At 38.6% G+C, this 288,358-nt stretch overlaps 10 protein-coding genes across 20 annotated transcripts; 3 read left to right on the top strand and 7 right to left on the bottom strand.

The window, feature by feature from the left end:
* Positions 1-298: 298 nt before the first annotated feature.
* EDF1 (endothelial differentiation related factor 1) lies at positions 299-7,053 on the top strand. Its single transcript, XM_031951982.1, has 5 exons — positions 299-638; positions 3,351-3,402; positions 3,878-4,038; positions 5,292-5,385; positions 6,482-7,053. The coding sequence occupies exons 1-5, from the start codon at positions 561-563 to the stop codon at positions 6,541-6,543; spliced, it is 447 nt and encodes a 148-aa protein (XP_031807842.1). The 5' UTR covers positions 299-560; the 3' UTR covers positions 6,544-7,053.
* Positions 7,054-9,652: 2,599 nt separating this feature from the next.
* MAMDC4 (MAM domain containing 4) lies at positions 9,653-23,315 on the bottom strand. The gene is made up of 29 exons (XM_031949277.1): positions 23,153-23,315; positions 22,598-22,771; positions 22,355-22,480; positions 21,574-21,707; positions 21,365-21,449; positions 20,911-21,090; positions 20,727-20,864; positions 20,430-20,572; positions 20,075-20,245; positions 18,635-18,719; positions 18,253-18,453; positions 17,916-18,041; positions 17,532-17,663; positions 17,169-17,293; positions 15,491-15,602; positions 15,115-15,231; positions 14,827-14,961; positions 14,569-14,705; positions 14,012-14,231; positions 13,730-13,867; positions 13,274-13,392; positions 13,012-13,102; positions 12,599-12,745; positions 12,029-12,169; positions 11,693-11,820; positions 11,291-11,584; positions 11,016-11,079; positions 10,576-10,748; positions 9,653-9,721 (listed from the first exon to the last, which is right to left on the bottom strand). The coding sequence occupies exons 1-29, from the start codon at positions 23,313-23,315 to the stop codon at positions 9,653-9,655; spliced, it is 4,068 nt and encodes a 1,355-aa protein (XP_031805137.1).
* A 3,398-nt stretch (positions 23,316-26,713) lies between these two features.
* PHPT1 (phosphohistidine phosphatase 1) lies at positions 26,714-31,311 on the bottom strand. The gene is made up of 4 exons (XM_031949278.1): positions 31,274-31,311; positions 31,011-31,132; positions 28,991-29,115; positions 26,714-27,016 (listed from the first exon to the last, which is right to left on the bottom strand). The coding sequence occupies exons 1-4, from the start codon at positions 31,309-31,311 to the stop codon at positions 26,924-26,926; spliced, it is 378 nt and encodes a 125-aa protein (XP_031805138.1). The 3' UTR covers positions 26,714-26,923.
* A 1,889-nt stretch (positions 31,312-33,200) lies between these two features.
* AJM1 (apical junction component 1 homolog) lies at positions 33,201-50,434 on the bottom strand. The gene is made up of 3 exons (XM_031951983.1): positions 49,863-50,434; positions 41,042-41,127; positions 33,201-40,926 (listed from the first exon to the last, which is right to left on the bottom strand). The coding sequence occupies exon 3, from the start codon at positions 40,865-40,867 to the stop codon at positions 37,865-37,867; it is 3,003 nt and encodes a 1,000-aa protein (XP_031807843.1). The 5' UTR covers positions 40,868-40,926; positions 41,042-41,127; positions 49,863-50,434; the 3' UTR covers positions 33,201-37,864.
* Positions 50,435-54,341: 3,907 nt separating this feature from the next.
* Positions 54,342-138,936, bottom strand: RABL6 (RAB, member RAS oncogene family like 6). 6 transcript variants are annotated; one of them, XM_031951986.1, is made up of 16 exons: positions 138,325-138,936; positions 130,239-130,373; positions 117,193-117,240; positions 116,000-116,029; positions 109,237-109,289; positions 107,050-107,141; positions 97,891-98,031; positions 93,596-93,701; positions 76,303-76,406; positions 69,389-69,765; positions 68,733-68,880; positions 66,868-67,083; positions 65,437-65,596; positions 61,057-61,228; positions 59,010-59,068; positions 54,342-56,171 (listed from the first exon to the last, which is right to left on the bottom strand). In XM_031951986.1, the coding sequence occupies exons 1-16, from the start codon at positions 138,452-138,454 to the stop codon at positions 55,977-55,979; spliced, it is 2,166 nt and encodes a 721-aa protein (XP_031807846.1). In that variant the 5' UTR covers positions 138,455-138,936; the 3' UTR covers positions 54,342-55,976. The 6 variants fall into 6 exon arrangements, with proteins under 6 accessions (XP_031807846.1, XP_031807844.1, XP_031807845.1 ...); XM_031951984.1 differs by having other exon boundaries at positions 65,260-65,596; positions 138,325-138,935; XM_031951985.1 differs by lacking the exon at positions 116,000-116,029 and having other exon boundaries at positions 65,260-65,596; positions 138,325-138,935.
* A 2,863-nt stretch (positions 138,937-141,799) lies between these two features.
* Positions 141,800-159,720, bottom strand: CCDC183 (coiled-coil domain containing 183). Of its 3 annotated transcripts, none has more exons than XM_003757503.4 (14): positions 158,985-159,719; positions 157,989-158,110; positions 154,381-154,458; positions 153,710-153,877; positions 152,990-153,094; positions 150,406-150,528; positions 149,891-150,013; positions 149,639-149,693; positions 147,766-147,866; positions 145,832-145,992; positions 144,868-145,042; positions 143,057-143,173; positions 142,850-142,946; positions 141,800-142,043 (listed from the first exon to the last, which is right to left on the bottom strand). In XM_003757503.4, the coding sequence occupies exons 1-14, from the start codon at positions 159,052-159,054 to the stop codon at positions 141,922-141,924; spliced, it is 1,617 nt and encodes a 538-aa protein (XP_003757551.1). In that variant the 5' UTR covers positions 159,055-159,719; the 3' UTR covers positions 141,800-141,921. The 3 variants fall into 3 exon arrangements, with proteins under 3 accessions (XP_003757551.1, XP_031807851.1, XP_012409503.1); XM_031951991.1 differs by lacking the exon at positions 158,985-159,719 and adding an exon at positions 157,522-157,627; XM_012554049.3 differs by lacking the exon at positions 154,381-154,458 and having other exon boundaries at positions 158,985-159,720.
* Positions 159,721-160,333: 613 nt separating this feature from the next.
* On the bottom strand, positions 160,334-161,876 carry TMEM141 (transmembrane protein 141). 4 transcript variants are annotated; one of them, XM_031951993.1, is made up of 5 exons: positions 161,772-161,876; positions 161,545-161,611; positions 161,311-161,394; positions 160,918-161,025; positions 160,334-160,500 (listed from the first exon to the last, which is right to left on the bottom strand). In XM_031951993.1, the coding sequence occupies exons 1-5, from the start codon at positions 161,823-161,825 to the stop codon at positions 160,433-160,435; spliced, it is 381 nt and encodes a 126-aa protein (XP_031807853.1). In that variant the 5' UTR covers positions 161,826-161,876; the 3' UTR covers positions 160,334-160,432. The 4 variants fall into 4 exon arrangements, with proteins under 4 accessions (XP_031807853.1, XP_031807852.1, XP_031807855.1 ...); XM_031951992.1 differs by having other exon boundaries at positions 161,311-161,397; XM_031951995.1 differs by lacking the exon at positions 161,545-161,611 and having other exon boundaries at positions 160,918-161,090.
* Positions 161,877-173,628: 11,752 nt separating this feature from the next.
* Positions 173,629-191,070, bottom strand: LOC100914775 (ficolin-1-like). The gene is made up of 9 exons (XM_012554050.3): positions 190,927-191,070; positions 189,389-189,502; positions 188,934-188,987; positions 184,144-184,179; positions 182,999-183,034; positions 181,004-181,131; positions 178,357-178,486; positions 177,226-177,360; positions 173,629-175,081 (listed from the first exon to the last, which is right to left on the bottom strand). Exons 1-9 carry the CDS (start codon positions 191,006-191,008, stop codon positions 174,834-174,836), a joined length of 963 nt encoding a protein of 320 aa, XP_012409504.1. The 5' UTR covers positions 191,009-191,070; the 3' UTR covers positions 173,629-174,833.
* A 14,337-nt stretch (positions 191,071-205,407) lies between these two features.
* On the top strand, positions 205,408-225,648 carry LOC100914515 (ficolin-2). Its single transcript, XM_012554036.2, has 9 exons — positions 205,408-208,328; positions 213,647-213,760; positions 216,737-216,790; positions 217,600-217,635; positions 219,665-219,697; positions 219,951-220,078; positions 220,767-220,896; positions 221,750-221,884; positions 224,889-225,648. Exons 1-9 carry the CDS (start codon positions 208,139-208,141, stop codon positions 225,134-225,136), a joined length of 1,068 nt encoding a protein of 355 aa, XP_012409490.1. The 5' UTR covers positions 205,408-208,138; the 3' UTR covers positions 225,137-225,648.
* A 12,345-nt stretch (positions 225,649-237,993) lies between these two features.
* LOC100914253 (lipocalin-15) lies at positions 237,994-250,751 on the top strand. The gene is made up of 6 exons (XM_031951997.1): positions 237,994-241,234; positions 242,182-242,252; positions 245,778-245,888; positions 246,408-246,509; positions 247,865-247,890; positions 249,979-250,751. Exons 1-6 carry the CDS (start codon positions 241,122-241,124, stop codon positions 249,988-249,990), a joined length of 435 nt encoding a protein of 144 aa, XP_031807857.1. The 5' UTR covers positions 237,994-241,121; the 3' UTR covers positions 249,991-250,751.
* The last annotated feature ends 37,607 nt before the right edge of the window (positions 250,752-288,358 follow it).

Genomic DNA, 288,358 nt, shown 5'->3' on the forward strand with positions numbered 1-288,358 from the left:
TGTAGCGAGTCCGCGGAGAATATAAAGGATAGGTAAAAGAAAATACCACAGGGAATTGAAACTGAAGAGAACACGCCAGAACGCTTGTCCAAAACTACAAACCCCGGCAAGCCTCTTGTTTAGTTTCGCCCCATCTTTGGTGGGAAAGCGGCGTTAGCAAATCAAAAAGCATTCTGGTTTTTGTAGTCTCTCCTCCAGACACTGAGTTTCTCTAAACCTGTCACGCGCCGAACTGCATGCTGGAACGGGTAGTTTCGGCCAGCGCGACCGCCCCCAGCCCCACCCCCACCCCAGGCGTTTCCTCAGACTAGACCGGAGCGAGAGTGTCCCTAACTTCCTGGAGAAAACAACGGCCTCCTTCTCTCGTTCTCGGCCAATCGGGGCCGAAAGGTGCGGCTCGCGGTCCGAGAGGGCGGGGTGTGGTTTCTTTGACCGCGCAGGCGTAGGGCGACCGGTGAGCTAGAAGAGTAGCGAGCGATCGAGGCAGGCGGAGCGTTGCGTTGCGTTGCTCCCCGAGTCCGGCTTCCCCGAGAGCGGAGACTCCCCTTCACACCCCCGCCATGGCCGAGAGCGACTGGGATACGGTGACGGTTCTGCGCAAGAAGGGCCCCACGGCGGCCCAGGCCAAGTCCAAGCAGGTACGGCCCGCCGGCCGCCACCGCCGCGTCCTCACTCGAGCCTGGGGCTTGCCAGGCCGCGCCGCCTTCCCGGCCGCCGGCCGCAGCGGGCTCCGCGAACGGCCCGAGCTCGCGGAGCCCGCCGCCATCGTCGGGCTGCAGCCGCTGCTGAGTCACCGGGCCCGATAATCGTCCGGGTTGGACAGCGCTCCCTGGGCCGCGGCCGCGCCACGCGGGGGCCGGGACGGAGAAGAGAACGATGCCGGGCCAGCCCGGGCCCAGCCTGGAGCTTGGGAAGCCGAAGGCCTGCAAAGGCAGGACGAGGGGAGGCCGAGGGCCGCCAGCCCGGGCTCCCTGAGCCCCGGACCCCGGGGCCGAGGGGGACAGGAGAGGATGGCAGCACACGGCGTGGGGCCCTGGAAGGAGAGACCTCGGGAGTTTCCGGGGCTCATGCCGCTTAACCTCCTCGGGCCTCAGCGTCCACAACTGTAAAATGAAGGGATGGCCCGGGATGGCCCCTTCCAACGCCAAAACTATGAGCCCAAGTTCGAGTCCCTTCTGAAAACTTGTGCCAGTTGCCTCCTGGCCGCAGGGCCCTCTGCTGGGCCTTGTAGAGATAGATAACATCTGCCTAGTAGGGGATAGGAACAACTCCAAGTGCACCAGGGGGCTCTTTGTTGCATAAAGGGTAGTGTGTTTTCTGTTCTTCATATATGAAATTGCCTTCAAGTGTCTGGGATTTCATCCGTGGGGATGGGGGGTGGGGGCTGGGAGTGACTTCTTTAAACCTTGGCTGCTGAGTTAACCCTGTGATCGTCGGCTTGGGATCCTTACTCCTCAGTTTTCCCCTCTATAAAATGGAGATGATACTTGCTATCCCTCTGAGAACTGTTGCGAAGAAAGTATCTGCTAAAAGATATTTTTTTGCTTTGCTACATAACTTAATGAGTCATTGTGGCCGGTCCTTTATTAACGAACCTCTCTCTGATCTTAGCGAGGCCGATCATTGGATAGCAGGTAGAGAGATAGCTAATGTCTCAGTTGAGTAGTATCTGACAGCACTTGCAGGGTTGGAAAGCTCTTGGCAATTTAGGGTTACCCCCGTATTGAAATTAGGAATATGAAGAAGGGCCTCATTGATACCTATTTTATCTTTTTTTTTAAAGGTGGTTTGGGATGGGTGTGTGGAAAAGCAAACACTGTCCCATAAGTGCCCCCAGCTAATACTGGCTACTGAAGAAAATTCAGTGTTAAAAATTAGAGAAGCTACTATTAGTTATTTACTCAACCATGTAATCTTTAATGTTTCATACAATTTTCCCTTCTCTTTGAGATCCTTTGACTTGGGTTGAAAAATTAGAAAAGCTCACCTACCAATTAAGGAAGATTTTCATCAGTTCTTACCATCTGAATCACTATTTTAACTCCTTAATGTTTAAAATCCTCTTTAATTTAGAAAGTTCAACATCTTTCTGTTGCTGGACTGTGAACTAGTATAAAGGAACTTAACTGATTAAGTTTTTCTTGCTATATAAATATAGGAGGGGAAGATAAGTAGTCTTGCATAACTCCTACTCAATTATCAGCTTGTATTTCCATATTCTGTCTCTTCTCTGCCTTTTGCACAGATTGTCCCCCATGCCCAATGCTCTTATTTCCTTAACTCTATTTCTTATAATCCCTTCAGCTTCCCTTTAACTCAGCTGTCATCCCAAATCAAGCCCTTTGCTGATCCCTCTCCCTCCCTCTCCCAAATTTCTTTGTACCATCTCTGGATATTTTTTAATCCCTTAATATAAATAAGCTGCTTGGAAGCAGGGACTTTTTCTTCTTGTTTTTTTTTTTTTTTTTTTTTTTTTTTGTTGTTGTTGTTGTTGTTGTTGTTGTTGTTAGTAGAAAGCTTACTGAATTGGGAGGCTGGCCTATTGAAGATTGTAGAAAGGAGGATTTAAATTTTTGCTCATGTTGTGTCCTAGAAATGAAAAATCTTCCAAGAAAACAGTTCTTTTTTGTGACTAACTGTGGATGTCTGATATTGCTGACCTATGTTGATTTGAATTTTGTTCTTGTGACTGCCAAATTGATTTTATTACCAAGAAAAAAATAACTATCCAGGAGCATATAAAACCGCAAATAGTCATCAAAGGAGCTAACCAGAATACAGATACTAAGTCTTTTCATGTTAATGTTAGATATGTAAACAGTTTTGAGTTTTACCAGAAATATATTGTCAAAATGTTCAGAGGTCTCAAGAAGGACTTAAGATTAAAATCTACCAATTATTTCTTGAGAAAGAATTTGCCTTGTTCTTTTGAATATTAGTGGATTTTTTTTTTTTTTTTACAGCGAGAACAAGTCAAATACATCCAGCAAAACTACAATTAGAGCAGTATCTAAAGCTTGTCCCATTTTCTAAGAACATTTCATTGTCCTTTGATTTAAGGTCACAGAGAAATCTATTGCTGTATTTTCCCCAGATCCCCTTTTACTCCTCTTACTTTGTAAAAAAGTAATTTCTCTTTTATCTGGTAGCAGTTTATTGTGAACTGCCAAAGTTCATGGAGGATTTTCCTTTCAGCAGATTTGGCTATTTAACCAAGTATTGTTATGTGTCAGTTTTCTAAAAAGCAGTCATCATTAGAAAAGGAGAAATTACCTGGTAGAAGTTAAAATATGAGTGTCAGATGTTTCAAGACTTAATTCTAAACCAAATATATCTTCTGATTTTTATAGGCCATCTTAGCAGCTCAGAGAAGAGGAGATGATGTGGAGACTTCCAAGAAATGTAGGTGCTTTTAAGTTCCCAAAGGAAGCTGTATATTAGGGATTGTGTGTGTGTGTGTGTTTATATGTGTGTGTATGTATGCATGTTCGAATGCATAAGTTTGCTGCCTTTTGGGAAATTCAAGTAAGTTAATATTACTTTAAAAAAAAAAAGAGCTATCTAATTTTTAGACAAAGTAAGGACTTGGCAGCTTAATTTCTGATATGCTCGGACAAATGTATTTTCTGGAGATAAAGGAAATAATAATGTGGTCAACTTAGAATGACTTGCAAAGGTAGCTTTGCTTAGATCATGGTTAAGAGCGTCCCTCACTTTTCCCCTATCTGGTGTCCTAAGAATCTTTTGACAATCCAATTTCACAGTTGTAAAAAATCACTATTAACATCTAGAAGCTGTGGAATCTGATTTACCATTTTGAAAAGGTTTTCCTTAAAGTCTTGTTTCAGTTCTCTTTACCTCTCTTGTTTGTGCATAGGGGCTGCTGGCCAAAACAAACAGCACTCCATCACAAAGAATACAGCCAAGCTGGACCGAGAGACTGAGGAACTTCACCATGACAGGGTCACTCTGGAAGTGGGCAAAGTGATCCAACAGGGCCGACAGAGCAAGGGATTGACACAGAAGGATCTGGCCACAGTAAGTACTTAGCTTCATTTAGGAGATTATCGTTTTTAGAACAGTAGCTGTGTTGGTAGTTAAGTATTTGAGCATGCTGAATATATAGTAGAGAAATCAGTGTGTTCTTGTTTGTTGAATTAAGACTTTCTGAGATCAAGTTGGAACATCTAATCCAATTAGAACTTCCTTTTGCTGTTTCATGACTTTATCTCATATAGCATATTACATGGGTCTTCCTGCTTTTAGATCCTCTCTATACTTCTATATAGTGGCTAAAATAATCTTCCCAGGTTATGCATCTTAGCATATCACTCCCCAGCTTAAAAAACTTCTAAGTACATTGTCTCTATGACCAAACTCTTCACACCTTTAAGGTGTGAAGCATTTAAGGCCTTCCACAACCTGATTAGAACAGGTTTACCAGCTTAGTTATTTTACTGCCCTTCATGAGTTTTTTAACCAAAGAAGACTCATGGCTATTCCTCCCTATTCAAACATGCTGTCTCCTTCCTTTGTGCATTTGCCCCGGCTGTCCTTTGTGCCTAGGACACACTACTTCCATTTCTGTGCCTCACAGTCCTCATCTTCTGGAAAGATTAAGTTCATATGTCACATTCTTCAAGTATTCCCTGATTCTTTTACCTCTTTCTCATTAGTGTTTTCCCCTTCAGATGACTTTTTATTGTTCCATGATTATATTCTATCCCCAGGACAGTTTCAGTGCTTGGAAGGTAGAATTGGCTTTAAATCTGCCTTACATATTATAGTTCGTTGAATTGAATTGAATAGTTCGGTGCCAAGAATCTCATGATCACGTTGGCGTTACTACATGTACTGCCTCAGCTAGAATTCTTCAGTTTTCAATGTCTTGGGCCCTTTGGTCTTATGGACTTAAATCTGGCATCAGAGGTATTGTAGTACAGTAGAAAGAACACTGTCTCTGGCTGGAGCTAGAAGACATGGGTTACAATTCCACCTCTGATGTTTATCTATGTGATACTGGGCAAGTGACTTAATCTCCCTGGGCCCCCATTTTCTTGTTTTTAAAATGAAGACTTTAAACTAGATAGCCCGATAGTCTTTGAGATCCCTTTCAGGTAATAAATTATGTGATCCAAAATTTACAGTAGCTCCCTGAATATGTCATGCCATCTGTCCAGCTCTTAATACCCTTTGAAGAACATGAAGGAATATGTAGGATGTGTTGACTTGTTTCTTTCTGAGAATTTCTTGTACTGAACTGATGTGTTTAAAGCACATCTTCTCTTTAGAAAATCAATGAAAAGCCCCAAGTTATCGCTGACTATGAGTGTGGACGGGCCATTCCTAATAACCAGGTCTTGGGCAAGATCGAAAGAGCCATTGGTAAGTATATCTTTATTTGGCTTGGGCCATTATAGTATGACACTTAAATTTTCCTCGAGACAGCCTTAATCTAGCCCCAAGGGGTGGAGGAGGGGTGGAAGGGAAAAGATGATTGGGTTTTTTCTGTGTTAAGAAGTGGTGATATTATCACAGTGTTACTAAGAGCTTCATTTAGAAATGATTTGGAAATGAACATAATTGACTTTTACCCTGGCTGAGGGTAAAGTTTGAGAAACTTTAGGGAATGAGAAAATTTGCCTCAAGATAAATCATATGAGAGAATAGTACCTTTTGCTTTTTTCCCTTAGGGATTTCTCTTTTAAACTTTTTTCTGATATCATCCTCTTCTTCCCCTCAAATCAGTGGCTTCTCATTAGGGACTAAACGAATAAAAACCTCATTCTAAGACGCATTGTTCTCCATCCTCTGGGCCATAAGCTATATGCAGAAGCCTTGGGATCAGAGGTTCCTTGTTAGTTAAACCAGGATCAGTTTCTTCACAACTGAGCTCTGATGTTGGTGGCCCAAATGTTAGTATTTTCATTTCATAGCCAAAGAAAAGCTCATTGCTGCTCAGGAGAGAAAGGTCTTCATCCTGCTTTCCTGTCACTTCCCTTTTGAGTAGTGGTGGAAAAAAAGATTATTTTTAGTTCTTCTTCAAAACACCTTATCTGAACTCTGATGAAGTAGATTGTTATTGTTCAAATTCTCCTTCTTAAGAACAGATATGACCATGGACCTTTCAAACTGGCCATGGAATAATAATCAGCGTAGTTCTCCATAAGGAGTATCTTGACTACTTTAGACTGACCAAATGCAGCAGGTAAGATGAAAAGTGCAATCTCCTTTTGTTTTCCAATATTTTGAAGGGAATATGAATATTTACAGCATATAACACATATTAGTCTATCTAGACAGGAAGCAAGTAGAGTCAAGTGAGAATAATTGTGGAAACACCATGACTGATAAATGGACTAAGGCCAGTGGTTGTTTTGGAGGTCTGACTTCTGAAAACGATTTTACCATTTGTTTATCAAGAGCTATCAAAGCAGAGGGGAGGGTGACGTCTTCATTAGGTTGACTTTTCTCATTCTAGGCCTCAAGCTTCGTGGGAAGGACATTGGAAAGCCGCTTGAGACAGGACCAAAGGGGAAATGAACACAAAGCCTCGAAATCAGTTCGTTCAGACTGATCTCGTCTGGCGGGTTCTCCTTCACCACCAGAACCAATGTGTCTCTGCACATTGCCAAGCTGAACACAGGGGTATCAGACTTGTTTGGGGGAAGAACCTTCCAAATCTATACCTGCTGTAACAAAAACAAAAAAACAAACCTTGCAAATTAAATGATTCTCCTGACTTTTTTTTCCCCCCTTCCTTTTCTGAAGATTGAGGAGCCAGAACTAATAATCCTCTTAATTTTGTCAGAAAATGTTTATCTCTCTAGAAGCAGTTATACTTTTTTGAGGCATTGGGGCATATGTTGAAATGGGATCAATTTAAATTAATGTGTTTTAAGGGGAGGGTTAGTGTGGAGAGGGTTATATCTGTTTGGCATTTGGGGAACTTGCTCCCTGTTTTACAGAGTGCAAATGTGTCACCAACTTAAGTGACCTCGGTTCTCCCTAGCCTGCATTTTCAAGAGAAACTAATAAAAGTTTGTTACCCTTCTTGTTTGTGGCAAAGAGTTACTTTTTAGTTTGCTGAAGCCCAGCCCTTCTTAGAATCTGCTACCAGTGTGAAAATAGATTTAGACCTTTCTTAATAAAACACTCAATTCATTAAGTATGTTTTCAGTAAGATCTGGCCTGTTTTTAGATTGAGAGGAAGCATCTCTCTGCAACAGACCTCTCAATTTGACCTATCTTAATTAGCAGTGCAGTTGGGGTGCTTCATGTTTGGCTTCTGGCACTATAGAAAATGTAATGGCCTAAATTTTATTTTTTTATGTTTATTTTTGCAAATAGTGTCTTTTTTCTAATAACATGTAAAAATAGTTTTGAACATTTTATAAAATTTTGCGTATCAGATTTTTTTTCTCTCTCTTTTCTAGCCTCCCCTCCTCAAGACAGCTAGTAGTCTGATAAAGGTTATACATGTACAATCATGTATATACATTTCCACAGTTATATTGTAGAAGAAGAAACAACAAAAAAGAAAAGCCACAAATTCCCTGCCCTTCCCCCTAAAAAGGTGAAAATTGTATGCTTTGCTCTGCATTCAGCACCTTTAGTTCTTTCTCTGGATGTGGATAACATTTTCGATCATAAATCTTTTAGGATTGTATTGGCATTAATGAGAAAAGCTAAGTTTATCATATTACACAGTGTTGCTGTTACTGTATACAATGCTCTGGTTCTCAGTTGAGTCAGCATCAGTTCATGTAAGTCTTTCCAGGTTTTTCTGAAATCCACCTGCTCATTTCTTATGGCACAGTATTATTCCATTACATTCATACAGCACAACTTGTTCAGGATGGCCTATATTTTAGGATGATGGATCCATACACCTATCAAGAACATAGCTTATTTTCATCTTGAAAACTGCTCAGATAAATATTCTCTGGCAGAAGATAACACAACTTACTATTTGAGAACAACTGTTCTCTCCCTCAAAGTGAATTAACATTACATTGTATGTTTTAAGTGAAGTGGGAATAAAATGTTTTTCAACTAAGCCATTGTAAGCAATAGTCACTACTTTTGGATGGCTCTATTCACAAGTCTCAAATCCTGAAGCAGAGATGCTTATATATTTGAAAAGAAGTTTGAGACTTCAAACTAGCCAGGTGGATTTTAGTTTTTCCTGGACATCTAGTGCAAAGTAATGAGTAGTTTATATAAAGTATGAAAACTTTGTGATATTGTAGTCATTGGACTCCTCTCCAAACAAAGCTTAAGATATTTAGTATTAAGGACAAAACATTGAGGATAAATGTGAAAAACGAAAGAGACCTCGAACGCCATTCATTATAATTTGCCATTGCTTAGAAAAAGGTTGGCATTGCCATTTAGTGTTGTTCAAAACCCAAAGTGCCTGGGGTATCCTGAAGCATTGGTAAACTTAGCTGGACTGGCATTCATTGGCAAAGAGAATCCCATAGGATATTTTAATTCCTACCTATATCCATGGATTCTTTCTTTTTCCTCCCTTTTAACTGAACAGAAATCCCAAAAAGATGTTTTGGGGATTTTTCTTTCTATTGGTTATGTGTAGATGATGCCTTTCAGGATTTTCATGTATCTTCAGTGAACAGGAAGCAAGCTGACAAAGGCTTCTGCTGGAAGGACTCCTCAAGATCTTTGAAGACAGAATATTTTTTTCACTTATTTTCCCTAATCCCTGAATTTTGCCTTTCTAAATTGAGTCTGTATCCTAGACTGAACTTTTTTCTTCCTTCTTCACTATTTTTTGCAAATAGTGTCCCACTTTGAAATGAAAAATAAATAGGAGTATGACTAAGGAGAGATGGGGGAAAAGAATGGACTTTTATAGACCTATTACTAATCTTTGCATCATGTTTATTTTTTTCCTTTGAATAAAAATACCCTTAGTGTTTACCAGCCTGCCACTTCCCTTTAGTCTCATACTCTTGTTTTCTTGTGTTTTTGTAATATCATTGTGCCTTTCCCTAATCTTGCCTATTTGTTGGATCTCTCTTAGCAAATTTGCTTAATTCAGCTTTCTATCATACAAAATAAGCAGATATAACTTCAGAATCATTTCATAGTCGGTTCTGGTGGTAATGGTACCACCAGGACAAACATCTAGTGTTTGTTTCATAATGCTTAAGCCTAAGTAGAAATACTGTTTGGTATAGGTTTTTACAATATGATGGAGGTGGTTTTAGTTTGTCGATTAGGAAATATTAGCACAAAGCATCTTTCAGGGACAATCTTTGACAAACATTCTGTGACAATCTCACGTATTAAAGATGAATTTCTGCAGAATTGAACAAGTCAACATTACAAAGTGTATTTATTCAAAAAACAAGAAGGTCCATCTTCCCACTCAGTCAAATCTCAGTTCAAAACCAAAATAGAGACTACCTTATATAGAAAATAGTGGTCAATGGGAATGAATTTCCAGAAGTTTTAACTTTTGCATCAAATATTTCTCATGCAGCTCCGGTGCTTGGTGACTTTGTTACCCTAAACATCTCTGGCTTTCCTCTATGTCGAGAGAGAGACCATGTCCCAACAGGGGCTATCTTAGTTTTCTCCTATACCTGGAGTTGAAGTTACAGCACAAATATCAAGTGATCTTCTTTCAAATGTCTTGAACTGCATCTGGGGTGGTAGTCTGATCACCTGTTATTGGGGGCAGGGTGACATGATCCTGAAATGGAAAGGGTGGAGTTATTTTAAAGAGCTATATGATTGGTACTTGGATTATAGTTCAGTGGCTTAATGGATAGAAAGCTGAGCTTGGAATCAAGAAGACTCATCTTTGTGAGTTCAAATTTAGCTGCAGACACTGCTGCATGATTCTGGGCAAGTCGTTTAACCCTGTTTTCTTCAGTTTCCCCATCTGGAAATTAATCTGGAAAAAGAAATGGCCAACCACTGTGGTATCTTTGCCAAGAAAACCCCAAATAAAAGTCATGAGTGACAACATGTTCAGCACAAGAGTTCTGTGTAAGAACACACAAGGAAGTTTAGTATACATTCTTGAACAAACTTCCCTCTTCAGATGTGGAAATCATTTTGTTAGCAGCTAAATAGCAGATCTAACTTTTCTCTTGATAATCATCCAACTTGGCAGACACATTCATACAACAAAAAATAGGCAATGTGTGTCATATTTGCCCAATTTGCTGGTCCCTTTCAGCCAAATATCTCCCATGGATTAGGACCATAGATCTAGAGCTGAAAAATGGAGACCTCTGATCCAACCCCTTCATTGTACAGATGGAAATGTAGGCTTAGCCCAAGCCCAAGGATTTGAATCCAGCTTAGTGATACCAGTCCGGATGCTTTCTGTGGGGTCACTCTGGGGTTAGACAAGCATTTGGCATCCTTCCTATACCTTGTACACCTCCTGCTTTATAGGTCTGGGGGACCAGAGCTCAAAGAAAAAAGGTTTGCTCTAAGTTAAAGGGAAGATTGTCAGGAGGGAGAGGGAAGCCCGAATTTTTGGTCCCCAGCTCCTCCCCCCACCATCACAAATAAATTCTCTTGTGGGAGACTTACCGAGTTGAAAACGACATTATCAAAGCCAGATGCGGCGGTGGTCTCCTCCTGCTTCTTGAATGGGTGATCTCCTTTCTTCATCCGGCGCCACATGCCAAAGGCCAGCAGCCCCAGGAGAAGAGCAGCCAAGAGCGTGACCGTCACCACAGGGATGGTGGCAGATTTGGAGTCCTCTGTGAGCGGAGAAGAGGAGGATGCAGAGGGCTCCCCTGATCACGAGGGGCTGAGCCCTTCTCTGTCCGGCCAGGCCCTCCTGGCCACAGGAGCACCTCTGGATGGCAGACACTTTGGACTTTGAACAATATTGAGCAAGTTGTCCATTGTTGGAGACAAGCCCCAAGATAAGCACCCCTCCTGAGGATCCCCTCGAGCGCCTTCGCTGTTTCTCTGGAGCTTTCCCTTGGAACAAGGTCTCTGAGGGCCACTCCATGCCACCACACCTCTGCCCAACCCTCCCCACACGTGCAAATACATAGTAGCCCTTTTAAAGATGGCTAGTGTACCCTAAGGAAGAGAAGGGGTAGAGGACAGAGCCCCGATGAGGAGGCCCCGTCCTGCTGCAGGGGCAGCTTTCTGAGAAGCTGCTGACAGTTACCAAGCTGACTGCTCCAGACTCAAGCTAAGGAGCCAGCCCTGGGACCCTGGGTGCGTGCCTGCCCTAGTGTAGGCCCGGACTTTCTCCTGCAGAGGGAGAAGATCCCTGTCAGGGGGTAACGTGTCTGAGCACTTCATCTCCCCCGGGCCTCTGTGACAGGAGAACAGAAAGGGAGAGGGAGCTGCGCGGAGCAGGGTGCTGTCTCCTTATAGACCCAAATAGGCCTGCTGCAGTCACAGCACCAGGCCATATACCACCAGGCATTTGGGCTTGGGGCACCAGCCCGGATCCCCACAGCAGCTCACCTCTAGTGGGCACAGGTGGCTCACAGCTCCGCCCTGCCTGGTACACGATGTCATCCAGCGCAATGGGGCCCAGGACAGGCTGGCCCCCCAGGGTGGCCTCAAATATAATCTACCAAGGGTAGAAGAGTCAAGAGTCAAGTGGGCAGTGTGGATCTGAGCTGTTGTCCATTTCTGCCTTCTCACACTGCCTCCCCCTCCCTTCAGTCTCTATCCTTACCTGAAATTCCACCGGGCTCGTCACCTGGACATGTCCTTCGAGCCACTGTTGGCGCAGATATGCCTCCGTGCCCCACAAAATCAGCAGGCCCTGAGAGCTAAGTAGGAGGACTTTCAGCTCACCCTTGTCTGCCGAGACACCAGGGGGTGAGGTTAGAACTGCCTGTCTAGGCCCCCTGTCCTACCTTTAATCAAGGCTACCTGACCAGGAGGGGCTGAGGGAGCCTCTCACAGTTGAGGCCTTCCTTGTTCCACAGGAAATTAGCCCTCCCCTTCTCTTCCTCCTCTATCTGAACCCCCTCCTTTCTCATCCATCTTGCATGCGGATTCCACTCACAGAAATGCTCCGGAAAGCCCATGTAGTACCAGAACCGAAGACAGGAACCGCCCGTGGGAGTGGGAGGCAGAGGCTCACTTTGAAGCCAGGCTGCCCGACCCCCAGGGCCCAGAACACTGGTGTCGAAGAAGGCAAAGTGACCTGGGAACCAGAGAGACAGAGCTGGGCACCTGAGCCGCTCGCTTTTGGCACCAGGGGTCCTGCAGGGTGCAGGGTACCCCCCACCAGATCGGGTGATTTGGTAATTCCTCAACTCCCTTGCCCAGCATCCCTCCCTAAGAGAGCCTGAAGTCCATTCAAAGCCCATAGCCCTTCTGTCAGTTTCTGCATCTATTCCCCTGGGGACTCAGGCAGTGTTAGGGGCAGAAGGGGAGGATAGGGGCCTGAGAGTTAGATGTGTCCAGCGTGGGGAGGGAGATGATAGGTTGGGGCACAGACTCCCGCACCGTCCATCCCCGCTTTCTCTGCAGCTAGACCCAAGGTGGGGGTTAGGAGAACTCCATCCAGCACTCCTGGCCACCAAGAAGGCCAGACAGCCCCAATGCGCACATCTTCACTCTAACCACTCACCAGTTTCAGTGCCCAGCGTGTGGTCCACGGAAGGCTGGGGGTACCTGGAGGGGATGGCCCCACTACTCCAGTCCCAGCTGTAGCCACCCAGGCCTGGCCAGGCCGTGTGACTCCAGCTGCACATGTCCGATTCAAAGTCACAGGATCCTGCAAGCAGCCCCCCCCATCCCTGTTAGCTGGTCCCCGCGGCCCCGAGCCAGAGGGAGCGCCTCAGAGGGCCTCAGTCCGGCAGCCTACAAAACCTCGTCCTGGGCCCTCTCCAGAGAAGGACTTGGGGAAGAGCCCGTGCTGTGCTGATGAGACACAAGCATGGTACTCCTTGTTTCTAGTAGGGATTTCTTGGCCTGGGGGTTGTCATGCTCCCCCTCCACTTCAGGACTTTCCTGAGGCCACAGGGCATCCTGGATTTCTACCTGGCTGAGGACATAGGCCGTCCTTCAGATACAGATCATCCACAGCCATGTACGTGTGCTCCACCCCAGCTCCAACTGCTTCAAATACCACCTGGGGAGGGGGAGAGAGAGGGTTGGGCAGCGCCATGGTATCAGTCTGGCTGACACTCAAGATCAAAGGGTCCAGGAAAAGCCCAAGCCCAGCCCCCCTCCTCGCTGGACACTCCATGGTGGAAAGGGGGATGGTTATGAGACTTCCTACAGCTCTGCGCCACTCACTCACCTTCCACGCTTTTTCAGGCTGGACATCCACACTGCCCAAGCGCCAGGCGAAACCACCAGGGGCATTCACGCTGAATACCTGGCGTCTCTTCCCCTCATCCACATGGACCCGGAACGTGCCTGGGAATACCCCAGTGGGAAGCTGAGGAAGGGGGCAAGGCAGGGCCAACTACCTACACCTGTCCTGTGGGTCTGGAATCTCTGCTCCAAGCTCCGGGGCTCCCAGAGAGAACTGGCTGTGACATGGGCTCAGGCAGCAATTGGCTTTATTTTTTCTGGCCCTGCAGGTGAGTCCCCAACAACCAGTAAAAAGTTGCGTTCACTTGTGGGGTGGGTGTTTTCTTCCCGGGGGCGGGGAGGGGGGGAGACGGGACTGGAGAGGGAGATGTTCCTGAGCTACACCAGAGGCCGTCTGCCTGATTTCCATCCTCTCTTAAGTTGCCAGCTCCTTCCTCACCTGGATTCTGGAGGCTCAGATGATACCAGAAAGTTAAGCATCCAGGCTGGGCCAGGGGTGAGTATTCTTCAGAGGTCAGTAAGGCTGTCTGGCCCTGGGGCAGGGCACTTGGACTTGTGTCCACTATCATGTAGTGTCCTGGTAGAGAACCACACCAGCAATTCCCATGGGGATCCCAGTGCCTGCCCCATACCTCTTTTCTGATCCAAGGCACCCTTTTTCCCATTGTCCCTCCCTACCCTTGCCCCCCACCATTGTGGTTTTACTCCTATCCTCGATCACCTTCACGGGTCTCTGTGGTGTGGTCTGCACGTGGGCCCTTTATGGTGCTGCCCGTGGCATTGCCCCGTCGTTGCCAGGCTCCCTGCCCACTAGATAAGAATCCACAGTCTGAGTTTTCAAAGGAACAGCGTCGAGGAGCCCAGCAGGGACCCGGCCGCACAGTAATGTCATCTACTGCAATGTTGCCATGGTACCCATTCCTGTGAGCCTCAAATGCCAGCTGGGGAAGAGAAAATCATGGCTGCGGTTTTCCAGCCCAGGGCATCACTAATGGATGGTTTCAGCTGGAAGCCCTCGTCTCAATGATGGCCCCAAGTCTGGAGCCCAAGCTCCTCTTGTCCCTGGAGCTCAGGGTGACAAACTCAGCTTTGTGCTCTCTTCCTCAAGTCTCCTGTTAGAATTTAAGGTCCTTGAAGACAAGGGCTGCTTTTGTCCTATTTGTGCAAACAGCAGCACGGTGCCCGGCACACTGGTCTGTGGCCTGGCTGGGACTGAGCTAACTGTGGGGCTGGGGGTGGCAAGCCTTCCCCAAGGTTAGAAGGCTGCAGGAGTCTCACCTGGTACTTTTCGGAGGAGTCTGAAGGGTGGGAGAGGGTGGCCCAGGCCTGGTGCCACCGGTTGCCATGAGTGCCTGTGCGTGCCCACAAGTGCGTATCAGCCTCTCCAGTTCGTCTTAGAGTCAGGCTCAGCGTTCCTGGGGAGGCGGTGACGACCTCATTAGCCCAGCCTTCCCACCGGGGTCCCCAGGCGTCCACTTCACTTCTGTGCGAGCCCACCCCTTCCTGTGCATCCCTTCTCTTCACGGGGCTGCTCACCAATTTGGGGCCCATAGAGGTGGTACCAGAAGGAGAGACATTCGTTGTGAGCCGGGGAAACCTGGGGAGCCGTGAGGAGGCGGGCCCCCATTCCTCGGGCGGGAGGGGACGTCGGGTCCAAATACATGAAGTGGCCTGGAGAGAGAGAGGGAGAGGGGGATGGCAGGTCCTCCCTCCTCCCCGCTAGTCTCCCTCCTCTCCGTACCTCCCCTGCTTGCTGAGGCCATGGCTCCCTTCCAGCAGGCAGCACAAAGGAGAGGGTGCCCAGGGTACGGGTCCAGCCCTCACCTTGGCTGGTGGTGTGGTCATAGCCCGGGCCCTGCACCGAGGTCCTTCGCCACAGGGCATCGGTTTTGTGCTCAGGATACCAGCCGCAGGAGTCCCGTTCAAAGTTGCATGAGAGTTCTATCCAGAGGGGAGACAAGGAAGCGGCTGTGAAGTGGCAGATCCCACGCCCCAATCTCTCCCACCTAGAGTTACCCCCCAACTAATCTGTTTCCCATCTGAGCAAAACTAGAGCACCCCTTCCCTTTTGCGCATCCCTGTCTCCCCTCTGGGAACTGCCCTTTAGGGTTGGGGTTCCCGGTTGAGGTTTCCAAAGGAAGATTTTAGGAGAATATGGGTGTGAGGGGGAAGACGCATAGGTTGTTAGTGGTATGGATACCTGTGTCTTTCTCTGTGGTCACAGTGGGGTTGCAGTTCACAAAGGTAATTTCATCTACTGCGATCCCTTTGGTCCCTGGGGCACTGAAAACCACCAGCCCCAGGAGCTCCAGCTGAGGAAGATTCCGGGTGTGTGTGGGAGGTCAGGGAAGAAATAAGGAGAAAAAAAGAAATGATGCGACTGTCTCTGGGCCAGAGTCTGTGTCTCCGACTTCAATCAGTCTGCCTTACCTCTGGGAGGTCTCTACAAGTGACTGAGGGGAGGCTGCAGCAGCCTCTTTCCTCCAAGGTTTTTTTTGTTTGATTTTTAAACTGTCTTATTGTTACAATCAATCAACAAACATATTTCAATAGAAGCTGGTAGGGTGCATAGTGGGAAAGAAGACTGAACACCTAGATTCTAATTCTGTTTCAGATACATACTAGCTGTGTAGCAGTGGGCAAGTCATTTTACCTCTTTTAAATCTCAGTTTCCTTATCTGTAAAATGAGAATGATGAGGAGAAAGGAAAAGGCATTTATTAAATGCCTACTGTGTGTCAGGAACTATGCTAAAGAACTTTATCAATATCATATAATTTGATCCATACAACACTAGGTGGTAGATACTATTATTATTCCTGTCTTACAAATGTGGAAACTAAGGCAGATAGAGGTTGTGACTTGCCTAATGTCATACATTTAGTGAGTGCCTGGATCTAGATTTGAATCCAGGGCTTCCTGACTGTAGATTCAATACTCTACTTACTGTACTGTCTAGTCAACTTCATAATATAACAGTGTATTAGCTGTAGTAATAATAATAACAGTACCTACTTTATAGGGTTGGTATGAAGATTAAATAGGATGGTATATATGCAGTGTTTAGCAAACATGAAAGTCCTTTATAAATATTTGCTATTTTAATTAATATAGTATTCAAAGAGCAAGATTATATAAGAAACTTGCACAGTTTGCTCTTAAGAAATAATGTTTTAAATTAATCATTCTAATTGTGTTCTCTTTACATGTCTCTTGATTTTTTCTGTGCATCTCCAAAATGTCCCATTGATACTCTCTTTTCTTTTGCATATCTATTGCTGTCTACTAAGCTACCACTCAGTCTTCCATTTTAACAAATACATGCAATTAAACAACATAAATTAACACAAGAGTCTTTTTGATCATGTCATTTCATCTCAAAGTTGGAGGGCTCTCAGAGGGTACTTCTTCTAGTTGTCTTTGTCTCATCTCTGCTTGATGCCTTTCAGTACTAAGCACTTTGTTCCCTCCCAGAGCAGCTGGTTCCACTTTTAGACAGGTCTCTTTGTTAGCAAATTTTCCCTCGTGTTGAGTGGAAATCTACCACTATACACTTATCTTCCCTGGCTCTTCCTTTTGGGGGCAGGAACCAATCTAGCACCTTTTCCATGACAGCCTTACAGATGCTTAGCAGCATGGTGCTGGGGAAATAGTTATGCATTTGAAGCTGTGTCCAAATCCTGGTTCTCTTGTTTATCATTTTTGTGATGCTATTCAAGTTTCTCAAGCTCTCAGACTCACTTTCCTCATCGACAGAATGAGGAGTTGGATGAGATCACCTCTGTAATCCCTGAAGTTTTCCCTCCTCCAAGCTAAACATTTCCAGTCCCCTCAGTCCTTGTCACCCAATGCTTCTTATCTAGGACCATGTCTGGGTACCTGGAAAGGCCTCATCCTTTCTCCAAGTGGCACTGTCACCCATGTCCATGTAGCATTGCTATTTCTCTGAATGCTCCAGGCCAACTTATGGGTGCCATCCTCTATCACACCGAGTGACAGGATCCCTGAGGACAGAGGAAAGCCCACACTACTTCTGGTACCCTACTGCAAGGAATATGCAGGAAGTAAAAGAGCTAGGGGTACGTTCTGTGATAGGAGACAGGGAGAAGGAGGGATTGGTGACAACTTTAGGGGTAGAAACTCAGGTATGGGGAAGTTCAGAGAAGAGCCATATTCTGAGCTCGTTTGGCAGAGGGTAAGGTTAGAAGTGAATTGGAGATGGGAAGAAGGATGGAAAAGTACCTTGTGGGTTTCCCTGGAGGTAATAGGCCATCTTGAGAGTACAGCCTGGGCCAGATGGACCTAGAACAGGGGTCCGCACCCTGGCTACCCCCATCAGCTGCCCCCAGGCCCTCTGCACTGACAGAAAATATCCTGAGGAAAGAAACAATTAGCTTTTAATGTAGGGATCCATCAGATCAGAAATACCTCCTCCCAGCTCATGACTCTATCCCACCACCCTGAGTCCTCTGGATTAGGAGAGGGCTAGAAGAGGCAGGGAGAGCTCTCAGCATGGGGGTTCACTGAAACTCCGCAAGGGGGAGGAATGTAAGACGTCAGCAGGTAGTGAAGAACAGAGCAGTATAAGGAATGATTTCCCATTAGGGATCGGGGAGAGAACCTCACCAGCTTCATTCCCCAGAGCATCGGTCTTGGGGTCAGAGCTGTCCTGAGCACGGATCCTCTGCCACTGGAGAGAACCCACGCTGGCATCCCTCCAGCCCCCAGGGCCTGACTCAAAATTTGTTCCACCTGAAACCAAGCAACATGCTCAGACACCGATCCCAACTACATTCAGAGAACTCCTCTGCCCTCCCCGCCCTTTTCCACCCAATCAGACCCTCGTGACCACCCTTCTCTCCCCCAGTTAGGTCAGCCCAAAGCAGAAACCCCATGAAAAGGAGAGTCTGGGCCTGCGGAGAGGGACCAGCAGTCCTGTCCTGGCTCGGAACATGGTCTTTACCACAGTTCTCTTCATCCACACCCCCTGCACACTGGGGCACAAAGTCACACAGCTGCTCCGGAGAGAGGCACAGTTCCCCACAGGAGAACTGACCAGGTTCACAGAAGATGTCAGCAGGAGTCCTTGGGCCAGTTTTGGTGCCTTGGTGGTGCTGGGGCATGTCAGGGGCAGAGGTGGCTGGGGGACGTATGTCTTCAACCTCTGAGGATGAAATGAGTTATCTGTGGGGGTCCCACTAAAGCAGAAAGGGCACAGTGACAGCCCTTGGTCCCCAGCAGTTCCTGGAGTTGGCTGCTCTGGGGAGGGAAGAGAAGCAGCAGGAGGGTGCTGAGAGCAGAGGCAGAATGCTCACAGAAGGGATGAGGGTGGGAGCGTCACTCACTGGACACTTGTTTGCAATGTTGGTTTAGGATCAGATCATCAAGGCCCACGACCCCTCCAGGCCCGGTTTCTCCCTTCAGGAGGATCTGTCAGGAGGCAACAGAGAGCTCACTTCATAATTCCAGGGGACATCCCTCCCACATAGTGCTGATTCTTTTCTTCTTAACAAAGACTAATTCTTTTTTTTTTTTTTAACCCTAAATCAATCGATCAGTAAGCATTATTAAGTTATTTTCTATAAGTCAGGAAATATGTGAGGTGTTGGCAATATAAAGACAAAAATAAAAGTCCTGCATTCATGTAACTAACTTTCCATCGAGGGAAACAAAATATAAGTCCAAATATGTGCAAGGAAAATACAAAGTTGATATTGGGTCCAAGGATACTAAGTGACAACTATAAGCTCCAAGGATCGAGAAGGACCTCATGTAGCAGGTGGTACTTGAGCTGAAGTCTGAAGAAAATCAGAGACCAGAAGAAGTGGAGGTGAGAATAAAGATTGTATTCCAGGCTTGGGGACTAGACTGTGCAAATGGAACTAGATGCGAGAAAGGAAGCCAAGTATGGGAAGAAACTAGTAGATCGGCTTGACAGAACCATGGAATGCTTGATGTAAAGCGCAGTAAGTTTGGGCAAGTGAGCTGCAGCCAGATTGTAAGGGGTTTAAACTGCCAACCAAAGGAGACTGCATTCTAGCCTAAAGATAATAGGATGTGCTCAGACCTTGTGAAAAATGGATTGGCACAAGGAGAAACAAGTCTGGGAGACCAATTAGGAGACTAATATAATAACTCAATAAAGAGGTAATGGGGGCCTGGGCTAGGGGTGTAGTCATGAGAATGGAAAGAAGAGGAAGGATACAGGAGATGTGGTGGAGGTGCTATTGACAAAACTAGCTGACTCATTAGATATAGCAGTGGGTATGGTGAGGGAGAGCAAAGAATTGAGGATTACTTGGGTGAGGATTGGAACTTGGGTGATGAGAATGATGGAGATAGACTTGATAAAAATAGGGAGATTAGAGAGAGAGGTGAATATTGGATATGTTGAGCTTGACATGCCTATGGGATATCCAGTTGAAAATGTCCAGTGGACACCTTGATGGGGTGAGGAGCTCAGGACAAAGATTCTATTCTGACAGCCTAAAGATAGATCTACAAGTAGGAATCTACTGAGATCAGCACCTGTTTGTACGTCCAGTCTTTAGGGGAGTATATGGCCATGCTCCCTAAACTGCGTGTTCCAAACTAAACTGCAGACATCTCCCCCTCCCTGCCACAGACACTGAGAGACAGTAATTGTGTGTTGGTGCTTCAGAAATCTGTCCTTAACAAGGGCTTTAAAAAAGGGTGATTGGATTGAATTCATTGTTGAATCAGACATTTGATGCTACTTTCAAGACCAGAATTCTTCACAGCATCAAGGCCAAGATCCCACTTACCCAGAAGGGATTCTTGCTGTAGAGGGTGACTTTGTCCCGGACCCAGGCAGCCCCCAGGTCCCCTTGGCGAGTCCGTATGAGATTCATCTGGTGTGACTCAGGGTCCTGGCTCTGCAGGAACAGCTGTAGGCTTCCAGCCTCAGAACCATGCAGGTAGTAATAGAAGGTAAACTGGGGGGTGGTGAAGATGGAAATCAGTCTGGAGAAAGGGTCCTTGCTCTATCCTGCCTGGCCCTGACAATGGGTCCAGAGGGACTCAGAGTCTCTAACACTGGAACCAGAAAAAAGCCATCACCATCCCCTTTCCCCGGTCATGGCCCTCATGTGGAAGTTGTCTTGGCCCTGAATGACTTACCACACAGCTGTTGGTAGTTGAAGGATGGAACCCTGGGCTCACCAAGACAGCAGGAGTTCCCTGATCAGCCTTGGTGAGTAGGAAAGATCCTGGAGCAGAGGTGTGAAAAAGTGGAGAGGGAGTTAGAAGGCAGATGAGGTTTCAGGAGGCAATGGAAGCAAGAGGAGCCCTGGGAGGACTAGAAATGGTGGAGGCTGTGCTGGAGGTTAGGGCTCTTTTCTGAAGGCAGCTCCTGCAGTGTGGGCTCAAGCTTCCAACTCCACAGACTGCTTCCAAACCCATTGGGCCCAGCCTTACCTGAGGCACTGTTCTTGCTGTGGTCTCGGACTGGCTCGGCTGAGGCTACAGAGGCTTCGGAACCTCGGGTTATCACCCACCCTGTAGTGTTTTCCCACTCTCCCAGACCATTCTCAAAGTCTGTTATTTTATGGTTAACTGCAGATGGAAAGGAAAGGCTCAGGGCACATCCCCCTCTCCTCACCCACTGTCCTCCCCTCGCCATCCCCTGCCGTGCCCTTCCCACTGTCACCCTTGCTGCAGGAGACTTGGTTTTCATCGGAGGCGTCCCCACAGTTATCCTCTCCGTCGCACAGCTGAGTTAATGCCACACAGGCATAGTTGTTGCAGTGCTGTTGGGAACTGGTACAGCTGCTCTGAGGGGCTGAGCAGAGGAAGAGAGTGGTCCCAGACCCAGGGGCAAGGAGAGAGACATCAGGAAAACTGTGTAGAGAAGTGGAGCTTGCCCAGGAGTCCCTATGAACTTGAAGGGTGCTTTAAGTCACATTGTGGGGAAGCAGGGGGGCCTGAGATCCCACCCCTTGGGGTGTACCCCTTTCTTGAGGGGAGGATGCTGGTCTAGAGATGGGGGAGATACTGATGACCAGAACCCTGGGCTAAGGCCTGAGGGAGCAGGGGGAAGGAACAGGGGATTTTACAGGGGAGACCGCAGTTCCAGAATTCCATGTCATCCAGGGCCATAGCTCCCCTGTGTGTGGCATTTCGTGTGGCAGAGATGGTGATCTAGGGAGACAGGGCAGAAGGGAATGTCAGAGCCTGCTCTGGCCAAGCCTGTGTGGGATTCCCCTACAAGGTCACCCCCAGACTCTCCTTGTATTACAGCCCTTGTCTCGGGGCCACCACTTACCCAGAAATCTCCCTGAATGCGGCCCGTGGTCACCACCAGCTCTTGCCAGCCACTTCCTCCCACACGCCCTAAGCTTTGCCACAACATGAGCGTCTCTGAGTTGTGCGTTAGCTCTATTTGAAGATTCACCACATCTACAAAGAAAAGGGCCTTAGGGATTCCTCTCAGGTTTTTTTTTGGGGAGGCCCTGAGGCTCTTCTAGACTCTTCAAAGAGCATACACACACACACACACACACACACACACACACACACACACACACACACTCCTTACCCCATGCTCCTTCCTCTAATGCTTTTTTCTTTTATTTTTTTAAATGAACAAAAATCTATTTTCTCTCTTTCCTATCTCCCCTTTGTAAGCAAATATGTATGGCCAAGCAAGGCACATATTACTGTATCCAGTGCCGTTCCATTTCTCTTAGACTGTAAGCTTCCTATGGCCATGAATTGGGTTTTATTTATTCATCTTTGTCTAACACACCCACTAAATGTGTTTATTGGAGGAAAAAAATAGTTTTTCCCTGAAGATTCCCAGATAATTCACTCAAGTTTTCCTAATTCTCCTCTTGGGAGAACTCTTCCCCCCAAAGTCCTTTCTACCTGGAACTTCCAACCACCCTTCAAACTCTTCCCAAGGACTTCCACAATTTAGGGTTGGAGTATAGTGTTGTATGACAGAGTAACCAAGGAATGGAAGTCTCAGGGGACTCTGGAGAGGGAGCTCATCTGGTATTGGGGAGAGAGGATGAAGGAGGTTGGTTGTAGCTGGTGGCCTCTACCTTGGATATTTCCATGGTACCGGAGCCTTATTTCACAGGTAGGGGCTGCCTCATGGAGGACAGGGGAGCGCAAGATGGCTGTGGCTGGTTCCTTTCCTTGGTGGGTACCGACAACCATAAACCAGCCTGAGAAAAGAGGACCCGACTCAGGAGAGAGGGTGAGAGCCTTAGGTGAAGGGATGGTCTTCAAGAGGATAGCTGAGAATCACTGGGATGGAGCAGAAACCCTCCTCCTCAGATTACCCAAGTCGGTGCCAAATGTGTGGTCTGAGCGGAGTTCTGGACTCCCGAAGGTCGACCCTGCTTGGTCCCGGAGCCAGCGGTAGCCAGAAGTACTGATGTCCTGCCAGCCACAGGTGTCTTCCTCAAAGTCGCAGGCGAAAGGAGAATGCAGGGAAGAGTACTCTTGGTGGTAACCTTGAGGAGCCCAGGGAGTTAGGTCAAATCAGACCCTCTAGCCTTAGGATGGGGAGTGAGTGGCAGGGACTGGTATTACTTTTCCCTCCAACGTCAGGCTCAGAGGTGTCCAATAAGATGCTTTGAGAGTAATATTCCCTTAGTTTCCAATTAGGACCACGATGATAGTGGGGTGGGAAGCTACAGCTATGGAACTTTTTTTGTGTTCTGTCCTCTCCTTGGTGAAAGACCAGTGAGATCCTTCATACCATGTCTTCTGGAGGCAGAGGCCAGGGGAGAATTTGGAGAAGGGGTAGGGGAGGAAGAACAACTGAGTTTGACCTGCCAGGGTCCCTCAGGTTAAAGCTTCTTCCATAAAAGGGGACATCAGTAATATCTTACCACACTGACTTTCATCAGAGCAGTCCCAGAAGTCACACACAAAATTGCAGGTGGTCTTCCTAGGGCTCGAGGAGTGACTTGCTAGTACAGATTGAACAAATGTATTAGCTAGTGAAGAGAAGGCTAGGAGTTGGTTCTGGGTTCCCCTCCACCTTTCTCCCATTACTATCCTTTCCCTTTTGAAACTGGGATAGGGGCAGGAGGTATATATGCCCTAAAATGAGAATGTCTCTTGAGGGAAGTTTGCACGATGCCAGGTTTGAGGTCTGTTAACTGTGAAGGTTCTCCTAGGACAAGTATCAGACCCAGGAAAGATAAGGAAAGGGACCTAGAAAGGGTAGGTTTTTCCAGCCTATTAAAATGGTTCAGTATACTAATAGCTTATATTCAGGTCTGGTGGGTGAGCGGGGAGAGATGGGGAAGGAGGGGAATTGAGACATGGACATTTTTGGAACCCAGGAGAGGTTCTGCAGGAATTCTAGCTCTCCAAGATCTCAGCATTAGAGATACCTCCTATAAGGAGGGGTTCAAGCACAGGTTTCTGGGAATCCAAACCAGGTAGGGTAAGAAGCTAAATAAGTATCTAAATATTACAGTGGTAAGATGAGGGAATTTTGAATTGAAAATTAAGTGAAACACAATGAATTACTATGTCCCATGCCTGATAGGGTCTGCTTAAGAAAGCAGATAAAAGGGAAGGCATCTCCCTCAGCCAGGGGACTTTCAGAAGGTCCCATCCTCAGGAGGGAATCCTGAGACTGAGCATTTTAGAGATTGACAGTTATGGATGACTCTAGGATCATCTCTTTCTGGCTGGGCAGAGATCCTTTTAATTTACCCAAGATTTGTATTTTCTTTCTGGGAGCTAGGTAGCTCAGGAAGAGCTGGCATTCTTCAAAGACTTGGTTCCAGCTCCTCTTCCCACTCTTCCCATTCAAGGCACATCTACCAGCTCCCAAAGACCCAGGCAAGCTAGGTAAGTGCCTTCATCACTCTTCTTGGAAGAATCTAGATCCCCCCACCTCTTTTCCCCTAGCCCTATTCTTTAGCAGAACTGTCTCCCCTAATAACTCACCTGAAAATGGGGCCAGGAAGAAGAGCAGGAGCAGGTACATATTCTCTGGGACAGAGGAAATTTCAGAGGGGAGGGGGGGTAGCAAAGGAGAAAAAGAGGGGTGCTGTGTGAAGAGGAATGAGGGCAGAGGAGAGAACAGATAGAAGTCAAGAGGGAGGACAGACTGCAATGACCAGGGAGCAGGTAGAGCTTGGAAACCCCAAGTGGGGGGACTTTGCCCCAGTTATCAGCTTACTCTTGCTACACAGTGCTGATCCCAGAGAAGCAGCATTTCCTAGGATTTCCTACTCCCCTCCTCAGCCCTCAAGCCAATGCTGACAATCTGGCTATAAAATGCATTCCTGGGAGGGGAGGGATGTGCCCCTTGGGCCCCATGGGATGTGGGGGAGGCAGGCCACTTAAGCCTGAGCTTGCACTGATCCCTGGACCCCAATGGCAGGTTCCAGAAATACCTTAGCCTATTTCCCTGTCATCCACCCCATGAGGGTTAATTAGAAGGATGTACTGGTTATACAGGTGAATGACTTAGAAAAGAGCAGCCAGGGCTTCCATGATGGACAAAAGAGAAGCACTGAAGTTAGGAAGGAATGGTCAGCTCCATCCTCAGCTGTGTTATCAGTGGTCCTCTGCCTGGCATGCGAGAAAGACACAAGTTTGGCTCTGCCCTTAGGGCCAGTGGTTGTAAGACCATGAACAACCAGCCAACCAGGGCAAGATGCTGGAGGTTAGACCCTCAAAGACAGCTGAAAGGCAACCTTTTTCATCAGAGAGCTAGGAGAGAATTGGTAATTGGGAAGTGGCACAGATGGGAATTTGTGGGATCATTGGCTTCTTATGCCCGAGGACATCCAATAGGTTTAGGTGGGAAGGAATGAGCAGCAGTGTCCCAAGTGGGCAGAAGAGCTTTAGTAGCTCAAAGCTGGAGTGGGCTAGGGAGCAGGGATATAACTGGCAGAGCCGGCGTGCTAATGGATTGGCAGTGATGAGGGCCAGAGCACAAGGGACATCGACGGAGCTACTGCAGACTACACTGCGGCTGGGTTGTCTTGGTATGGCAGAATGGGCTCTGTCAAACCGTTCCCTCCATTCCCTTGTTCTGGCCAAATCTACAGTCCCGCCTCTGGTCCCTGAAAGAACATATCTTCTCATTCAGGATAAATAGGGCCACTGGAGTTTCTTAGCATTTGTGAAGTAGTAGAGGTAGCAGGAGCCGAGGGAGAACAGCTTGAAAGTGGGAAACCTGTTTCCAGTCTAGGTTTTCTGTGATCTGGGACCTTCTCTTTAAATCTCTTCTGTATAATGAGGGAGAGCTGTGCTAGATGATCTGTAAGGTCTCTTTCTATGCTGGTCTATGATGATTCTATTATTCTAAAAGAGTCTCAAGGAGCCTACACCTCTGCTCTGATACCTGGGACTTTTCTAACTCATTGAAAAGGTGGATTTATCCGGCCCATAAAAATGATGAGACAGTAGCATCCCTGTCTTTTCATAGCCTTACCAAGCTTGACGATTTCTGGTTTTTTGTATCAGAATTACTAAAAGCTGTTGAATAGAGGTCCAGGTCCAGATAAATGCAACATTCAGGTCACGGCGACTGAGTTGGGTGGAGCCTGAGCAAGCAAAGTGAAGGTAGAACTTGTGTCTCAATTACGCAAGATGCTGCTGGGCCCCCTTCCCAAGATGTCCTTGAGGATAGTAGCCTCAAGCAGAGGCAATCAGGTCATAAACTGGGGCAGAGAAGCGCTTGGGAACAGGCACAGGGGATTGGGGGAAGCACTGCTCCCCCTCCTCTCCTTATCAGGCCCTTAAGGGCTGAACTGGTGCTTTCCTGCCCTTCAGACCCAGGATGAGTAGCTTTTACCACACTGGCCTCTAGCTAGCTCCTTCAAAGGGCAAGAGGGACGGCCACCCATGGAAAAGGGAACATCAGACTCTCTGGTACTTGGTCTAGCAAGAAGGAAGAGGACCAGGCCATTGATACTAGAGACCTTCTTCATTGTACCCCTCAAAAATGGGCAGAGAACCCTTTTTCCTGTCACCAGAGACTGATTCGATCAGGGATGAGGAAATAACCCAATCAAACCCATTTTATGGTATAGCAAGGAGTCAGATTGTGAGGATGGGGGAGGGGCTTTTCTGAGGTAGGGAGAAGACCCGGCATATGGGACTAACTTCTACTGACTAAGCCCAGATAAGGATTCCAACCCTCACTCTTCTGGTCTTATGTAGTCATAACATCATAAAGGAGCCTCCCAGAGATACTCTCATCCAAATGAGGTCTTTCCTGATTTTCTTCCCCACCCTGCTCAAGTTATGAGCCCTCTCTCTCTCGTCATTCTTTTTTATCTATTCTTTTGTATTTATGCTGAGTATCTTCCCACAACAGAATGACCCTTCTGACTGTGTGATCTCAGCCCCAGAACCCTGCTTGGCACCCAGGTGCTTCCTGCCTGCGGGGCCCAAACACATACACACAGACCCGGAGCCAGCATGGGGGCTGCCACTTTTAATTCCAGTTGGGAATTCTGTGCCTGAAGGCCCCGTGGGTCCCAGCTAGGCACCACAGCACTGGAAGGCACAAGAGAGGCAAACACCAGGTATCAATCACATGCCCCCTTCAGACAACACAACAAAAAGGGGGGCTCAAGAGTTCAAGAGCAGCTCTGACAGCCGAGAAGGCAGCAAGCCGGGCCCCATCAGTAACCATCATCAGCCCAGGTGACTTCATAGGTAGGGTAGTGAGCTTTGATCTTTTCTGTGGAGAGTGAATGTTGAGCACGTCCAAAACCCTACAGAAAGAAGACAGTAACATCAGATTCTTGGATCCTCGGGGCTCCCAGCTCCTCGGTCCCAGAGCCCTTAGCCTCATTTCCCATGGTGTCCCATTAACTCCCATGTCTACCTTGGAGTAGATCCTGATATAGTCAAGGACAAGTCTCTAACTCTGCACCTAGCTCTGGGGCATGGAACTAGTTTCTCAGCCAGGTTTGGAGACTCAGCCTCTGGACCTTTTCATACACTTTCCTTCTTCTTTTCCATTCCCATCCCACACATACTGCCTTTCTCAGCAGGGAAACAGGATACAGACTTAGAGAAAGAAGAGACCTAAGAGATTATAACCCTCAGTCTAATTTCTTTTGTTTTTCACTTAAAGTTTATTTTTTTAATTCTCTAGTTTAATATCTTCCAAAAGGGGAATATCCATGTACAAAGCAGAAAATAAAAAAAGGATTGAATATGAAGCTCTAAATGTCTATCACTTGCTTTTCAGAAAAAAAGTATTTAATCAATTCCACATATTACTTTCAAAACTGTCCTGATTATCTGTGCTTCTTTCTCTAAATTCCTTATAATTGAAGCCCAGAAGAGCTAAGTGACTTGTTCAACATCACACAGAAAGTAAATAGTTAGGATATGAAGCTCAGGCCCTATCACTCAAAATTCAACATGCTTTATGCTGTCTCACAAAATCAGTTCTAAGACTCTGAATGATAAGAGCCAAGTCAGAAACATGATCTTGTTGCTTTAAGGTTAAGGGTATTCTGGGTGCCAGTAGGGAGGGGATCTTGTTGCTGGAGAGACAGACGAAAAAGGGAAAGGCTGGAGGAAATCTGAGGAAACAAGCACCCTGTTTAAAACAATTATTATTGTTTTATGCTATTATATGTAATATATTCTATGTAATAATATATACATGTAAAATATGTCAATATATGTAATATGTGTGTAATATAGGTATTATGCAATATAATATATGCAAAATATGTAACATATGTAAAGAGTTTTGCAGAGCTTAAAGTATTATATAAATAGTAAATGTTATTAATTCCTAACCCTAAAGAAACAAAAAGGAAACAAAAGAAGGGAAGTGGACAAATTATCTCCAGTCTCTCAGACATGTGACTCAATTAAGGGAAGACCAAATCCTTGACTAGACAGTGGATCCCCTAGGGTAGATTGGCCCTTAGCTGTGAGTTGAAGCCTTGTCCTGTTCTTCCAATTCCAGGGGAATAGATGCAGAGGAGCACAAATCAGGTGAGTGTTCTCAGGTGAGGTCTGAGGACAATGTCTTTCCTTTCCATATCATATTTAGTGCTTTTTCATAGGTGGATCTTATTTTATAAACTAGATGGCCTTTTGAAAGGTGGTTTAAAGTCATGTGCCCTTTGAGTTATAGCTCCAGGAATGAGGATGGTTTTTCCTGAGCCATCCACATTCCCCAACCAATGACCAATGACACATTTATTAAGAGCAATAAAAATTTCCTCTTTAGACAGACCTCAGATTTTTTTTTTATTGGACCTGTAATTTTATCAGGATAGGGAAATCCTGCTGAAAACTTGTACTAGTACAGATCACCACCTTGAGAGTACCTGTGGGCACCAAGCTTAATAAATGTTTATTGACTGACTGAGAGGTTAAGTGACTTGATCTTCCTGATTCAAAGGCAAAGGATTCATTCTATATCACGCTACCTCCCAGATCTCATACAGAAATACATTTTAACACTATTTAATGCATTAATCATGTAATATATAACTATCTGTGTTTATATCCTTCTACTGAACTCGAAGTCCAATGAGGAGAAGCAAAATATATGTCCTCCAGCAATTCCCAGTGCTCTGCATATACTATGCACTTAATTAAATGTTTATAGGATGAGTGAATTTATCTGTAAGGTAGCAAACTAGCGTCAGGGATATAGGCTCTGGCAAAAGAAGGGAAATGAGATTTTTCTCTATGTAAAAATAATTCCAGCTCACCATGGAGTAGCCATATACATGAATCTTCTTGTCTTGGCTCTGGTGGGAGATTCGTCCACCACCTAGACACTCACAGTCAAAGCCTTTCTTCTGGATTTCCTCTGATACTTTATCATAGATATCAGCTGGAAGAAAAGAGAATAGCATGATATCACAAAGACACACTGGGTCTTGATGTTACCACAGATTCACTTAGCCCTGCCTTGACCCCATGGGGGTCAATTTCTTTATGATTTCTTTAATATTTTATTTTTTCCAATTACATGTAAAAACAATGTTAAATCCTCATTTTTACTTGAATTACAAATTATTTCCCACCCTCAATTCCCTTATTCTTTTTTGAGAAGGTGAGTAATGTGATAAGGGTTATACATGTACAAATATATACAAAATATATCAGTCATGTTGTGAAAGAGTACACGGACAAAACAAAACAAGAAAAATAAAAGTAAAAAACAAAACAAAACAGTATGTTTGGATCTGTATTCAAATCCCATCAGTTCTTTCTTTGAAGGTGAAAAGCATTTTTCATGTTAGGTCCTTCATAATTATCTCTTTGTTTTGCTGAGAACAATCAAGTGATTCACAATCAATCATCATATTATATTGCTATTTCTGTGTACAATGTTTTCCTAGTTCTGCTCACTTTACTTTACATCAGTTCATGTAAGTTTTCCCAAGTTTTTCTGAAAGCATCCTAATCATCATTTCTTTTAATGCAACAGTATTCCATCACAATCATACACCACCATTTGTTCGGCCATTCCCCAAATGATGGGCATCCACTCAATTTCCAAATTTTTTGTCACCACAAGAAGAAATGCTATAAAAAAATATATATATATATATATTAGATTGATAAAGGAGGTTTATTATTGCGTTTAGAAGTAGGAGATAGGTGAAGGTAGAGACAAGGAGGGCACTGGACAGAGGGTCCTCACGTGGCTACCATGTTTGGAATCTGCCTATAAATATTTTTGAACAGTACTTCATCCTCACAGCACCCCCCCACCTCTTTTTAAATCTCTTTGGGACATATACCTAATAGTGGTGTCGCTGGCTCAAAGAGTTTGCACAATTTTATTAACCCTTAAACATAGTTCTAAATGTGTTCTCCAAAATGCTCCGGTCAACTCTCAGTTCTACCAAAAATGTGTTGGTGTCCCAATTTTCCCACATCCCTTTAACATTCATCATTTTCCTTTTCTGCTATATTAGTCAATCAATTAAAGTGAACAGCACTTTACAGCTTATAAAGTGATGCATAATTTATATGTAACTGTATAAAACGCTATACGACTCATAGATAGCTCAATCTTGGATCAGGATGTGAGTTAAATCCAACCTTAGACATTCACTAGCTGTTGATCCTGGGTAAGAAATTTAACCCATCTGCAAAATGAAAATAAAAATAACTCACTGGGTTAGTTTGAGAAACAAAAGAGGTGATATATATCAAACCTAAAAAATCTGAGAAAAGCCACGGGACCGTGAGCTACCAGGCAATCTATTATAGATTTAGGGTTAGAAGAGAACTTAAGAGATCCTCTAACGCAATGTCCTCATCTTATGAATGAGGAAACTGGTTAAATAGCTTGTCTGAAGCTAGCATCTGAACACAGTTCTATCTGCATCTCGTCTCTTTCCAGGATTCTGCACTGCTCTCATGTAAGCCCCAAGACAGGGATAATTACAGCCATTAGAGGGTCACCTGGGGAAATGAATTCGCCCAAGTCCCGTCTCCTAAGAGGCAGCGCTGGGATGAAAGCCTCGGCCTTTTTTCACTCCGCCGCAGCGCTCATCCTCTCCCACTCCCAAGGGGAGGATGCTGTCGCCCTTGCACTCCAGGTAATGGAGAGGGAAGAGGCAGGGGCGCTGTCCGTGTTACTGCTGAGGAAAATAAGGGCCAGAGGGGTAGAGAATGACCAAGGTCAAGATGGTTAAGTGTCAGAGCACGGATTTGAACTCAGGCACTCAAACTTCAAATCCAATGCTCTTTCCACCGTACCACAGCGGTTACCGAGACTAAAACAACTGCGCGGCCTTCTGTGGCCACGGGGAGCTTCTAGGGCCTGGGAAGAAGGCAGAGGAGCTGACGCATCCGGCCCTGGAGGAAACCAAAGGGGACCCAGGCAATTTGGCCTGGGCGGTTCCCGGTGACAGTCGGCCCATTTTCAACCGGCCACCCGGGCCCCCCCCAACCACCCCTCCCTCCAAGCACCAGGGGGGCCACCTTCCCAGGCCCCAGCACGCCCGCCCCCCTTCCAGGGGTTCCCCTTTTACCGGCGCCCATTGACCGCACACCTTGTGGGCAGCCGCATGGGTTGGGTCCCGCAAACGAGGATGCACATTTAAGAAATACTTTGCCTTTCCGGATCTACGATGGCCTGCCATTTTTGCAACCCTAACCGTCCCAAATAAACCCTCTTTCCCCAAAGCTGGGGCCGAGCTCGGGGGGGAGCTATCCGGAGTCCTTTTCCTCCTTACAACCAATGAATAGCGAGAAAGCAAAGGGGCCAACGCCTTGTGGTCAACGGCCAGTTGGTTTTGGGGGGTTAAAGGTAAAAGGGGAGAAAAAGGGATTTAAAGGGGGAAAAAAGGAAAAAAGGAAAAAAAAGGGGGGGAAAAAAAAAGAAAAAGGGGAAAAAAGAAAAAAAGAAAAAGGGGAAAAGGAGGGAGAAAGGGAAAGAAAAAAGGGGGAAAAAAAAGGGGGGGAAAAAAAAAAGGGGGGGGAAAAAAAAAAAGAGGGAAAAAAAAAAAAAAAAAAAAAAAAAAAAAAAAAAAAAAAAAAAAAAAAAAAAAAAATTTTTTGAAAAAAAGGGGGAAAAGGGGGGAAAGAAAAAAAGGGGAAAAGGGGGGGGGGCAAAAAAAGAAGGGGAAAGGGGAAAGGAGAAAAAAAAAAAAAAAAAGGGGAAGGGGAAAAAAAGAAAAAAAAAAAGGGAAAAAAAAGGGGGAGAAAGAAGGAAAAAGGGAGAGAGAGAGAGAAAAGAAAGAGAGAGAGAGAAAAGAGAGAGAGAGAGAGAGAGAAGAGAAGAGAGAGAGAGAAGAGAGAGAGAGAGAGAAAGAGAGAGAGAGAGAGAGAGAGAGAGAGAGAGAGAGAGAGAAGGAGAGGGAGAAGAGAGAGAGAGAGAGAGAGAAAGAAAAAAAAAAAAAAAAAAAAAAAAAAAAAAAAAAAAAAAAAAAAAAAAAAAAAAAAAAAAAAAAAGAAAAAGAGAAAGAGAGGAAAGAGAGAGGAAAAGAGGAAGAGAGGAAAGAGAGAGAGAAGAAAGGGGAGGGAAAAGGGGGGAAAAGGGAGAGGGGAAGAAGAAAAAAAGAGGAGGGAGAGGGAAAAAGATGAAAATTGACAATACGATGCATTTATTTTATGCAGTATTGGTTTTTATAGTGGACATAGTTTCTGCCTGAACTCATTTTGCAGATTTCTCTCCGAATTTAAAGGCCTGGTTGAAAGGGAATGTTATTCATGCTTTAGCCCCTGGGACATTTGCTTGTTGACTTTAAAGTCTGACCAGAGTAAACCTGATGCCGCCCCCAAAAAATATGACTTGTGCAATTAGGGAGAGGTTGATTTCCTCCCAGGGGACATAAATTGGATACTGATTCCCCCAACAAAGAATAAAGAAGAGGTGGTCCCAAACGTTAATGGTACTTTTAAGGAAAAGAGCATCATTAGCCATTCCTGAGTGCCAATCCACTTTTCCTATTATGTCCAGTTGCAAAGTTCCAAAACTCCCAAGACCCCTTCCATTCCTCTTCATCAAGAAAGAAGCTTACCCTTTCTTCTGGCCTCACTGAGGTGGCCAGTTTGATCTACTTTGTTAATGGTTTTATGAATCACTGTTATTAAACTAATTTTATTCAGAGTATATACCTCTGTTTACTTTTATTACATTAACTTGCCACAAAAGACTGTAGAAAAAGGCAAGGTTGAGGCCAGATGTGTAAATGCTAGATTGAGAGGTTTTGGCTTTATTTAAGAAAAAGGGAATCATTGAAAAATTTTAGATAGGTATGAGATAAATCTATATGGATAAGTGAAATCATTAGTCAATAGGAATTGGAGGAAAAAAAAGACCTTAAAGACCATCTAACGGCTCATTTTAAGGAAACTGAGGCATAGAACAGATTTGCCAAAGGTAATCACAATCAGAGTCAGTTTTTGAACCCAGATTCTTTGACCCGAACTTCATTACTCTTTCCATGATATATATGTGGGTGGATGTGATGAATGGGTTTAATGGAACAAACAGTATGTGGCTACAAAGACGAAATAAGATATTATTTTTGTATTCTAAAGAAGAAGTGTAATAAATGGCGACTGGGTAGATGGGTGGGTAATAGGTGTGTCTCATGGTGACTTAAGGCAGAGAGTTTGATAGAAAACATTGTGAGTTTCAGGGGACCTGAAGATTCTACCACCACTACTCCCTTACTTTCTTTGAGTCTGTTTCCTTTAGAGATTTTACTAAGATATCCTCCACCTACGTATGATATTCTTTCCCTTTCCTTTTCCCTTTCCCTCAGTCCATCAAGCCTCCCCGCCCATACCTCTTTCGAGAGTAATGGATAGGACTGCTGTCCAGGGTACTCTTTCCCCTCCAGTTCCCTCTTCTCCAGCCCTAGCAAAAAGACGCTGCAGGCAAGTTACATTCAAGTTCTACTTTATGATTATCTGAAGGAACTCCAACCACCTCTGAAATAATCGTTCCCTCTTCCAGGGAACCATTCTCCCCTCTCAGGCTACCCAGAACCCCGTTCCAGGGTGTGAACAGAGCGCAGCATTCCACGCATGATTAGAAATATTCATGCACGGAGCATAACCTGGGCTTGAAGTAGTGATCCCATGCGGAGGGTTGGCTCTAGCCAAACAGAGGGGGTGGCGAAGCGGGGGCCAGTGAGCCCATTTCCCGGCTCCTTGGTGCAACTTAAATTTATGGGGAAAGGTGGCGGGGAGGGTATGGAGCGGCGAGCCGCCGTGCAAACACGCGATGGTGCAAAAGAAATCGGGATTGGGAAGAATATACACGCATAAATCTCTTCGGTACCCTTCCTTCCTCACCAGACGTGGGAATAAAGGTCATTTTTTCTCTCCTCTCCTAGCTGGATAGAGCGGTAGGAGAAGGTGGGGGCGTGGAAGAGGGTCCCGACCAGGGCCTAAAGGGAAGAGACTGAGTGGGAAGGACAATTTGCAGATTAGAGATAAGTGATCTGAGTTAGGTCCCCAGAATACACCTCACTTCATTATCCTTCCCAGTTAAATACAGGATTCCAAGTCACTCCTAGTCTTGGAGATCCGGGTGTCTAATTTAGCTTTCTCCCCACTCTGTTCCTAGAGGCAGCTCCATGATGGAGAGATCTAAAGGCCCAAAGAAATCTTTCCCTCTGAAGAACAGGGAGAAGTTAATGCAGATTTGAGGATGGGACAAGAAATGTTCCCTTCTCCCCACAGAGATATAGAGATATATGTGGGGGACACACAAGAAGAGTGCAGCTAGCCTGAGATCATGTTTTGGAGCAGGCAAAATGCCCTGAAAGGAGACTCTGTCACAGTTCTTCTCATTCCACATTGTTCCTTATGTGCCTAAAAGAAGGAGATTATCACATGGGTGGGAAAAACTTGGGAATTCTAGGGGCCAGAATGAAGAGATGATCAATCTAAATGCATCTTTTGGGACAGAGGAATTAATCTGGTCTATGGGCACATATCATTCAAGGGAAAACAAAATCTAAATGAAGGCATATGGACCTTGGCACAGAAAAAGTCTTTGTATATGCCTACCATATATAACTTTTCAGTATAACTTTAAATGGTCTCTGTCCCCATCTTCCCTCACCTCATTGCTTGCTATAAACTTTCCATTCTATTCTAACAAAGCAGCTTGCTGTTTCAGCTCTCAATACTAAAATGTCACCTCTGATTTCCATCTCTCACTCTCTGGTCTGTTCTATCTCTGTATTTGTTCTTGGCGTTTCCTGATTTGCAATGCTTTCCTATTCTTTTTCATCAGTCTATGACCCCTTTCTTTGGCCTTAATCAACTCAAATCCCACTTTCTCCACAAAGCATTGATTAATCTCACCCTACATCTATCTTGTGATATTTTCTTAGCACTTAAGTATATCCTTGGCATTTATTTACAGATTTTTCTATTTTCTTGTCTCATGCACATTCATAACAGGAAATGTCCCCCCCTCCCCCACTTTATCCACCTTATTACAACACAGTGAGTGTTCCAATACAGAGAGTGACTAGTGTGTACTGCCTGATCAATGTCTCTACAAGGAGTACAAGTCCTCTCTTCACCCCCACTACTTTCAGCCTCTCCTCATTAAGCCTCGCTTCTTTCCCCCCCCCCCCCTCATAACCTTGCTCCAATTCCTGCACCTATTGCTCTATCTCTATTTCTTTTGAGAATCTCTTTTCCTCCTCCCAAATGCTCTTAAACTGGAGTCTCTGTTTTGCTGAAGTTAGGTCTTCTCATTTCTGCTTATGGAAATGCTTTGTTTCAAGGCTCAGCTCATGTTTCTCCTACTCCCTTTGGTAAATAAAGCCTTTCTTGCTTTGCCTACTTTTAATCTTAATTGTGATCATGCTATCCCTGTCTCCCCTCCCCCTACTTCCATCACAGAATATAAGATCCTTGAGGTCAGGCACTGTTTTTGTTTTTTTGTTGTATCTACAGCACCTTGAATAAAGTATGTGCTTAATAAATATCTGTTGGTCAAATGTGTCTGCACATATATTTTTCTTTGCACGTGTACATTCTTCGATAAAGTCATCCTCCATTGCCTCATCATGACATTGAGATGACCTATATTAAAAAGGTTATGCTAGGAGAATACAAGTCTTGGCTGGTCCTAACATATTGTACATTTTAGGCCTGGCATTGGCCTATATGCATCTGTCATCTGAGAACCAGTCTAGCTAAATTTGGAAGGCCTCATCACCAGGAAGTTGAACATCAGGTTAATTTTTTTCAATTATAACATCTTTTGAAGACTACTAAGGTATAAAGTTGTGATTTATATTAAATGTGATCTGTCACATTGATGAAATTATAGGTTCTAATATATGTATATATAAATGTATTCTAATAAATATATTCATATTATGTGCTCATCCTAACTCCATAATTAGAAGAGGAGCTTCCTAAGATAGTAGGAACTATGCTATCTTCTTCCCTTAATACACAAGACAGGGCTCTGCCCAAAGATTATGTTTGGTACACAGTAGGGAAAAAGTTGAGGGACTGCCTCATGTCTCATTACAGCTCAAGGAAAGTCCTGCTTGCTTTATTCCAGCCATTTAGGTAGTAGCATTTCCTGTGTCTAACTTGCCATCAATGACCATGTCTTCCCTTCATTATCCTCTCTTGGGATTAGGGAATGGAACTGGTATTAAGGGACAGGAATATGGCTTATCATTTGGATGATAATGTTGGAGATCTATACAACTCTCTTCCTTTCTAAACTCTTTTCAAAGATCATGAATTAAAGAAGGTGACAGTGTATCCAACCATACACATCTAATATGTGAACACCTGCTCATTCTCCTGGGGCATCGGCTCTTACTTACAGATGTGTACACAAATATAAAAACAGGCACATTTATCTTTCCCCGGACTTGGCAACATTTTTCTCCAAAGAGAGAAAAGTGCCAGGTTAAGCCCTGCTTTATCTTCCCCTCAATACACACACACCACAACCACACACACACACACACACACATACACACTCAAAATCTAGGAAATCAGGATCTCTGTAAAATGAACTGGGAAAGATGTGAGGGAGGGGAGCTACAGTAACAGAACTTGAGCATCCATATCCTCTACTGACATGGAAGTTTCCCATTCCTTCTATTATTGCCTAGCACCATCCTTTCCCTCACCCGGACCCCTAGTTCTGTTCTTTTATGATCAAAAGCCTGGTTTTGGAGTCCAGCTGAAGTGGGCTAATCTTTCTAAGGGAATGGGGTAGAGAGCAGAGAAGAGAAAAGGCAAGGACTTAGTATATGTCTTCTCAATTTGGAGGATTTTCCCCAAATCCCACTTGGGAATGACCTGAGTAGGATAAGGGTATTTAAAGTGACTAAACTGTAGCTTTGGTCAATAAAGAAGTTCAGGATGGGGGATGATGGGTGAGCATGAAGAAGCACCAGTGTATGGGAATTGGGGGAAGAGAGGTACTAAGGAACCAATTCCTCACCCTGGGCCTGTGATCCTTCACACCGCAGGGAAGGGACTCGGGTTCTCTTTTTGTTAGGAGTGGTGCTGACAGCAGAGATTGGGGAAGGCAATGGATAAGAGTGTAGTTTCACCGCATGGCTCCAAACTAAGGCCCTTCTACATTCCCACATACCCACTTCCATCAGTCTACCCAGAAACCAGAAGATGGAGAGAAAGAGGGTCAACTGATGAGAAAACTAAGAAGAGAAGCGGGCAGAAAGGAGGCAAAACCAAGAGAAGAATGGTTGGTCTGGGCAGGGAACTAACTGGACTCGAGTTTGGGGGTAGGACCACACCCAGTGGACGAAGTTGGGGCGGGGCCACATCCAGGAGGAGAGGAATTGGGGGCGGGGAGAGTCGGCCGGAGGCGGGGCTAAAGCCATGGGGGGCGAATTGAAGGCAGCGTCAAAACCAGGGATTGGTCGGGCTGTGGGGCTGAGTCTAGGCTGGAGAGGCCGTTGGATGTGAGTCCCAATCTAGAAAGGCAGTTGGGCGTCCGAGGCGGTTGGAGACACACGTCCGAAACTTACGGCTCCTGGGAGGGAGGGAGGGGTGTGTATGTGTGTGTGTGTGTCCGTCTGTGTGTGGTGTGAAAGAGAGAAAAACAGAGAGAGACAAGAGACAGAGAGAAGATAGAGGAAGGGGCCGTGTCACATGATGTCATCGAGCAAGTTGGCACTGGCCACCCAGTCGAGGGCTCGGGGCTCGGAAGCGGCCATGATCATGCACATGAATGGGCGGCCAGTGCGGCGGTCCGTAGGGTAGATGGTGGTGGGAGTGAATCGCCGGTTGGCCTCCACGTACTCGCAGAGCTGCTCGTAGATGCGCGGGTACTCGTGGCGCAGGAAGACGCCTCGAAGCCGCAGCTCGCGCTGGATGTGGATGAAGGCCACCTCTCGCGCGCGCCGGCCCGCCTCGCCTTCCTGGCCCAGACCCGCGGTGCCCGGCGGCGGCGTCAGGATCAGGGTTTCCATTTCGGGCTCGCGCCGAGGCGCGCGCCGGCGTCGCTCGGGACTCCCGGGCGTGGCCAGGGCCACCTTGGCAAACTTGCGCACAGTGGGCACTGGGCTCTTGGGCGACGGCCGTGCTGGCACGTCGGGTCCCACAGCCACGGTCACGTTGAGCAAGAAGCACTCGGCCGGCTCGTACTGGCGCCCAGCCGCTTGCAGCTCTTGTCCGTAGCCGCCCAGCGGATCCGCGTAGCCGCCCAGTTCGCGCAGGGACAAATAGGTGGGCGACATCAGTAGGCTCTCTAGGCCAAACTGCAAGAAGTTCTCTGCCGAACCCGGGCTAGGAAAGCCCAGGAAGAGGACCCCGCGGCCTCGCGACAGGAAGCCCACGCGCGCTATGCGTGAGAAGGCGCGGTGCACGGGCGGGCTCTCGCGGCAAAACTGCAGCACGTGGCGGCACACGCTGCCCACTCGGCCGTAGACGCAGCTGGCCTTGTGCACGTCCCAGTCCTCCCGGCGGCAGTGGCGCGAGCAGTAGTAGGTGTAACAGCTGTGGCACGACTTGAAGTAGAGGCAGGCGTTGAACATCGTTTCGGTGCGGCGGCATTTCGCGTTGGAGCACGTCATAAGGTCGTCCTCGTCGGCACTGAGCTCCGGGGAGCCGCCGGCCGTTTCGTCCGGCCGAGGGACGTCGGGGCTGGTAGGCGACCCGGGCTCTGGCTCGGCCTCGGGTTCGGGCCCCAGATCCGGCTCGGGAGGCCCCCGGGTCTGTCCTTCGCTCAGGAGCTGGCGCAGCTGGCGGCCCAGACTGTCACTGTCCGCGGGCGTGGGGCCTGTAGGGGGCTTGGAGTCAATGACGAGGTCCGTAATAAGTTCGTCCAACTGCTCCAGGCTCCGCTGCCGAGCTGAGGCGGGGCCGTCACGAGCCGGGGGGCGAGGGACCGGTGGAGGAGGGCGGCCTCCGAGATGTTCCCAGCCCCCGACCCTACGCTCTGCGGCGCGCAGATCGTTGTCGGTGATGGTGATCTCTGGGGTGACGTACCAGGCGCGGCTCGGTCCTTCTCCTGTCCGGCCCTTTTCCTGCAGGGACGTCTCCGATAGCGACAAAGCCGCGTAACGCTTGGGAGAGCTGGACAAATTGACCACAACTGGAGGCCGTCGGCCGTCGGGAGAGAGACCCCGGGACTCCCTTGGCTCCCGGCCCAGCAGGTTTTCGTAGCTGCGGCCCCGGAACAGAGGGTCCTCCCGGCGTGGGCCAGGCGCCAGGATGTTGTCCCACGAGCGAGAATAGTGGCGGCTGTCTGTGGCCAGCCGAGGTGGGCTGGTGCCGGTGCCTCCGTGCCAAGAGGATAGCAGTGCCCCGGGGCCGGGCGGCGGTAGTGGGGCAACTTGTAGGGTGCGATAGGGGAGGGGTTGCCAGTCTCCCCAGGACTGGCTTCCCCCACGGGGGTACGGGTAAGTCCTGGACATGGCATTTCGTTCGCGGTACTTGGTATAGTCTTCAGTGTAGAAAAGGCGCGAGGAAAAAGCTCGAGAATCCTCTATGTAACGGGGATCATCTCCAAAGCGGGGACCGTAGCAGCGCGGGGCTTCCCCGTAGTAGGAACGAGTGGGCGGCTCCTGAATAGGGTAGGTTCGGGCTTCCTCCATGTAGTATCCCCGTGGGGGACTGGGCCCCTGGGGTTCCTCGGAGTAGTACTGCTGGAAGCCGTGCCCGGGATAGGGGCGGGGGCCGTAGCCGTCGAAGGTTTGGGCGGGGAGAGTTGGGTAGCCGCTGGGCTCCTCCGTGTAGAAGAATTTAGTAGGGCCAGGCGGAGCAGCGAAAGGAGGGCAGCCCCGTTCTGGATAGTCTCGGGAAGGCGGCCCAGGGAAGGGACCATCACAGAACAACGCCCGTGGTTCCCCGCTGTAGGAATCACTGGGCGTGGGCGTGCGCGACAGCACCACATGGCGAGGCCCAGGCACCGTGAGCCCCCGGGGAGGCAAAGGGACTCGTGCCCAGGCCTGGCTCTCCGCTGGAGGGACAGAGCGGGATCCACGGGCGGCGTGTTGCAGCACTGCCTCATCGGGCTTGATATCTACGCGGCAGCGTACGTGGGGGGCCGGGGCTGGAGCCCGTGCGGCTTCCTCTTGTGGCGGGACGCAGCGGCTGGCAGGGCAGAGGGGTGAAATGCGGTTTGCACTACTGCGCTGCGGCTGTAACTTGATGGGGTGAAGTTCGTTGGCTAGCGCACGCATGGCAGGGTAGGTGGGCTCTCGCCTCGGAGAGGGCGGCTCCCGGGGCGGAGCTCTCAGCACTTCACGGCCCCTTCGAGCGACTGGGGGTGAGGCGGGCGCGGCCGCTGGCACCAGGTTGGTCTTGGTCCTGGGAGCACTTTTGGAGCGGGCCCGGCGCTTGGGCTCCCCATCCTTTCCGCGGTGGCGGGGCCGAGCAGGTTCCGGGCCAGGTGGCCCGCACCGCTGCGCCATGGGAGGCTGCTCTTGCGGGTGCCGTTCGGGACCTCGGGGTTCCATGACCGGCCCGTCCAGCGCCTCTAGGAAATCAAAGCTGCGGCAGTGGCGCTTGTTGAAAGGCGCGGGAGCCGCGGGCCGGGACATTGGGCTTTCACATGGCGGGCCACTGGCTGCGGGGCCCGGGGCGGCCACCTTGATGTCCTGGTATACAGTAGACACCAGGAGATCCGGTGGGTCCGTTCGGGTCATCTTAAAAGAGGCGCCCACGCCACCGGCTCCGTCTCAGACGGCCTCGGGAGAGTCTAGCCCTGTGAAGGTGGGGGAAGAGAGACAAAGTTAGAGGCGGCGTCCTGATTCTCCTACGCTCAGGATCTGTGAAAGATTGGAATTGGGAATATTACAGCTTCCATAACCCATAGTTACCTGGGACAGTAGTACTGTAGCGGCTCTGGCTGTCTGATGCTGGTGGACTGTTTGAAGGGAGCTCCATTCCTGCTGGTTAGCAGCACCTAGAAAAAGGACTCAAGAATCAGCTGGAGGCTCGAGCCTCTACTTCACCTCCTCCCTTCCCATCTGGGGCGGTTTAGTTTGGCAGCAACTATCTTCCTGTGGTCGAAATAGCCTGAAATCTGAGAGCAAATTTCTAACCTAGGGATTTGTCCACTTCTTGGCTACTGACCATTATTTCTCCATCTGGGTTATGGGACAAATCCCTGTCACAGGATCTGGCAGGGCTCCTGACTCCCGGAGCTAAAGACCAGTTTGTATCACTGGAAGGTGTAGGGGAAAGTTAAGTGGATTTGACCTCAGGAAACCTAGGTTTGACTAGGTTATTACAATATCTTGACCAAGTCACCTCTCTGGGCTAATTACCCCATCTGTAATGGGGATAATTCTTGTCCTACCTGTCTCATAGTTGTGAAGAAAACTTCCTAGAGCTAAGCTATTCAGCAGGGACTTCCCACTCAAGAATTTGCAAGTGGTGTTTCTGTGGTTATTGGACTTCGTGTATGGGATGGGGAGTATTCATTAACGGTCCTGTATGGCTAAAGCCTTGAATTATTTTTGGCTATTTGTAAATTAATAAGTTTACTATATGAAATTATAAGTCTGACTCTTAAGAAATCACAGAGGAACCAATTCTCTTGTTCTTGCATCATGAACACTTGCTAAAACATAATTTTAGAGCTGGAAGGAACCTCTGATGTCTTCTAGATTAACAATCTCCTCTCCAACATCCTTAGGAACCTTTGCTTGAAGATCTCCCTTAATAGGGAAACCCCTACACCTCAATTCTACTTTTTTACAACTCTGTTAATATACCTACCCCCTGTATAGGTTGAGATCTTCTCTGCAACTTACACCCACTGCTACCAGCACTGCTTTATGTGGCTAAAGAATATAAATCATATTTCAGAGAGCATGCATAGTGAATGCATGAGGACATGGGACTGAGACATCATGGTACAGTGGAAAAGAGAAATGGTTCTAGGGTCTGAGAACATCGGTTCAAATTCTTCCTCTGAGGCTTCCTCTTTTGTTTGACTTCGGCCAAGAAAGTCAAGTTAGCTTCCTTAAGTCTCTTTTCTCGACTGTAAAGTGACGGCTGTGAGCCCCATGGCCTAAGATGCTTTCCAGCTGTAGAGCTGTGACTTTATGATGGAAGGGAATGTGGATGCAGGACAGGCTTCCAGACCCCTTTGGACCTTTTTCCTGTCTCATTTAGGTTGTAAAACAGGGAGAGTGTGGTGTGGTCACATATATTCCACCCTTTCAGTTTCTACATTGACACATGACTAAGCAATCAGGAAGACCAAGGTTCAAATCCTACTGACATATTGGGGGATGTAACACTGGACAAATTACTTAACACATGGTGTTGTAGAAGGAGTGCTGTAATTGGAATTATAGAATGCAAATTAGGATCCCAGCTCTGCTTATTATCTGTGCAACTTTGAGCTCTACTAACCTTGTGCTCAGTTTCCTCATTTATAAAAATGATGGGGCTGGTTTAGATGACCTCTAAGATCCCTTCTTAGATCTCTATATATTATCCTATTGTGTGCATAAGACCACATATGTAATTTCAAATAAGGATATACAGAGATATGCAACATGAAAATACAGCTCACTTATTACCCTCTCCTCAACCTTCCCCTCTCCTCTGAAGTCTGAAATATATCAAGACATGGTATCCAGGAGCAACTCATGCTTCCTGCTCCAAAACATAAATGAGCTCAAAATGGACCATATCACAGTGAGGGTTGGGGAAATGCACAGTTCCTAAATTTGAATGTTTCCTACCTTAAATAGCACAGATGGCCCCAAATAATCTTAGCAGCTAGATAGAACTTTAAAGGTTGTTACTATACCTTTATCATCTGTTTTATCATGGTCTGTTACAGTGAACTGAACATAATGGTAGGTGCCTAACTACATATTAGTATAATTAAAACCAATGTTAATTTGGCTAGAAAAATTACTTTTTCCATGATCACCACCCATTTTTTAAAAAATCCAAATTTTCCTTAATTCAAATAATTGAGATAGTATAGGTGGTCCTATACAGGTAGAAAAATGCCAGGGAAATATTCACATTCTATTTTACTTCTGACATACTTGCAATAATCCTAATTCACACTTTCCACTTGAGCTAGACAAAAGTGGTCTCTGGGGCCCAAAGAATATTTAGGGATCAAAACTAGATCAGTTTCTTAGTACCCTACGTAATAGGCTACCACCCTGGGAGAAATTGTAATGTCATTGAAAGTAATTGAGTACTGAGCTTACAAGTCAAAAGGAAGCACATAAAACAAAAGAAAATTCTAAGCATTAACTATGTGCCAGGCACTGTACTAAATGCTGGCAATGCAAAGGCAACAGAAAGAGCACGAAGTGACATTTATTAACCTTGTGACTATGGATCAGTCACTTAGTGTCTCTAATCCTCAGTCTGCAAAACCTGCAAATTAATATTTGTCTTACCCACGTCACAAAACTTATGAGGGAAGTATTTTGTATGAAATTGAACATTCAGTCCCTGTTATAACATGTATGATAGCTGACTGAAGGCCAGTTTTAGGCCAAAGACCTAGGATCAAATCCCTCTTGACATACTGTGTGACCCTGGCAAAGTCACTCTACCACCATTAACTCAACTGCTTCACAGTTTGTAAAACTGCCTCCAAGTTTCCTAATTTGTTTTGGTAGTAGAAACTTTCTTCACTGATTTTGTCCTAGTGGACATGAGGACAGGATCTTCTACTACATTTCAAGTGCTGCAAAAATGCCTATTAGTAGAGCTATATTTTTTTATACTCAGTCTCCTAGAGATGGAATAATGGCATATCTTTCAGCAGATTAAACTTGCTGGGAACATAAGGGGCTAGTTGAGCATGCTGTAACACTTGACAGTGATGACATGCATTAGCAAGGACACAGATATTGGGAAAAGGGGTGAGAATCATATGATGAGAGAGATAAGAGAGTAGTCACATGCTGTATTAATTGCCACAAGACATTAAAAGGGTCAGATAAAGTTGTAGGTACAGAGATCATCCTATGGTGAATTAATGGATATGGATAAGAAATGCATAGAATCAGAAGGTATCTGGAGCAGGTGTAATCTGCACTGAAGAAGGTAGCATGCACATTGATATGATCACAGACTGATGAGATTATAGATCCATTTTAGGATGAATTTGAATTTCTTTGTGTTGGCAATTAAACTGTCATCACTAACTCAGAGAAGCAGATAGTCCCGGACTATCTGGCACCCACATGAGAAAGCATTCGAGCACAGAGCTGTTTGAGGCAACTAAAAGTTCTGGGCTTGGAGTCAGGAAGACTAGAATTCAGATCCTATTTGTGTAACCTTGGGCAAGCTACTCAACACTTCTCTGCCTCAGTTTATGCATCTGCAAAGTGGGAATAATAGTTGTGAAGCTAAAATGAGGTAATAGCTAATGTATATAACATTTACTATGTGCCAGGCATTGTGGTAAGCATTTTACATATATCATATTAGGTCCTCACAGCAATCCTGGAGATAGGTGCTATTATTTCCATTTTACTGTTGAGAAAACTGAGGCAGACAAAGGTTAAGTGATTTATGCAGGGTCAGGCAACTAGTAGGAGAGGTCAAATTTGAACTCGGGCTTCCTGACTCCAGGCTCAGGACATACTCTACTGTACCACCTAGGTGTCACCTAAATTGGTAAAGTAGCTTTGCAAATCTTTAAAAGTTTTTTTTTTTTTTCTTTTTGTGAAGCAATTGGGATCGAGTGACTTGCTCGATCACACAGCTAGTGAATATTAACTGTCTGAGGCTGGATTTGAATTCAGGTCCTCCCAATTTCAGGATCAGTTCTCTTAACTACTGTGCTGTCTAGCTATTAAAGTTGTATATAAAAGCTATCTAAAAACCATCTGTAGCCTGTATATACACAGTACTCTGCCTCCTAATTTATCAACCTTATCTTCTTGATTTGCACTTTCTCTTTACTACAGCCCATATTAAAGGGATGACAATATCCTTGATCTCCTTACTTGGAGCTGTTCCACCTTCATGATCCAGATCTTATATTGTCTGGCCATAAGTATGTTTCTTTTTCCTCCTATGGTATTGATCCCATAGTTAACTAGTTCAGTTACATGTCTTTCTACTCTCTAGTGCCTTGCTCCTTGTCCTATATTTTGTCAGTCCTGGTTTGTCCCATCTACTTTTCTTCATTCTGCTGAAATGCTGCTGAGTGCTTTGTTTGGCTGAATGCTATGTGCTGTTTCTGGAAGCTACACAGCCTTACTGTTGGGCCTACTACAAATTCATTCTCAATCCAGATCCTTTTTGCTACATGGCAATTTTATTATTCTTCCATAATTAACCATATTTTCCACAGTGGCTGTTCCAAACGTCTCTTAAAGCCTCCTACACCACCTTCCCTTCCCTTTCTGCCAGCAAAATCTCTTTTAAAATATATTAAAGAGAATCCACTCATCATTCCTCCCCACTTTACCCATCTTTTATACCTCAGAACTTCTCATCACGACCCTAAGGGAGAGTGCCAAACGGTGGCGTATATTAAGTTCACCTCAACTACTACTTCCAGTCAGACCCTCAATGGAGAGGGTCCAGAACCCTGAGCCCAAGAGTTACATCATCAATCCTGCCTTGGAGTCTGGCCTTTAAAGTCATGATGGATGGGGATTAGCCTCTGTGGAGAAAAGACTCACTACTGCAAATTATTAGTACATCACAACTAACCACTGACTAAGTGCCATTGATGAGCTGGCTCAAGAGCTCTGGAAAAAGTACCTTTCAGACCATTGACCTGCTTCCAGTCTAGCCTCCAAAGCCATCATCATCCAAAGGGGCAAGAAGGAATTGGCCACTGCCCCCCAAACTTCCTCATCTACCTTTTCCCCTTAGAACTTGAACTTTAGAACTTGTAATAGTGTAAAACTCTGTGTTCAAGAGTCTTGGGAACAGTAGTCTCCCTCCCTCCCATCCCAATTTCTCCTTCCAGGCCAATGCCTGAAGCCATAAGCTAAAGTAAGAGTCAACTTCTAGAGTTTAAGGTGCCAAAGAGCCCACCTACTCAGCAGCCACAACCACTGAAGACCAGGAAGAGAAAGTTCTTGCCACCAAAGTCTTTGGCCTTGTAACATGGTTCGGTGTCAGAAATGGATATATTTTGTCAGTGAATATATTAAAGAAGACATACCATTTGTGTGGAAGCTGTACCAAGGACCATGAGGCATTTTCATCTGAGCTGCTGCTGAAACTTTTATAAAACTTATCTTTCTCCCTCTTAGAAAGTGAGTTCTTTGAGGGCAGGAGCAGTTTTCTATATTTGAATTCCCATCAGATAGCCCCGTCCTTTGTTCATAGTAAGCACTTATTTATTAAATGTGTTTTCATTCATTCACCATTTACTCTTCCTTTGCTTTAGTCTCTACTCCTGATGTTGGCCCTTGTCTTCAAGGTTAGCTAACCTTGAAGTTAGCTTTATCTAATACCCATTTGTCCCCTCAGGGAATATGTCTATTAGAACACCCCTCTGTTTTTAATATTCAGTCTTTTCTTATTGAAGCTGTTTACAAACTGGCTCAAGTTTTCCTCATCATGAAAAAGTCTTCCCTCACCACCCTCTTTTCCTCAAACTATTGGCCGGTGTTTTTACTCCCTTTCATACCAAACTTTTAGAAAGTTTTTCCCCTCACTTCCTTATTCTTTTGTATTGTGACTTCTGACTCCACAACTTGAATGAAACCTTTTCTCTCCAAATTAGCCAATGACTTCTTTTAGTTGCTAAATCCAATGGCTTTTTCTGATTTATTGTTCCTGACCTCTCCTGCAACTTTGAACTTGTGTCACCTTTCCTTATCCTGGAAGGGATTTTAGAGGCCATCTGGTCTAACTCTGTTTTATAGACAAGGGGATAGAGCCCAGAGAGGTTGTGAATGGCCCACATAATATAGAAAGGAAGTGTCAGAGGCAGGATTATGTGAATGACTTCCAAATCTTTACAGCCAAACTAAATCTCTCTCCTTAATTTTAGTCCCAAATCAGCTATCTCTTCCATCTCCATCAGGATGTTTTATAAGCTTCCTGAACTCAACCTGTCCTTAAATGAGATTGGTTTCCCATTTCTTTTCCCACATACCTATCATCCATAAAATTTCTTTGTATCTTGTGATTGAGGTTCATAACCTTAGTTGTTTTAAGGCTCCATCTCTCTCTCTTGCAAATGAGCAGGTTCTATGCCCCTGGAAGAGGAGAAAAGGGCCTCGGGAGGCTTCTTAAATGCCTTTATGCTGCAGGTTCCAATATCCATCCCTACCTCTTTCCCATCATCACAGCCAGGGCCTACTGGGGAGCTCTTTCCTCCAATTTCTTCACCACTATTCCTTTAACCATTGCCAAATATTGTTGATTTTGCCTTCACATTTCTTGAATCTATTACTTACTTTCTTCTCATGTGACCACTACCTCAGTTACCTGGATTATTTTCAACTTCCTAATCAGTCTCTCTGTTTTCATTCTCTTCCCCTTTTCCATTTTTCATACAGATACAAAAACTATCTAAGTACAGACCTGACCATGCAATTTTGGCTCAAGAATCCACAATCCTGTTGCTTCAAAGAGAGAAGATAAATTCCTCATCTTAAAGTTTAGAACTCTTCAGAATACAGATCCAACCTAAATTTATTTTACATTGCCTCCCTTCACACATACTACTTTACCAAAAAAAACCCGATCTATTTGCCACTCCCTGAACTTCATGCCATTTGTCTATTTTCATACATTTGCATACTTTCCCCCTTCTTCCTCATGCCTGGAATACATTCCTTCCCTCTTTCCTTACCCTCTGAGAACCTTAACTTCTTTTAAGATGCAATTCAGGTGCCAGCTTTTAAGTGAAAAATTTCCTGATCTATTTTAGTGTTTTTGCCCTCCTGAAATTATCTGCATTCCTTCCAATATAGTGTAAACCACCTGAAAGAAAAGATTTTAACAAGATTCTTAGTTGCTGATCTTCTGAAGTTCCTTGAGACCAAAATGTTCATTTTTTTTGTCATTGCACCTCAGAATCAAGCAGATTTCTTACCTTAAGAGGTGCTTCATGAATGTTTGATCTGCATCGGTGGAAGCATTTTCTATGACAAGTTACCCAGATCCAAATAATCATGTTTAGACCAAGAAGGAAACATCTCCAGTGCCTAGTGCAGCATTTTGCATAGAGTAGATCCATAATAAATGCACTTCACCATTTGAGTGCCCTGAAGGAAATTCCAGGAGAATTCACCCCTTTCCAGATCAGTTGTGGGGATATTCTGATGAGGCACTTGTTTCTGAAGACCCCAGCACAGAGAGCCCTTTCTTATCTGATTCTGGCATATGAAGGGCTGGTCCCTCTGTGGATGAGCTCCATGGAAACTAGGGGTACATACAATATGCACACATGCTGCTGGGAGTGAAGGGTAGACAGAAAAGATATTCAACAGCTAGACTGTCTTCTCATTTCCTTTAGGAAAGGCCCTCCTCTTGTAATGGCAGAGCCCCCACCCTTCAGGTACATATAGCGCTCCTTCCAGCTCTTCCTCCCCCACTCTGCCACATCCTCCAGTCCCCTCTGCAGTCTCCAGGGCTCCTGCCTACTTGGAGATAACCATCTCTGTTTACAGTGCCCAGAGAAGCCCAACCTTGAGAAGGGATAGGGACAGAGTTTGTTCCTGTTCCCATTAACTGAAGCTCAGACCGGGCACTCTGAGGAGCTAAAGAGCCTATCACTCCTTTCCCTAAAGTTCTTACAGCTAGCCTTTGCCCATAGCTCAGTCACAGGGCAATAGGCCAGCTGAGGGTTCCATGGTGCTGGCCACACCTGCAAGAAGTTGTGGGAGGCGGTGACATGACATGACAGCCTTCATGCAGCCCCCAAGGAGGTCAGAGGAAGAGAAAAGGGCCATTTTGGGAGGGTGGTGGGGAACAGCTGTGTGAGCCAAAGACTGGGTCTACTAAAGATTTCAGGGGACTACATTTATTCAAGCAGGAGATTTAGGCTGTTTCAGCCCACTGTCCAAGATCTCCCCTATAAATAGGCAGATCCTGTACCTCTGAGGAAGAGAAAAGGGCTTAGGGAGGCTTCCTCTTGCCCAGATCCCCCACCTCTCCAAGGTCTCACCTCCCTACCCCATCTCTACCCTTCCCCCATTCCTTTCCCATCATTATACTCAGGACCAGGGAAGAGCTAGGCCTTGAGGTGGTGTTAGGACGGCCTAGAACTCCCTTTTGAACTGGGGTCGGGGCATCTTATAGGTGCAGAGACCAGTTGCCATTCCCCTTCCCCTCCTCTGGCTTTGGGGGTCAGGAGCCCCTTCCTTGGGAACGATATTGGGGGAAGGAATGATCTAGGGGGAGGAGGGGACTTTTCGGGGGGCATCCCCGTTCTTCTGCAGGAACTGGTCTGGGAGGGGGCTGCGTAGCTGCCCTCTTCCCTCCCTCCCGCTCCCCCAAGAAGGCTGTGCAGGTCCGGCAGCTCAGATTCTCCCCGCATTCCAGCCCTGCAGCTCCCCCGGCTGGTCGTCCCCAGACTCCCTAGGAGCTGTCCTGGGGAGTCCCCTATCACCATCATCCCTAACATCCTTCTGGTCACGGGAGGACATTTGGGGACAGAGGGAGGCGGGCGCTGGGTTGCGGTCCCCCGCGCACGTTCCTACCCCACTTCTCTTCTTCGGCACTTACCTTGGCGCCCCCCGCCCGGGCGCCCTCTGGCTGCTATGACGGCCCAGGGGGGCAGCGCGGCCCCGCACGACCGGCCCGGCCCCGGCCCCGGCCCCGGCCCCGCTGCGGTCGCCCGGCTCCAGCAGACGCTTCGAGGCAACCGCGCCGGCCGGGCCCCAGCTCAATGCTGCCCCCGACGGCCGCTCCTGGGGCCGTGCTTAAAGGGGCAGCGCATCCGGGGACCGCCCAAAGCTAGGTTAGGTTAGGTGGGCCGTCTCCGACCCTCTGCACAGTCACTTCTAGGATCTACAGTTGGGGAGCAACAGTTCAGGTGATCTCAGCCATCCTCTTGCTGGAAACCCAGCCAGGTGAAGCTCTCCTTATACTCCAAAGCCACTTAAGTCTGTTGTCAAATCAGCGATGCTTCTTCCTGGCCACCTTGTCAGATCTTATGGCCAGTCTCTCCGTTCCACGCTGCCACCCCCTGCTGAGAAAGACCTTGGCCAAATACCATCTCTTCCCCACAGGTAAAAAGAGGGGGCTTGACTAGTGTTCACTTTTTTTTTTTCATCATAGATCCCTTTAAATAAGTCTGGTGAAGTCTATGGACCCCTTTTCAGAATGCTTTTAAAATTAAAAAAAAAAAAAAAAAAAAACAACAAAACGCGTGGGACACACACACGGGATTACAAGGGAAGCCAGAAATAAGCGAATATAAAGATGCCATTCTCCACACTCTCTCTCTCAAGTTCATGGATTCCCTGGAATCTGTCCACATCCCATGGACCACAGTTTAAGAAGCCCTGGAGTAGGTGGTCTCTGAAGTCCTTTCTAACACTGACATTTTGTGATTCCATGATTCACTATGATCTGTATCTTATGTTTAAATCACTTCTGTCTCCTCCAGTCTAATGTGCCTCTACTAGGGATATGGATCATAGTCATCGTTGTAAGGGACCTCGGAGGCCATTTTACTCATGAGAAAGTGGACCAAGGGGGTGATGACTTGTCCAAGGTCACATAGGCATGGGATGGGATTTGAACCCAGGTCCTTGGACTCCACAAGTGGTATTCTTTCCACCAAGCTCAAGAAGTTGTACTTCAGGTAAATCTTGAAAAATGTGTGAAGATTTTTTTTTCTTGGAGGTGGGAGGAAAGGGGAGCTTAGCCCCATTGAATAAGGAGTAAAGCTAAAAAGTATGCCCTGAATATGAGTACCAGTTGTTTTTCTGACATAGGGTCCTAAGTGGAGGGTCCAAGATGACAGCAGATGGGATAGTGGTTTGGAGGTGGGGCAATTCATTAGGAACTCCTTATATTTCCCTCACTACCAGTGAAGATAGAACTGTCTTGGCATTGACCTTGACCCTTTGCCTTTTTTGCTTCCTCACAAATTCCCCTACATTTCCTGTCCAGTTCTCTGCCTGTCAGTTCTCCCCATGGTTGTTCCATCTGATCCAGGCTAGAAGATGCTAAGAACTCACCCATATAAATACCAGAGCAGATGGAGCTACATTTTACGAAGTGGCACTAAGGGCTGGGATCACAGCCATGGCCTGCAGTCTTCCATCCCTCCAGCTGGTCCTGCTCTTTGTGCCCAGCAGCACCTCCTAAATGCCCTTTCCCACAGGGTAGTTGGAAATCTGGTCCATGAGGAGGTGCCCTATGATAAACAGGTATGTATGCTGCTTTTTAAAGTTTGCAAAACACCGCATATACATGCCACTTGACTTTCACAACAGCCCTGAGGTAGGTACTACAGAAACAATTGTTCCCATTTCAAAGGTGAATAAACTGGCTCAGAGAGTGTTTAGACTCTGTTAGACAATGCTAGAGGTCAGGACTCTACATTTCCCTTTACAGTATCATTCCATACCCTCCTATCCCCCCTTCCTGGGAGGGGGTATGTGTTCCTCCTGCTTCTGCACAACCACATCATTTCTACCTGGGGCCCCACTTCCTCAGTCATCAAGGCCTTTAATATTTTATTCACCCCCATGAAAAGCTTACAATCGAAATCACGTCTTTATAGAATGGAAAGAACAGGTATTCCAGTCTCTTCATTTACTAGTTGGATGAATTTGGGTTTGTTTCATCTCCCTCAGTTTCCTTGTCTATAAGTATTTCCAATAACACCAGACATTTCCAGAACTCATTAGAATTTGCTAAGCATTATTGCCCTTTGACTTTTTCTTTTGTGAGGCAAGTGGGGTTAAGTGACTTGTCCAAGGTCACACAGCTAATAAATGAGACAGTATTTGAATTCAGATGCTCGACCATCAGTGCTCTAACCACTGGATCATCTAGCTGTGCACTCCTCTCCACGACACCCCCTCCTCCCCTTTTTGACTTGCAGCAAATCTGTGAAGTGGTGTAGCCATGTATCTCCACGGAGTCTGAAAGGTTAAATGACTTGCCCAGAACCATCCAAGTGTCTAAAACCAGATTCAAAATCTAGGATTTCCAGAATCCAGGTTGTGTGGCCATTTCTCTTGCTACCTAACAGTGGGGTGAAGTGGAAAGAATGTTGGTGGGGGACTTAAAAGGAATCATTGAAGACTAAACTTCAGGATCCTCATCTGTAAAATAAGGCTGGACTTTTGAGATCTTTGAGAATCCTAGAATCCACCATTTGTTCCAATATTTATTTCCCCTTGGGTTTCACATGGCATTTTCTTTAGTGTCTCTTTTGTATACTTACCATATAAATGGTGTTTGCTCCTACTGACCGTTAAGGGATGGTATCTTATGTGGCATATAACATTTCCAGCCTTTAGCACAGTATTATGCACACAGGAAGCACTTAAGGTTAATTTAATGATTAAATAATATGTAAAGTTATATAAATGGTCACCTCACTTATATGAAACAAGACCAATTTTCTGCAAATTATACACACATTTTCAGCCACCACTCATTGTTTTAGGAACTCCTTAATAAGGAATACTTCTGCATCATTGTAAGCTTGTTTTATGGAAGGAAACACCCCCCTCCCCCCAAACTTAAAGGATTTAAATTATATTCTCTGAGCAGGGACAGGCTGCAATATTTACTCAGCCCTGGATGCTAGAAACATTCATGGGAAGCAAGGGAAGATGGCAGGACAGAATACTTATAAGGGGCATCCAAGACATCTTTGGAGATTGTTGATAATGAGGGGCCAGTCAATCCCTTTTCCTTGTGCCCACTGAAAATTTATAGTTGCCCCTCGAGGTAGAGGTGGATCCTCATTATAATGGTTAGTACCCAAAATAGATTAGGGGAAGGGGAAAGAAAATGTTGCTTAGCAACTATTAAGTCTTAAGCTCGAGGGTCTAGCGGTTCCCCTGCTTATTCAGTTCCACCCTTTTCTCCTTTAGATGAGATTCAGAGCACATGGCTGATCCCCCTCCCTTACATTCACAAGAGGTGGGGCTAAGGCTCCTACATTGGTGACTGTTTCCATGGCAACACTGTGGGGGTGGTGGTGGATGTCAGGGAACCATCAAGCTTTTGGAAGATCAGTAAAGCTGGGCAAATGGGGACAGGACACTTCTTGACCTAGTCCCACTCTGCCATCAATTAAGAAAAAGGCTCTCTACTAAGGAATTATGGTACAGGGAATGGTGAGCACATAAGATATGGCATTGGTAATTTCCCTCTCAGCTTCCAGCAAAGACCCATTTTGAGCCCTTGCGTAGGCTGCAATGGCAGGGGTTGGGGAGTGATGGAGCAATAAGGCCAAGGGCCTTGATAAAACTGGAGAAATTCTGGAACGAATCCTAGGGATTATCCCAAGGTGACCTTGGCCAAATCGCATATTTCTCCGGGCCAGTTTCCTCTTCTAAATTGATGCTCTTCGGGTCCCAAGCACTAAATCTATAATCCTTTTTATCTTACGGCTTTGGCCAAAAGTTTGAATTGTGTCACCAAAAGTTGTGGAAAAGGAGTCTTGTATCTCCACAACTCAATGACAAAATATTTGTTTTCAATTGAACACTTCACAGTATTTTACAGTTTAAGAATTATGTGCAGTGTTTCCATCCACTAAATTCTGGGGAGTCCATGCTTCTCAGTGCCTAACACAGTGAGATTTATGATTAAGTACCAACATGGATTATATTGAAATCTGGAGAATCAACTGGAACACAGTCCCATCTCTGAGCTTTAGAGTGGGAGTACTCCATTTTCTGAAACAATTTCCAGGAATCGAGGTCATCTGTATCCATATTAAACAGGACCATTTCCTACAAAGGGACTGCTATCCTTTTGCTCCCTTTATGTCCAATTCTGGGCCCTAGCTAGTTGCCTGGAGCATTCATATTGATTCTAGTTCAGACTAGTGTCATTCTTCCTTGGGGGTTCATTTATTTAGAGGTGTTCTGCCTTGGCATAAATGTTGTTTTGGACATTCTTTTGCTTCTTTAGTTCTCCCCAATGCCACCTTTTTATTTAATCATGGCTTACCTCCTCCATGATCACCCCAAATGATAGGTGGGATGTGAAAGAAAAACACAGACAGCAGTAAAAGAGCGCTTTATGGTCAGAGTGGAGCATCCAATAGAACATGATGGGAACAAACTTTAAAAAAAAACACAAGTTTTCATACCCCTGCTTCCTTGTGGTATTTCCTCTCTGAGCCCAAATGATAATTCCCTCCTCATGGCCACAACTGAGACCGGGAGTGGCCAGATTTGGAAAAAGAAACCGCCTTCCAAGAAGTATTGCCATTACAAACCCCACTCCCTAGTCCACCACACACAAATCCGCCACTCTGAAGATAATGGAGTCTGGAAGAAAGTGAGCAGGACTGGAAAGTAGCTGTGATTCATAATTTCCTCTGGCCAAGGAGAACATATCCTCCTGGTCGTTGGAATAGAAAGGGTGAAAATTCTTTTGCAAAGTTTTGTGAGAATGGGGCACTGGGAGAAATAATGAACCTTGGACTGAGGTTCTAGAGCATCGTGGAAGGGTGGGGACTATTGACCCTTATCACCAATGCTTTGGAATGGGCTGGTTCCTGAACATTATTAAGGTATCTAGGGATGTCATGGTTTTTCCCTTTTGCTCTAGGATGAAGGAACATGGAGTGAGCTAAGAGACCACCAAGGGTAGAAGATAGAGACAGGGGCCTGAAATAATGTAATGTTAAAACACAATAACAACCAGGAGACAAGAACTAGATCTGAAATGCTTCTGGAAGTTTGAGAAAATAAAAGTGGTTCCCTGTTTCCACAGCTCCTCTACTCTAAAACCCCTCACCCTCCTCCTATGTAAACAGGCTGGGATTCCTGCAAGTGCCTCAAAAGGCTTTTTGTCATGTCCCTGAGAAGTACTGTAGGGTTACTGGGGCAATAGGGCAAAGGAGTCTGGGCCACGAACCCGGCCAAGGTAATGAAGGTTTACTAATACAAAAGACACTTGCATTCCACGACCATTCCCCTTTCCTACCTGGATCCTTATCTCTTCTGTGCCCCTAACTCAAACTGTAAAGCCGATATCAGCTCCTAAAGCCATGGATTTCTGGAGCTATGGGGGATGGGGAAAAAGGTAAAAGCTGGAACACTTAGTAAACTTGTGCTGGACCTCTCCTGCCCTAGAAAGGCAGGCAGCGCAACAAAATTTCCCTTAGCTGTCTTATTAGCTTTTCTCATACCGACTACTATGGGGCATAGTAAAGGCCAAAGTATCTTTAAGAAAAAAAAAAGTTATGAAAAATAGAGCTGAAATCTCAATTCCTCCCCAAGGTTAAGAGAACAAATTGGTTAGGCTGATACTGCTATTTCATTAGCAGTTAAAAATTGGAGTGTCTTGGAAATAGCAACGAATGGGAGAGGTGGGAAGGCATGATGGGGAGCTGTGCCCCTCTTTTTTCCCTTATGCACTAGGCTTATTTGAGAAAAGGGTGGGTTAGAACCAGGCTTTGTTCTTCCAGCCCCTCACCCAAGCCTTGTATCTGACAGTTCCCACCCAACTGGTTACTGGTCCTTAACACTGGAATGTCTATTAGGACATACACTGAACTCCCCATCCCCCTATCTTCATGGTCTCTGAGGGGCATCTGGCAGACCCAGCCCAGGTCCTACCTGGCAGCCCCTCATCCTGCCAAGGCTCAGAAGCAGAGATGAATGATAGGTCTATGGGTTCCCATGCACCCTAGAGCTCCTCATAGTCTCCACCCCCATGCTGTTTGGGGGCTATGGCCCCACCCCCAAGGAAGGCTTCGAGTTCATCAATCTCCTCAGTCTTCTCCTTGCTCCTCTTTTTCTTTCTCTTCTTCTCATCCTTTCCTTCTTCCTTGTCCTTTGCTTTTTTGTGCTTGCTTTTTTTTTTTGCAGTCTTTTCCTCCTCCTGGAAGGTAAGACAGATGACATATTAAGAATTCTGATAGTGAGCTGACCCCAGGGATGGGATGGAAAAGCAGTCTGACAGCAGCCTTCCTATAAGCCCAGAGAAAATCAAATTGGAACCTCCCCACCTTCCTGTGCACATCTGCCACATAAGACAAACTATTATTCTGGCGACGCAAGAGCCAAGAAGCCTGTAAGAGGCACTATTTTCAAGATACTGACCTAAGCACTGGAGAATACAAATCAAAAATATGAATCCTGTCTTTCCAAGTACCTCTCACATTCTAATGGGGAAGACAAAATAACTGTGTACATATAAGATACATTATAAATTGAAGTTAGAATACTCCTTGCTTCTTCTGTCCCTGTAGCAACCTCTCCAGCAAAGGGAAACCCAATTTAACTAGGTGATAGTTCCTTTCTCAATTAGGAATTCATTGGTTTCAGGCTTACTGAAACCAACAGTTTTGGTTCTAGCTCACCCAACTCTGCCCTCATAATCATATACACTCTGATAGTTCAAGTACCCTAATGTTTCAGTCCTTTGGACTACTCGATTCTTAGAACCTTTATTCCAGGATCTCAGCTACAAATTTATAGGTGATGCAAGATTATGACTATAAGTGTGTTCAATGTTCATGAATTACAAACTTTTCTTTTACATAATCAGAGCCTTTTATTATTCCATCTTTCCACTGAAATTATAATCCTAACTTGTTTTTCCTCTTTCACTGTTATACCCCAATTGCCTTGACTCTTACTTCTTTGCATTTGCACAAGGTTCACTCTTCTGCCTTCTCTATTTTAATTCCTTGGGGCATCAACTCCAGTCTAGTCTGGCCCACTTATCTTGCCTTGCCAAACCCCAATTTTGGATAACTCCTAACATGCTGATTCAAAAACTGTTAAAGAATGGAACTAGAGATAATTATGAAACCATGAGGACTAGATTCATCTCAAATTTGTTAAATATCAACTGGGCCCCCCTAACCACTTAACAATGGCTATTCTAAAACTATCCCTCCTCAATCCTCCTCTCCACAACTCTTTCAGCTAAGAACCTTTTCTCATACTATGTTGAAAAATAAGTCCATTTGCTGAAAGCTGCCTTTTCTTTCTTATTCAGATTTAGTGACATTTCTAAAGAGGTGATCCTCTTCCTTGCTTAAGCAAATACTTCCACATACATTCCATCCCATCTTCTCTGGTAGATAACTGGGAAGCAGCAGAGATTGAGTGGTTACAAATTCACTCATGTCTCCCCTATCCTTAAAAAGGTCCTCACTTGGGACAGCTGGGTAGTGCAGTGGATAGAGCACCAGCCCTGAAGTCAGGAGGTGCTGAATTCAAATCTGGGCTCAGACACTTAACACTTCCTAGCTATATGACCTTGAGCAAGTCACAATCCCAAGTCCTCACTTGATCCACCTATCTAGTTGACTTGTATTTCATCTTCCTTTTATGGCTAAAGTTGATTTCCAATCTTATCATTTAAAATTTCTCCAGCCCAATTGCCAGTTGCTCTCTCAAATGTCAAATCTGACAGTCTTTTCTCATCTTTTTATGATTTTCTTGCAGCTTCTGGTACTGTTGACTTTATTGACTTCCCTCTTCTGGATAGGTTTTTGTGACATTATTCTCTCCTAGTTCTGCCCTTTTGCTTAGTTTTCTCTATTAGACCCATCCATTAAAGTGTTTTCCTGAGGTACTGTCCCAAATCCTTTTCTCTCGGTGATCTCATCAGCTCCAAGTTCAATGATTACCTCTATGAAGGCGATTTCCAGATCTATATATGTACCCCTGAATTCTGTCCTAATCTTCATTTCAAATGGGATGTACCACCAGCATCTCAAACTCAATGAAAAAAAGTCTGGCAAAATGTGGTGAAAGAAGCCAGAGAAACCAAGAAAGCAGAGGTGAGGAGGGAAGCATTACAAGTATAGGGGAGAGCTAGTGACAAGGCCTGCAGTGAGCAGGTTAGAGTTACAAGGTCATAGAGGATAGGGTAGAGAGCAGGAATGATCCTGATGTTTAGGGCTTTTGGTGTAAACAGAGGATTTTATATTGGATCTTTGACATAAGAGGAACCATTTCAGTTTTGAATGTGTACGTATGGATTATGGGTATGACAGTCACAGCTGAGTTTTTAGGAACACCATTTTGGCATTTCAAAGGATGGATAGAAGTGGAGAGAGATCTGAAGTAGAGCAATCAATGAGAGGCTATTGAAAGAATCCAGGTGTGAGAGATGGAGGCCAAAACTAGATTGGCTGTGTGAGAGCGGAGAGGAGAAATAGTCTAAGGAAAACAGGATATAAATCGACAAAAGACAATACATCGGGAACAGAGGATCAAAGCTGTTTTGCTTTTAAAACAGCAGCTGAGGACATAAGACTTGGGGTGATCTAGCTCTTGGGGAAGGGAATAGATGGAGGAAGAGAAAAGGCAATTTTGTGGGTGCTCCATGGGGGGAGGTGCTTGCCCATCGCTGCTAGGGTTAGGCTCTTCCCCACAGGACAGCATTATTCTGAAATCAATTTTTAGAAACAGCAAAGCTTAAGTCTTGCTGGGAACCTGTAAGTTTGAAAGGGCAAGATCTCACCTTTGCATTTTCAGGTGCAACACTTCCTTCAAATCAGGACAAGAAGGCCAAGCAAGACCTTAATCATTTAATTGATGTTAAGGAAAGAAACATGCTTTGTTCCTAGTATAATACCAAGATCACTGGAGGCCTCATTTCTCAAAGGCCCAAAAGGTTTGAGCAAATGCATCTCCCCAGTTCCAGTCACTGGAATATTATTTCCTCCCAACCCTCGTTGGTACACAATAGCGGGGGTACCTCTTTGCTTTTCTTCTTTTTTTTCTTCTTCTCCTTAGATGTGAGTTTGCCTTCCTTATCTGCAAGAAAAATAAATATTTGTCATGCTAAAACTTTTATTACAGGCAGATTCCATCTTCTTCTAACAATGGCTCTGGAGACAAGTTGACACCAGGAAGTTTTCTCAGATTAGTAGCTCTGGAATCAGAAGATCTTAAGTTTCTCAATGGGTAAAATGAAGGAAATTCAATTTTTAAGATGCTTGTCCTGTGTTAATAAGTACTTAAAAAAAAAAGAGAGAACATGATCCTTGTTTCGGAGAAATGTCTTTTTTTGGTCCAGTTTCACCCTTCAGGGATCATCAGCTTAGAACTTTTATCTCCAACAAAGTATTATCTAATGGAGATCTCAAATACAGTTTACACTCCCTGAGATGTTAGCATTCAATTTATGAATGCTATATACTCAATCGCCTGCAGCTAGTTCTTCCCTTCCTCCTCCAAGGAAATGTACAATAATTGTAGATTACTACAGTCTCCACTCTTTGTGGCAGAGACAGGGAAAATCCATGTTCTCATATTGTGCAGGTGAAGAAACTGTGTGGAGAGGAGAAATGAGTCAACCCTTTATGTAGCTAAAATATTATAATCCAGTTACATCATGGGTTAAATAGCATTAGGAAACCTTAATAGTTTCTAAATGTCTTGCTTTCCCAATCAGGGTGGTATAGCAGAAAGTGTGTTGGATCTGGAGTCAGAAGACATGGATTTGAATTCTACCTCTGCCAAAAACTATGTGATCATGATCCACTTATCTCACCCCTTGAACCTGAACTGGAGTACATAATGAACTGGAATAGATAACCCCTAAGATTTCTTTTTGCAGCTCTAACAGTTTCTACTTGGAAACTTTTGAGACTGTCTCCTCAAGTATCCAGCCTCATAATCCCTTATTTTAGGTTAAGTCTGTAGCAAGAAAAGGCTCCATAACTTTCTCAGAAAGTAAGCACTGGAACTGAGGTCTGTCTCAAGCCACCTCATTCTATTCTGGACATGGTGCCAAAGGATGACAATATGAAGGACCTATTAGGGATGAAGTACGTTTAATAGGTAAGAAATTTCCACTATGTCAACACTGATCTTGTCACTGTATTCTCTATGTAACACTCTTTGTTTTGAACTTTTGACAAGTTGATTCTATAATAGCTGATCCTGATCTGGTGGACTGAACCCGATGCTTTAAAATCAACACACTAAATAATAAATAGAAGGCTTAATAAAAGAAATAACCCACAGTTGATAAGTATCACACTTAAGGCTTAATAAATATCCAATAATATGACTTTTAAATACTTGATGTTTGTTAATTTTGAAACATTAAAAAAACATGCTATCCTAGAATGACTTGAATATTCAACTTCATTGGTCTGTTAAGCCCAATGCTTCTTAAGTTATATGTTGTAATGTAAAGTTATTTCCTTTTCTTTAAGAATGGGGCCAGTGCAAATGCAAAAGCAGCAATATAGAGATTAATGGCTAACTAACATAAACCCTAAACGACAGAAATAAGACAAACCAGGAAGAAGAATTTCTAGTTCTGCTATTTAGAAAGTCATCTGGACAGTTGGCTTTTTAAGAAATCAAGCTTGTCAAGATATTTATTTCTGTCATCGGCTGAGGTGCTCCCAAATGTAGAATTAAGCTCTCAATATGTTACAGAGGATCATGTTCTCAGATTTGGCAACTGGCAAGTAATAGTGTTTTATACTAGTCTCTTAGATCCCGAACTTTCTAATTTTTCAGTTTTTTCCAAAGAAACCTATAACAACAAATGAATGTAATAAAATCTCCATTGCCTTAGAAAAGCAACAAAGTCACACAACATTCAAAATACTAAATGCTTCAATGGTGAATAGTTTCTGAATCAAGTCAAGAAAATGGCACCCTAGCATCATCATAGCCATAACTCAGATCTTGACAAAATATGAGGTTCTCTGATCCACAATTCAATGTTGCCTAGTGGCATAGCCTGGCTTTGGTGGGAATTGACTTAATAATATGCCAAGTACCTTCATCACTGCTTTCTTTAGGCCCAGGCTCTTCTAGACCCAAACCAAAGAGATCTGAATCATTTTTCATTTTAAAGGAGTGAACTGTAGGCTTAATGGGCTGAGGGAGCTTTGCAGGTGGCGTATCTTCATCTGTAACATCTGAGAGGTCTTCTCTCACTGGAAACTCCTCCTGATGAGAGAGAGAGAGAGAGAGAGAGAGTGTGTGAGTGTGTATGTGAACCTTATAAGAATCAGACAGACATAATGCAATCATAGTTTAAGTGCACAGTGGATAGAGCACCAATCCTGGAGTTAGGAGGACCTGAGTTCAAGTCTGACCTCAGATATGTGACACCACTTATTACTTGTGTGATCCTGGGTTAAGTCATTTCTTATTTCTGATTACCTCCCTCCCTCCTTTCCCTTCATGGTTTTCTCTAATAAAAATTGTTAGAGCAAAGTCACAGCTTTCTCCAACAAGCACTTTCTCCAAGCTATATTGACAAGTGCTAACATTTATAAAGTGATTTAAGAATTGCAAAGAACTTTACATTATCTCATTTGATCCTTATAATAATCCTATCAGCAAAGTATTAGATATTCCTATCCCTATTTTACAGACAAAGACACTGAACTTGGAGAGGTTGAGACATACCCATGGTCACAAAGATAGTGACAGAATTCAGATCCAGAATTCTTGACTTCAGGTTCAATATTCTTTTTATTACATTACTCTGCTTCTATAAGGCTGTCTCTGTAATCACAGGAAATGGAAGATAGAACTTATGTTGGAAATTCAATTTGGTGCCAGAAGATTTTGATTCAAACTTTGGTTCTGTTACCTACGTCATGATCATGGGCAAGTTACTTAACCCCCTTTGACATTTTCTCATCTATAAAATCAAGGGTTGGAATAGAGGATCTATATATCTGTGATTCCAGTTCCAACAATTTTTATTGCCCTGAGCATACAGGGTAGGATAGTATTTCCATGGCTATGCTAAGAGTAACAAGGTTCTCAGCTGTTTCCTGAAATGAGAGTCAAATAGAGAAGAAATTATTCTTCCTGGTTTGTCTTATTTCTGTCACTTAGGGTTTATGTTAGCCATTAATCTCTATATTGCTGCTTTTGCATTTGCACTGGCCCCATTCTTAAAGAAAAGGAAATAACGTTACATTACAACATATAATTTAAGAAGCATTGGGCTTAACAGACCAATGAAGTTGAATATTCAAGTCATTCTAGGATAGCATGTTTTTTTAATGTTTCAAAATTAACAAACATCAAGTATTTAAAAAGTCATATTATTGGATATTTATTAAGCCTTAATCCAGACAGCACACCTGAACTTGAATCCACTGTAGGGGAGATTGTCAGTATGCAGATAAACCACTTCCTTTTAAGGCTGTTTCCTCATCTGTATGTACTACCTACACTATACAACAGAGTCTGTTGTATAAAAATTCTCTGTAAATTCTAAATCATTTTATGGGAATAATCTTTTTAGGTCTGAACTTCAATGCTTCTAAATTTGATTTTAAGTCCTGAATTTTCTCCCTCCCAGTTCCACAATCCATTGAGGACTCAAGAAAAACAAAACTCAGTGCAAAAACGTATAGACACAAAACAATTGCTCACATTAGTCAAGGCAAAAAAGAAAGAAAATGTGCTTTAATCTGTTAATTCCACCAGCTTTCTAACTGATAAAGAGAATTATTTCATCATGAGTATTTGGAATTGCAGTTGATCATATTTTCTATAGTGCCTCTCTAACATTTGTCATTTTTCCATTTTAGTCAACTTAAGCCAATGTGATTGGTGTGAAATGGTACCTCAAAGCTGTTTTAATGAACATTTCACTAATTAGTGATTTAGATAAAGCATTTTATTTTATTTTATTAAATTTATTTATTATAGTTTTTTATTGACAAGATATATACATGGGTAATTTTTCAGCACTGACCCTTGCAAAACTTTTCCCACCCCCTCCCCTAGATGGCAGGTAGACCAATCTGCGTTAAATATGTTAAAGGATATGTTAATACTATGCTATTATACTATATATATATATATATACTATACTATATACACACACACACACACACACACACACACACACACACACACATCCATAGTTGTTTTGTAAAGCATTTTTTCAATATGGCTATTGATAGCATGGATTTCTTCTTTTGAAAACAGCTTATTCATATCCTTTGACCATTTATCAGTTGGGGAATAGTTCTCATTTATTTGACTCTTTGTTGGACTCAGTTCCCTACATAGTCTAGAGATCTTTATCAGAAACACTTGCTTCTCTAATTTTAGTTGTGTTGGTTGTATTTGGGCTGTATTTTCTCCTATCCATAGACATGCCATGTCATTTCCATGCTTATGGTTTCTTTTATTACCTAGTTGGAGCTTACCCTGGTTTCTGGTGTGAGATCTTAGTGTTTCTAAACACTCTTATTTAAATTTGTGAAATAAGGATAAGCTCCATGTGGAACTTCTGAGTGATTTTATCTATGTCCAAATATTTGTTCACACAGCCCTCTGCAATCACTTAGTAAGCTACATGACACTTTAATGAAACAATAGCGGATCAAAGGTTTTATGAGGGACCTGTCCAAGGGCATCTGGTTAAATTAATTTGGGAGTTCCAGTTTAGTTCTTCCATGAGTTTTCTGGGTATGCTAATAAGACACTACTAGTTTCAATGCTTTCTCATCAATTATCCCTGTAAAATCCCTAGAACTGCAGAGCAACTATAAAAGGGCTTACAACAAATTTTCCTTCTTTTGGATAATGGGATAGTTGTCTTTAAGAAACATGATCTTTGGGTATAGAGTTTTAGAGTCAGATCTTACACAATTAGGACCTTGGTGTGACTCAAATCAATGTTTGGATTCTTATGGCTTATAGGAAGATGAATAAGGGTAAAAGAGAGAGAATGAACTGCTCAATGTCTCTGTAGTTTCCTGATCATATATTTAGCTTTCCCACAGTTATAAAGTATGTAAGGAAAGGAAGCTGAAGATCTTTGGTGCTTGTCACATTATCAACCTAGATTTCCTTCTCTGTAACAGAATAGCCTAGAGCCAGGCACATCCCAGCAGAATTCTTTTCCCTTTTTGAGCTGTAGAAAGGAGATATGACTGAAAGCTTCTCCTTGATTTCTGTCTGTAGGGCCCATTGCTGCAGAGGAGTGCTCCTATTGCTTTATAACCCAGTCCTTCCTCCTGTTCATACAGATGCCTGGGAATCCCACTGGAGAGTTGGGAGCGGCAGTCCCTTGAGTGTGATCCAAGATAGTACATGGCCAAGGTCAGAACCTGTCTCAGGCTGTGATACTCCCTCTGGGGCTTAGGGACATAGTGACTCACTCCCACACCTCATTCTTCTAGATTACTTCTGGAGCAAGGTCAGGGAGAGGGGAAATAGAAGATAAAACAAATGGAGTAGGATGAGAACATTTAATTTACATTTCCTATTGGGCTTCTTTTTATCCATAAGCTGCCTTAAGGCAGAGACAACTCAGAAGACTTTTCTCAATAGGACAAATGCCCCAAACTTTCTTTAACAAGGATGATGTCCTGAAAACCTGGAATTGAAATAAAAAGTTTGTTCTAGTTGACACAGTCTGCTCAATACTGAATACTTTGAACTACTCCAAGGAAAGAGGATAAGATATTGAAAGTACATATCTCTGAAGATTAAATGGGAATTAGGTTTTTAAAATATACAGACTATAATTTGAGATAGTGATATAAACTGCACTGATGCAGCCTTCTAGCTTCACATGATAACTATCAAACTGTATTTCATACACATCTGTCCCTTAAAAAGAGCATTTTTGACCTTGTAAAGCTATTAATTACATGATCCTAAATTTTACAGTGCTTCAAAACTTTCTCATCCAAAAAGTTTTCTCATCTGTTATTTACATTTTTCCTTAAACTCAAAGCCTTCCCAGATGAGCTTTAGTAAGCAGGAATACTTCATTCCTATTCACTAATGGAAAAACATAAGGGGTTTCTTGAAATTATACAGTTTAATTAGGGGGCACCACAGGATCTGAGACCCTGCAATTCTACCTCCCAGGCTAGCTTCATAGATCATCCTGAGACAGGCTAGCTTCATAGATCATCCTGAGATAGAGAAGTCCTACCTCCTGACTTGTGCAACACAAGCAAAGACAGTAAGAAAAAGGCTGTTTTCATTACCGCTTTCTTCTGAGTGTCAGACTCTTCACTCTCAAAATCAGGATCATCCATGACAAAGGACAGCATCTGAGCAGCAATGGGTCCCTCTGGATCACTCTCTGAGGACTCTCGTTTCTCATCTTTCACCTCTCTGAATTTAGAAGTGGAATCTTTATTCTGAGAAACCGTTTTGGGTACCTGGGATGGAGCTTCATTGCCAAGCAGGGTTTCAGAAGTAGGGTTAGTACCACTACACTTCTCAGATCCTGAACGAGTGGGTAAACTAACTTGAAGTTTGGAGTCGATGGCTTTGGTAGAAACTGTTTCACTCTGTGGCTTCAAGGTATTTCTGGAAGACCTTGAAAAGGGAATGAAGAAAGAATGAGAAATCTTTAAAATATTATCATGGATTCTTTTTTAAAATAACTTTTTTTTTTTTTTAAATAGTAACTTTTTATTGACAGAACCCATGTCAGGGTAATTTTTTTTTTACAACATTATCCCTTGCACTCACTTCTGTTCCGATTTTTCCCTCCCACCCTCCACCCCCTCCCCTAGATGGCAAGCAGTCCTATATATGTTGAATATGTCGTAGTATATCCTAAATACAACGTATGTGTGCAGATCCAAACAGTTTTCTTGTTGCACAGGAAGAATTGGATTCAGAAGGTAAAAATAACCCGGGAGGAAAAACAAAAATGCAAACAGTTTACATTCATTTCCCAGTGTTTTTTCTTTGGGTGTAGCTGCTTCCGTCTATCATTGATCAATTGAAATAAAATAACTTTTTATTGACAGTACATATGCATGGGTATCATGGATTCTTAAATGTAAGTCCTGTAATTGGCAAAGAGTTCTCTGATGCTATGACTGATATATGGTGGGACTTTAGCCGGCTATAAATGTATTGTGCCCTGCCAGAAAAAACAATGTGTATGTATTGTGCCCTGCTATATAAACTATAGCATGTGTTAGAGCAGGGTTGATTTTAGGAGTATAGACAGATCCTTGGATACAGCATAGTACCAAGAGTACACCTCCTGGCATTCAAACAAAAGCCCATTCTTTCTCCAGCCTCACACAGCATACTTTGTTCTGTACCTAATGTACCTATCATCCCAGTATTATACTTCTCTGCATATCCAATGACAGCCCAATATACTGAATAGAGTGCTGCTGTCCTTGGACTAAAGAAGACCTGGGTTCAAGTCCTATCCCTGACACTTATTAGCTGTGTGATCCTGGGCAAATCATCTAACTTCTTAGAGGTTTTAAACAGCTTCACCTTAAATACCTTAGGACTTACTGAATGACTTGTAAGAATCCCATGGAAATTCTCTATGCTGATAAAATCCCTGGTGACTGATGAGAACCCTTTCAACCTTAGATATATAATTCTCTTAACTGTTACTGTAAATATATCCCCTCTCCCTACTAGTCTTGAAGCTTCACATAAGATGGGCCACCAGCTGCATCTAAACTTTATTCTCATACCCGCTATCTATAATGGTCCACACAGAAGTGTTTATCATAATGCTTTTTAAAATTAAATTGCTCCTCTTCATCTCTTCTGGTACCTTTCTCTGATACTTAGGGAAAAGACAATCTCTTTTCTCCTGCTATACTCACCATTTTGTCTCAGGTTCCAAATTCTTTTGGGTGCTAAGATTGGTGACTTGAGGGCAAGCTGACACCTCATCAGCTTCATCCTCACTAGAAAGCGCGATGTTTCTACTTGGGATGGGGTCTGCTGGCAAGGAAGATTTGCAGGATGGCTTGTCTTCAAGGTCCAGGTCATCCTGGAAACCAGCTACCATGGGGTTTCCCCCAGTGGCGTCCCCATCGCTATGTAGAGGACACATATATTACAAAAGAAGCTCTAATAAACAGAGTAGAGATCAACTATCAATTAGTAATTTCTTCTTCCTATCTATTCTGATCCATAATCCACACAGTACCTTTTTACCAGGGGAGAGAGAAAATAAATGAGATTTTCGGTAGTCAGTATTTACTACCACTTCTGGTGCTCATGGGAGCAGAAAAAAGATATAAAGTCATTTTTGCTATAATGTGTTTTCAAAAAAATGAGAATCTGTTCCAATTTGATTAACATATTAGGAAACTTTTTGGGCCTAACTCAAATTTTGAGCTTCCTTCTGAGTAATTTCTTCTTAAAGAAACTTCTAGAGAGCAAAAAATGGAGTCACTTCACAATAATTTACAAGTTGACACCTTTCAGACATTACTTCCACAAACTCACTCCAGATCGCTATCAAAATAAAGCACTACATTTACTGTGCATCTTTTGGTATGTTAGGAGATATGGGCAGAGAAAGGCTGGTTTCACCTCTCACCCCTCCACTGTCTGTCATGGCCTCTAGCCCTAAAGCCTGGAGTCTCCTTCTGCCCTCTGAGGTTACTGATACAGCCACTCCTTATGTATTTCTTAATATTTATGCTACCATTTATTAGTAGGTTCCTATCTTTTCTTATGCGTCACTGATGAAATAGTCTTATAAGAACCATCTGTTTCAACCTCAGTATTTCTATGAAATGGGCAGTCAACGTTCCTTCCCCCTCTTCTCACCCAACTCCTCCTTCAGAACCATGCACTGGTTCAGAAAAATACCTGTTAATTACCTCAAATGAAATGAGATTACATGTGTTCATATAGTTTAAAAATCTAACCTTTCTTCAGATTAGCATTATGGCTTTGGAGACATTTATTGATTTAAAAAGGGAGAGCGTAATCATTTGATTTAAGGACTGCCTAATGTTTTTCCTCAAAGATTTTTTCCTCCTCTCTAAGAATGAAGTACAGTTCTTTTCCAATTCTGAATAGCTATGCAGTGTATTAATTGTTTAAGAAGAACTCTTACATTCTATGATAAATGGGAAACAGATGGTGCCTGGGAGCTAGGCCACCAATTTGAGAATAACCTATCTTGGTCTCTCTCACTTTGAAATCCTTGTGTTGCATGTTTTTAAAATCTGTCCAAGTTGAGTGAGTTTCAATTACAATATGTTAGAACTCAAGGTGCCTGTCAGGCACTAAGCATTGGTGCCAAAACTGTTAAGAGATACTTAACCAAGGAATTCCCAACTAATCGCACTAACTTTAACTCTTCAGTACTCCAACATCTAACAGCATATCTTTTCCCAGCACTACTCTGCCTAAATTTAATGCTCTTACTAGTTTTATATGAATTTGGCTCAAGTCCCTTCTTAAATTCTAAAATCAAATCACAAAAGCCACTTTGTAGACAGTAGATTTAAGACAGACAGAATATGCTACAAGAACACTTAGGAGCTAACAGAAAGCTTTTTTACTCCCAAAGGAGTAAAAAACAAAAATATTCATGAAAGAAATGAGGGCAAAGAATGGCAGCTATAATTGTAAGAATCTGGAATAAATCCTAAATAACTATAGCCATTAAACTTTTATATCTAGAGTACACTGAAATTAAAAGACTAATTAATCTAACATGTCTTACCTGTCACTTTCATGCTCAACTTTTGTTCTGATTTTCTTCTCATCCTTCAGATTTGTATCTTCCAGGAAGCTCCTATCCAGGCTGTCTTCAGGAATAAAATCTTCAACACTCTGGACTTTTGCTGGTGCCTCTACAGAGTGGACGGGCTCTGCATGAAGTACAGATACCCATAATTAATTACCCTTCCTCATTTAGGAGACCAGGAGCTAAAAGGGAATATATCTATGGATTTAATCACTCCCAAGGAGAGAGCAAGGCCAGCCAAGTGTTGACAAAGGCTGTCCAAGGGCTCATTCAGACTAGGTAGTCCAACCATTTTTTAATGCATACTACTTTTAAATCTAGCCAGCATTCTAAGTAGGGCAACCTCAACACAAACAAATTAACAGAATAGCAAAAGCTTGACATGGGCTATTCAAAAGAAGAAGGGACTCTAAGATAACCATTAGAAACTCTAGGAAATGAAAGGACCTCAGTTTCTGAAATCACGATTTCTCAGCTTCTAAGGGTCACAAAATATCTGTTCCTAAATAACTTAAGCTAAGTTAAGGAAGACCTTGCTATATAATCAACTGTCCCAAGGCTGATGTTCTATTGTGCCTCGTAAAAATACATGTCTGGAAGTATGCCCCAGTTTTAAGAAACTCAATGTTTACCAGGAGGTGAAGGGATAGCCTCAGAAGCTGGTGAGGTTCCAAACAGCCTTGAAATGATGCTTCGACGCTGGGCCTGAGGTTGGGGTGGGGCTGGGGTTGGTGGGGCTGGGGAGGTGGCAACAATAGGTGGAGAAGTTGCCTGGGTTTGTGCCTCTGATGGGGGTACAGGTGACACGGAAGATGGAAGAGAGGAGCAGGTAGTAGAATTAGCAAGAAGCTGTTGAGGAGCTGGCTGAGGTGTGCTGGGGCTGGAGCTCCCTGTCGAAGTTGTGCTGGGAGGCACGATGGGTGATTGGGAACCAGAAGATGGACTCTGTCCATTGGCTGTTAATGGAGATGCATGTCCTCGATTTCTTGCTTCCATCATCTCCAGAAAACTGAAATATAATAAATTAAGAAAATGAGAAAGTGGCAACAATAATAGTTAAATCTGAAGAGTACTTTAATGTTCACAAAGCACTTAATGTACATTCTCTCATTTGGTCCTTATAAACTAGTAAGGTAACTAACTACTATCATATTGTGGATGAAACTCAGAAAGGTTAAATTCAGACTCTTTGAGGTAAGATTTCAGAAAGGCCTATTCATCTCTAATTCCCTGATTATTGTCCCATGAGTAATATAGCACTTTATTCTTGTTGAATATTTAGATCCCAAAACGCAAGGATGATGTGTTTAGGCTCCCTGACCTCTATAAGCTTCACAAAAGGCAGCACATAGCCATAGTCACATGTGAACAAATTCATCAATATGGTCTAGGTCTAACCATCAATATGGCTAAATCCTAGACCTTATCCTTGCTGAGTCTTATCTGTAAAATGAGTGGGCTTGGAGTCGATGGTGTTTAGGATCTCTTCTAGTTTTGAACTATGATGCTGAACAAACTTAGACAAGAGTTAAAACTAGCCTTATACATGTGTATACTTTATATAAGGCAGCCATTACATGGGGAGGAAAGTAAGTCTTTTAATACTTCAGTTAAAATCCAGCATACATTATTAAATGCTTATTATGTGCACACAATCTCCTCCTCCTCCTCCTTATAGATGAGGAAACTGAAGCAAAAAGGTGAAGTGACTTCTAGATAGCTAATATCTGAGGCTGGATTTGAACTCAGGAAGATGAGACTGACTGATTCCAAGCCCAACACTCCATTGCACCACCCAGTGGCTTTCAATGGAAACAGAAATTTAGAAGAGCTGGTTAGGGATAAGGGAAAATGACAAGCAGTTTTGAATATGCTGTTTGAGAAGCTGATAGAACATTTAGGTAGACATTAATCTAGTAGGCAGCTGACAACACGACTGTGTTCAAGAGAAGGATTAGAGCTACATTTGTAGATTAGAGAATCATCAGCATAGAGATAATTGGTTGCTGTCCTTTCTTCTATCAAATTTTGATAGTTTTGAACTATCGATTTGATAGACAGATTTGAAAGTTCTTCAGAGAGACCTTGAGAATGTCCAAATACTGCTGCTTCTGACCTGCATATGAGTGCCTGTCTTGTTTGAGAATTCTGTAAAATAGTCTTTCAGGCAAAAGTACATTAGAGTTCTGCTCTCTGCAGTAGTTTTAATGCTTGGCACTTTAGTAGATGGAGGAAAAAAAATCTTACTATTTGGTAGAAGATACAAACAATGAATGAACTCATGAAAACTAATGGATATTCTCAGGAAGTAACACAGGGAAAAAAATGTAGAGTGAACAAGGTCTTGGAAGGCATTCCTATACTTGTGGATGGCAAGTGCTGATTAGGATAACCTATCTAATCTTATGGAATCAGGTAGGAGTTTTTACATGCAAACCAAGAGAGAATAGAATATTCAAAAGGAGAGAGTATTCAAAAGAGTGTAAAAAGCTGCAGAAAAAGTAGGTTAAAGACAAATAAGAAGCTATCAGACTCAGTAGTTAAGAGAGAATCTCACAGACTTAAGTAGTTTCAGTAGAATGGTAATCTTAGAAGGCATTATATAAGGTATGAAAGATAAAGAGTAATTTTTCCTCCACAAAGGTACTGATTAGTAAATGGGAAGAGGAGGCAGCATGTAGAGATGATGGATGTGTGCATTCTGATAGTTTAAGGAGTACAGGAATAAGAGTGAAGATGGATATTACAGGTAATCTAGGATTTGACAAAAATGGGAATATGGCAAAGGGGCAAGAGACTCAGCAGGTAATAGCTGAACTGGTCAAGACGGAGGTTAGAACAGGGATGACAACCTGAAAGAACAGCAACAAGTGGACTGGTTACAAGTTGATGAGAATGAAGAGTAGTTTAAGATTTAGCTGTGCAGGAGGTTAATAGCAGTGTTCAGACTTCTAAAGGTAACACTAGTGAGATCTAAGGTATGAGTTTCTTTAAGGGTGAAGATATGGGTCAAGGAAGTTGAAAGCCTTGATTAGGAGATTGAGAAATATTTTGAAAAATAATCCCCAATTATGTTTTAATCAGGTTTGACACTTCTAAAATATTTATTAAGTAGGCAAATTATGTCAGTTGTCTTTTCAATGTTAGCTTTGACATCAGATAAGGAGATTATTTTGAAAGCTGCTAAGCACTTTTGATAATTCTGTAATGGTACTCCTATTGGCATTAATTATGGAAGGCAGCTATGCATCTCCAAAAAAGAAGCTGCTGATCCCTCAGAACAATGTGCACAAATAGCCAATCAACTTTTCTGGCAAAAAAAAAAAAAAAAAAAAAGGCATATTTATTAAGCATTTCCGAAAAATGATAGCAAATTGGAAATAATGAGAAATCAATAGCGACATTCTCAATATTTAGAAGTTCTGGGGAAAAAAAAGTTTAAATTAAAATAATACAATGAACAATTTTCATTCATCCCATGGATTAATTCTTATTAAGATAACTCCTACTTTATAATATTCATCTTATAGGGAACAGGTTCAAAATAAATTCAATGAAAAAAGCTAGATTGGATGTAAGAAATGAACATTTAATTGCTCAGTTTGGAAAGGTTTGTAAATGGAAGGAGAAATACACAGAATAAGGGCAAGTGTGTTTAGCAGATTTATCATATAATCTTAATGTTTAAGTGAGAGGTTATTTTTTGATTTTTAAAAAATGCTTATTTACTATCCATTCTATTAGATCCCTTTTGTCCATAGCATGCATTACAGTAAAAATTCTGTACCAGGCATTATAAAGGTGTGCCAAAGGAAAGAGAGGAGAGTGGTTTTGTCCTTAAATCTATGTCTTTGTAATCTTAGCAGAAAGAAGGAGGTTGGGGGGAGGGGTGCATATAAGCTCAGGGTAGGAATACTCAGTTTTTTATTGGGACTACACCAGCATTTAGGTCAAGGATTAGAGAATCAGCTGCTTTACGAATTCTGGGGAATGGATGTATAAATGACTGTTCTTTAAAGTTGCTTTCCTATAAGTAATATTAGAACAAGCAAGACCTCTTGTTGGTGAGGAACGCCTAAGGATGGACTGGGCATTAAAAGACTTTTTTTTAAGAACTCTTTAGTCATTCATGCACAAGTAGCTACTCCCCAACTAGATTGTCAGGTTGAAGAAGGTATAGCAAGCAGAATCCATAAAAACAACAACAACAAAACATGACAATTACTATTACAGTTACATTTTTGAGGTAATGGGAAAAATTAGAGGGTAGGAAAAGAGAAAGAAAAGAGGCATGATCTAGAAGTTATGGTATAGTCCTGGTGAGAGCCTCTGTACTCCCTCCCTGGCTATGAGATTCTATACAGTTTCCACTATCTATTAATAGGTGTTTTTTGGGAAACTTAACATGACTAATCAGTCATGTAAAATTTTAAGTGCTTTTCAGAGAGATGCTTCTCTATAATTTGTTATTTTCACTATAGGAGTAAAAATAGCACAATTGTACAAACTTTATGTGGTTTGTCAATATGGTTCACAGACTGTAGTACTGGCCAAAGTTCATCATAAAACTATCTGATGTTCAATTAAAAGAGATTTAAAACAAGTACTGAATGTCAAGGAGCACAGTAAAGCCAGGATAAGATATAGAGAGGACAACCATTTTCACTCTATACTTTTTCTTCCTTTTGGAGAACAGCTAGTTAAGCCCTTTTTATTTTCATATCTAAATCGGACACTTTAGAGCAATCTTTTCTGTAGTTACCAAAGCTCAAGTTCCAGCTCTCACACAAGCCATTTAATCTCTTACAATTTTCAGACACCATCAGCCAAATCTGGTACCAGAAAGGTTGAATTTAAAGGTTTCCTCAAAAGGCAGCCAATTCTGTTACATAGTAACTGGAGAAAAGTATGAGCAATCTAGGCATGAACATCCCCAACCAACAATTTTCTAAATAAAGTAAACTTGCTCCATTTTAGCACACATGGACAGGGATATTTATCAGTCACCACTAAGCAATCTTAAGGTCTTTTTGTTACCAATCTTTTGAAATCTACCTAAATTTCCAGAACCATAAATATCAGTTGTCAAATATCCCTAGTAATTCAGATTCCATTTAGTTGGAAAAATTTGTGGTGGTAATTAAATACTAAGTGCTTTCTTCCATCACTCTATGGCTGTTCAAAGGACCTATTTTTTAATTTTGTAATGACATTGTATTTCATTTTTAGAGCTGCATCCCCCTCCTCTCACTCAACAAAATTCCTGTTACCAACATATACAGTCAGGAAAACAAATTCTCACACTGATCATGTTTGAAAAAAAAAATCTCCATCTGTATTGAGTCTATCACTTCTCTATCAGGGGATTGGCACCAAGCTTCATCCTGAGTCCTCTGGAATTGTGATTAGTCAACATGTTGATCAGAGTTCCAAATTCTTTCAAACTTTGTCAAAGAGGCTATTCTGTTAAATGACTCACATCTGTATTATGCTTTACATTTTTACATCTCTTATCTTCAAGAAAAAGGGACAGAAATAAATGCACAGTAGAGAACAAAAGAAAACTTAGAAGGAAACAGAGAAATAGGGTAGACTTGGAAAAAAAAAGTACAGTATTTATTACATAGATAAAAAAACAGTATGAAATGGAATTACTGAATCCTCTATGTTGTGCTACAAACATGGAAATGTTCTTTTTTGGGGTCTTTTTGTATTTAAGTTCAAAATGAATAATTAAGAGAAAAAAAAAAGGAGTAGACAAGCATAAACATCTTCACGAAAATCAATTTAGCCAAAATAAAACACATCCATAAATGTTTAACTGATAACTGCATTTAAAATTTACACAAACATCTCAAAAAATAACCATAAATTAATACATTTGGGAAGTTTCACAAAATCTTTAGCTTGGAAATGTTTCTCTAGCAAGTATTAATGATAGCAGAATGTATATTCCTTAAAGGAAAGAACTATATTTCTTTTCTTTTTTTTTCTGTATCCCTTGGAGGCTAACACAGTGCCTTCAACATAACAGGCGATTAACAAATATTTATTGTTATTAACTACTGAACAACTGAAAACTTTACTGGACTATCCAGTTAAGACACTTAGGTTTTATCTATAGCTGATTTCCTCCTTTTCCAGGATAACAGTTGATAAACATAATTGTTGCCTGAATAAAATGATTCAAAATAAGTAAAACTATGCCACAATCCACTAGTGACCAAACAGGATCAAGTGTGTGGCAATCTGAACAGTAACTCTTGCTTTAGTCATTGTCTTTTTCAAAATAATTACTCAGAGACTGTGGTTATTGTTATATTGCAAGTTGTTATTGGAGCATATATTTAGAGCTGGAAAAGCCTTTGAAGATCATTTAGTTTAAGAGTTCTCAAAGAAAATGCTCAAGTGACTCATCTATGATCACACAGCAAATGTCAGAGATGAGATTTGAATCCAGGATCCATTAATGTCATCAAATTCAACATTTTCATAGCTGTACCACACTGACTGGTGTAAAATAACATTATTGTTATTACTAAATACATACAGATCAAGTGCTCTTGATTTTTAGCAGTGTAATTTTTCTCTAGTAAACTCAAATACTAAAAGAAAATCTAACATTAAGAATCCTTGTGATTTCTTAACATTTGACCTTCAAGCAGTTTGTCTCTATCTTTTTATAAGAAACCAGGTATAACTGTGAGAGATTGGGAACCTTGGATTAGGCACATTAAAAGAACTAGACATTCTTTTTCCAAGATAGGGTATGTTATATTTAAAGTTTAATTTGTTTCCTCTTAAGGACACAGGAAACTAGACAAAGAGTTTATTTTACACTAAATATTTTATTGTACATCAATAATTAAACACACACCCATACACCCAACACCCCTACATTGAGGGCAATGAGGTGGCGTAGCAGATAAAAAGTCCTGGGCTTCAAGTAAGGAAGATTCATCTTCCCGAGTTCAAATTTATTTTCAGACACTTACTAGCTATGTGACAGGGCACTTAATCCTATTTACTTTGGCTTCTCATCTGTAAAATATACTAGAGAAGGCAATGGCAAACCATTTGAGTATCTTTGTCAAGAAAAACCCAAATGGGGTCATAAAGAGTTGAACTCATTTAAACAACTGAACAACAAATATAAAGCACTCAAAAGAAAGGTCATTTTTCAACTGATCCAAGATTATTCTAATCAGAGAAGTCTCAGTTTAGACAACAGAGTACTCTGTGTGTAGGTATTTTGTTTCTATTAGAAACCAGGAAGTATTTAACTGAAAACCAGTCATTATATCAACCGGTATCAAAAATTTCTTACTCAAAGGCAGCACCACACATTAAGGGAAAAAAAAAAAAAGATATAGATCTATATTATTTTTTCTTAGAGGGCTGATAAATAGCCTGAAAACACATACTGAAATGATACTTTTCTGTATTGTAACCTGGAAGAGCAGGAAGGGTAGGAACAGAGAGATGTAGGTGACATAAAGCTCCTAAGATCCTATTAAACTCCAGAAATGAAGTGTGACTGACATACATTTCGTAGTTTTGGTCTTCAGTCTCTTGCTGCACTGACAGCTCTTCCAATGTGGCATCGATGTCTAGCTGATTAGTCTCTAGCTGACGGAGCAATGTCTCTCTCTGAAGAAAGAGAAATAAAGATAGGTTTGAGTAGGAAAGGTTACTGAAATGGAACTCCATGTCTTCTTCATCACCCCAAGTACCATCACTTTGCCTAGGTTTAATGAATTAAATAGAAGATGAGTAGAGATGGTAATGCAAGAACACAATGAAAATCCAGAAAAGGATAAAAGAGTATTTAATTCATTGCCATCACAAGGGGATGCTTCTTCACCTTTGAAATAAGAAACGTGTCAAAGGCTGCCTTCTGCTTGACACAAAGGAACACTGTTTTTAATCTAGGTCACAGAGCACAAATATAACTTATTTGGAGGTTAATCTCATTAATCCCCTTTTAAAACACCATGACATTTGCCCCATCTTCCCCTCATGGGGAATAAGGAAATATAACATGATCATGATGCTCTCATTCAGCAAAGCAGAGCAGTATTTGGAAACACTGAGTTTAAGTAAATGGAATGTGGAATACATTTAATCTGATTATAAGTTTCTAGCCCTTCAATTTCAGTGATTGGATTTTCTAGGCAGCTTCAGAGCTAACAAGAATCTGTCCATCAACAAATCCATCTAGCACAAATACGAAGATATAAGAGGAAGTACATGTTTTAAATCAGAAATATGTAGTTTGTTCCTTGTATTTCTTAAGAGAAGACCTAGAGATGTGTTTTAGTTCCTGTTCAAATAAAAGAGCAGTATACAAAACAATCTGTAAAGGAGGAATCAATGTCATTTTCTATTTGAAATGATCCAAAGGACAAGGAAAATCAAAGTCCTATTTAATCTGCTCAGAAGAACATTTTGGTATTATTCAATTAATAACGACATATTAAGCACCTTTATGTCCCAGGCACTGTGCTAAGCATTGGGGGATTTATAAAACAAGCAAGACAGGGACTGTCAAGAAGCTTTTGATTTAATGAGACAACATGCAAACAAATATGCAAAGCAAGTTATATATTGGATAGGAAATAATTTTAATAGAGGGAAGGCATTAGAATTAAGAAGGATGTGGTAAGGAGATGGAGTGTTGTGCTCAAGGAACAGCAAGAAAGCCAGTGTCCCTAGAACACAGAGTATGTATAGAAAAATGAAGAGTAAGAAGACTGGAAAGGTAGGAAAAGGATAGTCTGTGAAAGATTTTTTTCCTGAGACGTTTGGGTTTAAGTGACTTGCCCAGGATCACACAGCTAGAAAGTATTAAGTGTCTGAGACCAGAATTGAACTTAGATCCTCTTGACTTCAGGGCTGGTGCTCTATCTACTGCACCATCTAGCTGCTCCCAAAAGATCTGTTCATGGACATATTTTCCTGCAAGATAACCACTGACTACATTGGTTGTTAAATGAAAAATTGTTTTTTTGCTTGAGAAAATTAAAAGAGTGCGAGTAGCCATTATATTTGTCCTAGAATGTTATGGAGGATGAAGATTTACTTTTGTTGTTGTTCAGTTGTATACAACTCTTTGTGATCCAGTTTGAGGATCTCTTGGCAAAGGTACTGGAGTGGGGTGGATTTGTTGTCATCTTCTCCAGCACTAGCTAACCTGAGGCAAACAGGACCAAGTAATCTGCACAGCTCACAGCAAGTCAGTATACAAGGCAAGATTTGAACTCAAGAGGATAAGGCTTCCTGAGTCAAGTCAAGCACTCTCTTGCTCTGCCCAGCTACTCAAAGAATCACCAGGTGGTATTACAAGAGACACTTCAATGAAGGAAGGAAGGAGGCAGAAGATTCTTAGGGTCAAGAGGCTGACAGTAAAATATGAAACAGAGAAGGAATCAGAACTTTATCTGCAGAGGGTGAATCTATAGTTGCTGTTGGTGGGTTTTTTGTTTATTTGTTTTTTTTTTTTTCAAAGAATTAATAGCTTTCCATAAGGGAAATCCACAGATTCTTAGTAGATTTGAAGAAATCTCTTTATAGAATCAAAAAATATTAGAATTGGCGGAGAAGTCATTTCAGATCAACCTATTACTAGTAATTGGAAGAAGGCACAGGCTGTAGTGGCTAGTGACTACTTGCTGGTTACAGTAGTGGCTGGTTATATGTTATTTGCTTAAAACAGGAACCTGGAAACCTGTAAAAATGTTAAGATTACAACAATGCTTTAGACAACATATCTAGAATTAAGCAAGGCATTTAACAAACTTTCCCATTATAATATTGTGGACAAAATAAAGAAATGCAGGTTTGATGACAATATAAGGGATTTTTAGCTAGTCCAATGTCAATATGGAAAGTATCTTTAGATGTTTATGGCGGGGTTTGTTCTTTGGCCCTAACAAATTCAACAGTATTATCAATAATTTTAAAACACTGATGGCAATCTTATAAAATTTGAGAACAGAAAATTGAGAGAGATGAAAAATATTTTGGAAGACAAAAATTAGGATTCAAAAAGTGTTTAATAATTTCAAATGAGGATTTTTCAAGATACTTGTCAAGATGAACTATAAAGAAATAGAAAGCCTTGCACCTAGGTTAAAGAAAATAAGCTTCTGGGCAGCTAGGTGGCGCAGTGGATAGAGCACCAGCCTTGAAGTCAGGAGGATCTAAGTTCAAATCTAACCTCAGACACTTAATATTTCCTAGCTGTGTGACCAATTGCCTCAGCAAAAAAAAAAAAAAAAAAAAAAAAAAAAAAGCTTCACAAGTACGGGGTAGGAAAATATGACTTGTTGACAATTAACATGAAAAGATTTTTAGTTAACAGTAAGTTCACTGAGCCAGGATGATTATCTTATCAAAAAACTTACCAGAATCTTAGGCTGCATTATTATTAGTACAGTTGTCTACGAGTTAACAGTTCCATTGCTTGATATTAGTCACTCCATCTCTATAATCCTATGCTCAATTCTCTTTCATTTAAGAGGCAATGACAAAATGAAATGTGCTTAGAAAGAGATGACTAAGAGGATGATGGTAACTTTGAAATTATATCATATGAGAAGAGATGTCATAATGTCATATGTCAGATGAGAAGAGATAACAATAGTTATTTTTAATTTATGTAATTCCAGAAGGCAAAACCATGAAGAGTCAATACAGAGGGAATAACTTCTTAGTAATTAGTACTGCCTAAAATGCAATAGGTTTTCCTGTGAGAGTAAATTTCCCACTACTAGAATATTCAAGCATAGGCTATATATATGGCCATGTCATGCTAAAGAGAATTCCTGTATGGTCTAAGAGGTTGGATTAGGTAACCTAAATTCCATTCCAGTTTCATTCTATGATCCATTGGAAACAAACCTACCTTTCTTACTCAAATTGCTTGGCCACATGTTTCAACTTTCTTATTAGCCTAGCTAAAAAGATTCAGGCACCTTCTTTTTACTTAGTATTTTTGTTGTTACTGTTGTCAATTAATAATTTATAAATGAAGATTGAAATTTTCTGATGAGACCATATGTGTTATGTAATGACAGTCAATCACAAGATCACAGATTTAGGGCTTAAGTCAGACCACTTCATTTTGCTGATGAGGAAAACAAATTACATGACCTGTTCAGGTTCACAGAGCTAATTAAGGATCCAAGTCAGTATCTGAACTCAGGTCTTCTGGACACTACACTGTCTTTGAAGAGCATACTCATCAAATTTAGATAGCAAAGAAAATACAAAGAATCTAATGCTTTAAACATTATAAAGCTGTGAGAGTTCAGAGGTTTAAGTAGAACTAAAGCAGATCAAGTGTTTGCACTTAGTTTGGTACCAATATGATGAGTCTCTGGGAATGGAGAATCACCAGAAACAAGATAAGGCTTATAAGCCAATCTTTATTGGAACTGGGCCCCAATGTAGTTGCTGAATTTTTAGCCCAGACCAAATAGGTCCAGGCTCAAAAAAACTCAAACCAAAACAACAACTACTAAAACAACAACAAAAGCAGCTCTATCCAAATGATGTCTTTTTGCTAGATATCAGATAAGAAAATACATATTCTCTAATTGCACAGTAAGAACAGTAAAGGTATTAATAGCTAAGTTCTCTCTAATGATATCTCTCACTCATTCCCATCCTGGTTACACTATTTAATTTTTAAAAACTCTAAGTTTATTTTCCTTTCCACTTCAAGGTACAACTAATCCTATTCATTGCAAGCAAATTTAGTATATGTTATTTTGTAATGATGGTGTAAATATATAAAAAGTAAGAATTTAATTTCTGAAGATATCTGCCTTTAAGTACTCAAACAGCTACAGATTATAAAGTAACAATGCAGCCTCAAATTTAGATGGTGCAAAAAGAATTGATGCTACTAAAAAAGAACCCAATTTTATGAATGGGGTTAGAATTTATAGAAAATATCCTTAGAAGTAATAACGTATGTAGTGACAAATAGGGGGCTGTGGGTATAGAATACTACATATGCTGCCAAACTTATTTTGAATGTTGATTAGATTTGCTGAACTGCTTTTTTCTATCTCTGTTCCAAGTGAAAGTTTACTGGGTAGGGAAGTACAGAATCAGAACTGAAAAGAAGCTGTGAATAAAGACTCAAAGCTCTCTGTATCCAATTTCCTCACAGATAGGCATGATTATTCATGAATTACATTGTAAGTTGGTGATTTTCTATTATCACATAGGTAAAGATCACATAAGAAAATTTACTTAATGCATCATGAAATTATTACCAAGCAATCCTATGATCTGTGATCTAATCTGCAATTAGAAAAGGCAATTTTCCCCCTTTCCAATTTTCATTCTATAGCCATCTAGTTTAATTTGTTCTCTACTCAAAAATCTACGTAATCTCAACTGGGTTCTCACCAACAAGTAATATTTTTACTCCTTTATAAGTGATTCTTACTCTCCAAGTCACATTCCTCACAGTTCTAATGTTTTCCATACTACTTCCTACTCTAAACCTCTCAGTAGAGGCCTTTACATCATACTTTACTAAGAAGCCACCGCTGTGTTTCCTTTTTCCTATATCTCAAATCCTTTGAAATCATTTTTAAATCCTTTATTATAGTCTCTGAATAAGTGGTTCTTTTTCACATCAAAGCCAACCTCTCTACATGTTGGCTTGATTCTACCATTTCTGATCTGTTCAAGCAGATTTCCTTTTGCATCCCATGACCAAAAGCTAGGGAAAATCTTACTTTTCTTTTCCTCTTATTTACTTCTTAGTCTTTTATACTCTGGCTTTCTACCTTGTCAACCCACAGAGCATTCTTTCCAATGCTGCCAATAATCTCCTCAAGTCTGATGTATCACTGAGTATTCCTGGCTACTCTCTGGGTTTTTGTGATATTACTTTCACTTAATTCTCTTCCTACCTGCTGACCAATCCTCAGTTTTCTTTGAAGAATCATCATTTATATTCCACCCTTTAAGTGAATGACCTGAAGGTTTTGCCCTGAGCTTGATTTTTTTCCCTAAACATTATCTTCAGTTGATCTCCCATAGCTTTGTTCTCTCTAATGGTTGAAAAATTTCAGCCTTTTTTCCTTTTCTTTTTGCTGAGGCAATTGGGGTTAAGCGACTTGCCCAGGGTCACACAGCTAGGAAGTGTTAAGTTTCTGAGGCCAGATTTGAACTCAGGTCTTCCTGACTTTAGGGCTGGGGTTCTACCCACTGTGCCACCTAGCAGCCCCTCAGCCTTGTTTCTTGAAACTACAACTCTGTCTTTGCCCAACTTCCCTTTAACCTTGCATCAACCTCCTATTTCACCACTTTGCCCTACCCACAACTTATCAATTTGTTTATGAATATCCTCTAAGTTAGATACTACAGAGAATAGGCACAAAGAAGGAAAAACAGCAGCTGAATTTCCCAGAATTTACCAAAGACAGAATTTAGTGGTATAAAACCCATGGCTTCAAATGTCTATATACAAATACTTATAAATTAAGAAACAAGGAGGAGAAATTAGAGGTCCTAATCTAAAATGGCAAAATGTAATTCAGTTACCACTGAGATAAACTTTATTATTGGATTATGACTAGATGGGTGTTTTAATAAAAAAACAAAGGTAAAAAGGAATGGTTGTATTACTGTGTATTGAAGATAATCATCTGATGAAATCCAAAAACAAAAGTTTGTGGGTGGGGGCAACAACGGACAATTGATGAAAAGTATTTTTGTGAAGGGAGTATATTACAAACCACCTGAACAGAAAAAGGGAATTGATAAGTTTGTTAAACAAAAGCATGGGGAACTTCAACTATATAGACATCATCTGCTGGAGCATTTCCTATTCTAAAGACAGAAAGAACAGTTTTCCTGATCTGCTTTAGTGTTGCTATCATAACTCAAAAGGCTGAGGAAGCAATAAGGAGCAATTCTATTCAGGATCTGATTTCTACTAACAGGGAGAAACTTGCTGCTGGGGTGGAAATGATGGTAATCTTGAGAGGGATATGATCAATTCCATTCTAGAATTTGTAACAGAGGAGGAGAAGAAATCTGGACAGTCTGACATGCACAAAAGATTTTTGGGAAAACAGATTTCAAAGGGTTTAGAAAAAAGCTAAGTGGGATTTCATGCACTAAAATGCTTTGAGGGAAGTCAACCCAAGGAGGATAGGAAATGCTCAAAAATATAATTCTTAAGACACAAATGGAAACAATTCCAATAAGGAAGAAAAATAGGATTTGTTTGAAAAGACTCATGTGGTGGCACATTCATCAACCATTTCATGTTTAAAAAGCAAATGTGTAGAAACTGGAAGTTTGACGTTCCAGAAAAATTAGTGTCAGGAATGTTAATGCTTAAAATGTGACTAAGACTGTTAAGGAAATCTAAATACAATAAAAAAATTTCTTTTTTGCAGTTTGTTTTTAATTATATCTTAAGAGAAAACCACAATAAAAGAAGGTGAAGAGTTTTGCTTGGGATGGAGGGGATAATAATCACTGACAAAATGCAGAGTGCTTTTATTTTGGTTTTATTTTCTCTTGAGAATGATCTTTATGCCAGAAATGATAGAAAAAAATGATTAAAAAAGAATTGATGTCTTCAGTAAATAAAAGTCTGAACTGTTACCTTGACTTTTTTTGAAAATTGAGACATTTGCCATTTCTCCCCTTTTTTGGATATCTTCCCTGATCACTGATAGTGGCTCAGCAATTAGATCTGCCTGTTCTTCCAAGGTTGGGGTAAGATTTAATTCACTTAAGCAGAGTGTAAACTCATCAAGAGCAGTGAGGCATTTTCTTACAGTTTCCTTACTTATCTCCTTCCTGGAATTCTTGAAGCAGAGATTGGGCTGTGATTTGTTGAGCATGGGGTAGCAGGGATTCTTTTTTGTGTATACCCTGGACTAGATGGTCACTGAGATCCTTTACAACTTTGAAATTAGTCTCTTTTCCTAGATTCTTGCTATTTCTTGCCTTCTATCTGTGGCTGTTTCTTAAGATCCATACTAGACTATTTTCTTCTTTCTTCTTACTCTAAGATCGCATCAGTTTCCAAGAGTTCATTTATTTTCACAGTTAGTCCTAAATTTCTATCGTGAGCTGCCTGCTGAACATTTACATTGATAGATAATTCATCTCTTTATCCTCTCATAAACTCAAATCTTAGTAAATGATGTATTCTTTTTGAAGACTATAAAGATTCTTGAAGGAGACTTTCCCTCCCTACTTTTGCACCCTCAATTACTTGTTGAATAAATGTTTGTTGGATTTTAGATAGCCATATCCCTAATGAGGAAAAATATGAAATAAGAAACAAAATATTTCAGAGAGATTACAAAAGCCAGCAGACCCAAGATGATGGAGAAAAGGCAGTAAGTTATCTAAGCCATCTCAAATTCTCCTTGAAACAACTTTAGATCACACCTCAAAACAAATTCTGGAGTAACAGCATCCACAAAACGATGGGGTGAAACAATTTCCCAGTCCAAAATAACCTGGAAGTACTGCAGAAAAGATCTGTCTTTTATAGGTAAAAGGGGAACACAGCCCAGCATTGGCGATATCCAGGCAAGTCAGTGGGAGGCTCCTAATCTGAACACAGGTCAGCAACCAAGGCCCCATATACATACCTGATTTAGAAGGCCAACAGGGCAACAAATCAGCTGTGAAGCACTCCAGGCCCAGAATAATGGCCAGGCCAGCCAGGCCTGGAAGTTGGGGTGCAGCACTTGGCACAGGAGATGAGCCCCCAGACCTGGAGGTCCCCATGTAGCAAGGCAGTGATCAGTCCTCTGGACTCAGCCACAAAAAGCTGGGAACAGCTTCCTGTAGCCTAAGAGCAGAGCTCAGTTTTAAAATTCATGAAACAAGCTGGAAAGTGAGCAAAAAAACCAAAAACAAAAATCCCGATCACAGAAAACTACTATGGATACAGGAAAGATCAAAAAACAAACTCAGAAGAGGACAATAATGTCAAAATGCCTACATGCAAAGCCACAAAGAGAATATGATTTGGTCTCAAACCCATAAAGTCCTCCTGGAAGAACTCAAAAAGGATTTTACTTCTTAAAAAGTAGGATTGGCCAAATGGGAAAAGGAGGTACAGAAGCTCATTGAAGAAAATCATTCCATAAAAATTAGAAATGGAAAAAAACCCTAAAAGTGGGCAAGTGGAAGCTAATGAATCTCTGAGACATCAAGATCATTTTACATTTTCTTCCAGTTTTTCATTTTTTTTATGAAAAACTAGCAGAAAATGTAAAATACCTTACTGGAAAAACATTTGAGGAGAGGATTCTGGTAAGATTGTGGAGTAGGTCAGAAAATTCCAAGTTCTCCAGATTTCCTCCAAAAACAAAACAGGCCTAAGGATGAATTAAATAACAGTAAAAAGGAGCTGAGGCCAGAGGCACTATCCCCCACATCCTACAAGAAGAAGCAATTATGACAACCTGCTTTAAAGAAAGAAAGAAATGAGCAAGCAAAGGGGAAAGAACCCAATTACAGATACCTACTATAGGAATAGAAAAAAAAATCAGGATTTGTTTCCAGAGGTGATTTTGTTTAAAAAAAAAAAAAAAAAAAAAGTAAAGAGGAAAAAATAAACAAGAATTGGGAAGAACTGTGGTCTCCCTCGGACGACTGGAAAAGACAGGAGGAAAGATCAGGATAGAGGTTCAGATTGAGTGAATTGCAAATACCTCCAGGCTGTGCTCACAATAGGGCTTGGGGGCAGCTGAGTTGGGAGGTAGCCTTAGGAATTTTCCTCACCTCCATAGGCAGTATAGGGGTCAGATATTTGAGCAGGGGAAGAACTGAAGGATCCTCTGTTGCTGAGAGATACCAGGCCTAACTATGCCAAGATGCAGTCTTGGACTATGGCTGAAGGGGAGGTAAAAACCAGCATCTGGTAAGTGCAGAAGAAGTGGGATAGAGATGCTGCTGGAAGCAAACATTCACAAAAAATTTGAATTCTTGGTTTCAGTTCCAGATCAGAGGGAAGAAATGAAGATAGTCACTGGAAGGTCCCTAGGGAGCAAATGTGAGGCTGGGCCTTGGACAAAACTAAAAAAATAACAGTAAGAAGGATCTAAGGCCAGAGGCACTATCCCCAACATGCTAGAACTACAGGTGATTATAACAACGTGTTTTTAAAAAAAAAAATAGAAATGAACAAGCAAAGGGGAAAGAAATCAATTACAGACACCTAATATAGGAACAGAGAAGACAGGTTTGTTTACAGAGGAGGTTTGCTTCAAAAAAGCTTCTCCTACTCCAAAAAATTAAATAAAATGGCCACCTGCCCCAAAAGAATCCTGCAAAGAGCTCAAAAAATCAATTAAGTGGGGTTAGCTAGGTGGCACAGTGGACAGAGCATTAGCCCTGAAGTCAAGGCTAAGTTCAAATCTGGCCTCAGACATTTAACACTTCCTAGCTGTGTGATCTTGGGCAAGCCACTTAACTCCAATCCCTTCAGCAGAAAACAAAAACAACAAAAATAAGAAAATTATGAAAAGAAAGTCAACCAACTAGAAAATGACATCCAGAAACTTAAGAAAACAACTCCTTGAAAACCAGAATTGGGCAAATGATGTTCTAAGAGATCAAAAAATAATAATTTAAAAGGATGAAAAAAAAATTAGAATGTGAGACATCTCAAGAAAAACAATTGATTTGGAAAACATATCAAGAAGAGAAACATAATCTAATTTATATTTTAATATATTTAACATCTACTGGTCATCTTGCCATCTAGGGGAGGGGGTGGGGGGGTAAGAGGTAAAAAATTGGAACAAGAGGTTTGGCAATTGTTAATGCTGTAAAGTTACCCATGCATATATCCTGTAAATAAAAGGCTATTAAATAAAAAATAAAAAAAAATGAATTATAAAAAAAAAAAAAGAAGAGAAACATAATAACAGGACGACTTGAAAACAACAATTAAAAAAAGAATTTTGATGCTATAATACAAGAAATAATCAAAGAACCTTGCCCTGAAGTTTTGGAACAAGAAAGGAAAGCAGAAACAGAAAAGGGAAAAAAAAATCAATCAATCACCAACTGAAAAAGATCCCAAGATGAAAAGCTACAGAAATATCACAGCCAAATTCTGAAACCTCCAACTTGAGGAGAAAATATTATGGACAACAAGAAAAATACAATTCAAATATTGATGAGCCACAATTAGAATTACACAAGACCTCACAGCTGCTATGCACGTCTTTGGAACACTATATATCAGAAGAGCAAAAAGAACTGAGATTGTGGCCAAAAACAATTTACCCAGCAATGTTAATAACCCCAAACAACAATAAGACATTTAGTGAATTGACAGGCTTTCAGAATTTTGTAGCAGTAAAACCAGACATTTAATAGAAAATTTGACATATAAAACCCAGGAGAAATATAAGGTAAATATAAAAGACCATTCACAAAGGACTCAATAAAGACAAACTTTACTTTTTATATATGAAAATATAAACTGTATGTCTAAGATTGTTATTAGTAATTGGATAATTCAAAAGAAATTCTGAGGAAGAACTGAATAATGATGTGGTGATCCTAAAAAGCAAAATTGTATAGGAAAAGGTAAAAAGAGTAATTACCTTATAAATGAGGAATGAGAGGAAGAACTCATACAGAGGAATGAAATGGGAGTGGAAAGCTGATAGTGCTGGAACCCTATTCTCATCAGTATTGTGTTAAAGAGAGAACAACATAAATATGTAGAAGAGTATAAAAATTTTCACAATTTATAGTTAAGAAATAAGAAGGAGAAGGAACAGGATGACAGGGATATACAAGGTTATGTACCTTAACTTTTGGGAGGTAGGAGAAGAAGAAAAGGGAAGGATTTTTTTTAGAGGAGTGGGTAGAACAAGGAGATAAAAGGAGAGAGGATAAGGGAAAGAGTCTTTAAAAAGGCAAGAAAAGGGAAGTGCAAGACAGATAGGGCAAAAAGAGGCTGAGAAGGACCATAGCGAGGAAAAATAATATGGAGGGAAATATACAAATAGTAATTATAACTTTGAATGTGATCGAGATGAATTCACATATAAAACAAAAATAGATAGCAAAATGGATTAAAAATCAGAACCTGATAATATACTGCCTACAAGAAACACATTTAAAAATGAGAGAGAGAGAGGTTAAAATAAGAAGCAGAAGAATATATTATGCCTCAATCAGTGTAAAAAAAAAAAAAGCAAGGATAGCAATCATAGGTGATAAAATAGATTTAATTAAAAGCTAAAATAGATTTAATTAAAAGAGACAAACAGGAAAAAACTATATTATGATAAAAGGTACCATAGGATCAGGATTACTTAAAACCTTTTTCATTCACAACTCTTTTTTGCCTGAGAAATTTTTAAGTGGTCCCAGATATGTAAGAATATAAAATAGGAATATACAATCAAACATTTACTGAAAATAAATCATAAATAAATTTATTTTTAAACAATTCATTGTATGTATAATTTTACCATTAAAAACAAAAGGAAATCTGTATACTAATAAAATGGATATGCTTGTTTTTTTCTACATGAAAAATTAAATCTTGATGGAATATTTGATACTTTTCCTGTTGCCAAGTTTTTCACAACCCCCACATTCAATTATGTGACCCTATATGGGGTTGTAACTCAGTTTTGGAAATTTTGCCCTAGATAATGAAGTAGTATCAATATTAAACTTAGGTGCATCAAATACCATAATATATATATATACATACACACATAAAGTTAAATGTAGAAATAATATTATAATAATTAGGAACCTTAATCTACCCCTCTCAGAACTAGATGAATCTAATAAAAAAATAGATAAAAAAAAAGGTAAGGAAGTATATAGAATTTTAGATATTCTGGAAAGCTGGAGAGAATTGAATGGAAATAGAGAGGAATATATGGTGCTTTTATAAAGACTGATCATAAATAAGACAAAAATTTTACAGCTTAAAGCTGAAATATTAAATATTTCCTTTACAAGCCATGCCATAAAAATTGTATTTAATAAGGGACTAAAGAAACATAGGGAAAAAAATTGGAAACTAAACAACTTAATATTAAAGAATGTAGGGGTTAAAGAAAAAAATAATAGAAACAATCAGTAAATTCATTAAAGAAAATGACAATGAATAAACATATCAAAACCTATGGGATACAGCAAAAGCAATAATTAGAAGAAAATTTATATCTCTTAAGTGCTTATATCAATAAGAGAGAAAGAAGACCAATGAGCTAGGTATTCAATTAAAAACAACAAATTAAAAATCTCAACCAAACACTAAAACAGAAATCCTAAAAATTAAGGTCAAAATTAATAAAATGCAAAGAAAACCATTGGATTAATAAATAAAACTAGGTATTATGAAAAATAAATCTATAACATAGATAACCCATTGGTAATTATGATTAAAAAAGAGAAAACTAAATCACTAGTATCAAAAATAAAAAGGGTAAATATATTCATAAAAAAAGATGAAATCAAACCAATTATAAGGAATTATTTTGCATAATTATATGCCAATAAATTCAACAACTTAAGTGGAAGAATATTTATAAAAACACAAACTGCCTAGATTAGCAAAAGAGGAAATAGAATATTTAAATAGACCTACTTAAAAAAAAGAAATTGGAAGAGTTTATAAGTGAGTTTCCAAAGAAAAAAAGCACCAGGACCAAAAATATTTACAAGTAAATTTTATCAAACATTAAAGACCGGCCAATTCCAATATTAAACAAATTACTTGGAATAATAGGCAAAGAAAGGGTCCTACAAAACTTTCTTAATGAAACAAATATAATACTTATACCTAAATCAGAAAAAAGTAAAAACAGAGAAAGAAAATTATAGATCACTTTCATGAATATGGATGCAAAAATTCTAAATAAAACACTAGGTAAATGATTACAACAATACTGATGTTACAAAGAAAGTATACTGTGACCAAGTGGAATTCATGCTAGGAATGCAGGGATGGTTTAACATAAGCAAAACTATTAATATAATTGATTATATCAATAACAAAAATCATGATATGACTAGATGCAGAAAAAACATTTGACACAGTACAACTCATATCTATTAAAAACATTTGAAAATAAAGATATCAATGGACTTTTCCTTAAATTGATAAGAAGCATTTACCTAAAACCCAATAGGATGCATTATCTTTAATGAAGACAAGATAGAAACCTTGCCAGTAAGATCAGGCATAAAACAAGGATGCCCACTGTCATCAATTTATTATTGAATAAATAATAAATTCCAATTGTATTGGAAATCCTAGTAATAGCAATAAGAGAAGAAAAAGAAATAAAAGGAATCAGAATAGTGAATGAGGTAATAAAACTTTTTGCAGATCATATATTATACTTGAAAAAGATTCAGCCAAAAAGTTAATTGAAATAACTAACAATTTCAACTAAGTAGCAGAATATAAAATACACCCACATAAATTATCAGCATTCCCATATTACCAATAGGATCCTCCTGAGACTATCCCTAACAAAACAAGCCCAGGACTTATGTGAACAAAACTATAAAAACTTTTGTACACAAATAAAATCTGATTTAAATAAATGGAGAAATATTAATTATTCATGGGTAGGCAGGGCAAACAAAAAAAAAGAGACAATTTTATGAAAACATATATTCAAATGCCACCTTAATGAAATTACAAAAAAATTGTTCCACAGAGCTAGAAAAAAATAACAAAAGATTCAATATAAACAGAACTAATGAAAAAAAAAATTAAAGAGATTTAGCAGTACCAGGTTTAAAATTAGATCACAAGGCAGTAATTATCTTTTTTTTAAAGGTTTGTTGTTTTTTTTTTTTTTTTTGGTTGAGGCAATTGGGATTAAATGACTTGCCTAGGGTCACCAAGCTAGGGAGTGTTAATGTCTGAATTTGGAGTTGAACTCAGGTCCTCCTGACTTCATAGCTGGTGGTCTTTTCACATAAGGGAGTAATTATCAAAACTATCTGGTACTGGTTAAGAAACAGAAAGCTAGATTTGTGTAATGGAGTATATATACAATCTACAGCAGCAAACAAATATAGTTATCAAGCATCTGACAAGCTTAAATACTTAAATCTTTGGGATAAAAATTCTTGGTGATAAATGGTGAAAGGATATGAATAGACAATTATCAGATAAAGAAATTTCTAGTCCTATGAAAAAATGCTCTAAATCATTACTGATTAGAAAAATGCAAATTAACACAATTCTGAAGCATTACTTCACACCTCTCAGATGGCTAAAATGACAGGAAAAGATATTGATAAATGTTGGAAGGGATGAAGGAAAACTGGGACACTAATGCATTGTTGGTGGAGTTGTAAAATGATCCAACAATTCTGGAGAGCAATTTGGTTCTATGCCCAAAGGGAACTTTGCATACTCCTTTGATTCAGCAGTGTCACTATTGGTTCTGTATTCCAAAGAGATCATAAAAAAGAGTTAAAAAGAATCCACATGTGCAAAAATATTTGTAGCAGCCCTTTTTGTAGTGGTAAAGAACTAGAAATTGAGTGGATGCCCATTAACTGCAGAATGGCTGAATAAATTATTGTATAAGAATATAAAGGAATATTGTTCTATAAGAAATGATGAGCAGAACCAAGAAAACATTGTATATAGAACAAACAAGATTATGTGATGGACTTGGCTCTTCTCAACAACGTGGTGATTCAAAACAATTCCAATAGACTTGGGATAAAAAATGCCATCCGCATCCAGAGAGAGAGAACTATGAAGACTGAATATGGATCAAAGCAAAGTGTTTAATTTTTGACTGATTTTTTTCTCTCATTGTTTCCCCCCCTCTTTTGATCATTTTTTTTCTGGTACAACATGACAAAAATGGAAATATGTTTTTTAAAATTGCATGTATTTAACTTATGTCAGGTTATTTGGTGTCTTAGGAAGGACGTAGGTAGGGAGAAAAAACTTAGCTACATGCACTCATTTGGAAAATAAAATACTATTGAAAAAAAAATCATTATTTGAGAAAAATTGTTGGAACAGCTTGAAAGCAGTTTGGCAGAAATTGGATATCTCACACCAATTACCAAGATATGGTCAAAATAAATATATGACCCTAGATATGAAGGGAGATATTACTAAAAAATCTTAAGAACAAGAACATATTACCTATCAGATTTATAGAAAAGTGAACAATTTATAAACAAATAAGATAGAGCATTCTGACATGTAAAATGGGTAATTTTGATTACATTAAATTAAAAAGGTTTTGTACAAATCAAAGAAATGTAGCCAGGAAGCTAGGAAGTACAGTGGATAGAGCACCAGCCCTGAAGTCAGGAGGATCTGAGTTCAAATCTGACCTCAAATACTTAATGCTTATTAGCTGTGCGACCCTGGGCAAGTCACTTAACCCAATTGTCTCAGGAAAAAAAAAAAAAACAGTAGGAAAATAGAAAATTGGAAATTAAAAAAAAAATACATACTCAGATAAAGGTCTCATATTTCAAATATGTAAAGAACTTTATCACATCATATCTTTAAGAAGGTGAGACATTCCCCAATAGATAAAATGTCAAAGGATATGAAAAGGCAATTTTCTGAAGAAATCAAAACAGTCATAAAAATGCTTTAAATCATTAGATCATTAATTAATTAGAGAAATGCAAATTAAAACCACCTGGAGATACCATTATATGAGATTGGATAAAATGACCAAAAGGGAAAGTGACAAGTATTGGAGTGGATGTAAAAAAATTGGGACCTTAATTCATTGTTGGTGGATCCATGAGCTGATTCATCCATTTTGGAGAGAGATTTGAAATTATGCCCAAAGTTATTAAACTGCCTTTGACCCATAATACCATTATTATTTCTCAAGATGCTTAGGGGAAACTGAAAAGAAACCACGTGTTCTAAAATATTTATTGTACCTATTTGTAGTGGCAAAGAAATGGAAACTGGGTCAACTGGGGAATAGTTTAAACAAACTGTGGTATAAGTGCAAGGTGGAATATTATCCTAATATAAAAAATGATGAGCTCAATGATTTTAGAAAAACAGGGAGACCTCCATGAGATAATGAAGAGTGAAGTGAACAGAATCAAGAGAACATTCTACATATTAACAGCAATATTGTTTTAAGAACAATTTTGAATAAGTCACTCTATTATAAATACCCTTATTAACCTTAAATTTCCTATGAAGGAAGATACATTCACCTTCAGAGAAACAGATGATAGGAGAAAATAAGCATACGAGTTATATGTATACATGTGTATGAGTGTATATAACTACAGATGTGTGTATGTTTATAGCTATCTATGTGTATGTTTGTATATACATATCCACTCCTAATTTTAGCCTTCTTTAGGGTAGGAGGAGGGTGAGGGGGAAAAAAATAAGGGTAAAAAGTACACATCAGAAAGACCAACACAGAAGTAAAAAACAAAAACAAAAACCCAGGCAATTATGAAAAACAGTGTGTAGTAGTTATATAGGTTTTCTTGAAATGGAAGTTTGTTCTATATTGAATCCTTTCTTATAATGTGCTGTGTACGTGGCATTTTTTTTTTCTTTTCTCATTTTGTGTTTAAGTCTGCAAGAAAAAAAGAAAAACAACTTGGAAAATAGATTCAGGAGAGATATAAGAATTACTGGACTATCTGAAAGCCATAATAATAATAATTAAAAAAAAAAAAGAGCCTGGACAGAATCTTTCAAGAAACTATCAAGGAAAAGTTCCCTGCTATCATTCACAAAAGCCATTTTCTTGTGTTTTGTCCCTTGACTGCCCAAGGTACTTCTACTTTCCACAAAAAGAACTTACCTGCAGTTGTAAGAATGGAATATTGAAGAATTTATGCAGATACTTTAGACCAAAGCTATTCTTCATGGAAGATTCAGCGTATCGAAAGTAAGAAGAACCTGGAGGTCTGTTTAAAAAAAATAAAAAACAAAAAAAGATAATGCAAAAAAAGTTACAAAAGTAAATCAAAGAGCGCTAGATAGCAAAAAGGCAGTGTCTGAATATGGAATGTCTTATTCTGGGCAAATCTAGATGCCCTTGGCTTGGAGGTGATATTCAGTCCTAAAGGGAAGTTCCGGGTTGAACTTTATATATATATATATATATGTGTGTGTGTGTGTGTGTGTGTGTGTGTGTGTGTGTGTGTGTGTGTATGTATGTATATATGTATGTGTATATATGTATGTAAATTCAGGGTTGAATTTATATTCTTAAACAAAAGACTCAAAACTTTTCTTAGGAAGCTAGAAAAAGGTTTGACACAACTGTTGTTGGATGCTGCCCCCAGGGATTAATGGATGACTGAACAAAAAAAATCTCATAACTAACATTCTTCCCAATTAAAATGTTTAGGTAAATGGAGGTGGGTTTATTGGTGTTAGGCTATTAAGCAATACAAAACAACTGTTTCACGTAAGGATCACATATACATGGTCTAGGTATACAGACTAAGCCGAATTATAGATTGATGTGGACCATAGCACTAGCTGGAAGATTTAGGAATTCAAAAGAAGTAACATGGGGCAGCTAGATGGGGGAGTAAATAGAACACCAGAGTTCAAATCCAGTCTCAGACACTTAATATTATTAGCTGTGTGATGCTGGGCAAGTCACTTAACCCCAATTCCCTCACCAAAAAAGAAAAAAAAGTAACTTGCAGACTATGTATGACCATACTGCATGACTTTTAATTTCATGTGACAAATTTTCAAGAATATTTAATTTCATCAGAATAGGTATTCCATTATTAATGCCAATAGAAATCAACCTACAACTTAATATATGGATCTTCATTAGTTATTCTAGTCAAAAAAAAAAAAAAATTGTCTTCTGGTGCCAAGTCTGTGGTGAACCTCTACTAACTTGCTTGGATTAATCCTGGACAAAAGGCATAAATAATTCACTGCTGGAGGCATGTAAAGTCTTTCTATCTTGGAAGGACCTGCCAGCATGTGCACTATGTTGGCGTAGCATTCAAGAATTCAAAGTCATATTTATAATATAATAAGCTGGTAGAATAAGTAATATGCTGTGCTAGAATTATTTCAATGGAGACAAACATATGAGGCAAATGAAATCACATCCACACATGGGGGGAATGGAATTTGAGAACACAAATAAGGAAAAATATGCAAAGATTAAGATTTTATATCAATATTTATATCCTAGTCAGACAGCTGATAGATCTGTGGATTTTGATCCACAGGATCTTAGAAGCAAAAGAAATGCCAGAGGCCATCAACACAACCAACACCTGAACAAGAATCACAAGAATCAGATATACCTAATCATTAGTTATCTCTTTTTCTTGAAGACCTCCAATGGGGCAATCCATTCCAATTTTAGATGGATGTGTTAGGAAGTTTTCCCTTATAATCAAGCCTCAATTTGGTCCTATGCAATTTCTGTCTACTGCTCCTAGCTCTGCCCCAAGGAGTCAAACTGAGCAAATTTAATTGCTCTTCCACAAGACAACCATAAAGAGGTATCATGTCCCCCCAAAATTATCTCTTCGTTCACAAATCCTCAAATGTCATGAATGAAGCCTTTCCTCATCTTGTGTACCTTTTCTGAATACTACTCTCCAGCTTATCAAACAAAGTCTTTTCTAAAATGTAGTGCTCAAAACTGAACTTGATACTCCTCCTAATGTAGTCTGAAGAACAGTGCATAACATCTTTGGTCTTGAACTCTATGCCCTTATTGGATCCTAAACATTGCGTTGTTTTTTTGGCTGATCACCTTTTCCTCCCAGAAATTATTATTACACTGTTTTTTCTTGGTACTCCTACTACCTGTCTGACTGTTCCTTTTCAATTTCCTTTGCTGGATTATTCATGTTATGCTCACTAACAGGCTCTGCCATGGGTCTTCATCTCTTTTTTCTCACTTGGTGATCTCATCAGCTCCCATGAGTTGGACGATCATATCTTTGCAAATGACTCTCTAATCTACACATCAAACCTTTTCCGGAGCTTTAGTTTGGAATCAGAAACTACCTTTTGGGTATCTTGAACTCAACAATTCTAATTTTAGAATCATATGATCTAATTAGAATGATCTAATGCATGATTTTTTCCCCTCCAAATCCTTCCCTCTTCCCAGCTTATTAATAACTAAGCCTAACATAGGCAAGGAGGATGGCAATTTTGGTGTCTTCCCTAATGACTCACCTTTACCTCACATATCCAAACTGTTGCCAAATTTTTGACTGCTTTTACCTCTGTCATTTCTACCTTCATATTTCTTGTTGTACACAATCCTCTTCTTTCACAAAGGCATCAGTTCAGGCCCTCATCACCTCTTACTTAGGCTACTGTAATCTTCTCATTTGTCTCCCTACACATTTCAATCCATCCTACCCTTGACTGCTAAAATGATCCAAGTGCAGGTTCGACCATATCACCCTGTTACTCTAGAATCATATATAAAGTTAAGTCATTTAAAGTTTTTCACCACCTGACTCTTTCCTATACTTAAGTTTTCTTCTATTTTCCTCTCTCTGCATACTTCTAAAATGAAGTTACACTAACTTATTAGCTATTTATTTCACTTGACACCCCCCATCTCCTGTCACTATTGCCTTTGCATTTAAGTCTCCTATGCATGTAATGCCCTTCATCACTTAAAATCTCTTAGAAACCGGGTTTCTAAGATTCAGATCCCATTCAATCTTCTACAGAAGACCTTTTCTAGTGTTTTCAGATACTACACTCTTTTCCCTCTTAAGGTTACCTTCAATTTTTTTTTTTAAAATGTCTTTTGTAAAAATCTATTTATATATAGTTGTCTGTCTCATTAGAATGTTATACTCCTTGAAGTCAAAGATTGTTTCTATCTTTGTACTTCCAGTGCTTAGCACAGTGCTTGGTACATATAAGAGCTTAATAAATGCTTACTAACTGCTATATCACACTGTTAATATTATATTGAGTTTGCTTTTTGCTAAAAAAAACCCTAGAGATCTTTCTCTGAAAAATTGCTACATAACCATACATCAGTCTTATATTTCTAAAGTTGAATTTTTGAAGCCAAGTATAAAATTTTACATTTGTTCCTATTAAACTTTTTGAACCCATATATCACCCAATGCATTAGCTATCTTTCCTAGTTTTATGTCACCTGCAAATTGATAATCATACCAGCTACGATTTTATATTAACAGCACAGGAATAAGAGGCACTTAATCTGAGATTTCATTCCAAAATGACACTGAACTCTTCATTAATGACTAGTTTTTAAATACTGCCATTCAACAAACTCTGAAGCCACCTATTTTATTGTCACATCTCTTTCCACAATAACAGCGTTAGAGGTTATCACTAAATATTTCACTAAAATCTAAATTAATTATAAAGTAATTTTCTTATCTACCAGTCTAATAAATCTAGGGGTGTATAGAGGGAGAAAGGAATAAGATTAAGCTACCATGGCTTGTCTTCATGAAACCATGATGGCTTTCTATGATCCCTTAATCTAATAAGGAATATGGTCTTTAGTGTGTGAGAAGAGTTGTGACATGAATGTTAAAGAGGGCCCACTGCTGAAATCACAGGACATTTCCATTTATGTGCTAAAAATTCTACATGTACATCATCGGCTGCATCACCAAGTGCCTGCTAGGTGTTGGGGATAAAAAGACAAAAACAGGAGCTCTCAGAGGGCAGGGACTATGTCTTACACTTGTTCATCTGTCCTTTCCTCCCTCCACTCCTGATATAGCACAATGTCCTGTAAAGAACAGGGCATTAAGTGATTATGTAGGCATCTTGACCATAGGGACACTTTTGTCTTTGTCTCTGTATCCCTGGCAACTTGCACAAAGGAGGTGCTTAACAAATGTTTATTTGAATAGATTGTTACCATTTATTTGGATGAAGTCGTTCTCATACAATACTAATGTGTACTCTGGAACACAGAATTATCTTGTTAAAATTAAAAAAAAACAACAAACATTTGTTACATGCTTCCTATGTGCAGGGCAAAGTACTAATTCTGGGGACACAGAGATGAGAACTGGGGCAGTAAACTGATCGCCCAGGTGAAGCAAAGACGAAAGTGAATATAGAAAACAAGCACTGCCTGGCAACACCTACCTGTTGAGGTTATCAATAAACTCCCGCACATCATCTGGCAGGATGACTCGGTGTTCCCCCATGTCTCTGTAGTTCCCCAGCACACACACGGGGACATGGGTCGGCACTTTGGGAAGTTCCCGAAGTATGTAGTTGAAGGTCCTTGATCATACAGGACAGGTAAAGTTATTCCAGTTTTAGCACATTGCAGTAGTCATTTCTTTAGACCCTTCTAAAAATGCTTTGTCCCAAAAGTCAAGTAGAGATTTTCCCGATTAAACTATGAAGTCCAAATCCTTATTCTTCTTGTATTCTAATTAATGGCTAGCTGGCATTTATGTAGCAAGGTAAGATAAGATTTGTGAAGTGCTTTACAAATTTCTCTTCTTAACAACCCTAAGAGGTGGGATAGGTGCTACTTGTTATTCCATTTTACAAAGAAAGTAAATGAGGCAAACAGAGGTTAAGTGACTTGTTCAGGCCTTCCTGACTTTAGGTCTAGCACCCTGTATCACCTAGCTTATTATTTTAAATGGGTAATACTAATTTCAGAAATTTAAGCACACAAGCTACTTTTAAAAAATGCACCAAGAGCTTCAATATTTTGAATTGACTGGGGAGGATCTGTATATACATATATAAAAATGATAGCACAAATCTTAATTACACTTAAAAAAACTCCCCAAGTTTTGCTGCTTTTAAAGTACATACTACGCAATTAAGTTAGTGCTGACAAAATGTCCAAATATTTATTCATTAAAACATTGAATCATTACTATGTATCATTTTGCTAAGGATACAAGATAATGAAATACATCTGTTGTAGCATACAAAAGATCATGCTAATATCTTTTTAAAAGTTTGTTCTCCAGTGTTGCTTGGTATTTTGTTAATATAAATTTTTGTAAGATTTTCCTTTACATATATTTTAAAGTAAATTTCAGCCTGTTGGTCAAATAATCAAATTCTGAATACAATTCAACAAAGGAAACATTGCAATAACTATTATTCAAAACATCTTCTGTTTAACATTTAGGCCCTTTGTAACTAATAGAGGATAATCTATTTAGGTTATGACTTTATTATAAAGAATCTAAGTATTAAATCATATTACTAAGATAAATAATAGCATATTAGAAAACACCTTGAAAGTCTGCCAACAATTTAAAAAGTCAGCAACACCAATTTACTCCAACGAAATAATCAGGTACTGTTGAATATTGATCTACCCTAAAACGAAAGGAGTCTCTCATATATGCTTACCTCCTATGTTCTATATAGTTGAAAGAAATGTCAGTGGTAAATCAGTGACTTCTACTGTTATCTAATAGAAAGAAGACCTGATGGACTATTTCTACTGACAAACTAATGCCCACAGAATACTAGAACAACAGGCAAGAGTTATTGGAGTATGAAGCTGAAGCGAACAGTCTATCACAAACCATACAATCCAAAGGTGTCCTAAGAAATATACCAAATAGATAGCCTTATTTCATAAATGGAAAAGTTGCACTGTCTTACACGTTGATACATTAAGTTTGGGAGCTCTTTGTATATTCAGCAGCTATTGGCTGTTTTTCCACAAGGGATGCCCCTTTCTCACATGTTTATATCTTATTAACCTATTTGTCTTAAATAAATTTCTATAGAAGTTGCATATGTTAATTACCAACCGAATAAAAATGTTTTCCTTTAATCCACTTAAAATGTATTACACTTCAAGAATTCTATGATTTCTTGCTCTTGTATTAACTTATTCTCTGATGGAACTGTGATCTTATTGATTTAGATCACAGTTGTGATCCCTCAAGACATTTAGATCACAACACATGCTCAACTCATCCAGTATAATATCCTTCCATAAAACATTCACAAGATATCTGCTTAATATGATGGAATTGTATTGGAATCAATGAAATACATGGGCCATTTCTACACGAGCAGTTCATTTCCCTTTCTAGTTAAACATTCTCTGATAATTTTTTATGCTGTTTCTCCTACATAATTGGGGATAGAGAACTTACTACTTACTATCATTCATCTTTTTATTAACCTTTGGGTGAACTTTAATTTTTTGGAGACTGGCATTTCATGACTTGAAGCCATATAACTATCAAAGAAACAGGGACAGGAATGGGGTTTGTATTTTTTAATTTCCTCAGTATTGGGAATTGAGAAATTATTTCTACCAGTGCAGGTCAGCATGTTCTCTGTAAGTCACAGTCTTAAAAGAATTGCCTGGGAGCAATAACAGGTGAAGTGATTTGTCTGGAGTCACAAAATCTGTGTCTGAGACAGAACTTGAACCTAAGATTTTTCTGGTTTTGAGGCCAGTTCTCTCATCAAAAGACTTTTAATATTGAAAATATGAGTTTCTGTTTTAAGAAATTTGGGATCATTTAAAAAAAAAACTGCTTAATTAACTGAATGCAATCCTCTTTCCAAATATCTTGAAAGATATTAGAAATCTATGTTTTAAAGCATTCAAATTGTGGTATCTTCAATACAAATCTCTTCTTGATATATTTTGTGCCGTCCTGTTCTTTTAAACTTTGTTTTCTTAGACATTCCAATTTTTTTAGGCTGCAAACTGCGGACTAAGATGTTAAAATCCAAAAAATCCTCTGCACTAGCAGAGATGGAGAATAATTTGCTTACACAAATGCTGACAAATATTTCCAATTTTTTGGTTTGTCATCTTCCTTCTTGTTTTATTTTTAACCACTCTTGTGATGATCAGGTTTAATTAGGTCTCATGTCAAGTTTTCTGCCATCATACTTTCTATTTCTTCCTGCTAGTTTATGTAAGGTGATAATTCAATTAAACAAGCTCTTATTAAATGTTTATTACATGCCAGTCACCTTGCATTTAACAGACACTTCACTCAAGGAGTTTTAATTCTACTGGCGAGAAAAGTTCAAAACTAAGTTAATAAAATATATATAAAAATAAATACAAAGTCATCAGGAGAGTAAGAGAGAAACATTACATATGGGAAGAGGCACTTGAGAATAGTCTTAAAGGGAGCTGGGATTTCTAGAAGATTGAAGCGGGGCAGCATTTCCAGCATAAGGGGCAATCTGAGAAAAGAGAAAGACAGAAGATGGAATGTTGTGTACAAGAAACCACAGCCTGGTCTATAAAGTATGACAGTGAAGTAATGTGAAATAAGTCTAGAAAGAGATTAGAGCCAGACTATAAGGGGCTTTCAATGACAAATAGAGGAACTTGCAGTATGTACTAGCAGAAAAAGAGAATTACTGAAATTTATTAGAGGAATAATGTCAGATTGGAGTTTTAGTAATATCTATTTGCAGAAAGGACTAGACAAGAGAGACTGAAAACAGGGAACAATTAGGAAGCTATTGCAACAGCAACAGTCTATGCTTTCAAGATATAGGAACCTGAATAAGAGCAAAGAATGGAAGATGATGCCAAGATTGGGAGCTTGGTCATAGGAAAAGTTTGCTTTATAGCAACAGTTAATTTAGAAAGAGGTATGGGTTTAGGAGAGAGGAAATAAAATCTATGTGAAGGCTGGAAACAAAGGCTTGGGTGTCATAAGCAGAAATAACTGAACTAATGGGGAGCTGATGTGATTATCAAGAAAGGGTATTCAGAACAAAGAGAGGACGGCTCAGGAAACTGAGCTAGGGGAGTACTCATGTAAACATCAATGGGAATGGGACACATGTTAATAAAGCCAAGAAGACAGAGAAGAAATTATCAGACTGGTAGAAGAGTACAAAGAAACAATAGTCATGCAAGTCCAGGGAGATAGTATCTCCAGGGGCAAACATGGTATAAAGGCCAAAAATGATGACGTCTGACAAAAGGCCATTATATCTGGCAATTAAGAGATAGATAAACTTTGGCAAGAAGTTTCAGTCAAGTTGTGGAGTTAAAATCAGACTTCAAAGCGATAAGAGGTAAAGATTAAGTGGTAAAGAACAAATGTAGATATTAAAGGGAGAAGAGATTGAGGGGAACTGGTTCAACAACACTGGAAAGAAATTTAGAACTATACCCAAAGAATTTAGTTTATATCCTTTAACTCATCAAAATTACTACTAGTTTTATATTCTAAAGAGAACAAAGAAAAAAAAGAAAAACAGCGACCCAAACAAAAATATTAACACCTATTCTTTTTTGTTGTAGCAAAGAGCTGGAGACAAAGGAGATGCCCCTTCTTACAGAGGGGTGATAGACCTTAAGCGCAAAATGTGACATTTTTGATAAGGCAAAAATATCATACTTATTTGTTATTAAGACACCCCCCCCTTTTTATTGGAGGGAGGGACTAGGGGGAAAAAGAGAAGAGCTAGTGAGTGCTAATATTGCCAAAAAATAAGAGGGTCAACTGAAGCATTTAATAAATGCACTGAAAAGAAAAAAAATTCAGATGCAATCACAATCAAGATACTTCAGAAAATAACATATGGCCATATCATATTTCAATAATAACACATTCTAAATTAATGTGACCTTGATATTAAATATAAGATCATTAAAAAATTATGAGAAGCAGATTACATACAACTCACATCTATGAGATGAATTTTAAACCAAATAAAGGATAGAAATGATTCTCAAAGATAAAGTAGATAATTTTGATTTCATGAAATTGAAAAGTTTTTTGCAGATAAAATCAGTACACTTAGGATAAGAAAAACAGCCAAAGGGAGGGAAATTTTTATATCACATTTATCTCAAAAAAAATAAAAATAAAAGAATTGCAAACTATGAAACACAGTATAAAATGCTCCAAATCACTAATAAGAGAAATTAATACCCAAACAATCATTAAGGGTTCACTTCATACTTTGTAAACTGACAAATTAAAAAAAAAAAAGCAACAGTCAGTTTTGGAGGAATTGTGGGAAGATAGGCACACTCATACATGGCTGATATAGCCAAGTAGTGATGCAAAAATTTTGGAAAACAATTTGGAATTCTACAAAGAAAATAAAATATTTGATCCTAAAATTCAATAAAGTCTTTATCTACACAAAATATTTATAGCACCATCTTTTGTGATAGCAAAGAAGTGGAAACAAACTAGGTACCCATCAATTGGTGAATGGCTAAATAAATTGTACATGAATGTAACAGAATATTACTGTGCTAAAAGAAAGCATGAATCTGATGACTATGAAGAAGCATGAAAAAGATCTACATGAACTGATACAGAGCGAAGTAAGCTGAGCCAAGAAAAGAACTTAAACAACGACAATAATGTAAATGGAAAGAAATCACTAAAATATATATCTCTCAAAAGTTGAGTGTTACATAATTATAATGAATAAGCATAGCTCAAAAAAAAGAGAAACCGGTAATACTGAAACCACCCCTTCACAAAGGCGGAAGATTCACAGGTCTTGTATTTTATATGCATTTTTACACTTTTTCCCCAGTGTTGTTTGGATATGCTGATCGCCTCCCCCGCTTTTGTCTTTTTTTTTTTTTTTTTTTTTAGGGATGGAGGATGGACTTTAAAAATTTATATGGAATTTATTTATATGGAATAACCTTTCTGAAAAGAGGAACAAGCAGGTAGAAAAGAGATATTGGGGAAAACCATTATGTAAAAAAATAGATAAAAATTATTAAAAACAAATGAGGAATGTGTGCGTAAATTTTTTATATATGTACATATATATAAATACAAAATGAGCTATATAAAATGAAGATAAATCATTTCACATATAATCTTTTATTTTGTTTATGGGATTAAATTCAGAACAAAAGCTTTTTTGAAGAGAGAAATACAGGGACATTACTTTGAGGAGAGGACAGAGTTAAGTGAAGGTTTTTTTAATGATAGAGAAAACAGAGCATATTTGTAGGCACCAGGGAAAGAAGTAGATACAGATTAAAGATTAGAGAGGAATTAAGTGAAGAAAGGGGATTATCCTTCTAGAAGAGATACAATCAAAGGTAAAATTTGGGGTCTTGGTCTTGACAGAAACAGTCAACTCTAGAGCAAAAATCAGTCAATAACCTTTTATTAATTACATGCTAAGTGCCAGGTACTATACTAAGCTCTAGAGATAAGAAAGGTAAAAAACAGTCCCTGCCCTTGAGGAACTCACAATAGTATCTCTGAGGACTGATGAGATCACTAAGTCAAATAGTATAGAGGGGGAAGAGAAGGGATCTAAAGACAAGAGCACCAAGGGACATTTATGGTTAGCAGGTACAACTCATATGAAGATCTAGCAAAGGAATCTGAAAATGGTTAGAAAGATTAGAGAAATAGGAGAGAGTAATGTCCCAAAAACCTAGGGGGAAAAAAAAGTAATAAGAGGGTGACTGATAGTGCCAAAGGCTGCAGAGGTTTAAAAATAATAATAATGAGGAAAGAGATAAGTCCACTGGATTTAACAATTAGAGGGACCCTTGGTAACTTTGGAGAGAACCATTTCAGTTGAGTGGTAGTAGGAGAAAGAAATTTTCACATAAACAACTTTGAATTTTGAATCGCATGGATTCAGAGAAGAGTGTCTGCTAGCTATATGGCAGTAGATTGGTACATCCATTAAAGTACTAAGGGGAACTGTTTCCCAGACCCACACCAGGTTAGTGATTTGTTTTACTTCCCCTAAGTAGAGGATGGGGGCAGAGTACAAGAACAAAAAATCTGGACCTGGGACATTATGAGTAGATAGGAAGCCTGGTGTTTGATCCCTTATTGGTTATGAGGCAGTTGATTTACTTCCTTCAGCAAGACTATTATTCATATGTTTTTTTTTTTTTAAAACCATCATCCTTTGTAGGATTTCAAAATGAGTTCAAAATCTAAATTGGTATTATCCTTGGTTATCTTTGTTTTACAAGGAGATCAAATGTTTGCTAATTTAGGCAATTTTTAGGCTTTTTTGGACCCTTCACTGTGGCAAACAATTTATATTAAACTTCCACAGGAAATGGTGACAGACTGTCTAGATATGCTTTTGTACTTGTTTCCTATTTTTTTCCATATCATTTAACTATATCAGTCTAGAGTTATTTTAATCAAATTCCTTCTTTTATTTTTATTCTTTCTTTATTTTTTTGGTATTTGTTCTAAGAAACTGATTTGGGTTTGTTTGATTTTTTTTTTGATTTTGGATTAATTTGGATAGATTTTTTTTTGATTTTTATTTTTGAAACATATGCATAAATGATTTTCAACATTTACCTTTGCAAAAAACCTTGTATTGAAAAATTTTTTTTTTCTTCTCTTCCTCTCACCCTCCTCCCTCCCCTAGACAACAAGTAATCCAATATGTTAAACATATGCAATTAGAAGTTGACTTGTTACTCAAACATGAGACTTAACTGTTAAGGTCTTACCAATTTGGGGCTTTTTTGTAATGTTATTTGGTATTTTGTTATGTCTACTACCTCCAGATTGTTTTTCATGAAAATATTTATAATATACAGGAATTTGTGTATACATATATATAAATAAACCTTTGCATTCTTCATTTCTTTCATAAACATTTTTAATTAATTTTTTCCCACCCTTCCCTGTATCCACTTTCACATTTAAGTTACCACGTATTAAAATATATGCTGACTTAATAGAGAAGTTCTTATCAAATTTTTCATACAATTTCTTTACTTCCTCACCCTCTGCAACAGATATAGGCAAGTTAAGACATAATTATCTTGACACATAATTGTCTTTTAAAAAAAAAGTTCATGAAAAACGCAATGCAAGAAAATCAATCAAGCATCTCAAGAAGTGATATTTCTTATCTTTGGACAGTGAGTGCCTTCTAATTTCATTCAGAGCACTATTGCCAAATTTCTATAATTCTTTTAGTAGCAAGTTAAATTAGGTATTTATATCAAGTTAAAAACCCTATGAATCTTAGCATCTTCTGCCTCCTTTTCCACCAGTGACTGCAGAAACAGAAGGGAGTCACAGAGGACTATGGACCATTTTGAAATTTTCTTTGCTAAACTTCTTTGTTTAGTGGTCAATCTCTAATAATAAACCTTTCCATATTCGAGAAGGGCAATCCTCACACAACATTCTGTCTTCAAGACGGTAACTGACTTTCCAGTACAGTAGAATCTTCCATGTAGTGGGCTATACTGGCATAGCCTTCAAGAATCGTCTCCATAACACAATAAGCATTATTATTATTTTAATTTAAGGTGCCCAGCCCTAATGGGATACAGGCATGGAAAAAAAACAACAGAGATGCACTACATGATACCTCTTTTGACACAAGTACACATGAATTTAAAAAACTGACCTCCATTCCATTCCAAGCAAAAAAAACTCATGCACTATTATCTTCTTGTTTTTTTTTTATTTTAAATTTTTAATCCGTTCTCATCCATGTCCTTTCTATTAGGCTGAAAAGACTGATAGCATTTGTAGGCTAGACAATGACAAAGCTATGTGTCAAAGCCAAAATGCATACAAATTCCCTCGTAAGACTCCTGCAAATTGTCATAGTATAAAAGCCTATAAAGGGGAAGAAGGATTCTTTGTTAAATTTCCCCACAGCAATGTGTATTCTGTTTCTAAATAAAGATTCTATTAACCTGTCTCCTCCTGTCCACTAGCCTATGGTTTTTATTGTCCATATGGAAGTGTTGTATATAGTACTATATAACTAGGTCTATATTCCTTGTGTATGTAAAAGCTAATTTCTGATGTTTATCAATTACTAGAAGTCATACTCAAAATGTTACAAAAAAGCTGGTAGAAAGGAATCACATTAAACTTTCATAGTAGTGAAAAAGTACTACAGATGATAAAGGTATTGTCATTTAAGTAGGTGAATATTAAAAACTGATATTTCCCAACATACATATTAAGATGTGTTTAAATGTGTTTCCGGCCAGGTCTTGTTTACTCTTTACCCAGTTAATCTGATTATCAGCCTTCTATGCTCTTTTTTAAACATTGATATCAACTTTAACATAAAAGACATGAAATTGCACTTTAATTTTAAGTATTATCCAGGCATTGGTTCTCAGCTAGGAAATATATGAATTAGTAATAACATCTCCTCAAAACATGCAGAATCCAAAGTTGAGACAAAAGGGATCTTGTTTTATCTAGTTTATCAGATGAATAAGGAGGGTGCCACATTAAGTTACATGATAAACACTGAACATGTAGCTACACTGACTTTTAAGAAGTTAGTAAGAGAACCACCTTAGATCTTCCTTACCATTGCTTTGTGATATCAAACATCATGACTACACCATTACAGTTCTTATATACATCCAGGAACTCAGCATCCAGAGCCATTTCTGATTCTGCCTAGGAAGAGCAAGGAACAAAGATCACAAATGATTCCATTCTCCCAAAGGCATTTGTAGACTCTTTTTGAAATTCAAAAAATTTTTAAAGGCTAAGTAGGGCAGGTGTCTTTGACTAAAAGAAAAAAAAAATTCTGTCATTTACACTAATTATCAATAATATTCAGCCAGCAAGATTCAGAAGGTTACATGCTGTTGTTATATCAACAAATTATTATTCAGAAGCAAGGAAAAAAAATGCTTGAGTGGGCAGTCCTGGAACAGGATATTTCTTCCAGTTTGGATCATAATGTGGTTCCAGAGAACTTTTACAGGGCATAGTTAGCAAAAACCCTTCCTAGTGTCTTTTCTACTTTATTCCATATCTACTGTTTCTGTAAAACTCTTAGGTAATTGGCTACTTGCTCCTAGGAAAGAATAAATTAATAACTTCAGTCTTCTGACAAAAGTCTCATGTATTCCTAAGATTTCAATTCAATCTTCATTCTAAAAGTATCTCCAGACACTACAGCTAGATTGGTGATGTTCAGTAACACTGCATGTCGTAGTTAGGGTACAGAATTCTGTATTAAATAGTACCTGTTTACAAAATACCTGAAATTTCTGTGGTACAGCACTGGACTGGGAGTCAGAAAACATATATGTTCTTTAACAGTGGCTTTGTCACTATCTCAATCTATGATCTGGACAAGACTCCTCTGTTACGAGTCTCTGTTCTCTGCCTATAACATGCCTATATGGCATTTAAATATCATAAGATATGGTAATGCCTGCTTTAACTTAAAAGAATATTATGAGAGCAAAAATGACAAAAATAGAAATACTTAAATGAAATACTTAAAAAGTTAAAAACTTCAAATTATTACACTCAATACCTCAAAAATTTTATCATTTCAAGTAGTATGGTTATTATTCTATTAATGAAGACTGAAATCCCACTCCCTCCAAACAACCTTATCTAAGTTTTCACAAACTGCTTTGACCAAAAAAATAAACCACTTTATGGCCAAACTTCTAGTAATGATCTCCTAGAACCCTGGCTAGAATGATCCTCAAAAGATAGACAAGTTTAATTCAATATTATCTTCAAAGTTTTCTAGCTTGGTAGGACCTACTAAAATTTAAGTCCCACTGGCATAGTCCCTCAAGAACATAAGTTCACCTTCATTACACAATGAAGCTATTAGTGGAGGAATATTATTTTAGTGACTGGAAATTGGGTCCTACATAAGATTTTACAACTGGTTTTTAAGGTGACAATAGAGAAACACCATTACAGGTATCTTACACTGGTAAGCATCTGAAATAAAGTTCATACTTTCTAAATTCAGATTCTGAATTCTAGCAACTCACAGGCCATAGCCCCACATGTTGTCATGTAAATGAGAAGTATCTAGTAGCTATAAAGTACTAGTACATCTCCGATAGAAAGAAGGGTCCATGTTCGCTGTGAACTAAGGATATCTTTTGATTACCTCAATTCACTTTCAGAGAGTTGATGCTGAAATTGTCTCAAGAGTCTGAAAAATGGATTTATCTTCAAGTCAATTTTTTCACTTTCAAATCTGCTTACAAGATAAGATTTCTGTGAAAAGCAATTCAAGGGTAATGAACTAACTTAAAATACAACTCAGGAAAACTCCATTATTGGTGGTCATTTCTGGGTATAAAGAAAAGGTAATATATATACTTCACTAACACGTGTTAGTTCAGATGGCATTTGACATAACAGTAATAGATACCAATAGATACCAGTAGTCTCTAACAAAATGGACAGGACACACAAACGGACAACTAGCACCATCTGCATCTATTCTTACCATATATGGGCTCTGAGGAGATTCAACAATAGTCATTTCCTGAAGTAGGAATATCTGATCTGGACACTTATGAGAAAAGTTAAAATGAGGGACATGTGAGAGGAGGAGGTCCAGAATAATAAAAGGGCATCATTAGAAAGTTGAAAATATATCAGTTTTTATAGGATTATCAAATAAACTAATTTGGAACTACATCATGTGCATTAAAACATATAACATTAAAAAAATAGAGAGAGCTCAGGGAAGATAAAGAACTGGTATCTCAAAATGGCTTACCTCCTGAGGATCATTTTCCAGTTTCAAACCATCTCCTCGTTTTTTGCACTTTCCTTATTAAAAGACAGAAATAAATTATGGACTTGAAGTGCCAAATATATAAAAATGCAAAAATGCCTAATGGGATTGAGTGCCTTCCCTACCTCCTTTCTCCCTCATATCCATTTGAAACAAGCTGTTTCTGTTGTGTAATAAAGAATCCAAAGAGCTGGAAGGGTCTTCATGGTTTAGCTAGTCAAATATTACTTAGATACATGATTCTGCTTTTCCTCTCTAAAACATCTCTAAATCCAGCCTCTGCTTGGATACTTCCAATGACAGAGAACTCATCAGTTAATGAGGCAACTCTCTCACTCCATTTCTTATCTTAGAAACTTGAAACATTTTGATTCCCTCTAAATGGTTTCACATGACATCAATGAAATGCAAGCTAAGGTGAAAACCAAAACCCTGCCCTAGCAAGAAATAGCAATCTAACTCTGATTAAGGGGCTAGCATGAGGCAGCTGCCAGAAAACAAATTAGATCTATTATAATTGTTCTTCACTCTGTTTCAGCTGAAAGTAAAATGCAACATTATTTCAAAATTGAAATGCAGCATAAATTAAGATGCATATAGGTTCAATGTGCAAATTACTTTAAAACAAAAGACAGAAAAACCAGGTTGCACTGACCTGAAGCCCTAGTGCATGACAAAGCAGAGTTTCAATAGGGTGTTGGAAAAACTGTGTTAAGCACCTTCATATGAACTGCTTCTAGTGAATTCAGCAGCAAAAATGATCATAAGTCTGCAAGGACTGGCCTAGGAGGAAAGGTAAGGTCTCAATATTCTTAAATTAGTTCCTAGACCTGTTTTAAGAAAAAAATTTAAAAGAAAGCCAAGGAACATTTTTATGATGGGCATCTATAGAAACATGAAAAAGTTAATTCAAGTTTCAACTCTGACTTCTTTCTCCTGTCACTGTCACTTAATTACTTTTTGTATACCAGTGATGGCACAGAGATATGGATCCGCATTATAGTTGTTAAACCAGAGGAAGAGGTCAAAAAGAATTTCTGAAACATTTTAAACCTTTTAAATCCTTCTTTCTAAGTCCTGCACCATCTCCTCCTTCCCTAAGAAAATCACAGAAGGAAAAATATTTCCTTAGATAAAAAATATAGATTACCTAATAGTTCCTTAAAAGCCAATATTGGGGTTTTATAAAGTCATACACATAATTTTGGGTAAAGATGACAGAATCATGATTAAAAACAGGGGAAATAGCTCAATGGCTTTTATTCATTGGAATCAAGGAAGTGGTTTTCCACTACCAAAGGGAAAAAATGTTTCAATGAAAATAAAGCTCCTTACCTTTAAATCTGAAAGGATCACATATTGCTATGAGAATGTCAATACTTTCTGATTTATGGAACATAGAGATAGAAAAGACATTAAGAGATAAAATATCTCTAAGTAGAACTTCAAAGCCATCCAAAACAGATGGCTATGCATTTTATTCTTATACAGGTTCACAGGAAAGGAATTTTTAATTAGTCTCTCAATTACTCTTGCATTAGGTCATCTTCCTTTTGAGAATCCTTTCTATATAGAAAAATGGTCAGTTTGGCATTTTTCTCAATGTACTCTCTCTTGGTGGTCTCTTTCAATTCTCAAAGATTTAATTCTCATCTCCGAGCAGATGATGCCTAGATTTATATATCCTTTCTCAGCAGCTGGGGCTTGGTGACTTGCCCAGGGTCACACAGCTACTAAGTATCTAAGGCCAAATTTGAACTCAAGATTTTTCTGGTTCCAGGACTGGTGCTCTGTCTATATGTCCCTGATCTATCTCTTGAACTTCAATTCTTTCATATCATTTTTACCTAGATGTTCCAAAAACATTTCAAACTCATCATTTTTACAACAATAATTATTTTCCTCTAAACCCAATCATTTTCTGGATTTCCTAATTTCAGAGAAGGGCAAAATCCTTCTGGCAGTCACTCAGATTCAGAACTATTATATAGTCTTGTCTCTCAACTCTTCACACTTACATATCCAATCAATTTTTAAGCCTTGTTGAGACTTTCTCTTATTAACTTTAGGATCAAATACAAACTGTTTAGTCTTCACTATTTGGTTCCAGCCTATCCTTCCAGATTTATGCTTTATTATAAATAACTCCCTTTCACATGCTCTTTGGTTCTGCTTCAATGATCTTCCTGCTGTCACACACAATACACCATCTCTTATCTCTGTGACTCTGCACATGCTCTCTATTTTGCTTGAAACAGACTCCTCCACACCTTCACCTCTTAGAATCCCTAGTTTCTTTCAAAGTTCAGCTTAAGCATCACCTCACACATTTAAGTTTCCCAGATAGAATTACTGTGTATATAATTTTTATGGACATGTACATGTATCCCAATAGTATCTAAATTCCTTGTGGGGGAAGATCTTTTTGTGCTTGCTGACTCCTCTTTTACAGGCAAAACAATTCCAATTCCTTTAATTCTTTAAAGATATTTTCCAAATCCCTTCCTACTTTTATGTTCATTTTTGGACCTCCAATCATCTCTCTTAATGAACAAAAGAAAAAAAAATCAACTGTACTTTCCCACTATACCATATATTAATTTATGTATTTAAGAGGACTTGTGGGAAAATGCACTAAATAGTAAAAACCTAAAGACTGGCCTTGGAGGCAGTAACATACAGTCTAAATAAGTCACTGTTTCTCTGTGTTCTAGCTGTCCAAGACTACAAATTGTAAAAAAGTTGCTCGTTAGCTCTGGTAGAGAAAGCTTCCTCACTAATAGTTCTTTATATCAACGGGAAGAAAAAGGACTTCTAATAAGATACAAAGATTTCAGATTCAAACTTACTTGAAAAAAATACCAAGTTCTCCTTAGCAAAAGCTATTGTGATGTGAAGGGATAGTGGTCCTAGATTTTTATTTCTTTTCTCTTTAGGATAATGATATCAGCCTCAAACATACACAGAAGTGCCATTTTAGTATCAACAATATATTCTTTGTATGTAAGTCTTACTGAATGAATGCAAAAGCATTTATTATGCACTATGTGCTAAGCATTGTGCTAAGTATTAGAAATACAAATATACAAAGTAAAAATCAGCTCTTGCCAATCAGTAGTTTATATTCTCACGGAAGAAACAACACACACACTCTCTCTTTCTCTCTCTCTCTCTCTTTTTTTTTTAAAGCAGTCTTTGAAGAGGCAAAGGACAGAAATGGGACAAGCTGCCCTGGCACCTTGGTTAACCATATAGTATAGTGAAAAATTGCTTTTACCAGAACCAACATTATAACAAAGAAACACTGCAAGGTTATGGAGTATTTTTCTGAGAAAGCTTGGCAGTTTTACTGGCTGTTTAAGGTAAATAACCTACCCTTTACAAAATACTCAAATGATTATTACAAACTCATGTTTCAAATTGGACTGCCTGATGGCTCACTCAATACCACATCTCCTTATCATTCTGATATTAATAAAAAAATCAGCTTCACTAAGGGATTGAAAAATGGTTAAACAAGTGAACCCAACAAGAGTTTAGAATTACTGTGACTTAAAGTGCCTCAATTATACTGTAGCAGCTCTAAGCTTCACCAATTAAAAACAATACACTGGTGTTCAAATTATACTTCTAACATAAGTAAGAATGACAGATTCTGAGAGGTATATAGAGTTGTCTTTCCACATCAAAAAAATTTAAACTCAACATTAACAGGATGTTATTTTTTAAAGAACACTAAAAGGATAGCCAGTAAGCATATCTGAAACTTAGAGCTCTGTGGTTTCACATTACTAGTAAATGTCAGGAACAAGAGAAAAACCAGGTAATAGTATGCTGCCCTCTAAGGGGTTAATTAGCAAATGGACAAAAATAACCAGGTAAAAAGTTTTCTTCATACACATTTACATGCATCTATTATTAAATATTAACCTATTTTTCCATCTCCTCTCAGTCCAGTTTATCTTAAGCATATTTAAGCCATATCACCCTTTTTCAAAAAAAAAAAAAAAAAAAAAAAAAGATAAATTAATTTCTGTGTGAAACTAAACATGAAAATGGCTTATTATAGATTTGATACGATGGCTTAGTCACAGGTATGTTGTTACAAGTCAGTCCTTTGAGATGTTTTCCCACGTTTAAAAAAAAAAAAAAAAAGCTACTTTTGGCTTCAATACAGCATACTTCCAAACAAAACTATTTACAAACTGCATTCCCATCTCTGTTCCTCTCCCCTCAAAAAAATAAACAAATAAATAAATAAATCCTTATTTTTAATTAAATGGAGAGAAGTCACTCAATTTTGCAGACATTTTGCTTTCCTCCTACCTGTAATCACTTAGGTATCCTTTGCTGGATCTTCATTCACTTCATCAGTTCCCATGGTTAAAACAAATCGCCCCCATGCAAACAACTCTCAAGTTTAGTGTCTACCTTTTTCTTGACCAACAGGTCTCTCATGTCCAAATGGCTATTATACATCCTGGACTCAATGTCCTATAGAACTTAAACTCAACATGTCTAAAAATTAACTCCTAACTTTTCTCTTAAAAACTCTTCTCTATTCTTAACTTACCTTTCATTGTCTTCCCGGTTATCATGGCTTCCAATTTAGGTGTTATCCTTGATTCCTTACTCTTTTCCCTTGCACTATATCAGTTGTTAACTGTTGCTGATTCTACCTTAGAAACATCTCCCACATACTCCCATTCTTCTCTTCTGACACTACCCCTTCCTGAGTGCAGGCTCTCTTCACTTCAGGGCTGAACTATTTCAAAAGTTTGCTGGTTGGTATCCCTGCCTCAAGTCTCCCTCCAATTTATTCTCCACTGAATTGGCAAAACAATCTTACTAAAATGCAGTTCTGACCATGTAACCTTCTTCCCATCCTCCCCATTTTTGCTTAACTCTGGCCGGGCTCATGCCTGTAATTCTCACCCTTCTCCCTGTCTTCTGGCTTCCTTCAAGTTTCAGCTAAAGCCCCACTTTCTACAAGAAGCTTTTCCTAGGCCTTGATCCCAATACCTTTTTTTTTGAGGTTGCTCTCAATCTATCCTGTATATATATTGTAGTTATTACAGCAACTAGCATCTCCATATACCACTGTGCATCTTTACATTAGGAGGTAGGTGCTGTTAGCTCCATTTTGCCATTGAGGAAAGTGAAGCACACAGAGGTTAAACCGTTTGCCCAAGGTCACACAGTTAGTGATTCAAGGCACAGTTTTTTATCCACTGGGCCACTGAGCTGCCTCAGTCCTTTTATGTTTTATCTCGTCTCTAAGTTGGCAAATAGTACTAACTGATGCTTACTTAGCCAAAAATGACTTATGAAAGAGAACCATGTATTTCTTTAGGACATGCTTAAAGGCAATGTCTGGTATTATAAGTGTATTATTACATCTTAAAATATAGTGAAAATACAAGTATAGGCCTGAGAGGGTTTTCAAACTGTTCTATGAACTAACCCTAGGAGTTACTCAAAAGAAAGAATGGTGATAATAGATATTACATTTTGCAACTTCTCAGATCTCTCAGATTTACAAGAGCTTCCTACATCATTATAGGGGCATCAAGCATACTTCAGAACAGGGTGCTTTATTTTTGTATTAGGGATCCATTCCAAGAATGTTTTTTACATGCATAAAATATACAGGATAGTGAAAATAAAGATAATCCCCCCTCTCCCCCCCTCCAAGTCAATCCCTGAAATCTACCTGTGAAACCTAGGTTAAGCTCCTACTTTGATGTATTCCCCAGCCCAAGGGGGGGAGGGGGGGAGGAGAGAGACAAAAAAGCAACAACAAAAACAAAACAAAACTACTAGCTGAAAACAATTTATAAGAGTTAATCAACACCCCAAGCCCCACAGATAGCTATTAAACAAATGCATATAACTAGGAAGCAAAACCAAAACAAAACAAAAAGGCAATTCAATCTATTACTCAGGAAATTACTGTCCTTCAAGACAATAATTGCACTTCAAGATAAGAAGAAATATTTTTAGTTGAGGAATAATTAAAATCTGTACTACAAAACAATGCAGTGCTGAACCACACTGTTCACTAGATATACAGAAAAAACAAACCCGCTTCTTGAATTCTTACAGCTACCTGGAGGGAAAAATAAACCAACAGCAAGGCTAGGAAGCAAACACAAGTTAAATACAAATTAGCAAATTCCCAAAAAAATCACCAAATGTTTGCAAAAGAATACTGCCTTTTTCACAATATGGAATAATAACTGGACCTTTGAATAGTAAGGCATTTTGTAATTCTCTGGAAGCAACTTCTAAAATATGCTAAAAGCATTGCAGAAAAGAGTTTTTAAAGTATAAGTCAACACAAGGCTAAATTGGAATGGCTTAATTGTTCTTCTAGCTAGATGAATTTCATTACCACAAACTTAGCAATGAAAACAAGGTGATTAAAAAAATTTTTGTACTAAAATCAGTTCTAAATAGTCCTTTATCCATTAAATCTTTAATAATATTATATCCCAGGAAGAATATCTGGGAAATGAGATGAATTAAGCTAGAAGCTATTAGCATGGAAAGTAAATGTTCAGACATATTTCTAGTGTTTGCCATTTCAAATAAAGCCTTGTAATTGGAGGATGGCATGCAACTATCAATATGTGTTAAAGATAAAATCTTGGAAAAGGTAAGAAAAAGACCAGATCTTATTCAGCACTACACTGCAAAAATGCTTTAATATTGCAAGGCTAATGCAACTAGTATAAATTCTCACCTAAAGAATCACAGAGCAGAAATTTTTGCCCTAAGCATAAGAAGAAATAAAAATGAGAGATTGTTGTTAATCAATGAAACTTCAGAAATTTTATTAAATAGCATTTCATTAAAAGGCTAGAAAAAATATTCCTACCCATTCTCTTAGTCCTTGTTATGGACTAAAACTTACTCTCTGCCAGTTGTTTTCTCACTTCCCCTTAAAAAACAGTAAAACTATTTAAGTTTCAAGCCAACATCAGATGGAATCTGGTATTAGTTCTGTATGATTTTATTCCACAACTGAAAAAGTACTGCAGGAATAATGCTGATGCTCTTTTATCTTTTAGGAGTCAAAAAGAATATTCTTTTTTATGATGGGAGAAAAAATTCTGAGCTATGTTTTGGATATCTTTTTTGAGGTAACAGGAGCTGTGCACTTAAGGACCAATGAATACAGGACAGTAGAATAATCCAATTCTTATACCCCAATTCTTGGCAATTCATAAGGCTGATGTTCTAGTAAAAATATTCCTTGTGAATCTCTCCAGTTTTATGTATCAACTTCAAAACTAGTGATTTGACAGTTTTCCTTACGTTTAAGAATTTAGGACAGTGTTTAAAATCATTTTTCTAAAATACAACTGTCGTGAATAAATCTACTCTTATGTCTGATTTATCAGGATTAAGCCCAGATTTAAGAAAGAAACTTTGGCAAAGTAACCAGAAATGTTAATTTTAAAAGAATTAAATAAAATTGAATAAAGGATATGCTCTTGACTCCTGTCCTAGATTCTGTGGCATTAGGGGAGTTTATTTTGTTTTATTCTACCTTAAGAGCTAATATAGCATATTAAAACCACAAACAGAATAAAAGATAATTTGTATAAATGGTAAAAAATCCCAATAATCCAAAACTCCATGAATAAATAGAATGATGTTTGCCAACAAACAAACAGAAAATTCATTTCCTTGGACAGGCTGGAATATGCAGCAAATAGATTTTTGAACCAGCAGAACCAGAGATTAAGTTTGATAATGAATGCACAACATCCATTTCATAAAACAGTATATAATCAAGGTTGTTTGAAATAGAGGGAAAAAATTTCCCAGAATTTTAAAAGGATAAAAGCAAGGAAAGAAATTATGCTGATCTGCATGCATAAAACACATCAAACTTAGGACTTTAGGTTAAAAAGGGAGGAGATAACTTACCCTTGTCAACTACATCCCAGACTTCAACCTTTACAATGTCATCTGTGGCTAAAATGAGAGAAAAAAAGAGTATTAGAAGTGTATACTAATTTGGAACTATGCCCAAAGGGCTATAAAACTGTTCATACTCTTTGATCCAGCACTGTGTCTCTATTGAGTCTGTATTCCAAAGAGATCATATAGAGGGAAAAGAAACTACATGGACAAAAATGACTGTAGTAGAGGTGGAGACAAGATGATGGAGTAAAGAAAGGAACTTGCTCAATCTCTCCCCAAAACTGCTCAAATTTGTTTAAATAATGACTTTAAACAAATTTTAGAGCATCAGAATACCCAAAAAGACAGAGTAGAACTTTTTTAGCCAAAGGCAACTTAGAAGATCAGCAGAAAAGGTCTGTGATACCAGAGTAAAGTTCAACATGCAATTCCAGTGCAGCCCTGGCCCTGGCCCTGGCCCTGGCCAGACTGTTGCTTTAGCACACTAGATCTTACAGCTACAGTGGGGCGGGGACACTTCTAATAGTTCCGGGGCAGAAAAAGGAGCTTGTGGTCAGGATCTCTGAAAACAGTTACACAAAATCCCTGAAGCTTGGAAGTTAAAAGTCAAGTAGCATTCTAGGAAAATGTGCAGACAACAAAAAAAGTTACCACAAAGAGTTACTATGGGGACCAGAAAGATCAAAATATACTCAGAAGATGATTACAAAGTCAAAACTCCTTCATCCAAAGCCTCCAAGAAAAATAAGAATTGGACTCAGGCCATGGAAGAGTTCAAAAGAGATTCTGAAAATCAGGTGAGAGAAGAAAAATTAGGGAAAGAATTGAGAGTGGTGCAAAAGGAAATACAAAAAGTTAATGAGGAAAAAAATGCCTTCAGAAACAAAATTGGCCAACTGGGAAAGGAGGTACGAAATCTCACTGAGGAAAATAATTCATTAAAAATTAGAATTGAGCAAACAGAAGCTAGTGACTTTATGAGAAATTAAGATACAACAAAGAAAAACCAAAAGAAAAAAAAAAAAGATAAAAAGAAAATGTGAACTATTTCATTGGAAAAAGAGCTGACCTGGTAAACAGATTCAGGAGAGATAATTTAATAATTATTGGTTTACAATAACTATTTCATTCAAAGATATGAAAATTATTTGATGGGGAATGCAGTTGGGGGAGAGGGGGAAGAAATAAAAGCAGTTATTAACATTTCAAAGTAGTGTAGCCCTACACAGCTGTTGGACTTGAGTTCATTGTTCCATCTGGTGGTGTAATCATGAGAACAAACCAACAACAACAACAACAAAAACAAGAAAATTAAAAAAAAAATTATTGGTCTACCTGAAAGTCATGATCAAAAACCAAAACAAAACAAAACAAAAAAACCCAAACAAACCTGGACATCATCTTTCAAGAAATTATCAAGGAAAACTGTCCTGATATCCTACAACCAGATGGTAAAGTAGAAATGTTAATATACGAATCACTGCTTGAAAGGGATTCCAAAATGAAAACTCCCAGGAATATTATAGCCAAATTTTGGAACTCCCAGGTCAAGGAAAATATACTACAAACACTCAGAAACAAACAGTTCAAGTACAGTGGAGCCACTGTGAGGACAAAGTAAGATTTAGTAGCTTCTACATTAAAGGACTGGAGGGCTTAGAATATGAGTTTCTGGAGAGGAATGGAGCTGGAATTATAAACAAGAATCACCTTCCCAGAAAAACTGAATATAATCCTTCAAGGAAAAGATAGTCATTCAATGAAATAGAGAGAAATGAATACCATAGTCCAATTGATAAATGATCAATAAATATGAGCTATGCCCAAAGGGCTATAAATTCATGCATATCCTTTAGCCTAATAATAACACTATTAGGCATGAATACCAAAAGAGAGTAAAAACAAAAAATAAAATGCAAAAAATATTTGTTGTAGCTCTGTTCTCAGGGCAAAAAAATTGGAAATTGAGGGGATGCCCATCAATTAGTGGAATAAAGAAATAAATGAATAATGGAATATTATTATTCTATGGCAAATGATGAGTGGGATACTCTCAAAAAAAAAAAAAAAAAAACAAAAAAAAACCTGGAAAGTCCTCCATGAACTCAGGCAAAATTAAATGTACTGTATATAAAACAACAGCAATGTTCTGGGGTGAAATGACTTTGCTATTCTCAACAGTACAATGATCCATGACTACTCTGAAAGACTTGATGAAAAATTCTATCTGTATCTACAGAAGAAATTAAGTCTGAATAAAGATTGAAGCAAATGTTTTGCATAACTTCACAAGTAGTTTCTTTCTTTCTTTCTTTTTTTTTGCTGAGGCAACTGGGGTTAAGTGACTTGCCCAGGGTCACAGCTAAGACATGCTGTCTTGAGGCCAAATTTGAACTCAGGTCCTCCTGACTTCAGGGCTGGTGCTCTAAATACTGAGCCACCTAGCTGCCCCTAAAAGTGTCTTTTAAACTTGTTTTTCAAATTGGGTCTATGAAAGAGAATTAGAGGTCAAAAGATTTAAGACTAAATAAAACTTCCAGGTCCAGATTTGATTTTAGAAAGGCATTTTTTTTCCCTAGCTTCTAGGCCTTAACTATGAAGTAACATGGATATGATATTTAATTATAACATTAAACACATATCCTTGATATAGCTACCAGTTGGGCCCCAACAGCCAAATACATCTTATGAGGCACTCCCCCCAGATCAGAAAGGGCTCCTCAGTTTTGCTTTGCTTTTCCTCACAGTAAGTCCAGAGCATTGACTTTTTTGATCAAATAATGTTGACCTGTCTAGCACATTTGAAGGGGCAGATATTCAACAGATATGTAAACCTAGGAAACACTATAACTGTTAAGACAGAAAAGAAGTATATTTGAATTTAGCTTCAAATCCTGACCCTAAAGATGATTTTGGACAAGTCCCTTAACCTCTTCGTTTTCTAGGCAACTAAAACTATATTTTAGATGAGTTGTTGATCTGTACTAGTAAAGGCTTCTTTAGACATATTAAATCCTCCTTCTTCTATCCCCACAAATGATAATGACAATGAACACTGCAGAGAATAAGGAATTTGCTTAAAATCAAAGACTCCAGGATGAAGTTAGAAGTTAGAAGACTGCTTCACTGAAAATCTCAGTTTGGCTCTCTAATTTCCAATGTACTCTTGGAATAATTAAAAGTTCTTAAAAAAAAATTCTATTCAGTGGATTAGAAAGCCTACAAATCAGAACCTATAATTCTTAACATATGCTTTCCCTGAGGTATATTCCCCAACAACAGATTAACAATAATTTTACTTAAAAGCCACTGAATTTACATTAAAAAACTATCCTAAAATAAGCCAAACCTATATCCAGAGTTGTTTGTTTATAAAAGCTCCAAATCTTCCTTAAGTGAACCAGTATGCTATATGGAGTGCTGACCTTGGAATCAAAAATCCTGCCTGATACTTAACTATTTTGTGTGACATCAGGCATGTCTAGTACTAAACCCTCCTTATCTGGTAAAATGAAGATTTATCATTTGGAGCATATACCTCAGAGAGTTGTGAGCCTCAGTACTTTGTAAACTTTAATGTGCTATATCAGGTATTAATATCATAAAATTCTTTTCTTATTATTTCCCACAATCTAATTAATCACAGCCCTTTCAGGTTGCGAAGCTCAAGAACTATGGTACTGATTTTACCCTTATACTTGGATAAAATAGACTTAACCCATCCTCTAGCCATAGTTTCTGACAATTTAACTCAGTATGAATTTGATATCTTCTTTTTAGTTCCAAACCCTTACCTCTCCTCCCCTATTACCATCCTATATGTCGCTGAATACTGTGAATCATGAAGCCTATTGTTCAATGCTTGGCAGAATACTAGATGGACAACTAGTACTTAGTTTTTGGTTTTGTGAGGTAACGAGTTAAGTGACTTGCCCAGAGTTATACAACTATTAAGTATTTAAGGCTAGATTTGAATCCAGATTCTCTATCCACTATATATATATCACCAAACTGTCCCATAGCACTCAATTTTACTTGAATCCTTCCAACAAAAGAAATCACAAAAATATATTTGATAAGGGTCTGATAGAGAGAATGCACAAAGAGTAAGAGCCATACTTCAGTGCTTAAATGGTCAACAGTTCTCAAAAGAAGAAATGAAAATTATTTAAAAACACATGACTTCCAAATCACTAGTAATAGAAATGCAAATTTTTAAAAAATCAGTACAATCAGGAAATTGACAATAATAACAAAGGATAAGAACAGTAGATTGTGGTGTTTTTCTTCTTTAAAATATAATGGTTCTCTGGGAGAGAGCAGGTTTCTTGGGGAGGTTTTCTGGAGGCAACCTTAGTTTCAGTTAAAAGTAATAATCACCCAAATGCAGCCAGGTGCTAAAAGTTCAGATCTTTTATTGTATCCTTCAATATAGCCCGGTTAGCTTTCTTAGAGGCCTCTCTCTCTCCTTGGTTTTAAGAGCTCTTAAATTAAATTAAATAAAAATAAATAAGCTCATAAATTAAATAAAAAATTAAAATAAATTTAATTTTTAAATATTTAATATTAAATAACATCTATTATTAATATTAATAATATTAATTAATATTTTATATTTAAATTTAATTTAAAATAAAAAATTAAATAAAATAAATTAAATATGTTTGCACTGGACACTGAGCTGTTGGGCTAAAAAACTTGTATTCTCCCCAACTAATCCGGATTGTTTTTCTGTTGGTTGATGACATCCCAATACTGAATTTCTAAAGATTCTCTGGGTGTAACCTCAGCTGCTATCATGCCCTGTCTTTTGATTGATATCTAGGAGCTGGGCCCTGCCTCTCATTTCTCTGGGTCAATCCACATTCAGAGGCCCAGTAAAAGCCTCGGTTGCATTTTGGACATGGGATTTTGGGTTTTAATCTCTCACCCTATCCTCTCACTCTATCTCCATATCTACAATGAGCTCTCAAATGTCCAACTTTTCCACACTGAAAACATCTACGAGTTTCTCTAGAAGTCCCTTGCCAAGAACATGTTTTTCCATGTTCATCATAGTTTGGGTATAATAAGCATTTGTGCCCACTGTGGCACAGCATCTTATGATCTCCTTTAAAGGAGCATCTTTGTCTAGTCCCCATATAATTCTTTTGCAAACCTCATTGGCATTTTCCTTAGCCAAATGTCTGGTTATTATTTCTGTAGCAGCTTATCTCCAATGGTTCTTATTACAGCTGTTTGCAAATATTCCACAAAATCAGCAAAAAGTTCATTGGGACCTTGCTCTATTTTTGTGAAAGCTTCCCCTCGATCTTTTTGTCCTGGGAGAGAACTCTGAGCTTTTATTGCAGCCTTAGAAATTTGCTCATACACTGATATGGGATAATAAATCTGTTCTGAATTCTCTCCATACTGACCTTCGCCAGCTAGTTGGTCAAAAGTGATTTTTCCAATAGCTCCTGTTTGCCTATTGCGTTGGGCTTGAATCCTACATAATTCATGAAACTCTGAAAGCCACAACAAATTTTGTCCCGGTTCTAAGCATGTCCTTGCTATGGATTTCCAATCATTTGGGGTTAAGATTTCATAAGACAAATTATCTAGTAGCATCTTAACATAAAAGGATGTAGTCCCATAAAGAGTGCAACCCTTTTTCAAATCTTTAATTTTTTCCAAATTAAAAGGAGTGTATTTTCTCTCTTTTTGACCTGAAGAGTTAAGCTTTTCAGTCACAGGATATGCATTTATAAAATCAGATATGTCTTCTCCTTCATTTTTTGTCTTAATTAATGCTTTTTCTAATCTTGTCATATTCTGCTTTACAGGAGAAGCTGACTGTGTTTCTGCCTCTCTCTCTTCTCCTTCTTCCTCCACCCATGAAGGGTTAATTGAGGGAAGAGGGTCGTGAGATGTGGAATGATCTAATTTCTCCTGTTATGAATTCTTATCTGATTGTTCATCCTTTTCACCTAGTTTAGTTGGCACCTCTCCCTCCTGCTGTTTCTTCTTTTTCCTTATTTTAGCACTTATAAAATTTCTTAAAGCCAGTTGTATTAAATTATATGTATTAAGTATGTCTTTGGAAATTGAATCAGGTACATTTTTATTATAGAATTGACAAAGACCCTCTCCTACTAATTTCCATTCATCTAGATCCAATTCTTTTTCCAGAGAGAAACAAGGACATATGTTCTTTACAGTTTCTAAAAATTCAGTGATCTGCTACAAAATTATAATCAAACCTTGGCTTTCCATAACTTTGACAATGCTCTCTAAACATTTTCCTTGAACAGAAACAGGCTGTTTTCTAAACATCTATCCCATCTTAGCTGAAATTCTACTTTAACTCTTTTAACAAAATTTCTTTGTTGTACTCATCCAAATTTCTGGGTCAAAAAGACTTTTCCACTGGATTCAGGATCAGAGGCGTTTCCACTGAGTTCAGAATCGTAGCTTTTCCAATGAAATCCATTGAGGGACTTGTCAGCCTCATGTTCAGGGCGCAGGTTTCTTGGGGAGGTTTTTTTAGAGGCAGCCTTAGCTTCAGTTACAAGTAATAATTACTCCAAATGCAGCCAGGTGTTAAAAGTTCAGATCTTTTATTACTTCCTCCAAAATAGCCCGGTTAGTTTTTCTTAGAGACCTATCTTTCTGCTTGGTTCCAAGAGCTCTTGCAGTTTTGTCCTTTGCTTCTGCCTCTGCTTTCTTCAGCCTCCAGCCAGCAAAGGTAGAAAATGGAATGGATCTCTTGCCTCCTTCACTTGGGGCTCAGCTAGCTTTCTGGAGAGTCTTTCAAACCAGCTTGGTCTTAGTGAGGGAAGCACAGGAAGGCAGCCACCACAGTGGTGTGAGATGAAGTGAATCTGGTTGTGCCTCCGAGAGAGGGCTCCCCTCTCAATCTTTTTCAGTTGAACTCCCAACTAAGCCTCTGTCTGCTTTATATACAATCTCCCAAAGGTTGATTCCTCCCCTGGAGGGAGGGATTAAGGGACGTGTGAATTCACAAAGTTACAAAGTTAACTTTGTGAATCTCCCATACTTGTGAACTCCAATGAGTACTTAAATACTTCTTGCTTATGTGAGCTCTCTATAAAGGTGTGAACACAAGCATTATTGTCTATCAGTTCTACTTAGTACCTTATTTCTTCTGGCCCATAACATCTTGTAAGATCAGATCAGTCATACTGAACCATGCTAAATTAGATAATTATTGTCTCTATCAACTCTAACGACTTAATTTGTAAAGATTCCAACAGTAGATGTTAAAGAGGGGCTGTGAAAAAACTGGCACACTAATACTTGTAGTGAAGGTATGTGTGAATGGTCCAACCATTCTGAAAAACATTTGAAACCATGCTTAAAAAGTGACTAGAAAAGTCTCTCAGACATTTGATCCAGAGTTCTCATTGTTAGGTATATACTCCAAGGAGATTAAAAACATCAAAGCTTCTATAAAATCCCCAAATAATTACAGCAGCACTTATTACAGTAGCAAAGAACTAGAAATAAAGCAGATAATCACTGAATGAGTAATGGCTAAACAGACTGTGGTCTAAGAATGTAATAAAATATTTCTTCAAGCCTTTTCTAGTGTATTCAAATTCAGGACCAATTTCCAGCTAATGCCTTTCCCTCTAAGGTTACCACACACACACACACACACACACACACACACACACACACACACACACACACATATATGTTTTCTTCTTTCATTAGAATGTAAGGTCTTTGAGGGTGAGGACTGTTTTACTTTTGTCTTGATTTGTCTTCAGTGTTAAGCACAATGTTTAGCACATATTAAGTTCTTTAAAACAAAACACCTTTTGAAGTATTTTTTTATCACTTTAGTTTTTCTCAGTATCCCCAAGAGCCCCCCATATATCAAACAGTATAGACAAAAAAGGAATTTAAAAAATCATTGTGATCAATATATTGAACAAATATGAAAAAATGTGTAATGTACCACATTTGGGGACTTAAATTTCTGCAAAGATGTGAAATGAATGTTTTCTCAGACCTTTTCTTTTGAGTCACACTTGTTCTTTATAATATTAAGGCATTTATTTTTTATTTTTTGTGTTTTTTTTTTCTGTTTACATTGTTGTGGTGACTGTGTATATTGTTTTCTTGATTGTTTACTTCATTTCACAAGAGCACAAGTAGATCTTTCCATACTTCTTTGTAACTACTAAATTCATCAATTATGGTACAATTACATCTGTTAGAATGTACCATTAATGTGTTTATTCATTCCCCAAATGTTGGATTATCTACTGTGTTCCCAATTTCTCGTTATCACAAAAAAATCATAGAATCCTTAAAAAATGCTTGTTAAAGAAAAAAAGAACTGCCAATTAGAAGACAGCTAAACGAATTATTAAATGAAACTAAGATTATTAAGTTGTAAGAAATGGTGAATATAAATAAAAAAAAGAATACAGTATGACATAATAAGTGAAACAAACTGAATGAAGCAGAACCTGGAAAATAATAAAAATAACCACAATAATATAAATGAAAAGAATAAAAAAACTCCAAATGCTGTGCCTTATCTTCAATACTCTATTCCTCAAGCCTTATTGTTACTTTCTAACTCAAGATTATACATACTAGTTTGTATGTCTATTTAGTGTTTTAGCAAGCAGGCCAAAACAAGTTAAGAGTCTCTATCTAATATTGTGGAGGGAATTTATTCTTGGTGAGGCAACTGGGATTAAGCGAACACAGGATCACACAGTGAAGTGTTCAGTGTTTGAGGCTGGATTTGAGTGTGGGTGCTCCTGACTCTAGGGCTGATGCTCTATTTCATGGAGAGAATTTACATTCTCACACTGAACATTAGGATTTTCTTTTTAGTTTAGCTAGAGAAAACTTAGGAGAAGCATCAAAAGATTAACAGGAAAGGAAAAAAAAACACATATAAGGCTCAATAACATTAAATTGTTTATATTCCTACATGAATTCCTACATGAGAAGATGATACTTCTAACTCTTAGAACAATTAGTAAGTAGTACACAGACAGATATGAGTTAACTATGAGAGATAAATTAAAAAGAAAAAACACCATCACAAAATGAAGGAGTGAGAGGTCTGCATTGAGAGAAGAGGGAAGGGAGAGAGAATGGGGTAAATTATCTCACATAAAAGGTGTGTAAGAGCTATTACAATGGAGGGGAAAATAGGGAAGGTGAGGGATAGGAGAAGAGCTCAAACCTCACTCTCACTGGAATTACCTCAAAGAGGGAATAATATATGTACTCAACTGGATGTAGAAAGCTATCTTCCCCATGAGGAAGTAAGAAGGGATAGGCATAAGATACAAAGAGGATGGAGGGCAAACTGGGGAGATGATAGAAGTAAAACACTTGTGAAGAGGGGCAGGATGAAAGGTGTTTGAAAGAGAAGGATAAAATAAAGAGGATGGGAGGGAAACACATAGTTATTATAACTTAAATGGGATGAACTTACCCATAAGATGGAAGTAGAAAATATAATGGATTAAAAAATCAGAATCTTAGAAGAAACACATTTGAAGCACAGAGACATACACAGAGTAAAGGCAAGGGGCTTGAGCAGAATCTGCTATGCTTCAGCTGAAGTAAAAAAAAAAAAGCAGGTATAGCAATCATGATCTCAGACTAACCCAAAGCAAACCCAGATCTAATTAAAAGAGCTAAGGAAAAAAACTATGCTACTAAAAAGGACCACCGACAATGAAGTAATATCAATACTAAATATATATATATATATACACACACACACACACACACACACACCAAGAAAAACTATTTTTATGGGGGACCTCAATTTTTCCCTCTTCAGAACTAGATAAATCCAATAACAAAATAAACAAGAAAGAAGTAAAAGTAGTGAATAGGTTCTTAGAAAAGTTAGATATGATAGATTTCTGGAGAAAAAATGAACGGGAATAGAAAAGAATATGCCTTTTTTCTCTCAGTGGTATATGGCATCTACACAAAAACTGACCACATATTAGATCATAAAAACCTTACAACCAAATGCATCCTTATTGGATTTTAATGTAATAAAAATTACATTCAATAAAAGGGCAGTAAAAAGGTAGGTTAAAATAAATCACAGAAACAATCAGTATTTTCATTTAAGAGAATAACAACAAGGGTAAGCTAGATGGCTTACAGTGAACAAAGGACTGGCCCTGAAGTCAGGATGATCTAAGTTCAAATTCAGCCTCAGATGATTAATACTTCCAAACTTTGTGACTCTGGGCAAGTCACTTAACTCCAATTGCCTCAGAGGAAAAAAAGAGAGAGAAACACAGAGAGAGAACAACAATAATAAGACAAACCAAAATTTAAGGTATGCAGCCAATGAATGAATCAATGAAATGGGCACGTAACTTAAAAACAAAAACAAAAAAACAATAAGCAGAAAAAGAACAAATTAAAAACTCCAATTAAACACCGAATTGGAAATCTGGAAAATCTAAGGAAAGATATGTAAGGTCGAAAAAAACCCAAAAAACCCACAACCCCAAATCACTGAACTAATAAAACTAGAAACTGGCATTTTTTTTTTTTTAAACAATGAAATAGATGAACTATTTGTTAATCTGATTTTAAAAAGAGAAGAAGAAAATCAAATCACCAATGTCAAAAATGAAAGAGATAAATTCCCCACTAATGAAGATGGAATTAAAGCAAATACTAGGAACCATTTTGCCCAATTATATCCTAAAAGATATGAGAATCTAAGGGAAATAAATGGATATTTATATAAACTATAAATTGCTCAGATTTATTAAGAGGAAATAGAATACTTAAATAATCTTATCCTAGAAAAAGAAATTGAGCATACCATCAATAAACTCCCTAAGAAAAAACCCCCAGGGCCAGATGGATCACAAGTGAATTCTATCAAACATAAAGAACAATTAATATCAACACTATATAAGCAATTTGGAAAAACAGTCAAAGAAGTCCTACCAAATTCTTTTATAACACTAGTATGGAACTAAGAAGAAGAGCAAGAAGAGCAAAAACAAAGAAAGAAAGCTCTAAATCGATTTCTTTTAAAAATATTGATATTAAAAACTTTAAATAAAATATTAACAAAGAGATTATACAGCAATATATCACAAGGTCCATACACTATGACAAGGTGAGATTCATGCGAGAAATGTAGGGCTGCTCAATTCTGGGAAAACTATCAGTATAACAACAAAAACCAACAGAAATGATTATTTCAATAGATGCAGAAAAATTCTTTGACAAAATATAATACTCATTCCTATTAAAACACTAGAGCATAAGAATGGAGATTTCCTTAAAATAAGGAATATGTAATCTAAATCCATCACCAATCATTATCCATAATATGGATAAGCTAGAAGTTTTCCCAATAAGATCAAGGGTGAAGCAAGGATACCCATTATCACCAGTATTATTCAATATTGTACTAGAAATGCTAACTATAGCAATAAAAGAAGAAAAAGAAACTGAAGGAATTGGAATAGGCAATGAAGAAACAATACTACCACTTTATGCAAATAATATTATGGTATGGAGAATTAACTAAAAAACTGGCTGAAATAATTAACAATGTTAGCAAAGTTGCAGGATACATCACCAGCATTTTTATGTATAACCAACAAAGTATACAGCAAGAGATAGAGAACTACAGCAGACAATATAAAATACTTGAGAGTCTGACTGCCAAGACAAAACTAAGAACTATATGAACACAATTACAAAACACTTGTCACACAAATAAAATCAGATATAAAGAATTGGAAAAATATTCATTACTCATGGGTAATCCAAGCCAATATAATAAAAATGATAATTCTACCTAACTTGATTTACTCATTCAGTACCATCAAACTACCAAAATTTTATTTTATAGAGCCAAAAAAAAAAAAAAAAAAAAAAGCAAACCATGGGAGCATGGAATAGTTTACCTGTCAAATATGAGTATAAATGAAGGATTATATTACATTAAAAGATTTTGCATAAACAAAACTAATGTAACCTAAATTAGAGGGAAAGTAAAAAAGAGATTAGGAATTTTACAGCAAGTATTTTTGATAAAGATCTCTTTTCTTAAATATATAGAAATCAAATTTATAAATCTATATAAATTATAATATAATATAATTATATTATATATTATAAATTCCCCAACTGATAAATGATCAAAGAATATGAAGAAGCACTTTTCAAACAAATCAAAGTTATCTATACTTTAATGAAAAAAAAATGCTCTAAATCACTGATTAGAGAAATGCAAATTAAAACAACTTTTGAGGTACCACTCTTATCTATCAGATTAGTTAAAAAACTGACAGAAAAGGAAAATGATAAATGTAATAAAACTAGAAAGATTTAAGTGAACAGAACAAGAAAAACACTACACAGTAACAACAACACTATATGATGAACAATTGAATGACTTAATTATTCTTGGTGATACAATGATCTAAGACAATCTCTAAGAACTCATGATGAAAAATGCAACCTGTCTTCAGAGAAATAACTCATGACAGTCTAAAGACAAGAAGCATCCTATTTTCAACTCTTTATTTCTTTTTGAGTTTTCTTTCATAAAATGATAATATGAAAATGTATTACATGATTACACATATATAATCCATTTCATATTGCTTACTGAATCAGGGAGGAAGGAGGGGATGGAGTGAAGGACAGAATTTGGAATTCAAAATAAAATAAAAAAGAATGTTAAAAATTGTTTTTATATGTAATTGGGGAAAAAATAAAATATTAAGAAACTTGCCTACATACTATTAAAACTCTTTAAAGGTAAATAAAGAAATTCAAATGAAGTACCCTTTTTGTGGTATAGGCAGGCAAGTAAATCTCAACAGAATCCTAGGAAATTAAAGTTGTCTTTTAAAGAAAGTTTAAAAAAAGATATAAATCTTTTAGAAAGAAAATTACAGGTGCTTCAAAAAATTTTTTTCAACCTAGCATTCAAGACTTTCACATTACTTTACCTATCACATCTGAGATTTTACCCATTTTTACCCAGGATCCTTATACTTTCTTACTTTTATAATTCCAGTGGATACTGGTGACTTGTATCTCTTGTGTAGGTATATATTCTTCAACAAACTTCTTCCCTTGTAGTCTATGCCAGAGGGTGGTTTTTCCTGTGTTTCTGTCTCCTCGGATCACTATTTTCACTAGATCAAAAAGAAAAGAAAGAGAAAAAAGTTTAAGACAAACATATGAAAGAAATGTATGTACTTTGATTTATTCATTTGTACAGTCCACAATCAGATGTTATCAAACCATTTATCTGCCCCTGTGACCACATCATTTCTAAACCCATTATTGGTATCTCATCTTTTCCATTTCCTTTGTTCCATGATATGCATCAAGCTTCTCAAAGATTTTTTAATTCCTTTCTCCCAATTCAATTTCCATGCTTGTCTTAGGTACCTAGAACATTTTCTATCTCAATTTAAAGAGTTGTATAATTTACTGAGGCAATACTTGGCATTGTGGAAAAGGGGACTGGTTTTAGAGACTAGAAATGCTGGGTCAAATTCAGTTTCTGACACATACCAAATGTAGGATTACGAGTAATACCCTGGGCAACTTGCCCCTTCCTCAACTCTTTTCCCAGTACTTAGAGAATGATGGTTATTAAGACATTAATGCAGTGATAGTGATTTTATGTAAGGAAATTAATGATTCGGACTAACATGGAAATTATTAATATTCCTGAAACCAGGCCAAAAAAGGGCCATTACTTCCCAAATGCATTCATAATAAATGGTGATAAGAATCTAGAAGAACAATTTATTTGTCTTTGCCACAAGGAAAGAAAAGTTTCTGAGTAATTACTAATTCTCCAGCAAACAGGTAAAGATAATAATCAACATTTCTACAGCCCTTTAAGGTTTATAAAGAGCTTTAAATATATTATACACACATATCACAAATCCCTATTAGACAAATGCCATTATTCTCATTTTACAGATGAGGATACTGAAACTAAGAGAGGAGAAATGGCATACTAAGGGGGGACACAGCTAAGGCAATGTTCCAAATCATGGGTCCAAGATAATTATATGTTTATATGTTTAACTATGTGAACCTGTTATGGCTGTGAGACAGGGACTCAAGATGTTTTGTGCCTTTTTCAAGTCTATAGTCAATACATATTTGTTGGAGTCTCCATTTTCCTCCCAGGAAACATATTCCAAATCTATATTCTTTCCCCTTGCTTACTTCACAAACTATGGAATATTCTACTTGTACTAGCCTCAAACTCTTTATTCTCACTTTGGATATTATAACAATAACAACATTATTTACATAGTGTTTTAAGGTTTTAATTATTTTCTAAATTTTATCTTTATCAATTAATGTATATTATTCATATTTCTTCTCCAATACAACTATTCTTTCAATTTGCTTCCCTTTAAAATGTGACCTGTAATCATTTGTATGTGTTCCTTCTTCCCATAGCTATTCTGTGAGAAAGTTCAGAATTCTTTGGAGACTACAGAATTTTTATATTCACTATCTTCTGAATGAAGTCCTAGAAAATATAGACAGTATCTCAGTTTAGTAATCAATATTGGTCCAGACTACCACTATAATGCCTGTGCCAAATTAGGTATTATCTAATTCATATTTTAGTGTGTGCTAGAAAAATTCATCAGTTTTATTAACTGCAAACCGCCTTCAATGATTAAAAACTTTGGCACTACACAATTTACTGGGATATCAATTTATGTTATTTTTCTACTAGGAATTTAGATCCCCTGGTGATAAAAGTGAAATAGCATCAAGCATATCCCAGAGAGCTAAATATAAAAATAACAGGATATCTGTGTTTTTGTTGTTACTGTTCAGTCATGTCCAACTCTTCATGACCTCATGGACTACAGCACACCAGGCTCTTCAATCTTCTACTATTTCTTGTTGTCTGTCCAAATTTGTTTTTTTCCATAACAATCTCCCTTATCCTCTGTTGTCTCCTATATTATTTTCAGGCAATGATATTAAATTAATTTTTAAAATTTAAATTATAACACAGAATAAACTAATCAATTATTCCAGCAGATTAAAAAAAAAATCCCCAAATGATCTCTTTTAGGTAGTTACTATTAGTATTAAAACTTACTAGTCTAAAAGTTCTATGTAGGCCATTTATAACAATTTTTATCTGACCTCCTTCAGTCTGACAAGATAACAGGTGTCACTTTCAATATGCTTGCATTCTTATTTAACAGAATTTTCTAATTCTAAAGGCCAGTTTGCATCTCCCTAAGATTTATCAGCAATAATAGAACTGATATTCAATTATACTTTTGTAAAAATATCGTTCAATTGTACACAATAACAGCAACACTATGATGATCAACTATGATACTTAGCTCTTCTTAGCAATGCAGTTATCCAAGACAATTCAAAAAGATCTATGATGGAAAATGATATCCACATTCAAACAAATGGAATCTAAATGCAGATCGAAGTCCTCTACTCTCCCTTTTTGCTTTCTCATGTTTTTTTTTTCCTTTTTGTTATGGTGGTTCTTTCACAACATGACTAATGTGGAAATGTTTAATATGACTGCACACGAATAATCTATATATCACATTGTTTACTATCTTGGGGAGTAGGAAAGGAAGGGACAAAAAATGTGAGGCTCAAAATTTTATAAAAGTAAATGTTGAAAACTATCTTTACATGTAACTAGAAAAAAACTTATTATTTGGGGGAAATAAAATTGTTGTGGTTCAGATGTTTTCATTCACATCTGATTCTTCATGATCCTATCTGGAGTTTTCTTGGCAAAGAGTAGTTTGCTGTTTCCTTCTCCAGTTGAATTGACAGATGACTTGCTCAAGGTCACACAACCAATAATTATCTGAAGCTGAATTTGAACTCCATCTTTCAACATGATAGGTTTTTCCAATTAGCACTATTAACTGTTCATGTTTATAATCTATTAATAGATTTAGACCTGGAAGAGGTCTAGGCTCTTCCTAGCACAACAGTCTTAGTTTACAGATAACAAACTGAGGTTTAAAGAGATTAACTGACTTGCTTGATTAAGGCAATACAGTTAGTAAGTATCTTTTAGCCTGGGATGGGTTTTTTTTTTTTTTTTTTTGCTGAGGCAATTGGGGTTAAGTGACTTGTCCAGGGTCACACAGCTAGGAAGTGTTAAGTGTCTGAACTCAGATTTGAACTCGGGTCCTCCTGACTTCAGGGCTGGTGCTCTATCCACTGCACCTAGCTGTCCCATCCTAGGATGTTTTTGTTCTATTTTTAAAAGATATCATATGCTAATGAGAAATGTTTGAGGTTTTTTTTTTTTTTTTTTTTTTTGGCCTTTATCTCTCAAATTACAAGCTAAAAAATTCAGGTTCCTAGGACAAGTAAATTCTTGAATTTGAATTGGATGAAGTTTCTTTTTACTTAACATTTTTAATGTGTGCTGTTATGTATAAATTTAACGTGTAAAATCTATTTGGGAGAAAAGTTTTGGCAATTGCTGAAGTATCTGTTTTTAAGTGGAGGTATTTTCTATATTCAGTCAAGGTGATTTGGGAAGGGAAATGAAACCATCCATTGCCTCATATCCAATCAGGTAATTGGTATTATGCTATATTAAGACTTCTTTTTACTTAAATCAGCAGATCAAAGGTGGTGATGTGTCCGATTACAAGAAATAGAAGGGGTGGCTAAGCAGAGATTTCGTAACAGAACCAACTTATTCCAAATCATTAAAAAATAAAGCCAAATACCAACACACATCAGATGAAAAAGAATTACATATAAAATTTCAGTTCTAAGAATAAAATCTATGATAAAATCGGCAATAAGAGAAACAGGAAAAGATTATGAAAACCTCAATATGATTACCACCAGATATATACTGCTAGCAGGTTCAAAAAAATACGTAAACAATGTATTTCAACATCTTATTCTCTATAAGAAGTAAGATATTTCTTAATGAGAACAGATCATTCACTTGTGTCAGATGAGTTATAAATTGGTAGACAAGTAAAGGATTATAGGATTTGGATCTGCAAGAAACCTTTGAGACTGTCTATTCCTTTGACTTTAAAGATATCTCCTGCCTCTATAGTTGAAATTTACTCTCATCTAAGTCTTTTGGAATACTCGGCTTTCTTCAAGACTCAGGTAAGGTACTTTATATTAAACCTTCTATAAAATCAAACCTTTCCTGATCCCTAGTGAGAAAGCTAGGTGATGAAAAGGATGGAGTGCTGAACCTAGACTCAAGAAGACCTAATTTTTAAATTCAGCTCCTGACAGTTAAAAATGAGACATGCCAGGTGATGAGTCTTACATCTTGGAGGTACAAGATTGGAGAACAGCAGAGGGTTCTATGCAGGATAGGTAGATTTGAAAATCATCAGCATAGAGATAGTAATTAAATCCATGGAAGCAAATGAATTTGACCAATAGTTTAGTGAGAGAAGAGGGAGGGCCCAAGACAGCAACTAAAAAATTGTCTACAAAAGGTGCCTCCATCTTATCATTCTAACAAAATTGCTCTCACATGGCAACTGAACCATATATTCTCTATAAATTTTGAGAGCCCATGAGGCAACAAATATTTTCCCTTTTTTTCCTTCTTAACAAGTACACAAAAATTCCTAGTTCTCAGCCTACTCAGGATTAGTGGGCGACCTCCATAGAAGAACACACATTTCTGAGGGAACAGATTCCAGATTGTTGCTCCAAATTTCCAAAGAATTAAGACATTTAAAAAAATATTTCTTAAAACACAAAGTGTCATATTAATGGTGGGTTATAGCTTAAGGGAAAATCTGGAGCTTAAACACAGATCCTACTAATTTATATGAACTATTTGCTAAGGTAGTTATTTTATTTCATTTCTCTACCTTGATAAATTTAAACAGTTAGTGAAAGAAACAAACGAAAATAAATCATAGCTATAATACAAACACAGTGAACTTTGTGAACACACACAACCACAGTGAACAATACAGTGAACAGAAGAGTTTTCTCATATTTAAAATACAGTGAACTTTATTTTTAAATATGAGAAAACTCTTCTGTTCATCTTCTAAATATTTCTATCCTACCACGAAGGCAAATTACTAGGAAAACTGAAAGCTTTGTTTGAAAGAGGAAAAGGGACCTTCCTCCATTCCCTAATTTTATTATTAACATTTAAAAATGGAATTTAAAAAACACAAAGTACAACATAAAAGCTTTTAAATATGGTCAGTAATGCTTGTTGTCTTACAAAATAGCAAAATCAAATGTCAAACAATTTGTCAAACAAAAAACTTACCTGAGAACAAAAATTCAATGTCTGGGAGCTGTGGAGTTTATTTATCTTATTTGAGCATGATGAAAATCTTAAATTCCACTTTCTTTATTATCTTTAAATTATCATTTGTTCATTACGTGTAACAGATTATATACAATAAGAGTGTCCATGCATTGTGGAGCTTTACTAAGCATAATCCCACACAATTGCTTCCTTAAAACAAATAAATAAATAAATAAAAGCATGAAAGATAGTGAATCTGGGTTCAAATTGTGAGTAAATAAAAAAATGAAAGATAGTGAATCTGGGTTCAAATTGTGACTGTTACTACCTGTGAGATCTTAAGCAAGTCATCTTATCTCCTTAGGCCTGTTCATTCTGTAAAATAAGGGAGTTGACTACTATGGCCTCTGAGATTCTATGTATGATTTTATAACTTTTAATTGTCAAAAAGTCTTTTCCCCCAAATGCACATATGAAATTTAAAACTAATAAAGAATAAGCACATGGATCAATAAATAAGAAGTTATTATGTAAGATGTATTAATAAAAAAAGATGATGTATTAATTTAAAATCACAATAATTATGAGAAAATTCACTCTCTGGGAAAAATTTCTAGAATTATGTTCAAAATCATGTCACAGAACAAGAGGCTACTTTTTCAAAGTAGGCAAAATAGCCAATGCTATCTAGATCAGTGTACTAATCTCCATCAGAAGCTTTAGTAAGCAATAACATTAACATTTTTCAACCAGAGAGAAGCTTATCAAAACTGCTACCATGACTTTTTCATCAATATTCCATTTACTAAGCATATAGAATGAGCTATGCCCTATCTAGAGCTATTTAGGATTTAGCTATATGACAGCAAGCATAGAGTCAATGTTATATGCTGCAGATTTTAAAATATCTGTTTTCTCACTTTTCCAAAAAAAAAAAAAAATTATCACTGTATTAAGAGTCACATCTGGCTTATATAATTTCAATTTGGTGATGATTATACAATTGTACAGCACAGAACCTCCTAGCAAGACAATATAATACAATTTGACAATATTTGTCAAAAACAGACAAGTTTTTAAATAAAACTAAGCCTAAAAAGACTGAAAGTTCCTGGAAGGAAAGAGCTGTGTCACCTCTATCTTGTAAACTTCTACACACATAGGATTACCTATTTTTGTATTGTAAGATATTTGTGTAACTCAATTTGTTCATTTTAGAAATGGGTATTTTGAAGTAAAATTTTTTTTGTACAATTACACAAAAGGTAATTAAGAGTCAGGGCAAGAGTTTGAAACCATGGCCTCTGGCTCCAAATCCTGCAATTTCTTACTAAGCTACCTTGTGCATTAAATGGGTAATCATATAAAGATGTTCCAATAAAAACTGCCACTACATATATATATATATGTTTAGAAAAAGGGCAATGTTTTAGTTTTCAATACATTTTAACTTACCCTTGGTCCTGGTTACTAATATTTGTGATAGTATGTCAGTTCAATACATTTCAAAAATATTTTTAAAATGATTCTTAAAAAACAAAAGAAGAATCGAATCTGGTCACATTGTCTATTAATATATAATTGCAAATTCTTACAAATCTGAGGTAGGGGAGTTGTAACAGATACAGAACACTGAATGGGCCTAGAAACCAGAACTAATTCAATCTGACCACTACTTTACTCCTGAAGCATATTACCAATGAAGATGTCTCAATCTTCCAGACATACTATAGAACCTAGCAGATAGTGCTTAATAAATGTCTGCTGAATTAAATTGAATTTCCCCTTTTCCTTACTTCAGGCCTTTAGTGAGATTCAAAAAGGGAATTATCTATGTATAGGGGAAAGAGGTGAACTAGCAGAAAGAAATGCTGTAATCAGTCACTCAAGAAACATTTATTAAGTGCTAAGGATTTTGCTAAGCCTTGGGGACACAAATCACAAATGGAGAGATAATATACAAGTACCTATGTGCAAGTTATGTCCAGTGTAAATTGAAAATAACCAAGATAAGGAAGTCTCTAGAACTAAGGGTAATTGGGAAAGGCTTCCCGTAGAGATTTGGATTTTAGGTAGGGTTTGAGAGAGAGAGAGAGAGAGAGAGAGAGAGAGAGAGAGAGAGAGAGATGGAGGGAAAGGGGGAAGGGCATTCTATACATGAGAGGCAGCCAGTGAAAAATGCTTGGCGACTGAGTATCCGGTTAGGGAAACTTCCAGGAGGCCGATGTCACTGGATCACAGAGTCCCCGGGAACGTGTGAAGGGTGCAATGGTCCTGCATGCAAAGATCTGGGCTCCAATTCTGATTTTACTCCCTCATGAGGAGTGTGACCTTGGACAGGTCATTTCATATTCTCCCTCTGCCCGACCGATCTTTCAGTCAAGGAGTTGAACTGGTTTAAATCCTTAGGAGGCTTATGAACCGAATGGGCTCTTCCTGCTTAAAGCCCTAGCCAGCCTGTGATCCGGGTGAGCTCATCTATCAATTCGTTCTAACTAAATCCCATGATCCTTCCAGCTCTGACACGGCGTGATTCTGTCTCGTGTTAACAGCCCCCCGAATTCCCAACCCAGCCTCTTGCGCCCCTCCTCCCACTCCCATGCCTAAGTACACGAAAAGGGAGAAAGCAAAGTCAGGCTGCCTGGCCCCCCCGTAGGAGGAGGGGGCGGCGGGCCCCGCGTCGCTCCGCACTGACTGCCAAGTGCCTTGGGGGCCCCTAAGTTGGCGGGGGCGGCGGGGGGCCGCAGGGCTCGGAGCTTTAAGGCTATGGGGCGACCCGCCTGCCACCGTTCTCCTCTCACCCTATTTCTCCCCCCCTCCCCTCCCCCCGCCTCACTTACTGTTGTACTGCACTCCTTTGGCGAACCTCCTCTGCAGCGCTTGGTTCATGGACTGTAGGCCCGCGGGGATGTTCTTGTCCCGGCCCGGAGCCTGGTCCGACCCCACCAGCTTTTTGAGAACAGAAAACATCTTCCTCCCGTCCCCACTCTGCGCCTCCCTCCCTACAACGGTCCCGGAGCACTCAGAGGGCTCCCCCGGCGTCCTCAATCAGGGAGGGGCAAGCACCGGGCGGGCACGGGGAGGGGACCATGCCCGGAGAGGGGGGAGACAGGGCAAGGCCGGGGGACAGTTGGTAGGGAGGCCTCTTCTTGGCCCCCTCCCCCCGAGCAGAGCTCGGGCTAGCTCTCGTCAAGGCCGGAGGCGGAGGAGGAAGCGATGGTCGGTGGGGCCTTTAGCTCTCGGAAGCTCGGCTCGAGACGGTGACCGGTTCGCCCTCGCCTCGGCTCCCTCCTGGCCTTCAGGCCGCGGCTCCAGGGGTCCTCACAGGACGTGGCACGGCTTCCCCGGCCTTGGGCACCGCCACCAGCCGCTCGCTTGCGTCGCCATCTTGGGCCAGCTCGGGCGGAGGGGAGGGGGAGCGTTGTGAGAGGAGGGCCTCGCGGAGCTTCGCACCGGCTACGGGGGCCCGTGAGGGACGTGGCAATGTGGGCGGGGCGAGGGCGCCGAGGATCGGAGTCCCCGCCCCTTCCCCCCCCCCCCGTTGGAACTGGGAGCGGGAGAGAAGCGGGCAAAGGTAAAGTGGAAATCTCTAGAGTCCCCCGATCTCTCTTATTCCTAAACACTCCGCCTTCCTCCAGACCCCCCCCTCCTCAGAGATCCTCCACCTGCAGGCGCAAGCCTTAATGCTTGCAAAGGGCTTTGCAAAGTGTTCTCTCTCTTGGCTCTTGTAACAACCCTAGGAGCCGGGTGCTATAGAGGAAACAGATTCAGATGTGAATATTGACGTTTCCTGGAGACTGGGGGGCAGTCTCTCCCCGACCCACTCCGCCCCCTCCCAAGAAAGCTAACCAAGGCAGATAGAGACACAGCACGTGAAGCGTGCGCTTTGAGGAACCTCCCTTACCTGATTCTATCCAGTGGCCCCTGAGAACTTCAGGATCTAGACTTTTTCCAGGTGAGCCCACCAACTTCCCTTCCCACTCACACTAGCAAGACTTCAAAAAAAGAGAGCTGCTTTATTTATAAAGTGCCAAGAAAAGAATGAAATTTGAATTCTTGATCTTGATCTGTCACAGTAGAGAGTATACTGCCCCTGGAGTTCGGAAAACCCGAGTTCGAATGCTGCCCCAGATTTTACTTAGCCATGGAACCCCAAGTCTCTTAAACACCGACTATGGATTTTATAAACTTCTTTCCCTCTACCCAAAAGGTGGCCTTATAGCTATGAAGAGGGACTTGTTTTGGTCCTCATTACAAATAGATGATGTCATCTAGTCAATGTGCTTTCAGATTTTCCTGAATTAGTTGGGCAATTTCTCTGTGTAGTTGTTGATTTCACTGAAGAGATCCTGTCGTTTTCAATGATTCATTGAAATCAGCAAAATGTTATTCATGGATGTTGTCATTGAGAGAATCCAAACTTTACATGAGATATTAAGTCAACAAACATATAAGTGTCTACCGTGTGTATTGTTCTCTATGAGGCCCTGGGAATATAAAGATAAAAGCAATCCTTACTGTTCATTCTTCATTTTTGAAGGGGACCAATAACACAATGAGGTTAATATCTTGACTTGCTTGTGGATTGGATTTAAGTGAGGCAGTATCATGCAAAATGATCAGCCTCTTTCTCCTCCAGAGTCAATTGGTGATGATGGCCCAACCGTAGACCAGTTATAATAAAAATATATGAATAGGAATTATAAGGATTAAGTGTAGAAATGTAGTTGGGAGCCAGATTGTGAAGGTCCTTCACTGGCAAGTACCTTTCCTGAACCTGTCTTCTTGTTTTACAATTTGTTTCATGTTGATATGTCAGGGGATCGTCAAAGTGATCTCTAAAGTTGCATATTTTACATAATCTCACATGATATTAATATATGTAGAGATAGCTTATTCGAGGTCATAACTTAAAAAGAATGGATTTCAATCAACGTTTTACCCTTTATAAAGAGTTTCCCTCATCCATCCTGGGAATATAACTAGTACGTGGTATGTTATTTTCATTTAAAAATGCAACTAAGACTCAGATTTTATATTTGATAAGGAACCGTTGTAATTTATTGAGTTGAAATGCAGGTGGGAGGGAGAGGAGGGAAGAAGTTGACATAGATCTGGGCTTTAGGAAGGTGACTTTGACAGATGAGTGGAGGATGGACAGAGTTTTACGGCAGGGAGACCAAGCTATTAAAGTAGTTCTGGAGTAAGGTAATGAGGTAGTCACTAAAATGACTATCCAAAGTCCCTGACCCAAAGTCAAGTAGGAACTTGAGCTCAAAAAGTCTAATTTCAAGGTTCTTAGTGCTTTCTTACTGCAACATGTAATCCAACCCTTATGAATCATGGAGGAGATAACTATAAAAACCCAGGGATCTTTGTCCCAGGTTCCTCTCAAAACGTCCCCACCTCCCATTCCAATCAATTCAAATCTGTTGATTCTGCCTTTGTAATAGATGCCCCTTCTCTTCTCTGACACTGCCACCACCCTGGCAAATGCTCTTCTTATCTTGCTCCTAGACTACAATAGCATTCTGGTGGGACTCTCTGCTTCAATCCGTCCCTGCTCCAGCCTATCCTCCACTCAAGCTTTCAGAGTTATAGGTCTGACCATATCAACCCTTCCCCCACCTCCACTCTTCAGTCCCAGGACCCCTCTCCCCCTTCACCAAATAGAAATTTTGATAAAACTCCAAATATTGTGTGTGACTTCTGAAGCCCTTTTTATTTTGCCGCCTCCTCACTTTCCCAGACTTGTTATACCTTATTCCTCTCTATGTCTTCTTTGATCTATTAATACTGACTTTCTTCCTTTACCTGCTTTGCTCTCTCTCCTTACTTCCACCTCCTGGTTGTCCTGGCTTCCTTCAAGTCTCAGCTAAAATCCCACCTTCTACAAGTTTTTCCTCTTCCCTCTTAATTCTAATGCTTTCTCTCTGTTGATTATCTCCAATTTATCCTTTATGTGCCTTGTCTGCACATAGTTGTTTGCATGCAGTCTCCCCCATTAAAAGGTGAGCTTGAGGTCAAGAACTGACTTTTGCCTTTCTTTGTGTCCCTAGCATTTAGCGCAGGACCAGACAAATCATGTTGGACAGACCAATTTCAAATGAGTTACTAACTTAACCAAAAAGATGCCCCAAGCGTCCCAATTCCCACATCCAACTCTCTTTTGCTTTCTTGTGCTGCTTTCAACTCTCCCTTCTTAAAAAGTGGAGCTAATAGAAGGCATTAGTGGTTATTTTCCTATGATGATGATTCCACTCAGGTCCTACCCAAAAGCTGCAGCATGGACAGGAATGGGTTGTGCTACATTCAGTCCTGGAAAAAAATTTATTTGTAATAAACTGACCAAAGGAGGTGGTCCATTGTGAGCTAGAAAGTTAGACATGGTGGGCCTTGTGGGATTAAGGAAAGGATCAAGGCTAAAGAAGGTACCATTATTTCTTCTTTGGTCTTTTGTTATTTTTGAGTTTAGCTTCAATCAGATTATCACTTTGTTTCTTGATATCATCCCGGGAAAGAACAAAGGTGCTCTCCACATCAGGAAATTGGAAGGACTCTAGAAAAAGAATAAGACAAGAGGGGAGTAGGGGAATTCTTGGATCCCACTGAGTAGGAGGCTATCTTTTAGTGTTAATTTCCTATGGGGAAGAGTCACTAGCCACCATTGGCACCCCAGGAGAGTGGCTTACTAGCAGACCCCAAATTTGCTATATCCTATTTCCCTTTCCTATCTACCAGGGCCTTCAGCCTACAACTGCCCACAGTTAAACAGGAAATCAGGGAGAAAATATCCCATAAGTAAGCCCTCTTCTCAAACTGCATGTTATTTCAATAAATCTCTGAGATAACTTATAGCAATGTTCCAGTCCTTTCCCTCATGTCCTACAGATGTAAATAGTTGTTTCTTAAATCAGCTGGAAGTATGATAGACTCATCTATGATAATTTAGAGATTATGAATGGAGGTGGGGAAAGAGAGAGAAAGGTTCTTAGAATGCAGTCCACCATTATTATGTGTGAGGGAAAGCTGATAGACAATTCCATCTTACTCTATATAGTCCCAGTCCCTCCTCTTTGGGAAATGCTGCTATGAATATCTGGAAATGTTCATCTGAAAATGTGTGTAGGGTGTCTACTACTCCATGGACTTCCCTCAGCCCCATCAGGGACAACTAAAAACTTTAGCTACTGAATTTTCCCCAAGTTAAAAATTAGCACCTGCCTCTTATCTCTGGTGCCTAAGGTTTGTCTGTGGGATTGGGGGAAAAGGGGAATGGATTTGCTGAAGGGAAGATCAGCAGCCTCAGAAATTAGGATGAATAGCTATTTTCCCAGATTTATTCCCTAGGACACTGTAACTCACCTGTCTCATCCTCATAAGCATCTTCAAAAGCAATCCTCACGTTATGCTTCTGATGTAGAGTAGTTTCCTCTAGGAAGTCTTTCACTTTCTGGGAAGACTGAAAAGCAGAGATAGTATGAGATAAACCCAGGAAAAAGGAGCTGGGGGAAAAGGCTGGAAAAGGGAGTACATATAAGAACTTTTCTACCTTTGCCCTCCCTCATTTACCTCTTCGCATATGTCCACATAATCCTTAGTTCTTTCTATCAGATGGATCAGCTTCTTCTCACAGTATTGTAGTTTGCTGTAGGCATCTTTGCTATCAGCAGGACTAGGGAATCCTTTCTAAAGACAAAGAAGTGTCTCTTTTCCTCTCAATTTCCTCCCTTAAGCCCCTCTTTGCAGAGAGCTCCCAAGACTCAAAATTTGAGCCTGAAGGGAGTGTTGAGTAATGGATCATGTCTTTAGTGCCTTTTTATACTCTTTTGGGGAGGGACAAGAGAGAAGGTGATAGGGTTTAAGGGGGAAATTTTGAGGGACTGAACTCTTAACAGCATTAGAAGTAGGGAAAGTTTCCAGGAAAGAAAACTGAATTGGAAAAACTTCAGAAAACAGAACATCAATAAAAGGATTCTTGGAGAGGAAGAGATGTATAGATAAGGTCTGATTCCAAAGATAAAATAAGGCAATAGATTAGGCCTTTAGGAAGATAAAGGCTGAAAAAGAATATAACTGAAAGCAAGGAATGTAACTGAAAGCAATAGTCATGGCTGGAATGAGAGGAGGAGTCCTGGCTATTCATCAGAACTAGGATATAGGGTTTTCCTCTACCCTTACCCCTTTCTCACCCCACCTTCACCTTTGAAATTCCATTTTTGGGGGTGAAGCAATTGAGATTAAGTGACTTGTTCACAATCATATAGCTAGTAAGTGTCTGAAAACTCAGGTTCTCCTGATTACAGAACCAGTACTCTTTTTTCCCTTCCCCTAGTTACTACACTGTGATTTATCAATGTAGAAAGCTGCCAGGTTAGAAAATTTTTCTCAGGAGTTAATTATTTGGCAATTCCAATAGACTTGTATGGAAAGAGCCATCCACAGCCAGAGAAAGAATTATGGAGACTGAATGTGGATCAAAGCATAGTATTTTCGCTTTTTTTTTTTTTTTTTTGTTATTGTTGCTTTCTTAGTTTTTTTCTTTCTCATAATTTTTACCTTTTGATGTGATTTTTCTTGTGTAGCATAATGAACATGGAAATATGTTTAGAAGAATTGCACATGTTTAATCTATATTGGATTGCTTGCTGTCTAGGTGAGGGGAGAGAAGAGGAAGGGAGAAAAATTTGGAACACAAGGTTTTGCAAAGATGAACGTTGAAAACTATTTTTGCATGTATTAGAAAAATAAAAAAAGCTATTTTTTTTTCAAGAAAGTTAGTTGCTTGGGAGTACTAAAGAGGTTTTTTTGAGAAATCACATAGCTGACGTGTCAGAGAAAGCCCTGGAACCAGATCTTCCTGGTTCTGTGGCCAGCTCTTTAAACATTATTATACAAATGCTGCCTTCTCCCTCCCCACTTTGAAACAAATCATTCTGTGATAAATTATAGGCTGTTCTACTTCACCTACTGGGGAATAAATGTATGAAACATTCTTCACAAATATCCTGGAGGTTGGGCTTCTAACATACATAGGTTCCATTGACCTTGTAAATTTATTTATTTATGTACAAGAAACTGGGGCCAGAGCTCACACAGGTGACAAAGCCAGGATCCTAACTTGACTTTTTTTTTTTTTTTAATTCCAAATCATCTCCTTCTTCAGTATACCATGGTAACTTACAGACACTTGGCAGATTATTAGAGGGCCTGAAAGGCTTAAAGGGATCATCTCTAATGTGTAAAGTCACTTCAAGGAGGACACCCAGGGCCTCCCCCATACTGGCTCTCCCAGAGAGCCTCTCAAGCTGAGAGGAGCATTTCTTGTGCTCATGAGGGAAGATGGAGAGGGTAGGGCTAGGCTCTGGCCAGAGCGGTGGTACCTCTGAGGGCAATGGGATGCTTATTAGGCGAAGGAACAGATTGTCGATGCCCAGCTCGATGTTGAGAAGCAGTTGTTCACTCTTAACCAATTTGTGGTTTTCCAGCTCGAGCCTTTCCTTTGCCTCTTCCAGCAACTCCTTCATTCTCTCCTCTTGATCCTTAAAGCTGTCGATCCTAGAGCCCAGGAAGAAGCAGGGGAATGGGCAGCTGAGGCAGCCCGCCTGGCTGGGACTCACCACTCGGGACTTCCCCTCCCCTCCGCCCCACATTCTACCTTGGTATCATCTTTTGGACCCCCTTCCTTCTCTAACACAGTCACCACCCTGGTAGAAGCCCTCCTCCCTGCTGCCCCACTGCAGCTAGACACTGCCTCAAATCTCTGCCCGCTCCAGGCCATCCTTCCCTAAGCTGTCAAAGTGACAAATCTGACCACATCTCCCCCATGTTGAACATACTTTATTGGCTCTATCTCCTCTATAGGATCATATATAAAATCCTCTGGCTTTTAAAACCTTTACGGTGGCAGCGTAGCCCAATAGTGTGCCAGATCTGGAGTCAGGAAGACCTGAGTTCAAATCTAACCTCAAACACTGTGTGTCTCTGGGCAAGATGCTTAATCTTGTTTGCTTCAGTTTCCCCTGCCACCTTTTGATTCCTCTTCATGCTAGTAGTACCTTTGCTCTCTTGGTTATCTCCAATTTGTTCTATCTATATCTTGTACATAGTTGTTTTATGTTGACCTTTTTGAGAGCAGGGACTGTTCTGTGCCTATCCTTAGTGCACACAATAGGTCCTTAGCAAATGCTTACTGACAGCCCACAGAAATTTTCCTACTTCTCAGGCTACAGAAGAATCTTTGAGGGGTCTTCTAGAACTATGAGAACTCATGCCTCTCTAAGAACCAGGGTTAGGGGAAGAAAAAGTCCTGAACTTGAGAGTCACTAGCATTAGCCCCTACTATACTTGTTGACATCTGGACTCTGATGAAACTTGAGCACTGCCCGCTCTAGGTCCAGTTTCTGCAGCTGAGCCTCGAGCTCCTTCCTTTTTTGTTCATACTCCTCAGTCTGCTGTAGCAGGTTCTCCTGTGTGTTTTTCTGGGCCAGGAATCTTCCTGCAATATCCTATGTGGTATACAAAGAGAGAAGAGTGGAAGCCTAGTTCTCTACAGGTGAGGGAAGAGGCAACACAGAAGGGAAAGCCCTTTCCTTGACATTGCGAGCATGTAGCTCCTTCCTTAAACTCTGTTTTCCCTCAGTTGGCCAAATTATGGACTTTGCACATAAAAGTATCCAATAAATGGCGCTGATTGTTAACTAATAGGCTGGTTTGAATTTAGTCTAAATGTAGAGCTAGAGTTAGAAAAATTGAGTTTTGAGCCCTTCTGATATTTACTGGCTGCATAGTCCCTGGACAATTCATATGCCTTCACATTAATTTAGGCAGCTCTCTGAAACTCTTAAGTTACAGAGAAGTGAACACCTCACCAGAGATGTCAAACACCTGACCTGCAGGCCATACCACTCCAGTGCTGCTGGAGAACCAGATTAAACTGTAATTAGGAAATAGTTATCATAAATAAAAATATAATTATACATTTTTAAATGTATAATTATTCTTCAGTCCTGTCTGACTCTTAGTAACCCCTTTTGGGATTCTCTTGTCAAAGGAACTAGAGCGGTTTGCTGCAACCTTCTCCAGCTCATTTTACAGATGAGGAAACTGAGGCAAACAGAATTAAGTGACTTGCCTAGGATTACACAATTAGTATTTAAAATCTGGATTAGAACTCAGGTTTTACTGATACTAAACCTGATATTCTGTCTACTGTGCCACCTAGGTATCTATTATCTATTGAACAAAGATAATGTCAATATGTGGTTTTCTAAGCCAATCAGTCTCTTGCTAGAATCCCTGTGTGGACCCATTTCTATTTGAGTTTGACACCCTGATCCAAACTTGTGAAATTGCAGATCTGGTCATCTCTTGGCTTTTTCTCTCTCAGAAAAGATACATGTATGGGGATGGGGAGGGAGATGATGGTGGTGAAAGAAGTGGGGAGGGGGAAATTTCCTAGGCTGTTGAATATAGAACTGGAAAGAGCTTTGGAGGTCATCAGGTCCAAAGGTAAAGCTCACTATCTTACATTTTGGCTCATGGTAATCATATGCAGTGGCCAGAAGTATTAAAAGCCAGCAGCACAGGTACAGAGCTCAGGTAACCTTCCTTGGGCATAGACATTCCTAACTATCTATTTTGCTAGGCAAAGATAGGACCCCTTTTCAGGGATATCAGACTCCCCATTGCCCCCAATCACATTAGTCATCCTGAAGTTGTCCTGAGTCTGCCTTCCTCCCCTTTAGCCATCTAACTTGGTCAAGGCCTGGCCACAAAACTAGTTACTTCAGGCTGAATGTTATGCATCACTGAATCAGAATTACAGAAGTTACAGATGGAAGGATCATCTGAGCCAGTCCCCTCATCTTATATGCGAAGAAAATGGAGAAGTGGTGACCAAAATCCATCAACTTGTTTGTGGCACAACTAGGTCCAGGTCTCCTGACTTCAGGTTCCGTTTGCACAGCCCTCTTCACTCAAATCCAATTCACTTGCATGCCACAGCATCATCTCCCTGATGTTGTGGTCTTTGAGAACAAACATCCACAACAACAATCTTCTGTAATACATTGCTCTTCCATCTGTGGCTCTAGGACAAGGAAAACCACCTACTTACTGGCTGTGGTGGCCAGAGTGGAATTGAGGACACTTGGTGATTTGCTTAAAGTCCTTAACTCAAGCTAGCCCACAGGGCTTTTCTGTCCTCAGAAGGGTCTACATGCAGTTATGATCATCTCTTCCCTGACTTCAGCTACCTCAGGGCTCTGAGGAATTCTTACCCAGAGGTGAGAGCACTGTACAGCATTCTTGACCTTGTCCACTATCTGGGTCACAGCTGCTTGGTACTCCATGTCAGACTTGGATAAACTTTGCTTTTTTCCTGAAAAAGGTGAAATAAAGTCATTATGTAGGGGTAGAGATGGGAGGCAGGGGAGGTATCGAGTCTTCTCTAAACTGCCTGCCCACCACTGGGTCTCTGTGGATTCTTAATTATGGAATGTTTGAGTTGTAAGAGACCTTAAGGGATTATGTAACCCAGCACCCTCATTTTACAGATAGGAAAACTGAGACTGGAAAATGACACAGTTCAAGCATAAACTCAAATCTCCTGTACCTTAAAAATCCTCCTCTTTAAGAATTGGGAAAGAGCCATTGCAGTAGGGCTGGAGAGGGTCTGGGAGATGGAGTGAAGTATGGAGTATTACTTTATTTCACTGGCTTGTGGGCTTGTCCTCAGTTTTTTTTTTCATTTTTAAAAAGAAACTGCTAAATTCTACTTTTTTGACATGAATCTCCAGGAATTTAAGAGTTCTATTCAAATTTGTATATTTGGGGACTCAAGAGATTCATAACTTGACTCATATCCTGTGAAGGCCATTTGGCACCCGGGCTTTCAGTGCTAGTGTAACTGTATAAATACCACACACTGACCATACCTGATAGAATGGGCCAGACCAGAGGCTAGGAATGCCAGTTCAACTGTACACCAAGGTTATGGAGGCTGCTCCTAGTGGTCAGTTTATTTAGGAATATATTCTTGATCTTGATGGTAGGAGAAACTAATTCATGTATGTGATGGAGGAAGAAAGCTTTTTTAACCTTTGTGATTAAAATAATTCCGTTCAGGAAACACTGGGGTAAGTGAAAGGGGCAAGATGACACTAGTCAGTTTGATGTATCTAAAGGAATATAAGGAAAGAATATTGAGATGGTGGATTGGATGAGTCAGAGGAGATCCATTGTGAGTCAGGGATGGGGTCTGTAGTACCAGGTGTTGTGCAGACAGCAAGGTAATGGTTTGGATAGATTGTTAGACTTGGAGTTAGGAAGGCATGACTTCAAATGCTGCCTCTGACAGTGAGAAAATCATGATCTTTTTCAGCCTCTATTTCCTCATTTGTAAAATGGAGATAATAATAGCACCTATGTCACAGAGTTGTGAAGATCAAATAAGCTGCTATATGTATAGTTCTTTGTAAACCTTAAACATATATTAAAGTTATTTTTAGAATTGTCATTGTATTTAGTATGAGAGTTCATGAGATGACCAGTTATATTCTGTTCTGGGTCCCGGTATCCTTTCCCATGAACCATTACCACCAATACCAATACTAGAAGCAGAGACAAAAAAACTTGTCTCTCTATTACATACATAAATAAATACAAATACAATGATATGTATATTTGCATATATATATTTGTTACATATACATATTGTACATATGTACATGTGTTTATATGTGCATGCTTGCATGACAAGTGTTTAAGTTCCCAATGTGGAGAGAATAAGCAAAGCTAGAACATGTGATCTGGTCCATAATCATACCAGTAACAGCCCACATTTACACAGGTTTTGAACTTTGGCAAAGCACACTACCTACAATATCTGATGTGAACAGACAATCCATGGAAGAATGGGTATTTCCTATCATTCTAGGCCCCTGTCCCCTTTGGGTTCCTATGTGCTGGGCGAGTTGGTTAGGAGAAGGATGGAATCCATACAGTCACTCACATGAGTCTAATGAATGGCCTCCTGGGGCCTGAAAAATCCTTCAAAGTGTTAACCTGGACCAGGCTATCTGAGAAACCATCCCCAGGAAAACCATGCTGGGGCCTAGGACACACAGAAGCTATTCATCTTTTATTTTTTACCTTTTACTGGCTCTGGAGTCATCAAGTTGGAGGTGTATTCCATTTCTAGTCTGCCCTTTTGGGGGTAGGGGTGGAGGGAAACAGAAATATTAATTGTATCAATCATGGGTAGTCATCTCTTTAGGGGCAGAACTTTGGGCAGAGTGTGTGGGAAACCTTACTCTCTCTTCTTAATGTGGCAGGAACATGGAAATCTTTCTTCCAAACACTCACCCAACTAGACCCCTTACTTGCTACCTCTAAGGGGCTTACCCTCCGTTGCTTCTCACTGCTAGCTGATTGAATCTTTTCAATCATTTTCTTCTGCTGCGTGAGCTTTTGTTCCCTGGCCCTGCGCTCTGCGAGGAAGGCTGTCTCCATTTCTGTCATGTTCACCTGGGAAGGAATGGTGGGGAGAGGGAATGACTGTACTTTACCAGCCAATTCTAGTCTCATTGCCCCTGGCAAACCCCACCAGGATTAGCCCCAGCTGATCACAATGTGGGTCAGAGCTCTCTCAGAGAGAGAAGCAACAGTGTTAGCAGAAGGAAGCTGAGGAAGCTGGGAGCGGACACGAGTGTAGAAGGAATGTGGGGCAACATGAGCTGGGAGAAGAGCAGCCAGGAGGGAATGAAGATGAGAGTGGTTATTGACTTCCTGTGACCCTCTGAGACAGAAGATGAAGAGAAGAAGGGATGGATCTCCCAGGCTGTTTAGCCAATAAACGTCTTCAAAGGAGAAGCTTGGCTTAGAGCTGGCTCATCTTTTTCCACTTTCCTTTTACCGACCTTGGCCTCTTCTGTCAACTTTATGGCTTCCTGGGTCATCAGATTCATGTCTGTAAGATCCTTCTGGTACTGGACCACCATGTGCTGCAGCTTGTCCAGCTCTTGTGGGTAGTGCGCCAGCTCCTGGTGACAGAGACACAAGCAGTTTGCTTACGCGTCAAACATTTATGAAGGATCTGAACTATATTGTGCAGGCAGCTGGGAATGCGGAGAACATGAAGGAGATGGCAATGAGAAATGGAATGCACAATTTAGGGGGCACCTAGTAGTCCAGCTTGGTGGGAATGTAGTGTGCATGAAAGGGAATAATATGAAATGAATGGAGGAAGAGGCAATAGGGAACCACTGAAGATTTTTGAGAGATGACATATAGTGCATACAAGACATGTATCTGAGAAAGAGTCCTTCAGAAGCTTATGGAAGGAAGAAATTGGAAGTTATTACAATTGCTCAGAAAAGGAATTATGAAGATTTGAACAGGGAGTGGACAAATGAGTATACAGAAAAAGGGCAGATGGGAGAACAATGTTATATAAGTAGTATTGATTACTTGATAATTGATTGTCTGGGGGAGAGGTAAAAATGGAGAAATGTCAAGATTTAAAACTGATGAAAACTAAATGACTGGAAGAATGGTGGTATAGGTTATCCTTATAGACTCACATAAATTCTTTGCAAATTGAGGAAATCATGCTTTTATATGTTCACTGTAAATATTTTTCTGCTGTTTCTTTTTAAATCTTTAATTGCTTTTTATTGGGTAATTTAATATGCATACAATGAGAATGCATTGTTTCTTTCATTTTTTTGACAATTAGGAATTGATTTTCTCTATGCTTGGAATTGAGAACATTTTTTTGTTTTTTCTAATTTCTTTATAATTTATTTTGTACATTTAACTCATTAATCTGGGTTTTTTTTTTTTTTTTTTTTTTTTTTTTTTTTTTTTTTTTTTTTGTTATTTGTTGGATAAAATATGGACCTACATTTACTTTTCTCTGTGGTATAAAACAAGTTTCTCCAATATTATTAATTGAATAATGACTAATTTCCCTGATGTTTATACCACTGTAGCATACTAACTTTTATTTGATGACTACTGCTTTATAATATAGTTGTAGGTCTGATACTGCTAGACTGTGGGGTTAACAATGGATTAGGGATGTGATAGGCTGACCAGATTAGAGTGCTATATAGTAGAGGGCTAGACTTGTCAGAAAAACTTAATTTCGAATCCTTCCTCAGACATTTACTTGCTGTATGACTCTAGGCAAGTCATTCAACTTCTGTCTATCTCAGCATCTCCATCTGTTAAATGAAGAAGCTGAACTTGACAGAATCTAGTTTCTTCCAGTACCATATCTATGCTCCTATGGTCTCATTAGAAAGTGTTTTTTTTTTTTTTTAAAGCCACAGCCAATTTAAAAAGACTGCATCCTAAGACTTTAAGGAGGTTACAATGTAGGAGTAGAGATCCCCCATAGGAATTAAATTCTGTATCTCTGAAGCATTGAAATAATATTTTAAAGCTGCAAAGGCAAATCCTGGGATAGAAAACTTTTCAAAATTTCTATTCCAAACTGATCGTATAATGGAAAATCTTATTCTGTAACTTGGGGTAGAACCTTCATTGTATACATTTTACATTCCAAAATTCTCTCACACTAGAGAAACATTTTGTTATGTCATAAGTTCTTAACAAACATTCATTGACTTATTTACTTGAATCTTAAGTGTATGCTGGGTGGTAGGAGAAAGCTCAAATCCTACCTTCTTCTGGAGACTTTTCCTGGTCCCTCAGTGGTTAGTTCCTTCCCCTCTAAGGTGGCTTTCTGCCCATTTTTGGGTATAATTTGCATGTACCTATTTTTTGACATGTTGTCTCCTTCATTAGAATACGAGGTTTTCGAAGGCAGGGACTGGTTTTAGTTCTTTGTACCCAAAGTGCTTCCACAGTGTCTGCTTAATAAATAGTGAGTGCTTAATAAATGCTTTTAATTGATTGAAAGAAGAGGAAGCATTGAAGAAGTTAGAGAAGGAACTGCTGGATATACATTTCATTCTTTTTTTTTTTTTTTTTTTAAATGAAGGCAATCTATTTTGGTTTATTTTGGTCTTTTGGCTAAGAGACTTTGACCATCTTTCTATTTTGCTGGCATGGAAGACAGAGATAGCAGTCTCTTGGCAAAGGAGAATTTCCTCAATCAGATGCTATAATCTTACTATGTCATAGATAGCATTTCATTTTGAATTGGTCCATCCCTCAGGGGCCATTAACGATCATTAGGTTTTATTGGCATGATTGAGGCCAAAGTAGGGAAATCATAGGCAGACTGAAGTATGAAATTGAATTCAAAGTATCAGACATGGTTTTGTTCAGCTCTCTCATTTTACTGATAAGGAAACAGACCTAGAGATGTTAAATGATCTGCCTAAGACTACAGAGGGAGCTGAAATTTGAAACCAGGTCATGTATAAAACTACTGCTTTCCTCTCTGTATCCCTTTCCTATGGGACTAAACTAATTTGCTTAAAATGCATTATGAAAGGTAATGAATATGGGAAAAGGAAAGATGGAACTCACATTTTTCAGATAATCCAACAACCGAATGTAGAGCATATAGATGTTCTGGCAAGTGTCGATCTTGATCATTGTCTTTTCGATATTGTTCTCTAACTGCCGGATCATCTGGGCAAGACCAGGAAGTTGAGAGCAGTATGTGTATTTGTGTATGCGTTTGGTAGGAATTACTGGAGCACAAAGCGGGTCCCCAGGGATAGGAAAATGCTTAAATAGGGCAAGGCCAGAGCCAGAACTAGGACAGGGCAGGTAAGGGTTTGCCTCTGGGTGTTAAAATTTAGAAGGTGCTGAATTTAGAGGTCACTGACAGCATTTGGAGTTCTTCAGCAGCTAGAAACAACAGAACTTATCATTTAGTGAGAAAATTAGTTTTAAAAGGAAACTACCAAATGGTGTTATGGGAGGAACTTTTCCCTAATAGCCCTTTCTCTGTCCCTCCTCCCTTCCCACCCCCAGCACTGGGTTTGTACTCATGTCCATAATATTTGTCTCTACATAGGGGTATTTTTCTCCTTTGATGGAGCTTACTTGGGTGGTAATTAGACACTGGACACAGTAAGTTCTGGGCAAGGCTCTTTTAGTTCTGATGCTGGGGGTGGGAACGACAACTCAAGATTGGAATTTCAAATGGTTCCTTTCAGAATTCAAACTTTTTTTTTCTTTTTAGGGATAAGGGGGAAGCACTAACATAGAGTTTTGTGTTCTGTGGGGCTATCTTCTCACCTGCAGCTGCTTTAGTTCTTCTTTGCTATAGTTCTGCTGGTCTAGCAAATGATCTAGCTCTGTCTGCATGCTTTCCAACATCTCCCCTCGCTGCCGAACCAGGTGAAGCATCACATTGTGAACATTCACGCGGTCAAATACATACTTACGCAGCTTTTCTCGGGCTACCTGTGAAGGTACAAGAGGACTGGGCCTGGGATATGATGCACAGGGAGGGAGGACATAGGAATGGATAGGGGGAGCTTGGACAAGATGGACTAGAGGCATTGGAATGGGGCCCATGGCTGCAAGGATGGAGGCTGGTATGGGGTGATGGGATAGGAATAAGACTGCAGGTTTCAGTTCTGCAGAACATAGCTTCTCTTTCAGTGTTTCCTTTTGGGTTTCTTCACGACATCATCTGCCACCCCCAATTCTGAACTCCAAAAGAAATGGCAAGACTTCAGAGCTTATATCAGGGACTAGGGAATAGCAACTTCCTGTGGTCTGAGGTGGGTTGTCTTTGAGGGCCTCTGTTCTTGGGCATAATCAGTGGATACCAATCCTTTTTGGAATTGCTTCACTTAAGCCCTAAAGAAAGGTCCCTTGGATTATTCTTGGAGAGGGTTGAGTAGGAGATGCTGTATCCACAGCCTGTGATTCCTGGCTATGCTTTTTCCTTTAGTTGTTACCTCCATAGTACTTCGGCAGGTGGCCAACTTCAAAGGTATGTTCTTCTGGCAGGCCCGGGTAATGGTCCATTCATCATGCTGTAGAGTTTGGGGAATTTTAGCTGACCAGTTCCATTTAGCTGACCAGTAGCCCATAGCTACTCTTCCCCTTATACTCTGATGCCCTGATGTCCAGCCTCAATCCTCAGTAAAATTAATTTTACTCACCCAGTTAAATGAAAACTGCATATATTTATATAGTGCTTTAAATTAGTATACAAAATCCTCTCTTCCCAGTTACACTGTGAGGAAGGTGTTGTGAATCTATCCCAATTTTATATTCCCTATTTCTCTGAAGGGTATTATCATTTTTCTAATCTCCCAGGTTTATAATCTGGGCATTATCCTAGACGCTTGACTTTTACTTATTCCAAACATAATTTACTTGTCAAAGTTTGCTTTTTCTATTTTCACATCTGTTACATCTGAGTTCTTTTCTCAGACCCTCATCACTTCTCAACTAGATTATTGTGACAGCTTCCTAATTGATCTCTCTAAAAAGTCTCTCTCCTCTTTAGTCCATCCAACACATTGCTGCCAGAGTAATTTTCCTCAAGTGCAGTTCTGATCAAGTGACTCCACTAACAAATTTAGTGGCTTCTTATTGCCTCTAGAATAAAATATAAAGTTCTCTATGAGATTTTTTTCTCCCTGAGCAACTGGGATGAAGTGACTTGCACTTCACAGCAGGAAGTGTGAATGAAATATCTGAGGTCAAATTTGAACTCAGGTCCTCTTGACTTTGGGGCTGGAGTTCTAGCCACTGCTCCACCTAGTTGCCGCCCCTTCTGTGAGATTTTAAAGCCCTATACAGCTTGCCCCTCTTTCCAGATACATTGGATTTATTTCCCCTCCACACTGCAATCTAACCATTTGCCTTTCTTTCTATCTTCCACACAAGACATTCTGTCCTCCATTTCTGTAAATTTTCTTTGTTCATCCTTTGAGTCTAGAATGCACTCCTTCCTTACCACCACCTAAAACAGTCCCTCTCTTCCTGTAAGATGCATTCAGACATTACTGTGTGGAGTTCTCCTCCCCAAACTATCCATATTCAGCTAGTTTGCATATATTTCTACTTATTTTTATGCTATATATATTTTTATATGTACTTCTTGCCCCATTAGAACAAAGTTCGTTATGAGAAGGGATTTTGTATAGTTTGTCCCCAAAGTCTAACATAATGCCTAGCACATAGTAGGTGTTTTCATAAATACTTATTTGATGAGGAAACTAAAGCTCAGATTAAATGATTTGCATATAGCCTTTCAACTATTAAGTGTCAGAATCAAGACTCCAAGGTCTTCTGACTTCAAGTCTAGAACTCTTCCCTTTTTTCTCAAACTATTGCTCTTCCTTGTTAAGTTTTCTCTGTTCTGCTTCCAGTTCACCTACCCCAAGTTCACTTTTTACTGCCTCACATCTCTTGCCAGAACCTGTTCAGCCCTGTCTCACCTGCCTTGTGCAATAAGAAGAATTATCTTTCCCCAATTCCATTTTGGACAGATTGTGAGACAGCATGTTATGGTACATACATTATTAGATTTGGAAAACGTGAGTTCAAATTTTATTTTGGACACTAGGTGAGTAACCCAGGACAAGTCAATTAATCTCAGTTTCCATATTTGTAAAATGATGATAACATTAACACCTTCCTCAAAGAATTTTTGTGAGGGTAAAAATATATGACATATTAGTACTTGTATATTATAACATAATCTAATTATTTGATAACATAATTAAGATATTGGTAAATATTTTGCAAACCTTAAGAGCATAAACTGTTATTTTTATTATAGTCAATCAAGAACTCTACTCCCTATGCTCCCTGGGCCTTCTTCTTCTATTTTATTTCACTTGGTGATCTTATCAGCTCCAGTGGATTCAATTATCACCTTTATGTTTAAGATTGTCAAAACTATTTATGCAGCTTAATAGACCACCAGTCTTGATACTTTGATCTTGCTTATTAGACATCTCATTTTGAATTAGCTGTCCTGTAGGTATCTTAAACTTAACATGTCCAAAACATAATTCGTTATCTTTTCTTCTCAAGTAATTCCTTCTCACAAACTTCCATATCTTATCCCTTCCACGACACCTCCATGATGTGGGAAATCTGCCTTCACTTTGTACCAGAGACAATGTCTGAATTTGTTTTTTAGGGTTTTTGGGGGGGAGTGTTTATAGAGTCTGACTGTAAAATTTGGATTGATACTATATCTAAATTTTATGAATTTCTGAGTTTCTAAACTTTTTCTGTGCCATCTGATGGTCTTCACATGTTATCTGTGGCTTCTGCAAAACTTTGCATTTAATTTCTTACTCTGACCCGTGTACTGGGAAGAGATAAGTGGTAAAGGGATACCACCGTCCTCCCAGGTCCAAAACTTAATAACTTCTCTTGAATAGGCTCTCTTCTGACACTACCAACATCCTCTTGCTTGGATGACTGCAGTAACTTTCTGATTAGTCTACTTCTCCACTCAGATGTAAAAATGATCTTTCTAAAGGGCAAGTCTTGTCACACACCCCATCCCCCCCTTCCCAATGAACTCCACTGGCTCCCTATCATCTCCAGGATCCAATATAAAATCCTGTTTTGGCATTCAAGAACCCTTCATAACCTGCTCCACCCCCTACCTTTGCAGACTTTTTATACTTAATCCCTACCCCTGACATAGTTTGATTCAGTGATACTGGCCTTCTTCTTGTTCTTTCAACAAGATACCATCTCGGGGCATTTTCACAGACTGTGTCTCATTTGTGGAATGATCTCCCTTTTCATCTCTCTCCCCTAGCTTCCCTGACTTTCTTCAGATCCCAGCATAAATCCCACCTTTTATAGGAAGTCTTTCCTGTCCTCTGTTAATTATTTCTAATTTATCCTGTATATAGTTTTCATATTGTCTTTATTAGATTGAAAGTGGGTACTATCTTTTACCTTTCTTTGTATCCTCAGTGTTCACTACAGTGCCTGGCATAGTAGGTACTTAATGTTTTTTGAATAACTGACACATAAGACTCAGTACTTCCTAATAGTAGGGAGTGTTTTCATATCATGTCAAATCCTTTTTGTAAGGCGAGTTTGGGATATGTTACCTCTTAGGTTCCTTCCAGCTCCAAATTCTTGTGACTCCAAGTTCCCAGAGGCCTGGGAATATATTTCTTCCAGAACTAGCACAGTTCTCTTCCCCAATATCCTGAGCTAGAATGACGTATAGAAGCCTTCTTAGTTTAGCGTTTCACCTGATTAGGGAAGTGTGAACCCTGCCCTATGTAATGACTAGTGTGTCTCCCCACCTATTTCCCTGTCTGATTAGTCTATTCTGCAACTGAAGTTGTCCCCAATTGGGAATAGTTTCTCTCCTTTCTCTTCTAGGGAATGGTCTTATGCCTAGAAAAAGCCAGAACAGAGGAAGGGAGAAAGGTGCCTTAGGGCAAAGATCTGCAGAATTTAGGTAGGGATGTGTGTGTGTGTGTGTACCAGCTTAGGTAGCTATAGTCTATATAAGAACTATGAATTACTGGGCTCCTTAAACAATGGGGCCTTAGATTAACTTCCATACTCTTTTGGCAACTGTCCAGTCTTGTTGGAAATGACGGAGGTTCTTCTGCAGAATATGAATCAGATCCTTGTTTTGGCTGGTCTTGTCCTCGAAGGCCTTGGTTTGCAGAAGTCGGCTCTTTTCTATGGGTAAATCAGAGGCAGCATGGATAGGCACAAGTCAAACATGAGGGGGTGATTGTCAGAAAATACTCCCCATGGCACCCTGCTCCATGGCTAACTCTTTGGGAGATCTCAGCTAGCTGATCCGGTCTCTGAGGGATGCCTCCTAACCTCATTCTCATTACCCACATGGACCAATGGAGTATTTGAGGGTGAAATGACTCCTTGAGTTGTTCCCATATCAATAAACAAGGTGTCAGACTGTATTGCTTCCTGCTCTTCTTAGCATTATTCTCTTCATGAAATATAGGAATTTGTTCAAAACAAACAGCAGTCATTCCTAGGAAAGCCTCATAGTTCTCAACCTAGTAAGAATGGTTGGTTCTAAGTGGAAGGGAGTGTAAAGGGTGTGGGGAGAGGGAGAGACTGGGGTACACTTTCTAGAATTTCATGGCTTGTGCCAGCTTCCCATGCTAGTTTATTCTTTGCCCTCTCCTTTCCTAGTATAATACCTTTCTCCTGAATGCTATTTGGTTGCCCAAATATTTTATTTGGGGGCCCATTTGAAGTCTAAGGTCTTCCTGGAGCCTCTCCCAAATCGATATTTTGATCTTTTTCTTTCTGAACTCTCCTAGAGCATCTATCTATGTCATATTTCAAACTTTGTTATTGGCTTGTCCCATATTGTTTTCTACTCATTTATGTTAGTCTTTTTGGAATCAGAACCCCATAAGGCTGAGGACCAGATTCTCTCTTCTACTTGCATACCCACAGAGTGTCCAGCACAGGTCTGAACACATAGTAGATTTTCTAGATTTGCTGGTTGTTTGTTCCCAGGAGCTCTCTGTCCAATATGCTAAGGTCCAAGATTAAATGAATTTGGTATAAAGCTTACCCTGGAAGTTGATGATGGTTTTTAGCTCCTGGATCTTATCCTTCAGGTTTTCTAGTTCATGGACCCTCATGTTGACACTTCCAGGACCCTCTTAAGTCTTCTTTCCTTCCCTAAAAGGGAAGCTCTCAAAAGCTCTGGTGTTACCTATCCACCTTCCTCTACTCTGCTCAATGAGCTAAGTAGTGTATCTTATCCGATTGTCTCATTAATTGTGAACTCAGTGGAACTCTCTGTGACATAAGACAGAATTCTCAATTCTCAAAGAACCTGAAGTCCTAAGACTTGCAAATACTCAACTAGCCATTTTCCAAGAGTGGTCTATTCCTTAATAGGCCCCTTTAGGTATTTTTTCTGGACTAACTAAAAAAAAAAAAAAAACAATCTTATGGTAATTTACTAATTATAACACCCCAATATTGAGATAAAGAGGTAAAATTATTTGTTTAACATAGCTGAAAGAACATTGGATTTGGAAACAAAGGACCTAGTTTCAAATATTTCTTCTTATTACCTGTCTGACTAAAGATGAACCTTTTCACTTCTCTGGATCTCAATTTCTTCATCTGCAAAATGATCCTTTCTAGGGTTCCTTTCAGAGGCAATTTTATTATCTATTCAGGTTTAACTGAGCATTTTACTCATGTGTATCTGAATGATGATCTTTAGCCAAATTAGCAGGTGTTTGGGTCTGGATATAGGGTTCATTGAAGACAAATATTTTAAAATTTTGTTAATGTGTGTGTGTGTGTGTGTGTGTGTGTGCGTGTGTATTGCTATTCCTATTTTCTTTATTTTTCTTATATGAGGTGCTACATCTCAGGCCATGGCATTTGTTTGTATCTTTGTTTTCTATTTACCATGCTCTATTTTGTTACCTGTGCATGTGTTTTATCTTCCTATTCAATGGAAAATTATAGGAGGACAGGAACTAGATCTTAGCTAACTTTTATATATCTTTCAACACTAAAAACAATCCTTAGCTTATATTACTTCTTTTTATAAGTTTATATTAAAATGCTAAATTTTTATTCCATGACTTTCCCTTCTCATGCTCCCCCATTTATATCTTCTTCTAGGGGAACATCCTAGGGCCCTTTTCATCTCTGGTTTTTTGATACGGGAGGAGCCAAAGATGGGAGATCTTACAAGAGGCTAATAAATGAAGAGATAACTTACAATGTTTCCTATTTCTCACTCCCCAAAACTAACTAAGCATGTCAGTGAAATAAATATTGCTTGTCAGTTCAAAACATTTGCAAGTATCTTCCCCACTGTGCACACCAGCTGTAGACAACCTTCATCTCTAGTCTTTTTGGTTAGGGAGCACAAAGGCAGCAGACTGCACAGGATGTTAGAGCATTAGTTATATATATTTATGGACTGGAGAATGGGGTACTCGTGCACAGCTGCAAGAGACGGGGTGGTACAGGCAGAACCATGGAGAATCCTTACTCCAGAACATCCCCATACTGATTTTTCTTCTGTTCTGGATCTGAACACCCTTGAGAGGCCTGCTCTGTTAAAAAAAAAAAAAAAAATGAAAGAGACACTGCCTACTTATTTTTTTTGTATTGATTTCGCAGAGCGAGGAATGGAAACCTGATATAAGGCCATACTGCTGAGGAGGAGATTAGGAAATGGAGAGAGAAGGTAACTATTCAGCTCTCTGAGATCAGTTTCCCAAAACATTTTTATAAATCTGGCGTTAAACTTGTATTGGGTGAGTGGGGTCTGCAATGATGCAGCCTTCGGTTTGCAATCTATACTCAATTCCTTATAGAAAGCAGCAACCGTTTCCCCGGAAGCTCACTGATCTCAGGGCATAATTCCTCTAATCGCTTTACATCCTCCTCTCTTTCATGCTTATAGCTCAGGTCCCCTGGAAGAAAGTGAAAGCAGCCTACTCCCTGTCTGGCCCTTAGGCTCCTCTCACCTGGGGAACGGTCCGGCGGTAGTTGTCCGGTCTCCAGGAAGAGCCAGAGATCGGAGCATTTCTGTGTCTCCACCCGGGTCACTGCATAGCTGCCAACCGAGCCAGCCACTAAGGAAGCAGAGTGCACTCCGCCAGCGGGAACGGGGGAGGGGCACACTCTGCCTCCCTCGGCGCTTCGGGAACAGGAAGCAGGGGTGGGTCTAGTCAGGCCGCCTGCTCTCGCCCCTCCTCTCCCTGTCCTTTTATTTCTTTATGGATGGGAGGCAAAGTCACAGTGCTGGGGTAGGTCGGGGTCACGGATCGGCACGTCAGGGCTCCGCAAGCCTTCTCAATCTACAGACATCCTCCCCGCCCCTCCCCCAGCCCGCCCTCCCCCGCAAACCGGCTACCCACCCATGGCCAGCAGCACCGTCCACTGCGTGGGATAGGGCAGCTTTCTCTGGAACAGCTTCTGCAGGAAGAAGGCTGCACCCGTACCTGCTGATGGCCAAGTCCCCGATTAGTCCGGCCCCGCGCCCGCCCAGTGCGCTCCGGCCCGGGAGGGGGCTCACCTCGGGGTAAGAGGGGGATGGCTACAGAGCGACAGGCTCATCCCTTGGGCGTGAGCCAACTCGCCCGCCCGCCTACCTGTGATGAACGTGAGGATGCCTTTCACAAAGGCCTGGGACTGACACGCGGCGTACTCCCGGAGCCCCTGCCACGAGCACAGGTTTAGGGGCCAGCCCCCCGGCGGACCCTCCCACCAGAGCGGGACCCCCTCCAAACGCCACGGGACCGATCCCGCGCCCCGACACCCGCCCCGGGCTCTTGGGGGGCTGACCCTCCATTCCCAAGGTGGTGCCCTCGTTGCTCACCGGGTGCCTGGCGGCCACGGCATCGTCCACTCGGGATAGGCCCAGAGTAACCATTGCGGAGCGAGAGGCAGGAAGGGAAGCCGGGAGGGGGCGGGGCGGAGAGGAGGGAGGGGGCGGGGCGGAGAGGGAGGGAGGGGGCGGGGCGGAGAGGAGGGAGTGGGCGGGGAGGAGATGGAGGGGGCGGGGCGGAGAGGAGGGAGGGGGCGGGGCGGAGGGGCGGGGCGGGGCGGAGATCGCTGTGCCAGCCCAGACGGTTGGCACTTTTCTTATCGGAGCTGGGAACGCCGATCAGCTCCGGCAAGCGCAGCTTTTCCTGCGAGCGTGGAAAGAGGGAAAGGGCGAGATGGCGGGTGCGAAAGTGAGAGTGTTTCTCCTTTGTGGGAGGGAGACTGAGACGGGTGATCGTTGCACTTAGTATGCTCTGGGGTTTAGAATGTGAAAGGACTTGGTTTTTTCATTAGTTTCTTTTCAATCGTCAAGTACTTACTTTTCCCGGCCCACATCCCTCTCCTCGCAGAACAGACACAGACCCAAGCCAAAAAATCAGAGCCTCTGTGACAGACGTGGCTGCCGGCCAAGCAAAGCCGTTTTCCAAGCTGGCCACGTCCAGAATGACGCCCGTTTTAGTCCGTCACCTCTCTGACGAGGGGCGGGCAGCGTCCTTAATCAGCGGCCCTCTGGGCTCCCGGTTGACCGGAATTCTTGATTCTTTCAAAATTGTTCGCTTTCACCACGTCGTTGTTATACTGTGAACTGACCGTCCGTAAGCTCTGTTCTACACCAGTTGGTGGAGACCATGTCCTTTCCACCGTTTCTCACAGCGCAAGGATACCCGTTGCATTCACTGATTTGTTCAGTCACTTGGCAAAGAATTGGAAATTGGGGGGATTCCTGCCGTTGGGAAACGGCCAAACTATGGCGTATGATTGTGATGGAGTGTCATTGTACTTTGATAAATGACTAGCAGATCTTTTCTGTAATGAAATGATTCAGGACAATTCCAATAGCCGGTGATGGAGAGTGCCGTGCAAATCCAAAGAGAACTCTGGAAACTGAGATCAAAGCATGGTGTTTTCACCTCTTGTTGTTGTTGTTTATTTGCTTGTCCCCTCCCCCTTTTCTTTTGTGTTTTCCCCCCATTCGATTTGATTTTTTTTTGTGCAACATGACGAATATAGAAGTATATTTAGAAGAATTGTACATGTTTACCCCATACCATATTGCTTCTGTCTTGGGGAGAGAAAAAAATTTGGATAATAAATTAAAAACAAATGATACATAAAATTAGGAAAAATACATTTTTTAAATTTTAAAATAATAGCCTTTTATTTAAAAAAAAAAAAACCTTCACCTTTGCAAAACCTAGTGTTCCAAATTTTTCTCCCTCCTTCCCTTTCTCTCTCCTCCCCTAGATAGCAAGTAATCCAATATAGGTTGAACATGGGCAATTCTTCCAAACATATATTCCATATTTGTCATGCTGCGTAAGGAAAATCAGATTAAAAGAGGGAAAAAATTGAGAAAGGAAAAAAAAAACACAAGTAAACAATAACAACAAAAAGGTGAAAGTGCTATTCCTTTAACCACATTCAGTCTCCATAGTTCTCTCTCTGGATATGTTGGCTCTCCTCATCACAAATCTATTGGAATTGACCTGAATCACCTCTTTGTTGAAAAGGGCCAAACCACTTCATCACATAATCTTGTTATTGCTGTGTAGTAGTAAATATATATGTAAGAAATGACTAGTAGAATTGTTTAAAAAAAAAAAAAAAACCTCCCTGGGAAGTCTTCTAGGAACTGGCGCAAAGTGAAGTGAGGAGAACCAGAACAATAATGTATTTTAAGGATGATCAGCTATAAAAGACTTAGCTATTTGTTTTTAATGCTAACCTTTTATTTTCAAAATACATGCAAAGATAGTTTTCAGCATTCACCCTTGCAAAACCCTGTGTTCCAAGTTTTTCTCCTTCCCTTCCTTCCATCCTCTCCCCTTGACAGCAAGTAATCCAATATAGGTTAAATATGTGCAATTCTTCTATACATTTCCCCATATTTATCATGCTGCACAAGAAAAATCAGATCAAAAAGGGAAAAGAATGAGAAAGATAAAAAAGGAAGCAAAAAGCAAAAAAAGGAAAAAATACTATGTTGTGATCTAATTTCAGTCCCCACAGTTTTCTCTCTGGATGGAGATGACTCTCTTCATCACAAATCTATTAGAATTGGCCTGAATCACCACATTGTTGAAAAGAACTACATTCATCAGTTGATCATCATATAATCTTGTTGCCGTATGCAGTGTTCTTTTGGTTCTACTCACTTAGCATCAATTCATATAAAATTCAACCTATTCTGAAGAAGATAAAGATTTAAGATAGCTTCAAAGGGTCCATAATGAAAAATGTTATCCATTTCTAGAGAAAGAAAACTAATGAATTCTTGAATGTAGACTGAAATATACTTTTAAAACATTCTTTTTTTTGTATGCTTTCTTTGCAATATAGTAATATAGAAATATGTTTTGAATGACTTCATATCTATAATTGATTTTATAATGTTTGTCTTCTCAAGGGGTGAAGAAGGGACAGGTAGAAGGGAAGGAATTTGGTACTCAAAAATTTTAAAACATGAGCGTTAAAATTTTTTTATATGTAATTGCAAAATATTTAGTGAAATAAATTAAAATACATTAAAAAAATTTGTTCAACCATAATCCAATTCCTAGATACTTTCTTAGTTTTCAGTTCTTTGCTATTATAAAAAGAGCTTCTATAAATGTTTTTGTATAATATAGGATCTTTTCCTCTTTCATCAATAAAACTCTAGGTGTAGGCCTAATAGTGAAATCATTAGGTCAAAGGATATGCATAAGTTGGTAATTTGGGGAGTGTAGTTCTAAACTTTTATCCAGAATGACTGGATACTCTGCCAACTGTGCACATGTGCTCCTCCTCCCACTCTCCACGCCCAACTATTTGTCATTTTCAATTTCTGTTAGTTTTACAAATCTGATGGGTGTCAAGTGGAATGTCAAATGTGCTCAATTTGTATGTTCCTAATTATTAGTGATTAGAAACATTTAAAAAATATGGCTATAGATATAGCTTGCATTTTGTCTTGTGGGAACTGTTTGTCTATATCAAGTGAAGAATGGCTTTAATAACAAATTTGACTCAGTTACTTATATATCTTGGAAATGGAATTTATCAGAGAAATTTGCAAAAATTTCCTCCCGCTCAGTGAAGTTTTTTTTCCCCCTAATCTAAGTTGAATTAGGTTTGTTTCTACCAAACTTTTTACTTTTATGTAATCAAAATTCACCCTTTTATCTTCTGTGATATTCTCTACCACCTGTTTGTATAAGAGAGCTAAATGCAGTGACTGATGGTAACAGAGGGACAGTGGAATATATACTAACTTTGGTTGGAAGGCTTCAAATTTTATTTCTCATATACTTACCTATGTGATCCTGGCCATGACACTCAATATCTTTGAGCCTCCAATGACGTTAGACTAGATGACTTTTAAGGTTTCTTTTTAGCTTTAAATCTGTAAACCTAGACTATTAAATTTTTTGAGGATAAGAATAACTTTTTTATCTAGACTTTATGGTCCCCATAATCTACACAAAGTCATTTAATAACTGTTCATTGAATTGAATGCAATAGATATTGGGAAGGAAGAACATATAGGATGTAGTAAAAGGTTGAATGGGTGTAATGTTCTCTTTTGGTTCAGTTTTCTTGGGGTCTCTGGGAGCAGCAGCTTCGTTTCAGTTCAGTAATCACCACAAGTGCAGCCAGGTGTTAAAGTCCAAATCCTTTATTATCTCTTTCAAAGTCCTATCTCCTTCACTTGGGGCTTGGCTAGTTTTCTTAGAGGCCTTCTGGATCTTAGTTTCAGTGGAGAAGAGAAGGAGGAGAGCCTGCCACCACAGTTCTGATGAAGATGGAAATGAATAGTCCAAGGGCTTGTGCTTCCAGCCTCCAGCCTTCTGTCTTCTCTGCCCTCTGAATCTCTCCCAATCCAAAGGTTTGTGCTTCAGCCTGCAGCCACCACAAAGGTGGACGATGGAATGAATCCGTCTCAGTCTCCAAGAGCTTCTAGTGTGCTTGTCTTCTCTGGTTCTGAGAGCTTCCCCTCTGTGGCTCTCAGTCCCTGCATATATGCTCCACACTGAGTATACACCAATCATTATATCACTAGGAAACCATTATTTGTTGTAGGATTAAATCAATCATACTGAACCATGCTAAACCAGATAACCAATGTCCTTATCAATTCTACTTAGTACCTTGTAAGCATTCTTTGTTTCAAGTTCAGAGTTCTATCCCATAACAAATGGGAATTAGATATGTATCAAAGAAATTGAAAAGAATCAAAAACCAAAAATAACCAAGCCCTAAGAGGAATATGGTACCATTTTTAGAGGTAAGAGTCAGAAAAAGGTGATAAGGTATGCTACTATGTGTAAGGGAAGAGTCTCAAAGTTTTTGACATTGAGAATCAAGTGCTATAGGAGAGTATGCAGGTTGAAATATGTTCCACAGGCAGTTCAAAAGTGGGGACTGTGATTATGGTGGCTAATGGTATCCTGTCATGTAGTCTGGAAACTTCAGCTTTACTTAGGAGCTTAGAGAAGCACTTAGAGCAAAAGAATTATTCTGACAGCTTGTATGAATGATGTGTTGAAAGAGGGGGTGAGAAAAGAAGAGTATGGATGTGGGAAGAGGGAGGAGGGATTATATTGTGGTACCAACAGCAATTGGTGAGAGATGAGAGTTGATAACACAGTCTATAGATTGGAGGTAGAAGGAAAGTGGCATCATTGGGTTTGTTTGTTTTTTTTTCTTAATAGTACTTTCCAATTACATTCAAAGATAATTTTTAACATTCATTTTGTTAGATTTTGAGTTCCAATTTTTTCTCCCTCCCTCCCTTCTCTTCATGCTCCCCAAGACAGTAAGCAATCTAGATTATACATGTAATAGTTATTTTAAGCATATTTCCACATTAACCATATTGTAAAAGAAAAATCAGAATAAAAGAAAAAAAAGATGACAAACAAACAAAAAGAGGAAAAATATTCTTTGATCCACATTCACTCTCCATAGTTCTCCCTCTGATTACAGATGGCATTTTCCATCCCAAGTCTGTTGGAATTGTTTTGAATCATCACATTGCTAAGAAGAGATAAATCTATTATAGTTGATCATCATACAGTTTTCTTGTTACTGTGTACAGTGTTTTCCTGGTTCTGCTCAATTCACTCAGGATCAGATCAGGTAAGTGTTTCTAGGCTTTTCTGAAATCAGCCTGCTCATTATTTCTTATAAAACAATAATATTCCATTACATTCATATACCATAGCTTATTTAGCCATTTCCTAATTGATGAACATCCATTCAATTTCCAAAAAGAGCTGCTACAAATTTTTTTTGCATATATAGATCCTTTCCCTCTTTTATGATCTCTCTGATACACACCCAGTAGTGACATTGCTGTATCAAAAGGTATGCTCAGATTTATAGCCCTTTGGTCATAGTTTCAAACTGCTTTCCAGAATGGCTAGATCAATTCATAACTAGGCGGGATCATTATTGTTCAAAAAGAGAGAATTCATCACTAAGCATTTATTAAGCTGCTACTATGTATAAGGGGAAGGGTCTCAGAGGCTGTCTTCCTAGTCTAATCCCCTCATTTTGCAGATGAGGAAACACAGGTCCAAAAAAATCATAGGATTATAGATTCAGAGCTGGAAGGGATTTTAAAGTCACGTAATTCCATGTTCTTATAAGAGAGAGGAGAGAAGAAGATGAAAGGATTATAGGAAGAGAGCTTGAAAGGACCTCAGAGGCCATGGGGTTTGCAGGTCCTCCCCTTGATAGCTAAGGAAAGAGGTCATAGCATCATAGATGATTGAGAGACTTAAAGATGCCATTGAGTCCAATTTCTCCCTTTTGCAGATGCCCAAGATCACAAAGTGACATATGTCAGAGCCAGGAGGCAATAAACTAAGAATTTGAACTTGGGTCTTCTATCTCTTGGCATCTGGGTGGCAAATAGGTAGAGTGTAAAATGCTGGACCTGGAGTCAAGAAGACTTTCCAGACACTTACTACTTGTGTGACCCTGGACAAGTCATTTAACTCTGTCTCAGGTTCCTCATATGTAAAATGATCTGGAGAAGAAAATGGCAAATTATTCCAATATTTTTGCCTAGAAAACCCTAAATGGGATCGTGGAGAATTGAACACAACTAAAACTTCTGAACAACAGCAAGAACTCCTTTCTCTTAGATCAGCATTCTGTGTTGATGGAGTGATTACTTATATTGATGAAACCAAAGATTGTTATTTTTTTTTCAGGATTCATCAGTCAATTTATTGAATATTTACTGAGTATGTGCTCAGTTAAGTATTAGGCACTGTGTTATTAGAGGAAAACAATAAAACTAAGTGTTTACCCTTAAGGTACTTAATATATTCTTGGAAAAACTAGAATCAAAGATGATTTTGAGGTTCCACATGTATACAAAAGTTATACAGATAACTCCTGCTATAGTGTTTAGGCAGTAAAGAAGTCAGTAGAGACAGTCTTTTCTGAACCTTATCATGAAATGCTCAAACTGCATATTCTTTGACCCAGCAAACCATTGCCTTTCTGTCCCCTTCTGCCAGCAGTGTTCCACAGGACACTGAGTGGCATTGCCAGTTGTGGTAGTGGTAGGAATATACATGATTTTGTCTCCAAATTCTGATGGTTTTTGGCAGCAGGGGAGGCAAAGGATGGAAAACTGCCATTTTCTGTTTTTGCTTTGATACCCTTTCATCCCCATATTCATGGGTCTATAAATCATCCTTGATGCTGGAGTAGGTGGATGGCTTACTATTTCAATAACACATAAGGCTATTCAGTAGACAATTATGAAAGGAATTAAGAGAACAGAGAATACTGGAACTGGCCCAATTGGGCAATATAGACAGTTCTTTCCCTTCCTGGGGGTAGGATGGGGTGGGGTGGGGAGTCTAAACTCATTATCAACAGTGCCCTTCAAAAAACTAAACTTTTTAAAATCAAGAATTTTAGAAAGAGAAAACTCTGGATCTCCCCAAATTATCAGTTATTATTAGTCATTTCTCTCACAAGTTAGTGTCTGAGGCTGGATTTGAGCTCAGATCTTCTTGACTCCAGGCCAAGAGCTCTATCCATTGCACTACCAGTCTCTAAGGAGATGGGAAAAACTTATGTTCTGAGAGTGGAGGGGCAATTAGGGTGAGATTGTAGCTGAAAAGAAAGGGAGGCTTGGTGGGGATAAGGAAGGAAGCAAAAAAAAAAAATTAAAAGGCACATGTTCTTGACAGCTAATCCTTAGTTACTTACACATCTTGGAAATGAGATTTTTATCAGAAGAACTTGCCCATTGGTTGCTGACTGTCAGAGGCTCTTGGGTTCATTGCTTCCTAATCTTTTTTTCTTTGGTAGAACTTCAGCCCTCTACAATTGTCCTTTCATTCCTGAATCCTTCATTCTTTTTTTTCAGAGGTTCAGCAAAGCATTGATCTCTGGGGACCAATGGGAAGACTCTACACAGAAAAAAATCTATTTTATTCTTTGTCCGAATCTAGCAATCCTGGCTCTTTGAAAATCCAGCAGAGATTGGGGTTGTGAGAAGGGATCTTCTTGATGATGATGATGTTGGTGGTGGTGGTAGTAGTGATGATAATGAGGATAGAGAGGGAGGAGGGAAATAAAAAAGAAGAAACCTAGTTGAGTTAATTAACCTGCTTGTAGGAAATAGAAAGCCAAGAAGAATAAAAATGAGCTAATATTGATAATAGATTTTACAAACCCTCAAGTGCATATAAATGCTAGCTATTATTATTTAAATATTCATAAAAGGCATATCCAATATTTCAGTATTACCTAAAGAAATCTGAGATTTCTGATACTATAGCTCCTGGGCTGTCCCTAGTGAGCTTTCCCTTAGTGATTGATTAGTAGATATCAATTAATTTTTAGGAAAGGGATTTTTTGAGAAGTTACAGTTTGAACACTTGTTATAAAACATTCCTTCTAAATATGAGGTGCACGTGGGAGGGTGCTCTTCACACATAAGGTCTATTAGGAGAGACTTTGCTCAAATTTAAAAGTACAATGGTCTTGAGGTTCTTGTGTGAATGCCTGTGGCCAAAGGGGTACCTCCTAATTCTTGGTCCTAGAAGTTCTTTTCTCTCTTTATGGAATCCTCATAAAGTTTGCCAGGGTACATCACTGGTGATGGATAAATCATCCTGATACTCAGCTGGGCTGTTCCTCATGGAACATGACATCTCAGCTTAGTGGGGCAATCTACTTTTGGGCTAAACCAGGCCCAGTTACTTGGTCTGAAATATCTTTAGACCCTGCACACAGGGTCTCACAGATGGACATATTCTTCTCCAGGTTGCTGGTCAGTTATCTTCTAGCTTTTGTGGCTGCTGCTCGTGGATTCTGCCACAAAGTTGGGTTGCTGTGAGGGCCTTTGATGTGAGCTGTGGCTCTCCTAAACTCATCCATTTGCCTCTCATTTTGAAATTTTCATTTTTGTAAAATCAGGAAAGAATAAACTTTTTTTTTTTTTTTTTTTTTTAAAGAGGCACTACATGCTCATTGTCACTAGTTTGGAGAAATGTAGCCAGTTCTCCCTCCTCCACTCATTAGCACTCCTCCGCCTATTCTAAACTGTCTTTAAAAAGACTGTGAGATGGGTGGGTTTAACCTTTTGATTGCATCGTTCATTTCTGGCTCAATCATTCCTGAATTATTGTTTCTTCTCAGCTGCAGCCACTTAGACATCACATAGTCCAATTCCCCTGAAATCAGTCCTCTTGGATTGGAAATGGGCAGGATACATACATACGTGATCTAAAGACTAGCTCTCATTGGAAGTCCATCAGGTCCCACTTGTATTTTTTTGTATGTGTTGTGAATAAATGTACACATTGTCTTCCCCAATAAAAGGCAAGGTCCTTGAAATACTTCATTTTTGCTCTCATCTACAATACTTGGTACATAATAGGAGCTTAATAAGCACTTATTGATTAATTGAAGGAGAAATCACTATCAGGGAAAGCTTCAAAGAGGAGGTGGCTAATGAATTAATCCTTAAAGAAGGGGAAAAGAGCAATTCTATCCTGGAAGATAGCAACCAGGGAAGTGCTAGAGCCAACTCAAACCTGGCATTGTTAAATTTTCACTTTGAGCTTTAAACCTTGAAAATTGGTAAATGTTATAAATCAGGTCTTGATTTATGGTTTTGTTGACTGTCTAAACTTAAGAAAGTGATGTTAATAATGCAGATAAAGGTTAAAAACGTGTCTTGCAGAAGCAGCTAGGTGGTGCAGTGGATAGAGCACCAGCCCTGAAATCAGGAGGACCTGAGTTCAAATGTGGCTTCAGATCCTTAACACTTCCTAGCTGTGACCCTGGGCAAGTCACTTAACCCCAACTGCCTCAGACGAAAAAAAAAAAAGTGTCTTGCATACATTCCTCTCCCTGCTATCTACTCCCCAAGTTAGTTGTTCAATATTTACTTGCACTCTTAACTTTCAACTCATCCCAATTTAGATAGGAAGTTTGAAACAGGGAGATACTTTTGTATTCTCATTTGAGGCATATTTCACTCAAACCTTGGACTTGAATTTGTTGCTTCACAGCTGTGATAAATTTATTTATGTGTGTGTGTGTGTGTGTGTGTAGGTATATATGCATATGTACACACATGTATATAAATATACATATGTATTGTGTGTGTATATACATATATATATATATATATTTTTTTTTTTACAGGATTGGAAAGACATCACAGTCCCACTGGTGCTGAGGAGTGGTTATTAATGATCTTGAAAAGAGAGAAAACTGTGTACAAATGTATAAAAATGAAATTTTCATCCTACACACTGACACACATGGATAATTCATACGATTATCTTCTTATGGAGTAAAAATTAGTCTGTTCTCTTGTAGGGTTGCACTTAATCATGTTGAAGTATTTCCTCATGTCCCTTATCTGTAAAATTAAAGGGTTGGACTAGGTGGCCTTTGGAGTTCTTTCTAGGCCGATAGCTATGATCTTGTGAAATAACTCAGGTTTCACTTCATAACCAGCAGAATGGAAAAGATGGAAATAGTTAATGTTGGTAAAACAGTTGGAAAGCAGACATTGTTGGTGGAGTACTGAATAAGCACAGTTCCTCCGAAAATCACTTTGGAATTGTGCTTTTTAAAAAGTGACTAATATGTTCATATCTTTTGATTAGGGATTCTACTGCTAAACATATCACAGAATATATAAAAGACAGAAAGAAATACCAAAATATAATAAATAACCAAAAGAATGGGAAACAAAGTAGATTCCCATTGCCTGAGGAATGGTTAAATATATTGGGGCACAACATGGAAAGACTTAGATTTATGAAGGAAGATGCTATCCATCTTTAAGGAAACATGACAAGTGAAAATAAGCATAGTATGGTTTTACATATATGTGTATGAGTGTGTATATATATATATATATATATATGTGTGTGTGTGTGTGTGTGTGTGTGTGTGTTTGTTTCCAGATACCTATGTGTATATTTATAGATATCTATGTCTATATCTATATCTGTATATATTTACACTTAATTTATAGCCTTCTTTACAGTGAGGGAGGGGAAAAAAAAAAGTAAATCATGCACAACAGGAACAAAAGAAAACCTCCAAGGAAGAAAAGAAAAGCTGGGCAGCTTTGAACACCATGTATAATATTTATTAAATGAGTTTTCTTTTTTTAAATATAGGTTTCCTTGAAATGGAAATTTCTTGTTTCATATTGATCCTCTGATGTTCTGTTGTGTACATGGCACTGTTTCTTTTTTTTTTTCTCATTTTGTATTTAAGTTTGAAATAAAATAAAAAATTTAGTTATATATATGTACACATATACATATATGTATATGTGTGTGTATGTATTTATTAGGACATGTGAATGTAATGAAATATTACTTCATAAGAAGTGATGAATAAAAAGAGAATTATGGGAAAGAAGATATATAAACTGATTTAGAGTGAAATAAGAAGGCACAGGAAAACCATATGCACAATGATTATGTAAATTGAAAGAAGTTAAAAATGGAAAGCTAATGACCAAGCTTGGCCCTGGAGAAGAATTGAGAAAACACACCTCTTTTTTTTTTTTTCTTTATAGAGTAGGGGCTATGATTGTGGACTATTACACTTTGTCAGGCTTAGCTGATGTGTTGGTTTGTTTTTGCTGAAATGCTTTTTCACTCTTTTCACTTTGTTTTTAAATTCTTGTTACAAAGGGTGGCTCATTGGGTAGTGGAGCCTAAGAGACACATACTTGGAAATTGGTGTAAAAACAAAAAGCATTAGTAAAAATTAGAAAGCGAAAAAAAAAAAAGAAAAGAAATTTGATTGTCTCAGTACTACACTTATATTTGATGTAGGATTGCCTCTTTCTGGTCTTGGACAACACATGATATATCTTCTTAGTCTTCCCTCACAGTACTGTAAAAGGAAGGGGACACAGAAATCTGTAACAGAGAAATCCTCTAGAAAGAGGATTCAAATCCTTGCAATATAATGGATAATATTAATTGAAGGAAGAGGGAATATTTAGAAGAGAAATTTAGGGGGGGACATATTAGGTGTTTTTTAGTATTTGAAAGGCTGTCAAGTAGAAGAGAGATTCAATTTGTTTTGCTTTGTCCCAGATGAAAAGCTTGAAGCAATGACTGGAAGCTGCGGAGAAAATCCAGTTTAATATAAAAGAAAAACATTCTAATGAGAGCTATACAAAAATGAAATGTAGTGATCAATCAACATTTATTAAATTTCTATTTGCCATGTACCAGAGATACAGAAAGAGGCATAAGATAGTGTTTGTCTTTAGGGAGTTGACAATCTAATAGTATTAAAGTTAGCATTTATATATTGCTTACCATGTTCTGAGTACTTTACAAAAATTAGCTAATTTAACCCTTACAACTGACCCTGAGAGGTAGGTGCTATTAATAGCCCTGTTTTTTAGATAAGGATAAACTGAAGTGAAATGACTTATCCTACTAAGTGTCTAAGGCTGGATTTGAATTCTGACTCCAGGCTTGGCTCTCTATCCAATGCATCGCATCCATTGTGTGATAGAGATATATTTAGTACAAGATGACCACTGAGGTCCTTTCAAGCTGAGATTCTAATTCTACTGGGCAGAAAAGACATACCAGGCAATAGTGATATAATATGAAAGAAAATGATTAAACAAAGGTTAAAATGAGATTAGGCTTTTATTTGGTAGGCAACCTGAAACCATTTTAGGTTTTTGAGTAGGAAGGGAAAGAAGAGAAAGGAATAAGCATTTATATAATACCTAGTATGTGCCAGGCATTGTACTAAATGCTTTTGCAAATATTATCTCATTTGATTCTCATGACAAACTTGTAGGAACTAAGTTTATATGATTATCTCCATTTTATAATTGAGGAAACTGAGGCAAACATATTAATGACTTGCCCAGAGCTATACAGCCACTTAGCAACTGAAACTGGCTTTGAACACAAAACTTCCTGGTGCAGGACCAGTGTTATAACCATGGAATCATCTAGCTGTATATGCATCTAACATCAAACAGGATTAGAATTGTATTTTGGGAAGATTTCTGGGGCAGAAATATGTATTATAGCTATGTAGGCATTGGGGAATGCTGAGACAGGGAGACCACTTAACAAGGTTATTATGATAATATTGATAGGAGATGATGAGGACTTGCTTTGGGATAATGGTAATGGGAATAAAGTGGAGAGGGTGGTAGGGAAATTGAGCAGAAGATATTCTTTGTCTTTAGGACTTATGTAGAATTACCTTTAAATCCCGCCCCCCCCCCCTAAACAATAAAAAGCAGTGGCATCTTGGCCAAGCACACTATGGTTGGGAATAATAACAAAAATTCCTCATGTAGCTCCTTCTTCTAATAGTCTGGTCCTGAATTCTTTCAATAGCTGCAGCGTATCTTGGGCTAGACAGGCCTGAACTTCATTTCACATATCTTGTAAGAATAATGGTAATCTTTGCCAGACTTCCAGTTGATGCCATCAGCATAGCTTTCATGGTTTCCTTTGTGGTAGAGCCCATTGAGATTAGCATGGTGGCAGTTCCCAAACCACCAGGCACCCTTGAAATCCTGGGCACAACTGGATGGAGATTCATCGTTGTCCTGGTCCTTGGTGCTAAATGGCCTGTTTTTGTGGTAGTCCATTGAGTCCCCTGCAGAGATTAGGGTACAACCAAAACTCTTAGTTGTCCAGCTCTGTCTACCCCTATGATATTCCAAAAGTACCCAAAGGCAATTAGAGAAATGTGCAGTTGATTGGGCAGGGGCACCTAGGTTCTAGCCTATGGCTTTGCCATAAATTGGGTAGCCATTTAACATCTCTGGGGAAGAAGAGAGATGAAAAGAGAGAAAAGAGGAGAGTGGAGAGAATAGAGAGGAGAGAGGGAGAAGAGAAAAGAGAGAGAGAGAAAGAGAGAGAGAGAGAGAGAAATGATGAGAGATAAGGGATGATTTAGAGCGGGGAGGAACCTCAGAGGATATCTAGTTTAAACTCTTTATTTTTAAATAAGGAAAGTGAGCTCAGAGTAAATAATTGTCTTGTTCCAGGTCACCTAAGTCATAAATTATAGAAGTCTGGAGAGAGTACTAGAAGTTGAGAGTATCATAAAAGCTTCATAGAAATGAGGTACATGATCTGATTCTTGAAAAAAGATAAGAAAGGCAGAGATGAGGAGCAAGTGCAAACCAGGTATGGGAGAAAACTTGAGGGAAAATAAAGAGGCAAAAGTTAGTATATTGAATTCAGGGATCACTTAGGAATCCAGTTTGTCTGCCACATAAGATATATGATGGTCTAATGTGAAATGAGCAAGTTGGAGGTAAACTATAAAGAGCCTTAAATAGACTAATGATTTCCCATTTTATGATAGAGGCAATGGGGATCATTAACATTTTTTAGAAAAAGAATGCCATGATCAAATTTATGTCTGAGGAAGAATATTTTGGGAATGGTTTAAAGGATGAGTAAGGGGAGAGACTGGAGGTAAAGAAATCACTTAAAAAGCTATTAAAGTAGTCTAAGTCAAAGGTGATTAGGGCTTGATCGAGGGTGGTAGAATTGGAAGTAAAGAGGACAAAATTGAGAGATGTTATAGTAGCTAAGTAGTTCAGTGGGTAGAGTGGTGGGCCTAGGTGAATCAGGAAGACTTCAGTACAAATCCAGCCTTAGACACTTATTAGTTGTACGACCCTGGGAAAGGGTCACTTAATTTCTATTTCTGTTTTCTAGACTATAAAATTGAAATAATAGCACCTACTTTTTACAGAGTTGTTATAAGGATCAAATGAAATAACATATGTGAAGTGCTTAGCCCAATGGCTGGCAATAGTAGGCACTTTTTTGCTTGTTCCCTTTCCACTTATAGAACTGAAGAGGCTTGGAAATTAACTGCATCAGGGGATAGGAGAGTAACAAGATAGTGGTGCTCTTGACAGAAGGAGAAAAGCTGGGAGTAGGGGCAGATTTACTGGGGGAGAGTCTGAAGTGCTGGTGGAACATCTTGGTTCAGTATGTAGTACTGAATTCAGGGAAATCATTAGAGCTAATTATACAGGAAGGAAGGAAAGAAGCTAGCAAGCATTTATTAAGTACTTTCTACATACCTCTAAGGGAAGCAGCTTTTTGTGTTATCCAGGGCCTTTCTCTGCTCCCAAATAATCTACCCCCTATCTTCTCTACCTATACCCTATAATGTCTCATTGAATTTCCACAAGCCTCCCCCTTCATGGTACCTTTCTCTAACTAACCCTTTCTAGTACATAATCATCCCTCTTAGGTTTTTCTGTTCTTGGGGATGGACCAGCTCTGTGACCTTTAGAAATTTTTCTAAAATGCAAAATCTGCCATCAAGCTTTGTGCTGCCATTATATGCCATAGAGTACCTCACATGCAGGGGTGGGGGGTGGGTAGGGGAGTGAGGGGGCATCAATTCCTGAGGTTCTGTGACCTCCTCCTTTTAATGTATCACAATATCACATCCCACTGGGACATCTTAGAGATGATCTAATCTAACTTCTTGTAGATCATGTAATTGAGGCTTAACTTTTCCAAGATCAGTGATGGAACAAATGTTTTTTGAGTTCTTTCAGAGATTTTACATTTTGGTCATTATGCCTAAATTGTAGATTATAGAGAGGTGAAAAGCTCTGGCTAAGGAAGCAGAAATGGCAGCCAGAATTGTGGGGTCAAGGTGGTGAAAAAGCAATGCTTTTTCTTAAGGGACAGGATATTTGAATATATGACCTTTTACCTCTTCCCTGGAGCCCTCTACCTGTAAGAGATACATAGATAACCTACCTGCATTCCCTTCCAAAAAGTTTCCCAGGATCAGCTTATATTTCTCTGTCTCTCCTAGAATCTGGAATGATGCATATTTGGCAAAATATTGGTTTTGGTCAAAGTCTTGGAGGTCAATTCGGAGCTCGTTGTTTCCTGTTTAGAAAGGGTGTAAAATTGTGTTCTATTAGCCAGTTCCTCCTTTCTAAGGTTATCCTGTTTGCCTTTAGGCCAGCTGCTTTAGTTTGTTACATTTCTCCTTTATTTACTTCTCCCTAATAAAGCTGCTTGGGTTTCTCCAACCCTCAGGGCTTATGACAAGTTGGATCCATAAATGTCCCCATATTTGTCCGTGAGCATAGCCTGTCTATTTTGTTTTCCAGTTTCATTTATATTGATACTGTCAATATTAGGTATTTTCACTTCCCCACTAGTAAGTATATCATCAGTTTTTAATGCTCTTCTATGGTTGTGAGCTCACATTTAGCATGTGAATAGTTATATTAATATTTGTAGAGAGTTTAAATTACTATATTTAGAGAAAGTCTGTGTGAGAAAAAAGCCTCACAGAAACAAAATGTGGCATGTAGGAGATACTTAATAAGTGTTGGATGGAATTGCTTGAACAAACACCTAGAGCCCCTTTTGAGCTAAAGGAGTGATTTTCTCTGTTGCCTTGGGGAGTAGGGAGATAAGGGAGGGGGATTTAGAATACAAATTTAGAACATAAAATTTTACAAAAATATATGTTGAAAACTATCTTTACACTTATTTGGAAAAATAAAATACTATTAAAAATAACTTGGGAGGGACAGCTAGGTAGCCCAATAGAGTACCAGCCTTGTAGTCAGGAGGACCTAAGTTCAAATCTGATCTCAGGCACATAACATGGCCTACCTGTGTGACTCTGGGCAAGTCACTTAACCCCAATTGCCTCAGCAAAAAAACAAAAAAGGAGTGATTCTGGGTTGGTAGGCTTCTAGTCTTTGTGACAAAGAGGTAGGGAGATACTTTTAGGGAAGAGGAAATTTTCTAGTGTTCTTTCTATCATCCCATTCAGGACCACCCTAATCTGTTAATGGCCTGCATTTATGGGTGAGGACCCTTTGCCTGGATCCAGGGGACTGTGGGTAGAGATGATGAGGTTTTTACTCTGAGATGTCAGGCGGTAGAGGTTTTCATTGCCCATCCAAAATTCCCCTAGTTGAGTTCCAAAGCCTTTCTTGTATGCAGCCCAGTCCCGGAAGAAATTCACAGATCCATCAGCTCGTCTCTGGAAAACCTGCAATGGAAGAAGAGAAGAGAACAGAGGTGGATTTGTATAATCTGAAAAAAAAAAAAAGAAGAAGACAGGGGATATGGTATCTATTTTCAAGTACCTGAAGGGTTGTCATTTGGATAAAGCAATAGGATTATTCTGTACCATTCTAGAGGATAGAACCAGAAGCAATCAGTATAAGTCATAGAGAGATTTTGCCCCAGTAGAATATACCCTGGCTTTGGGAGCACACAGACTTGGGAAAGGGGTGATTTGACTTTGAAGTAGGAGTCAAATACACCAGAAGAAAGAGAGTAGAGTTGAGATGGTAGCAAGCAGCATGGTGAGAGATTTAAGCTATGAGAGTCTATCAAAAAACTCTCCCTGACTGTATGGGGATGCATTGGGATACAGAAACGGAACTCGGGGATCTGAAGCTCTGGAGAGGTGAACATTAACACAAGAAACCAGACCTACAGAGGTGTGGAAAGAACCTCTTCCACTTCCTTGTGAAACTGCTTTTCCTCTTGCTTAGTTAGGTGTGTGAGAATTTCTTCCATACCTGTTGCTTTCACTCTAGATCTTATTTGCCTACTTACAAAACCCTGTTGGCCAGCAGAAATACTAAACTGAGTACATGTTCTTTAAAGCTCATGGATAGGGAAAAAATAAGAGAGGAAGTATTCTTGATTTCAAGTGGCAGAATGTTGGGTCAACAGTTGTTGATCTGGGGACTGACTTAAAGCTATTAGGACAAAAGGGGAGAAGAACATTGCTAGACCGTGCAAGCTTGATATAGGAATTCAAGATTTAGATAATCCTAGAAATAAACTAGGAGCCTATGAAAATGGCAGGCTGTCAGGAGTAAAGCATGGGTAAGAGTACTTTCCCTTTCCAGTTGATGGCCATCATTGGGGAAGGTGGGATTTGAAAGAAAGGTCTTTCTCCTTTGAGAAAGGAAAAGAATTGGAAGAAAGTTAGATTTACACAGAAAGAGTGGGGAGGAGATTTCCCTCTCTCCCAATACTTGGTCAGCCTAGCCTGCCTTGCTGGCTATTGGCATTTGTTGCCTACAGTAACTAGCAAAAAAAGTCCCATAGTAAAAATGTTGGTATGATGGTAGATGTATAGCCTCTACTGGTTTGTTTGCTGTCTTAAGGAGCAGGGAGGGAGGGAAGGGAAAGAAAACATTTTGGAACTCAAAATTTTACAAAGGTAAATGTTGAAAACTATCTTTATATGTAATTGGGGAAAAAAATCCCATAGTTTAATAGTTGCCTTGGAAGACAATGAGTTCCCCTTTACTGAAGGTCTTCAAGTAGATGCTGGATACCAAGTTGTCTGGGAAACAGTTGAAGGGATATTCTGTTCAGATATTGCTTGATGTAAAAAATGAAATCTGAAGTCTTTTCTGAGTCTATGATTCTATGATTATTCTTGGAAGATGATATAGTCAGAAGTTCTTTCCATCCTGAATAATCTCCCACTAAATCTTAGGCAATTTCTTGTTTTAGTTTGAGACTAATTTTTCCTGGAGAAGAGAAAACTAAGGACAACTTAATTCTTCCAAATACATGATGTTACTAAGTTACTAAGATCAGCCATTCTCCATCTCCCTGAAGACAGAATAAAAGGAGACAAAAATCTTTTGCTAAGGAAGTCAGGTAAGACCCGAAGGAGACTTTTCCAGTGAGAAGTGTTGCTGGACACTGAAAGAAATAATAGTCTGTAGTTGTGGAACCTCTTTTCTAGCGATCTAGAGACAGCTCAATGACACTTTATTAGAAAAAAAGAAAATGGATTATGGTAGAACTGTCCAACATGTTTTCTATAATCCACATGACCCACAGCAATCCCTAGTGCAGGCCAAACCAGATTAAGCTGTAATTGGGAAATATTTAACAAAATAAATAAAATTACAATTAATTATAGAGAGAGTAAAATATGTGGTTTTAGAAGTCAATATGTGAAAATTTTTTAAACATGTAACTGGAGAAAATAAATGAATAAGTCTCTATCTACATATCTCAAATTTTAAAACAAGTCAATACATGGCCTTCAATATACAGTTTAGTGTCTTCTGTTTCTATTTGAATTTGACACCACTGGACAAAAGGATCAATGAGAATCCCATCTTCGCTCTTGGTTTCTTGATTTTAGATTCTATGATAGCATCTGTCAGAAAGGTTAAGTGATGAGCAAAGAGACTCTGAGCAGGATCCTCACAAAGTGTGATTGAACATGGGTTGTTAGCTCCTTCTATAGAATTATAGTCAGAGCTGGAAGGACCTTAGAGAATATCTAGTCCAACTCTCTTATTTTTTATTTTTGCGGAGACAATTGGGGTTAAGTGACTCTGCCCAGGGTCACACAGCTAGAAGTGTTAAGTGTCTGAGACCAAATTTGAACTCAGGTCCTCCTGACTTTAGGGTTGGTGCTCTATCCACCACACCACCTAGCTGTCCTGGACTCCCTTATTTTAAAGAGACATAGAAAAAGGAAGAGATTTGGGCTGGTGCCAGCCTAGAGCTCATTACTCACAGTCCATCCTCCACCATCAGTGTCCATGTCACACAACACAGTCATGGGGGTGCAGTCATAGGGGTAGATTGTATACCAGCCACTCAGGATCTTCTCCTGGCCTAGCAGATCCTTGCAGGTTCTTGGTCCTAGATAGAGGGAAATGCCAAATGATGAAAGAGGTCAGTCTGGCTCAGACTGAAAATGCCTACATGAAACAAGGCCTTTTCCTTGGCCTGCTTTTTTTTTTTTTCTCTCTTCTACTAGTTTAGTCCTTTCTTATGGCTTCTTTGATTATCACTGTACCGTTGTCTCCTAAATCTATATTTCTACCTCTAATCTCTCCCCTGATCTCGTTTTATATCTTCAAATGATCATTAGCTTCCACTGGTGTTTCAAAAACATGTTCATACCTGAACTCATCATCTTCCCTCCTAAACCTTCCCCTTTTCAACTTTTCTATTTTTTTCACTTAATAGGATCTTATTTGTTCCAAATAAATGTAAAAATAGTTTTCAACATTCACTTTTGTAAGAAACTTTTTTTTTTGTTGATGGAACCATCATTCTCATCTCCTTCACTAATCTGTTTGCAATCAATTGCCAAGTTTGATCATTTCTATCTCCTTAATGTATTTCAAATCTCTCTCTTTACAAATCCATTTACCACCTTAGTTCAGTTCCTCATTACTTCTGACCTTCTGACTCAACCTTCTAACTGGCCTTCCTACCTCCTTTCTCTCCCCTCTGCAATCCATCCTTTAAGCAGCAGTAAAATTCACCTCCTTAATGCATGGTCTGATTCTATTGCTCCAATGCTCAGAAACCTTTAAGGGCTCTTCAGTGGTCACAGAAAAAAATGCAAATTCTTTAATTTTGTATGTAAGACCCTTCACAATATAGCTCCAACCTACCTTTATCTTGCCCTAATCTCTTTTCTGTGCTTTATTTTCTAGCCAAATTGATCCACTAGCTATACCCTGATCACTTCCTTCTGTATATTTAAAGGAGCACACTCCATCTCTGGAGCACCTTTCCTATTGTTGTAGTCTTTCTCTATTAAGATTTGGCCACCTGTTTTATGGAGTCTTCATATCCTTTTCCTATTCTTGCTTCTCTTCAATTGAATGTGATCTCTAAATTCCTCAAGTTTCTTATAGAATTCTGTCTCCTTATTTGTTTACCTCATTTTACACTTAAGAATGTGTATGTTGTGTTGCTCCTACTCAATTGTAAGTGTCTTCAGAGCAAGGTCTGTGTTGTTTTTTTGTTTTGTTTTGTTTTGTTTTTAGTTATAACCTGAAAAGAGGCAGTGTGGCAATGTACATAGAGAGCTGGCATCTGAATCATGATTTTTGTTTTGCCTGACATACTCTGACTCTGTAATACTGGGGTTAAGTTAAGCACTTAATGTCTTAGTGCCCTAGACAACCTTCTAAGACTGAATGGAAGCAAAAGTGACAATCTTCATTAAAGGAGAGAATTTCCTTTTCCAGAAATTCACTATACTGATGAGATCACATGTCCAGTCCCTACCCTGACCTAGACCAAATTATTCCCCTGGTGGCAGCTACTTTATGCTCAGACATAGTCAAAGACAAAATAATCAGTTCTGAAATGCCAGCTTTATAAAACCAAGCCTACAAAGTGATGGTGAAAGTCACATCCATTGTCCTTCTCTCTCCCTCAAGTATTCTAGAGGCTGATGGAGCTGTGTGGCCCTTCCCTAGACCCAGATGTTATAGGATGCTCTTCTTGATTGGGCATTGTCCTGAGAGCTGGTGCTCTATCTTTGGAGGGGCCACTTGCACAGGATTATAGATTTTAACCTGAAAAGGACCAAAAAAGGCCACCTAGTCCAACCCCTTCATTCTATAGAGGAGGAAAAAGAACCAGAACAGTTAAATTTTTTGCCCAAAGTCACATGGGTAGTGTGGGCTTTGGATTCAAGGTTCTCTGATTCCAAAGCTGGTGATATTTTTCAGCTGCTTCCCCTGCCATTCAGGGCCACACTTACCATTCTTACACAGCATGTTTTCCAGGTCCTTTGCCCCTGGAGATGAAAGGGAAAAAAAGGGCAAAGTTCAGAGGACCAAATGTGACACAAGGCACAAAAACCAGGATGAGAGACATGGGACACAAGGTCCATATTAGCTCCTTTGATTTTGCCCCAAGACTATGTATCAGAGCTTGTGGTTCTTCCTCTTGGCTTCCCCACCTGTTTTGGTGGTTCTTTGCCCCTCCATCCTTCTTTTAGTTCTCAACAAATCAAGAATAAACCAGTGCTCTCCAGAGACACTCAGAAGAGATGCTTTATCACAGAACTAATTCTTTCAAATGTCACTTCTCTCTAAATTCTGACCTCCCTACTTTAAAAATTGTGATAATTTTTCCATGGGGTAACTGATCAATGGATAAGGCACTTAGCCTGGAGTTAGAGATCCAAATTCAAATCTGGCCTCAGATTAGTGTGATCCTGAGCAAGTAATTTAACTGCTGTTTGCTTTAATCTACAGAGAAGGAAATGACAATTCCTCTGGTGTCCTTGTCAAGAAAATCCCCACAGACAGTATTGCGGTGTTATGGGCCACAAAATCACAAAGAGTTGGACACAAGTGAAGCACTGAACAATTCTTCCATAGAGGATGGAGTGTCTCCTGGACACTCGGGCCCATTTTCTAAACTTATTTTAAAGAGCTTCATAACCGGAGAAAATTCTTTCCTTTCAAGAGCTTTCCAAATTTTAGGGAAGAGCTGGTCAAGAGTAGGGGATGTGGGGGAGGAAAGGGGAAAGGATGAGTACTATATTCCAGGAACAGTGCTTTGCACTTTACAAATATTATCTCACCTGTCCTCCCAACAACTCTGGAGACTAGGTGCTGCTATTATTCTCATTTTACAGTTAAGGAAACTGAGGCAGACACAGGGTCTCATAGCTAGGAAGTATCTGACTGGATTTGAACTTGGGTTTTCCAGACTCCAGGTTCAGAGCCCTATCCACAGCACCACCTAGGACCTATGTCACAATGTCAGGATTGTACTGTGAAGGCAGGAGAGTTCTACAATTTGGAGTCTGGGATCCCCTCAAACTGAAGAGTTTTCCCCCCTTTTTATACACAGCTTTCCAAATTTGTTATGGATAATTATGGGGAACATTCTTACCAAAGGAAGATAGCATCCCTGGGGGTCCCTTTTCTCCTGAAAGAGAAAAATAAATTTTAATTCTTGGCTGTTCTGGAGAAGCCCTTCCCTGCTTATTGTTCTAGGAATTTATTTTCTTGATGCTGATTATGACCAGGAAGAGTTACCAACTACCTATATTCATGGAGTCTGTCCAGTTATGCAATTGGTAAGGGAAGAAGTATCAATTTGCCTAACAATCTAAAGAATGAACTGCAATCAAGTCAGGAGAATGAACTCCCTCTTCTTTTCCTCTTGGTACCCCTGGTTGGTCATATATTGGCTCCAAATATAGATTTATTCTCTGGGGCTGCATAAAGGGTAGAGCAGTACTTTGTATGTTCTTGAAGAAGTCTATGACATTAGGAAAGAGATGTCATGACTTGCACAAATAAATTGGATTTAAGTGAGGGAGAGTTGTACAAGATCAACAGCTTTACTCTCTTCTCCAGAGCCATTGTGGTCCAGTGGTAAGATATAGATCAGAAAAACTAGAGATGGTCCCTGACACAGTACAAAGTATGTTTTTTCCCCCCAGGTCTTATTTTGTCTGAGAAAATGCCCATTCAGTGATTAAAACTAAGGTGAAAATAAGCCCCCAAATGGCTTATTTTACCTAGTTAAGAATAATAAAATCAATCTGGAAGGAGAAGACCATCAGAATTTCTGGGCAAAACAGAAACAATTGGTTATTTATACTTACTCTGAGCCATTAGAATTCAAAAAATGACTACATGTGTCATGGTCTGGACTATTTTGGGGAGTGATTTGGGTTTAAAGTCTAAGATTAAAAAGACATCCAACCTATAAACCCCAAGACATCTTGCTAGGTTTTAGCTACCAAAATTTATATTCCTTTGGGCAGAGTATCCATAGATAAGGGTTTGAGTCTCTATGTGTATAGAGGGAGAAGAGGTATGGAAGGAGGGGAGGAAGAAAAGAAGAAAGGAAAAAAGAGAACTTTATTGTATAGAGGACAGGTGTAAAGGATACTTTTTCGAAAAAGAATTTGTGGAAAGATAATTTTAGAATTGGGTGTGTGTTCTCAAGTTGAAATCAGGCTCAGAAGCATTATCTTGGCCTAGATTTCAGTGACATAAAGAGGTTGAGACTCAACCAGTGAGCTCTTACCCATTTCACTGGGAAATCTTGGGCAAGTATATCAGTTAACTGTTTATTGCCTCAGAACATGAGGATATTTAAAGACATTTTGTGTTTTTTGGGGGGATACATTTATGCAAGATTATGCCCCCTTTCAGAGACTGATTGAAAAGGAGTATGAGACTTGAATATGAAAAACACTAAGAAAGCAGCCAGATGGGGCAAAGCACTTATCTAGGACAAAGATTACCTCTGTGCATTGTCGCCCCCCTGCTCACTTGCATGTAATCAAAGAGAGAACTTTAGAATTAAAAACTGGACAACCCTAAACCCCAGAATTCTTTGTAATTATTGGGCAGTAATGAGGGATGAGGTGATGAGGGCCTATACTTGAGTGATAGCAGTGTCAGAGGAGAGAAGGGAGCACAAATGAGAGATGTTCCAAGGTTAAACAGACAGGTTGTCACAACAGATTGGATGCGGAGAGTGAGAAACAGTAGGGAATCCCAAATGACTCTGAGAATGCAAGCTTGAGGGACTGGGAGGATAAGGTGCCCTTGATACCATTGACAGGAAAATTTAGAAAGGGAAAGGGTTTTGTGGGGAGAAGACAATGAGTTCCATTTTGGACATATTGAATTTAAAATGTTTTCTGAACATCCAGTTTAAGATGTTTGGAAGGCAATTGGAGATGTGAGATTGGAGGTCAGCAGAAAGATTGGGGCAGGAAGGGTAGATTTTAGAATCATCAATATAGAGATGGTAATTAAATCCATGGAAACTGACATGATCACCAAGGTAAGTGGTATAGAAGGAGAAAAAAAGGGAGTCCAGGACAGAATGCTGAGGGACACCTGTGGTTAGAAGGTGTGGTCTGGAGGAGGAGCCAGCAAAGGAAATTGAGGACACACAGGTAGGAGAAGAACCAAGAGAAAGGGGTGTCCTGAGAACCAAGGAGAAAAGAGTGAGCAACAGTGTCGATGGCTACAGAGAGGTCAAGGAGAATGAGGATTGAGAAAAGACCATGGGATTTGGGAAAGTAGATCGATCTAAAGGAAGACCCCAGGGCTTGATAGAAGAAAAGTTATACACTTCTGTCCTGACACCTGTTGTCTAGGAGGTGAAAAGCCCAGACATGGAAACAGATCCGGAGAATTCCTACATATCTCAGATTAAGATTCTTTGCCATTTCTGAAGGAGTACAATATTATGACAACAGCCAAGATGCCCATTCTATTTTTTTTAAGGTTTTTGTTTTCAAAACATATGCAAGGATAATTTTTCACCACTGACCCTTGCAAAACTTTGTATTTCAATTCTCCTCTCCCCGTCTCCTCCCCTATGTGGCAAATAATCCAATATATGTTAAATATTTAAAATATATGTAAATCTAATACAGGTATACACATTTATATAATTACAAGCTGCCCATTCTAGAAGAATAGTGGTCTTGACCTATAATAATGGACTAGCCCAGCAGAGCCATGTGTCCATCTGACATACCTATCAGTGAACCATTGTGAGGATGAGCCCTGAGAAAAAAAAGATATTGATGCTTACATTTCCAGAATTCTAAGTTGCCTTGGTATGTTTTTTTTTAAAAAATTACAGATGTCATACTACTAATTACTTTAAATTTGCATATATTCTTCCTAAACATGCTATATATTTGAGGTTTGAGAGTGAAATGTTATGCAGTTATTGTTCTTGCTTTGCCTTTTGAGTAAATGCATTTGTTAAATTAATTGTGTATCTGAGGAGTATGCTGGTAGAGACTTGGGAGCAACAATAGTAAGAGTACACATCCATACCTTCTCCATCTTCTTACTACCTGCCATTCTCAAGGTAATTACTAGAACCATGAGAATAGTTATAGCAGCTTCCCTGCTGAAGACTCAACTTGCTTATATGGGTGAGATTAGAGGAGTGAACCAACAGAGAGTATACCATTATACTTATCCCAAATAAATATATTAAAATTTATATATATATATATATATATTCCATTTGTACACCTGAATTATCTCCTTAATGCCTATGCTGTTTCCACCAGTATGTCCTCAGTCTGCTAAATCCAATTTTATTTAGATTGCTTAATTTTAGGCCTCTATGGAGGTAGGAGATAGACTTTCTAACCTCTTGGAGTTACTACCAGGATTCGGTGAATATATATTTCAGAAAGAATATAAGTGTATCTCATTCTAGGATCTCTTGTCCTCTGATTCTTTTAAATTGTCTCGGTTCCCTTTCCTTTGTATCCACCAACATTTGTGTGCCTGGGAACCTTTTATAAAAATCATAAAAACCAAAGATATATCAGGATCTTGGGCAGGAATCTAAAGTATAGTCACTAGTCTGGCATTCCTGACCTGTTTCTCCATCCCAGTGGGAATTCCTCACTTGAGAAAGTTAGATTTATTAAGTACTATGAGGACTCCACATTACTTGTGTATGTGTGTATGTGTGTGCACACACTTATGGGTATGTGCACATGTACACGCTTCATATCTCTTGGGAGTGTGTGTAATGATAGCACTTTTCCTCTTTAAATAATAGATATCTCTCAGCAAAAATATGCTGCAAAAGGAATTTCTAAAAAGAGAATACCATTTCCCCTTCAACTTTCATTATAAAATTGGAGATTCTTTTTCAGAGAAATAAATCTCCAGAGACTCAAGTGGAAACTCTTAGAGAGTTAAGAGCTAAGTTGGTCATCAGCACCATGACATAATGGCGTTATACTGTAGATCAATGATGTCAGACTTTAAAAACAGGAGTGATTAATATGTACATAAAAATCCCTGTGCTTTAAAATGTAATATTATCTATGTTTTATTGCATTTTTATTTATTTTGCTAAAAATTTCCCAATTACATTTTAATCTGGTCTCCAAATCACAAAGATATTGGTACCTTATACCTCCAATTTGGTGCTTGAGCAAGTATGATCAGCACTGCCCTAAGTATCCTAATTTGAGCAAGGATTCAGGTATGAGTTGTTTGACACCTCTGGGGAAGATGATCAGAATTGTTATGTAGCTCCAGGAAACATTTTAACTTTCCTATCATCATATTATCATTGCATTGAGACTAGGGTCTCTCCTGCACTTGGCAGCCCTCTTTTCCTCCTTTAATCTGGGTATTCATAACTGACCTCCAAACTCTATTATAACTCTATTATTTAATAAAGAGGAATCTATAGAAGTTTGGCAGAGCTAAGTAGCAATACCTCATTTCACCAGTAGGTGCCATGCTCTCATACAATGTCTTCTATCTTCAATAATCAAATTAGAAAACATTAGAATCTGCAAAACAAATCAGTTCCCTACTTTTTCAAGGTTGAAGGTTTGACAAAATGCAAAACAAATGACCATATCTGTACTTCTTTTTAAAAAGTTCTCCACTTCTAGATTAAAAAAAAAAAAAAAAGCAGGTGATAACTCTCTCTGGTTGTGGAACAAAATAAAGTTCTACTCTTGATTCTACCAAATTTTTTCCCTTTTAGTGATATATAAATTGGCCACCCTTTTACATGACACTACAGCAGTTAGTCCAGTACCTCACACAAATAAGGCACTTTATAAGTAGCTGATGAATTGAAATAAAGGTAGGTACTGGTGAGCTTTTGTTGTTAGCTACATCAAAGATGTAGAGGTATTGTATTTTTTTTACCTTTGCTTCCAGTTGGGCCAGCTTTACCTGGGTTTCCTGGAGGACCCTTCAGTCCTGAAACACAAAGATGAAAACTTAAGATCTTAATAGGCCAGAGATGAGACTTCTGACTACCACTTAAGTGGGGTGGGAAAGGGCAGTCTTAACTTTTCTGGACCCAAGGATGAATGCCAAAGCTTAGTTTGAATCCAATGGCAGGAGTGGGATGGGATGGAGATAGGGGAGCTCTGCAAAGTTTAGCTTATTGGGCTCTGGGAGGAAAGGAAGAGAGAAGTGAGAGAGAGCTGGAAGAAAAGGACACAAAGAGAGATCTTTTAAATCTCTTTTCTCTTCTTTTTTTTTTTTTTTTTTTTTCCTTATTGCTTCTACTCCTTCCCTCTCCTCCCAATGTCTCTCCTTTTATGTATTTTTCTTCTCCACTTTCTGGTAAAGGTTCTTCAAAGGCGATCACATACCTCTCTCTCCAGCAATTCCTCTTTCTCCTTTGGGCCCTGGGGGTCCAGGAACTCCTGAGCATCCTTGGATTATGAGGACCTTCTCTGAGGATTCCAGACCTGTCACCTTCACCTCTGAAATATGCAATGATAGCCTATACTCAGGCTGAGAGGTCCAAAAAGCTGCTACTTTCTTTCTTTTTTTTTTTTAAAGTGGTGGAGGGAGCAGAATAGATTCTACTTGAAATAATTGTGTAATTCTCTGCCTCAAGTTATCACATTGAGCATGTTTTCTCCATGGGAATAAAAAGGAGTTAATACTTCATTTGTGGTAATGTTTTTAATATTACTATTTAAAAAAAGTTATTTTTTATTTTTCCATTCATTCTGTCTCTCTGCGATCAATAATTAGTTACCTGAATCAAAATTGTGAAGAAAGGAAAGCCCTGAATGAATTTCATTGTAATGGCAAACTTTAGAAAATTTACTATTCTGTACCATCCACTTAACCAATAATATTAAAGGCCTACTATTTTCATTGTCCTAATAAATGAAAACCTCAACTGAATGTAAGCAAGATCCTCTGAAATTGCTAATATTTAATTGATACATATACAGATACTAGGTGACCTTTCTTTACACAATAAAAAATTGTTCACGTGAGGGATTGTATCATACACACACAAAGGAAGTCTTTTATTTAAAAAAAGAGTACTGTGGGGAATTATTTTACAAAGTGAAGAATTCTCTTGCATAGAAGAATCTTCAGTATAGTTATAGAGGTAGGGTATTTCTATTCACATTTGATCTTTTTAATGAGTCTGGCTTTTTTTTTTTTTTTTTTTTTTTGTAAATAGCATTTCATTTTTTCCCAATTGCATGTAAAGATGGTTTTCAACATTCATTTTTTGTAAAATTTTGAGTTTCAAATTTTTTTCCTTTCCTCCCATTCATCCCCCACCCCAAGATGCAATCAATCCGATATAGGTTATACACATTCAATCATGTAAACATATTTCCACAGTAATCATATTTTTTAAAAGTAGTCATATTGTTAAATACAAAACAAACCAAAAGTAGAAAAAACAAGGATGCTTCAATCTTCAAACTCCATAGTTCTTTTTTTGGTTGTGGATATCATTTCCCATCATAAGTCTTTTGGAACTGTCTTGGATCACTGTATTGCTGAGAAAAGCTAAATCTATCATAGTTGATCATCTAGTAATGTTACTACAATGTTCTCCTAGCTGCCCATTTCACTTAGCATCTGTTCATAAGTCTTTCCAGGTTTTTCTGAAATCTGCCTGGTGAGCCTGGGATTTTTATAGATTGAGGATTCATGATCACATTAGCCTCAGCAACAATCTTTAGAGTTAACTTCAGTTTTGCAGGTTTTCTGGTCTGGGAAGGAAAGGAGGTCCCTGGGAAATGGGAGAATTTTACCTGTCCCCTGTCATGAAAAAGAGATGAAGACTCATTAATCATTCCCTGTGGCTCTTCCTGAAGGAGAGTTGTTCTTAGAAATTAATCATAACTATAAAGGAATTACCTTTGCTTACCTGGGCATGAGTTTTCAGCCTGGCAAAGAATACTGAGGACCCAGAAGAATGTTACCAGGAAGCGCTGACCTGACCTCTTCATGTTTGGGGGCTCCTCTTATGTGACCAGTGCTCTTTTCTTTGTCAGGCGTTAATAGTTTCTGAGCCCCAGAATAAACTCCTCCCTAATTTCTCAGTGCTGCCCACTTGTTATCAAGTTATCAGATCTTAGATGAGTACTTGGACAGCCCAGCAGTCAAGGGTGATGAGAACTGTGTTTTGTTAACATGAATGGATCCAGTGAGATAAGGGAGTAAGACATTTGGGAAGTGGCAGAAGGGAATGCCTTCCCTGGTCTTTCAGAATCCCCTCTCACATTTTTTAGCTCTCCTTTATGTGTTGTCTTCTGTCATTAGGATGTAAGGCTTGAGCTTAAGAACTTCTTTTTTTTGGCTTGTATTTATACTCCCAGAGTTTAACGCAGTGATTAACATATAGTTACTGCTTAATAAATGCTCATACTTTCTCCATGCATATACATACATATATACATATGTGTATTTATATATTCAGTATATAGACATATATGTATTTATATATTTAATATACTTACATATGTATAAATATATGGATATCTTTTCTCAGTCCTAAACTTCTATATTATTTGACACTGTTGATCATCTTGTTCTGGATTCTCTAATCTCATTAAGTTTTCATGACACTTTCCTTTCCTGATGGTCCTATTTGTCTGTCTGCTCCTTCTTAATCTCTTGTTTTTAATAATTTTCATTTAATTTAGTTAATTTCAAATAATAAAATATCATGACAATTTTTCAGTCATTCCCTTTCAGCTTCCAGCAAGATTCTTTCATTCATTCTAGGTCAGGTCAGCTATCCTTGGTAGGATTCATTCATTATCATTTACTTTTCTTCTTGTATAGTTGTAATTGGTGTATATTCTGTTCTTCTGGTTCTATTTTTGCTTCTTTTCCATCTCTCCAACTTCTTTTTCATAGTCTTTTCATATTTCTCATAATTGCTGGTTTTAATTTCATTATAATCTTCTATTAAATGAGAAGTAATATGGTACAATATATAGATTCATGAAGCCCCTAGTCAAGCTGGCTTCCAGTTTCTGATGCTTAAAAGATCATTTGATCTTCACAACAACCTTGGGAGTTGTTGTTCGGTTCCTTTAAGTTGTTACCGACTCTTTTTGACCCCTTTTAGGTTTTCTTGGCAAAATACTGGAATGGTTTGTCATTTCTTTCTCCATCTCAGTTTACAAATAAGGAAACTGTGGCAAGCAGGGTTAAGTGACTTGCTCAGAGTCACACAGTAAGTACCTGAAGAAGAATTAAACTCAGGTGTAGATGCTATTATTATCCCCTTTTTATAGATGAGGAAACTGAGGTTAGAATGTCTTATTCAGGATCATACAGCTACTAAGTTTTCTGTGGTCTGATCTGAACTCAGTTTTTCTTGACTCTAGGCCTTGTGCTTTATCTGTATTGCCACCTAAAAGTTACTTAGTTTCTTTGTTCAAGGCAACCAAAGCAAGTTCCATTTGGTGGAAAGCTGCATTTCCACACAAGGAATTCACTACCATCCAATCAAAATGATGTCACTTATCTCCAGACCTGCTTCCTTTCCTTCCTCAGTGAGTTCAGTACCTGCTTTAGACTTTTTCTCCTCCCCAGCTCTTGCCCTCTGGGACTCCAACACACATATTGACTTTCCTTCAAATGCTCTATCCACTCAGTTTCTCAACCTATCCACTTCCCATGACTTATTTAACTCTCCGTTCCATACACAAAAAAGGTCATAATCTTGATGTTTTCATCACTCACAAGTGTACATCTTCGTGTTCAAGAATTCCAAAATATCTTTATCTGAACGCAATCTACTGACTTTCTTCCTCTTCCTCTGCCTTTCCTTACCAAACCCTCCTCTCCATGCATGCTGTCATATCTAATTCCTTCACCCTTCAGTTGTCTCTCAGGTCATCTTCCCCCTACTAGTTTTTCCTCTTTCCTCCCCATCTTGACCTTTTAGTGAACTAGTTTAACTCTATACTTTCCTCTTCTCTTGAGCCCCCTGCTCGCCTTATCTTATCTGATTATACCTTACCGAGCCCTAGCATTGGATCATTCCCACCATCTGCAGTCTCTGCTCTCACACACATGTTGGACAAAATTAGAGGAAATCATACAACTGTTATGACTGAGCCTACTACAAATTTTTGTCATATAACTCTAACTGGGATCTTATTGCAGTTAGGCAATCTGACTATACCTCCATTATCAATTCACTATTTCACTCCACAGCAGCTCTTCCACACTTTTCATCTCTCCTCAAACCTCCCACATCTTCCTCATCTCCCCTAATGTGTTCAACTGAAAACCTCGTTTCATATTTCACAGAGAAAAAATGAGGCCATTCTCTGTGAATTCCCTCTTTTCTTTCTAATCTCATATCATTAAGATGATTTCTACCTGTATCTTTTTTTCCCCTCCATCTTCTCTCATATGGAAAGTAGAAGTTTTTAAAAGAACTTTGAGCCAAGCAGAGGATTTTGTATTTTATCTTAAAAACAAAGGGAAGCCACTGGAGTGTGTCTTCATAAATCAGGGAGCAATATGCTTTATGAGCATCATTTTGGAAATTGGAAATGATCAGAAAAGAAATAAAGACAACTCAAAGAGATCAATGGTGACTTGGAAGGCAGGGTATATTGCAGTATCTAAGTATGAAGTAAACAGGGATATAGACTACTGTGGTAGTCCTATGAATACAGAAAAAGGGCATATGTGAGATACACAAAAATCAAGAGGACTTGGGAACTAATTAAATATAAGGAATGAGAAAGAAGGAGGACTTAAGAATGGCTCCAAGGTTGTAAATAATGTATTTAACTACATTATAGAAGGATAATAATTTTTTCCTATTTAACAAATACAAAGAATTATTATAGAGATGATGGATATTCTTGGCTACATTAAATTAAAATATCTGTACAACAAAAAATTAAAATAGAAGATTATAAAATAATATTAATAGCAAATATGATAGATATCTAAAGAATACTATCTAAAATACATAAGGAATTATTAGGCTCTGACAAAAACAAAAGACCCCATTTATACTGGATAAGTGATCAGAAGATGTTGTTTAGAAGAGACAAATTATTAGTAATTTTGTAATGTTAGTGAAGTCTAACTTTATTATCAATCAAAAATATGCAAAATGAAGGTTTCATTGCACATCTACCAAATTGGCAAAAAATAATTAAAAGCAGCACAATTTTATGCTGACAGGGCTATAGAAGAACCAACATAGTCATTCAATGCAAAGAATTGCAAATTTGCAGAATTTTTAGGGGAAGAACAATTTGGTAACATGCAGTAAAAGTTAAAAAAAAATAATCACTACCTTTGACCTATTAATTCCACTGCTGTGAATTTATTGTAAAAAGTATTGTCAAAACAGCAAAACAAACAAACCAAAAAACTGCTTCAAGAATGTTCACAAAGTCTAAAAATCATCCTCTCACAAAAACATGGTTAAAAGCTAAATAAATTATGGCAAAATTATGCAACAATACTTTTGTCTGGGTGAAGTGGAGGGGACTGGACCAGTGATTTCCTCTCAGTCAGTTAATAAACATTTACTAAGTATCTACTATGAGCTAGACATCATGCTAAGCAATGAGAATTCAAGAAGAGGCAAAAAACAATGAAATTCACAATCTAATGGAGAAAACACTATAAAGTATATGTCCAGACTAAAATGCTTAGCTTTCTGTTTCTTCATTTAAAATTTTTTTTGAATAACATTTTATTTTTTCCCATTTACATGTAAAAAACATTTTAACATTAATTTTTAAAATTTTCAAGTACCAAATTCTATCCTTCTCTTCTCTCCTTTCTTCCTGAGATGGTAAGCAATTTGAGACATTATATATGTACAGTCATGCAAGATGCATTTCCATATTAGTCATGTTGTGAAAGAAGACGCAACAAAAAAAAAAGAAAAAAAGTGAAAAATAATATTTCAATCTTTATTCAGATTTGCTATTCCTTTTCCATAAGCTATTTCCTGTCTCTGTTTTTGCTCACATTGTTCCCCAAATCTATAATGTACTCTTTCTTCACCTTTACTTCTTATAATCCCTTTTTTCAAAATTCATCTCAGTTGCCATCTCATAGAGAAAAATTCTCTCTCTCGGTGTTAATTACATTGTAACAAATTTTGTATTTAATTTTCTATGTACATGTTGTTCTCTCCTTCTTCCCCCTCTCCCCAATGGAACACAAGCTATTTGAAGGCAGGAATTATGTCTGTCTTTTCTTTGTATACCAGTTGCTTTGAATGGTACCTGACACACAGTAGGTACTTATGTAGTGGGGATTTGATCAGGGAATCCCTCCTCTAGACCATTTCAATAAATGTCTTTGCCTTGAACTAACCTGGGTGACTAGAGCAGTGGTGTCAAACTAAAGTAGAAATGAAGCCTACCAAACCATCCAGGAGGATTTCTTTGGGTTGCTTATTGACTTAGAAAACCATATTTGGTTTTCTTTTTTTAAATTAACACATCAAAACATTAAAATCAAATAGAAATTATATTTTAATCTGGTTTGGCAGCACTTAGGACTGCTTTGAACCATATGAGACCCCCTGGACTGTAAATTTGACACCTCTGGTCTAAGATAAAGGTAGATACATTTGGGAGGAGGAGGCTTCTAAGCTGTAGTTTTAGGAGTGTGGAATCAGAGCATATCTGGAACCATGAGACCCAAATAATTTATTTATTTATTTATTCATTCATTTATTTATTTTTTATTAAAGCTTTTTATTTTTTAAAACATATGGATGGATAATTCTTTGACATTAACCTTGCAAAAGCTTGTGTTCCAATTTCCCTCCTTTCCCCTGCACCCTCCCCTAGATGGTAAGTAGTCTAATATATGTTAAGCATGGAGACCCAAATTTCAAAAGTGAGTTGAGAATATTCTGAAAAGGGTACTATACTTCGTGAATACTTATTTAATTATTCTATTTTATTCTTTTTTATATGTCAATCAATCAAGAGACATTTATTACACAGATGGCAAGGTATCCCACAACTCCTTCACATGGCCTAATCATCTTTTGTCTCTTCCTCGAGTCCTCATGCAGGCTCAAAGGTAGTCTGAGGTCAGGTTGTAAAGGGTTTTGAAGGACAAATAGAAGATTTTATAGCATAGGTTAGAGACAATGAGTAAATGTGATAGGATCAATTCTTTATATTTTGTAATCTGGGCACTATGGTTAAAGGAATTTTTATTTTAAGTGGGGGAAGGGTATGATGGGGAAAAGGAAACTTAGATAATGGGATGGTTAGAAACAGAATTTAATTTACCAGTGACAAAAAATGTTCAAGATATATAGAAAGATCTTTTTTTGGAATAAAAAGAAAGAAAATGCCTGTTGACTTGTGGGATTGCTATAAGATATTTTTGAGGAAGTTTATGCCAAAAATGTTCCATAACTCTTATTAATTTTTTACAATTCATTATTTTTATTTTTTCAGGTAACAGTTATTGTATTGATTGAACCTTTCTCTATTCCTCTAACTCTTAGTGAGTAAAAATCCCCCCCAAACCCAAACCTAAGCCTGAAAAATAAATCCCTCAATACATCTCTACATGATTTAGCTAAATAAATTTCCACATTACTAGCTCTTATAATTTAATTGGAAAGGTTGGATTGCCAATGAAAGGAGGATAAAGTAAATTGTCCTTATGTATTTGGCAGGTAGAGAAAGAGGCAAATTACCATTTAATCTTTAAAAAACTGCCTTCAAAGCACAGAACCATTTGAAAGACTTGATTACTCAGGTGAAGAGGTCAATTTTTAATGGAAGCAGGGATTAATAGGTAATAGGTAGAAAGCATGCTGCCTGATAAGTTTCTTTGAAGAATGCCTTGAGCTCTACACAAATTAAGGCTATTAAAGAGAATAATAAAATTAAAGATAAACAAGAATGGGAATTATAGCAAATAGTTTAAGTTCTCCCCAATTATAAGCCCTCAGCTTTACCCCATTATTTGTCACTGTTTTATTGCTTTTTTAAGTTACTTCTAGAATGGGGGCCTAAGATGGTCCTTAGGCTTTTAATATAAAGGAGACTTAGTAGTTTCAAAAGAAATATAATGAATCCTTCAAATAATGGTTAATGAGGATGTGACCTATAACTAGATTTTGCAAAATTAGTTTAATCATTTGAAGGTTCATGACATGTCCCTTTTCAGGTTGATAAAATGAGGAATGGAAGTTCTGCATACTTGTCCCCTTAAAGATGAATACCCCGTGTAGCCAAATTTCTGATGGAAGATAGCAAAAAAAAGGGTGCAATTTTTTAAAGAGATATCTTATAGCAATCCCACAAGTCAACAGGCATTTTCTTTCTTTTTATTCCAAAAAAAGATCTTTCTATATATCTTGAACATTTTTTGTCACTGGTAAATTAAATTCTGTTTCTAACCATCCCATTATCTAAGTTTCCTTTTCCCCATCATACCCTTCCCCCACTTAAAATAAAAATTCCTTGTATTTTTCATTTTCTCCCCATGATCCCTATTCTTTATGACCAACCAGTTCCAGATAAGCTTTAGATTTTGCCTTTTGGGCATATCCCTACCTGACCAATCTATGCCAATCTATAGAGGTATTAGTAAAGTTGTAGTGGTATATCTGTGATAAGTATACCCTTCTACTCCATTTAAATTGGGTTATCCCTTTAACCCACCTAGTTAGTTTTTCACTGGGTATTTCTGCTGTACTGCTGGATCTGTTTAGATGTGTCTAGATCTGAAGGAATATTGAGATGATTTTCCCTGGGATCACTAAAAATTTTGCCTTGTTATAGGGAGGGCTTAACTGAAGTTGGCTGATATAAATTGGCAGTGGACCTGGTTAATTTGACTGCATGATTTCCTTTAGTTCTGCTCACCTGCATTTGAGTAGGGATGGTGACTGATATTAGACATAAATAACCCTGGGCTGGAATTTGACAAGGCATCAATGTTCATAGAACAAGAGAGCAAACGATTTGAGAGTAAAGGACAGATTGAGTTGAGCTGCTTAACTGTAAGGTGGAGATTTGGAAGGGAAGAATAAATAATCTGGAAGTCCTGAGGGTTGGAGGAATTAGAGCATTTGAGAGGACAAAAATTAGGTTTGGGAGGAGTAAGATATATGGAATAATAAAATGAGAGTAGGTTATGATCAGATAGAAGAATGTTAAAGCTTTTGATCTTGGAAGTGGGACACTTGTGAGTCTTTAATACTTAATGTCCCATATTAATTCTCCTTTTTGTGGCTAAACTTCTTGAGAAAGCTGTAAATGAGAGGGGCTTCCACTTCCTTTCCTCTCACCTAGTCCTCTTCAGTGTGTGGCTTCTGACCACATCACCCTCTCAAAGACACAGGTTTCGAAGAACCTGTCTGGGTACTATTTCTGTCCTCTGGAGCCAGATTTCTCAGGAAGTGTCACCTTCTGTCAGAGTCTGGGAATAAGAGTGAGTTTAAAAGCATGAGAGGCTGCCAACATTTCTGTCTCTCAGATACTTGCATATGTCACCATCTCCAGTCATCCTGATCTATATCTGGCCACTGGACCCAGATGCTTTAAGGGAGAAAGTGAGGCAGGAGACCTTGCCCAGCTCTCCCATTAAATCCAATTCTCTTGAATGTCATAGCATCATCTCAACCATGATGTCATGGTCCTCTTAGAGAACAAAGGATAAACAACAGCAAAAACATATGTCACCTCATGGGCTCAGATGCTAGCTATGAAGTTACTGAGACATCATAGGGTCAGAGTGGAGCCTTGACAGCTTGTGATAGAGATCATTTGTATTCCAGTTTTCAGTTCCCAGGGTCTTCACACTATATAGAAACATAGGATCATTATACCTCTAAGTGGCCATCCGTTGTTTTCATTAGAATTTTATTTATAAAAAAAATTTTTTTTAGTTTTCAACATTTCCTTTTTTTAGAATTCTGATTTCCATTTTTCTCTGTCCCTCCTTTCCCTTCCTCCTCCCCAAGATAGCAATCTGATATAGGTTATACATGTACAATCATATTAAGCATATTTTCATATTAGTCATGCTATGAAAGAAGAATCAAACAAAAGGGAAAAATCACAAGAAAGAAAAAACAAAAACAAAAAAAGTCAAAATAGCTTACTTTCATCTGTATTCAGACTCCACAATTCTTTCTCCAGATATGAATAGCATTTTCCATCATGAGTCTTAGAATTGTCTTAGATCATCATATTTCTGAGAAGAAATAATGTCTGTCAAAGTTGATCATTGTCCAATGTTACCATTACTATGTAGAATGCACTTCTGGTTGTAATTTTTTTCTAGGTTTTTTTCTGAAATGTGCCTGCATTTTATTTCTTATAGATTAAGAGTATTCCATTAGATTCATATACCATAATTTGTCCAAGCCATTTCTCAATTGATGGGCATTCCCTTGATTTCCAATTCTTTGTGGCCATCTGTTCTTTTATCTAATGACCAGAAAAAAGGACCATTGTAGTATGAATAAAGTAAGGGAGAGAGCTATGTTTGTTTCACCTTGCCGAGGAAGATCTTTCCAGATTGAAAGGTAAATTTTAGCATCTGCCATTGCTGGAGATAACATGGGAAAATTTCCCCCATGTTCCATGTGGTCCAGACAACCTGTTATTATAAGAGCTCCATCAGTCTTTCTGATTCCTCAGGTCTTAATTTAGAAACAGATAAGACTTTTTATTCCTTTTCTTCCTAAGTCCCCTGACTTTTGCCAAGTATCATTACATCTCAGTACTTGGCTACTTATAGCTGTCCTAGTGGTACCAAAGAATTTTCTTTATTTCTCCAGTTTTTATTTTAGGGATTCCATTGTGTGTTAGAACAAATACAATCCCCTTCCTTTCCCTTCCCACCTCCTCCATGGCCAAAGCATCTTTTGATTATGTAACCAATAAAAAGAATAAATAATGAATGAAAAAGCATTTTTAAGTCTTTGCTGTGAACTGAGCATGGTATTAAATTTTGGGAGTATGAATAGTAAAAATCCCAAATACTGGGAAAGATTCAAGAAGCTAGGTTTATTGCAATAATGTTCACACTCATCTCTCTGACACAGCAGAAAACCCAATTCTTCTGCTGGGGAAAGGATGAGAAGGGGAGGAAAGATAGCAGGTTAGACAGAGTTGTTCCTATATAACAAGTAGTATTAGGATTTATGTGCAACATTCATCTCCATTGTTTTCATACTGATGTTAACAACCATTTCAACATATATATATATATATATATATATATATTACGTGTGTGTATATAGTGTGTATACACACACACATATCTTCCAAATATATTCTAAAACTATATAGTGTGTCCAGGTATTGTCCTGAGTACACAGAATTTGGTTCTAGCATTGAATTCCCCTAAACAGGGTCTAAAACCCCTCTTGATCTGCCTCTTCTCCAGAGGAGAGCTGCGCAATGCTAGCATCTGAATTGTATTTCTTTTAGTGGGGAATATGTCTCCCAGGTTTAGAGAGAGATCCTAAATTTGGAGAATTATGGACGTCTAGAAGAAGAGAAAAACCCCTGGAGAAGGAAGGAAAGGTACTTTGTTTATGGTCTCATGTGTGAATCTTTGTTATGTTGTTAAAGTCTATCCTTTGTAAATGCTTTGTGAGTCTGAATGTTTGCTTGAGAGCTGAGAGTTCATTCCCATTTTTGTAGAAACCTAAAATAAACATCAGACAAATTCCTAGGTGAAGGAGAGGCCTCTTTCTCAATTCTTTTTCTTGTCTGTTTATCTCCATCCTATTCTATATCCAATACAAGCTCACAAGAAAGGAATCAGGAATTTAGAGATGCCTTAAACACAATGGCCCAATGTGAGGAGGTTTTTATGATGATGTTAGACAATGAGAGGTCCTAAAATTAGGAGGGATTAATAACCTTTGAAAGAAGGTCTCCATGACCTTTCTCATTAGAGAAGTGGATCAAGATAATGGGGAAGGAGCTATCTGGGTATCACATCACCTTCTGTTATTTTCCCCATTTTGTGCTGAAGTGATTAGGGAACATCATGCAGCTATTCCTTATGTTGCAGTTCTAGGCTTGGCACATGCAGTTTGGTGGTTGTTATTGTATAGTTCTTTAATTATGTCTGATTCCCCATGATCCCATTTGGAGTTTTCTTGGCAAAGATATAGGAGTGGTAAGCCATTTCCTTCTCCACACTCCAGTCCTATAGAACTACCTTTCTAGTTCTCAAAATCAGTGAGACCTCAGTACATCTGTAGAGGAGGAGAAGCAATTCTTCTGCTCTGGGGATTTGGGAATGTTCTCACTCAGACTCTGTTCTTGGAGATCTTTTTTCCTGCTCAAATAAGGCACTGATTAAATAATCCTGTTATTGGTGATTTGAATATATTCCTAGTTACTTTTCACTGAACTATATCCTTCTCTTCATTAGTCTGTAAGATTTCCAAGGATAGTAATTATATCTTCCTCAGTCATTTTTCCTGGTCCCACCTATAGGGATGGGGACTGTGCCTTTGGTTCCTTAAGAAGAATGGAGGAAGCTAAAAGATGCACTGCTACCTTTCTTATCTTTATCACTATAAGTAATAGTAGAAGGGACCTGGCAGCGGAGGGCCACAGGAGTAAAACCCAGATCAGCAGAGTCAGCTCTTTGCTATGCATGGTGGGCATTGGCTATTGCTGCCATCTGCTCCAAGAAGGAATAAGTAGTGCAATATTGGGAGAAGGGAAAGGGGGTGACACTAAGTTATAGGGATGGAGGACACTGGAATTGAGGGAGGATTATTGGGTTGTAAGAGGAAATAGAAGAGGGACTGTTGGGAAGTGAGGAACACTGAAGTTGGGTTGTGGGATGGAAGTATGACATTGGGGCTAAGGGATGGAGAGGGAATCTGGGGGTTGGTAATACAGGATGGGCTAGAGGGATAATCATTTCTCCTTTTTGCTCACAACACTCCTCATCTCCCAAATCTATAGAGGAAAAACCAGGAAACAATATGTCCAGTTTTGGGGCCAGGAATTACACAGCCTATTTCTCCCATTTTAGGGGATTCTGGGGCTGTTTTCTCTTCCCTGTTGCCCTTTTACTCCTCCAAAACTGTAATACTTCTAGGGTATGAATTTTTCCTAGTTTCCAGCCCTCTGGGTAGAGCTCAAAAGGACCATGTTCAATCAAGTGGCCAAGAATCAGTCTTGTGCTGGGACCTCCCTTACCTTGGGTTCTTAAAGAGCCTGAAGCCTTGGTTTTCACGGGGAAAACATACAAGTTAAAAATATTTAATACTGCAAAAAAACTTTGATGTCAATTAGTTTAACATACTGATTTTACAGATAAGGAAACATATTTTTCACATTTCTCCCTTCTTTCCATTAATGGGGAGGGAGAGAGGAGTTGATCCTTGTGGGGAAGAGATCCTATTGAAAATGCTTGGAAATTGGTTAACAGACAGGACAGAAAACCCGAGGACTGAAGTTATGAGTGAGAAATTGAGTGTTAGGATGTCAGAGAAGAAGACTGAAATACTCACCAGCTGTTTCTCTCCATAATTTAGTTTTGCCTTCCCAGTAGAGCCATATTCCTCATTCCTTTCCACAGGAATTACTGTGGAACATTATGTTTAGGATCTGTGCCAAGAAGGTTAGAACTGTGAATGAACAAATATATTACCTGTCATCTCTTACCTTTGCTTCTTTTGGCCTTAATCTTTCCTGGGCTTCTTGGGGAGCCCCTTTCTCCTGAAAAAATGGAAGAACCCACACTCAGGATGATCCATGGTAAAGATGAAACTCCTTGAGCACTTATTGGTGGAGGTTAGGGCTAGTGCAAAGGAGAGGACAGCTGTCCTGTGAGCCAGTAAGGGATGAGCATTGGAACTGACATCAGGGCTTCTTATTGAATAGTCTGGAGAATGCTAATGGCAAATAGAAAAACCATAGAGACAAGAACTAGAATAGGAGCTGAGGTAGGAATGGAAACACAGCCAGGGACAGGGATGGTGTTTGCAATAGGTGTGAGGTCAGAAACTGGATCTGAGAGGGGAATTGGGCAGGCCTGGTTGAAAGGTAGGTGGGACAGTTACTGGTGGTTGAAGGTAGATATATTATGTCAGACGGTCCTCTGAAAATTCTCCTGATGATGGCAAGGGATAGAGTGACTTTTTATCCTATTATTTACATCCTTTCTTTTCTTCCCCTCTTTCCTTGGTATTGTTGGGCTCACACACAAATCCTTCAATCCTCCTGTGCCAGCTTCTCCTTTGGGCACTGGTGCTCCAAGAAATCAGGGCAGTTTTGGAAGATGATAAATTTATCTGAGGTCCCCAGACTCACAACTTGTACCTCTGGAACAAAGAAGGGAGTGACCCTGGTAAACTTCTTGGCTTCCCAAAAAATAATTACAAATCAGACTATCCACTTCTGCCTACTGCTCTGAGTCCAACTTGTTTCATTCCAGATCTAAAAAGTTTCAAGGAAAAAAGAAGAACCTTAAGGAATCGTCTTAATGTTTCTGACTAGAAGTGGGGTCTGCTCCTCTTTGGGAAGAGGGAACCCTGAGTGCAGAAGCAAGAGAAGCTTTATACTTGTTAGTTTGGCACAGTCCCTCCCTTCAGAGAACAGATTGGATCATTCCCTTCTAGGTTACAATCTTTCTATACTCCCACTATATGTTTCCCCCTAAATATGTATGAACAGGCTCCTCTTCCCTTGTTATATATCCCATGTTCAAAAATGGCAGAAAACTCTTCCTACAGGGTGTGTTGTTTAATATTCAATTAACCAATTAAGCAGGCTCACTAGTCATTGACTCCAACTAGTTTGGGCTGGATTGGGCTGTTATCCTAAGTTTGTGATTTTTCTCAACCTGAATCTTTTTGTGCCTTCCAAGTCCCCCAATTCCTTGTTTGCGCAAACTTCTATTGAACACTTAGTTCTTCTGTGGAGTCTTAACTTTCCTTAACCTTTCACATTCTGAAAACCTCTTGTTCAGTAGTTCCTACTATCCTATATTACCTTGAAGCTTGCAACTCTGTGGAAACCCAACTTTCAATATGTCTCATACAGAGAAGGCAGGAAGAACACAGGGTGTTAAAACATGCTGATCATGAAGAAAACTGATCTGAGTCTGTATTTCCCATTTGTTTTTGGCCTCAGGCTCTTACAAGAGAAACTCTTGAGATTACCCATCTTCTCTCAGATCTACCCATCTTCTTCTAGCCAGACCAGTAAGCTCTGGAAATAAGGGAAATTAGGGAAGATAATTGAAGCTAAAAGAAAGGCAACTAATAGACTGGCTAGTTTATTCTTGGATAAAGAAGACCTGGCTAATGGCAAGTAGCTTAACTTTGAATAAGTTCTTTTCAAAAGCAGAGAAATTCTGGTCAAATCCTGAAGGAATGAATCCTGTTCTACCTGATGATGACTGAAAAATCACAGCCTCCCAGTTTCACAATCTTGTTTAAATGGAACTCAGTGGGCCATGGATAATTCTTGGGTTAGAGAAGAAAGAATCACATTAAAAGAAAACATACTCATGGTATAGATTTATTTAGGGGGAAAAAACACCACTGTCACCAAATTGTTCTTGGCAGGTCCTTTGTGAAAGGCAGCATGGTAATGTAAGCAAAGTAGTAATCCAAATTGGAATCAGGGGGCTCAGATCTTATCTCTGATACTTTATTAGTTGTATGACCATAGGTAATTTATTTAGTCCCTTGGACACTCAGTTTTCTTATTTGCAAAATGAGGATGTTAATACTTGTAGCACCTTGTTCACAGAGTTTTTAAGAGGGTCAAAGGAGATGATTTAGGCTACCAATGATACTTGACTTGGCAAGATGGGTAGAAACAAGCAATATCAGGTGATATTGACATTAATTGATGTGGTGATTTGAATTTTCTGGGCAGCTCAAGGATTTACAAAAAATTCTTTGGGTTTCAACGTTTATGGCTAACGTATCTTTGTGATGCCTCAGTCCCCTTTTTTCTCTAAGAGGATTCAAGTGGTCGTCACAGAATTTCTATTTCCTGACTGAGCCCCTTTTAAGGCCTTGAAGCCATTCCTCTGAATATGATTTCTCATAGTCTATAAAATGGTTCTAAGTCAGAGGTTGTTAATCTTTTTGTGTACTGGACCTCTCTGGCAGTCTGCTAAAGCCTCTGGACCCTTTCTCACAATAAAGTTTTTAAAGTGCATTAAATAGAATAGAATTAAAAATACAATTATATTGAAATAAATTATTAAAATGTTCAAAAAACAGGGCAGCTAGGTGGCACAGTGGATAGAGCACCGGCCCTGAAGTCAGGAGGACCTGAGTTCAGATCTGGCCTCAGACACTTAACATTTCCTGGCTGTGTGACCCTGGGCAAGTCACTTAACCCCAACTGCCTCAAAAAAAAAGTTTAAAAAACAAGTTTGTAGGCATACCCTGCAAAAAGTCATGGATCCCTTGGGGTAGGGAGGAATCTGTGAACGCCAAGTTAAGAACCCCATTGAACTGCCAACTCACTGGTCCCTACATGACTCAAATTGCTTGTCATCATCATTCTGCACATAGTAAACATCTGAAAATGTGTGTTGAATTAAATTTTCTAAATCTGCTGCTATTAAAGCAAAAGATAGGTTAGCCTGAATCTATCTTGACCCAGGGTCACTGAAATAACAATAGCTGGCTTCTGTATAGCACTTGGAGGCTTAGTTAGATTTTGGTGTTGTGATATCACAGCACCTACTCTGTGACATGTGGGTTTACCACTGTGGAGACCAGCTGTGTTCTTACATCCTCATTCTCTGTCTATTTGCTGAATCCTGAGTTCTTGTCAGTATCTCGAGGTCAGGGAACCACTTGCTTCCTTTCTCCCCAGTAGCAATTTCCTTGAGAAGAGTTTTGAAGGTACCCAGGTCACTCACTGGACATGTGCTCCCTTTCTTATTCTGGCAAAGGCTGCAGGAGGGGAAAGAAGTGTGAGTAGAACTTTAACATGGACCACATCATTCTGTTACTTAGATACTCACGTTGGTGTCTGGTCCAGGTCCTCTTCACTACCTTGGCCTTGAAGGAAAAGAGCTTTGACCTTGGTCTCTCAAAGTTCAGCTCTTCACATTCTCCACCTTCCCTATGATGGCGGGACTGATGAAAATTTCAGCAAAAGCCAGGCAATGAACATGTCACTTCCAGTAAGGAAGATATCCATGGATAGAATTATAGTCCAGGTGATTCTTAATGCATTTGGAGCCCTACAGTCTGAAGAGTCCCAAATGATCAGCCCCCTCCCCTGCAAATATTAGGGCTAACGTTAGTTCCCCTGAAGGTTCCATTTAACAAGCAACATTTCTAAAGTGCTTTATATATAACCCCCTGCTATATAAACCTTCCAAACCTACAGAGGAATGTTTCCATGGAGATTATAGACCGGATTCTCAAGGACCCCAGAAGGGCATCATCTAGATTAGATTGCAACTCTTGAATCAGAACTGAAAATACTATGAATCCAATTTGAGTCTCATAATAACCCAGTGATGTTGATATGATTAATTTTATCTCCATTTGTGGATAAGGAAACTGAAATTCATAAAGGTTAAGTGATCTATCTATAATCATACACCTAGTCAGGGAGAAGTTGTACCCAGATTTGCCTAAATCCAAGTCCAACACTAGCTGCTGCTCTATATTGTTGTTTTACCAAAAGAGAGGCAGGCAGGTCTGAATTGGGAGGAAATGATTAAATGTCTGCCTATGCTTAAGGTCTAATTGTGTAACACCATGGGGGAAATTTGGGGATTAATATGGTTTTCTGTATAGTTATACAAATGCCCCATTGTTGTGTATACACAGGGACCATTCTTGTTGAATCCAGGGCCCAAGTTCAATGTAAAGAGGCCCATGTCTCCTTAAGGTTCTGTCTGGAGCCACAGGGAGTTTCAGCTTGACTGGCTTGACCCTTCTGACGGGTTGTGTTGATAAGTTGGAAGTGAAAATTCTCTTCTCTTTGGAGCACTGGACTTTCTGCCACCTTCAAAAGACCCCTTGAACTGGGAAGGTTCCTGGGGGGACAGGGTGCCTGCAACAGAGGAAGGTCCTAATATCAAACAGAGACATAGAGTTAGAGGGTGGACTGAAGATATATGTTAAGGGGTTGGTAGGATATCTTGTCTGACCAGATGAGCACTTTGGAAAGTCTCTGAAAACCAGATAATGATTTATATTGGATCCCAGAAGGGATGGGGAGCCACTGGAGTTTATTGAATAGTGGAGATGATTTAGGAAGATCATTTTAGTATCTAAGTGGAAGATGGGATAAAGTAGGTACAAATTGCAATTTTCCAACTGTGAGATTATATAGGCCTCCACTGCAAAGGTAGTGGAGACAGGGAAGTATTTGAAAGCTATGATGAAAGTCAAATCAACTAAGCCTAGCAATATTTTAGATGTAGAACATCAGAGACAGTGGAAGATAATTCAGTTTTATATGTGGGTAGCTAGAAGAGTTGGGCTATAAGAAACTGGAATGAATTTGTTTTTCTCCTGAATAATGACAGAGAAGAAATGGTCTTAGAATGCCAGTCTTTGAGGCTCACAGGATCTAGGAGCTAAAATGGAACTTAGAGTTATCTAGTCCAACCTCCTCATTATCCTTTTGAAGAACCTGATAAACAGAGAAGTTACTTGAATTGCCTGTATTCACACAGATAGCAAATGAACCCAGATTCTCTGACTCCAGATTTAGCCCTCTTTCCCCTATGTCCTGATACTTCTCCTACCTGTCTACTAGAACCTGGAGAAACCACATTTGGTAAACAACAGCCCACCAGTGACCACTCAGACCAATACACCTGAGCATAGAACCATAGGTTTAGAGTTTAGAGTTGGAAAGGCTGTTTAAGGTGATGTAGTTAAACCTCCTCATTTTCAGATACTGATGCTGAGGACCAAAGATGTCATACCAGTTGGCTGAGAGCCAAGCTTTCATCCCTTGACTTCAGAGCCAACTTCTTTTCTCACCTCAACTTCCTGATAGGGCCTTTGAGAAAGTGTTCCAGAGAACACGGTCAGGAAGGAAGGCAAGGTCAGTTAGACAGGAAGCTAAGAGGGGTCTAATTTGGGGGACATGTAATTTTTGCTCACTCGATAAGCGATGTTGGTGCCACAGGAAGAAGAGAAACAAGAGGCTGGGATTAGGGTTGGATTTCTCTTCCCTATAAGAGTCTGGGATCTGCTCCTGAGGGGTCAAAATCCCAACAGAGCTGCCATGCAGAAGGCTGCCCAGATACTCATATTTCTGTGTGCTAAGTTCTTGACTGTTCAGGCTGTGGAGACGTGTCCGGGTGAGTGAAACTCTCTAGATAGTTTTGGGCATTTGATGTTTCTGGGTTTATCTTTGCAGCCTCAGAGATGCATGTTGAATTTCCTTATACATTTTGTTGTGAAAGGAGAGGAACTGATATTCAAACCATTTATTTTCTTCTTGCTTTAAATTTTAAAAATAGATTTTTATTTATTTAATTTATTTATTAAAATAGATTTCAAAAATAGATTATTTTATTGATTTTTTGTTTTTATATGGCCTTCACTTTTGAATACTTCTCTCTACTTTTTCTACTCATTGAGCCATTCTTTGTAACGATGCTTAAAAAATAAAGAGAAGAAAAGGCAATTTGGCAAAAATCAATCAATACTTCAGTCATATCTCATAACATATTATATATATAATATACATACACACATAATATTCCACACTCATAGTTCCCTACTTCTGCAAGGAATCAATTATTTAACAACTATTTATTTATTATTTGCTATGTGTCATTAAGGATAGAAACACAAAAAATACAAAGGTGGAAGGAAGGTATATTTTCTCAATTTGATTTAGTCTTTTCTGATTTCCCTTGTCTGTGACTGGGGAGTTATGAATAAGTTTAAGTTTCTACCTATTCCTCACAATTTATTCACTCTCTTGTGTGTCAGTCACTACCTGAACCATAAGAAGTGAGAACAAATCTAGTTCTTACTGAAGATCAAAAGTGCTAATTAATTCAGACCATTTCCATTGGATGAGCTCATCTTAATCTCATAGAATCAGCCAGAAACATCTATAGGAATCAAATAAGATTTTGAGTTTATCTGCTGAGAAATTTTCTGTTGGACAATTTTAGATTCTAAGAAAATTAGAAATCTTACTGTTTCCTTTATTTCTAGTGTCTCTAGACAGATAATTTTCAAATTGAGACTCTCCCAATTTCTCGCCCAATCCTCAGGTTCATATTTCTAGTTGCCTTCTAGGCTGCTCTACTTAAAGATACACCAGTGTCACCTCAAATTAAACATTCATTTGTCTCTCTCAAGCACATATAACTCTACATTTCTGTTAATGGCACTTTAGCCTCTTCAGGGGTTACCTGAAATGTTAGAATTCTCTTTCATTCTTCTCCTTTACCTTCCTTTTCCCCAGATTCACTAGGTCCTATACTTTCCAGAAATGACTTTCTTCTTCTTCTTAATATTATTATAAATTACTTGAACAAAGGAATGGGTAGAATCTTTATGTAATTTGAAGATGATTCAAAACTAGAAGTGTAGTAACCCTACTGACAGATTCAATATCCAAAAAATATGCTTGAAGACTAGAACATTGGATTGAATCTAGGGTGTCTCAGTGGAGAATAGAAGTGAATTTGGACTAAGACAATGAGTTCAAAGTCTATCTTTGCCACATAATAACTGTGTCATCTTGGGAAGTCATTTAACTTCTTATAGCTTCAATTTTTTCATCTAGAAAATGGAAATTTTCTGAATCAAATGACCTTTAAAATTCTTTCCTATTTATCTTCTGCCCCTTTCAGCTGCATTAGTAAAAGCTTAATTGTCTCTACTTCCTTTCCTCTCACTCCTCAGTCTTTTGTAATTATGTCTTTTGACCTCATGACTCACCTGAAATTTGTTTCTCCAAAGTTATGGTGGTTTCTAATTGCTAAATCTGAGTATCCTCTCTCAATTCTCATCCTTTTTGACCTTTCTGCATTTGACACTGTTGATCATTTTCTCTTCCTGTATACTCTCTTTTTTTTAATTTCTGGGTTTTTGAAACACTACTCTCTCCTGGTTCTCTTCCTACTGAATCTCCTTTACTGAGTTATTATCAATGACATAAATTTTACCTAAAGGCTCTGTCCTAAGGGCTCTTCTTTTCTGTCTTCATTCTCTTAGTGACCTCATTAATTCCAATAATTTTTAACTATCATCTTTATGCAAATAACTCACAGATGTATAGATCCAGTCCTGATCTCTTTCCTAACTTTCATTCCTCCATCACAACTGTGTAACAAACACTTTAAAGTTATGTACTATAGATATCTTAAATTCAACATGCCCCAAATAGAACATTTTCTTTCCCCCTCAAAATACCTGTTTTTTAGACTTGTCTATTTAGTTCTAAGGTACCAATTACCACTGTTCTGATCTTCCAGGTTTTTAAACTTAACTATTATTCTTTATTTTCATTCTCCCTCATATCAAACCAGATGTTATATTGACATCTCTCATACCAACCACTTCTTTATACTCATAAAATCATGACCATGGCTCAACCTTTCTCATTTTTCCTAACTGGTCTCTTTGCTGAAAGTCTCTCCCCACACCTGTTTATCTTCTATGAGCTGACAAAGTGATTTACCTTAAGTGACTATCTATATCATTCCTCTACTTGTTAAATTCTAGTGACTCATTTTCTCTAGGATAAAATTTAACTGCTTCCTTCCTCCCTCTTTTCCTTTCTTTCTTCTTTCCTTCCTTCCTTTTTTCCTTCCTTCTTTCCTTTTTCCTTTCCTAATCCCTTCAACTGTCAATGCCTTCCCTTACTAATTACATTGCATTTGTTTTGTTTTTATTCTATATGTATGCATTGTTTCCCCTAATAGAACGCAAGCTTCTTGAGATTTTGCTTTGTTTTGGGGGATATTGAGATCCCCCAGCATCTAGCACAGTTGATGTTACCTCTTAGGCATTAATAAATGTTTATTGATTTCTATATTCCAGTTCTAAATCTATCATCCTATGACAAAATGAAACTAAATTGCAGAGGTCAACAGAATGACATGACAACCAAAGCTAATGTGATCTTGGACTAAATTAAGAGAGAGTTTCTAGAAATAAGGAGGCAATAGTTCTACATTGATGGTCTGATCAGGGCAGACCCTATTTGTTTGGGGTTTGGGTACGGCAGTTTAGAAAGGACTTTGATAAGCTGGAGGCAACCAGGATAGTGAAGGACTTTGAATTCATGTCATTTGAGGATCAGCTGAAGGAAATGAAGATACTTAACCTAGGGAAGGGAAAAATTGATGGAATATAACAACTGTCTTCAAGCTTTTGAAAAGTACAAAGGATTTGAAGTGATTTTCTTAAAGCATAGGTCTAACCATATCATCCATCCTATTCAATAAACCTCAGTGACTCTCTTTCACCTTCAGGATGCAAAAAAATTATGTTTAGTATTCAAAGCCCTTCCTAACCTGACTGCTTCCTACTTTCCCATTCTTTTTATACCTTACATTATCCCCTTTGATCCAGTGCAGATCCATATTCTCCTATCTAGTGACACTGATCTTCCTATTCCTTCAACAAAAGTCTCCATTTCTTGACTCTGGACTTTTTCCTTGACTGGCTGTTGGAATTTATCCTCTCATTTCTGCTTCCTTCTTTCCCTGCTTCCCTTTCTTCAAATCCCAGCTAAAATTCTACTTTCTAGAGGAAGCCATTTCCAACCCCTCTTAATTCCAGTACCTTTCCTCTGTCATTTATTCCTCATTTTGTATATTGCATATAGCTTAAATGTACATAGTTCACATGTTGTCCCCCTCGTTAGATTGTGAGCTCTTTGAGGGCAGGGTCTGTCTTTTATCTTTCTTTCTATCTCCAAGACCTAGCAATATCTGACACAAGATTGATGCATAAAATGCTTGCTGACTCACCTTCATGTGGAAGAAAAATTAGATTTATTTTGTTCATCTTCAGAGGTTAGGATCAGGACTAGGGCCAATGGGAGAAAGTTACAAAGAGATGAATTTAGATTTTGCATCAGGAAAAACTTCCTAATAGAGCAGTCCCAACATGGAATGGGCTGTTATCAAGAGGTTCCCCCTTATTGAAGGGATTCAAACAGGAGCTAGATGGAGCCCTGCCAGGTATGTTGTAGAGGGAGCCTATTTTATTATAGGTAGCTTAGATCAGATGGTTACTGAACTCTGCTATTCTCCATTGGCTCAGACACTATTGGAGTCCACACCTTTATTGCCTCACTGCAGGATTGCTACCTCAGTGTCCTCCTTGGTCTCCTGATCTTCCTGGCTTCATCCTACACTTACCACCGCTACATTAATCTTCCTTTTATCCTGTCACCTCCTTGCTTCCACAAGACTCTCTATTGCTTCCTAACAAAGCCAGTTTCCTCATCTGGACATCCAAGGCCCACCTCCTTCTCTAAACTAACTTCCTACAAATCTCTAACTCTTCCCAAAGATCCTTACTCATGTCAGGCTTGTTCTTATTTTCTTTCCTTTGACCATGCTGCTTGCTCTGCTTCTTCTGATCTCTCTCCTCCTTTCTACCCCTCTAGATTCTAAACTCAATTAAGAATCAGACTAAGACTCATCTCTGATCAAACCTTTACTTTGATTTCATTGAATGTGTAGTTCTGAATGACATCACATTATTTTATATTTACTTGCATGTTTGCCTTCATTTCACAACTCCTTCAGAGCTAAACTTATCTCTTCTTTATTCTTCCCAGAAGTTAATAGTTATCAGGAAGACAAGATGAAAATATATAAGAACAAATCAAATTTACCTAATATATGAAGGGAAATAATTATTACAGTAGGCAACATTTGTTTACTGCTTTACAATTTACAGTGCTTTTCCATTTAGTATCATTCTCACATTTGAAGTATCCCTTCAATAATTCTGTTGGGTAGTAGTAGGAAAATGTGAGGCTGTATGTTAAGTTAATCAGTCAACCAATACTTATTAATTAAGCTCCCATCATATGCCAAGGGCTGTTCTAGGAGCTGGGAATATCAAAACAAACAAACAAAAAAAGACAAAGAAGTCTTCATGACTTTTTTTCTTTTTCCCTGCTATTTTATTTTATTTTTAATTTCAATGGTATTTTATTTTTCCAATTATATGTAAATATAGTTTTTGGAACAATTAGGTGGTACAGTGGATAGAGCACCAGCCGTGAAGTCAGGAGGACCTGAGTTCAAATATGGTTTCAGACACAACACTTCCTAGTTATGTGACTCTGGGCAAGTCACAATCCTAATTACCTCAGCAAAAAAAAAATAAAAATAAAAAAAGATAGTTTTCACAATTCATTTTTATAAGATTTTGAGTTCTAATTTTTTCTTTCTCTCTTGCCTCCCTTCTCCCCAAAACAGCAAGCAATCTGGTATAGATATACATGCATAATAATTTTAAACATATTTTACATTAGTCATGTTGTGAGAGAAAAATCAGAACACAAGATTTCCCTGCTATTTTAATTAGCACTGAAAAATAAATTGATGGAGATGTAGGACAATGGCTTTATACTACTGTATGCCAAAGTTAAGAAATGTCTGGTGAATTTATGATTCATTTTTTGCAGATGTGAAGATTGTAGGTATTGGAGCATCTGAAAAACTTGCTATTCTTCAAGGCTGTCCTGGACTTCCTGGAGCAGCTGGTCCAAAAGGAGATGTTGGGCCTCCAGGAATGATAGGTATCTTTCTAAGCACAGAGATGTTGATAGAAATTGGGAATGACATGTGTGTTGGTACTCCAGCCCCAGAGAAGTGGATTGTTTCCAGAATTCCAGGCACTTTATCTATCTATCTTTCTAAATGATACAAGGAAATTAATAATGATGCTTTAGGTTATAATTGTTTGGACCACTTGGCCAAGCTTTCTCTGGGCTTAGATAATCAAGAGGTACAGATTAGTAAATTTATCTAGTCATTTATCTAGTTAGGTTTCCTTTTACTATAAGATTCTAATATATTGACATAAATTATAATTAATTTATACTTGTATGTATAGTGCATGTTATAGGCAATGCTGGGGTAATAGAGAATTTGGCTTTGAGTTTGTAAAAGCCTATGTTCCAATACTACTTCTAAAACATACTGACTGTATAACCTTGGCAATATCACTTAATCTTTCAGTGATTTATAGATAATTTTCTAATATTATAAATCACAGAGAAGCTACAGACCTTTATTGATAAAGAGAGTTTCCTCACCTTGGAATTTCTTATATCAATGAAATCACTGGTCCAGTCTCTATTGCTATGTGTTACATATGCTTTATATTTATGAAAATACCCAACTATTTGATTTTTTGGGGGGGGGAGGAATATCTTCCTTAATGTTCTCTTTTTAATTCTAAGAGCATCTTGGTCTAACTGTTTTGGTAGAATTTGGTTTCTATTTGCCCAAGCAAAACTTTTCCCCTAATTCCCTTAATATATTCCCCTTTTTTCTTCATTCCACAACTCACTCCACATTCTAAGCTCCCAATCCCAATATTTCTCATGGCTAAGCAGAAAAGATAGAAAAAGTCAAGCCTTGTGATGTATTTTAACAACATCATTCCCTGTTACTGTCTTTTTTGTTCCATGTAGGAAAGAGTTACTTTGACAACTATAGTCCTAAATTACTCTTCCTTCTCTCCATTAAACTCATCTATTGTGTACAAATTAATTTTTGTTTTTGAATGGCTAAAAATTGTTTTTTAGTCAGCATAGTAATAACTAGCTAATTCCTCACGTCTGGCCCTTGGAACTCTCAGACCTGGCCTTCTCCCGGGAACATGTTTGAGATAACAGACACTTTCTTACTCTGAACATTTTTGAAAGGCACAAATGAGAAAAGTAGAACAGTTTTTTTTAACTGAGTTATTTAGCAGTTTTCACCCAAGGAGGAACAGGGAAGTAGAGCAGGAAGGACCATGAAGGTTATAGCAGTTTAGAACTCCAGAACACGAAAGTTGAGGATTTCCCAGGAGGTCTCGACCCTCATCTATATGGCTTGATGTCCAGCAAATCAGAATTTCGGAAAACCTTATAATTGTGCAAAGAAAATGGCAATGTGGGTGTCATTTAGTGAAGGATCATTTTCTGGATGAGTATTTCTAATATTAAAGGTATTTTTCAGAAAGATATTTTCACTTGTTTCCTGTTTTCTTCCTTTGTTCAGACTTACAGGTCCAGAGGAGAATAAATTGAATAGTCTTTATAACTATCCCTACTTTGTAGGTTACAGTTTATTTTTACTTCCTTTCCTTTTTTATTTTTTAATTTAAATTTTTATAGGAACAAATATTTATTTTTCTTTCCCTTCCCTTCCACTAACCTTCTGTTCCTTCCACGGGGGGAGGAAGTTTGCAATAAATAAGCATAAGCAAGAAAAGCAAATTCCTACATTGACCATATTTAAAAAAAACAAAAAACAAAAAAGCAAAAAACAAAACCAAAACAAAACATGTTCTGTATCCTGAACTCATTATCTCTCTATCAGAAGATAGGTTATATGCTTCATCATTGGTCCTTTGGAATTGTGATTGGCTTTAAGTCTTTCAAAGTTGTTCAACAGGATTATTATTATTGTATAAATTGTTCCTGGGTTTCTACTCATGCTATCTACTCATACTAGTCTTCCCTTTTTCTGGAACCATTTCTTTAGAGTGTAAGCTTCTTGAGCATCGGGACTGTTTTTGTCTATTTTTGTATACCCAGAAGTTTGCAGAGTATCTGGCATATAGCAGGTGTTTAATAAATATTGATTAATTGATTGATTCTTATAATGCAATATTATTATGTCCTAGACCCTTTGACAGTCTGTTTAAGCCTTTTCTTAGAATAAAGTTTTCTAAATGCATAAAATAATATTTTCCTATTGAGAGGCATCTTCTTAGTTTCTAGTTCTAAAGATATTTTTGTACCTTTGGCCTCCCACTGACTCTGAACTTAGAGTTTTGTTATAGTTCCAAGGCAAAATCTTTCTTATCTGGCCTTGTACAGGATATCTGTATAAGAAGGAGACCAGATCTGGGAAGAGGAAGGGAAGATAGCTGAGGAAAAGCTATCTGCACATACTTTCCTTATATTTGATGAGTGAGAAAAGAGACTTAAGCAGAAAAACAAAACTTGACAACAAAGGACTCTTACTAAAAGGTCTCTTCCAGTTAAATCAGCAATTTTGTGATTGAACTTCCTCTTTTTATGTTGAAGGAAACTGAGGACAAGGGAGGTTTTTTCTCTTGCTTTCATTTTCTTTTGTTAAATGACTTGAAGAAGGTCCTAAGGGGCAGAACCAGCACTCAAGGCCTTGCTGTTCAGATCCACTACTTTTTCTGTTGAATCACAAAAAAAGATAACTAGACCAATATAGGACTATTGAACAGTATAGGGTTTGGGACTTTCTAGTTTATTCTTAGGATAGCAATGCAATGACTTTTTATCACAGGCAGTACAACCTTGATCCATCGATTTGTTAGCAGGTCCAGAAACCCCCTTGGGGCAGATGCTGGCTTGCCACAACCATTTGCTAGATCAGAGCACAAAGCTGCTGAAGATACAGTTGGCATGGAGCTAGGCTGGGATGGATGGCTACTTGAAATGTTGAAGAGAATAAACCTTAATGGAGTCAATACTTTTGGGAAGACATGTTTTCAGCATTTGTCTTTTTGTCATTTATAGGGGAAAGAGGACCCCCTGGGAGCCCAGGAGAATTAGGAACGCAGGGTCCCAAAGGTAAGAGGAAGAGAATAGAAGACAAATAATCTCCAGGTGAGACATCAATGTGTTTCTTGGGGGCATTTTGGGAAGATGGCACAGTAGGTCAGAAATGTCCAGGCTTTCCAGATTTCTTCCACAAACAGAAAACTGTCACAAAGTGAATGTAGTTCAGCAAAAATAAAGGATTAAAATCATTGTTCTCCTAAGATCATTTGAAGTGTAAATATCTCCAGACTCTCTTTCTCTTGAACAGCAGCAGTGAAGATCTCCTTAATGTCCACTCTGGATTCTTCATTCCTAGAGACCCAACTTCTCCTTCATGGGAAAAACATGAATTTTCTGTTCTAGGCCCAGAGGCTCAGATGACTGGCAGGTCTGTAGATCAAAACTCCCAGGCTTCTGTCTTCCCTCAAACCTAGACTTGGAATACTTTGCAAAGTGGGAAACAAAGTTGAAATAAACAGAATCCCATATCTTTCTCCTCTAACTTAGTTCAATGATGCAGGCACATGATAAACTAAGGAACCAGCATCTAACCTAGTTAACAAGCTTCCAGAAAGCAAGCTGCATTTAAATCTGTGGAAATAAAGACTCTGGAGAGAAGATTCAGAGGTTGTATCTCAAGTTATCTCAGTAGTCAGGCACAGTAATTGTCTCCACTCAGAAAGTGGTCACTGCCAAATTATTTGTTCTATTCAGAAAATAGCCAGTACCAATGGTCCTATTCCTTTTTTTTTTTTTTTGACAGTCTCCCAAGTTGAGTTCTCATAAAAAGTTGTAATCTTAAATTACTTATCTTGTTCTGAATCAATTTCTTTCTGTAGGAGACAAAGGAGACCCAGGAAAGCCTGGAAGAATAGGTAAGATTCTATTTCTAGGAACATATGACTCTATTACCAGTCCTCTGGTTTATACCACAGCCAATCAATCTTACATTTGAAATATAGAAACATTAGACCTGAAGAATTTTCAATGATAATGATTTTAAGATGTTACATTATAGATTTTTTTAATTGATATTTTTATTTTTCCCAGTTACTTTTTAAATTTTGAAAATAATTTTAAATGTTATTTTAAAATTTTAAACATTTTCCTATTATATTTAAAACATTTTTTTACGTTTGTTTTTAGAACTTTAAGTTCCAGATTCTTTTCCTTATCCCTAATCATAGCCTTCATTAAGAAAGCATATGTGAAGTTATACAAAACATTTCCATAAAAGTCATGTTGTAAAAGAAAATGTACATTTCCCTCCTGCTCAAAAAATACCCTCAAGAAAAATAAAGTGAGAGAGAGAGAGAGTGAAGGAGAGAGAGAATGTTTCAATCTATATTCAGATGTAATCAGTTCTTTTTCTGGATATGGATAGGATTTTTTTATCATAAGTTCTTAAGAGTAGTCATGGATCATTGTATTGCTGAGATAGCAAAACCATTCACAGTTGATCATCTCAGAATATTACTATTACTTTGTACACAATACATTTCACTTTGCTTGAGATCATGGAGAACTTTCCAGGTTTTTCTGAAAATATCCTGCTCATCATTTCCCATAGAACAATGATATTCCATCACAATCACAAACCACAATTTATTCAACCATTCCCCAATTAATGGGAATCTCCTCAGTTTCCCTTTTTTTTGCCCTGAGAAGAGAGCTGCTATAAATATTTTGTATATATAGTTGCTTTTCCTATTTTTAAAAATTTTGGGATTCATGTCTAAATAGTGATATTGTTGGGTCAAAGGATATGCGTAATTTTATAGCCCTTTGGCATAGTTCATATTTTTTGATCATTTATCAATTGGGTCATGGTTCTTATTTTTTATGTTTGACTCAGTTCCCTATATTTTTAAGAAACAAGGTCTTATCAGGGAAACTTGCTTCAAAATTCTTTTTACAACTATTATTGCTAACTGTATTTCTAACCATTTATTGTATTCTCTTTCTCTGTTCACCCTTTCCCTCCAAAGGAGCTTTTGTAAAGGAAAATACTAAGCATAACCATGCCCAGGAGTAGGGAGTGTGCTTTAGGTAAAGCAAATTAGAAAGTGGAGGGTGAGATTATAATTATTCCTCTTAACAAAGACAAAATGAAAGGAAATTTCTGTCCTCCAAGAGTTTATGTTCTCTGGGAGAGCACCATAGCACACATGAATCTATGCAACATCTATATAAATATATGAAACATATAAATATAAATAAGATAACAATAATAACTAATATTTTTAAGTGCTTTAAGGTTTGCAAAGATATATCTATCTATATGTCTTGTTTGATTCTCACAACAATCCAGAACAATAGAAGCTTTTATTATTATGACTCTCATCATATAGATTAGGAAACTGAAGAGGTGGGTTTAGTGACTTTCTTATAATCACATTATCTTACTAGATAAGTGTATGAAGCAGAATTGGAACTCAAATCTTTCAGTCCTGGAACTCTGTGCACTATAGTATAATCTAGCTGTCCTGACATCTTTATTAGTGTAGAAATTCTACTGAGGAGATAGGAAAATATCATTGGATCAGAGTATAAGATTGGACAATGGAAAGAACTCTGTTTCTGGGATTAGAGGACTAGAATGTTTGACTTTGACCTGGAGACGGGAAAAATCTGAGTTTCAGTTTCCTCTCAGGGTTGGTGGGTTTAAGATGAAACAATATTTTTAAAGCTCTTGGCAAACCTTGAGATACTATGTAAATGCTAGCTATTATTATCTAAAATTTTGCCTTTCCTTAGTGTCCTATTTATACTAGGTATTTAATAAATGTCTGCTGCATTGTATTTTGTAATTGTATTGTAAATGTATGTAATCACAGCCTAAGAGTGAAATTTGACTGAAGGTTCTGTTTTCCAAGCATTTGATTATTTTTTTCCCATGTATAGGTGAGGAGTTGGAAACTCATCTGTGCAAGACAGGTGATTGCTTCCTGATTCCTATCCCTCCACTTGACTCAAGGGCTCAGAAGACTGGAGCAGAGGTTCAGATGTGTCCAGTTCCTCACTATTCCCAAAGCAGTCTAAATTTCTCCAGGGTTAGGGGACTCTGAGAGTCTCTGTCAGCCTACTGCTCTTCCAGAGCTGCTCACTCCCCCGTCTAGCCGTTCCACTGCTCCCAAAGTTGGAGTGGCAGAGGATGTGGCTTTCCATTTCTAACCCTTTTTCTCTGTAGGGGCAAGAAATTGTAAGGAACTGCTAGGCAGAGGGAATACTCTCAGTGGCTGGTACACCATCTACCTCTCTGACTGCAAGTCTCTGACTGTGCTGTGTGACATGAACACTGATGGAGGGGGCTGGACTGTGAGTATGAGCCCGGCTCAGTCATTTTGTCTGTCCAGGGCCTTGGAGAAGTGCTTCTGCTGCAGTTTGCTCTCAAGAGCAACTCTTAAAAGAGAATTCCCCTTCTCTTTCCCCCCAAAGTCTCTCAGGAAACAGATGCTTCTAAAAAAGTCAAGTTTGCAGTTTTAATGGAGTCTCAGTTCTGATCCCACCCATATCCAAGCACCCAGGCCAGCCTTTCAAGCAGCTGTAGCTTGAAAGGGACCCGGAAGGAGGGCCTAAGAGTTAGAAGACAGAACAGGAGGTTTCCCTGGTTAATGTGTGGCCACTGTGAGACAGTGCTTGGGGAGGGGGCGGGGAGGCGCAGAGTAGCCTGAGTCTACAGTAGGTAGGGCCAGTTTGGGCCTAGGGTTATGCTATCAGCTTTAGGGAGCCCAGCTGAACCATTCTCTCTTTGCATAATCCAAGCTATGCCTCAGCCTGGTGTGTGGTCTTGAGGAGAGAAGCCCTCAACCCATTGGAGGGTGAGGAATTGTACCCTATGGGAGTAGGATTCCTGGGCTTTGCTCTTGGGAGACTGATGAAAAGCTCATGCTAGTGGTGTCAGGTGCTTATATTTTCACCCTGTCTTTGGGAGGGAGAGGAGAAAGGGGAAGAAGAAACACTTTTTTTGAGGCTGGGGGAGGGGGGTGCTTCCATTTCTCTACAGGTTTTCCAGAGACGGGTTGATGGATCTGTGAACTTTTTCCGGTCCTGGACTGCTTATAAGAGGGGTTTTGGAAGCAGGCTGGGAGAGTTTTGCCTGGGAAATGATAATCTTCACTTGCTGACAACTCAGGGTGAGGTTCCAGGGGTCTGTAGGAAGAGCAGTTCTGGGATGACTGCTTGGTTTCTTGGTTTCTCCTCTCTTCCTGGGTGTGGGATGTAGAAGGCTTTGGGTCTACAAGCTCGTCCCTGGATGTCCACCCAAAAAGACAGATCATAAGGAGCTTGGAGAAGTTATGGGGCAGCTGCATTATGGGAAATTCCTTAATGAAATGAAATGGTCCTGACCAAGCTTTGGGGAATAGCTGCTTTCAGGAGCCATAGGTAGTAATCATATCTTTTCTATTTTACAATGAAGAGGATGCTTTTCATCCTGTGGACAGTAATACTTGAGATGTAATTTTCTAATCTGATTTAAGATGCCTGGGATTGAGATTTGGCAAGACATTGAGAGATATGGAAAGATCCATTAGAGTTTTCCTCAATTCTAGAATCCCTTCAACTCTACCGTAACATAAAATCTGCACTTATTTCCCATATTGTGTGCCAGGAACCCTCCAAATGTTCTAGGTCTGATGAGCAGTGGTGGTCCAAAAGAAGTAGAAGAAAGATGCTAAGGAGGGAAAGGATTCCCTTTTGCTTTGAATATAACATTCATATACCACAATTTATTCAGCCATTCCCCAACTGATGGGCATCCATCAGTTTCCAGTTTCTTGTCATTACAAAAAGGGGTGCCACTAACATTTTTGTACCTATGGGTTCTTTTCCCTTTTTTATGATCTCTTTAGGATATAGTCCTAGTAGAGATACTGCAGTCCCTTAAGCACTCCTGGGAGTGCTTACTCCCAGGAACCTAAGGTCTCGATCTCCAACACTTTTGGGAAGATGAGACGTGATGAGATATTATCCAACTTTCTCACTTAGGTGACAGTGAACTCCGAATCGATCTCCAAGACTTTGACCACAATCACCACTTTGCCAAGTACAGTTCGTTCCAGGTTGCTGGAGAGACTGACAACTACAAACTGAATCTGGGAGCCTTTGTGGATGGAAATGCAGGTGGGTAAAGGATTGATTTATAACCCTACAAGGTAGAGAAAAATCAAGGAGTAGAACAGAACACATAGTGACCCAGAAGATCACTGTGAAAATTTGTAAATATGGGGAAAATCTGTGATTTCTTCACTGTGGAGGCTCTTTGCACTAACACAGATTACCACTTTTTATATAACATAGTAGTTATGTCCTGGGGAGCTGTCTGATGCCCACAGGGGTTGAATCTCTTGTCCAGGGTCATACAAGTAGTAATTATCAAAGACAGAATTTGAACCCAAATGTTTTGAATTTTCAGTTCATTACTTAATTCTCACATGAATATAATATTGTTCATTGCTTAAAAGTGTACAAATATCTTTTTCCAGCTCTGTCAGTTAATCAGAGTCAAATCTTTTATTAGTACTCATGAGTACTTTTACTTTTTGGAGCAGTTTTTCACCTAATACAGCATGTTTTGATTTGTTTCAGCAAAGTGATAGAGGAGATTTAAATATAAAAAAGACTCAATTCCTGCTCTTAGGGAACTGCTAGTTTAATAGAAGTTTTGGGAGGTTCACAAGTAATTCTAGAGCAAAATTAATTTCATGAAATTTTCTTAAAGCACCTATTAGATGAAAAGCACTGTGCTAAACACTAGGGACAGAGATAGTCATTAAGTCAACAAATATTTATTAAGCAGTTACTGTATGTATACATTGTACTAAGCACTGTGAATATAAATACAAGCAGAAAAAAAATTTCTGCTTTGAAAAAGATTATATTTTATAATAGCTTTTTATTTTTCTGAATACATGCAAAGATAGTTTTCAAATCTTGTGCTCCAAATTTTTCTCTCCCCTTTCCTTCCTTCCTCCCTCCCCTAGATAGCAAGCAATCCAATATAGGTTCAACATGTGCAATTCTTCTAAACATATTTCCATATTAGTCATGCTGAGCAAGAAAAATCAGATCAAGAGGAGAAAAAAAAATCCACAAGAAAAACAAAATGAGCAAACAAACAATACTGTCCTTTGATCCACATTCAGTCTTCATAGTTATCTCTGTGGATGTGGACGGCTCTTTCTATCACAAGTCTATTGGAATTTCCTTGAATCATCTCATTGTTGAAAAGAGCCACGTCCATCACAGTTGATCATCACATAATCTTCTTGTTGTGCATAATGTTCTCTTGGTTCTACTTACTTCATTTAGCATCAGTTCACATAAGTCTTTCCAGGCTTTTCTGAAATCATCCTGCTGATCATTTCTTATAGAACAATAATATTCCATAACATTCATATACCACAATTTATTCAGCCATTCCCCAACTGATGGGCATCCATCAGTTTCCAGTTTCTTATAATTACAAAAAGGGCTGCCACTAACATTTTTGTACCTGTGGGTTCTTTTCCCTTTTTTTATGATCTCTTTAGGATATAGTCCTAGTAGAGATACTGCAGGATCAAAGAGTATGCTCAGTTTTATAGCCTTTTGAGCATAAGGAGCTTACATTTTATTGAGGGAAGAAACACATCCAAAATTGGTGAAAAAGTGGGAAGTCAAAGTTACTCATGGAGGGGCTGTGATAGAGAAGAAAGTCCTGTGACTATTGATGGGATCCTGGAATGTAAAGGTAGTTGACCTGAGGTTCCTTCTTAAAATGGAGAGTGTGTGAATAACCAACTAATCAGAGGAGGAGCCATAGGGCTGTAGGGCATTTCTATAGTGAGAAATAGGACAGGGATAGAGATGGGACCTGTGATTTCATTGATATAGGAAGCTCCTGGATGACAAAACTTCTACCAAAGTTTTTCTGAAACTATTCTAGACTGAAGAGAGTTACTTAGCTAGGTTAAGTCTGATATATATGTCAGAGGTAAGATACAAATCTATGTCATCCTTACTTAGAGGCCAGTTCTCTGTCAATTATATCATATTGCTTCTCACGAGGGCAAATAAAAACAAAAGACTAATAGTTCCTGCACTCAAGGATCTTACTTTCTACCAAATAAAATATGATGATGTGTTAGAAAGATACCAACACTTCTATCTGAACAAAATTTCTGTGGGACTTGTAGTACATGTATTATCATACCCATTTTATAGATGAGTATATGAAATCCTAAGGGATCATGAGATTTGCTGATATATAACCAGTGAATGGAAAAATTGATGTCAAAACACAGGTATTGTGATTCTTAGCCCAGGCTTTTTTTTTTTCCCCCTTTGAGGCAATTAAGTTTAAGTGACTTGTCTGAATCCAGATTTGAACTCAGGTCCTCCTGTCTCCACAGGGCTGGTGCTCTATCCACTGCACCACTTAGCTGCCACCTAGATATCACTCCTCTCCTCCTCTGCCATTTTGTGACTCAAGGGTCTTTTTAAACCACCCTATGATTGCAGAATTTTCTGTTTCCTAACTTCATCTGGTGCTATATATAACACACTGTACTCTTTAAAAAGGAGTTTAGAGGGGTATAGATATTTTCATAACTCAGCAAATCCATAAGAATCCCTCTCCAAATGCCTCAAATAGGGTCAGCAATCCACTGACTTTGTCCACCTTTGTTCTTTATATTTCTTCTTCCGTAGGACACAACATCTCTAGAATTTTCCTCATTACCTTTTTGATGTATCTAGGGTTGGTATAAGAAATTAAATGGGAATTTTGGGGGAGTTTTGTTGAACTCTCAGATGATATCTCAGATGAAGGTTAGCAGAAGATCCAGAAAAAATTTAGAAACTCAGAAATGTATAACATATGTATAGTATTATATAATATAGTCTATGACCAAATAGTTAACCCAAATTTTATAATAAGGTATTATAAACACTCCATAAAAGAAAAAGAAAAAAACATTCAGAATTCTTCTCTGATACAAAGGGAGGACCAGAAAATTTTACTTGGATTTTATAGATAATTTTATGGATATTTCTAACCCTTGTGATGAATAAGGGATAGCTGTACTGTCTGTTACTCACTTTGGGAAATGACCTATCTGTATTTGCAAACAATGACTTTCTACAGGTGACTCCCTGATGTATCATAACCACTTTGGCTTCACTACCAGAGACCGGGACAACGATGCATATGAGGGCAACTGTGCTATGATCTACCAGGGGGCCTGGTGGTACAATGACTGTCACATGTCCAACCTCAATGGTCAGTACCTGAAAGGGCCCCATGAGAGCCCAGCTGATGGAATCAACTGGAAGACAGGTCATGGGAATAACTACTCCTACAAAGTGTGTGAGATGAAGGTTCGGCCCACTTAGCTCCTAGAAGAATGGCAGGATCTTTGGATCTCCTCCCAGGGAGCTGGAATGTGATAGGGACAAAATAGATAGGAGCCCTTTCCTCTTTGCTCCAGAAGGAGGGATAGCATCATTACCTAGCTTTTCACCCTGAATTGCTATGCTCCCTGAGATGAATGAATAAAAAAATTTATTAAATTCTTAGCATGTGCAAAGAGATACACTAGGAAGAAGGAAAAGAGACATCTGAATTCCACTTCAACATGTCATCCTTCAATAAACCTGGGCAGCCATGAGCCTTCTCTCCTTCCCCTTCATTTATACTCACACTAAGATAGGTTCTCTTTGTGCCTTGTCACCTTCATTGGATCATTGCTGACAAATTTAAGGGTGATGGGAACATCAAACACTAGACATGAGCAGGCCCTGTCTATTATTTAAAGCTTCCTTGAAAATCTGGGTCATCTGGAAAGTAGCTTTTATTTTCAGAGAATTATTGTTTTAATATTTAATAAAAATATAAAAGCATTCCACTTTTAACTGAAATATAAGAAAAATATTTTTATCACAGAAAGAAAGCTAATTTTTTTTCTAAAAAGGAAAAGGCAATTTGGCTTCTTTCCCTGAGTTTCATTGCGCCTTTTTATATTCTCAAGGGGCTCAGGCCGAGAGAACAAAGAGACTCCTTAACGAGCCAGTGTAGCTTGCTCAGTCTTAGCTGAATGGCTCATGGCTCTCCCTTCATCCCTTCTTTTCCTTAACAGAATCTGGAGAGAACCTCACTGCCTTTTCATCTTCTCCCACCAATTCCAATGCACCCAAAGGGTCTGATGACACACTGTAACTTCAAGATTGAAGTGGCATTTTCTGGAGCTGTCTGTAGGCAGCAGAAGAGCAATTGGCTGAAGTTACAGGGAGATAGCTTTGGGCTTGAAATAAGGAAGAATTTTCTAATAGAGAGAATTTTCAAGCAATGAAAAATGACTGCTTCAAAATAATAATAATGGCTAACATTTATATAGATTTTCCCCCCTCAGGCAATTAGGGTTAAGTGACTTGCCTAGGGTCACACAGCTAGGAAGTGTTAAGTGTCTAAGACCAGATTTGAACTCAGGTCTTTTTGACTTCAGGGCTGGTGCTCTACATACTGCACCAGCTACCTGCCCCCATTTATATGTTGTTTTAAGGTTTGCAAAGTTCTTTACAGTAAGTTATCTTGTTTTATCTAATCTTGTGAGATGTGGGATATTGAGTGCATTTTAAGTATGGGATGTTAATTCCATTTTATACTTTTGGAAGGTGAAGCACATAGAAAGAAGTTAAGTGAATTACTCAAAAGTTACACAACTTAGTAGTCAGTCAACAAACATTTATTAAACTCCTACTATGTACCACACATTGTACTAAGCACTAGGGATACAAAGACAGAAAGATTTCTTTCTTTTTCTTTTGGAGATAATTCAGGTTAAGTGACTTGTCCAAGGTCACATAGCTAATATCTAAGGCTGGATTTGGACTCAGGAAAATAAATCTAATTTAGGTAAAGTGCTTTGTCTTATTGCATCACCTAGCTATCCCAAGACAAAAGAATTTCTTTTTTTCTTTTTTAAATAGCTTTTTACTTTCAAAATACATGCAAAGATAGTTTTCCACATTCACCCTTGCAAAACATTGTTTTCAAATTTTTTCTCCTTCCTTCCCATCCCCTCTCCTAAACAGCAAGTATAACAATATATGTTAAACATATATAATTCTTCTATACATATTTCCACATTTATCATGCTGCACAAGAAAAATTAGATTGAAAAGGGGAAAAATAAGAAAAATAACAAAAAAAAGGAAAAAACAACAAAAACAAAAAAAGGTGAAAAAAATTATGTTGTGATCCACATTCAGTCCCAAAAGTCCTGACAGACATCTTTCAGGACACAGATGGCTCTCTTCATCACAAGTCTGTCGGAATTGCTTTGAACCATCTCATTGTTGAAAAAAGCCAAGTCCTTCAGAATTGATCATCACAATATTGTTGCTGTGTACAATGGTCTTCTGGTTCTACTCACTTCACTTAGCATCAGTTCATGTAAGTCTCTTCAGACCTCTCTGGAATCATCCTGCTGATGATCATTTCTTATAGAACAATAATATTCCATTACACTCACATACTATAACTTTTTCAGCCATTCTCCAATTGATGGGCATTCACTCAGTTTCCATTTTCTTGCCACTACAAAAAGGGCTGCCACAAACATTTTTGCACAGGTAGGTCCCTTTCCCTCCTTTATGATCTCTTTAGGATACAAGTCCAATAGTAACACTGGGTGGATCAAAGGGTATGTACAGTTTGATAGTTCTTTGGGCATAGTTCCAAATTGCTCTCCAGAATGGTTAGATTAGTTCACCACTCCACCAACAATGTATCAGTGTCCCAGTTTTCCTGCATGCCCTCCAACATTTGTCATTATCTTTTCCTGTCATTTTAACCAACCTGAGTTATGTATGTAGTGATACCTCAGAGTTAAGACAAAAAAATTTCAAGGAGCTCACAGTCTAATGGAAGAGATAATGTAAACAAGCTATATACAAAATATATGGAAAATCGTCAACAGAGGGAAGGCAAGAGAATTAAGAGGGATTATAGGAAAGGCTGCCTGTAGAAGATGAGGTTTTAGTTGGGACTTGAAGGAAGCAGAAATGATGTGGGAGAACATTCCAAACATGGGTGACAGCAAAGATGCTGCGATCTAAGAGATGAAGTATCTTGGAAGAACAGAGAAGATACCAGTGTTATTAAATTAAAAGGCAGATAAGGGAATACAAGGTATAAAGATTGGAAAAATGGGAAAAATAGGAAACTTATGAAGAGCTCAGAGGATTTTATATTTGAATCTTTAGGTGATAAGGAGTTACTAGAGAATCTGAGGCAGGATTTAAACACAGGAACTCAAGACCAGCACTCTACCTACCAGCTGCCTAGGTGGTGAAAATGAAGTGGTTGGTGGTCTCTCTTATCAGTGGAAGTATTTTAGCAGAAGCTCACTGTATCTGTGGATGATTTTGAGTGACATGCTGCATAGGTTAAGAGGTTGGAGTAGAATTTTCAGGGCTTAAACTTTTTCCATTTGTAACCCCTTTTCATCTGAGAAATTTTTACATGGCCATGGGCATGTAAATCTATAAAATAGATATAGAAATCAAACATTTACTGATAATCATTTTATGATTTCCCACATTTAATTGAGACCCCATATGAGATCATGATCCACATTTTAAGAAACTTTGCACCAAGTGACCCCTGAGGTCTGTTCCAAGTTTTTAGATTCTAAGATCTTTGATTCTGTGAGGGCATAGGGTTGAAAGAGAAGGAATGGAAGACCACGGGAGGAGTGATGGTAATGAGGGAGTTAGTGAGCACAGAGAGACACAGAAGAGAGTTAGTACACAGAAATAGAGATGTCTCATAATTGCCCTAGGGAACCATGAAATGTACTCAAAGGAAAAGAACAACCTGGCCCAAACAATCTGGAATAAGGAGGGCTCAAAAGTAAGTCAGAGAACAAAAGAAGTACAAGGGGAATAGAAAATCCCAGAATGAGGTGAATCCAGGAAGATATAGTCATGTTCTTCAGCAATAATTCAGTGTTCGTAATTACTAGGAATTACTTCTAATTACTGGGGTGACCTGCCTACTCTCTCAAAGAAGTTCTGAGTCTACCTGGGACATATGACCATGTTCTTAGTAAATATACCCCGTACTTATTCAATATTCTAAGGGTGTATGTGTGTGTATGTGTATGTGCACTATGCATGTACTTTCATAGTCAGTAACTTAGAAATAGGAAATAAAGGGGGTGTCTCTCTAGATGGAAAGTCAAGGATTTCCTGGTTTTACATTAACAGAATTCAACGTTGGTAATATTCACAAATATTGGGCATTATTAGCATAGTATTTTACAAAGGCAATTTTACCAAACCATGTTAATTTTCATAATCTTATTTATATTTTTAGGCATCCTTATTGGCTTCAAGCCTCTCCCATCTCTCATTCGTCTTCTACATAACCCTCAAAGTGATTTTCCTAATGATCATATCTCTTTGCTCAATAAACTCTAGTAGTCTCTTATGGTCTCCACACACAGCTCAGCCAGAAACAAATCAGTTCAACTCTGAAGTTACCACTTGTGTTTGGATTCTTTTCTGCACTGATGTGCTGTTTCTCCCTCTGTTCTTTCCTCTGTTCCTTCTGCCTAGTTGTAGTTTCCCTTCCTCCATTTCCTATTCAATGCTCTCTGAGATTGTGTTGTCTCAACTTTTTACTGGAAGGTTGGCTGAGACCAAGCATCTGGTACAACCTGAGGGGACAGCTCTCATCCCTTACAATTCAGCCTTTTCCCACCTTCTTTTTCTCATGGGGCCATTTATTCAAGGTTTGAAGTTCCTGTTCTTTATCTGACATGTTAGTGCTGTCACCTGGCGGCCATATCTAGGATTGTGCCAATGATGATGTGGGTTTAGAATTAGAATCTTCTCTTTCCTTTTTCCTCCAAATACTCAACCCAGTAGTTTAACTTCAGAAGAATTGGGTCTTTTATTTCTGCACAGTGGAAACTTATTGTGGAGTTGGGGGGCTCAGAATCCCTGTGAATGAGATCAATTTTGATGTAACCCTAATTATAGATTGAGGGGTTAGTGGTAGGTGACATCATTAAAATGAATGCTAAAGTAATGTGTCTGTTCCCAAAATGGTTGGTCCACAAAGGTGAGGTCTTCTAGATCAATGGTTCTTAAACATTTGTTCTCAGTATCTTTATACTATTAAAAATTATTGAGGATCTCTCCAAAGTTCAATTCAATTCAAATTATTTGAACTGCATTTATAAATATTTACCATATTAGAAATAAAAACTCATTTTAATTTGTAGGCCTTCTGAGAAGGTGCTAGGATGGTCTGGACCACATTTTGAGAATCACTGAACCAGATTATCTAAAGGACTAATATACATGTTCTCAAATCTGCTTACTTACCCCAGGGCTGGTCTGCTATGACTGGTGCTCTGCTCCAGGTCTCTTACAACAGTAGTCTCCAAAGCTGGGACCCTGCCAGAGTGGAGTGCTAAAGCCAGATCTTGGACTGATTGTTAAATTTTCAGTGTTGGTATATGCCTGACTTTCAGAGATTGAAATTTCAGTCATTATACAGTGGGCTTTCATCCCTAAGACAGTTATAAGTTAACTACATTTAGATAGTCCTACTCAGTTGCACAGGAAAATTTCTACCCCCTCACTCATTATTTTCACATCTTGTCCATTCCTCTTCGGAACTTCCTATTTTTTCTGTACAGCAAAATAACATTCTTCCTGTGTGCCAAATTCCCAACCTTTTTTTCTCCTTGTCTCATCATTAAACCAAAACTTTTCTTTTCTGCATTGGAATTGATCTCTTAATTGCCAAGTCTTAATTTCTTGACTCCTTTATAGTATTTGACACTGTTCTCCATCCTCCCTTCCTATATATTTGTTCTGTTCATGGCTTTACTTTCTCCTATCTGACTTTGCCTTCTTGATTCCTTTCTGGATCACTTACAGTACATGCCCTCTAACTTGTGCACGCTATCTTGATGATGTAATCAGTTCCATGAGTTTAATTATCATGGGTTTTAACTAACATGCAATGATTTACAGCTCTCTATATCCAAGTCCTAATTTCTCTTCAGAATTTTGGTCTCATATCACATACTACCCATTGCACATATTGAACTGGATGTTTCTTAGGCAGCTCAAACTCAACACACCAAAAGCAAAACTCATTATCTTTTCTTGCAAACCATTCCCTGAATTGAACTTTATCAGTATCTTTCTAGTTATCCAAATTCTCATTCTTTGCATTTTCTCTGATTCTTGGGATCATAAATTTATATCTGAAGGAAAGTTGGAGGCCATTGAGTCTAATTCCCCTCATTTTTACAGATGAGGAGATTGAGGCACAAGGAAACTAAGTGAATAAAGGGTCTCATTCCCTAGTAAATGTCTGAGATGGGACTTGAATCCCTAGATCTTCCTGATTCCAAATCCAGTGTATTTTCCACCTCACTAAGCTGCTTTTTCACTTTCCCTGACACCACACATTCAGCCAGTTGCTAAATCTTGCCATTTTCCCCTCCCTGATTTCTCTCATATCAGCCTGTTCTCTATTCACATAACCATTACCCTAGTTTGGGGGCTTTGGGAGTTTATTACCTCTCACCTGGATTATTCTCATAGTCTAATTGGTCTCTTTAGTTTAAGTTTCTCCCCTGTCTAATCCAGCCTCCACAAAGCAACCAAAGAGATTTTTCTTAATGCTGGGATCTTACCATGATACTATCCTACTCCATAAAGCCACTGGAGAGTGGCTCTCTACTCTAGGATAATTATTACTTAATTTTTATTTCATCTTAAAATTTCTAGTGTTTATGTAGGTTTTTTAAGGATGTGAGTTCATTAGACAACTAGCTAACAGTGTATCCACTGTGCTGTATGAGTCAGCAAGATGTGAGTTAAATCCAGCCCTACACACTTACTAAATGTGTGACTCTGAACAAGTCATTTAACCTTTGTTTACATAGGTTCTTTCATTTGGAAAGTAAACAATAATAATATCTACCTCTCAGGGTTATTTGTGAGAATCAAATAATTTTACAAAGAATTTTATTTTTCTCCCAGAGTACATGATTTTTTCATTCATTTTTACAAGATTTTGAGTTCTAAGTTTTTCTTCTTCCCTTTCTCCCTCCCTTTCTCTCTTCCAAAGAAGGTAGGCAGTTTGATATAGTTTATACATGTGCTATCATGTAAAACATATTTCCACATTAGTCATAGCTGTGTAAGAAGAAACAGATCAAAAGGGGAAAAATGCGAAAGAATAAATGAAGTGAAAAAATATGCTTCAATTTGAATTCAGAATCCATAAGTTCTTTATCTGGTTATGGATAGCATTTTCCTTGTCTTGGATCATAATATTCCATAATATTCATATGCCACAATTTATTCAGCCATTCTCCAATTGATGGGCATTCACTCAGTTTCCAGTTTCTGGCCACAACAATGTTAGCTATTTTTAATATTGGTATGGGGAAGTTGTAGGTGAAGAAATTTCCTCCATAAATGATTATCAGCATCTTCTTTGCAACATAAAACCTTAGAGGGTCCCTTAAAGGGAGGTGTCCTAAAACTGGAAGTAGAAACCAGATTAAAATGTAATTGGGGATTGTTTAACAAAATAAATAAAATTCATTTCAACATTTTGATATTGTTTTTAGTTATTTCAATCATGTCCAACTCTTCCTGACTCCATTTTGGATTTTCTTGTCAAAGATATTGGGGTGGTTTGTTATTTCCTTTCCCAGTTGATTTTACAGATGAGGAACTGAGGCAAACAGGATTAAATGACTTGTCCAGGGAAACACAGCTTATTAAGTGTCTGAGGTCAGATTTAAACTCAAGAAGAAGAGTCTTCCTGTCTCTATGCTCAGTGCTCTGTACACTATGGCTCTATCTTGCTATCCTTCAATGTTAATTTGTAATTTTTTTTAAGTTAATACAGTCTCAATAATAGAGATAAGTTTCTATTTGAGTTGGACACTATTGGACTCATCACTGAGAGGTTTATTGACTTATCTGGGATCACATAGCTAGTGGGTCTCAAAGCGGGTGACTTCACACCCAGATCTTCCTGACCCCTTAGGTCAGTGCTCTCTATGCTATACAATTTTGTCCACATTTATTATTAATGATATGGTAAGTTTTACAGTTGTTATAAGCATATTAATAGTAATAATTCTGTTGTGGTTGCATATTTGGTACTATGGCTCACTCAGAACCTGAAAGTTCAGATAAATAATTCCTCTAATAAAAACATATCTAATTACTTTTCTCCCTCAGCAAAAACAATCCCCAAAGGAGTAAAAAGACCCAACAAAACAAAGAATAGCCCAGAAAGCAAAAATAGAAAGTTGTCAGGAAAAAGATTAAATGTAGCTAGCAAGGAAGTTCTTTGAGGTCTTAGGAGCTCTCGAAGACATTCTTAAAACTGTTTTTATGTGACCAAAAGGCCAAAGCCGCAACTCACCTTGAGACAAAGTGACCTCAACTGCTTTAGGTTGGTTGGATTGCTTCTTAGTCCCCAAGCTCGTGCTTGTGGGTTAACTTAAGTCTCTGGCTCTAATATCCTGGTCACAACAATAGAAATAAAAAATTTATAAATAAACAAATGTTGGAGATGCATGTGCAAAAATTATTTACTGTTAAATGCTTGGATCTATGCTTGTTAATAGACATTTTATTTTTTGTGGCAATCACCATTTTGACATTGGCTCCAATGGCTCCTTCCATTCACCTTGAAAATTTAGGATGGAGTTGTTCTCATTTTTCTCTAATCAATACCATGCTCCCAGGCAGTTCTATACATCTTTAGGAGTGGGGAGTCATGGGTTGGCAGGGTGGAAATAAATCTCTAGTTGTTAGTATCAAATTACAGCCCAAGTTCTTTGAGAACAGTGCCTGTTCTCAAACAGGTCAGCAATGTGTGACTCCAGTTGGCTTTAGTCTAGTGCTTAGCATGGTGTTAGTAAGTATTGGGGTATACCAAAAGGTTGAGGGTGCCAGGTGTGTCCATGTTTTTTGTAAAGAATTAAGACTCAGGCTATCTCCAAATCAAGTAATGACATTTAATAAGATTCATACCCTTGATGGGTAGGCTCCACCAGAGCAAAATGAGGGTTTATATAGAGAAGGGAGAAGAAGGGGAAAAAAATTGGGCAGAGCCGGAAAATTGGATAATCTTAGAGGAGGTAAGGTATACATGGGAAGAGTCCCTGTGATTGGATTTGTTTCAAATCAGATATACAGAGAAATGGTCCTTTTGTTTTAGTGAGGCCCTTGAGAGGGGGAAAATCAGGATATGGCAGTTAGCTATGCATGGGACAGGTAAAAGATCCTTTGTTCTAGCATGGGGAAAGGAGGAAAGAAGAAAGAAAGAAAGAGAGTGAGAGAAGGAGGGGGAGAGGGAGAGAGAGACAGACAGAGAGAAAGAGACAGAGAAAAAGAGAGACAGAGAAGAAGAGAGACAGACAGAGAGACAGAGAAAAAGAGAGAGAGAGACAGAGAGAAAGAAAAAGAGACAGAGACAGAGAAAAAGAAAGAGAGAGAAAGAGACAGAGAGACAGAGACAGAGAAAGAGACAGAGAGAGAAAAAAGAGAGACAGAAAGACCGAGAGACAGAAAGAGAAGGAGAGAGACAGAGAAAAAGAGACAGAAAGAGAGAGAAAAAGAGACAGAGAAAGAAAGAGAGAGACAGAGAGATAGAGAGAGAGACAGAGACAGAGAAACAGAGAGAGAGAGACAGACAGAGATTTTGTAGGTACTGCAGCAGCAGGTAAACTTCCATAAGAGATACTTAATAAATGCTTATTTATTATATAAATAAGTGATATGGGCTCAGATACCAGTGTTGCTTGATTGAAAAATGTTAGACTATCTAGTATTCCCAGTTTGGAAAAATTCAGACCAGGCACCATAGTGCCTGGGCAGAACCTGAGCAGAGTCAAGGCCATGCAGAGACAGGGACACAGATAGGGATGGGAAGAAATGTGTATTCTTCAGCCAAGAGTCCCTCAGAAGCTGCTTTCAAATAGGTTGTTTTAGTACATTGATCCGAGGGAAGTTTTTTCTAAGATTTTTTGAACTCTCTCAGGATGCTTCTCATAAGAATGTCCTATTTTTGTTCCCCTTTGGCAAATCAAATGTCCATATGCAAAAATGAGCAGTAACTTATAGAGTTTGCATTTATTTATTCATCTATTTATTTGTCTACTGATGTATTGATCTAATCTATCTATTCCTTGCTTCACTTATATTTGTATATTTATTAATTCATTTATCTATTTATCTACTTATTTACTCATTCATTTGTTTGCTTATTGGTGTACATGACTTATTTCTCAAGTATAATGTAAGATCCTTGAAAGCAAGGATTAATTTCTTTTTTGTCTTTGTATGCCAAGGGCCAGGAATAGGGTTTTGCACGTTGTTTTTTGGTCAGACTTATGATTTCACTCTTGAAGGGAATATGATAATGGAGACTCCCTCAATTAAAGCTTATCAGTAAATGATCTGTAACCTATAGTCTTAAAAAACTGGGACTTTTTACTTTTTTGTATGTCATAGTCTCCTTTGGCAATTTGGTAAAGCCTATGGACTCCTTTTGAGAATAATGTTTTTAAATAATTGAATTAAACAGCTAGAGGTTAAGGAAAATAAAGATGCATCTTTACCCCATCCATGTTCGTAGATTTTCTGAGGACAGAGTTCAGAATTCTTGTCTTTGGGAGTTGCCTGAGAGCACTGAGAAATTAAGGGATTTGGACATATGTTAGTCAATACATATCAGGGGAAGGATTTGAATCCAGGGATTTTGGTTATCCATTACTTCACAGTGCCTCTCATCTTGCACATGGGAAGAATCATATCAGCAATGTGTTAGTAAATGCCCCCCTCCTCCAGAGGGGGGAAAAAGTATACTCTAGACACACTTTTAGTTTAATTTGTATTATTAACATTTTCTCCACTACTTTCTTAAATCTAGGCAATCAGCAAAACAAATTAATGCCCGATTTGTAGTGAAGTAGTCTTTGAAATGAACGTATTCTCTTCTGATGTTGGGAAGAAGCCCATCTGGCTGTTATCAGGCATAACCAAGTCCCATCCTGTTTATATAAAGTGATGTAAGGATGGAACTTTTTATCAGCCTCCATTGTTTATCCCTCCAACCTCTGAACATCTTTAAACAACCTTTGAGATCTTGATTAGCATATCTTTAGACAGGTCTGGAACCTGGTCAGTCAGGTGGATTCCACTTGGTTCCTCCTTGATTCCTTCCTCCCTATCACACTCTTCCCTGGTACTTCCTCTTCTCTCCTGAGAAACCCCCAAAGTTATATTTCCCCTATAGAAAATATGCTTATGATGAAGATCTTTGCTAAGTCTTTTCTAGGACTCAGCCCACTATGAGGTGCTCACTTTCTCCCTCTTATTATCTTCCTTTTAATGGCATCTTTCTCTTTATTATGGTTAATTCTGATTAATTTGATAAACTTCTCTATAAATTTAAATTTCCAATCAATAGCATACTCATACTTCATTTCTTTAATAGCTTCTTCCAAGCCTCTTTCCTTGGTAACTCTATTGCTCTCCCAAATTGGTTTCATATTTACAACTCCTGATAATGCTTTTACATCTTTGTTTTGTCTGTAACCTTTACTCCTAAATAAATGTACCTTCTGGCAAAGAGAAAGGCCTTGTGAATTTGTCACATGTGTATTTTGAACTAGGAATTGCCCCTCTGACCTCATCAGTAGTATTTGCCGTTTCTTAACATTTAAATGCTCACACTGAAAATTTCACAACTGGCTTTCTGGAATAGTATGAGTTGACAGGATGAGACCTGCAGATATTTGGGGATCAAACCATAGACCTACAGCTGGGAATATTTCTCTTCTTTCTCCATTTCTTCCTAGACAGGTCAATATCCTGGACTTCTACCACTGATCTAAGTGGCAGAAGTGACCTAAGGTTCTCCTGGAATAATCAGTCACTCTCCATTCTTTCCCCTCAGACCACTAACTTCCCCTCTTCCTCCTCTTCCTGCTCTTCCTTTTTCTCCTCCTCCTCCTCCCTTTTCTCCTCTTCTTCCTTCTCTTCCATCCATCCATCCATCTAGAGTTGGGCACTTCACTTTCAGATTCAATACCTAGTTTAATATTGGGATCCCCAATTTTTTCATCCTTCTGCCCATTCTGAAGCTAGAAAAATAATATCGCAGGCAATGGAAGAGTTGCTTCCCTCCCTGCTTTCTTGGTCAGTCATCACTTCTGCTCCTTTGTTGTTTAGAATTTTCAGAATGATGACAAATTTCAGTCAAGGGGCTGGAGGAATAGAAGTATCTGTGGGATAGCCTCTACAAACAGGTCTTTCTGCATGTGGTCATCTGCCCCTCTTCCCATTTTCTAGTTCTTTTCTGTCCCCTTCTGGAGCTTGGATCCTTCTCTGACCTAATCATAGGATTCTAGATCCTGAAACAAGGAGGTATCTCATAGACTTTCTAGTTTGACTGCTTTTCTCCATAGAAGAGGGTATGTCTTACTCTGGTCAAGTTAGATGGTGGAATGGATAATCTGAATGCTGGGCACGGAGTAAAGAAGGATCACTTCATGAGCTCAAATCTTGCCTCAGACACTTACTGGCTGTATGAATCTCACCCAGTCACTCAACTCTGTTTGCCTCCATTTCTCATCTGTAAAATGAGCTGGAAAAGAAAAGGACAAATCACTATAGCATCTTGGCCATGAAAACCCCAAATGGGATCATGAAGAGGTGGAAATGACTGAACAAAATGTCTTGCTCCAGTCTACTCTTTTTAGGTTTTCTACCTCTTTCTTCTCAGGCTACAGAGGAAAAAAAAGCCTTTCAGTCCCAGAAATGCTTTAAGGTGGACACAGTCTGGACTCTGATGATTGAGAACTTGGTGGGGATATAAGAAACCATCTGTTCCAATTGCATTGTTTGTTGGCCTGAATAATCTCCAAACAAATGTTGTAAACTTAAAGAAACCTCAGGTGTTCTGCATTATAAGCCATAATCCTTGTTCTTGGGTGCTCCAGAAGAAATAAGAGTATAAAAACCCAACCTTAATAGTTTCCTTGATGCTATCTAGGGGATGGAGTCAGGGAAAGGAAGGAAAAAAAAAATTGGAACACAAAGTTCTGCAAGGATGAATGCTGAAAACTATATATGCATATGTTTTGAAAATAAAAATCTTTTTTAAAAAAAAATAAGAGTTTACTTGGTTTGGAAGCACCAAGTACAATTTTCATTGATTCCAAACTTAGTTGGTGTTCATGCTACCACCTTGTGGCCATCCCTAAGATGGTATCACTTCCAAACTTATCTCTCTGTCCCTGAGGCAGGTGAAGGGAAATACAACCTTGGTGATAGACCTTTCCTAAAGTCCTGCTCCTTTTTAATCGCTTGTAGGTTGGAGAAACCTTTTCTCTGGAGCCTGAGGAGCCAAATATACTCCCTCCTAAACTGAGTTTTGTACATAGCCTTCAGCCTTGCTCAGGAGTTTTTTTTGGACATGATCTCACTAAGGGCAGGTGGCAACCCTAGGCTTCTTAGCTTCAAGGTTCAGTTCTTGGCTGTTCTGGATCCTTTTCGCACCTGCTTCTCTGGGCATTTGCTTGGCCCTTATCACAATTGGTCAACTGTACACTTTCCTGGAGTCAGGGAAGTGTATGGAGGTTACATACACTTATATAACCAGTGATAAGTAAGCTGTGTAATCCCATGCAACATCCCAGGAAATGAATTGTATTTAAGCCAGGAGAATGAATTACCTTCTCTTTCCCCCTTGGCACCTTTACTGAGGGGGTGGTTAACTTAGATAGGAGTTGCAAATATGCATTAGTGACTGTCCTTGGGACTATATAAAGGGCAAATATGGATAGTGTTTGAAAGATGGAGTTGAACAAGAAGAAGCAGGTTTTGAAGCCAGGAAAAACTGGGTTCATATTGTACCTCTGATACATTCTGGGTGTGTGAATCTAGTCAAATCATTTAATTTCCCGGTGTCTTCTTCAGGACTATAAATCACAGAAAAAAAATGCTGATATGTATTGATAAATGGAATTTCCTGATCAGAGAGTTCCCAATACCAGTAAAAGCCTAGATTGACAGTGTTTGAAAGGCAGGGTTGAAAAGTGCATGAAGAGCTCTGTGGGATTGTGTTTGAATAATTGAATAATACATGCATGAAAGAGAGAAAACAGTCAGCTGGGTATAGCTCTGGGTTAGTAGAGAATCATAAGAGAAAGATGATTTTATTCCTCTAAAATCAATAACTGTTTCTGAAGGTCAATAGAGCTTTAGGAGATGTCTTTGGTTATATCATCAACAAATGTCTCCCTAAACTTAGGAAACACTATTTTTGAAACTGCTCAATTCACAAAGTTACAATGGAGTCATAGTCAGTTCCATATCCTGGATTGACCATATTTCAGGAAATAGAGGACATAATGAAACATGTTAGTTAATGCCAAACATCTGGAATATACACTGGAATCCCAAAGCCAATTGAATTACCAACAGCTTCCAAGAGAAAACCTAAAGGATTTTTAGAAAATTGGCCCCCAGTAAGTTTCAAAATGTGAATGAAAATGCTTGATAAAAATTCTCAGGTGTGAGACTCAGGGGACCCCAACTATAGATTTCCAGGACAAACTTTGATCCTACTTCTCCACATTTAATGAAAGGGCAAGTATATTCTCAGTATAAAGCCCTCATTAAAATTGGTTAAAAAAAAAAACGATCAAAAGCAAGATTAAAACACTTATTCACTTGTATGGTACAATGGACAGAGTCAGGCCTATCAAACTCAGAAAGTTAATACCCCAGACAGGCAGGATGTTATTAGCTCAGATCTTATACAATCAGCTCAATGAAGGGAAACCAGGCTAACTGGATATGTGGTGGTCACTCCTGGGTATAAGTTCTGGAGCCACCCATCCCTTCAAGACATTATTGATTTCTGAAGTGGATAGATCAGAAATCAAAGAAAATGAAGTCCATCCTACTAAGTTTCCTCCTAGGATTGATTTGTGTGCCTCTGGTACAGACAGATGTCCTAGTACAGCCAGACTTTGATGCCAAACAGGTAATGGTTGTGCTTTTTTGTTTCTTTTGCTGGGGATGGTGGTGTAGGAGAGGTATTCAGTACCAATGGAGAGTCCAGTCTTTTTGGAAGATTAAATGCTCAGCAAACTGTTTCCTACTTGTAGTTTTCCCTAAGCTCAGATATTTTTCTGACCACTTCTTTTCAAAGGATCTACTGAAACTCCTAGTGATTTATCATTATCTGTTTCAGTCAGACAAGCAAAACAATAGTAGAGGACACAAATTCAGTTAGTCACCTGGGTCATCATCGTCAGTATCATTGTTATAATGAGGTATAATTAGTAATTTTTGCACCCGAATGAGTAGTGATAGAGCAGGGTATATGGCCTATCAAATTCAAATTTGATCCAATGAGTGGTTCTCTAATGGCCCACTAATGGTTGCATTTTTATGATCTATCTCTTTACCTATCCATCCAATGTTTCCTGTAGACTGTTCGCTGTCTATTCACCTACTCTATGGCACTGAACTTTTAAAGTTTTTCTTGACAGGTGGAGCTGAGAGTCAATTAGTTTCTAGGCAAGTCTCAGCAATGCTTAGTTTTCATGAGATCATTTATTTACTAGTTAGCTAATTGCTAATTAGTTGGTGATTGTTAAAAATCTTTCCTATAGGTAAAGATGTAACTAGAATGGGATGAATAAAACTTTATGCCAAGTTGCCAGTTCTTCCTCCCTGTGGTAACCAATGTCTTAAAGTCTCACCTTACAGTCACATGTGCCCTTGGGTCAGCTCCCTCATAGTGCCCTCTCATTGTAGCCCCTCTCTTTCAGAGCCCATTTTTATTGTCAGCCTCTGCAAGAATTGCCCTATTCTGCCCTATTCTGGAGACTCATGGTTAGACTATTCCATGGGCTCATTGCCACTAACTGTCTCTTTCCCAACATCATTACTTTCCATTTTCCCTTGTGCTTTCAATCATTATTAGGACAGGGATGCCCAAACTAAGCCTTATACAGGAAGCAAGGGAGCCCAAGGCTATTTTTGGAAGCTACCATTCAATCTCTCCTTTCCTTCTGAAACATTATAAGCTCAAACATAGGAGACAGATACACTGGAATTCTTGACTTATTGTGACTAGAGTTCTGATTTATTATGTGATTTATTCAAGCAAATCATTCAATTTCTCTAATCTCTTTATCCATCTGGGTATCCTGAATAGAATGGACAAGCAGAATGTCTTGTGACTGTCTTGCCCATAAACTGTTCTCCTCAGTTTTCAGGCTTGTGGTATGTCGTTTCCATGGTGTCAGATTGCAAGGTCTTCCTCGGCAAGAAGGAAAGTATATTAATGTCAACAAGATTAATAAATGCCACGGAAGGAGGCAACCTCACTGTTCATATGGCTTTCCCTGGGTGAGCATGATTTATTTCCTCATTTGGGGATCCTTATCCCTCTCCCTTCACACTTTCCTTTGCCCTGGGCTAGATAAATGAACAGATAGATAAAACATATATTAAGCAATTATCATATGCTAGGCACTGTGTTAAAAGCTGGGATATAAATAAAAGCAAGTGAGATAGTCTTTGAGAATCTTTGTTCTTATTGGGAGAGACAACACATAGAGGAGAAGCAGAAGGGAGGCCTTGGGAGCAAGGTTGATGTCCAGAAAGTGTTGTGGAGACTTAGAACTGAGCAAGCTAAGACCAAAGCTGATTAGCCTATTCAAGCTCAAAGTGGTTTCAGGAGTGAAACCAATTTTCCAGTGAGGAAGCGGGGTAAGTGGTTTAATAAGAATCGTGAGACTATGACTATAGGCTCATGGAGGAACAGGAAGGGGTTGAGGAATCAATGGAGCTGAGTATGACCCAGCTTAGAAGACAAAGACGCCTGATCTTTAGAGACGTGGAACATGAAACCAGGGAATCAAACCTGACCCAGTACAAAGATTGGGAAGGGAATCTGAGAGGAAGGAAGAAAATCTTTAAAGAGATGTGTAGAATGTGACTATTGCAGCTAAGTGATTTTTCTGATGGAACTAGCTGTAGACTTTGGCTTAGTAAAGAATAAGGGGTGGGTGGGGACATTCAGGATTCCTTTCCTTCTGGTACAGACAGGGGCACATTGTACTCCTCTGCAGAGATGTAGGGGGTGATTTGCATTGGAAGATTCTTTGGTGGTTCAGGTGACTGGACCTAGCATAGAGAAACAATGTAGATACAGTGGTAATAAGATGATGGGAAAGTTGTACACAGTTGTCCTGGTTGGTGGATGTTCTCAGGGGACTCTGAAGAAAACTCCCCTTCTGAGAGCTGTTAAGGATTTTTCTAGTGTGTAATTTCTATCTCTGTTGATCCCCTAGGGCTGATGGCTGTAAGACAATGGATGCTGAGTATATAAAGATAGGCTCTGAAGGTCACTTCAAAGTGCCTGGTAGGTCAGATTGAGTCTGAAGAGTATCAGCTGTTTCCTTCCCCACTTTCTTCTATTTGATTAAAAGATGAATGTTCTTTTTCCATTGCAGCAAAATAGGCAAACACCAATGATACTTGCAACCTTATCTCTGGTCTGGATCCTAATCCCCTTCTTCTGCCCACCATCCAGATATTTTTCCTTTATTCTGTTTCATAGAAGGTCCTGTAGGGAGGAACAGAGAAACAGAGGTCCCAAAAGCTAACCTCCCCAGAACTAATACCACCAATTCGTGGTTATCCTTTGTCAAGGATTGCAAATTATATCTCTGCAATATTTTTTCTTTTCCATTCCTACTGTCAATTCCCTTCCTTTGGTTCTTATTGACTCTAGTTTGGATTTTTGCAGTAATTTCTTTTTTTTAATTAAAGCTTTTTATTTACAAAACATATGCATGGATTAACATGGACCCTTGCAAAACTTTCTGTTTCAAATTTTTCCCTCCTTCCCCCTCCACCCTCCCCTAGATGGCTAGTTCAATGCATGTTAAATATGTTAAGATATATGTCAAATCCAATATATGTATACATATTTATACAGTTATCTTGCTGCACAAGAAAAATCAGATCTAGAAAGAAAAAAAATAACTGAGAAGGAAAATGAAATGCAAGCAAACATCAACAGAAAGCATGAAAATGCTTTGTTGTGGTCCACACTCAGTTCTCACAGGTCTCTCTCTGGCTGTATATGGCTTTCTTCATCACTAAACAATTGGAACTGCTTTGAATCATCTCATTGTGGAGAGAGCCATGTCCATCAGAATTAATCATCGTATAATCTTGTTGTTGCCATATATAATGATCTCCTGGTTCTGCTCATTTCACTTAGCATTAGTTCATGTATGTCCCTTCAGGCCTCTCTAAAATTATCCTGTTAGTTGTTTCTTACAGAACAATAATATTCCATTACATTCATATACCACAATTTATTCAGTCATTCTTCAGTTGATGGGCATCCATTCAGTTTTCAGTTTCTGGCCACTACAAAAAGGGCTGCCACAAACATTTTTGTACATGTGGGTTGCAGTAATTTCCTAACTGTTATTCTCACTTCTAATCTTTCCTTACTCATCTCTATTCTTTCCTTACCTCAATCTGAGCTTTATTTTCTTGCTAATTTAATGTTCATAATGCATAGGATTATAGATACAGAGATGAAAGGGGCCTGATAAATAATCTAGTCCAAAATCCTTATTTTGCAGATAAGGAAACTGAGGATTAAAAAAATTAAATGACTTGTCCAAGGCGATATAGGTAGCAAGTGACATGGTTAAACAGAATATTATTGGGACTACATTATTTGGTTGCTGAAAAATCTTTAATGAATCTTAATTTCTATTGATAAAAAATTGAACTCCTTTAGTCTGACATTCTAGACGCTCTACAATATGATTCTAGCCTAGCTTTTAAAACAATTTAATTCAACAGGCATTTATTAAGCACCTACCATATACAAGGCACTAAACTTGGGTTACAAAGATAAGTATAATTTATATTGCCTTTGTCCTTGCCTTAAGTATATTTCAAACTGAGCAGGTGAGGTCGGAAATTAGAATAACATATTTGCATATAATTATGCTACAAAGAAGACTGTAACAAGTGTAGGGAAGAGGTTCTTCCTAATACTGTGTTAAGAAGAAATTTGAGGAGGGAAAGGTTGCTTTGGTCTGGTGGGTAAGGAGATCAGAAAAGACTTCATGGAGTATCAAGCACATGTATTAGGTCTTGAAGGAAAGGAAGAATTTCAACAGGTTGGGAAGGTCAGGGAGGAAAGGGAGTCTATTCAAGGCATAGTCCATAGTTTATAGATTTAGAGTTGGAAGGGATTTCAAGGGTCATCCAATGTAAACTACCTTATTTTGTACATGAGGAAATTGAGTTCTCCCAAAGATTAAGTAATTTGTCCAAAGTTTGTGGTGGTAGAGCAATGGATGAGAGAATGAAAAAAAACATAGAGATGGGAGAGGGGCAGGGTAAAAATAGGGAAAGGAGAGTTTTCTTCTTTGGCTAGGACGTGGAATACAATAAAGGAAAACATGAACCTTGAAAGGTGAATTGGATTCTGGGAGATGGGGAGGACTGAATATCAGGATTAGTAATTTATGTTTTATTTGAAAGGCAAAAAAAGACAGTTTTTTTGAGCAGAAAAGTAATAATAGGATTAGAATGTTTCATTAAGGAGATTATTTGGGTAATAGTGTGAAGGATAAATTAGAAAGGGGCTAAAAAAATGGAAAAATAGAAGAATGGAAGCAGGAAGACTCTTTAGGTGGCTGTAATAATTGTCTGATCCACGAGAGATAAAAGTCTGAACTAATGACTGGATAATTGGAAGAAATGGATGTAAGAGAAAAAGTGGAAGTAGGGTTCCTAGGATTTGGCAAATAATTGGCTATAGAGGGAAAGGAAGAAGGAGGAATCAAAGGGGACAAGTTAGAAACCTGTATCAAATCCTGACTCTTGCACATTAACTGTATGGCTTGGGGTAAGCAACTCAAACCTCCTTGGACATCAGTTTCCTCATCTACAAAATGAGAGAGGATACCTCTCAGGTATTCTCCAATTTTACAATCCTTGAGAACAAGAGTTGACTTGTGGACAAGTTTAAGAGACTTGGAGTCAGGAAGATCTGAATTCCCATCTGGCCTCAGACATTTGCGAGCTTGGTGCAAGTCATTTAATTTTTGCTGCCTTCAGTTTTCCCATCTGCAAAATGGGGATATTAATAACACCTACCACTCAGAGTTGTTGTGAAGATCAAATGAAATAATGATTGTAAAGCTCTTAGCACAGTGCCTGGTACAGAATCAGTTGGTTAATTGTTATTCTTTGTTCTTGAAGAGGACCGAAATGACATCACCATGTTAGAATTGCATTACAGTGTGTCTGTGACTGATCAGAACAATATGAGCTTGAATGCTCTGCCACAGATTGGATACAAATAGTCCCTATGAATATTTGGGGTAGCTTCTCTAACTTCACACATCTCTCATTTCTCCTGAGCTAATTCAATTCTGCTTAATATTAACTATTATTATTAGTTGTTATAATTCCCCATCTCTGCAAAGAATGAGGGAAAGTAATTTCTTATATGTACTTTTTGGGCCCAAACTTGAGTCATTATAATTTTTCAGCATTCCTTTTTGCAATTGTTCTTCCCATTTACATTGTTGTCATTTTATAGATGCATGTGTGTATGTATGTTTTCTTGGCCCTGCTTACTTTGTTTTGTATCAGTTCATTTAAATCTTTTTATATTTCTTTGTGTTCATCGGGTTTATTGTTTTTTAGAGTATGGTAATATTCCATTATATTTGTGTGCCACAACTTGTTTAGATATTCTTCAACTGAAGGGTACTTTGTTTCTAGTTCTTTGCTACTTGCTATCATTATAAAGGCATTTCTAATAGTCCTGGATGTAGGCAAGCTGTGCCTTAATTTTAGGTTTCTAAACTGATCCTGCATCTCACCAGATCTTCCTTTCTAGCTAATGGCTTCCTGGATGTGCGTGTGGCTGAGACTGATTACAATTCCTACTGCATTCTGTACATCTACAAGGAGCTGGATGGGGTATTCAGCACCATGGTTCAGCTATTCAGTATGTGAGCCTCAAGTCTTGGGACATAGGGGGAAGAAACAGGGAAATTGTACTCCTTTGGGGGAAATGGGGTAGGGAGAATCTTCCATGATTGTCTTTCCCCAGCTTGGAAAGGTGTTGAGGTTGGGGGCTTCTAGAAATTTGATCTCAATTTGGAAAGAGGGAGGAGAAGGTAACCCATTCCTGAAGGAATCCTTGCTTGGACTTTCAAAGCCCTGGATCCAACTTCTATCACGAAATCTTTCTGCCTCTTTTTCCTATTCTAGTAATGCTGGTCCCTTTGTATGCAATAGTGAAAAAAGTGCTGGATATAAAGTCAAAGGACTTTTGTTCAAATCCAAGTTCTGCTACTTTTTTGTGTGTGTGATTTGGGGCAAGCCATATTATTTCTCTGGTCCTCAGTTTCTCATCTGTAAAATGAAAGCATTAGTCTAGGAGGTCCTTGCTGGCTCTAAATCTATATAAATTTAATTTTATGATTTTCTAATCCTTTTATATTCATCCTTTCTCTGCCCACAGGTAGGACCCAGGGTGTGAGTGGCAAGGCTCTGAGAGCATTCCAGGATTTCTATCCTATTGTGGGACTTGAGGATGACATGATGTCTCTGCTCTCCAAGTCAGGTAACTTTGGAAGATGTTTCCATCACCATTTCCTTGGAGATGATAAAGAAAGTTGCCCATTCCTTAGCACATATATATATTGGAGATGGGTAGGCTCCTATTTAGTGAAACGATTAAGGTGTGTAGATGGCATTATTATGCTAGGTACATCTCAGCAAGGGGCTGTAGAATAAAGAGATTTTCCAAACTGCCTCACTAGGTTCCATAGTTTTTTTTTTTTTTTTAGCAGACATTCTCAAACTTTTTGTCCTCAGAACACTTACAATTGCAGAAATTATTGAGGGCCCCAAAGGATTTTAATTTATTGGATTTATATCTATTGATATTTACTATATAAAAATTAAATCAGATAAAAATTTTAAAATATTTATGAATTTATTTAAAACAACAATAAATCTATTATGTTAATATAAACTGAGTTTCTATGGAAACTAACTATATTTTCAAAAATAAAAAAAATTTGGTGAGAAGAGATGTATTTTAAAAATATATTTCTGCAAATCTCTTTAATGGTTGGCTTAACTGAGGACAGTTAGATTCTCACATCTGCTTCTATGTTCACTCTCTTCCATTATGTGGTTTAAATCTATGAAGAAAATCTGACCTTACAGAGATAGTTGGGAAAAGGAAAAGTATTTTAATAAGCAGTTGATGTCTTAGTATTATTATGAAATTAATTTTGGCCTTACACATCCCCTGAAGGGTCTCAGGGACCAACTGAAAGGAACTTGAATTTGTGGGCCACACTTTGAGAATTGTCAACTTTGGAGATATACTTATTGAGGTTATTTTGTTCAATCGATTTGTCAAATAATAAACTATTTATTAAGTACCTGCTTTGGGTCACTTTTGTATGACAAAGGCAGGTGGCTCTTAGCTCTATTGGAAGACAGAAAAGTTATTTATTTTGGATAGCTGCTTTAGAGAGCTTTAACATTACATGTCCTTTCCTGTCATTCCTTATGGTACAACATTTCTTTCCCTCACCTCTTGGAAGTTTCCCTTAGTGGCATAAACTCTGAGTGCTGATATTGGTCCCACTTTCTCTGGGAGCAGCCATTGACCTGGCAATCCAGATAATTGGGTGCTGGCTTGGAGAACATCTCTAGACAAGCTTTTTCTTCTAGTATTCATTGGGTTAGATCCAAAGGAAGCTTGAATTTGGTCCTGGGGTGCCTGGGAGGTTTTATCTGCTTTGTGTGCCTTAGAAGAAGCACTTGGTTTGTTTGTTTTTTAATAACCTTGTCTTATAGCAGGGGGAATGGTTGTGTGTGGCAAATAAACGAATACCTAATTTGGAGGTTGATTTTCAAATCTATCTTATGACTATTGTGTACTTACTTTTATTTCTACAGACGCTTGTTCCCAGGAAAACATTGAGGTGAGTTTGTTTATCCTGATTTCAAAACACAGCCTCAAACTTCATTGTTTTAAAAAGTGGAGAATCGGGGCCACTGATGATTCGGTGGATAGAGCACCAACCCTGAAGTCAGGAGGACCTGAGTTCAAATATGCTCTCAGACACTTAACACTTCCTAGCTGTGTGACTCTGGGCAAGTCACTTAATCCCAATTGTCTCAGAGAAAGAAAGAAAGAAAGAAAGAAAGAAAGAAAGAAAGAAAGAAAGAAAGAAAGAAAGAAAGAAAGAAATGAAAAGAAAAGAAAAGAAAGAAAGAAAGAAAGAAAGAAAGAAAGAAATGAAAAGAAAAGAAAAGAAAGAAAGAAAGAAAGAAAGAAAGAAAGAAAGAAAGAAAGAAAAGAAAAGAAAAGAAAAGAAAGAAAGAAAAGTGGATAATCAAGTGTATAAGGATCTCTAACACCCCAGTGTTCCCTGTTACGGATCCTGACTGACCTCACCTGATGGTCTAACACAGAAAGGCTAAGTTTGATATGCCGTGGCATGCAAATGACAAAGTAGTTCCTCTCTGAAGAATATTTCATTTGAGACAGAAAATAATAACTTCTTCTTCCTCCTCTTTCTTCTTCTCTCTCTCTCCCTCTCCTCCACCTCCCTCTTTTCTTCTGCCTCCCTTTCCTCCTTCTCCTCCTCCACCTCCTTCATCATTTCCTCCTTCTGCTCTTCCTCCTCCTGGATTTCTTTCTCCTTTTTCTTTTCTTCTTCTTCCTCCTTCTTCTTTAAAGAATATTGATATCTTGTATTTTTGAGGACATTTAAGTAGAACAGTAGACAGAGTGTTGAGCTCAGAGTTAGAAAGCTCCTCTTCTGAGTTCAAATCTGGCCTCAGATATTTACTAGCTGTGTGACCTTGGGCAAGTCACTTTGTATGGTTTGAGTTAGTTTTTTCATATGTAAAATAAGCTAGGGAAGAAAATGTCAAACCACTCAAGTATCTTTGCCACGAAAACTCCAAATGGAGTCATGAACAGTCACACATAACTGAACAATAACAATCTTGTTTTTTAATGCTGCCTTTAATTCTAAAGTTTTTATTTTATTTCCCCCCACTTAATAGCATTTTATTTTCCCCAATTACATGCAAAGATAGATTTCAACATTCACTTTTATAAGATTTTGAGTTCCAAATTTTTACCCCTATTAGTTCTGAATACTTCCCTTTCTTTCCCTTCTTTTAATTTAGATGAGCCATTGAGAAGGGTAGTTTCTAATAAGGATTTTTTTAGTTTTGTTTCTGTTAACAAAGTGTGGGCAAGTGACCCTGGGCAAGTTATTTGCTGTAAGTAAACCAGTTAGTATTTTAAACAATTTTCCCACTCTATAAACTCTTTCCCACATCTTACAGAGAAGATGCTGACCTAAAGGGTAGAGGGAATTTCCTCACCTGGGAGTTCCCTACAAAATGGGAGTTTCCAGTGAAATTGGAGAATTTTAGCCCTATCTCTAACAATAATAGATTTTGATCTGGAAGGGATCCAGTCCAACCCTTTTATTTTATAGGTGAATAAACTGATGCCCAGAGGACATAAGGGACTTACTTAAGCTTACATAGGTAATGAGAAATGGTTTCAAACCCAGGCTCTCATTCTAGCAGTCTTTCCACTATGATACATGACCTCCTCACTAAGGGACGACAATGACATACTATTTTGACAAAAAAACTGAACTTTATTCTTTAGCAAGAGGAATTACTTGGAGAAAATTCATATCCACATGTCTGTTCAGTCTTCCATTCCCAGCTGTTTTTCATCGTTTTAGCAAGAATTTCTTGCCTTGCCTTTAAGTCCTGAGTCAAGATTTTCATTTCTATATTTGTGCTCCAATTTCTAGCAGGAATCAGGTTTATTAAGTGCTGGGTAAATCTCTTAGTTTCTCAGAAGCCTTGGATGAATCATAGAATTCTATCAACTCCAATATGGCACATTAGTACATACTCTTCCCTATACCCTACCAAGGATATGAAAAGCAGAGAGAGTGCATAAAGGGTAAATGGAATGGGGAAGAGGTAGCTTTATATATTCCATAACACTCTTCAACCTTTCTACACTACAGGGAAAAGCCTAGAGAAGACTTCTTGGGTCACCAACAGAGAAAATGGAATCAGTAAGGAATCAGAGATATTTGAGCATTCCCGAGAGACTCCATCAGGAGAGTCCTTCTTGTTCCTCTTCTATGACCCTGCTTTGTGACTTTTCCTGGAATTTTTCCTTCTGTATTGAATAAATAGACTTTTAAAGATTTCCAACTAGGCTCCAGACAGATCCTTAAACACATCTTTATCAAGTTCATTTTGACCCCAGAGAGTAATAAAGGAAAATTAAAATTTTTGACCTTTAGAAAAATAGAAGGATCAAGCTGGAAGAAATCTTAGAGATCTCAGTTCAATTTTCTATCCTAACAGGATTCCTCCTTATGTCTCTGATGAGAGTGGTTAACCCAGACTTTGCTTAGATTATTTTGATGATGATGGTCTCATCTTACCTCGAGTACCTGGTCCATTCTATTTCTGGACAACTCTGTTAGGAAGTTCTTTTTCAACTTGAGAAGGAACAACCCAAGGGGAATCCAAAAGTCAGGATATATTTGGATGGAAATGTCGACCTTTCTCATCATTATGAAGTAAAAGATTGTAATAAGAAGACCAGCAGTTAGATGGCACAGTGGATAGAGCACAAAGGCTGAAATCAGGAGAACCCGAGTTCAAACTCAGCCTCAGAAACTTAATACTTCCTAGCTGTGTGACCCTGGGCAAGTCACTTAATCCCAATTGCCTCAGGGGAGAGGGGGAAACAGCTCCAACTGATAGGATCTTCTAGTCAAGTGTTTGTGGGGAAATATCTTCTCTGGGTACAATAGGGGAGATTGCACACACTGCCTAACTACCCTATCACATTGCTCCTTTTCTCTCAGCCCTGAATATGTTTTCTAGTGGAACAGCTAAATATCGGAGGTTTTCACATCAAAGCAGTCCAGTGATAACCCTCTATCATCCCTACACTCAAGGAGCTGTTTGGGTAGCATAGGAGTACAGAAGTGGGGAGGAGGAGAGGAAAGGAGGGAGAAAAAAGAAGAAGGGAGGGAGGGAGAGGGAGAGAGTGAAAGAGAATGATTCTTTCAGACACAGTTTCTTTAACTCTTCCTCACTCCTCTCCATTACCTTTACTTTTTTCCTCATGCAGACTAGGATTCAGTCAACAAATCCCTTTAAGCTGTGTGACTGATTGTTGGGGAGAGGAGGCAGGTGTTTCCTGGGAGTTCAAAAGGTTTGACACAAGTGGAGGGTCTAGCCTCATCCCAGATCCTCTGCAGTTTAAATGCCATTTGTCTGCAGCCCGGAAATACATCTTAGAGAATTAGTAGAAACTGAGAGTGAGGCTGAATCCCAGACCCAGGCTTGTTGGACTCTCAGAGCCCCTTTGGCCTCTGGATCAGAAGGTGGGTCAGCCCTGTTTGGGTTGCAGATCTGGCATGGTGACAGCCTTGTCATGCTTCTCTGCCCAGCAATGCCCCAACCTCCTACTCTGAGATCACTGGTCCATTAACTCTGGGCATGTTGAACACCATAAACCTCATATCTTCGAGATTCGTAAACTTTAAATGACTCTGGAATTTAATGAGAAGTCCAGATTGTCATTGTGCATCTTATCTAACCCACAAAGATCTCATTGTGCTGAAACCTGGACCATAAACATGACACAATCAATCAATCCTGAGTAGGAGTTGGACAGACTTCTCGGATCTTTGTGTCCTGAGAGAAGTCTAGGCTGGACTATTTAGGGTGGAGAGAAATATGGAAAACATTATCTGGACAGCGAACTAGGGTTATGTACTTCTTAAAAATATTGGTCTTGAGCAAAATTATGATTTAGGCAAAATCAGACTGCAGAGGCTTCTAACCTGATCTTTCATTCTCCACTTTTAGGCAGTCTCCCTAAATTAAGTGTCTCCTAAGGATCTTCCTAGGCCTGTTCTCCCTAGCAGCCTCACCCTCTATCATCCAGATATTTTCTCTGCTATACTCCCTACTCATGGAGCTTCCACCAATTTTTATCATATTTCCACAGGGTCCCAGGGTGAATGCAAAGTAATCTAATCCTGGTAGTCTTACAAGAAAAGTAAAGGGGGCTCCTTGCTATTAACATGCCTGAATTGAACAGGTGACCTTAAGGAGACAATTCTCTCAACTTTGTTTATGAATACCTTAGTTACTGGAAACACTTACTGATTTTCAGAGGAAAAGTGAAGGAGATACCATGCTTAGCAAAGCCATGTGGAAAACATTTTGGGAAAAAAGGCACCCTAAGGTATCTTTGAAATCACATTGCTTTGTAAGCCAGATTTTTTTTTCCTCAGTAGTATTTTATTTTTCTAAATACATGTAAAGATAGTTTTCAACAATTATTTTATAACACTTTGTGTTCCAAATTTTTCTTCCTTCTTCCATTACATTGCCCCTATCCCAAGACATCAAGCAATCTGATATAGGTTAAATATGTGCAATCCTTTAAAACATATTTCCATATTTGTCATGTTGTGCAAGAAAAATCAAACCAAAAGAGAAAAAAATATTAGAAAGAGAGAAATAAACAAACAACAAACAAAAAGGTGAAAATACTATGCTTTGATCCACATGGATCCAATGACAAGATATAAATCAGGATGACTGGAGATGGCCTTGGATGCAGGAGGGGGAATTGGAGGTAACTTCAGAGGGAAAGCACTTACATTGAAATTGGGTCAGGGCAGTAAAATCCCATGTGATATTTCACAATAAATCTCTTGCCCTTCCTTGTGTGAGATAACATAGTGAATAAAGCACCAACTCTGGAGTCAGAAGCACCTGAGTTCAAATGTGGTCTCAGACACTTGACACTTGACAGACTAAGCTCAGTCTTGAAGGAGGTGATAGTGAGAGTGATGGTTGGGAGGGCATTCCAAAAGCAAGATGTGAGCAAAGGGATGGAAATAGAGGAAGGTGAGACCATTGTGAGTTGTCTAGTTAAGCAACAACATAGAATTAAAGGGAATAATGGGAAAAAAGGCTAGAAAAGTAGGTTGGAAATTTATTGTAGAAAATATTGATGGTGACAATGGTGAAGATGATATGCAAGATGAAGGAATTTGGACTTAGCCATTGAGAGATATATTAGGGTGATATATATATATATATATATATATATATATATATATATATATCAGAAAATACACAAGGGAGGGGCTTGAATGCTTGCAGGAGTACAGTGCACAGAGAATGAAACAGATGGAATGAGATGAGATCATCTATCAGTGAGCAAGTACCTGCTGTGAACATGAAGCTCATGAAGGGATATAACTTAATTTTTTTTTTTTTTTTTTTTTTTTTTTTTGCTCTTGCTCCTGTGAGATCATGGTTGCTAAATAAATAATCTGAGATTCAATCCACATCTGTTTTATTATCTCTTTTGTAATCCCCAAATCTACAAAAGTCCAGAAAAAATGGAAAAATGTGTGGAAATAAGATTCATGATTTACCTAACTCTGTGTACGTGTGTGTGAGCATGCACATGTGTCTGTGTGAAGAGAATCTTTCTGTGTTTGGATATGTTTATTTGTCAAGAGAAAGGAGATACTTGATCAAAATTGATATAGCCTGTCTACTGAAAAAGAGATTTTTTTTTCTTCTCTGTTTTGAAGAAAACAGCAATGTGTATGGGTTAGTTTTAGTAGATGTCATAGTTTATAAATCTATCTGCTAGATTTGGTGATCCCTTGCCTCTTTTCACTAAAATATCCTATTTGATTAACTGACTTTGAAGGTTATATTTTTCCTTTGAGAAGTATATTGTATTGGAAGAATGATAGGGAAGCCTCAGAAGTCAGCTGAAAGGCAGTGTAGGGGTCTTGTCTGACTATGCTACAGGCAAAAGGCTTTCTTCTACCTTTCCCTGCCCCCACCCCACCCCATTTTTTTCTGCTCAATGTATGCTGGGGTTTGTTTGCTTTTGTTTCAATCTCACTTTTTAATAATCTCTCCTGTCCCTTTAATTAAGATGAAAGCTGAAAAGAACTTTGGAAAGATTCCTGTCTGTTATTTTCCCCCTCCAAATATTAGAAGGAGTCACCACTGCCAGAAAGCAAGATTTAAGACCTCACTAGCTCTGAAGAACCAAAGGGGGGTATTACCCAGGGGGTAATGGAAAGTGCCTATAGGAGTGTGGCAAGCTGCTACAATTATGATACATTCCAAAGATCAGAAATAAATAATTTTAATGTGGAATTGTATAGCAGAAGGAGAAGCGATATTCGTTGTCTGTCAAGACAGAGGGATGACAGAAGAATGCTTAAAAGCACCTTTCCAGATGTTGGGGGAATATGAGATAGGATCTCCAGCATGTTCTTCTACAGTTTAACTTTGGGAAGGACATGGTTGAGAAGATCATGAGCACATATAAAGAGAATGTGAGCTATATGGTTAGAAGTAGCTCCCAGATCTGTGAAATCATAGGTATGTTTGAATATGGAAATGATTTTGGAGGATTTCCTCATGGTTCCCTCTCCTCAACTCCTAACATTCCCTTGCCCCAACCTGCAAAATATATATATATATATTTATCCCCAATTATTTTTCTCTTCTGACTTTTAGAAGGAGAGCTGCTGTGGTTAAAGAACTTTTCTCTGTGGTTGAGGTGGAGGATAGCTGATAGATAGCCAGCCATCAGGAGAATATCTCTTGATATTCTCAGGAGAATGTTAGAAAGACTCCTTGCGATTTGGGTGGACTCTCTGGAATGAGCCACAATGGCAGGGCACAGAGATGAGTTTCACAGATGAGCAGACATGGACAGATGATAATCTTTAACCTTGGCAGGAATGTCCATACTGGTGAGATCCCAATGAACTCCAATATTTAGAGGGAATGTGGGTGCCCATGTAAAGGTAGAAACTTTCACAACTTGAATTTACCTTTCTTTCTCTCCCACCTCAACTAAAGGAGAAATAGAATTTCCACTGTGGAATAAAAGAAAAGTAGTTTCTCTAGGAGCAAGAGAAGATTTAGAAAGTGAAGAAAGGGGAAAGGAAATATGGGGGGAAAGGATGAGTCTGAGGTGTTAGGGAAGCAAAGGGCAAAGAAATCCATTTGCTGTCTGAATGAACTATTTTGTTATTAGCCTGGGCATTTTTCTGGGGAGTTCTAATTACATGGAAAAACTCATTATCATTTTTTTTTTTGTCTCAAGGATTTTATATGAGGGATCCATACTCTTGACTCTTGTCTTTAGGGCCCTATATGTTCCAATTTAGGCTTTGGGGACAGGTGGTAACAAAATGATGGCACCCCTAGGACTATGCCTGAAGTTATAACTCTAGCAGATGAGTTTCCCAACCCTAAAAAGTGTGATTAGAATGGGACAGCCAGATGACAAATGACCCAGGCTTGATTTTTATTCCAAATACTTCACTTATATGCTTCTTTGTCCATTTTGCCTAGTCCAAAAGCACAGAATAAAGCAAAGGAACTCATACGTATGACTATATCTCTCTCAAAACATCCTCCCCAATATTATTATTTTTTAAGTATATGCTGATTTATGTGTCTCCCCTAATAGAATGTAAACTCTTTGAGGACAAGAGCTACTATATTTCCAGATCCCAGCACAGTAACTGGCATATAGAAGGCCCTTAATAAATACTGATTGATTGATTGATTTTGAGGATATCACTCTCTTTTATGTTATATTTCCTGGACAGGGGATATCTCCCCATGGCAGATTGCTGTTTTCAACCCAGAGCTCCAGCATGTAAATGGTAGGTGTGAGTTTACATCTGATTGAACTCCACCTTTGAGGAAAATTCAGTTAAGTTCTATCTTGTGACCAAGATTTGCTTAATGAGTTCCTTGCAGTTATTGCACAACATGCAGAAGAATATAAATCCAGAGACTGTAGGCACCTGCGACTCTTCTTTCCTTCAGTCATCATTGATTCTTAAGGCCACTCCGGGTCAGATAGCAGACAGAATGAAGACTGTCCTGCTTAGCATTCTTTTAGGAATGCTCACCGTGTTAAGGGCACAAAAGATTTTCTCCAAGGATAAATTTGATTTAAAAAAGGTAATTTTTGTTTTTCTGTTTGGGAGTGAATATCAAAGCTATTGTCAGTGGGGGAGAGGGAGACACTTGATTAAGATTTACCAAGATGGGCAGTCCCTACCTGGGCAGTTTCTTCACTTGTATGGAAGGAACTCAGCCTTCAATTCCAGACAGCGCTGTTGTAGCTTCTGAGATCCGTCCTGCTCAGGTACCACTTCCAGGGAGGAAGAAGATGATTATAACCTGGAAATGAATTTTATATGTGGGATAAAGAATATCTCCAGGAAAATAGTACCAACTCTAAAGCTCTAATGGTGAATTGGAAAGAAGAATGGATGGGGGTTTCAGAACCTGGTACATGCTATTGTTCTTCTCTGTCTTGGGGCATACACATTTAGAGAAGTATAACTTCCTCCCTCCCTCCCTTCCTTGCTTCCTTGCTTCCTTGCTTCCTTCCTTCCTTTCTTTCTCCCTTCCTTCCTTCCTTCCTTCCTTCCTTCCTTCCTTCCTTTCTCCCTTCCTTCCTTCCTTCCTTTCTTCCTTCCTTCCTTCCCTCCCTCTCTTCCTCCTTCCTTCCTTCCTTCCTTTCCTCCCTTCCTCCCTCTCTCCCTCCCTCCTTCCTTCTTTCCTTTCCTTCTTTCCCTTTCTCCCTCCCTTCCTTCCCTCCTTCCTTCCTTCCTTCCTTTCTCTTCCTTCCTTCCTTCCTTCCTTCCTTCCTTTCTTCCTTTCTTCCTTCCTTCCTTCCTTCCTTCCTTCCTTCCTTCCTTCCTTCCTTCCTTCCTTCCTTCCTTCCTTCTTTCCTTCCTTCCTTCCTTTCTTTCCTGCTAAATAACTTGCCCAAGATTATACAACTAGTATATGTAAAGTGCTGAAACTGGACTTAGAGAAGAGTGATTCTATCCAATGTGCCATTTAGCTGACCCTGGGAAGAATCGAACTTTCCCAGAAGTCATTCAGGCCGTGGTTGGCCAGATTTATCTCTCAACCATTCAGCCTTGGGGATATCCTTCATGGGGATGCATAGATATTACTCTTATGGATTTAAAGGGAAGACTTTGATGTACAAGGGAAGAGAATACTGGTTTGGGAGTCAGGAGATTAGGGTTCAAGTTCCAGATCTTCAACTTATCTGAGTGATTTTAGCTAGATTATTTAACTGCTATGACTTTAGTTTCCTCCTATAAATTGAAGGGGTTATTCTAGATGACTTCCAGCTCTAAATGTATAAGAATGAGAATAAGGTACTGTTTATAATTTAAAAAAAAAAAAAGCTACAAAAAACTGTTCTCAATAATTAGAGAATGGCTGAATAAGATGTGTTCTATGAAAATAAGGGAGTATTATTATTCTGTAAGGAATAGGTCCAGTGATTCCAATATTCCTCATGTTTAGAAAGAAGTTCCCTCTTGCTTATCTAGAACATAGTCATTCTTGCCTCAATGAGAAAGACCCATCAGATTGATATGCAGAGTTGTTTTCCCTAAATTCACTTTCCAGAGGAAAATAAGTAGCTATTATATTATTATATAAGTCAAATGAACTATTCACTTCAGTTTTCAGGCTTTTGGTATGAAGTTGGAACATCTTCCAATTTTAGCCTATTCTTGAAACAAAAAGGTATCAAGAGGTTGGGAGCTGCATTTGTAACACCAGTGGAAAATAATATAAGAGTGACAACTACTTTTGACAAGTAAGTGTTGACAATGGAGTCCCAATTTGATAATTAGTTTAACATAGCAATGCTCTCTCAGGCTAGTTTTTTTTTTTTTTTTTAAGTATTTATTTATTTAAAACTTAAATGCAAAATAAGAAAAAAAAAAAAACAATGTAAAAAAAGAAAGGCAGAAAACGGAAAACAAAACAAAGCATTGTCATGTGCCCAGCAGGATATCAGGGAGGATTCAAAATATATAACAATACATTTTCATTTCAAGAAAGCTTACATATTAATAGAAGACATTTATGACTATCCATCTTTTCTTTGCATCCTTGTAGATTTTCTTTTGTTTTCTTCTATGCTTTTTTCCCTTTATTTTTTCCCCCTTTCTTCCCCTCTGTCTTCTCCAAGCAGATTATAGTTAAGCACAGATATATTTATGTATACATATACATATACACACATATACCTACCTATACATACATACATGCACATATACATATATGCATATATATGGATGTGTGTATATATGCATTTATGTACATATGCATGTATACATAGACCTAAAGCAGTATTAATATGGCTGACATATAATGCAAATTTTCTCTCTCTTTTTTTCTTTTTTGCAAGGAAGTCAGGGTTAAGTGACTTGCCCAGGGTCCCACAGTTGGTAAGTGTTAAATGTCTGAAGCCAGATTTGAAGTTGAGTCCTTCCTACTCCAGAGCTAGTGCTCTATCGACTGTTAGCTAGCTACCTTTAGATTTCTCTCTTGATTGAAAGTTTGACTTTGTCTGAGATCAATGAGTATTACTACTTTTTAAAAAATAAATTCTATTCCTGATCATTGTTTTGTGTTTATGAATATCTTTTATTTCCTATCCTTGTTAACTCTTCTACTTTACTTCTACTTCTTCTTCCCATTAACTTGCCTTGCTGTTATTTAACCTTCCCCCCTACTCCATGGATCCTTCCCTTCTTTTCTCCCCTCAGTCTTTCCCCACCTCTTTATCAGTTTTCTTTTTTGAGTTGTTCTATAAATTCTTTTTGGATAGCAGGGTAATTATTTTAATGAAAAGTTTACAACTACAAGCAGTGAAGAGAAAATAAGTCTATGACATCATGCAAGAAAAATTAATGGATTAAGAAATCAAGTATGGGGGCAGCTAGTTGGTATAGTGGATAGAGCACCAGTCCTGAAGTCAGGAGGATCTGAATTCAAATTTGGCCTCAGACACTTAACACTTCCTGGTTGTGTGACCCTGGGCAAGTCACTTAACCCCAATTGCCTCAGCAAAAAGAAAAGAAAGAAAGAAAGAAAAAGAAAAAAAAGTGGAGAATCAAGTGTATAAGGATCTCTAACAGCCCAGTGTTCCCTGTTAAGGATCCTGATTGACCCATTTAAGTACAAAAATGGGGGACACTTTCCTATAACTTCTTCTTGAGTTGACTTTCTTTTTCTTCCTCTGCTATCTTAAAGACTTCACTTGAACAGTGAACTTACTTACCTCTGGAATTTGACAAAGAGAAGTGAGATCTAAGGCCCCTCCAAGCTACAGTATTCCTTGTAGGACAAGCAGTCCCTCATTCTCCTTAGATTGGGTTGTGGTCACTTTCAGCATAGGCAACTTGCCCAGCCCTGTGAGGCTCCCTGGCAGGATTTTTTTATCTGGAGGTTTTTGCCCAAGCAAAAGTAGAGATATCCTTGCCCTGGATCTTCAGTGAAGAGGTCTTGGGAATGCGGGTATGAAAAGCTCATAGGGGACAGTATTGGGAGAAAATTCTTTTAGGAGATGTTCTGGGAGGAGAATTGGTCTGACAGTATTTCTTGTCCCTCTAGATTTCATGAATGTGTTATAGAAAATATTTTGGGCAATCAAGTAGACATGCCAGGGAAGTTTGCATTTCCAAGTAAGTATTATCAGTAATTTTGGGAACTGGCTTAGTCTCAGCAACATGGTTTGGTTTATCTTTATCCTAATATTGCATTGGAATCCACAGCTAGGGCCCTGATCCTTTCATTTCTTAGCTCCAAAAGCCCCATTTTATTTTGTGGGATCACCCCTAATTCCACTTCATCATTTCCTCTGAGGACATCAATTTGACTACCTGATCTTGTCACATTTCATTAAGATTGTAATTCTAGAGCTGGAAGGTGTCTTAGAAGCTATGTAGTCAACCCGCCACTCCCTTTTTTGCATATGGAGAAACTGAGCCCCAGAGAAGGAAAGTGATTTACTAGCAGTAGGATAACTCACAAGTAGTAAAACTCAGAGGTAGGATTTGAACTCACCTCTTCTGACTACAAAGTCAGTTCTCTTTCTATTATATCATATTACCTTTATACTCTTAAAACATTATCTCTTTTGTCTCTTCCTTTCTTCCTCTCAAAAATCCCAAATAAAATACCTCTAAGATCCTGGATTATTGAAACATATGACCACTAGTTTTTCCCATAAACTTATGCATGTTTTTTTAGCCCTCCCTTTCTACCAGGTTAAGTTTTGATTAGGCCTCCCAACATCAGACTCAAAAAGCTATGCTCTCCCCTTTGAGTCAAATAATGGCACTCTGATTACATTCTTAGGTTTGGTGGTTACAGTCCATTTGATTGAGAGATTAATAAGCCCACTTGCAATAAGATCTGTACAAAGAAGGAAAGAATCTGAATAAAATTAGAGGGAAATCATTAAAGAGGAACCCCCATGTGGGTAGAAATTTAATTAACTGCCAAGGAATGCAGTGGGGAGCATTGGGGGAAGGAGAAGGTAGATGAAAATTGAAGTTCCTTCCTTACTATTTTGAAATATGGCACTGCCCTATAGTTTGGGAAAAGATTCCTGTCTTAAAAACTTAAGAATCCTGCCCCCTGCCTTTCCAACAACTCAGCCCACCCTAAAGGAACTTTGCTAGAAGTAACCTTGTGAATCTTGCTCTCCCAACTCAGTACCAGCACTAGGTTGCATCTCACTCTATGGGACATCATTTATTTTTTTCCCCTCTTGTCTTTATTTCTTTCTTTATTACATTCATTTAAATCCTTATTTTAAAGTTTTAAAGTTTCATTTTCTTTCACTTTCTCCTGCCTCTCCTCCACACATTGAGAAGGCAAGCATACACTGTCAATTATACGTGTTTAATTGTTTTTCATAAGTGTGCAACTCTTCATGACCTCATTTAGGATTTACTTGGCAAAGATATTGGAGTAGTTTGCCATTTCCTTCTCCAGATAATTTTAGGTGAAGTAACTGAGGCAAATAAGGTCACACAGTGAATAGTCTGATGTGGAATTTGAACATAGGAAGATGAATCTTCCTGACTTCAGGTCTGGCATTTTATCTACGTCTTCCCTATCCACTCATTTCCATATTAGCCCCTCCAAATTAACAACCCCCTTCTCGCCCCCCAAAAGCAATAAAAAGCAAGAAACATAAAGTGAAAAAAGTATACTTCAATCTGTACTCAGTTAATCAGTTCTTTCTCTGGAGGTGAATAGCATTTTTCATCAATAGCATTGGAATTGTCTTGGATCATTGTATTGATCATTGTAGCTGACTCTTTCTCAGTAGATTATTGTTATAATATTACTGCTCCTGCATCACTTCATTTTTCAGTGTTGCTACTCCATGTACATGTCATTTCACATAACCTTACCAACAACTTTGTACACTTTAGAATTTGCTTATTTCTCTAAGGCTTCTAGGTGGGGACAGAGAAGATTTTATATACATGCTTGGCAAATAGCTACAGCAGCCATAGGGTAGGAACTGACTGGTAGAATCCCAAATTTGGTTATTTGAAGTGAGAGATCCTTATCCTTTATAATGAGTTCAGTTTCTTTAAAGATACAGGAAAAGTAAGAGGATAGCATTTTATCTTTTTTTTTATTGATGAATTTTATTTTGAGAAAAGAGAAAAACAAAACCCAAATTAGAAACAAAAGATGATTGTTGGAAAGTAATTAAACCAAACAACACAAAAGAGTGGTTGAAAATAATTGCACAAGCAACCATATATTTTTATTATCAACTGTTTATTAAATGGAAAAGAAAGCTGTGTTTTCATTTTAGCAAGGAAATGCTAACGCTGCTCATATTCAATCTGGGTTTGATACGTTTTAAGATGGTCTTTATTTATAGAATTATAACCAGAAAGTCTAGATTCTTCTGGCTCTGTTTCTATCATTGTATTGCTTTAGGTCTTCCTTGTATTTTTGAATTTTTCATATATCTCTCTATACAGAATAATAATATTCCCTTATATTCATATCCACAATTTATTTAGCCATTCCTTAATTATTTAACACATTACTTATTTCCAGCTTTTTTTTCTATTATAAACAATGCATCTTTGAATATTTTTGTATACATAAACCTTTTGTTTTTGTCAGTTAGCTTCTTATTTAGGGAATAAAACTGAGGTAAGTTTCACTGGGTCCGAGGATTTAAACATTTTTGTAACTTTTTATTGTATATTGTTTTGTTATATAGTCCTTTATTGCTTTCTAAAAGATACAAACCAATTTATAGTTTTACCAGCAGTGAATTAATATGCCTCATTTCATAGAATCTTGTCAAAATCATTCAATGTTTTCATCTTTACCACTAATTGTGGAATCACAAATTGTCAATTTGATGAATTTCTTCCCTTACCACAAATTGTGTTGTTTTGCTTTATTTTCAGCTTAGTTATTTCAAATATTAAAAATTATTAACTCTTTTGTTTTCTTTTATAGGGTCTAGGAAAGTATATGTGATAGAGACGGACTATAAGAACTATGCCATAGTGAATATTTCCATCCTAAAGAAAGGGATGAGACTTAACGTCTTGAAGCTTTTTAGTACGTGCTGAGACTACAAATCTGAAGTCAGAGGGAATTGTGTCCTTAAAGAAGCACAGTGGATGTAGGACATCATGGAAAAGCAGAATGATCAGTCTGGCTGTCATGAGACCGAGCCGCCACTCAGTCTCAAATATAGATTACCATGGGATTGGGGAGGAGAGAAATGTAGCACAAATAGATTTCTTCAATTGTAAGACCAGTTCCTAATTCCACACACCTGGGTTTTATATTTACTCTTTTCCAAACACTTAACCTTCCTTTTTCTGTACTCCAGAAAGGCCCTATCTGTACAAGCCAGAGTGATATAGTTTCTAATGGAGAAAAATGACTGCCATTCCTTGTTCCAAAATTAGCTCAGTTTCTAGGATATTTTAATTTACCATCCTACTATTGGGAACATTAGCTCTTTAGCATTATATTCCTTCTTTTCTTCTCCTATAAGACATTTTCCCCTGCCCTGTTCTTTTCAATCCTTACATGATTCCCCAATTCTATGTTATTTATTTTGCTCATAGGTCGAACCCTGCAGAACACTGACAAAGGTTTGAAGAGATTAAGAGAAATCAGTGAAATGATTGGGATTTCCAGGGATACTGTATTCAAGTTGATCTATGATGGTAAAAACACTTTTACCTTTTTTGGGAGGAAAAATGCTGGAGTCTTTCTAGATCCTGGAACCCCTTTCTTCTCTCTATCTCTCACTAATTTTTCTTTCATTTCTTAGAAACATGTGTGAAGATGATTAAGAAGGTGATTCCCTTTTCACCTCTATTATTCATTGATATGAAAAGCTGGAGAGACACGACTTTTGTAGTCCAGGATGCTGGCCCCGGTGACACAACATAATTGCTTGGCATTTGATGGACAAAGTTTTGTTTTTTTTCCTTTTTTTTTCATTTGCCCCTATATATGACAAGGAGCAAATCATAAGGAGAAAATGTTTTAACCCTGAAAATATTGATGTATTCTGAGAATAACTTTGAAAGATGTCTGAGGGCATATTTTGCTCTTTAATGGAATTTATGGCCAACAAATATGGATTTTGATAAAGTGGAACAGGTGGATATGGAAGAAATGGAAAGTTGGGATGTATATGGAAGTATGAAACCTTTTTCTCATCTGTTACCTTTTGCTCATGGATAACCCATCTCACTTGATTTTCCCTTTATTATAAGCACTTTCCAGGAGGTATATTCCCATATTCTTCTAATCTCCTGGGTCCACTAAGAGCAGTGAGAAGATGCTTTAGAATAGAGCTTTTTCCACTTGCAACCCTTTTTCACCTGAGAAATTTTTACATCACCCCAGGCATATAGGAATGTAAAATAGGTATACAAATTAAACATTTGATGATAAAAAATCGTAACTTCATAACCCTCACATTCAATTACAAGCCTCATATTAGGTCATGACTAGTTTAAGAAGCTGGGCTCTAGGAAATGGTAGCATAGGAGAGTTGTTTTTTCAGACTCTCCTCCTAGAAAGCATATTAGATATTTGTATTATTCTGGAGGTAGGACTTTATGTCTGGAATTTGCTCTCAATTCTATTTTTCAGTAGTGATCCACAATGGGGATCTCTTTATTTAAGATTTCAAAATAGCCCAAATCAGTTTTTATTTGCCTTCAAAACAAATTTGCCCTCAGAAAGTGGGTACTATTTGCTATCATCACCTCTACCTTCTAGTAAGCCATAAAAAGGCTCAGTCAATTTAATTGTGAACATCAAGAAACAGGCAGTCAGAAAATTTCCATATAAAAAACACCAGAATAAATTATTTTAAGCAACTGTTATAGGAAAGCCTAGGGTATTTGAGCATCTAAGCCCATTTTAATGGATTTATTCTTATTTCTCCTTATATAAGTTGAGTAGGAGGAAGAATTTGAAAGCTGTTTCCAGGGGAGAATAATTAGTTTTTTTTTTTTTTTAATTTCAGACTGACTTTAATATCTTTTTGTTATATTCAAATTAAGTGATTAAAAAGTTACTTAAAAGTTCCAATAAAATGGGTAGGGTAAGACAGAATAATTAGTTCTAATTCAAGTCTTCAATGTTTACTAGAAAGGAGATTATTACCAAACTGTAATCAGAAATCAGTAATGCCAATTTAATAGCATTATAGTTTTATTAAGTTTTCTCAGTGGTATTTACAAACATATATATGTGTATATATATAATATATGTATGTGTATGTATGAATACTTTTATCTTGACTTATTAACCTCGGTCTCAAGTTGTTTGTACATGTATAACATAATTCCCTTTATTCTTTTTGTGTTGCAGAATAATTTGTAGGGGAGGATATTTTGCTTGCTAATGGAGAAAGCTACCTGCTCTGTCTCCAAGGATTCACAGATAGTTCCCTTCTCTATCTTTCCATTCATCCTCTATTTCCACAGTCCCAATCTCCTTTGTGGAGTGAGTCAAAAACTCCTTTCTTAGTACTGAATAAATTTATATTCCAAACAAGTCTATTATGTGTTGAATATCTTTTGGCTGGGATTGGAAGCCATTCTTGGGGTCCAGATACAATGAAAGGAGCATGATCCTTAACTCACAGGAGAGTCTCTAGATAAGCAATGATTTTGCTTGTACATTAAAGTGATAGTGATAAAGTGATAGAGCATTACTATGATAAAAATCAGGACTTCTTAATTTTTTTCACTTGTGATCTCTTTTTACATGGGAAATTTTTACATGACCCACATAGGTATATAAAATAGGTATACAAGTCGAACATTCACTGAAAAAAACCCATAATTTTATGACCCCCTACATTCAGTTAACCCACAGTTTAAGAAGCTTTGATCTAAATGACTTTCATTCCCAAGTTGGGAAGCTATTGAGTCATTAGATCTGCTATATAGTGGGTTCTCTGATTGAATCATAGTAGTTATTACCTATTCTAATGACCATTAATTATATCATTTATTTCTAAACTTACCTCCACCCTACGGCAATCTAATCAAAGAATTTATCCCTAACCAACCTTGTATAGAGACTAATAGTCTTCTCTATCTAAGTGGAATCTAAAAAAGATTGTTAAGAAAGTTAATCCAATCTCATTATCAGCAATGTTCTTCAGAAACTGAACTTCTGAACTGAGAACTTTAGAAAAAGAAAACTCTGGATCCTCTCAAATCTTTGTTAATAATCATTTCTCTCAAAGTTTTCTTGGTGTCTGAATCAAAGGAGAACTATCATCTGGTCTGCTGCACTGGAAAAGTAGTAGGCTGCAAGACCTTGGAGTATGAATGAATGAGTGAAAGAACGAAGCATTTATTAAATTCTTATATACAAAGCATTGGCTAAGTTTTGATAAATAAGAAAGGAAGATCATGCTTTTCAAAGCTCTCACATTCTGATGGGGGAGGCAACATACACAAAAGGTTTTAACTGCAAATCATATGGAAAGATCATATGTTACTTAGAGAGTATTGGCAAAGCAAATGTCATGTTTCTTCTTTAAAGTCATATCTAACATTACTGATCATTGATCAATGGTCATTGATAACATCAATTTTTGAAATTGACTCATTTGACATTGCCAAGGACTCTGGTGATATGAAATTTCTTTTCTTGGTCAAAAACAATTATGGTTGTAGCCCCTCCAGGGATACTTACCAAACTACATTTCCCAATAAGAACAGCAATATCTATATTGACATTACAAAATTCTACTCTGATGCCTTATTAAAGCATAGAAATGACTTGTCAAGGACTATGCCTGTGAGGGCAATTCTGACAGGTTTTTTTCCATAATGAGGATAGCATGGGCAACAGTGGGTGTCTGCACTATGGAGCCAATGCAGCTAAATCTAAGGAATATGTAAGGTGGTCCTAGGGGATGAATTTTTTTTGAAAAAGAAACAAAGAAAATGTTTAAAATGATCCTCAGTTGCATGTAGTTCTCTATTTCTTCAGTGACAATGGTGGAGTGGTGGAAAATGAGGACATGAAGAATCACTATATTTTTTAATTGTTTAAATTTTTTTAAGAACCACTATTTTTAAATCATCTATAAATAACTAATTTTATTGATATTTTTTGATTTAACACAACAGATAAGCCTAAATTTACAAGACTTACTTCCTGAAAATAAGTGAGAAAAATAACACTAAAAAGCTGTTGAAAGGGTTTTGAATGGTACTACTTTTTTTTTCAATGAACAAAAATATTTTTTTTTCTCCTTTTCACCTCTCACCCCAAGGACCAAAGGGAGCGAAAAAAAAAAATTCATTGCAATAAACATGTATGTTCAAGCAAAACAAATTCCCTCATGGTCCATTATTTAAAAGAAAAATTTCATTTTGCACTCTGAATGTGATACTTTTCTGTGAGGAAATGGATACTTGTTATATTGTTGGATCTCTGGAATTATAGATACTCATTATATTGTTTGCAATCCTTACAGTTTTCAATTATTTATCTTTACAATGTTATTGTTCCATACATTGTTTCATTCATTTAATCTTGTTATTAAGCACTGTATGGCAGATATCATGCTAAGTACTGTGCAAATATCCCACCAACAACCCTATGAGGTGGACACTATTATTTTCCTTATTTTTCAATTGAGCAAACAGACAGGCAGAGGATAAATGAGAGTAACAGAAAAATTAGCAGAACTTGGTGATTGATTAGTTTTGTGGGAAGAATATATAAAAGACACCTGTTATGTGGAAAGCCTTATGAGATTCAAACAATGATCATGTTATTAATAGTAATGGAAATATTGGAGGGGAGATAATTTGGGACATAAGGGAATGTTGGTATAAGAGAATCATGAATATATGGTGATTACATGCCTTTATATATTGTGTTCTCATCACATTGGACTATTGTTGTTCCTCATTAATATATGTTATTATATATTATAAATAATTATTTAACATATTACAAATTATATATATATATATCTGTATATACACACACATCTATATTTATAAACGCCAAAATTTCTCTCCTTTTGTGCTTTTGCCCAGATTGTCCTTTAAGCCTGGAATGTTCTTTCTCCTCCCTTCCACCTCTTAGAAATCTTAGCTCCCTTTGAAGGCTCAGTTCAAATGTTATCAATACAATACTTAATTTGACCCCTTTAGTTAGCTGTGCCCTTGCCTCCATTACCTATCTGTGTATCCATAGTTTGCTGCCTATCAACAGAATGTAAAGTTATTAAAGGCAAAGACTTTTGTTTTAGTCTTTTTATCCTTAGCACTATATGAGATGCCTGGAGCATAATAAGTAACAATATATGCTTGTTGAATTGTCGAATGTTTAAACAGGTAGTGACAAATCTTGGATGCTGAGGCTCTTGGAATAGATACTTATTCCAGAGACCCAAAGCAGTCCATCAGGTTGAAGGATAACTAGGATGACTTCACAATTATACCTAGACTAGCCTTTGATGGAAAGATGACAAGAAATAAGAGGAACTGAAGTCACTGCCACTAGTTCCAGGGATGAGCTATTGTGTTGAGAAATCCTTAATGTTACTGAGGTCTGATTTTGTCAAGATTTCTGTACAGGCAGGAATGATGTTATTCTTATATTTAGCTTACCAATTCAATCTTCAATGCAAGTCTTCTTTACTCCAGGTCCAATCCTCTAAGTCCATTTTGCCATGCTATTGTGGAAGACATTATTTTTTTTTTTTGGTTATAGACTATACTAGGTAGCTATTGAAGTCCTTTCCAACTCTGGATATCTATATCTATATATCTTTTTATATATGTATGTATGTAAAACACTAGCTTAAAATTATTATTGCATGCATTTCCCAGATTTCTTTCTTTCTTTCTTTCTTTCTTTCTTTCTTTCTTTCTTTCTTTCTTTCTTTCTTTCTTTCTTTCTTTCTTTCTTTCTTTCTTTCTTTCTTCTCTATATGGAGAGCCAATATTATATAGTGAGTAGAAAGCTAGACTTAAAGTTAGGAAGATTGGGTCTACCTCTGCTATCTATTGGCTGCAATGCTCTAAGCCACTTTCTATAAGTTGTAGAGGAGGCACCAACCAGTGCTGGTAGAGGGAATTTTTTCACATGGGAATTCATTATATTACTGATATCACAGGTTTAGTTTCTAGCATTTATCTTTTATTCTTTAAGTATACATTACAACTCTTAGAATTTTGTTGTATTTATTTATTTAGGAAAGAACTCTTTGTTTAAGAAAAATCATTGATAAAACTGAAAAGCAGTCTGGTAGAAGGTTTAGATGAATATCTTGTACCATATTCTACAATAAATTCAAGATGGACATGTAACTTTAATGTTAAGATCACACTATTATAATTTGAAGAAAGGCAGATAATATACTTTTCATAGCTATGAGTATATGTATTCTTTTTTTTTTTTTGAGGCAATTGGGGTTAAGTGACTTGTCCAAGGTCACACAGTTAGGAGTGTTAAGTGTCTGAGATCAAATTTGAATTCAGGTTCTCCTGACTTCAGAACTGGTGTTCTATCCACTGCATCACCTAGCTGCCCCGAGTATATGTATTCTTAACCAAACAAGGATACAAGTAATTATAAAAGAGTGGACAAATAACATTGATTATATAAAACTGAAAATTTGCTACACAAATGAAATTAATGCATCTGGGGTAAAAAATGAAGCAACTAATGGGAAGAAAAAAACTCTTTGTATCAAAGACCTTTGTCAGAAACACATATTCTTTGACTTAAACTCTTATCCTGCTAAGGGTTGAGCCTACTCTTGCTTTTATCTCATGTCCTATAAATTCTTTGAGACATCACCATATTTTTCTGTGTGCTAAGGTTACTAATTTGGCAATGAATCAAACACAGTAGACCTTTTGCTCTTGTGATTCATAAACTTAAAATAGATCCTGAGTTTAATGGAGTAGAAAGGGTACAGAATGTTTTCATGTATATTGTCAAGCCAAAGAGTTTTCAGTGTGCTGAAACCTGGTCCATAATACTGATGTAATCAGCAGTGAGCTTGACATTCGAGACCCTCCATTAAGTAGGCTATAGCCTATCTTTCCAGATTTATTTTACAAGTTCAGTCCTCAAATACTCTATGGCCCTCTAAATTGGGAGTTAAATAAAGTCTAGTGGCAGGTTCAGGGTTCAGGGAGTCAAATGGAGCTTCCCTGCAACCCCTTTGGATTTGGTGCAAGGGTAGGGAGTTTTGGGGAACTCCCTTCTGGTGACGCAGAGGCTCCCTATAAAGGAATTTACAGACCCAAAAATCTAGATTGATAAAAGAGGTTTATTTTGGGGATTGGAAATAAGGTTAAAGTCTGGTTAAGGAAATAGATGAGGGTAAAGAGAAGATGGCACTGGAAACAATATTCCAGTGGGCAGAGGCCCTTGACGTGCCAAGCATAGGGCTGGCATGTTTGGAACCTCTGCAAAGAGAGGATTTTAGTTTGGCTCTTTTTATAATGAGATATTTAGCTAAAGGGGCCCTGTAGATGGAGTCCCAAGTTGCCTCCTCACTGGATTTCAGCTAGGGCTAGAATTTGAATTGAATTCAAAGATTTTCAGGATTGAGCCAACCCCACCCAGATAACAAAGATGAAACTGTTTGTTCTTGGGGCGGGGTCCATCACTGAGGCAGAGTTGAAGAAGAGTTTCTCCTTTAAGGATTTTCAGAGTTTCAAGGTCCCCTCTTCAATTACCCTATACTGCCTCTAGGCCTAGCTCAAATATTGTCCTCCTCTGTGAAGTCATTTGGATTCCCTTAATTAGAAATGAAACCTGTATATGCAAAAATATTTTTAGTAGTTCTTTTCAAGGTGACAGAGAAACCTGGGAAGGTGCCCACCATTTGGGGAATAGCTAATCAAGTTATGATATATGAAGGTGATAGAATACTATTGAGCTATAAGAAATGATGAATAGAATGGTTTCCCTTTATTGCCATTTCCTTCTCCAGATAAGGAAACTGAGGCAAGCAAGATTAAGAGACTTGCTCAGGGTCATACAGCTAGTAAGTATCTGAGAGAAGATTTAAATTCGTTTCCCTGACTCCAGGCTTGGCACTCTTTCCATTGTGCCATCTTCAGTACTAAATACTAAATGAATACTATCCCCATAATACTAAGAGGAATTCTTCATGGGTGGAGTACAGAGAAGCAATGAGGGCCAAACATTGAACCTTAGAGAACAGTCACCTTAAGACAGTGGGGGAAAGATAAAGAACTAGCAAAGGAGACAGAAAAGGAATAGTTAGAGTTAAATAAGGAAAACCAGTGGGTCATAGTGGGAGGGGAGTTGTTCCCTTCAAGATTATCACTCTGAGATTGTATCCCCTTTTCTGATCTCAGAGATCAGGATCTCCCAGGCTCCAAGGAATCAAGACAGAGCCCTTTCAGGATAAGAGGAACAGGGATTCAGGGGCAAATCAACTCCCATAGAAATTCTAAATTCTCATTACTGTTCTGTAAGAAATGACCAACAGGATAATTTCAGAAAGGCCTGGAGAGACTTACACGAACTGATGCTGAGTGAAATGAGCAGGACCAGGAGATCATTATATACTTCAACAACAATAGTATATGATGACCAGTTCTGATGGACCAGGCCATCCTCAGCAACGAGATCAACCAAATCATTTCCAATGGAGCAGTAATGAACTGAACCAGCTATGCCCAGAAAAAGAACTCTGGGAGATGACTAAAAACCATTACATTGAATTCCCAATCCCTATATTTATGCACACTTGCATTTTTGATTTCCTTCACAAGCTAATTGTACAATATTTCGGAGTCTGATTCTTTTTGTACAGCAAAATAACGTTTTGGTCATGTATACTTATTGTGTATCTAATTTATATTTTAATATATTTAACATCTACTGGTCATCCTGCCATCTAGGGGAGGGGGTGGGGGGGTAAGAGGTGAAAAATTGGAACAAGAGGTTTGGCAATTGTTAATGCTGTAAAGTTACCCATGCATATATCCTGTAAATAAAAGGCTATTAAATTAAAAAAAAAAAAAAAAGAAATTCTAAATTCTCATTCAATTGAGGAATCCTGATCTGATCAGCTCAGGCTGTCTCAACCCCCACCAAGAATCCTGTTCTGATCAGCGTGGGCTGTCCCAGCCCCCATCAAGATACCCAACATAACAGCTTCCCTCAACTAAGGTCTTTGCAGATGGCCCATGCACTTTGCTAGGACCCTGCCCTCTGAGAAAGCACTCACAGCACCAAAATTCTTTTTTCCAATAGATCTTTGCTACTATAGAAGTCAATCTCTTAGCAAACTGGTTTCTATCCAACAATAAATTTTCATTTTGTAATTAATTGTAATGCCAAAGAAACTGAGCAAGACAGAGATTAGAGACCAAATCAATAGTTTATTAAATGGAGAGAAATACTGAGACCAATGGATCCATGTTTGATCCCAGGGCTAGACTGAGACTATCATCTCAGTCCAGCCCCAATTAATGGGAAGCAAGCTTTTTTATAGGATAACAAGAACAATGACATAATGGAGGTACCTAGGTGGGGATAACCTAATAGAGAAAGGTTACTGATAGTCTAATGACATCTAAAATGGTTAAACCTTTATCTTGTCAAACATTAAGAAGGAATGTCTATAACTTAAAGATATAAAACCTTTATCTCATCAAACATTAAGAGGGAAAGGTTATAACCTGAGGCAGAATAACTAAATAGGACAATTGGAGAAACTGAGTCATGACATTAAAAAGGGAACTTTGGCATAACATAATAATTTGGGAATGAGTGAATTCTTTCACTCTAAACCTGCAGCTGATTTAAAGGGGATATTTAACAACTCTCTTATTGCCACTAACTTCTTGACTACAGGAATTTAGAGCATTCATATCGCATCAATAGTGATAAGAATGCTGGACTGAAAGTTAGGAGAGATGAGAGATCGAGTTCAAATCCTACTTTAACTTGAACTAATTCTTGAACTATCAGGAAGTTTTTAAATTGTTCATACCTTCAGTTTTTTCAGTTAAAATTCTGGGATCATGCTATTTGTAAAACCTAGCCCAAGATGTGGTTTGTAGGTGTTTTCCATATATTAGGACTCTACTTTACTCTCTCTAGGTCTGTGCCTTGCACATGGCAAGTGCCCAATAAATCTTTTTTTGCATGACTGGGTCTTTTATATTAGTATGGACTCTAGAATCTAGAGTAAGTAGGAAGGAAATAAGCATTTGTTAAGTGCCTACTATATGTTAGCCACTGTGCTAAGTACTTTACAAATATCTCATTTAATCTTCATAATAATAACCGTAGAAAGGAGGTGCTATTATTTTCCTTATTTTACAATTGAGGGAATTAAGACAGAGGATTTAAATGACTTGTCCAGTGTTACACAATTGTCTAAGGCTGACCTTGGACTCTGTTCTTCCTGACTTCCGTCTCAGCACTTTATCCATTAGGCCACCTAGCTGCTGATTATCTTATCTGATAAGTGATTCTCCACTCTCCCCAGAGCTACATGGTTCTTGACATCTATTCTGCCCCCTCTTCACTTGTTCCAAGACTATGTCTGGCTATCTCCAAAATGAACCAGAGTTTAAGTGTGATCAGAATTGTTCTTAGATTGCAGATATTTAACTTATATTGGATTGCTTACTGTCTGGGAGAGGGAGGATGGAAGGAGAGAGGGAAAAAAAATTGGAACAGAAGGTTTCAAAGGTTGTGTTGAAAACTGTTTTTGTATGTATGTATGCTATTAAAGAAAACAATTTAAAAAAAAGAAATGCTCTTAGACAAGCTAAAAAATGACAGTGGTCTCCAAGAAATATACAGAAAACTTGTACAAAGACTTAAGATGCCAAATGAAATCTATATATCTAGACTTGGTGAACATGGGAATTTGGTTTTACTTGACTGAATGTTTGTTACAAAGATTTTATCTTTCTTTTGAATAGATAAGGGGAAAAAAAGAGAAAATTTGCTAATTGAAGAAAATTATAAAGTTATGATATATGAATGTCATGGAATATTACAGTTCTATAAGAAATGATCAGGAGGATGATTTTAAAGAGGCTTGGAAAGACTTACATGAACTGATACTAAATGAAATGAGCAGAACTAGGAGATCATTGTACCCAGCAACAACAATATTATAAGAAGATAAATTCTGATGGATGTGACTCTTTCCAACGATGAGATGATAGAGGCCAATTCCAATGATCTTGTGATGAAGAGAATCATCTACACCCAGAGAGAAAACTGTGGGAGCTGATTATGGACCACAAAATAACATTCTCACTCTTTTTGTTGTTCACTTACATTTTGTTTTCTTATTCATTTTCTTTCCTTTTTGTTCTGATTTTTCTTGTGCAGCAAGATAATTATATAAATATGTTTACATTAAAAAAAAAGAAAATTATAATTTGATCTTTAAAAGAACTTAAGTAAAAGTGACCAAGAAATTGGGAGGGAGGGGTATATTTTGGGAATGAATGGTGGAAAGAAAGGACACAGCCCATATAGCTCTCAGAATTGTGAGCAAAACAATTTAAATAGAATTTAGAGCAGATAAAGATGAATATTGAGAAGGCTGAAACAGCAGAATGAGCATTAGTTTTGAAGTTTTTGGGTCCCAACTCTATTACTTACTATGTGATTGGATAATCCATTTAACTTCTCAAGGTCTTAATTGCTTTCCTTAATTATTTTTCTTATCTGTAAATTTATCTTCTAGTTCTAAATCTATGACCCTAGTATGAAATCAGGCTGGAAAAGCAGAATGGAATGTCTATGGAGGACTTTGAAAGTTAAAGTTGATTATGCCAATAAATTCGATAACTTAAATGAAATGGAAGAATACCTTCAAAAATATAGCTTGCCCAGATTAACAGAGCAAGAAGTAAATTGGTTAAACAGCCCCATCTTAGAAAAAGAAATAGAACAAGCTATTAATCAACTCCCTAAGAAAAAATCCCCAGGACCAGATGGATTTACATGTGAATTCTATCAAACATTTAAAGAATAATTAATTCCAATGCTATATAAACTATTTGAAAAAATAGGGATTGAAGGAGTCCTACCAAATTCCTTTTATGACACAGACATGGTACTGATACCTAAACCAGACAGGTTGAAAACAGAGAAAGAAAATTATAGACCAATCTCTCTAATGAATATTGATGCTAAAATCTTAAATAAAATATTAGCAAAAAGATTACAGAAAATCATCCCCAGCATAATACACTATGACCAAGAAGGATTTATACCAGGAATGCAGGGCTGGTTTAATATTAGGAAAACTATTAGCATAACTGATTATATCAATAACCAAATTAACAAAAACCATATGATCATCTCATAGATGCAGAAAAAGCATTTGATAAAATCCAACATCCATTCTTAATAAAAACACTTGAGAGGATAGGAATAAGTGGACTTTTCCTTAAAATAGTCAGGAGCATATATTTAAAACTGTCAGTAAGCATCATATGCAATGGGGAAAAACTGGAACCATTCCCAATAAGATCAGGAGTGAAACAAGGTTGCCCACTATCACCATTATTATTCAATATTGTATTAGAAACTCTAGCCTTGGCAATAAAAGTTGAAAAAGAGATTAAAGGAATTAGAGTAGGTAATGAGGAAACCAAATTATCACTCTTTGCAGATGATACGATGGTATACTTAGAGAACCCCAAAGATTCTACTAAAAAGCTATTAGAAATAATTCACAACTTTAGCAAAGTTGCAGGATACAAAATAAATCCCCATAAATCCTCAGCATTTTTATACATCACCAACAAAATCCAACAGCAAGAGATACAAAGAGAAATTCCATTGAAAATAACTGTCAATAGCATAAAATATTTGGGAATCCATCTACCAAAGGAAAGTCAGGAATTATATGAGCAAAATTATAAAACACTTTCCACACAAATAAAGACAGATTTAAATAATTGGAAAAATATTAAGTGCTCTTGGTTAGGCTGAGTGAATATAATAAAGATGACAATACGCCCTAAACTAGTCTATTTATTTAGTGCTATCCCAATTAGACTCCCAAGAAACTATTTTAATAACTTAGAAAAAATAACAACATTTATATGGAAGAACAAAAGGTCAAGAATTTCAAGGGAATTAAAAAAAAAATCAAATGAAGGTAGCCTAGCTGTACCTGATCTAAAACTATATTATAAAGGAGCAGTCACCAAAACCATTTGGTATTGGCTAAGAAATAGATTAGTTGATCAGTGGAATAGGTTAGGTTCACAGGACAAAATGGTCAATAACTATAGCAATCTGGTGTTTAACAAACCCAAAGATCCCAACTTTTAGGATAAGAATTCACTATTTGACAAAAACTGCTGGGAAAACTGGAAATTAGTATGGCAAAAATTAGGCATGGACCCACACAACACCATACACCAAGATTAGATCAAAATGGGTCCATGATTTAGGCACAAAGAATGAGATTATAAATAAATTAGAGGAACATAGGATAATTTATCTCTCAGACTTGTAGAGGAGGAAGGAATTTGTGACCAAAGAAGAACTAGAGATCATTATTGATCACAAAATAGAAAATTTTGATTATATCAAATTAAAAAGCCTTTGTACAAACTAATGCAAACAAGACTAGAAGGGAAGCAACAAACTGGGAAAATATTTTTACAGTTAAAGGTTCTGACAAAGGCCTCATTTCCAAAATATTTGGAGAACTTACTCTAATTTATAAGAAATCAAGACATTCTCCAATTGTTAAATGGTCAAAAGATATGAACAGACAATTTTCAGATGATGAAATTGAAACTATTTCCACTCATATGAAAGAGTGTTCCAAATCACTATTGATCAGAGAAATGCAAATTAAGACAACTCTGAGATACCACTATACACCTGTCAGATTGGTTAAGATGATAGGAAAAAATAATAATGAATGTTGGAGGGGATGTGGTAAAATTAACTGACTGATATATTGTTGGTGGAGTTGTGAACGAATCCAACCATTCTGGAGAGCAATCTGGAATTATGCCCAAAAAGTTGTCAAACTGTGCATACCCTTTGATCCAGCAGTGTTACTACTGGGCTTATATCCCAAAGAGATACTAAAGAAGGGAAAGGGACCTATATGCACCAAAAATGTTTGTGGCAGCCTTTTCTGTAGTGACTAGAAACTGTAAAATTATTGGATGCCCATCAAATGGAGAATGGTTGGGTAATATAGAATATTATTGTTCTGTAAGAAAAGACCAGCAGGATGAATACAGAGAGGCTTGGAAAAACTTACATGAACTGATGATGAATGAAATGAGCAGAATCAGGAGATCATTATACACTTCAACAACAATACTGTATGAGGACGTATTCTGGTGGAAGTGGATATCTTTGACAAAGAGAAGATCTAATTCAGTTCCAATTGATCAATGATGGACAGAATCAGCTACACTCAGAGAAGGAACACTGGGAAATGAATGTGGACTACTTGCATTTTTGTCTTTCTTCCCAGGTTATTTTTATATTCCTAATCTAACTCTTCTTGTGCAATAAGAGAACTGTATAGTTCTGCACACACATATTGTATTTAGGATATACTATAACATATTTAACATGTATAAGATTGCCTGTCATCTAGGGGAGAGGGTGGGGGGAGGGAAAGGAAAAGTCAGAACAGAAGTGAGTGCAAGGGATAATGTAAAAAATTACCCATGCATATGTTCTGTCAATAAAAAGTTATTAAAAAAAAAAAAAGAAAGTTAAAGTTGAAGAATTTGAAATACAATTGAAAATCTTTATTTGGTTTGCTGTTCAGTGGTTTCAGTTGAATCTGACTCTGCATGACTCAGATGAACAGATGAGGACATTGAGGCAAATAGGATTAAGTGACTTGCCTAGGATCACAAAGATAATTAAGTTTCTGAGATCAGAATTGAACTCAGAAAGATGAATCTTCCTGACTCTAGGCTTGGTGCTCTATCCATTGTGCCAACACATGTTGTGCCACAGTTCTCTTTTAATGTCTTGACCAGTTTCCCTAGTTATCCTATTCAGTTACTCTGCCTCAGGTTATAATCATGCCCTCTTAATGTTTGATGGGATAAAGGTCTTTATCCATTTTAGACATCATTAGAATATCAGGAGTCTCTCCAGTACCTCCCATTATGTCATCCTAGGTTCCTCCCCCATTAGGTCATCCCCATCCAGGTACCTCCCCCATTATGTCATTGTTCTTGTTACCCCATAAAAGAATCTTGTATTGGACATTCACTGCTGGATTCTTGGAGACAATAGTCTCATTCAGCCCTGGGACCAAAACATGGATCTGTTTGGTACCAGTAAATCTCTCCCTTTTAAATAAAATATTAAATTGTTCTCTAATCTCTATCTTGCCTCAATTTCTCCGGCATTACACCTGCTGCCCTGATTTGGGTATTCAATATCTATCACAGTCTATAGGCAAACTCTTTTTTAGGTTCATGTCCTAACATTTCTCAATAAGATCCTGCTACTCCTTATCTCCAGGACAGCTCAGCGTCATTTAAATCCAATTCACTTGCATGTCATGGCATCACCTCCCTGATGTCATAGCTTTCTTCAAGAACAAAGAACAAACAATAACAACCACAATATCCCAAGCACTTCTACAACTCCATGCCTATGCTTTGATTGTACTCTGTTGACTATCCTTCCCAATCTCTCTTTCATAGAGGTTAAACTTTTGATCTCTCCAAGAAGTCTTCTCTGAGCACCACAGCTGTGAGTTAATACTCCTTTTCCTAAATTCTTATCGTATTCATTATACATGACCAGGTACTGCAGTAATTTCTGTATATGTCTGATATCACCAATAATAATATAAATTTCAAAAAGACAGAGACTGTTTTTATTTTTTACATCCCTTCAGAGTACTTAGCACAGTGTCTCTCCCATGATACATGTTCAGCAACCATCTTTTGAATGAATATGGAATAAATTAATTTTCCATTATTATACCCACATTCAAAGACATTCTCTTCCATACAGATTACTTTCTTCAATTCAGGGCCAATTTTGAAAGGTGTGGGTCTGCATATGACTGAGCTCCACTTTGTGGAAGATCCAGGAAGTTCTATCTTGTGGCTAAAATATGCTAAGTGAGTTCCTAGTGGGTTTTTTTGCCTAACAACCCCATGTGGATATAAATCCAGAGCTGCTGTTCCTCTCCATTCTTTCTATTACTTTCCTGAAGTAAAGAACTGACACCAGGAATAATGAAGACCTTGCTGTTTTGTGCCCTGCTGGGGACTTTCACAGGATTACATGCACCAAAAAATGATATTATGGAGGATTTTGAAAAAGAAAGGGTAATATCTATTTCTCAGTTTGGGGATGAATGTCAAGGCTTTTCACTTTGGGAGAGTGAGAGGGTTGCTTGGAATTTGTTTGGGATGGGTAGTTAACTCTCTAGCAAGCTTCCCCATTTAGGAAGACTGGGGATCCCTCCCAATCAATGCAGACTTCCCTCCTAGATTTACTCCCTACAACTTTGGAATCTATCCTGCTTGTGCTATCATTTTAAGATCAAAAAGAAAAATGATTATGATCTTAAAATGAATCATATCTTTAGGAAGAGTTTTTGCAGCCATTAGATTTCTGTGGAATCTCCTTTGATTTCAAGAGCTCTCCCAGAATGTCTTTCTGTGTCTCTTGGGGAATATGACTTTTTCAAAAGCAATAAAAACCTAAAACTGACAGAGATTATTTTTGGGTTAAATATCTAGCACCCTCATAAGGTTTCAGGAAACTAGTTTCCAATGATTCCAATGTTCCTTATAAGAGGCACAGTTGAAAGAACACTGGATTTGGAGTCCCTGGAATTGAATCCTGGCTCCACTGTAATATGAGTAGCTATAGTGTTAGACCTTTGAGTCAGGAGAGACATGAATTCAGTTCAGCTTCAGATACTTCCTGTGTGACCTTGAGCAAGTCACTTAACCCTGTTTGCCTCAGTTTCTCATCTGTAAAATGAGCTGGAGATGGACATACCTTTGACAAAAAAAACCCAAATAGGGTCTCAAAGAGTTGGCCAAAGAGTTAAGTTGGCAATTTAACAATAATGAATCTATATATTTAACCCTGGGCAGGTAACTTCATTTATTGTTTCAGTTTCCTTCTCTGTAAAATGAAAGGGTTGGACTAGATGATCTCTAGTGTTCTTTCCAGTTTTAAATCTGTGGTCTATATTTGGGAGTACTGTTGATTAAAAGGCAGAAAGGAGAAAGTTCTCTCCCATGTTATATTCCTGACCTGGGATTTTGTACCTACTTACACAAAGGGCAATTCAACAAATATTTATTAAGCATCTGCTATATAAGCACTGTGCCAGGCAAAGGGGAGAAAAAGACAAACTAAAACAATCCCTGCCTTCAAGGGGCTTACATTTTATTGCATCTGATTTTGAAAAGACATTGTTGCTGTCAGTCATTTCACTTGTATAAATGATGAATGAAGTGTTTTGTCATTTCCTTCTCTAGCTCATTTTTCAGATGAGGAAACTGAAGCAAACAGTGTTTGTCCAGGGTCACACAGATAGTAAGTGTCTGAAGCCAGATTTGAACTCAGAAAGATGAATCTTCTTGATTCTAGACTTGGCATTCTACTATTGTATCACCAAGCTTAATCAATGGCTAATAGACAACATGTATATAATATTTACTGTGTGACAGATATTATGCTAATAACTTTCCATATTATCTCATTTGATCCTCACAATAACTCTGGGAAGTAGGTGTCATTATTATCCCTGTTTTACAGCTGAGAAAACTGAGGCAAACAGGGGTTAAGTGACTTTTCTAAGGTCACACAGTTAGAAGTATGTAATGTTAGATTTAAACTCAAGTCTTCTGAACTTCAGTCCTTATACTCTGTCTACTTCATCATCTATTTGGAGTATATTTAGATCTTCTTATGTGCTTTTGAATACCATATTGAAATTATTATCTTCTATTTTTGGGTCAGTAAAATATCTTTTTTTTTTTTTTTTTTTTTTTGCATTGAAATAACTTCTGGAGTGTAAAATTCTAATTTTATTAGGTCAAATGACTTAGAGTTGGTGTTGGCAAATGACAAAACTGAAATTCAGAGAAGTTAAGTGATTTGCTCAGTAAGAAAGAACCAGCATTCAAAAACATCTTCTGACTCCAAATCTCATACTTTGTCTATTATACCATACTGCTTCCCATTCTTTCTGATTCCCTCTGTGTACATTTTTGTCCTTCATAGTAGCTGCTCTAATTTCTGTGTGCCTAGCCCTACCTTAGCTATTTTAGAAAGTATAAAAAAAGTATTGATTTTTTGTAATCACATCTGTTTTACTTCACCTGAGTTAAAAGAGCAGAGTTCATATCTGACCTCAGATATTAACTGGGTGACCTCATGGTAAGTTATTTAAATATTATTTCCTAGTTTCCTAATTTTTAAAAAGGGGATAATAACATCTAATTTCCAGGTTGATAAGAGGGCAAAATTCTAGAATATTTTTAAAGAATTGCTGAAATGGACAAAGGACTGGCCTCCCCTCTCCTCCCTCAGTCTTAGGTTAAAGGGTCTGGGGCTCGCAGAGAAAAGTCTGCTCAGCTAAATTAAAGGAAGTGTTTTGTACTTCAAAGTGCCTGCTCTACATTGAGGGGTATCTGTTCGATAATCCTGACCTAAAAACTCGGTTAAATATCTGCCATTGTATCTTTTGTCCTGTAAAATCAAGTCACTGTTTAATGTCAAAGGTGTCAGCAAGGGTGAACAAGAATGCTTATAAGGCTGTCCCTACTTCAGTTGGACACGCAACCATGCCAGAATCCTACTGGAGTTCCGTTCTGACCATGTAGATCATCTAGGCCAATTACAAATAAATTTATTTCTAAATTATGAATTACTATGGCTGTCTTGAATTTTATTGCCTGGGCTATTTCATTGCAAACTTTAATCATCATGGAAATGCTAGTTATTATTATGTTAGCTACTTGCTAAAGGAATCCAAAGGGAAGCAAGACAATGCCCTTTAAAATGTCTGAATAGTTTTCTGAGAAAACAATTTAATTCCTTTCAGCACAAAGCTGATAGGAAATTCCAAACCTTGTGTTTTTAAGCAAATTTTCTATTTTATTTTTTCCAGTTAATACAAATCTTTTTTCTTTCTTCCCTACCCCATTAAAAAAAAAAAGGAAAAGTAAACCCTCTTAAAAATTATGCAGTGTTCCAATGAGCTATTATTAAATTGCACATCCTTTAATATAACAATGCCACTACTGGGTCTGTATCCCAAAGAGATCATAAATAAAGAAAAAGAACTCACATGTGCAAAAATGTGTGTATTTTTTTGTGTGTGGTAGCAAAGAATTGGAAATTGAGTGGATGGATATCTATCACTTGGGGAATGGCTCAATAAATTGTGGTTTTTGAATATAATGGAATTTTATTGTTCTATAAGAAATGATGAGCAGACTAATTTCAGAAAAGCCTGGAAAGACTTACATGAACTGATGCTGAATAAAATGAGCAGAATTAGGAGAACATTGTACACAGTAACAGCAAGACTGTGTGATGGTCAGCTATGACAGATTTGACTCTTCTCAGCATTATAGTGATCCAAATCAGTTCTAACAGACTTGAGATGGAAAGTGCCATCTGCATTCACAGAGAGAACTAAGGAGACTTGAATGAGGATTGAAGCATATCATTTTCATTTTATTTATTGACTTTTCTCTTTTATTTTTTTTGTCACCACCTGACTAATATGAAAATAGGTTTTAAACAATTGTGCATGTATAACCTATATCAGATTGCTTGCTGTCTTGGGGAGGTGGAAGAGAAGGAAAGGAGGGAGAAAAAAATTGGAACATAAAAATTTACAAAAGCAAATGTTGAAAACTATCTTTACATGTAAAACTAAAATACTATTAAATGAAAAAAATTATGCATAGTCAAGCAAAACAAATAACTCTGGCCATGTTAAAAAAATTATATTACCATTGGTCATTGAATTGTTCAATATTCTCAAGTCTTTCAAAGTTGTCTTTACAATGTTGTTTTCACTGTACAAACTATTCTAATTCTGCTTACTTTACCCTGCATCAGTTCATACAAGCCTTTTCAGGCCTTTTTGAAATTGTCCCCTTCCTTTTTTATGGCAAAATAATATTCCATGACATGCATATATGATATTTTATTCAGCCATTCCCCAATTCATGGGTATGCCTTTAGTTTACAGTTTTTTTCCATCACAAAAAGAACTGCTAGAAACAGTTTTTGTATATATAGGTCCTTTTCCTTCTGTTTTGATCTCTTTGGGAGCATAGTCCAAATAATAGTATCTTTAGACCAGAAGACAATCCTATTTTATTTTTAAAACACTGTAATTGTCACATCTGCTGATCTTGCATTTTTGCAGACTCATGTATTTAACTATTCTGGATGTTAATTTAAACAAATTCCAGTGCCTTTCTCACAGTAATGTGTCTTAGAATTGTGTAGAACACTGTCCTTTCCATTCTTTTTATTTTATTTTATCTTTAATTTATGAAATAAAATAAGCATTTCTATAACATAGTATAATAAAAAAGATGATTACACATGAAATTATAAATGCATTAGGTACAACTTACTATTCCTTTTAAATATATAATTATTATGTAAATTTCCCCCTTTACATCAAATCTATCTGTGTCTGTAGATACACACACATATATAATATACATATATATGTAAAGTAATTTTTTGTAAATTTCTATTTATCAGTTCTTTCTCTGGATATAGATAGCATCTTCCTTTATATGTCTTTTATAATTAATTTGAGTATTTATAATAATCAAGATGACTTAATTGCTTAAAGTTATTCTTAAAGCAATATTTCTCTTCCTGTATACAAATTTCTCTTAATTCTGCTCATTTTGCTTTTCATTATTTTGTACAAGTTTATCCATGTTTTGCTAAGGTTATCAAGTTTATCATTTCTTCCAGAATAGCAGTATTCCATCAGAATCATATATCAAAACTTGTTCAGTCATTCCCTAATTAATGGGCATCCCTGCAATTTCCAGTTCTTTGCCACCACAAAGAGAAGTGCTATAAATATTTTATAACATTCTATTTTAATCCATCTTCCTCCCAAGGTAACCCTTTCTAGTTATTCTGGTCAGGAAAATTCATCTTTGCCTCTTTTGAGTAGGACTCTCAGGGCTCATGGAATCTGATCTGGGGTAAAATCTGCCAACCATCGTTCCCCTCTTTGTATCCTGGCAAAAAGTGCTGCTCTTACATGAGTTGTCTGTGTCTTTCAGTTCACAGGTCTTTGGTATGAAGTTGGGATTATCTCCAATTCTGATGTGTTCATGAAGCCAAAGTTTTCCAAGATAGTTGGAGTTATCCTTATGGGTCTTAGAAGTGAAGGAATATTTACAATGATGACATATGACAAGTAAGTATAACACTGGAGGCCCTGTAACTCCATAATACACATGAGTTATTAACTCTGAATCCATACTGTTTTTTTCTCCCCTTTGGAAAATAGACATTTATTTCAAAAGGTCTGGACATGAGTGAGGTTAAGAGAGTAGTACTTCTTTTTAAGGTTCAAGGAATCTAACTACAGAGAAGAACCATTGTATTACATCTGGAATCTATATTAAGGATTAGGATTGTGTAAGAACTCCCATTTTAGGTCCAGACTTAATTCTCTCTGCTGAAGAAACCCTGTTGGGAAAGAGAGTTGGGTAGGTGAATAGAGGCAGAAGATAACCAGAAGGGGAAGTGAAGGAATTGGAGAGAAGACATTCTGGGAAATAGGGAAATGTCAGGGGGACACTCATTTCCAACTTGTTTTTGCTGAAGGCTTTTTCTCCTCTTTATAGTTTACTCCTTATATTCCCTTTAGGAATTATGTACCTTCTCTGCTGTGCTTCCCCTTCCTCCCCCCCAAGCTGTTCTTCCTCAGTATGACTAGTTTGTCTTTGGATTCTAATGTAAACTTTATATTAGCTGTCCTAAGGACATTGCTGGGGAAAATGACAGCAACTAAGTTCAAAATCCTCTAGCCTTATGAATTTCACAAAGTTCTCCTTCAGTCTGAGGGGTGGGAGCAATTGGAGAATAGGATACTAAGTCTGAGACTAGGCCTTTTCTCCTCTCCCTTCAAAGGATTCCTTTTAAGACTAGAAGTTTCTATCTCTAAATTGCCAGATGCTTGAGTCCTAATTTGCAAACTAACTTTCCAGTGTTATGTAAGCCCCATTGGGTATGACCAAGTCTTTTACCCAATCCTAATAGACTTTTAAACTCATTTATTTGAAATGCCTTTGATCGAGTGATTCAATAGAGACACTCTGACCTTGTTTACATCTAGTTCGCATGTCTGATTACTTAATTCAACTGATAGTGCTCCCAATTTAATTTAAAGTAGCTAGATTAAACAGAATGGGGTGATTAATGCAATTTGTCCTGATCCTTACAGATGAATTGGGAAAGGATGAAATAAAATTGGAGAGTTCAGTTAGGGGATATTACAGTTGTTCAGATGAAAGGTGATAAAGGTTTGAATTAGGATGGTGGTGACCATGTAAGTAGAGAGAAAGGGAATAGTAGATATTGTGGAGAAAGAATTGTCAACATTTGGCAGATTGAATATGAGGATTGAGAGTGAAGTGCTGAGGATGACTTCAAAATTTCAAACGTGGACTACAAGAAAAAATACCTTCAACAGAAATTAGGAAATTAAGGATAAATCTTGAGTGTATCCTGAGGAGTCTGAATTCCATTTTAAACATTGAATTTTAGATGCCAATGGGTTCTCCAGCAATTGGCAATATGGGTCTGGAGCTTAGATCAGACATAAAGATTGGATAATGAGATTTTGGAATCAACTGTTTAGGGATGACAATATCCAATAAGCTAGGGGTATGAATATATACATACACACATATACATGTCTGTGTGTGTGTATGCATGCAAGATATTCAAATACAAAACTGGGCAAGGAGGCTACTTCTTCTAACTTTCCACTTAGGATATTCTCTTCTCCTTCATTATTATCCCAGAACCTTTTTTTGAATAATAAACTTGCCTTTGAATACAACCAATGTATACTAAATGTGAAGCAATGCCACATCACAGTGAGTGCTTTGAGATTTTGATCATGTATGCATTAGAGATGGAACTTTAGTATGGGTTTCCAGGGGAGAGGTATTGTGAATGTTTTTAATGGACATGGTGTAAGGTAATATTCTTTTGGGATTTTTGCTGCCTTTCTAGATATGGTCAGTGTGTATTGGAACAATTTTCAGCCATCCCAATGGGCATTCCAGGAAAATACAGAATTCCTTGTAAGTTCTACATGGACCTTTGACTATCGCTTAATGTTCTACCACAGTTGGATGGGTTGCAATTCTTTTAATGAGGGGACTGAATAGATAATCTTGAATATCCTTTCTGAATCTAACATGTTATAATTTTGCCCGCTGAGGTATAGCCACTTTTTAATTTCTAAAATCCACTGGTTTAGCTGGTGTTTCTCAACATTTGTAAATAAGAGAGGAAACATGGAACATGTATAGGCTCTGGAGCCAGAGACCCTGGGTTCAAATCTTACCTTTAACATACAAATGTGGGTGACTTTGGACAAATTATTTAATACCTTTGTGCTTCAGTTTCCTTATCTGCAAAATCAGGTTGGATTAGATGACTTAAGAAGCTCCTTCTTTCCCTAGTTTTATAAAGAATTATTTTTTAATGTCAAAATTTTTTCATGGACCCCAATATAATAGTAATTAGTACAACAATTACAGTATAGAAATCCTCGACATTAAACATTTTTTAAAATATGTATTTTTTTTTTCAATGATGTGCTGATTAATTGTACTACTACTAACAGACAAAAGACATTGCAAAATGTATATGCAAGGCATAAGTGGTGTACCTGGGTTTCAATCAATTACTAAGAACTTATCATCTACTATATACCAAATACTATGCTAAGTGCTGGGACATCAAAGAAAGGCAGAAGACAGTCCCTTTCCCCCAAGGAGCTCAAAGTCTAATGGAAAAAAACATGCAAAAATTATTTTCAAGCAAGTTATATACAACATAAAAATGAAAACAGAAGAAAAGCACTAGGATTACGGAGATTAGGAAAGATAGAATATAGGAAAATAGATTATGAGGCGTTTTTTTTTTTTTTTTTTTTTTTGGTGGGGGCAGCTAAGTGGTGCTATATAGTGCATGGTGTGCTGGGTTTAGAGTCAAGAATTCTCATCTTCCTAAGTTCAGATTTGAGTTCAGACATTTACTGGCTGTATGAAACTGGGAAAGTCATTTAACCCTGTTTCAATTTTCTCATTTGCAAAATGAGCTAGAGAATGAATGGACAAATCACTCTACTATCTTTGCCAAGAAAACCCCAAATGGAGTCACAAGAGAGGAACAGGACTGAAATAACGGAATAATTAGATAAAATTTTAGCTGGAAATTGAAGAAAGCCAGGGAACCTATGAAGTGAGGGAATGAAAATAAGAAAACATTCTAAGCTTGGAAGCACAGCCAGAGAAAATGCCTGGAGTTCTGGTGGTAGAGCATTTTGTGTGAGAAACTCCATTGGTATCTCAGAACTCCTGGCTGATGGAATTTCCTGTTCCAGTGAAGGTTAGCCCGTCTTTTGCAACATATAGCTTTGGACAGCTGTCCAAAGCAATAAGAGTTTGAGAGATTTGCCTGGAATCACACTGAGAACATATGCCAGAATCAGGATAAGTCAGCTCTTCTTTTAAGGTCATATCTATCTAGTATGTCGCATTGTTACTAAAGTATATATAATGGTAACAAAATTCATATTGGTTTACATACTAATACTTGAGAAAATACAATATCACAAAAGTCTTCCTAAGGCTTTAAGCCATTAAAGACTTTTGGACTATTCCAAAAGTCTTTATGTACTCTGTGCATAAAGGATCTGATTTTCTTAACATGATGGACCTTTGCATGTTGGAACCTGTGACTTAGTAAATATAAAAATCTATAGTGATTAATTGATTTCCCTAGGATCTTATGCCTAGTAAATATCAGAAGCTGGATTTATAAACCAGATCTTTTTCAGACTAAATCCATTCTATCTCCTATCTTAAGCTGTTTTTTTACAGAGAAACTACATAATGACCAAAAGCAACTTACTATGCATTCATTGATGCTTTTGTATCCTGTGAGAGATTCCTTATTTTACAACCTAGTTTTACTATTCTAGATTCTACCTACTTGTGGTCCTGAGTCCCCTAAAAACCTTATGAATCCCTGTCAATATGTTTTATTTATTATAACCAAACATGGATATACTTAGTTTATAACAAAGGCTTTCAAACAAATGGCAATTTATAATTGCCATTATAATTTATATAACATATTACATATAATTATATCTGATATATAATTTATATAAATATAAAAATAATCACATAACATAATATGTCTCCCTACATAAACTTTGAAGAGGTAATATGGAATAGTGGTGAGAGAATCACAGAATAAAGAAGACTTGGGTTCATGATCTATTTTTTATATAAATTGGCTACACAATCTTGTGCTAGCCACTAACTCTTCATGAACCCCAGATAGCTATTTAAGCCTATAAATTTCATCGATATAGGATGTTTTCTTATTGGAAGTTCCCTATGCCAATAATTACAGGCTGCTTCCCTAAAACATACAAGTCACCAATGCCTTTTTTGTCCTCATCTGAGTTAGTGTTTTGGTCTACCCTGTCACCATAGTAGTTTTCTATGGTCAAGGTTCTTTTCTGTTTCTTGCTCATTTTCTTTCCTTCTCTTTTGGTATTTCCTCTTTTTTTTTTCTTCTTTTATGACTGAGCTCTGCTCTTGGGGTAAAGGGGGCACTGTCACAAACTTCCTGTGCATCTCTGAGATATGG

Source organism: Sarcophilus harrisii, chromosome 2 (genome assembly GCF_902635505.1).
Source record: "Sarcophilus harrisii chromosome 2, mSarHar1.11, whole genome shotgun sequence".
Lineage (NCBI taxonomy): Eukaryota > Metazoa > Chordata > Mammalia > Dasyuromorphia > Dasyuridae > Sarcophilus > Sarcophilus harrisii.

Coding starts and splice junctions, on each gene's coding strand:
- EDF1 (XM_031951982.1), top strand. CDS start 561: ATGGCCGAGAGCGACTGGGATACGGTGACGGTTCTGCGCAAGAAGGGC. Junction 639..3,350: donor CCCAGGCCAAGTCCAAGCAG/GTACGGCCCGCC, acceptor TGATTTTTATAG/GCCATCTTAGCAGCTCAGAG. Junction 5,386..6,481: donor CAAGATCGAAAGAGCCATTG/GTAAGTATATCT, acceptor TTCTCATTCTAG/GCCTCAAGCTTCGTGGGAAG.
- MAMDC4 (XM_031949277.1), bottom strand. CDS start 23,315: ATGGGAGAAAGGTGGAGGGGAACCCAGAACCAACTCCTAGCCTTCTCT. Junction 21,708..22,354: donor GTACCATGGAAATATCCAAG/GTAGAGGCCACC, acceptor TTTTCTTTGTAG/ATGTGGTGAATCTTCAAATA. Junction 20,246..20,429: donor CAACTACCAACAGCTGTGTG/GTAAGTCATTCA, acceptor ACCACCCCCCAG/TTTACCTTCTATTACTACCT.
- PHPT1 (XM_031949278.1), bottom strand. CDS start 31,311: ATGCGGCTGCCCACAAGGTGTGCGGTCAATGGGCGCCG. Junction 29,116..31,010: donor GCGCAGTTGTTTTAGTCTCG/GTAACCGCTGTG, acceptor CTTTTCTTCCAG/CTGATATCTATGATAAAGTA. Junction 27,017..28,990: donor ATGTATATGGCTACTCCATG/GTGAGCTGGAAT, acceptor TTCTTTCTGTAG/GGTTTTGGACGTGCTCAACA.
- AJM1 (XM_031951983.1), bottom strand. CDS start 40,867: ATGACCCGAACGGACCCACCGGATCTCCTGGTGTCTACTGTATACCAG.
- RABL6 (XM_031951984.1), bottom strand. CDS start 138,454: ATGTTTTCTGTTCTCAAAAAGCTGGTGGGGTCGGACCAGGCTCCGGGC. Junction 68,881..69,388: donor GGCTATCCCTTCACCTCCTG/GTAAACATTGAG, acceptor TACTTCATGCAG/AGCCCGTCCACTCTGTAGAG. Junction 65,597..66,867: donor TTGGAACCTGAGACAAAATG/GTGAGTATAGCA, acceptor TCCCTTTTCAAG/GTCTTCCAGAAATACCTTGA.
- CCDC183 (XM_003757503.4), bottom strand. CDS start 159,054: ATGAGGGTCCATGAACTAGAAAACCTGAAGGATAAGATCCAGGAGCTA. Junction 150,529..152,989: donor TGTTGGATTATCTGAAAAAT/GTGAGTTCCATC, acceptor CTCTGTCACCAG/GAGCTGGCGCACTACCCACA. Junction 147,867..149,638: donor GACTCCAGAGCCAGTAAAAG/GTAAAAAATAAA, acceptor CACCTTTTTCAG/GAAAAAAGCAAAGTTTATCC.
- TMEM141 (XM_031951992.1), bottom strand. CDS start 161,825: ATGGTTACTCTGGGCCTATCCCGAGTGGACGATGCCGTGGCCGCCAGG. Junction 161,612..161,771: donor CCGTGGCCGCCAGGCACCCG/GTGAGCAACGAG, acceptor TGCTCGTGGCAG/GGGCTCCGGGAGTACGCCGC. Junction 161,398..161,544: donor CATCCTCACGTTCATCACAG/GTAGGCGGGCGG, acceptor CTTGGCCATCAG/CAGGTACGGGTGCAGCCTTC.
- LOC100914775 (XM_012554050.3), bottom strand. CDS start 191,008: ATGAAGAGGTCAGGTCAGCGCTTCCTGGTAACATTCTTCTGGGTCCTC. Junction 188,988..189,388: donor AGGAATTGCTGGAGAGAGAG/GTATGTGATCGC, acceptor TTTGTGTTTCAG/GACTGAAGGGTCCTCCAGGA. Junction 181,132..182,998: donor AAACATGCTGTGTAAGAATG/GTAAGTGTGGCC, acceptor CCCTCTATCTAG/GACCAAGAACCTGCAAGGAT.
- LOC100914515 (XM_012554036.2), top strand. CDS start 208,139: ATGTTGGTGCCACAGGAAGAAGAGAAACAAGAGGCTGGGATTAGGGTT. Junction 208,329..213,646: donor GGCTGTGGAGACGTGTCCGG/GTGAGTGAAACT, acceptor CATTTTTTGCAG/ATGTGAAGATTGTAGGTATT. Junction 219,698..219,950: donor AACTCATCTGTGCAAGACAG/GTGATTGCTTCC, acceptor TTTTCTCTGTAG/GGGCAAGAAATTGTAAGGAA.
- LOC100914253 (XM_031951997.1), top strand. CDS start 241,122: ATGGTGTCAGATTGCAAGGTCTTCCTCGGCAAGAAGGAAAGTATATTA. Junction 241,235..242,181: donor GTTCATATGGCTTTCCCTGG/GTGAGCATGATT, acceptor TTGATCCCCTAG/GGCTGATGGCTGTAAGACAA. Junction 242,253..245,777: donor AGGTCACTTCAAAGTGCCTG/GTAGGTCAGATT, acceptor CTTCCTTTCTAG/CTAATGGCTTCCTGGATGTG.